Consider the following 288,358-nt stretch of genomic DNA (forward strand, 5'->3'; position numbering starts at 1 on the left):
CAACTTGTGCTCACCTGCCCGCTTCGTATTCCTATCCGATACACATTTAAGAGACTCACACTGACTTCGCTTGGCTTTGGTGTGGGCCCCTTAAATTCCAATTCAGCAAAGCATTTAAAAAGCATTCATCCCACCTTTAAGTACTTAAAACTACTCATTATGCTTCAAGTCATGAGCTTGTTCATGAGCCTCTCCGGACTCCTCGGGTCCAGTTGTCCAAGGCAAAGGCATCGCCAGTCCCTGCAGCGCTGCCCTGACTGCCTGGGCGGCACTGGGCTGCCAGGGCTCATCCCTGCTCTCGCGATTCTCTACGAGTGGAACTGGCCCCCAAAAGCTTCCTTTATAGCGATTTTAAAAATCCATATAGAATACTTTAAAATCTTTACTGAACAATACTCTCTTTTAAAACCACCATTAAACCCTACTCTTTGCAATAAATAAATTAAGATATTTTTTAGAAAATAAAACCCAACTTTGATTCATGTTACTAACCAGCTGCTACAAATGTGCAAAAGGTTGAAGAGATTTAGAGAACAACTGGAAGTTAGTCAAGGTAACTCAGCTGGGACGCAAACGCACAGATTTCGTACACTTAGGACTCGATTCAGCAAATGGCTCAGGAAATGAGCTGTGCAGTAAAAGCAAAAATCCTAAATATATAAAATCTGTGAGAGTGTGCAGTGGCTATTCTCTGAACTGTGCAAAAAACTGCTATTATAACTGATCTAAAATAACAACAGGTATCACCATGGTTAGTCAGTGGAAACAGTGCTAGTAAAACTAAAAAGAAAACAAAATCAGCACCATGAGTGAACATACAGGTTAACACCATGGTTAGGTCCCAATCCTGTGAACCTGTCCCAATCCCCCTTGCCGTGAGATGGTGTAGGTGAGCCATTGCAGCAGTCTTTCCATTTGCGCAACTTCAACGCCATCTACTTCAACTTTATCTAAAATGGTCAAACGGAGCAAGACTTTGATGTTGGTTATATCTGTGGATTTAACATTTTAAAACCTTTTGCACATTTTTTTTGTGTTTTTTTATGTTTTTTTTTACATAAAGGGAATTTATTGCATGTGTCTGACCATTTTACAAAACAAAATTACTGGAACATTGACTTCTGAAAAAAATAGAAGGCACATTAAAATGACAGCTTTTCAATGCAAGTTGAGCTTCTGTATGGAGAAATCAGTACAATTCTTGGCTTTATTTAAGCAGAGCTCGATAGAGCAGGAGAGAATGGCTCGTTTCTCTTTCCTGTTCCATGTAGAAGATGAAGTCCCTGAGGTTTACGCGAGTTATTTTCTGTCGTGCGTACTGCCTGGATGACGGAGTCCCCAAGCCAGCCTGACTTCCACCGGACATACCAAGGCCCTACAAAGAAAACACAGCAAAGTCAAAAGTCCTGCAACAGTGAAGAGTTTCCTCATACTCTCAGCTTTACAACTACTTACTGCTAGATTGTTTTAAACATCTTAAATGGATTATTATGAGCCTAATTCTGAAAGTATTAAGCGATTTTTTTTTCTTTTTTTTTTCTATTATTCTGAGTCTCGCCAAGTTACCCCAAGTAAAGAAACTCAAGTGAAAACATACGTGAGGCTAGACCCTGTTCATTTACAACTTGAGACAGATATGTCTGACTAATTCTGCTACAGTCATGTTAACCATAGACGTTTTTGACCAGTTGAATTTCAGGAGCCTTTTAAGGACAAAACTATTTGCAGCAGATAAAGCCATCTTTAGTATATCAAATGTGTGCACCATCCTGTTCCACATCCTGGGTCTAGGACTGGAAAAAGGTGAGTGGTGTATCAGCATGTTGCTACTGCAATAACCTCAGCAGCTGCAAATCCCACAGGGACCCCGATTCTCTCCTCTGGGTCTACTGAAGAGAAAGGCTCAGTGTGGGGAGGTACTGAACAGTCCTGCTCAAGTACATAACCAACACTCAGCTGAGAGATGGAAAAATTAAATAGAAAAATCACAAAGACTCAGACATTATGCCATGATTAAGACAATCATTAGTATATTATTTTCTAAAGCTATGTTAAATCTTTTTTTTTTTTTTAAATTGGTTCAAAACTACTGAATTACTGAATACTTCATCCTGGCTTTCTATGGAGAGAGAAAATTCACAAACTGGGCCTGAGAACACTGTGAAAATTGAAAGGACACAATTACAGACTCTCTACAGTCTTGTTGAGTTTAAAACTGAAACCTGATACACACACACACATTCAACCCTTTTTTCATCCTTAGGAGACCATTGTTTTTATTAATTCCAATTGACTTCTGACAAAATAAGCTGTTCAAACTCAGAAAAATAGGTTTTAATCTCTAAAACGATTTGAATTATTTTTCAAACCTCTAAGACATCTGGAAAGGTTTTCAGTACTTTTAAAATTCCAAATTTACTTACTGCTGCTCTTAACCTACCTTTCTTTCCCCAGGAAATACTTAATTCTAGCATCTTGTAGTGAAATGAATGTGGCTAAGCTTGCAGGCAAGAGAGGGAGAAGCCCACAACCTTCGAGCACCATGAGCATTTGATGTGAGGGATTCTGTTCTTCAGTATGGAGTAGTTTTTGTTAATAGATTAATCGATTTACCACCTAAACTCACTGCTCATAGGAAGAACATGTGCTGCAGCTGCAAGGGTTGCTCACCCATGCTGAAGCCAGACACATCCCCAGCACACAATCCATTTATTTAGTGGTGCTCTGAATTCAGCCTTTATGCCAAAACGCTTTGCATTTCTAAAAGAAATAGCATCATTTAAACTCTACTCTTTATCTCCCACAGGTCTGGAACGATACCCTACCTTAAGCTGCCTCTTGCCTGGACTCTGACCGTGCGTCCACTTTGCCAGGGCTGTTGCCAGTATTTCCAACTCTCCAAGGAACTACTGTGTATATTTTTATTCTAAATCAAGCTGACTCAAAAATATTTTTCTTTCTTCTCTGTTCCCCACATGGTGCATCTCTCCCCCCGCCGCAAGTAATACTTACTTCAGATTTGTTCTGACTACAGTTCCTGAACAGTGACAAACACACTTGTAAGAAATGTGGCTACCTTAAGCTCATTAAAAAATACTGTCCATAGCATACAGGACTAGAACCATCCCACATATGCTTACCAAATATATAGAAAAGCTGCTTAATTTTTTAAATTTTTCTTCATATAAAACCATTTCTTGAATCAGTTGAGGTACATTTACAGCAAATAAGTGCTTTCTATTTGGCTAGAGTAGCTGGAATTAAGATGTCTTAAGTCATATTCATTGCATGTATCACTTGAGATACCGAACTTTTACGTAGGAAGAGCAACATCATAACATGACATTAAGCTGTGTACATTCATAACCACACTTATGAGCCAATCAGTTACCTGACAATGTTCTGTAATTGTTTTACAAGGTGGAAAAAAATGGTAAGAATGATTTTAGGAAGTACAGAAGCCTATCTATAAACTAACATCTGTCAATATGATCTCTAATTTAAATTAAAGACCAATTTGTTTGGTACTGCATTGTACTCAAAATTATTCTGCCACAAATTTTTGATTATATACATGAATGCAAGCATAGTTAAAATTAATTGCCAAGAAAAGTGGAATTGAAGTAATGCAGATTTTTCTCAAGAAAAATCACAATTTTCATCAGCATGATAGACTTTTCATTAACCCAAACAAGCCCTGTGTTGTCTGTATCTATGGCAACTAAAAAGAGTTACAAAGATAAAAGCACTAATAAAAAATAAATGGTTGTAAATTGTTTACATCCTTTATTTCCTGGCCTGCCACACCCAAGCTATTACCAGATCACACCCACTCAAATACACATCAGTACTAGTTTTTGTATCAGTGAACTTCTATTTATAATTTAAGGGAAATTTAAGATGTTCCAGACCAGAAAAAAACCCATTTAATTTATATATGAACTCTTTCTGCCTCTTCATTTTGAGATTGCTTACATACATGAGTTATAGCAACTTTTTATCCCCTTCCATCTTGTCCTCTCCTTATCCCCACTGCCTCTTCTCCCTTGCTACTTCAATCCTACCTTCTTGTAACACACCAAGGTGACTGGTGACTGCCTTGAACTTGGCAGCTGCAAATCCCACAGGACAGCACGGAAGACAGCAGAGAGCAAACGAATTATTTTGTGCTCCACCGTTCCTCGTGGGGCTACAGAGAGGTGGGCTGCAACAGGGCTTTCCTGAGACCCCCATGCAACTCCCGCTCCCAGCTGGGACTGAAGAGAAAATCAATTCACAGAAAATCAAATGCAGGAATTTGCAAAAACGCCATGGTCCCGTGCTCTCTGTTAACCTGTAATCCAAGACGCAGTGAAACAGTCAGAGTCTGCTTACTTTAATGCACTTCAGATAGGCACAGCTGATGTATATATAGCTTACAGTATTTAAAATAACAGTATTGGACTGTCAAACTTAATTCAACTGTTGGAAGCTACCTAGCTTGAAATTAGGGCTTAAGAAGAATCAAAGTAATTACTGGTTCAGTATGCACATTTTGAAGCAATTCTGAATTTATGTCTGATGTGACACAAGATTTGGGCCACTCATCTCAGCCTGTTTGCTATTTTCATGATCGTCCTCTATGAGAAAACTCATGCTGTTGGAAAAGCAGAATAAAAATGGTTCAAAACAAAATACTGACCAAAGACTTGGTCAATCAGGAGGTAGATATACAACGATCTGCTAAAAAAACATACGCTCTCACAATGATAGGGTAGAAATTAAAACAAATAGTCCCGTGCACAGAGAATATTAAAGAATACTTACCACAATAAACCTGGCTTCTCTACAGAGTGTTCATCACCTCTTACCTCCTCCAGAAATATTCTCAGTCCGCTGTACTACCCTCCACCTATCAGAAACTTCCCCCCACCTCCCAAACCTTCACCTTTTCAAAACAGTCTCAGAACTGCTCCATAGTCGACTCTTCTCCCATCCTCGCTTACCAGCCAGGCAAGCATCATCCCATGGGGTGGCTGACCCACCAGGCTGCATGTGCTCATCAGCCACCCAGCAGACATGTGGCCCCCAAGCCAAACTTACCCCAAAGCTTGCTGAGCTCATACAGCAGCCTTTCCTCGCTGGTGAGACCAGCTCTTTCCTGTACCCAAGCCAACAGTTCACATGGAGGTTGCAGGGACTTAAAACGAGCTCCTTCCTGCCTCTGTCCCGCTTCTGCTGGCCCCCATGACCAGATTTGATCAGTATTTCCTGAAAGGTTTAAAGGCTACTGGGAAGGAGGACTGAGAGAGACAGACACCCCTCATCTGAAATGTTTATGGACTAACTCCCCTACTGCTCAGAAAGTAAAAATGTCTCTGTGCATTAAATTACAGTAATTACAGCAGCAGGTGTATGAAAATTAAACCGAGTAACACTCAGAAGTGTGCTGTTCCTTGCTCAAGACAGAACTGCTATCACTCAAGAAAGAACATGTAATATAAAATCTACACTGATTTTTATAACAGTGATTTCTACTGTTTAACAATTTTTTTTTCCCCCCACAATTCTGTATACCTTCAGCTTTGAATTATAGAACCATGGAAATACCGTACAATATTCTTGTCAGGAAACACAAAGATAAGGGCAAATAGAAGACTGCATTTAATATTTTATCCATCCTTCCTTTACCAGAAAACAATTCAGTCCTGACATCTCTCCTTTGAACACTGTCTTGAACTGCGGCTATTGCTTCTCTGTGACCCAGAGAGGCAAGGCAATAATGATAAAAGATCTGCTGGTTTTCTTCCCAGGCTACATGGCACATCCTTGTGGCAGACTTGCACTTCAAGCCAAAGTCTGAAAGTGGGAATCATACAGTAACAATTCAAAGCCAAGCTAGCTATGGAGTAAAAAAATACCAGGAATTTTGTCTCTCCAACCTCCATGCACTGAAGAGGAGTGGGAAGATAAGGTATATATTAGTCTGCTCTTACGAATAAGAGGTCTTGGATCCTAAGAAATATTCTGGAGATATTCTGCAGCAATGATGTTTACTTGCATAAAGTGCTATCAGACCTCTGGCTGAGAGGCACTTTGTACATGAAAAACAGGTATAATATTATGTATGATTAGCTGTCCCACGTAATTTAGGGTTTAATTCAGCACCTACTGAGGCTAATAGTAATGATTTCACTGATTTAAAGGAGAGCCGAAACATCCTTAAATCAGTGTTCCCTTGAAGTACAGAAAAGTAAGTAATAACTGTTTGTCAGCACCTCAAAGATTCACAATACTGTATGAAATGTATCTACAAAAAGGTTGTGCATCTTCATATGCACAATACGGTGGCTTTACAAGTGTCTTCAGAAAGATTCATCACTAAAAGCTATCATTTAGGCCTTCAGATCAGCAACATTTACAGGGAGGATTAGATACCATTATTTCTTCAGAAGCTAGTTATTTTCATTTGCAGACATTTTTATCCTGTACTATTTTAGTGCAACTGTTCCTACAGACTCCGTTTTGGCACGCGTTCGCTTGCTACACCCTCTTGGATGCAAATGCATCTCATTTCCCCTGGGCACATAAACACACACCTCGCCCTGCAGACAAACATCAGAAAAACTGATTTGCACAAGTATTTACAAGTACTTCAAATACCAACACAATTGCAACATTTCAAAGACAGCATGCAGTAATTTTTATATTAAGAAATAATAAGAGGAAGGTAAATCATACTAAGACATGGATACAGTGAGAATTTTTTCTTCAGATGTGATCACTTTAGTTTATAATTACATGATGTTATTTCATCCCAAAGAAATGGGCTGCCATTACAAGAAGAATGCTTTATACGTACCTGCTCTTTGCCTTTATTATGTTAAGCTAAGTCACATATGCAAGCACTATTATAATTGAAAACCTGCTTTGTAAAACAGCATCACACCAAAAACTTCCAGCTGACAGAACTCAGCATCTGCTACCAACCTGACCACCTCTTCCTTCCTCTAAGAGAGCATTCCCCCCACAAACTGAAGGAGAGCAGGGGCAAAAAGCAGACTACGCAGCATTTCAGCGAGAAACAACTTGGGAAGAAAAGCCTGCCCCAATGGAAACAAACAATGCAGATGAAGTATAAGGCAGCTATGGGCTATGACATATAACTGCTCAAGGGAGATGGGTGTTCCACTGCCCAGTCCTCAACAGGTCATTCTCAGGAAGAAAACAGACTGCAACTAATTTTAACTTCTCAATCAATTTATCCATGCAGATCTCTGAATAATCACGGCATTAATGTGAGAAAGAAAAACTCAAGTTTTTCCTGCACAGAGATACAGCTCCGCATTCTGCAGTCTTAACCTTTCAAAGACCTTTCTGTATCCCTTACTCCTCACTTGGTGTGTGATAAGAACGGATGCCTTGTATCCTCTGACTTCTTGCAACACACTCATGATTTGCTCAGTGGTGCAGGCTCCAGGTCTTTTCATTTACTTTCTTCATGGACCTGCTCTTCACTGCAGCTATAGATCTTGCCAACATCTTTATCCACAAACATCTCATACCTACCACAATTCACTGCCTTCCTTGGACTTAAAAGCAATGACAATTTTACTTGATTAAGAACTATAAGTTTGGGCTGCATTCTTGCAGTGGTAATTATAAGTGGAATATTCTATTTATCCTGTTTCCACCATACACATATATTTTCATTTTGTTTGGAATGTTTCTCCTCCCATGCTTTCCAAATGTTTAATCAAGTGCTGCTCCCTTTGAAATAATAATCCTGCCAAATTTTTTATTGTTATTTTTCAAGCATTGTGGTGCTTTTCCCTTCTCATCTTTCACTATTAGCATGGGGGGTTTTTTTTGTTCTTTTTTTTCTTTTAAAGGACTTGCCCATCTTACTCCAGCCCAGTCATGCTGAACGTCCCTGTATTCACTCTCAAGAGCCAAGAAACGTCAAACCAACTTCGGGAGAAGCCCTACAGCCCAACTTGCATGATTCACTTTTTCCTTGAATCATATTTGATTCCCATCTGAATTTTCTCTGTTGGTAATCCTTGAAATTAGTTCAAAACTATCTCAATTTTACATAGTGTCTGGCCCTTTCTTTTCTAACCTGTATGATTGTGACTCTCATTTAATCAGAAAATAATTAAAATATTTTTGACACATATAACTGTAAAATTTAATTGTTTAAATATCTAATTAAAATATAGATCAATGCTATCCAGTAAAGATTGCTTTTTTTGGTCTGTCTCTTACTGAAGACATGCTGGGCAGAACAACTGTAGGGGACAGTGTAACTGTGGGGGACCAGATTCATTCATAGCAGGTTTTGATGAAGAAAAAATCAGCACTAAGAAGTGCATTGTGATGCTTCATGTGTTAGCTATATCTCACCTATTTAAGGTGAGACACAGATATCATATAACTGTTTCATATATTGCCAATCCTCCCATGGGAAGAGTGGAAGCCAGAAAAGTATCTAAATCTTAACGCTTGTGGGAAAAAAAAAGAATAAAAAAATCTTACAAATGCAAAATCTAAATGCAAAATCACTTTCTCAACTCTTGACAGCATGAATTACCCTGATTCATCTCAACTGACTTTCAGTTCTTAAGCCTAATTATGATGTATAACACCCAGACTTTAAAATAATTATGTTTGCAACTGTGGGCCATCTTGTGCACTCCCAGCAATTGTGCAAGTGCCAATCAAGTGACTTTATGCACCACTTGCCAAACAAAGGGCAAAAATAGCCACAGATCTACCAGCTCTTGGAACATTTTATTCCCGCGTAAAATTTGCTTGTAGATTAGTTACAGTCTACGACCAGTGGTATAAACCTTTCCCTATAATTACCAGAGGCTCCTCTGTGTATTGAGGGTAGTATACGGCCCTAATTCGCGCACCCAGCCCATTAAATAAAACAAAACAAAGCAGGCAATGCGGTTATCTCAGAATTGAGTGGCAATAAAATTAAGCCCTAAATGCTGATACCTTCAGCTTGCAGGATAAACACGTTGTCAGAACACAGTCCAGTGTACAGGAAATAAGACGTTAACAGTTGTAAATAAAATGTGGAAGATGGCTAACACTCCGTCTATTACTGCAAATATCATGGAATATAATCAAGGCCTGGTGCATTTCAGACATTAGGGAGAGATGATAGAGTTCAGCAGGGAGAAGTTGCTGTATCGTTTAGCCACTCATTTCTTGATTTCTTAACATTTCTGTTTCTTACAGTTAAGTCTCACTTTTGACTCTTTTTAAGTTAGTGGTTTTGTTCATAAAATATTCAAAAACCTTGAATTAGATCGGCACAAATAACTCTTGGAAGAATGGCTCCAAAAAGGAAACAAGGTGGGTCTTCTTTCCTACAGACATCAGTAAGCTTATAGGAGCTCCCATTCAACATGTTCTTTTGTTTCCCCTTCTACATTATGAAGACAGTCCCTTGCACATCATGGTCACCATGTGCTGTTTATTATGCTAAGTCCCCTGCCTCTCTCTCTCTTCCAGGATCACTTCTCCAGGACTCAAAGCATATACGCTTCGTGACCTGCACATCTCCACCACTCTTCATTGCTCTCTGTCCTCCAGACGGCAATCTAATCTGCCGCCCAACTTCAAATTGCTTCAGCATACACACTTCTATCATCTTTTTTTTTTTTTAAACCTTTGCTTCATGCTGTCCTCTAACCTCTCAGTGTCAATACAGGTTTTTCCTTTCTCTCCATTATCAGACAAAAGTAAGACAGCCAAGCCTTGAGTAAAAAGCAGATCAGTTTAACTTATAAACGCTATACTGACAATTTAAACTTTGCTCTAGCATTTAAAAAAGCCTGTAATCCCCTTACTTCATGAATTCCCAAATCCTTATCTTCCTCCAACCCATTTCACCACAAAGAAAACAACCAACTTTTTAAAGACACTTATATTCAACACAGCCAACAACAGAGAATAAACCTTGCATTTCAAACTAAGCCATTTGGAAAAAAACAAACTTCATTGTTTTTGTAAAGTTAACCCTTTCACACTCTCGCAATGATCCCAGATACACTTCTTTTTATAAAGTGGGATTAAATGCATCACAAAAACTTTCAAGAAGATCCTTTAACCAACTGTATCTTGCTGTAAGAAAATGATCGAGCAATCCATATCAGTATCTAAAAAAAAAAATTCTTCTGTCTACAGATGATCATGGAGGAGACACGGTGATGTACAAAAATATTTTCAGATGTTAAAGCTCTACTCTTAGTTATCTCTAACTTCTCATCTTTACTATCCTCCTAAGTTTGGATACCAACTACCTCAAGAAAAGAAGAATTAACAAGTATCACAGCTATCATCACATTTCCTTTATTAGAAAACCACCCAATATATATAGTTATTAATTATTTAAAATAAATTAAAAACCAGATAGCCAAATCAAAGGCTCCATTATGAACAACTCTAATTAAAACATATTATAACACATAATAGGAAATAAGTCTAAGACAGACACAAAATCACCTAATACCATAAATCATCTGATACATACTGAATAGCTATTACTAACATGTCCCAAAAGTTGACAATGATCAATGTATAAACTGACAAGTCTCTCAGATCTAATTACTCCCAAAATAAAATAAACATGAATATTATATAAAAAAGAGGGTTGCCACTACTGAAGAAAAACCTTTCCCAAAGTACTAGTCAAAAATGGAGGCTCGTGATGGGATTTTTTTTGGCAAAGTTAAACAAAAGGCAGTGGAGTGTAATATATTCACTGTCGTTGGAAGGGGCTGGCACAACCAATCATCAGCAACGTGAGAACTTGAACAGATGACGGAAGAGGGCAACTGAGCAGACATACGCCAACATACACATGCACACACACTGAAGAGGATTACTAAATTAATTAGAGAGGCAAGTGAAAAAACAACGTGGAATTCAGAATGCGCTCAATAGTATGGAATGATGCTACTGGCCTATTTTTACCATTGGCAATAAGAGAGGAGAAACAGCTAGCTCTAGTAGGAGCAAGTGCATTATGATACAACACAACATGAGCATTATAAAATGCGAGATGAATCTCAAGCCCAGAGGCTCTTTAGCACCACTCCAAATCACAACTCTCTGCCTTCATTTTTCTTCTTTGCTACCATTCCACTTCTTCTCCCAGTACTTCTGACTTGATTAACCCTTTTTTCTCTTTCTTGTCTTCTACCTTCCTGTTTTCATGGTATCAATCACATTCTTTAAAAAGCATCTGAGTAATAACAGCAGAGATTATGGATCAGGAGTCAGATTTTCTGAAGTACTCTAACCCAGTGAAGCTCCAGTTGTTTCCAATGAGAAATTTATCACTTCATTGGCACCCTAATAAGATAGCATGCTCTTTTGAAAATCTGGCCCCTGATTAAAAGTTACAAAAATCATAAATCAAATCGTAACCTGTTTTTAATGGTCTGAATTCAAGTGCAGTGAACTTGATTTGCTTTAAATACTTTCCTCAGAAATTCAACTATAACAAGCCTGAGACAGATCTCCTCAAATACAAGCTTCATTTTAGCTTTTTGGGAATTAGAAAAGATACAGTTGCATGCTATGCCTAATTTTTTGTATCCCTTTCTGGAATACTGAGTTCTGTTGTGCAGTTTAACCAATTACGGCTTTCTCATTAACCTGGCCTGAAATTATGAAATCAATTTTTCAAGAGCTTTTTTGGTCTTTCTAAAAACCTGCATTAGGATCACTGATCATCCACACAGTACATATAATGTGCTACCTGAATGTGTGCGACACTAACATATGGTACAGTAGGTTGTAACTATTTTACCATCTGTTCTATCTGAACTCTAACCTTGATAATCCCGTATCAGCTTTTCCCGCTAACTGCCACAGTTCTTAGATCTTGGCTTCTACTTACGCTTTTAAAATTAAATTGCAGCAAAATGCACAGCCTTCACTGCTCCCGAGGTGACTTAATTTGGTCAGGGTCTTAAACAAATAATTCCTTCAAAACTACAGGCTTTTTTTTTTTTTTTCTTCCAGCTAATAAGACAAATCAGTAACCAGAATATCCTTTATTCTGAAAAATATTGCTCAAGATGCTGCCACATACTTTACATACTCTGTATTTATAAAGTACTTTGTTTCTTTTACACACTTACTTAGAAAAGTGCATCATCTTTAGTGGAACTACAGTGGACTTACTACATTGCAAGAGCAAACTTTAGCAACATTCCCTATAGTGCTTGACTCGGTCTCTGTCTAACCAACTCGCATTATGAAGCAGACCAGGTCTAATTTGGATTTTGCACAAACAGCAACGTTACTGTAACACCTTACCATCTTGCTACTCTGCGTACCCATAAAAAGTAAACAGTAGCATCGTATCGAAAAATAAAATGTTAATTTTATGGCAATAAACATAAATTCTCCCCAAAGTTTGGAAAACTGGACAGATTCTGTAAATTGAGAGAGGACATTTGAAACTTCTATTATTGGGGTTTTTTTTGGGTGGTGGTGTTTTGTTTTTTTAAGACTTGCATCCCATGTCATCAAGTTCTATTTTCATATAGATGTTGGAGTTTGAAAGTCTAGGGATTGCCAGAACAGCTCATCTGGTGGACTGCTTTCAAATTTTAAGTCTGCCTTGTTTACAAAAACTCAAAGAATAGCTACACAGTAATTAAAAATCCATGAAAGACCATGGCTTTGGTATAATTTATACATAACCATACAAAACTACTATATATACCGAGACATATAGAAAACATAAATATATATTTAATAAATACTAATGATAGCCACAAGAACATATGCACCTCTAGTTTTTATTATATGTAAATAAAGCATTAGCACTTGGCAGCACCATGTCTTATGGATGATGAAACTGAAGAATCAAATATGGTTATCACCACTTGCTATTTTACAATATCTAGATTCAACTCAAAATATTAAATCATAACAGCTCAGTAAACTTCTCTGACTCATTATCAACTGAACCAGACTGTAATGCCTACATAATGAAAACTACATTTATAAAAGAATACCTTTGTAAAATGATTCAACTTTTAAAGTGAGTATAATCCCTTCTCATTAAAAGTAGTCATATCTTCTCCATTTTGAAATACCGTATCGTTTCTACAAACATTGTTTCCCTTCCGATTTCTGTTTAGTATCTGAACAAAAGAGGATTTTGATGTTTTGAATGTGTGAAGAAATCAGTTCATGAGATATAATTTTGCTTTTTCACACATGAGTAGTTTAAATATGTTATTCAATGTTATCTTGAGGCACAAACATAAGGCATGTAGGTTAGAGTAGTCAAAACTACATACTAGTCTGCTACCTCAAATGTCTTTCAAAATATGCAACGGAAGGATATCATGGCAACTATGGTTTAATTAAAGAATATTGAATTTTAGTTGTAATCAGGGCCCTATTACACAAATAGCATACAGTGACTATAGAAATATACAGAGTCCCTGAATATACATATATAATTCCATACATGTTTTCCAACTACACAAAAGCATCTATATTTTATAGCTCTACTTGGGGGAAGAGAGAAGTACTTATTTTCTTTTGGAGTTTATGCTAAAACAGCCTCTTCCTTCCCTTCCCTATACAATGCAAGAGAAATAAAAGCTTTAAGGGGTAACAAACTAGAGTTCATACTTCACTTTTCCTCTCCAAATACAGGAGCACCTTAGCTTCCCCCCCCTTACAATTCTCTTTTGCATTCAAATATTTCCACCTCTGCATAAAAATGACTTTTATTATGCAGTTTTGCAGACTTTCCTAGGTTGGCACCCCAGGAGCATAATCCTGATTCACAAAACAAAAACATCTAATTACCCCAGCTGCATAATTCATTGGCCCATAAATAAAAGTTGGCCAACCCATGATCTTATCTGACAGACTCTAGGGAGCACGTGTGGGAATCTTGCTATGGGCTTTGCAACCGGAGGGTCAAGTGCTCCGTTTGGGCATCTTGGTCTCGCCAAGGAGAAGGAGGGCAAAGGAAAGGATTGCATCTTGCAACCTGGAACTTGTACCCTTGCAGGCAGTTAGTCCTGTATTTGGTCGCTCAGTCTGTTTGCAGGTGAATCATTTAATGAGAGGTTTCTATCCAAGCTGTGATCCTCCACAGCCTCACACACTGCAATGAGCCACACACCCTTTGTGATTAACTGAATTGCAGTAGTAATGAGCAAGAGAAAATACTTGAATTGGCAATACTGTAAGTATATACTACAGGTTTCCTTCAATCACACTGACAGGCAAGACCATAATTTGAAAATCAGACATTGCTCAGATGAAAAAACACACTTACCGAGTATTCCTTACTTTGCATCTATTTTTCCTACAACGCTGATGAAAAGCTACGTACATTCACACCATTCTGGCAAACTTTCCAACAGAAACACAAACCTTTCTGACACTGTCTATAGAGAATTTCTGCAGGTCCTTTTATTATTGCTTGTTTGTTTTAATTTACCAGAGTAACTTACTCTTAAGTTCCATCTAACCTTTGAAAACCAGCATCCTGTTTGTTTTCATGAGCGAGTATCTGCAATTCACTACATTACAAATAAAGATGAGACCTGGACCACTCTTGGTGCCAGCTAGCAAAACACCTTATGGTCTCACATGAATTTCAAATGGAAAGAAATTATTTTTAAAAGAACTATGAATTGGGTTCTAACATATAACATTTTACCACAAAATAAAGACTAAGCCGGAAAACATTTCAATTCTCAACAATGTTTTCATTCTGTGTTATAACAAACATGAGTGGCAGAGAGACTCGTCAACCCAGTGGCTGAGGCACTATTCATCTTTCATCTCCCAGATCTGGGCTGCAACCACTCGGCAATAGACTCACTTTCTCACTAGAAATGTCATCTTGGAGCTGAGAAACCTTCTTGACAAATATGTTTTTGAAACAGATGTATTTTTGCTAAACATTTTATCTTTGACAAAAATATATTTTGACAGAGAAAGTTTCACTGTAAATTTTTTTCACCAGCTCTAGTAACAAGAAGTCAGACTTTTAGGGCCTAAGTGGGGAAAGTTGCTCAGACTATGCCTTGCTGATTGAGATGAGGTCTCCCCGGCTAAAGCAACGCCTACTGCTGTAACTACAGCCATGGAACCACATGTCAGTTATCCATTGCTCTGTCCTGATTTACCTGTGTTTATCCTAAAACAACAAGCTACAGGTCCCGGGGCATCCAGAGCAAGGCTAAGAACGGGACCTAGACCTGTCTCATCCTCCTCAGCTGGTCTTCACAGCTACGTCTGAGTGACTACTTCATGTACTTAAGTAGTAATTAACAACATAAATGTTTAGAATAAACGAGTAAGGACAGGGCATTTGAAAAAGAGTTAACAGATGTCCTTAACATTGCTGTTGGCCTAATAACATTGCTGCAGTAATTTATTTGATGTGGAGTTTATTTAGCTGCTGCAAACATACAGGGATATAATAATCATAGGAAGGTTGCACGAAGCACAATACATCTTGGATGCGTAACACAGTGTTAAAAATAATCCAGAAACAGCATGCCTTAAAGATATTATACGTGCAATAGCTTCTACAGTCTGATTGTGAAAAGCTAGCCAGAAAGCATCTTTCAGACTTAGAAAATTATTTAAAAAAATATAAAACCCAAGACTTCTTTTAAAGATAATTTTGCCTGTGTTTTGGGATAGCAAGCATTCAATTCAAACATCAAATCCTGGCATACTTCAGTAAGCTATCAGCACAGCAGTGCTGCCTTTTTTCCTTTGAAAAATGAAAGAATTAAATTCAAAACAAACAACTTCAATTTAACACCAAACTACAGGATAACCAATCTTAAAAATGTCAAATTGTAATGGATCTTAATACCCATATAAAACACAAAAATAGTGGCATTGTTCCTTGGTAATGCATAGCAACCTTACAGAATTTCAGTGAAGGAGAAAGAAGGGAAAAACACCTTATTACTTCTAACTCCTGCGAGCCATTTTGGTCTCCAAAGGTTTTAGACTGCCTCAGGCCATGTGTCTGCAGTGTTTCGGGAAATGACTTGCCTTCGCACGAACACTGCTATGTTCTGCAGCACTGCTGCCCCCCAGCATCCCCGCTCAATTTCTGGTTAACTCTTCCTTACCTGTATCAGCCTTTCCCCCCTTTTTTGCAGCAAGATTTCAGAAAGGCTTTGCCGAAAAAAACCCCACAAAAACACAAACCAAAACCCCCTCTTCTTTTTCTGACAAGTTTTCTCGGAAACAAATAGGAGCAGAATTTATCTCTACAAATCTTCGAGAGAAAAAGGAAATAAATTTTAAACGAAACTATTTGGAAACAAAACTAGTAGAGCTAGCAATCGTCATGGAGCTTTGAAGTTTGATATTGCTCAAATGTTCGTCTGTTTTACCTCAGTTAACGAAGAATAGTCAGAAAACAAAAAGTCATCAACATCCCATAGAAAACAATGGCACTACTAAAATTCTTCACCTATCACTCTAGTTAGATTTTTAATTACACTCCCAACACCACATAAACAGGCTACTATTAAGTCCCTGGATAAGGCCTTATAACTGTTAACTAATTTGTCTTAGTAGCAGCGTATTAAAGGTAATAGGAAATAACCCATCTCCTATAGAGAGAGAAAAATTTAATCCTCCTCCTAATTTTTTAAACTCACTTAGCAGAGATGTTTTGTGTTTCCCTCTATTTTCTGTGAAGATTCAAGGCTATGCACTGCGAGCTATTTTGCTTAATAGCTTTTTAAAAAACCTCTAGAAAATTCTTAGCCAAGGTCACTGCTGATTGACTCAAAATATGACAGTGTATGAGGCTACTAAAATATTCTGTTCATCTCAGAGGTTGAGTAAGCAGCTCTAACTAAGAGGAAAATCAATATAATACTTCACAGTGAGGAAGAAAATGGAAAATAGTTTAGCAGTTAAGTGGTTAATGCAATTCCTAAGTGTTCAGCAATCATTGCAATTTAGTGCCATTTCGATTATTACACAATAAACAGACCATGTTGTCTGGAAGCAAATTTTTATGAGTATAGCTGAAGGGGTTGCAACTTATTTAGCTGCTGAAACTCTAAGGGAAAGAACATTTCTGAATGCTAACACTACAGATCAGAAATATACAGGTACACTAGAAAGGTTATTTTTAGGTCACTACTATGGTAACTAACCACACTGACCTTTAAAATTAGTATGCAGTTCAAGACAAATGAAGTTCAGTAAAATGTTCTTTAAACAGGATCATTTTAATAAAAAATATTGCACATCCTTACAGCAGAATATTGTCACTTTTTACAGCTATTAATTTTACTTTTGTATCATAGCATCATAATATAACATATAAGAATATCATGATGCAGAACTGACTAGGAAAAAACATGTAAACAGCCAGAAAACTGATTAAACTATCATTAATTTATGTTTAAAGAATTTTTTTTTTAATTAAGAATGGCTATATTTATTTTTGCAGCATAAAATAAAACTGCTAGCTGGAGGAGGACAGTTTTTCATATAATGTGAAGTAATGGAAACATTCAGAATAGGCATAGTTAAAACAATCTTATTTTGTCTCATTTTGTTGAAATACAGAATATTAAGTGGATTTCAAAGGCAAACCCAGTTCTGCAATTTATAAATTCAAAAGACAAACAGGCAAGAGTTATGTTCAGGGCAGATGAGATAAATAGCACAAGATTAAGAGTGTATGGTTGATGGCAGCAGGGACTCAATAAAGGAAACAGTATTTTGAACAAAAAAGTACCATTTGAATCCAATGTACTAATGTTTACTTAGACAAAACTTCCATTAGAATCATGGTTTTAATAAATAATATGTGTCAGTCCATTAGGTAAGAAATGGAAGTCAAATTTTGGTTGGTCATAAAGGTGTGCTGGCTGTTCAACAAAACCACCGTTAACAGAGAAAATAGTAACAAGTAGTATGCTGAAACTTGGAAAGGTCCAATTTACCCCATAAACTTATAATCATCGAACACAGAACACAACTGTTCTCGTTTCATTAAGATTAGTCTCAGCCATGTTTGAGACAGCTTACAATGCTATATCAAATGCCTGATAGTAAACCAGATACACAGAAAATATTTTACATATATATACACACATATATGTCTGTGTGTGTGTGTCCATAAGTCTATATGTGCGTCTCTCTCTCTCGCTTTACATATACATACATAGAGAGAGAGACACACACAAGCATTTTAACCTAGGTTATATTGTAGACCTTTTTCAAATTGTGGCTCTTCCAGAAGAATAAAAAATTAATTTTGAAAAGGGAAAATTATACCGGCATTTTTTCAAGACTCAATATACTTCTGAGTAACACTGCTCTTGAAGTGACTGGATCACTATTTCTATGAAAAAAAGTCTCTACAGCTGGTGGTATTCTGGGTCACCAGTACAGTTTTCTTGTGTTCCTTGAATACCACATTACACTCACACCTTTTTGTTAGTCACGGGCAGGATAGATGGATGCTCGTCAATTAGCAACTATATCCACTTTTAAGCCCCATCCGAAAACGAGCACCCTTAACATATACGCTGTACAAAGACGCAGCAAGGGACAGGCACAATTAGCAATCTAACAAACAAACAAAAAAAACCAACCAAAACCAAAGGATGGATGATAAGCTGTACTAATATCCTCATTTCACAACCAGGGATCTCAGTTCAGTCATCAGAGGGAGCTGGTCCACTTCCCAGGGCCACCCAGGAGCTGCAACTCAGGGCAAGTGGATCCAAACCTGTGCCGAGGACTATAAACACAGGAAAGCTAATCTTACACACATTGAATGTTAACATAAATGTTTTCCAGGTTAAAAATTCAATTGAGAAACCACAGAACTATACATCTAATCTGTTCATGTTTAAAACTGGGCACCCAGGGCAAGCTGATTTCTCTCCACTGGTGCTAATGGAGCTTCACTAGCAGCCATACTCCTTTTTTTTCTATCTAATTAATACTTACAATAGCTTTTCTTACTAAAAAAAAATTAAGCGGTTTGTAAACATGTAGTGACATGGCATCAGGGTTTTGTTTCCAAAATGTAAAGCAAAATCTTAAACTTCACTTTTCTGAAAATTTAAGACCTACGGGCCTCCCCCACCTTTCCATGGGGTAATTTTGCTGATAGTAAATAATCAAAATTGTCATTTTTTGAAAGCCAACCAAGACTCTAAGCATTCTTCTCGACATCTTTTCAGCCAAGATTGCTTATAGCTGTTGGCCACTGAATAAGCTTATTTAAGGAATGGGAGGTTGTGAGTGTGCCAGCCAGATGAGAATGCTAAGCAGGCAGGGAACAAGCTAACACAACAGGTAGACTGCCTGTATGGAGAAAAATTTCCCCAAAATTAGTCTCTCATCAGCAAAGACCACCAGCAAAGACATTAGTGCTGCTGTACTGTATGTTACAATCTCCAAATTTATGTTAAAATAGAGCCAGGTTCTGACAGGTTATTCTTCATTTTGCTACTTGACTGGTATTTACACAAACAAAACCAAATTTCAGTTAAAACAGAAAAAAAAAAGCGCTCATGCAAGTAGTAATTCGGAAGTAAGGTTCCACCAATATTACATTTTCCAGCCTGACATAGTAACAGAAACATGAAGCAGAAATAATTAGTGTCTAACACTAGGAAAAACGATGGTGATTAACTACACAGATTCAGCTTTAAAATACAGATTTCACTGCAATACCATGGCCACATACAAGTATCCAGCTTTAAAAAGAAACTGCTAATTCAAAGGAGACAGTGGAACGGGGTTTTGTGTCTATAAATATATATTCAACTATTTAGCGTGCAAATTTATTTAAAATACAATAAAATGACAGGCAGGTCTAAAGACTAAATACAAAAATATAAGAATGTCAAATGAACAAACTTTTTCACTCTGCAGTTTTTATTTTATTATTAGATGCTATTCCTAACTTGTTAAAATTGATCAAATAGAAAGCTGTGAATAGAGAAAAAATTAAGCCAACTAGAAAAGTGTGACTTGGATTTAATATTTTATAATTGCCAAGGGACATACTGAGATCAATGAATTTTTGCCCGAGATGAACGTCAGAAAGAGATGTACTTCAGTCTTTTAGGGAACATTGGTCTATTTAATTCTTGTGTCTGATGCATGTGAAATATGCCTGTCTTGGCCTTCTTTCTTGCCTTAAGGCCATGCTGGAGGCAGACATTACCACTTTTAATAGGCCGCCATCTGAGGAATGGCAAGGGATCCAATAACCCATCGACTCTAATGGATTTGCCTGTTTATTCACTTACACCTTTTTTGCAGCTAATTTTAGTTTTGCATGCTGAGTTGTTTCACTTTAAATTAAATGAATAGAAACAAAAGGGAAAAGACTGTGCAGCTAATAAACCATGATTATTTTCGAAGTTCTTCGCAACAGGATCCTCCATATACTAAGGTATATCACTTGAGAACAGATTCACTGCTGCGTTTTTCCACTTCTTGTCAAAATTAACAAAGCTTCTTTTAAATTTAGTGAGACAAAAAGTAGGTTATTATAAACTCTCGCTTATAATGTACTTATGATTTGCAGCAGTATAAAGCATCCAGCTTCAAATCATTATGAGGGTCGTGAGCATCTTCAAAGAATAATACAGGTAAAGTTAATGATTGTACAGTATTATCACCAACAAAAACAGTATACAGTTTAATCTAGCCCTTCATGTGTACTTTGAAGATCATATGTAATACTTAATGCGTTACTTATAAACCAAATGGAGCCCCTCTAGATACAGAGGAACTCTGAGTAATAACAATTTTCGCTACATTTGATCCTTAGGAAAAATATGCGTTACAGGCTAAAACTTCTTATAAAAACTCTGTATTTGGATTGCATTACTATTTTGTTCCTCTATAGAAAGTTCTTCCTCCCTTTCCCGGGGCGACGGCCTCTTGCATCTCCCCCTCCACAACTTGTGGGTCCTCTGCAAAAGCTACTGTTCATCAACCTCCTTCTCCAGAGCCATCAGTTCAGGTGCTTTGCCTTTCTCAGAAAGGCTGAAAGAAACTTACTCCGGGGCCATCACTGCAAGTCTCAGCTTCAAAACAAGCCTTCCCTTCGTTACAAAGAGGCCTTTTCTCCAAGTCTGTTGAATCTCCCCATTCTCGGTGCTGCCCAGTCTCCATCAGTTAAGAGAGCAGCAGACAAGGGCCAGGTGTCACCTGCTGATGACAGGTCATTCACTGAAGCTCTGCGGGAGCCTTTGTGTCCCACCCTGGGGGAATGCATCCCTCCTGGGTACACCAACCGCCTTCTGACAACTGCCTGCCCTGAGGAAATCACCATCAGCTTTTTGGCAGCAAGTAATCAAATCCAGTCAGGAGTCCATCTTTTTTTAAAGGCATAAAAATAATACGGCTTCTACTTCAGGAAAGAACAGGCCAGGCTCTGTCCCCGAGGTAACCAAAATACAGGACCCCCGGGGTCATCGCAGAAAAACAACTGCTGAACTGTGTCAATCCCCGGAGACTCCTACTTCACTGGTGTAAAAAACTTTTTCTTTCCTATAATAAAACTGCATAAAATACAGCAGCACTTGGTCATTTGTTCCCTCTTTGTGACAGAAATCTAAACGTGTGACGTCTACAAAAGACAGTAGTATGCAGTAAGGTTTGTTGACCCAATTGCAGGAATACGGCTACGGAAAACTAACATTAAGAGCCAAAAACTTGAGAGCCAAAACTCTGCGCCACTCCGTGCCACAGCTGCCAGGGAAAGAGGAGATGCATGCGAAGGTGCAGCAAGTCGCCTGCAGTTACAGGGGGGCTTGGGTACCCCTTCATTTAGAAGAACATATTTTGTTAGGAAGCTTCTGCCCCTGTAAAACAGTGTCTGTAGCACTGAATAGCCATAAAATAATGTAAAAACCCTCTTTGGAGGGAAACAGATCAGAACAAAAAAGGGCCTGTATCATTTAGAAGGGTCCATAGCAATATCGATTACTAATGCAGAAGGAAAGCGAAGCAGCTACAAGCAAGCTTTTTTTTTTCCCCTCTAGCTGGTTATGTTTTCTTTTAAGGAATCACATCAGGAATCCGGCATCTCCTTATTTTTGCCACAAAACTTCACTTCCTTTTATACCATTTGCTGATCTCTTACAGATTCTTTAATAACATGGTGTGACATGGAATCAACTGAGAGGCTTTACCAGGGCTTTTGGGATGGACTTGGGGCTGGGTTTTTTGTCACTCAGTGGCTTACAAGACACAGAAGCAAGTATTTCAAAGGATGATCCACCCATTATGAAAATTAGCATTTTAGCTTTGCATTCATTTTATTCCTAGCAAATCTGTTTTCTCTCAGAATTGAGATTGCAGTGGGAAACCTTTTTTCTGACACAAAACTATCATCAGTATCCCCTTAAATATATAGCAAGAATTAAAATAGGGCTCCTCAAATAATTTCACACAGATCTACATATCTAAAGTGTAAATCTGCTTATGAGACGAATATTTTGCGATAGTTACAAATCCAGCTTTCCGTTTAAAATGGTAACTCAGGCCTATTATTTAAATGTCTGTAAACCACCCAGACTAATAGGACATTCTACAAGCACACAGACAAGTTAAAATAATCTGTCTGCTTTAGATATGTTTAAGTGAATCTGCAAAACAGGAGAAGTTACATAGCAGCAGAATAATTTTTTTTCCCCAAATCGTATTTGTAGACCTGGATACTAACTCCCAGACACACTGTGCAAAGAAAAATGGGAACAACAGACTGAAGTTGGGATTGATTTACTTCATTAGCTGGGATTACAAGTTTAACTTACAAACCAGAGGTCAAAATTTCTCATTAACAAGGGGGCCATGAATCGCTGCAGGGCTTGGTTCAAGAGGAGACCACTCTTATTACTAACTACACATTTCAATCTGTCTTTGATGTTCTCCTTCTACCCTCCTCCCTTTTATTTTTTGGCAGAGGAGTTGATTTTAATTGTAGCTATACAACACAGCTCAGTTTGCCTGAGAGCCAGCCTCCACATCTGCAGTGAGTGCAGTTCTAGTGATATTGGGTGCAGTCCATAGCTTAGGGCTAATTTTAATGGCTCCCCTTTTCATACAAGGCTCAGATTGTTTTCCACGTGATTCCTGTTAATTTAGCTGCAGGAAAGGGCATCAGTTTTCCTTGTGAGTTTCTGATCCATACTTCTAAACTAGGTGAAATGTATTAAAGAAGAGAAATTACCACAAAATGAGAGATTCAATTTTCTACTACCTCCTTAAACTGATAAAGCAAGTAATCCTACTATTTTAATACCCAAAAGACAACGGTATTTTTCTTACGCCTGTATTTTGATAAGCTTTTAATTTGTGAACTGCTGTAAAGAAGCTCTTGAAATCTCTAACAATGCTAAGGGTTAAAAAAGGAATGCTTACATGTCTGTACATTCTGTTTTCAAAATCTACACATTCAAACTAAGATTTCACAGTACATTTCTCAAAACAAGTAAGAGTTGTGTGCATTATGGCAGCAGATGGTGTAGTACACCATCAAATAATAAAATGTTTAATGCATATTTTCTATTTTTGATGAATAGAACCAAAATAACTGTAAATAGTCAAAGGTAGAGTATTCAAACAGCTGAAAAGTGCTCATTCTACAGGACCTACTACAGTTTTTAAAGGAAAATATGCCACTGATGCTGGTTAAACAGCTGAAATTTTCATATATTACATATAGTTAAAATCATAATCAAATTTGGCTCAGCAATCAACGTTATACTCTATACAACTGTAACTGCCTTTAAGCACTGCAAAATTTAAAAACCCTGAAAAACTGAGCACAGTCCATTTTTACAAGTAAAAAATTACACATATAATTTTAACAGAAATACAATATGATGATAGTATTTTTTCATAATTTAAATGTGGAAAAACAATTGCTAAGAGTAATGGTTACCAAAATAATTTTTCATAGATCTACAGTGTCTCATCTTTGTTTACATACACCTATTTTGACTACAAAGAGATATCATCTCCAGCTTCATTCCTATTTATTACTAGTAATGAAAGACAATTTTGCACATGGTAAATTCATACAGGTTTATGATGCAAAACCCTAAGGTGAAAAGGCAGGAACAATTAGGTGAGCAATTTTAATTTAGGACCAATACAAATTTCCATTTATTCTGATAGACAAAAATCTCCTGTATATTACGCGGATCTGTTCCGTGTTTCCCATTTTCTATTGGGCCAGTTTTCACTTCAGATGTAACACTTGAGGGTAGCATATACTAAATAACTTTCTTCTACTAGTTTACATTAACAGTTGCTGTTAATACTCCATTTCCCAAGCTTTTCCAGTTGCCAGCCAGTGTCAAAGCATTAAAAGGTATGTTTTAATTCACACTCTAGGCCGAGTATTAAATTTTTCTGACGGCCACGTCAGTCCCCTTTTGTGCAAGTCTTCTATAACTAGTTTGTAACTAATCTGCCTGCTGGAACTTTGTAAAGACCCTTTGTTTGCTTCTGGAACCAAGATTTAGGGAGATAGCAGGCGAGGCGGGCTTGGACGGCTATCGGTTTCATTCCTGTTGGCAGCACAGGTCAAGTCCCTGGCCAGGACTTCAGTCACCTTTACAAAATCTGCTACAGCGTCAGTAACGTCTTATCAACACGGGGTGCAACGGCTACCTTCAAGTTGCAACAGGGGGTTATCTTAACAACTAGACATCTTTAAAAGGTCATTATTGCAGTCTAATTTCAAACTGGCACCAAAATGAAGGGTTGTCTTTGTGTGGGATTAATTTAAAAACCTCAGGATTTGATGTCAGTGGGAAATAACCAGCGTGGGACTCATAATGCTGCCTTCTCCTGCTTCTGGCCAGCACCTAGGGCTAATTTCTTAGGAGATGAAAACTATGACAAGCCCTTCAGTTAAGCTGAAAGCAGGCAGCAGTCCAGTAACACCCACAGGCCTCAGAGGCATCCTGTGACCCCCTTAGAAAAGTCACATTCACTTTGCTCTTGAGAAAGGAAAAATAATGCTGGAGGCATTTTGTTTTAAACCATGTGAAATAAGGAAATGTGAGGATGTGAAAATGAAGTGAAAAAAGTTAGAATTCATTTCCTCCCTTTGCAATGGCTTAGAAGCAAAACTGGTTCATTTTGAAAGTGTGTGTAAAAATCTGATACATTCACCAGTAGGCAATGACTACAAAATGCTTAAGGTAAAATATGTAAATATGTAAAATAATCTCTTGAAAACCATCTCCTTTTGTGCTTGAAAGCATTTTGTAACAGCATCTTTATTTCTCAGTAGCATTAATAGACAGTCAGAAAGAAAAGTTACTTCTTGTCAAAACAAAAAATAACAACAAAATTCAAGGTACTAGAAAAATATTTTGAAACAAATCTGCAGAGTGGTGAAAGGGAAGAAAATTAATGTGTAAGTTCCTTGGATGACTTCTGCCCTTTTAGTATTAATCTGAATAATAATAAAGGAACATGTAAATTAGAGTTTCAAAATTTTCAGCCGGGTTATTTTAACTATCATAGACTTAAGGCAAACCTCATCTGCCAAGCCTTCACTCTCATTTCATTCTAAAACTGTACCTTGCTTTTTTACTCCTATTATGCCTTTTAACTTAGATGGGCTTTTTATCTCCTAGCTAAGCAGATCCAACCTCATTTCCTCGTTCATATTAAAGAGGTCTACACAAATGTACATTCAGCCTGTTTATTACTTGCTACAGACTGCCAATCTTGTTACAAAATATTCTCATTAATAAAAGGTTACACTTTCAGGACCCATTAGAATGCTCAAATTAAGAGTACATGAATACTTAAAATTCTTATTCTTTGTCCTAAATTCTTGAGCTGTATTATCATATTATCAACTATATAATCAAAACCAAGTAACAGAGAATTCATTAACATTAATACAATTTTCAAAAAAATGTTTCACAAGTGAGGTCTCAATTCTGGGAAATGAAGTCCAGCATAAAAAAAAATTGCCTTGATGTAATTTTTTTTCCCTATTTGAAGAAAGAAGAGACTAGGTAAGGGAAGCTAAGGTAAGGAACATGTAAGGAAGAAGACAGGAAACAAAGGCAAAAGATGGGGATCTTGAGTTACTACAACACACAGGTACCGATTGATCTTTCTAGCATAAGACTACTGAGAGTTGGCTGGAAAAATTCACATGCCATCAGACTCCAACATGGTAATGTAACTACATAAATACCTATACTAAAAAGGAAGTAACAATAAATTGGAATTATTTTGAGACGTGGCAGAATTTATACAGCCCAGTTTCTTTAAAAAATCTCTTTCAAATTAAAAAATTGTTCAACATCAATAAGTAATAAATTATTTGCAGCATCACAGCTGAGTCCCACAACAAGGCTACCCCACTTATTCATTTATGGAGAGACAGCTATGTTTACTATGTTGTACAAAACGTCCTTCTACCACCCCAGAATCTTAACACAACACTATGAGAAGTTGAAAGGAAATTTGAGAAGTTGATAATGCCAAAGAATGACATATCCATTCTCTTTTCCGCAGTATTGCGGTTAAACGGATGAACAGTAGGAATGGCAAAGTGATGGTCTGTATCTGTATGAAAAGGAATCTAATAACTCAGCTTGATTTTCCTCCCCGTGTCATCCACTCAAAGCTGTAATTTTTCAGTAAACTGAGGATGGAATGATGCATCTTAACATGCTTTTAATATGCAGACAAGCTATTAATCTTAGAAGGTATGATTCTGCCAAATTTTTAAGTATGAAGTGTTTGCTTGAATTAAAGTATTTAGATAAATTGGCATTTTTTTTTCTACCTAAGACAGCTATAGTTAATGGGTCAAAACATAATTTGCCTGTCCTGTTTGAGCTTACAGACATTTGTACAAGTGTCATAGTCATTCATGTGACACTTGTCTGCTTTATTATTCCATGCCAAAAATATGCAAATGTTTACAAGATTTGTTTCTCTGAAGCATATAGAGAACATATAAGAAAAGGGAAAGACATGAATAAATGTATGCAGGGAAGCTGAACAGATACCAAGACTGCTACTTCACAACACTTCTTTTTTTAACATAGGCTTTTCTTCCCTGTGTTCTTTAAATTGTCACTAAATTATTATAAGGATGTTTATAATCAACTCAGTTATGGTCAAGCGTGCATTGGCCTGTAATTTCAAACATCCTGTCCTCCCATCAGCCATTCACTTCCACACAGGCACAGAGAAGCTTCATGACTGTAGGAACCTGAAATATCCTGAGTATATGGGCACATGAACTCCTCCTCATCAGTTCTGAGAGAGAGTACGTATACGTGCTCTTTGATGGCAATTGCAGCGCAACTGAACAGCTTCTTTCTATAATCCCTGTATTTTAATTTCACAGCTGCTCTTTACTGAGACTTACACATAAAACCATTGCTAGAAAAGTATAGGAAAGTTAATAATTTTTAAAGGGTTACACGAAGATAATTGTTCTATTTCTTCTGAATTGCCAATACTGATTTTGCTGTGAGGGGGGATTATGGAAAGAAATGGAACACTAGAGACACAAAGTACTGTTACCAAAATAATCTAACAAATGCAAATACAGCTCACAGTATTAACAAAAGTGTCGAGTCTAAGACTATAGACAGATGTTAGCTTTGGATCCAGCTGTGCTGATCAAAGGCTTTATGCCCCCCAGCTGCTCCTCACTGCCCCCTGCTGAAGTTATTATCCTGAAGATCTGCCAGCAGAGTAGCTCATATGAGTGCTCCCTAATTCACTCCAGGCAGTATCAGCCTGCCGAACCCATACCACCTATTTACATTATTTAGAATAATCCAGTTGATTTTGTCTAAAGTGACTGCACTTGCATGAACCATTCCACCATCAGAACTTCACGGTGGTGACCTCTGTAAGAAGTCATACGGATAGCAACTAGTGTAGTTGCTTGCACTGTGATTGTCTTTCTGAAGCTCTAGAAAACAGTGACTGCTAAAATACCATCTCCCCCAATAATATAAATAAAATGCATTTTAAAAATCACCTAAGCAGATAAAGCAATGCCTAAAACCTGATTTTTTTTTTTTTTTCCTGCAACAAGAACACCTATGGAATTTTCCTATTGAACTACAGATAGGACTTACAATAGCACTGACATTTGAAAACAGTACCAACAATAATGATAAAGATCCCCCATAACTTAAAATGTGCACAGCACCAAAACCATCAAATAACGCTTGTAAGAGATCACTAAGAGTAACAACTTAAGCCACAAGCCAAAATATTGTTTTGTTTGGTGATTCTTGATTTTGAGTGAATACATTATGCCTGACTCAACTTTCACACTGAAACAAGCTGAGATTTTTGTTAATAAAGACAAAATTAAATATACAAATCTGATAATATTTAGAGCTGCAGACTCCTTGTCTAGATATGATCTATTCCCTTTTCAATCTGTAAAATGCATTGTAAAATAGGTTTTAATTTTAAATTTACAGGAGAATTTTTGATCATCTTGCACTTATTTTTGGAGGTATATTTCAAGCCATACAACACACATTTCCCAACTTTATCAGAAGGTGTCTACTCTTACACTACACATGTTAAAACAGTTCTTTAAATACTAAATACTAATCGTGACCATATTTTCAATTGGATTTCAGCCTGCTCTGGGAACTTCTCTCTTGAGGTGACAAACTGGCAGTACCTGAATTCATTACAGCCTGATTAATTATGCTGCTTTCATACAAAGGGGAAGAGACTTCAATCAGAAATGGTAACCTTAAACAGTACCTGTGCAGCAGCGTATCAGAATATCAATCCCAGATCTATGCACCTTTCATTTGCTTTGAGAATTCTTAGTAATTACTTCTCCCTTACCTATCACATAGGTTAGCACAACTGCAACTGGTTGAATAACTAAAGGAAGAGGTTTGAAAAATTTTAGTTCTAGTCAATAGAATTTATACAAGTTAGCAGAAGATACTGAAAACTGTATCTTATGCTCTCCACTTGCTTACCACAACCTAACTCCACAATGAAATGAACCTTTTTCTCCCCCAACTAAACCCTAAACACAGCATGAATTTGGGGAATAAATGGGGAACAGTGGAGTCGAATGTCAGAGACCTCTTTTCTCATACAGCTGAGGACTTGCCAAATTTTCATCTTCTACATCTTTGGAGGTGATTTCCTTAAATTATCCAGAAACTGAGAACCACCTGGCTATTACCTTTTTCTAAAGCAGGCCTATCACCAGAACATACAGATGGCCTGAAACATCCCCGTACCTAGAAAGCAGTACTGTTTTTGCTTGCTTTCTTTTCATGCTTGTTAACATGTAAAGGCAAATTAATCCAAGACAAGAATCAGACATATGTGTCTAAAATACACGCTGCATAATTAAACTGAGAATGAAAACAAATCAAAGGTATATATGTTCAAATTTATTTATTGTTCCTTTACATAAAGGAACAAGGAACTTGGCAAATATTTCTTATGAATAAAGGCCCATCTTCACACAAGTATGGGTTATGAATAGCAATGAACAAGATAAGAGCACGTAAGATAAAGTCAACTACAGTAAGCCACAAACAGAAGCAGAGCCAGACTGACATGGAAGAATTCCCATCCTACTGGGCTACAGAGCGCTCTCTATACAGTCGTTTAATGCCAACGCACATGAGCGTTTATACTGAAAGAGACACTTCAGAGAAATATTTTTAAATGCAGTTTGGGATATCTCTTTTTTTATATGGATAATACTCAAAGCGTATTTCTCTCTACAGACTTAGGTCTCTCGTGCTTAGAGTCTGTAACATGCCTGTGTGCTCTGCTGCTAACGGCGATTTAAAGAATTTGCTGTACCTACAGAATTGTATTACGAAGATCCTAGAGGGTATGACTAAAACTTGTTGAAATTAAGTTCTAAGAAAATATATAAATGTAGGTGATTGGTTAGGGTTTGGTTAAAGTCAAGAACAGGAGGCACTCCCAGCTGTGTGTCTCATAGCCAATTGCCTCCAATAATAAATACACAGGGGTGACTGTGGAATCAGGTGCTTCAGAGAAAAATAATAACGCATTGAAAATACTGCCAGACCAACAGGCTTCCCTCTCTCATTCGAAGCCACCATTGTCCTGTATGAACAAAAACTGCAGGAAGATAGCCTAGACTGTCACATTTAGAGAAAAGGAGCTGGCTCTACCTGCAAACACAATGCAGTGACAAAATATCATCCCTCTTGTTCTTCACCTAGGGATGCCACTGCATTAGACTTACAGACACAGTTTGCCACGTCCCTCTTTTAACTAGGTAAAATAATGCTGCAGCTAATACACATCAAAAGAATTTACACTCTTAAAGTGTAAGTGGGAAAAGTATAATACCAGGTTGCAAAAGAAAAAATACACAGGAAATAAAATTTAAAAATAGATTCTTTAATAAATATTATTGTTTAAATACTTAAGGCAGCTCCTGTAAACTCTCATCTTTATCCAATTAATGTAGACAAAAATCTGATTTTTGTCATGGATAAGATTTAAAAACACAGAATAACAAGCAATCAGGAAACAATTTGTGAATTAATTAAAACAAGATGGAAAACTATATTATTAAGTTGCTAACACGTTCTTCTAAGGCGAATGAAATATAAATAAAAATTCAGTGAGTTTATTTTCAATTATATGGTTGCCTTCTTTTCAATATTTTTCCTCAAAATGTAACCATGAAAAGAATACCTTTATAAGTCTGAACAACAGAGATGAAAAGAGGTACTCAATATTTTATCAATTACTATTAACTTTGATATTAGTATATGTATTCAAAGATAGAAATATATGTATTCCAAAGATATATAAGCCAGCCACAAATTAATCTTAAATGTTGCCATAAAGAAGATATGTCCTTCAGAGTCTCTTTGATTTGGCTGGCTCAACCAATCTGCTATGGCCATTCAACCAGTTAAATAAATTTCTATAATGATTTCACCATTTTAGGCCGCCTATCTGCAAGTTCTTACTGTCAACATGAATTACTCTGTATGCTGCAATTCCCCCATCAATTGAGACAAAGTATGACTGTTGTAGTGTTCTGTTAACATGACATGCTTCTCATGTATCTGTATTCCAAATGTCAAGATGATACGGCACAGTCAGCCAGAAGTGTTCTATTATCAGATCTAGAAGAACAATTCACACTAAAGGCTAGACTTCAGAATAGGTAGGTAAAGCATTTTCTTTGATATGCAATCTCTAGTTTGGTGCCAATTCTGAACAACCTCTCCATAGTATGGTGTCTTTCTATGCAACTGGAGTGTAAGCCGCTTAAGGAGGATTAATCTGACACAGCTTGATTTGTCTGTTTTACGTGATGCTCATTTTAACCAGACATAAGTCAGGTAGCTTTGTCTTGAGAAGGAAAAAGCAGGGAGGGTAGAAAAAGCTATTAATGAGTTGCTTTTGGTTTTGTTTTGTTTTTCTGGAGGAAAACTGTATCAGCAATTCAGTACAAATCAGAATTCTTCAAAAAAGAGCTACCCAGATATAGCAGTTGAATGCTGGAGATAAAAATATACCTTCAAAAGCCTTAAAAAAGTATGTAATTTTTGTTAAGGTTCATATGATCACACATTTAATTTAAAAAGCAATGACCCTCAATATACAGTCTCATGAAGTAACTCAGAAGTAAGTTAGAGATGACACAGCCTTGTTAAAGAATTATTTTGAAATCAGAAGACTTACTTTAAATTCATCATTTAAATAAGAAAAGCAAAGATCTAATTTTGTAGAATTCGTAGTTGGAGAAACAGTTTCACAAGAAGAAACATTGCTTTGCTTTCTCCCACCCACTCACTTAGTACAATTTAATAAATTTACCACAGCAGTATGTAATACTTATATAATAAGGGCAGAAATACAGAAAACTATGTTAAAAAGTAATTGGTCTTGATCACCACCAGGATAAATGGCTTAAAAGGCAATATATAACCTTTTAAAAGTCGTCTGAAGCCCAGAAAACCTTGTGTCTCAATAGAGCTAGTGTAAAAAATGCATTTGACTTCAGACCAACCAGGACTTACTGCTCAACATGGGCTGAACAAGCTGGATTATGGATTACATTTTTTATATAAGGCACTGTAGAAAAGAAACCCTAGTAGGTAAAACTGATCTATTAATCACTGTAGCTAAAATAAATACTGTGAATAACATCAACTAATAGGCCACAAACTAGATCTAGGTAGACTTCTAAAGACACTTGGGACGTTGGAGTCTCCACTACATATCAAGAATGTCAACAAAAAAGCATTAAAATGTTCATTAAGCATTCTTAACTTTCATTAATTGCTGCAAACTGATCGGATGTCAAACTGAAATGCAGAACATACACAATCTATAGATTTAATTACGTAGAGGCATAAACAGAGTTGACTCTAGCCTATTACTTTAAGACTTTAGTCCGGATGCTTTAGTTAGATTTTCATTAAGAGTTTTCTAAAATAATGTATTATTGCTTAAGTGATTTGGACACTGACAAATGCTCAAAACTGAAAATTGTGATCTGGCACGGAATCAGATCGCCTGTTGTAATTCTTCTTGCCTTTAACCAAGAAAAGCCACAAAACATGTCGCATTACAGGTAAGCTCATCAAAGGAATGAGTATTTTGCTATACTAAGAAGTAACTAATTGAAGATTCCATACTTCTTGACGTACACAAAATAATAATTCTTCTGGATTCTCAATCAAGAAGTGAGACACTCTGATGTCAAATATTTCCAAAGACGCAATTTTTATTTACAATTTCTTCCAACAGAGAAAACCTACTTTCTATTTTCATTTTCTTCTTCTAGGAGCCCTTCCAAGTTATTTCTAAGTTATTTAAGGTATATTATGAAACGAAGACTTGAAATCTTGATTATTTTTTTTCCTAACATCACTGGCAATTATTATTACTTTGACTGTTTACATAGCTAACAACAATGCTAGGAACACTACCTGCAGTTCTTCAATAGAGATTTGTTCTGTTACTTAGTAAGATAAAAGCTAAGTCAACAGCAGCATAAAATTCATCCCGTCTCATTGTAGCTACAGATGAGGATGTCTTATGGCTGTCACTGTTGTCCAGAGGAAAAGAAAGAAGGTTGAGAAGACTGTAATTTGAAGCTCAGTTAAAGGAGGGAAGGGGAAACAATGTACTGAACTTGCATTTTATGTGATTCATAAAGAAATACTTATAGAGATGAGAAAATTAATTTTAGTTTTGGAGACAAGCACCAGGCATATTTTCTAGGTCCACCAGATTTAGCTCACCTTCTGCTTTGTAAAGATATGTCTTGATTTTTTTACAAAATTGTGATATCATAAAAATGAAAACAAATGAAAAGAAGAAAAAGAGGGATTAATGAAACCTTGCTAAAGAGGGAAATGTAGGTGACTTCTTTTATGGCTTGGGAAAACGTATCACAGGCCAGTGATACGGCCTGGGAAAAAAATGCCCTCTGCCAACACCTCCCCTATAGATAAAGCAGGCTGCAGTGCTGCTGTCTTTTTGATCAAGAGAAGAAATCCCACGCCAACGACTGTTTCCCCTGACAGACTGCTTGTCCTTTTTAATGTTACATGAGAGCACCAGCCTGAATTTCCCTCCCCTCAGAGCTAGTACCACTACCACTGATTAGAGATGCTGGTCTGCCTAGGGGTACTCACTTCTTTGGCCAAGGCTGTTTAACCTGTTGTGCTCCCTTTATTCCCTACCTTCTCCTTTGGAGAAAGAAACATTGCGTTTTTTATGGATCTTACAGTATGCTCATTCTCCTAACAGAGCTTCTTCTAAATTGGTCAGTAATTGGTCCGTCATACAGACGTTCAGGTCTTGTTATGCTCCTGGCTTTGCAAGAGACTGTCATACTCAAAGAGACTGGAGAAATATCTCTTTTATTGATAATTACAGCATGGGCCAACACTATTTCCATGCTGCTAAAGCATGGAAATCACTATTTATGATACCTTCTACTTTCTCAAACACAGTTGCAGAAAATCTCATCATTCTCGTCATTCGCCGCCCCATATAACACTACTGTTCTTTGTTTGCTGAGATTATTGTTACACCAAGATTACTACAAATAGAATAACAAAAGCAACAGCAAAACTATCAGTGGAAATACGACTACTGTACTACCTCCTTCAGATAGCTAATCCACGGGCCCTGCTCAAAGCTCATCGTAAAAATGAGAGGAGGATGAATTAGGGTAAGATTTCCCAACGTGGTTCAAAGGCCTGGGAGTCCAACTCTTAAGGAGTTCGACTCTTGAATGACCTAGGGTTTCTATACATAGTCTTTGTAATAGTTTAATTTAGTTATAGTTAACTGTAAAATATGTGTGTGTGGATTTACTCATGCTTGGAAAAGTACCAATATGAAACTAACTTACCAGTTAGTGAAAATGCCCCATGAAACTAACTCCAGATTCCTGCAAAGTGGTACCAGTTAAAAAAAAGTACAAAATTTGTAATTTTATTCAAATCAATGTAACTTCACATAGAGCAAAAACTGAGATTTTGCTCTGAAGACAAGAGGAAAAGGAGGGAAAAACCCCAGTTGGATTGAAAGTCATGGAGACACTCATTATAATTTTATCACCATAGTCACTCTAGACTGTAAAAAATTTCCTTAAGTTGTGCCCATTTTTTAACTTGTCTGCTTTTCTTTTTGACCTTCTCTCCCATTGTCTATATTAAAAAAAAAAAAGTTTGAAAAAATACGCCAAGCTCGGGAGCTGGGATCTGCAGTACTGCATGATGCCCTTCCCTTCCTATTGCACCTCCCCTGCAGCAACTGGCTGCAAGCCTGTAACTTGAAGGCAAGCAGTAACTAAGTAACTAATAAATAAGGAGTATACCACTAAAGTAAACAGTACCCTAGCTATAATTAGCTAGCACAGACAAGCTGCTGGTGGTAGATGTCTCTCCCAGTTCCCTCAGGCCCTCTCCAGCCCAACTCCCCCACAGAATCCCTTTAACCAGCATGCTCCTGTTTGACTCCAGGCAGAACAAAAACAAAAAAACCTTTTTTCCTCGTCACTCACTAGAACAGAGTATGTAACAAAAGGAACACCAAGACGAAGATCCCACTATCAGATATTTTTACTATATTATTTCTTTGAAAGAAAAATACAGCCTGTAATATTCAAGACACATTGGGAAACTTCATAAACCTGCATTTAACACACACTGATAGTCCCAAAGACTTTTGTGGTCAAATAATGTGAGACTTTTCAAAAGCATGCAATATGCCTATTTCCAGAAAGAAAACCCTGTTTTTAACCATTGAAAAAAATAAAGCATTTCCTACATCAGAATCAGTTACGGATTAGCAAACCTGAGTTCATGCAGTAGGAAACACAAGGAGATTGACAGGAACACTGACATACACAGCAATCCAACAAAAGCTTATTGCATGTAATTAATGTTCTACACGAGGCATGTTACTAACTTCAAACAAACTAACCACTGTGCTTAAAGTTAAGCATGTGCACATGTCCTTGCAGGTTCGGAGCTCAAACACTTAACTTCTTGTGAATGTGGCCAAACAGGACCCCTTTTACTATCTCTCTTACAAAGAAAGGATGTGTAATACACACTGCTCATGTAAACTTGTAAACAGTTTTTAACAAAGCTGAAAGACTACTTTCAGCTCAAAGTTTAAATATTTGAGCCACCCCTTTGAATTTTATCACTGGAAAATTTTAGCCAAATTCTGAAAGAGGAATGTGGACAGCAGGAGACTGGTCAACCTATGCGGAAGAAGTGTGAACATTCATTTCCAAATTAAACAAGTGTTTGCTCAAATTGCTCTTACAATACAGAATAGATCATAGGGACGAAAAATACATCATGTTTATTGAACAGCAAAGTTCATCACAATAAATTTGCCTGCATCACAAACTGCTGATATTGTGTCATTTCATAATGACATCACTTACGAAACCTGTAGTAGGGACCAGACTCTAAAATTTGTGCACAGGTACATATGAATACTATGCACACATGAAATACTCTCAAACTGATAAAGAAACCATTCAGACTTAACAGCACGAACTCGGAAGATTTGCATATGGTAAAAGGAAACCATGAAAGGCCTGTCTTCATTCCTCTTTCTTACACACTGAGCTTTTTTTCAGTTAGAACTACTTAAAGTGAAGGGATAATTTTTACTACACATAATAAGACAAAGTTCTGAACGGAATGTTTATCTGTCAGGCTTTTTTTAATTTTTTTTTTTTTTTTTAATTCAAGAACCTCTCCTTATCAACAGAATATTGTAAGGCAACGTTCAGCTGTAGCATAATGCATAGTGGTGGCAAGATCCATTCAAGGAGCATCAAATACAGAGCTGCTGCAAGACTTCAGAAAGCTTGTATGGATAACTTCATGTTTTCAAGAAAGAGAAGATTGTCTGATTATTCCAAACTGTTTTCTCTGTATCTTACGTTATGAAACGTAAAAGAGACTCCCAGATAGATTAGATTACCCCGTAAGAAGAGGTTCTCTGAAATATTCAAGATGTAACAGAAGCAGAGTTTAGATACTGTTATTTGGGAGGGGGACTTGGACAACGGTTTGGTTCTACAATTTACATCAGGTAAAGTAACAAGAAGTTCTGTTCAGTACTTCTAGGTAAGATATTTACATTAGAAGCTGGCAACAAGACTCCCTTGAAGTTCAAGCCTGTTTGCCTAAAGGCTCAGGGTAAACCAAGATGTTAAATTACTGTTACCTGAATTGTCACTCTTGGTATGACCAATGTATTACTTGACTTCCTGTAAAGAATCAGGCTGGAAAAACCCAAAAATGGGCATCCTAATAAATTTCAAGTTCTTCAGGCTTCTTCAAAACCTCAGCTTCAGTAAAGGATTTTTTAGCCAAAAAGAAAAAAAAAATATTCCACAAAATGTACCTGGCATTGAACAGGATGGAAGGGAGAAGGAAATTAATCTATCTGATGATTCATCTGACTCTTATAAAGGAGGATCAATTAAAAGAGAAACATTGCCACTTTAAGAAACAGGTCTAAATCTTTCCACATACATGTTGAAAACTTACACCTTGGAAATTTTCTGGTCAGGTTTTAAAAATTATTTTCACTGACATCTAAAAATGTCATAGCACCTTGGGCCTCACCTTCTGAAGTCAATGGAGAGACTCAAGTCAATTTTGACAAACCCTCAGCTAGACCCTTTCAGACTTTCTTTCTCTTAGTCTTATCAGTTTTATTTAGCCAGAAGAAAGAAAAATTCTGGAATTATAAGTGTCAGAAAAACAGAGGCTGCAAAATAAATTTTATCCTTCAGTGTCTGAAAATCAGGAAGACAAATGGAGCAGACAATTGAAAATACAGGAAAACCCAACCCAAAACCAACCTCCAAACAAAAACCAAGCTCACATACCCTCCGTCCCCACAAATCCTCAAAGTAGCTGCCTTTTGCAAGAAGAAAAACAATACTCTTTCACAGTAACAGCAGCAGACCTCTATAGGGATTGACAAATAATGGATGAACTATGAACTACTCAAAAGTAATTTTGCCAAGTTCTCATTTTCCATGCTAATAAGCTGCACACACTATATTTATAAAGTATCCATAAATAAAAAGATGGTATTTAATATTACCACATTGATAAAATTATTTTCTTTTTAAAAATGCAAACATTTTTTTCCTTTTTTAACCGAGGAGGATTTTAATTAAAAAAAACAACAAAACACTGATTAAGACTCCAGTAAGAAACCTTTGAAAAGCAGAGAAAGAAATGCTCTAATGGTTTCCTGTGTGCTAGATCAACATCATGCAGTCAGGTGGGATCAACTACCATTTCCATCCCCCAATGAAGTAAAAATCAAATTTGTCTTGGCCAATAAGGAAAAATGATTAATATCACTGAACCTCTGTCAGAGTATTTTGTGCTACATAGATCAAAGGAATACATACAGTATGCAAACCTGTTCTACTAGTAAAAAAGAATGTTTTTCCTGGCACAGAGCCACTTTCTATTTTCTTGCATTGCTGCCTGGCTTTTTCCTCCTGTCAACTGAGATCCATGCAAAATTGTTTTACTGCCTCCTGACTCACTGTCTGTATTCCCGCCTGTTTGCAACAGGCACAGAAATGTATTTCTATACACTCACTCCAAATTAGAATTATTAATCATCAATGTAAACATAGCATTATCCATCATCTTTAATGCCTTCCTGCTTTTTACTGCTAAGTCGGTAAAATGCATTAATGTTTACAAATCTTGTTTCACAAAATAAAACCAGAATTCTAAAAAAAAAAAGAACGTGTTCATCATGGCCTAAAACACAGTTTGAAATTAAATGTTTCAAAACAGAAAATCATCATTGGGGCAATTTGTTTTTAAATTGAAATTTATTTATTTAAGAATGAGAAAAATAGGTGCAATTATTTATTAGGAGAACATCCATATAGTCTTTCAAGAGACTGATTTTCAAATAGATATTAACACATTTCTTGTGAATTATTTTAACATTTATTTGACTTTTGAAAACAGGAAGTAAAGCAAGCCAGAGAAGCCGAAGCTAAACTTGAGATTTTCAAAGATTCATGAAGTAGTATGCATCTAATTCCATTAAAAAATTGTAAGGACAGACTCCTTAACTTTCTTCTGTCTCCTTGAAAATTCAAACCCATATATTTAACTGATAGATTTGGGATACCTCAAATGAAATCATAACTGTCAGCAGCAGTGACATCCTACGCCAAAACAGGTCTGAGATAACCACTGCATTCTATCATGTCAGTGATACATGGAGCAAAGAGTGCTTGAAAAGGCAATGGTACAATAAATCATAAAAATTCCTCCTGTTCTGCTGCTAGTCTGCAGGTTTAAAAGCACAAAAAGCAAGCTTTAACTTCTTGGACCATAAACACTTGCAAAAGGTGTTCTAGTCTACTGTATCTGTTTGCATATAACTCAAGCTTAACAAGTGTAAAGGATCTTTAGATTCCAGTGCTTTCTAAACATACCTTGACCACTTAAAACAAAAAGTAATTTATCAAAAGCCAACTATACAGTATGAAGACCAAGCTCAGACTTGAGTTGTGGAACAAGTCATTCCAAGGATCTTTCAAAGTGGATGCCATAAAATCACTTTAGTTCCAAAAAGGTGAGGGAATGGCCTAAAGATTTGCTTAGAGCACGGCAATCCTACTGACTGGTGTTTTTCCCCAAAATAAAAGACTATTCATTGGTTCTAATTCTTTCAGATCTGTCAGAAGCAGTTATGCCTCACAGTTATGTTGGCTGATTCATGAACTTCTAAATCTGCATGATATTCTTTGATTAGATGCTTTGGAGAGAACCCAATGCACAACCCTTCTGTAACAAAGACTTCTGCAACACACACTATACATCTCTCTTTGTTTAAAAGGGCAAGAAAGGAAGGAAACAAGTCCAGGTGTTCCAAGACACAGCGCTCTCATACTTTTTTATCACGTCTGACCCAATCCAAAGAGAAAATTACCTAGTATCCCGATTTATTCTTAATATTGTTAAAATATTAACAACGGATTTGAGGAATAATTGCAGGCGTTGTTGAAACGTCTAGGGATAACCCAAGCATGAAGTGAGAATGCCAGCTATAATGTGTGCGAACAAATCAATCACGTTCAGTCCTGGATAACTAAAAAGAGGCTGTAGACAAAAGTACTTTTTTCCAACTATGTCGTAGTACCCAAATGCCTCCCCAAATAATCATGAATTCATCCTTACATTTCCACTTAGAAATTAGGAATTACTAGTAGTATAAAGATCTGATAGAGAGGAATATTAAGTAACTTTTCTATGTCTGCATTTGGAAGTCTCTGGTATAACACAGATTTCCAGGTCTGAAACCAGAATCTTAATCATGTTTTATATAAAACCTTATACCATCTGAAAGATGAGTTAATTTAAAAAATGTGGTGCCTTGTACCTGAAATACATTTCACAGTCACTTTAGTAACCAGCTTGTCTCTACACAAAACATCACTGTTTTAACTGTAGTTGTTTTAGGACTTTCCAGGTCTGCAAGCACATTATCTTTCGTAACGAATATAATGGTTGGAATATACTGGATGAGAAAAGACAGAAAATACCAGATCTGCCTTGAGCGCTGGCCCAACATATGGTCCTACAAATTGTGGAAGATGGTGTTTGGGAGAGTTTGCTGAATATTCTTAAGATGACTGCTCTTCCACTATGTGAGAAAGAGGGTTTTTTCTTATCCCTAAAATGACTGTCTTCAATAAGCGGTGATTCACTGAACTAGCCCTGAGGCTTCCTTTGGAAGCTCAGTATTCAAAAACCATCTGTGCCAGCAAGTACCAGGAGAGGGCTTTCACTTGATATTTAAACAAATTATACCCTCAGATATTTCAAACATACACTCTATATTTATATATTTTGGGATACTAGCCATAGGTCTTGATGAAAAGCCAAATTATTTAATTATTATTATTATTAAATACAGAAAAATACTTGCATTTAACCTCTACACTTTAATTCCATAGTAAAAAAATGAGGGACTTTGAAATATGCAAATTGTGCATTGTTGCCACCTCAGCACTACTCAAATATTTAACTTGTAAAGTTACCTAACCTAGTCCTGTGATGGGTAATGCTTTTCTTAAAGCTTTAACTCTTACAATTACATGAAAATATCTATTTCATAAACAAAACCAATTTTTAATCCTAATTCTTAAAAGGCTTACAATTCAAGAAAAAACCTTGAAAATGTGAACTGAATAGATTCAAAGTCCATAAGGTAAACAAAAGCAACTCAAAATGTATTATTTTTAAGCTGACATTAGAGGTGCTTAAGGATACTAACTAAAGAGCTTAAGTGGTTCCCTTTCCTGCATATGTCATCCACTGCCCTACCTTCACCATCCACTGCTGTGTACCAACACAAGCATTAACAGGACCCACACAGCAAATAAGAATTAGGCAGTACTGCTGCTAAATGCATAACATGGTTCACGAGTTAGATACCTAACTTGATAACCATGCACTAAATTCCAAAAAGTAACATTTAAAAGATCTTTTCCAATAAATTCTTCTAGTATCATTAAAGAAATTAAAAAAACTATAAAATTCTGCAAATGCAGTATTTTCAACCCCGTAAGACAGAGAAGCTGAATTCTTGCAAAGGTATCTCATTTCTCTTTACCCCTTCTCTTTCACTCTTGATCTAAACTGCATTATAATAATAAGCAGGCTGAATTACTGATGAGCTGCTGGCTGCTACAGAGGAAGCTGTGTTTCTAGCAGATTATCTAAAATATGAGAAGACAAGAAAAGTACTAAAAAGAAAGCGAATGAAGAACAGGTGATCTCAAGTTTGCTGCCTCTGTCGTGTTCTAAGTTCCTTTTCCAGTGCTCACTGGGCTCCAGGCCAAACTATTTCAGCAAGCTAAGCAGAAACTATTCACTTTTTATTGTTGTTAGGTTAGTTTTCTGCCAGTTTATCAAATGGAAACGGGTTAGCACAGGGTACAACAAGAGCCAGAGCCAATGGAAGAGAAGGGGCAGGAATGCACTACTAGGGATTGGGATAGAGATCACAGTCAGATTAGCTCAGGCTACTGTGTAATCACAGTCTGAAACTGGTTACACATTTGGTGGCACTGTTAGTTGAAGACATCTCCCCCTGCTCATCCACTTCTCTATAAAATCTTTTTTCCCATGTTTTGGAAAGGAATTTTTTATATGGCTGCATGGAGAAGTGAATCAAAGAACACATATGATGGAAAAATAATCTCACCCCAAAACTGCTTATTTTCCATCTCCACAAGTAAAAGTAATCAAAAACCCCAGCCATACTAGTATAAAAGAGGCAAATGATGGGCCTGGCCTTGGTAACTTAAGCTAATCCTGCCATCCGAAAAAAAGTCTATTTAGCTATGGCTTGAAAAGAAGCAAAGAAGTCCATATGAGCCCTGGCAATGTCAGACAGACAAGTTTAAAAAAACCACTCTTGAACAAAGTGCTGGTGGAAAAATATTTGCAATTATGAGCACAAGCTTTTTCACATTTATAAAAGCTGTATAAGAGCTGCTTCTCTGTATACAACAAACAGTACTTGATCACAGAAACACTAAGCTTTTCCATTAACTTTTTCTCTTAAGCAAAATAACCATCACTACTCCCTAAATTGACCTCCTGCTCAGATCAAAAGGGTACTATTAAAAAGATCCAATTTCCAAAGAGAAATTGTGAGCTGGTATTTCTGTTGAACCAAGAAGCTGGACTGAAATCCAACATTTCTCATGAAAAAAACGGCCAATGCAACTAAGTAAAATATCAAACAAGAGTTAGTTCAGAAAGGGAAAAATGTAACATGCAGGGGTGGGATGATTTGTAAATGATATCTCTTTGGATCAGCAAATGTGCAGTAACCCAGCTGCAACAAAAGCAGACACAGACATCAAAAAAGACTAATGGGGAGACCAGCAACTTCAATGACAAAAACCTTGATGTTTTGACCAAAAAAAAGGGGAGGCAAAAAAAGTCAGACTCTGCAAACAGAGATTATCAAGGACTTAAGAAGCTTAGAAATTGCTTAGAGAAATCAGAAGGTCATAGACCATGGTGGAAGTCAGACATCTGAAGGTGGAATTGGGCTAAGGGGATGTCTGTAAGACAGGACATACTCTTATAATAGTTTTCTATGTTGTTTATATTCTCCAGAAATACAAAGAAGAGAAATCAGACAGTCTTAGACAAACAATGCAAGTTTCCAGTACCTTTTCAGAATGAAACATTTTTGAATTGAGTTTATTTCTGCATCACAGTCCTAATGAGTAGCTCAGAAGAATAACAGAGAGTTTCTAGCAGCCAACCTGCATGACACAGCTTCTACAATGCTTTAGATCCTATCCCCACAAAAGACATTGAATAATCCAAATACAGTATCCAAGTCCTTGAAATCAGCTTGCAGCCAGGCACCAGTGTGGGTTGGCCAGGATGGTTAGAAGCTAGGAGGACAAGGATGGGAGCAATTCAGTCTGAACTGGCAGAAGATCCACAAAATTCATGACTCCAGGAAATCCATGTATAGGCAAAAACTTCAAGAATAATTTGTCAGTTGAATAACACAGAAGTTCAGCAAAATTTGGGTAGGGGAGCAACAAAAGGAGGCAAAAATGTCCCGAAGCCTTTGGAATTCGCCACAGACCTTTATCTTTCCTTGACGCAGTGTACCAGGAGAGTAAGGAGCTTCTCTTCACCATAAATCCATTCAAGCATATAGTTCTGAATAAAACGTTTCACTGAAGATGACCACCATTTGGTTCATAAAACTATAAAAGCTTAAGAAAGGATCGTTTTTTAGAAGGGGCAACAAGACAGTAAAAATTAAATTCTGGTACTTAGGAGAAAATATTCCTTTGGTCGCGTAAACGTAAGCAAGGAATGTACATTTGTTAAAATCTGAAGTGATCCATGCATTATTAGAAGGTTCAAATTATTTTTAAATTAATCTTGTGTGAAAGCCAATGCTATCACTATCCAGTTGACCTTCTAATGAAAGCTTCTTTTGGCCTGTTGCTGCAGGATTTCTTACAGTGCATATGGAAAACAACAGAATGCTTCACTGAATGTAAGACAAGGAGGAAGACCGAAAGGAAGGGAATGTAACAGGACAACACAAAACTCAGGAAGCTCCCTCAGTCTGAAACTAATTTGACCAGAAAATGGGAGCACCTCCTACATATCTGAAGTCATAACTCAACTTTAGAATATAAACAAGATCCACTTCTATTCCTAGCTCAGCTCATCCCTTAGCACTAATCTTAGCACATGAAAAGAGAGAGAGAGGGACAGAGAAGTCAGATAAAAGCTATCCAAAATGGGAAACAAAAAGGCCTTTGGAAATGCCTGGCATTTAGACAGTCAAATGTCTGAGCCAAAACTGTTAGTCAGTTACTCAAAACAAAATGTTTGCATTTTCCTCAGAACAGACATACAATAGGGAGAATTACTTTGACTCCTATTGTGGAGGCATATTTAGCAGAAACAAAAGAAACCCAACTGTATCTGTACTATACAACATCGTACTCTCTAAGAGTTACCCAAGGTAATGCAGCTGTGTTACCCTAGTTCTCCACCTTGGTTAATATGTATCCCGCTTTTGAGGATTTTGCATTGCATTGTGTAGTATAGCTAATTCTCCCATTTAAGGTAACAGGAGAATCATACTAACAAATCTGATTCTATGTCTAGAGCACAGTATTCTTATTAAAGTTACATACAATTTAGAATGATTACAAACTCATCTTTGCACTTGTGGGGGGACAAACAGCCATTCTGTAAAAAGGTTTGATGCGTATTTGTCACAAAATCACACTTACTGGTATTACTACAAGCTCTTGGTTCAAACTAAGCACTGCTACAGTTACGTTTTTCCAGGTATTGCTTCATTCCCTATTCTTTTTTCTGTTTTCCTTTGGATTATGCAGAGGAGAAAAGCAGTATAAAGGCAGTGAGAATTTTTAGGGAGAGACCTATACTTCAGGTTTAACTTCTTTTAAAAATATTCTTTAAATATCTGTTTAAACTTAACACTTGAAAAATAAAACTAAGAGAAGATGTCATTTTAACTGTGGCAAAGTAAAATAAACTGGACTCACAGACCTTCTAATTTAGTAATTTGTATCACCTTTTCCAAGTTACACAATTCACTGACTATATTGTCATGTAGCACCTCTAGTTATTCCTACTAGGTTTTGAAATAATAAATTCTCTTATTCTGTGTATAGACATATACCTCTCCTCCTATGGTGAGCAGTCCAGGTGAATCAAGCTTCCGTTTCTTCCGAGGACCGATAGCTGCCAATGCAGTTAGATTGGCGTCCCTCTGCCTCATTTGTGCAAGTTCTTGTTGCTGCATCTATTAGAGAGAGAAAAAAACCTCTGTTTAGTTTTTATTCTGTTGTCATTTCAAAAGGTTATTCTCAAAGTTGCAAGCATTAGGTAAAAATCACACAAGAGCAATCCCTAACAGTACTTTGCTGTTCCTAGAAATATCATTTCAACAGCTCAAGCATGCAGCCTTGCAGTAAAGAAGATACCAAAGTTCTCTTGACTTTCCACAGGATTTCTGCTTCCAAATAACTCCATTCTTTTTGAAAACTCCATCCTTATCCTTGAAAACTGCCTTAGCCAGTAAGTACTATATACTAACTACACATACCCAGTTTAAGATTGCTATGAAGAGTGTAAATACCAATTCAAATCCTCAAAAAAACTCAAACATTTTCTTTCATCTTAGATTTACTTTGAATATGTCAAATATACTTGGTATTTGCTTCCAAAAAAATTCATATCTAAATGAACAAAACACCTCTATATAAACGTTAGCAGAAGGTAATGCTGACACAAACACCCTACAAACTGAATGGACAACTGCTTTCTGGGATTTGGATTTAGGTAACAACACATTTAACTAGTTTGAGGCTAAGAAAACAACCTGCCAGCTGCATTATGTAACAGTGTAGCATGCGACAGAAAACAAGAGACAATACTCTGGCCACCCACGATGAAGAGGTAAGATTGCATGTTCATTATAAACTGTATAATCCTTTTAGAGAGTTAATGGTAAGAAACATAGTCGCACGAACAATATTACTTTAATAAGTATTCTTTAGTAAGTATTCTGATCATCAATACTACACAAGAATAATTGATTAGGTAACGCAGCATATGATTTGGATTAGATAAAAGCATTCATAGCTCTTAGTAAACATTCTTATTAATTTCAAAACTTTGGGTTTGCAAAATCATTCAATAAATTCAGAGGAAATGTTTGTTTTCTAACCTCATTGATGTCATACTTGTTCCCACTTCAACAGAAATGCACAGAACACTACCTCAAGAAATTCAGTAGTGGTCATAAAACATTGTATGATACAGGCACAATTCTTCATTAAAATAAAACTGAACTGACAAGCATAGATAGAAGTGTCTCAGCCATTTCTTACATGGGAGCTGCATATACAAGCGGGGCCTGAACTATCTTTGTCTATGTTAAAAGGAAAGGAGGTTTAAACAAAAAAGTACCCACGTATGGTATCTTTTCTCCATTCACTTCTGCCTAAAAAAAGCAGGTCTGCTTCATGCATCCTATTTAGTGCATTTTTCAGGTTTATGCATTTAACAATGCAATGTGTTTTCATGTTCTTCAAAATAAGAAAATTCAGTACATTTAGAGTTTGAAAACCCATTTTTTCTCATTTTAATGCTATATATTTTGCAACTTCAGTTATTATCACAACTTCAATATAAAATTATCTACAAATACACATCCCATTTATCTACAGGATAAAAGAATTTCCCAAATACAAAAAAGAAATGTGGAAAAATATCTAAATAATAGTGCAAAGGTCTATACATACTTCTCTTTGCCAACACATATTAGGTTTTTAGCTCAAATATCTTTGGCTCTCTTCCAGATTAAATGCCAGTTAGACAGACCTGCCCGCTTACCCTTTCAAGGTAGATAGCAACAGTGGTGAGCTCTAATCATTTACAAAGGTCATGATCGGAAGCTAGCCCGTAAGCAGTCATTTAAAATTCGATTGATCCCTATTTGTAGTCAGGGAAAGAAAATGGACATTTCAGCTGTATTGTAATTATGAGGCTTCAAGGCAACTGTAAATAGATGTGCAAATCCAGATACTGGCAAATACCTTAGAGAAGAAATTATTACTATAGTATAACATATATCCAGGAAAGGTTGAAGATAAAACTGCATATAAAAAAAGATCAATCATCTTTTTGCTAATTTGCCATGCTTGCCAGCCTATAAGGGTTATCACAATTATCAGAACTCTGATGAATATTTAAGCGAGGGCCAACTGGCTTAGAGTGATCTCAGACGAAGTTGTAAAGTGGATGGCTTCACAGAATAAGAAATTCTGCACTGGAGTAAGTATTCATTTCCTGGGAGGTGCAGGTCAAAAATACAGTCTGATAGATAACTGGTATCATGCAAATGTTATTATACGAGTATCTTATCCAAAGTCACCATTTTCAAACCAACAGTAAGCTAATACTTACGTGGCTCTTTGTACTACCTGTACTGCAATATACAGTGATTGTTTCAACATGTAATATAAGCACACAGTGCCTCTGAAAAGTTGCTCTAAGAACTATAATTTAGCATTTTTTTATTTTTGCACATGCAAATTGTGAAGTGAAACATGCCATTTCTCTAAATTCCACATACTGGGACAAATCCTGCCCTCACTTCGAAACCTGCAAAGTGTCTGGTGCTGTTTTACCAAGCAAATGTGGAATAGATTGAAGAGGCTGCAGAAAGGTTTGTACTCGTTTATTCCTCAGGTTCTTTGCCCTTTCTTTTTTATTTAGTGAGAAGAGCTAAAGATAGTTCTTGATATCACATACCAATTTTTGACAAATGTGTTAGCCTAGCACTGATTGCCCAAACAACCGCACAAGATTTTCAACTACCTATAATTTAGCACATGACAGGAAACCTGGCTCAGCACACAGAGCCAACGGAGCTGGGCTCTGTTCTACTGACACTGGCTGAATACCGGCATGACCTTTCCCTTCACTTCCCTGTGCCTCTCACCCTGCTTCACCCAGCTTGTCTATCTGGGCTATAAGCTCTCCAGACATGGATCCTCCTGTACTACACGCCTTACTTTTCATCTAGCCCCAGTGGGACTAATAGACACTACTTTAATACAAATAAGGAATATGCTGCCAGGTACAAAAACTCCAGACAAAACACAATACAGTTTCTGATACTGGTTTTACAGTACACACCTTGTTATACTACAATAGAAAAGAACAACCTCCTTATGTGAACCTTAATGAATGTTGGTCAAAACATATCAAATACATCAAACACACATGCATCACCAGTAAGATCACAGTACCCTGACATTTTATAAAATAAGGGCTGAAGTGCTGAAAGACTTGATTGATACTATATTACACAAATTCTCATCACTCTTTTAAAAATCAGTTATCACTGATGATTCTTTTTTTAAAAGCTCATCTGAAGGCAGAGGATCATAAAATGACATTTAAAAATAATCAAAAGAATTATGATCCCGATACCAATTACCAACAGAGGCATTCATTTTGCAGTGGTCAGAGTACTCCAGTTGGCTTCAGGTAACATCCTTGCACACTCACTATTAACTGTCAATTTGCTTACAATAAAACATCTTTGCAGTTTATGGATACTTAGTAGCAAGACATTTGACAAGATTCCTGGATGTTATTTAACATCTCAGAGCAGACTTACTGCCATTGTTGGCTTCTTCATACACCCATTCCAACTTCCTCTTCTTTCCATCTCCAAGTCACATACTTCTGTTTTTTCATACCCTACATCAGATTATCTGTACCAAATGTCTTTCCTATGCATTATCTGACTCTTCATCAAAAATGTTATCCCCAGTTGTAATCTTTCCTTTTTTTTTTTTTTAAAGTAGTATCTTGGCTTTGGTTCAAAAGAAGGGGACACTATACCTTTCATAAAAACATTTATACATGCAATGTGGCTACTAACATCTGATTCAACAGGAGCTTTTCAAAATGAATGCCGTGGAGATATGAACTATTTTTAACAGTCATAAAACCTGATATGGTTATTGCAGGTATCTTGCAAGAAGTTTAGGAATAGCCGAACAATTTTGTGGGAGTTGTGTAATTAATGTAGATTTAATTACTCTGCTTTGGTGTCAACAGAGCTTACTTTCAAGATGTACCTCTTGTACCACCAGATGCCAAATGTATAACCCTGACCAGTGGAAGCTCTTATTCCCAGTATACTCTGGAACTGTATTCTCTACATCAAGTGGAAATTATTTTGCAACCAGTTTTGCATACACAGTTCCAAAGTCATCACCCTCTGAATTCTCAGTGCTATGAATAGCGTGAATTAAATGTAGCCATCTTCAGTATTCTGAAATTACTCTTAAAAGTACCTATGAAGCTAAAGCTACTTAGAATTGATCATGTAAAGTGAGAAGCCTATTTTAAAGTAAGAAAGCAGCCTGTTATTACAATATAGTGTCTCTTCTAACTAAGCCAGTTAATAATTTCTGGATATTTAAACAAATGAAGCACCTGTTAATATCTATACACCCTGATAAAATAAATAGATTTCCTGTTAATTAACATGATTTAGCAGAAATTAATCTAACTCACTACATCAACCAACAAGATGCAACCGTTTGATAGCTGCATTCATTCACACTCATTTTCATACTGGACTGCTGATGCAATATAATTCTTTAACTTGTCTTCATCACAATTAGTATGGATATATTTATCAATACCATATTAAAATTTCTGCCCTCTGGGAAGGAAGCAATGCTTCATTTGAAACCACACTAATCAACAACAATTAACTTTTTTGAAAGTCAAAATAGTTATCTAAAACACAGACAAATATTCCAATATATTATACAAGAAAAATGCTTACAAATGAGATGCTGTTCCTTGCTCCTTATCTGATCCCAACTTATTTTTAGCATGCCATTTACTTACTGAGAGGTATTTCATTCCTTAATGACAACTTTAACTTAAAGAGATTCCTTTCATGAAAAGTAACAGTATAAGAATTAAGCACCAATATTATTTCACACAATGAAATTTTCTTCTTTGTGACGGTGGCATAATATTAAAACCACAGAAAGAAAACTACTTCACTCCTTTAATAAAGTAAAGCTAACAACAGAGGTTCTAAAATTTCAGTTTGTTTTCTTTAGATCATTATTTGTTATGATACACTTAGGTATTTCAGAAAGAAGTGCCACAAGCCGTATGCCACAAGGAAGACAGCCCCATGTCTATCTGAAGTATCAACATTAGGTCTTAAAATCTAGATTTAATAATTTCCAAAAATCAATAACGCACTTATTCATGGCATGTTTTGTAAACAATTGTGCAACAGAAACCAACCATTTACTTTAACCCTTTTTCACTTTAAGCCTTTTCTGCACTACAAGCCATCATGACAACAGTCACTGAGATATTAATAAATAAATATATAGTGTAAATATATGCTCAGTGAATTTTTTTTCTTCTTCGATTTCTACTTGTACCAGCAGTTGTGGTAGTCCACACAACTGGAAGAAACCACCTGTTTCACAGACAAGCATGGATTCATTTTCAAGATTTAAGAACTAAATCCCCCATCCGTTACTAGTATTATAATAACCACAGAGAACAGTGACGAGTATTTTCCACTTTTCTACAAGATCAGCTAAACCAAGAGTAAATTCAAGGAAGTTATGGCTAGAGGAAAAAATTCTATGGATTTGTTCAAGGTATGAATTTGGTCGGGAAAGACGATTGTAAAACAAATGCTGGATACTTGGTATAAACACCCACAGATCTCAAGTCAAACACCTTCTCCAATTCAGAAAATTAAATGACCTAGCAGTGGCTGTAATCTGTACTGTCAACAGAGAATTCTTCCTCTCCAGTGAGCACAAAAGTGACCCTCCCACGAGAAATAAGTCTGTTAACGTCAGCTATGCAAACATCCCAGTGATCTCACTTGCTCACCTGAATCTACAGGAAAAAGGAATGTCAAACAGCAAATGAGGCACTGCACTACTCATCAGAAAGACAGGAGTTGTTCAAAACCATGAGCAAAAAGCATTTTGAAAGGAAGGTGAGATGTGGTCCAAATGGAGGGCAAAACCTAAGCAAACTGAAATTTATTATTTAGAGATGTAGATGGAAAAAGGGCCTGAGCTGTAGCTGCTAAGGACTGCACTAAGAGAAATTTCCCTCACTATGATCAGAAAGTAAGAGGATGACTGGAACTTTAAGAATTCAAGTCTACACTTAAATACCTTCAGAAATAAAAGGGAGAAGAGGGAGTGGCATTGCAAGAGACAGAAAGATCAAGGAGAAAATGAGGGATGTTTTTTAGCCTGGAAGGAAAACAAGCCGGTGACAGAGAGACAGATGATTGTGAAGATACAGAAGAAAGAAGAGCTTGAGGAAGCAGTCAAGTACATTTAAATACTGACAATATAGGATTTGATAAGGGAATAGAAGCTGAGTTGTAAAAGTAAGTTTCTGTAGTCACAGAGCCAACTCAACCCACAAGGAACTAGACTTTGGCTACTTACAATTCCCAAGATAGTTCAGAAATGCTGCCTAAGAAGAAGAAAAGAGGACAGAGAAGAGGCTAACAGCACAACAGAAGCTATAAATATCGACAGACTGTAAACTGCAATCAAGAATGAAGACAGCCAGGAATGAACATCAAACAGGAAATTGGCAACAGGGAACGCTAAATGGCAGAAATGCTTGATGAAAGCAAGATCATATAACCAATGATTTAAGCATTGATTTCTAGCCAATAGGCATCAATGGAGATCCCTCCTAATTCTGTTTACGATGGATGGTTTAATTCCTGATAACAGGGTCATATGCTGGGAAAAGCTTGTCTTAATTGATGGTTCTGCAACATATATCTATCAGTCTCAGACAGTGATTACACCCCCTGGAAAAACATCTTTTTTGCTGAGGAGAGCCTGAAATGTGGAACCATTACACATGTCCTAAGATGTCCACAACAGAAGGTGCAATTAAAAAATGAAACTCATTAAAAATGCTAGCAGTAACCTCAACAAGTCCAGGACAATGATCAAGAAGGATCAGTACATCATTGAACTTCATAGAGAGAGTCTTGAAAAACAGATAATGTCTGCAGAATGCCCAGGCTATGCTTCTGCCTCTCTTTTCCATTACTAAAGTCTCTAAAGTTCAGCAGAACTTCTATAGCAATAGCACGCTGACTGGTAAGAAACTGGCCCAAAGCAGATAAAGTTTAGAAGTGGCACTGCAATAATGCACTACCAGAGAAGTTTTACATGTGTAATAGCAAATCATACACCAAACACATTCTGTGAGACTTCTAAACATTCACAGCTCTGCCAAATTATATCTAATTTTCTTCAATACAAAGCTGGATGCTACTTCTCCACAAGCGTTCTCCCACAACTCAGTAAAAGCTCCAATCATCACTTGCAGTGGTTGTACATCTATTTGAAGTAGATCAAGGTTTTACTTCACTGAAAAAGGTGCGTGTGTGTGTGTGTTGGGTTTTTTTCTTTCCCACACACTTTTAACAACAGTTGAAAATTATTGCATAGTGTTTGAAAAAATCACCCTGGGCAGAGACTAAGCTGGGAACATTTTAGCCCCCAAGATGAATGTTTCTCAAAACAATGAGCATCTGAATACAGTTCTGGAACCTTAACTGGGGTACTTTTGACCAAGTGTCTTTCTTACAATAGACATTTATGTTTATTACATCTAATTTCATTATGTTTTAGAAGTTTACTCAAATCTTCATTAACGTTTGCCCTATTACTTTCAACCCAATATACGTCAAACTTCTGATATAGAAAATGCCAGGTGCATCCTGCCTTTCATTTTTATTTTTCCCTGAAGAACAGCCTTAATTGTAATTTTCCCAAGTCATGTACATTACCTAGTTAAATACAATTTTTTTAAATAATTATCAGTAAACTACAATTTTATCGCCTACTACTCAAGACCATGTCTTGACTGTCTGAACTGATTCATATATATATTCATACTCATAGGTTTAATTTTCTTGGAAGTCTCCTTAAAAGACTACTCATAGCTTACAAAAAAATCAAAAGAAGAATTTTGAGACTGATTTTAGAAAGTCTTATAATTTTTTAACATACTTTGTCTCTAGTACTATTTTATTCCCCAAATAGTTTAAAGCTCTCCTTGTTCCACTAGTCTCTCTAATCAACTAATGCTCTTTATGGGTATCTATGAATTTCTTTTTGTTAATTCTGTATATTCTTGGTTGGTTGCCTTTTTGATTTTCCAAATACAATGCACTATTTTAGTTTAACTTAAACCCATTCATTTCCGCAACTCTCTAACCACCTCTTAAGCTACATATTCCTATCTATAGTTTACAATGTATAACAATTACTTTTTTTCAGAAAGATATCCCTCACATTCCTCTGAAAGAGTTCTACAGCAATGGGTTTTTTTTGTCTTTCCAGTAACCTTAATCATTACACTTCTTCATTCCTCAACTGTTGTTCAAGCCCCAGCACATTTTGTCTGGTTTTGGTTATACTATTTCTCATACAACTTCTCTCCAGTAGCACCAGTTCTGGGCTCTTCTATAATAAGTTTGAGCCACACCTATTTTAAGCCTGATATTTGTTAGGTCCCATAATGGTGTTTGGTAGATTTGCTGATCCAAACACAGATCATCTGAGCAAAAGGTTTGTGAGGCACAGACAACTGGCAGGATCAGCATTACTAGAGCTGGCAACTTTCTGAGATGCTGGTAACTTACTTGTATTAAGATCAGACAAAGTTCTAAAAGAATTTCCCTAAGATCTGTTATTTTTTTTTGTTATCGCTCTTAATTTTATTTTGGAGCAACACAACACAGACAGTTACAAATCTTCTCAAACTGTTCTTCAACGGAAACGAGACATACTCATACAGCATAAATATGACTGGTAAGAATACCAGCCAAAAAGCCTGTTGGCTTACTCACAAGCTCCTGAATTCAGGTGCAAACAACAGAAGAATATCCTCATCACTCTTGGGGCATCGGTGAGAAAGACGCAAGATCTTTTCCCAGGCCCTGTGTTAATTTAAGTGGGGGTTTACTATCCTCCCAAGATTTTTAGGATGTTCTTCCTTCCCCCTGAAGCAAGACACTATGTGAGGGCTCTGAAATGGATGCTTTAACAAATATTAGGGAATGTGAAATACAGTGAAAACCTGTATGAACGACAGTCATGTCTAGAATGACAAACAAAGTTTGAGTTACGAAGAGCAGCAAACTTATTGAGCTGTGGCTTTAGTTAGGGAGGTCTAACAAACACGGGGATAACGGGGACGTGAGGAAGTAAGCTTTGCTTTTTTAAAATCATGCACTGGAAAATACAAGGCTCAGATGAACCTCACAACCAAGCTTTCTATCAGCTCCCCATGCTTGCAGCTGGAGTGCATGCATAACTCCCAGAGGCTATGCTGTCTACTGTAACACAGTGTTAAAGGTTGTACTGGAACATGAATCAACTGCTCTGTTTTTCAGACAGTGAAGTATCCCTGAAACAAACATTTTTTAAAATACCCTTTAAAGAATCTTTCATTGTATCTGAGTAATACAACAGTTACTTGGATAGTGAAAACTCTCCATGGCTGCTACAACTTTGTGTTAGCACTATGAGACTCCAATCAAGAATTTTATCTACATGATCTTCTCCGGGCATCATGACTTTCCATAGCATAGCATGACCTTTTGTTACTTTTATTTCTATTCCATCTCTGGCACACGCTTGAAATCTGAAATGATTAAGAACCAGTACACCAGAACTGTACCAAAAACATGAGGAAAGTATGTTCTTGCTTAGTATATCAATGGAGTCAACTGAAGACTGAGGTACATAGGAAGATCTCAGCTTCGTGGAAGTGAAAAGCGACAGTATGTCATATGTAAAATCTCACATCAGTCTGAAGCATTTTCCTCATTTTTCAAAAGAAACATTTCTATTTTTTGGTAAAATTTCTCTGCCTATACGCCATTCCCACGAAACTTCAGAAGAGCAGAAATTTTAAGTGCGTTTAAAATGCTAGTTAATCAGAAATTCTGGTAAGAGGCTTTATTAACTAGATTATTCCAAAAGAAAATGCACGGATTTTGATACCAGTCCTCTACCATTCTTATGGGAAATCTGCATCTTGAAACTGCCAGCCTCATTTGAGGAAATGAGGCGAATGTAGCAATCTACTAAAAATCATTTGGCTGTAATAAGTAATTTTAATCAGTTAGAGAGAATGGCATTGAAGTTAATTTCTGAAGTGTCATAAACAGATGGGAAATGTGTAGTGTAGAGACTTGTGCGCTTTCAACGCAATACCCTTTTTTGCAGTCTGGATTGTGGTTTGATCAAGTCCAAGTGACATGACAAAAACAATTTTAATTTATTCTGAAACTATATTCAACTAAAGAATACACAATATAGCGAGTATGCTACTCTTTTCGAAAGTGAGATTTGAGGCAGAGCAATATCAGGAACAAAAATAGCCAGACGCCCACCTTCTTCTCCCCCTTAAAAGTTGCGGGGGTAGTACTGAGGGTTCACTTGCAAAATGGAAGTTCCACTGGGGATGCAAAACAAGCTCGAAATTTAAATAATCTACATCTTTTCTATTTTAGATTTAACCATAGCAAAACCGCTACTGCTCATTTCTCCTGCAGATCAAGGGAACAACATACCACAGTGTGGGGACAAAATATTTCAAGCAATTTTTCATACACTGACAAGTAGTAAATTAGGGAATCTTGTAAGTACAATACAGTAGTCATCCCCTTCTATTGATCACATATAATTTACATCTTACAAAGATGTGAATTCTTGCATTCTCACTCCACAAGGAAAATCTCAATGATTTATTCATTTCAAATAAAAAATAGAAGGTAGATGAGAAGAATTACTTCACAGGCTGTAGCTTTCTCAGGGCACTAGTGCTAGGCTCTTCTTTCGCACTGCCCGAAGGGCCTTTGTGTGCAAGTCCCTCTAATTAACAAGGTGAATCATGCAGCAGTTCCCTAATTAGTGAACATGACAAACCAATGGAAACAAGCAGACAGACCTGGCGTACAGATATGGTCAACAAAAGGCACAGCAACTCACTGTTAAAAAAAAATGTGTATTTCATGTAAATAAAACACAAAAAGTAAGAGAACTAGCATAATACCTAATTTCCCTTTTCATGTTTTATGCTTATTCCTCATTTATTGCAGATATAAATAATGACACAATAAATCAAGGTTTCCAACTGCAAGTCGTACCACCTCTCCAAAATCAAAGAGTATCCTACATGAATAAGCATCTGCTTAAGGGTCATTATTTGTTTTCTCTCTTGTTTTTCTGCTTTAAAGAAATGCAGTTACATTAAGCTTAGCACTTTAAGAATCCCTTAATTAGTTCTATTAAAAATTATTTTTTCTTGAAATCCTTTTTCACCAGTAGACGAGTACAATAGTTGCACTACTATTATTGCGTTATAAAAATGCCTACAATCCCAATATATAATAATTTCTAACTTTTGTATAAGGATAAATAAATAATAAAAGTGAATAATCAAAGAATCAGATTTGCATTAAAAAGGAAATGAGATGATCTAAAATGTACCTCCTTACATTCATCTTTTCAAGTAAAATATTTTTAATCTCTCACTCTTCCTTCTGCTTTTCCCAAAAATTCTCTCCCCATCTCCAAAACAACACATGGGGGTTTAATTCATTTTCAATTTATTGCAAATTGAACCTTTGATTTAGATCTTAACGATCCTTCAACATATTAGAAGTCTAAAATGTGTGTCACCAACAGCAGTATCTAATCCTTCACAGAAAAATTCCACTATATTCTTTGCTCTCTATTTCTTGGCACATTATAATAAGTGAGGAAAGCTACAGATTATTCCCTCATTACAGGTGCCTTGTCCTCACAGTCTTGAAAACAAGTATTTCTGACTTCCCTCTTCTAATTGGGTAAAATTTCTTCACATTCTAAAATTGATGTTCAAAATACTGATGTCTAAAAACCCCTCACCTTTCTGACCAGTCCAGCTTTAAAAATATGGGATTAAAATACTGGCCCCTAAGTAATAATGGTTCTACACACCTTTAAAGGTTCTTTTTTGACTATAAATTTGAAGAAGAATTGATGATATTATATTATAGAACTGATTAACTGTTTTAAAGTAGTTTTAAATTTAGTGGAAAAATTCACAATAAATACTACCAGAGATCATGAGCAGAAAGCTAAAATCACTACAAGCTATTTGCTGTGTTCATTTTTTCCCTTCTAAGCATATGTAAACTTTCCCTAACTTCTCTTAGATACCACTCAACGTAACCATTCTTAGGACAGTGCAGAACAGCTTTAAACACAGCCTGAGAAGTATCCTTTTTAACATCAAGGCACAATGGATAATCTGCTAACAACTGAACTATGATCTGCCATATGCACAGAGGAAGTATTCAGCAAACAACCTGTCACAAACGCTTATTGTTTCAGTAACCAACTCACCAAAGGACTTCGCTTTATAAAATGTATTACAAACTCTGGCACACAATTTATTAACAAAGACAGCTGTAATTAAATGTGAAACAACTGCAAAAAGAAAACAGATTTGGTGCATTAAAAAGCTTTACATTCTTCTTTGCATCGTAAATAACAAAATCAAAGTGAGGAGATTGGAAATACATGCTAAATAGGCAAACCCAGAAATTAATGCAAAATCACAAAATTTTTACTTCATTTTCAAATAAACTGTATACATGAACACAGATTATTTTACGTATATATAATTACAAAAATATTTTCCATTTAGGTAAAAATGTTAAATGTAGCTGATAACAATAAATCATCACTGTCCACAGGAGATGTTTTGATATGAGAGTATATCCAATACCAGAGGGACAAATTCTGTCTGTTTTGAATACTGCTACTGATGTTGATAGAGTTACTCCAGAGTTACAACGGTGTGACAGAGAATTCGATTTCCAGTATTTTAAATATGAGGAACGCACATTGAAAAAAAGTGACAGGAGCAAAAATGCACTACGAGGCAAACAGGGCAAAAATAAAAATGCCTGAGACAAAACAGTCAGATCATTCTCGTATTTGCCATGTAGTCTACCACATGTTCTCAGCATTCCCAAATGTTGGTATGCCTGCTGAGGCAGACATTTCCTTCTCCGTCAGATTTAGGGGGTTTATTTTCCCAATTTCAGTACTAACCAGAAATAATCCCTCCACATAGATAGATGGACAGATGAGCATTTTTTTACTCAGGAATTATTTTGAATGCCTCATTTAAAATTACCTGAGGATATTTATGAAATATACATTTATGAATTTTTTTTTCTTTTGTACAGCTGAGCAGATCACAGGAATCATCATATATTGCAATGTTCACAGAATCATCAATTGACAAATTTAAGAAACATATACATTTTAGCTAACATAACAATGTAGAAGATAACTTAAATATGAATGATAATTGCTCTATATTCAAAACATCAAAAAATACAGAGCAGAATGCTATCACATATTACTGAAACCCCAGCATCTTCTACCGAGCACCATGACTGCACGCAACCCACACAAAAGTTTAGCTCAGTACTGAAGTATATTTTATCTCTACGTGAATTACTGAAGATTATACCTTGACAAAACTGGGATTAACAACTGGTCTCATAGAACTGTGCCAGAGAGCCTCTCACAACCTGAAGTTACCTTTCTCCTCTGAGAAGTAACATCTCTAGTATAATTCAGAGCACTGTTGGACTTCTGCATCCTAAAATAAGATACAAGCTTTCAACTTGAGACTAAATTAGAGAAGTGTATAGGATTAGCTAGTGTAGCTGCAAGTACTTTAGATGTTTTCTATGCAAGCTGGAGGTCTGTATCACTCTATCTTGTGGTCACCTAGATCATTAAAAAGGTAAAACAGCTAAAAGGTGCAAACAATTTGTATTCTTAGAGGGGAAAAAAAAATCATCTTGTACTTATGTTTTCTGACACACCCTAGTAAACAATGGATTCCCTGAACATGTTGCTTAAGAAGGAAAAACAGCAACTGCTAATGACAGGCCATTATAAAGAGAGAACAATTTTGTTGAATACTGAATTTTCTCTTCAAAACAGGAAGCTGAAAGTGTTTTACTTAATTAAACAGCAGCATATACAGTGAAGTAATAATGTATATTCAATAATGTTCTTAATTATTACCTGTCATAGTAAGACATAGCAAATATCACTATATATTCTACAGGTACCGTATATTGGGGACCCTATCTCACCTCTCCAGAGCTGGCAGATGTACATTAGAGCCACAAAGTGCTGGGCTGCCTTAGAACTAAGGGCTCCTTATGAAAACATATATCAAACTTTTCCAGAATTTAAATACAGATTTTGAAAATGCATAGATAATATTATCCTATTTCTCATAAAAATGTGCTCTGTTCTCACCAATCTCACTTCTGTTATGTTTCTTATGAAGTGAACATTCTGTCTCTCTCCTGTCTTCCTGTACACAACACCTGAGTTCAATTTTTAAGTTCAGCCTAATTTCCCATTTTGTATATTTGACACCTTCCTAAAGCTTACTTGACTTGTCTGACATGTTTGCCAGATATGAGCACTTCTTCCACGATAGTTGTTTTTTTTCTTAAATTATTCTTACTTTTTGGGAAATTAATAGATTTTCACACACCTTGACATGTGAATATGACTTTTGGCCATACAGGGTGAAAACCCCTTTAAAAACCTGATAGCATGTCAAAAAAGAAGATTAAGAGAAATCTTCAGAAATCTACACGGTGTTATTTCTGTTTCAAGAATATAAATGCCTGTTCTGAATATAAATAGATTTACTAGTGGCGGAGGGAAAGGACACAAGTGTAAGGAAGCCTACTCTGTACTTCAGATTGCTTATTTAGATTTTCGCATAGCTGTGCAGAGTCAATAAACCTATGAACTGTAATTGCATTATACTGTTCTTCAATTTGCTTTGCTTCAATTCTACAGATACTGAGATACCAGTTTTAAGGAAGCTCTAACACCTCAGTATACAGTCATCAGCACAAGTATCTAACATACTTCTCCATTCCAGAAAATCCCATTCACATTTTTCTGGCTATTTCCATGGAAAACTACAAGTTAACCACCAATTCAGCAACAATTTTCAACACTAAATGAAAACAAAAGTCTTACAAATCATTACTCAACTGCCTAATGACATTAAAAATACAGTAATACCTTTCAAATGTTTACATTTTAGAGATAATCATACCTACCTTTAGTAAACACATACTTGAGGGCAAAACGGCCATCCTATTTACGTTGTGAATGGCAATAACACATTTTATTTATTTAAAAAATTACTATTACTAAAGGGGAACAACTTTTCTGGGGTATGTTGAGCAGTATCTCATTATTCAACTAAGACGCTGTAACTGTTGGGAGACTCTTTCACAGGCTGACACAAAGGTATTTTTAATGGCAAGACTAAACTAAAAATAGGAAATAGATGCTAACACACCTTTCATGACCTCTACACGTCACTGACCAGCCACCTGGCTTGTAGTTTAGGAGAAGAGTATGCATATAACCTAGCTACAGACAGAAACGTTTAGTATCTACTAAGTCAAAACTGACACTTTTTACCCTACTGTTAACTGCATTAAATATTCCTTAAAGCTCTACCACAAAAACCTACCTGAAAATGACAACAAAGCTAAGGTTCACATTACTCCACAATAAATACATACGTATGTAAGTACATAAACATAAATTGTCACATCCCAGCACAGACAGACAGGAGGTGCTTATGGAACCTTGTAGGAAAATTATACCATATCTTTACAAAGCAGATTTGCAGAATCAGATTATTTCTTTCTATCTGATTTTACAATCAGCTAAACGAAATATTCTTCAAGAGAGCTGTGAAAATTAATGTCTTGTGTATCTTATAAATCACTTGGAGATACACAAAATATTACATGAACATATATCAACTCTCTCAAAAATGTGCAGGCAAGGAAGTTTTAAATTTCTCTTTTTAAAATTTTACTACTATGGTTCCAACTTTAGCTTTAACTCTGCTCCCATGAACTCTTTCATCTTCCACTAACAGGCTAGAAACAGATCACATTTTATGAAATGCAGTGTGTTCTACGAAATGTATGCATTTCAAATGAGGTCCTGCCATTGTAAGATGACAGAACATGCAAATACCCTTCCAGATTACAGCCGGAAAGTAGATGTGGGGACCAGGGGTAGATCTTTGTATGTGGGTCTTGCACAAAGAAGAGAGTGAAGATTTGTCAGCAGGAGGTATGCAGCTGATTGCTGATGGCCAGCTGCATGCTGCCGGTGCAATGTGCAGCACCCAGACTGAGTGGGCAGAGGAACAGAAGATTTAGTAGGTGCGTCTCAATCCCCTTAGGTCATATCATGTGATGCGGAGCGCCCGGAGGAACTGGGGGCAGATGAAAGCTGGCAGCTGTGTGCTGCCTCGGGCGCTCCGAGGCTGCCAAACAGGGCTTACAAACATGTTAGCTCAGCGGCAGAATTAAAGCCCTCATTCAGGTTTATTTTGGAGTAAGAAACCAATGTGCATACAGAAGATGGGGGAAAACTTGCCCTGCAGGCTGAAGCCTAAGTACACCTTGACCTCTCCTTGCAAGCTTCTATATTGTAGGGCAGGCTTGACTAAGGGACCAAAACATCTAAATAATAATTTAGATTGCTGTCCAAGCAACCTCCTCGGTTTCTGAGGAGCAGACACAGCTGACATTTGCTGCCCTCTACTTATTAAATAGGCAATCATATTCTAAAGTCTAAAGCACTATTATTTTGCCAGATCAGCAGGGAAGTAAATCTGTTGCAGTGTTCAGATAAAACAGTTAGGTGATTTTTCCGTGTTTGTGGCTTGCTCCAAATTAGTCTCTTTTTTTCTTTTTTTTTTTGGCTGTGCCAGAGTGACAAAGAAGGAGAACTGGAAATTCAGTCTTGATGCCTTCCTTGCAGAAACTGGTATGATATCTATACCTCTATATGTATATATTTAGATATATAAAAAGAATTTTTAAAATCTTTTGGAAAAGGAAGCACCATTGCATGCATTCCTCACTGCCTCTCATGGAACGTCTAGATGCAATTGTCAATACTCAGGAGAGGCAAAGCCAAACCATCCTTATCACAAATCTCACACTGCAAAGGTGGAAGAATCCCTTACCTCTTCACAAAGCTCTGTTGTCTGGGGACCCAGAAGTAATTAGAAAAAGGGAGCTGATACCTTCCACCTGTTTAGCAGTGACTCAAAATCCAAAAGCAGTAGCACTGGTTATTCCTACAGAATGGAGGGAAAACTACAAGGGATCTGAAGGGCTGAAAATTCTACTGTTACTTTCTTGCGGCGGAAAAGTCAGACACCACCTTCAGAGAATTCATTTTACAAGATAAAGTTCCTGCTGGAGTATTGTGGTGAGATTCAGAAAAGCAAAGTCACCTTCAGCCTCAAAAATTCTTTACAAAAAACTTGTATCATTCTAAACCCAAGTTCTGGAAATTCGTATTTAATGAATTATATGAATTAACATAATTCATATATGTTGCTTTATAATGATAGACTACTTGTTATAACAATCTTTTATTAGGCAGGACTCCATCAGTGTGTATGCAATCTGGAAGACAATGTAAACAACAGGGATGGATTTCTCCTCCCCTGCTTCCTTTTCAACTTTTTTAAAAAATGAAATCCATTAGGTAGAGAAGAATTTGTAACAGGTATTGCTCTTTTGGAAATATTCAAACACAAACCAAATATATTTCACAACAGAACTAAACTCTAGTTTGAAAATGAGTCTCGAGTCTTCCTCACTAGTTTTGTTTGAAAATTAGAGTACACACTTAAAATTTTATCAGGAAAGGTGAGAAAACAAGAAAGAATCCTGAAAAGAAAAGCCAACTTTTACAAATGTATACAACTCTTACTTATTTAATGTCCCCAAACTCTCAGAGAGCCACACAGGAACCTTTTGGTAGCAAGGTATTTCATAGCTGCTAATGTCTCAAACGGCAGATTGCATCAGTGTAAATACATTCGTCACACAAAATCTAAGGAAATTACACTGCTGCTGTGTTAATTTGAAGGCTGCTGTCTTTCAAATACCTCTTCTAGAGTCACTTCTACCCTGATGCGAGACATCAGCTAAACAACAAATAACGCTTGACTAGACAGCTTGCTTTCTTGTTCCCTTCTCTTGTCATACTCAGCTGTCCCATTTTGTTTTGCATTAAGCTCCTGTTCTCCAAGGTATGCAACCTCATTTATATGTGCTTATAAACACCCTACATACGAAGACTCACAAATCTGACACAGGTCTTCGCGAGGTAGCACAACACATCGATACAATACTAACAATCCTTCTCACACAATGCATTCAATTTATATGTAACTCTAGTGAGGAAGTAAACGAAGTTCTAAGAATTTGTTTTCTAGATAGCAAATATAAACAAACATACAAAGAGTGTTCTTACTTTGTATTATAAATATGTATCAAGTACAAAAATAGTTCGTTACTTAAGAAAGGCCATGTATTTAGCTCATATATCAGTAAAGCAGCATTTGCTTTTAGAATGCTAAAAACAACAAGTTATAATCAGTCACAAAAAAAAGCATTCTTGTTAACTAAACAAGAGCTAGGCAGTGTATGACACTAAAAATCATGAATCACTATGGAACTCCACCAATATGGTTTTGTAGAAGGAAGTTATTATGTTGGACAGGATTGGATTTAATTTAGATTTCTGCTAGACTAATGAGGTACTCTTGGGTCAAGCTTGGGTTAGAGAAAAGACCAAAAAAATCTAGCCCTTGACTCAACTTTAATGAATATACATTTTAACTAAGCAGGAATAAAACAATTTGACTCAGTTGCAAAATATTATGGCCATTCCTTTGGTCCCCTGGCATCTTTCCGTCAATTACCCAGTTTTCTGACTCTCTACACAGCAAGGGTAACACCACATTTCATCTTCAGCCAAACAACTGCCATCACTTCTGCTCTAAGCACAGGAAACCAGGTTGGAAGTGTCATGGTCTTCAATTTCACAGAGATATGCAAAAAGTTCTGCTGAATAGTAAGACTACTATTGTCCGAAGTTCTTCAGGACTTGCAGAATCCATGGCAGGGTAACACCTGATCCTTGGAAACACAGGAAATTTTTTGGCAAAACCCACTGTCTTTAAACTAATATGAAATTTTGAAGATCTACATACTGGGATTCATATGCAATAAATTTATTACTGGTTATAGATCTTCTTGTTTCTTCAGCTGTATTTGCATATGCAAATATAATACCATTCTTCTCCTGTCCTTACCAGAAGTTCATAATCAACTCCAGTTATCATAATTTGTGACTGCTATCATAACGTATCTGTACATCTAAAGTAGCGTCTACTCAAAATGAAAAAAATACACTGAACATAAAAGCAGTAAGCTTGATAATGCAGCAGGATTTTCATGAAAGTATTTTGACTGATAACAGAGAGGACCACTTCTCTCTGAGATGCAAGTTTAATAGTGACATTTGAAGTCACTGCAACAACTTTATAACTTCAGGAAAATCTTGTACTCTAAAGCCAAATCCATGGCAGTGTTGCATGGCCTTAGACAGTACCGGAATAATCTAAGCTTTTTTCTGAAGCATTTTTCTGGGTACAAACAATAGACCTGTGGTAAAGGGAAAGTGTAAGTTACCTAAACTTCTACATGTATTGACAAAAATGCTTGCATTCCTTCTGCATCACTGCTATAGTGTCGGTAACCTGATGCAGAAAACTACTTACGGAACAACTCAGTTCTGAGGAATCATTATTGCCTAAATGTTGCACTATCATTACTTCAGGTATCATATTCCTAGCTTTTCCTTCTTTCTACCTACTGACTGTCAGATGGGTTGGAGAGCTAAGTGGAAATTTAATTTAAACTTATTTCTGTCCAAGTGCTCCATTTCTCAGTGGAATGTTTTATAAGAAATCTTTTTAAGAGACGACTGTTGCTTTTGAATCAATATTTTTATGTCAGGCATGGTAAAATAGAAAACTTCTTTAGACTTCTCATCACGAGAGATACTGCATTACTAGTACAATCTTTAAGGACTTTAGTTTTGCTAAAAAGGTGAATAAATGAACTTACCAAACAAAACAAAATCCTTTGCATTTGCTTTTAATTTTCAGTAGCACCTTATGAAAACAGGAATAACTGCAGTAAACTATTATTTAAATATTTTAAAAGAAGCCACTCCTACTGAGTTGATAAATAAATATTAATGTGGTGACAAGAAATTATTTACAGTAAAATTGTTTTCATAATATAATTGTTAAATATATGATGCTGGAGTTTCAGTAATACTGCTAAGACAAGTTACCTTTTTATGTGGGATTTAAAATTTCTAAGGCAGTGTTAGAGCCTCGTAAGATATACATCATATGATGTACATATTTCATTATTATTTTTAAGAGAAGGATCCTACGGCTTCTTATAGAATCTGCTAACAGTCCAGATATTTTTGTGCATATAACTCCAAAGAGGATACAGTTCAAAATCTAAAACTTAGCCGAGTAAGACACTCTTTACAGAAGACACTGCAGATATGGTGGATGACATTAGCCAAGCAGAGTGGTAACCACGATGCTGCAGTGGATACAACTCCTTCTGGGAGCATGGAAAAAACCTGCTCCTGGTCTGCTTATGCAAGAACTGGCTACTCTCAAAGCTCCTAGACAGTGTGACAGTCACAACAGGAACCCAGTTAAATACGTATCACTGTTAAAGGACTTTATCCAATCCCAGAAAGATGGGCTATCTGTGCTGATCAAGGTATGTAAAGGGCTGTCTTCTGTCTTCCCTTGAAATCGATAAGGCTTCTATACTATGAATATCAACAGGTCTGGACTTCACCTGCATGGTTAATGAGTACATGTGAGAATAGATTCAACTGAATGTTATCTAAACTGATCTAGGTCCTCGATACATGCCCACACATTTATGGTGTCCAGTTTAAGTTTTGATTATAATGCAATATTCTTGGTTGGTGATGACACAAAGATTTTAACCAAGTTAATCTTTCACGACCAAACTCAGCTACTTGACTTTTAAATTAAAAGATTTTTAGCTATCAGACACTGCATATGTAGAAAAATATCTGTGACAGAAACAATGTTTAGGATCTTACCTTCCCTGTCTTTCTTTTAAATAATTTATATCATTAATTACTAGGTGTTGACTCAGTTATTCCTAACCTTGATCTATTCCTGCTATCAGTTTTATGGCCTGTTTTATGTCCTATTTAATGAACCCTTTTAATGGAAATTAGAGAACTCATAACTTTAACTTGTATTTGTGACTTTCCATGCTTCCAACAGACTACATAAATCACAACATATTTCTAAAACTTGATTTTAAAAGCTTTAATCATGCAGTATGAAGTAGATACTGCTCAAAAATGATGCTATTTCTTACATTAAGTTGTACTGAGAGTAAAACATTTCAAAATTTGTTACAAAACAATGTAACAAGTAAGAGCTGAAAAGCAGCATTTTTCCCTGAAATAGTCCCAATGGAAAATATTTTTCACTAGTTTATTAAATAGGTTTACCATTAAAACAATCATATAAGGTACACTGACAAAAAGCTGCACCAATTTAAAAGTGTGAAAGTAAACGGAGAGCATTAAGCAATATAAACCCCTGCAGGCACATTATCCCACTGCTTTCACTCAAGTCCATTTGAAACAGGTTAATGCTAAAGCAAAATAAGTCAATCAAACTGAAATAAGAGTGGGTTTGCACTGACTTAACTAAAACAGTGCTAGTCTGTGTGTGAATGAAACCTGACTGTTATGTCTAGTCTCTGCGATAAGACCATATGTAGATGGATGTTCTGTTTGTTTTGGTAAGTATTTAAACGCAACTTATGCCAGTTCGGTTTAAACAATATGCAGAGTGGTTTGAAGACTGGCTAATAAACGGAGTAAGACAGAATTACAGAGCAAACCATAAAATAATCTTCACCTTACCAAATTAATTTTTAAATGTGTTCAAAGGACACAGTGATCTCCCTGTACATTTTCTTGACGACACCAATAAACAAGGATAGAAGTTCTGTAAAAGAAATTGAACTGGGTTTTTTTTCTGTTTAAATTAGGAAGAAAACCAGAGCATTGTGGAATGAAAGACTCTAAAATATCCATAAAGGAGAATGTTTTGGAACAAACACCCTTTGCTAGTCTTCTTTCCTGCCCCTTCACCCTATTATCCTAGTGTTGGTACCTTTATTTTGCATTCCAAGACAATGTTTTCTAGAGTTCTTACAATGTTTTGAAAAGCTTTTTCTTAAAGATTTAAAAGACTTTCTTAAACACTTTAAATTACTTCCTTTGGCATTTTACTTTCTGCCTCTGACTTTTGTCTTCATTAAGTATTTTGGGCTATATTCTCTTTATCAGACTTCATATATTGGTTACCTTTGTTTTAGATATTCATCCATTTCTGTCTGGCAGGGAACCAGGGTATAGTATTGATCACACTCAGTTTTGAAGAGGACGGTTCAGTCTGCCTGGTTAGCAGAAGGAACGCAGTAGTATCACTGTTTAAATGCAGGCACACTGCGAAGTCTGAAACATTATCCATTTCCAGAACATAATGACATCATCAGCTGCTTTGCTGATATGAAAAAACAAACTATCTGACAATCATATCATTAAACAAGTAACACAAGCTAAAAATGCTGCAGGTTTCTTGAATGCCCTCTTTATGATTTTTAAAACACTTTACTACTGGCCAGAAGAGTATCTGAGCAACAAAGGTCTTCAGGCAATATTCAAGACACGGAAATCATGGAGACACAGCTTCAAAAACGAGCATATTATCAAAGCTGACAGTATTATATTAATCAGCTTATACAAAACCTGGAAGAAACCCTATTTCTGTCTCAGTTATGGGTCACATGCACATTTAAGAGTAGTCCAGCTGGCAGCGAAGTTTTGAAATTTTTACATTTTTGTAGGTGTGGATTCAAAACTTTTAATTTCAAATAACAACGCCATGCCAAAGACACTCTATCTAATCCACCTTTTATACTATAAAATCGGTTTGGTGTTTTTTTTTTTGGTAGTGCCAATACAATTTGAGAGATCAGCATAAATTCAGTATCCAATGCACAAAAAAAAAGAACAATATTAAACGAAAATCTTGCCAGTCCCACTTCCCTGCTCCCCTTTGCAAAAGTTAATGCAAAAAAAAAAGTTTTTATTAAATATATTTGAATATTTTAGTGAAAGTCTCTAAACTAGTTGAAGAAAGAGCTTTAGAACCCTAATTACTAAAAAGAGAGACATGCTTGTATTTCTTATGGTTTCAAATATGTAGAATGAAATTCAACTTCAGAGAGAGGCATGGTGCCAGCAAATTATACACTTTCATTAGAAGGGTGGGAAAAAAGGCAGGGCTAATATACAAAAGAACAGGGTGCAGCACTCAAACAGAAAACCTAGTATTCATTCTGCATTTACTCAAACATGTTATCATATCCAGGAACACCACTACTTTAAAATCACATACCAGTTTGATCTAGGCATTTTTAATTAGGTTACCACCAAAATATTTGCTACCTCTTTACTAGTACCACTGTTACCATTACTCAGAATACACCTCATACACTTTCTTTTATTCACATGTCAGCACAGCGTCACTCCCTCTAGTGGGTAAGAAACACAGCGTACACGGACAACCCGAATTTTCATACAAGAGAGAGAAGTACTCCTGCAGCTACACCAAAAGCAACAACACTGGCTAGAGTGCAAGTCTTCTACCACAGCTATAAAGAGAACCACTATTTCACTCCAACTACTAGAAAATGTGTTTTTACTGGCCTTGTTGTTTGCTTTTGCTTCCTCAAGTTTCCAATGGCCAAAAAAGAATTACAATGAACACAAATATTGTGGCAGCAAGAAATTAATTTATTTCTAGCTTGCTTTCACTTCCAGCAGCATGGTAGTTTCAGTTTTCAGGTCAACAGCAAGTTTTGCCCGCCATCAATTATTTTCACAAATCTGATTCTTCCTTTGCATATATTGGCTACATACTAAACTCAAGTAGTATTAAAATCCTGTGTCTTTTCCTGCCAAATAACTCGATTACTCTATTTCATTTGAATACTTGCTTGACAAACCCAATTCTGGAAACACTAAGTCATGGCCGATGTTTACAAGAACTCTTTTCAGCAAATCTTACTACATAATCACATAATGAAAAAAAAGACAAATAAAACTCAACCACGTACGTGGATTTTTTGACTGTTACATATATAAAATCTGTATAGCTAACGGAACTAACTGCCAACAGGGAAATTAAACAGGAAGAACGGGTCAATGCAAAGGAACTTGTTATATGCATTTTTCTGTATATATTACCTTCTAATGTATAATTATTATCTTCTAATACATATATCCAAAGAAGTTGGCTAAAAAAAACCCAGCATCAGTTTGCTGCAAGAGATGTTGCTAATTTTTTAAAACAGGAATGACTTTCAGCTGACAGATATTTTAGTCTTTCTAATTGATTTAAGTTACAACCCAGTCCTAAGCCATAAGATGCCTTAAGCAAAGGACAGCCACTCTCATTTACAGCAAACTAAGGTACTCAGTAGTTCACAAATTCTTACTCTTAGAATAACATATCAAAACTTCATTTGAAATTATTTGATAATTTTTAGATTATTATAATTTAGACTGAGTAAATAGTCCACTGAACCACACCGTAGAGAAAATGACTAGCAATTATATTACTTGAAAGACTGTTACCAGAACAAAATTGTTAAGTAACACATTTCTAAGAAAGTGACATTTTACAAAAAGACAAAGGCATATATTTTCCACCAAAATCTAATGCTGCTGTCACCAACAACCCAACAAAAGCTACAGCTACCTAAAATGGAAATGAAAATGTAATGTATGGAAATACTCTCTTATAAAATCTCCTTAGGCTTCACATGTATTAATGTATTAGTTTGCAAACATTAAGATCAAAGGCAAAGCAACAAATACATCCTAAAAAGTTTTTAGTCAGATTTTTATTAACGATATACAAGTAGCAAGGCATAAAAAATTAATATGTTCAAGCCTTGAAATGTCAAGTGTAATGATCTCTAGCTCTGCTTACCTCCTTTGCTTTTTGTTTCAGTCTGGCTTGCTCTGGGTCTTCTTGCCTTGAGCGACTCTACATGTTTAAAAAAAAATGGGGAAAAAAGGTTAACGGATGGTTTAAGAACCCCTCATCTGTTGCAGTAAGTTAAAAAATAGCAAAGAAAGGGGAACAGGATACAAGGTGTCAAAGATGGGATGCTTAAATTCATACAAGTACAGTTTCAAACCCACAGGCCTCACCCAAAAGACTGTTAAATATTAAGTTGTAAATAAGATCTACCCTAGATTTAAATTTTAAAAAAATACCATGTTTTTGTCAATGGTAAAGTTTCCATACAGGTTTAGATTTCAGTTATTTAATACAAACAAAATCAAGCATCCGAGAGCAGAAGTGACACCCTTTCCATTATCTAATCTTTTTAATTTGAACTCCTTACAGTCACTTCTTTTAAAATAATTTACTGTTTGCAACTAAGCTTTTATTCAGCTGTTGGTAGAGAATGTGGAGAAAACAGTTGTAAAGTCACCCTCCCAAACAGTAAAACTTCATAATAAAGGTGTTACTATTCTATGAGCTTACTTTGAGTACAGCATAGAAATACACGTAAGTTGAAGTCATTCATGCACTACTAATAATATTAATGTTTTAATTTTTAAAACTGAAGAAATATTGCCAAATGGCAACTTTCATATTTTCCTTCAAAACCAGGAACAATAACTCTAAAAACCCATTAAGAATAACTGTTGAATTGCAGTAACAACCCAAAATAGTACATTTCTTCAGATACAGATTGTTTTACAGCCATGTGTTAAAAGTATTAAATTCTTATTCATGCTCACTAAGCATGCTCAAATTGATGGTATTAAAAACTCGAGAGGTAGATAATATATGCATTATACTTTTTTAATTGCACAATTGGTCAGTATTCAGAAAAGATTGCATAAAAAGTTGTAAGATGCTGCAATAAAACTTGCGACATCCATGGGAAACTGTTGTTCCTGATACCTAAAAGACATAATTGTTTTATTTTGGTATTTCTTTGAGATTTTAAAGTGATTTCATTTACACAGCTCCTAAATGAATAAGATTATCTATGCCCTCTCCCATCTATCTTTCTCCACCTCTTTCTATGCTGAAGACAGACCTGAAACTTGAAAGAATATTAGCTTGCAAACTTACATATGCTCAGATTTTTTCCCGTTGTTTAAATTTTTCATAACATATTCTGCTCAGAAGTTAAAAATCCATGAAGAAAACGAAAGGGAGATAGGTTTTAAGGGTAAGGGGACATTTAATATTGTTGATATACCTGGAGAGAGCCTTGAGTATGATTTGGCAGACAGGGCACCAAAGACACTGAATTCTCTATCCTTTTTCCTGATTTTTTTTTTTTTAAACTGGGATTATTTTTTCAGCTAGTATAGCACACATATAAAACTCAGTGATGACAAAGCACGGCCAAATTAAACAATAACAAGATTTTTAGAAAATGTGCTTGACTCTTCCACTGTGCACATCAGCTTCATCTTCCAACACCACCTACTAGTGATTTTGTGCCTGTTAGCATAAAAGGCAGTTTGACAGGATAGTGTCTGGAGTGAAATAATGAGAAATTAAAATCTGTAGATAGCTAATGACCAGATTAGACTCCCATGCTGTAGTTGTGCCAACCAAGAAAGAAACTCCAACTTAATGTGGACTAAGGTTCCTTCTCACTGCTGTGGTCAGACAAAAAGAAAAATGTAGCTAATCTGATCTAGTTCATGTTTAAAGAACAAAAAGGCATTTCATTAAATATGTGGATCTGCCAGAAAGCTAGGAGTCTATTCAGTAGAGCAATTACTAAGAACTTGATTATATTTATACCTATTAGGTTAAAAGAAAACAAACAAAAACCCCATTCAATGAGTTGCTTCTCTAGGAGATGGACTTAGCTAAGTATGTATGAACTGAGATGAATTAAGTCCTTGCTCTGTCATTCTGTGATGACAGTTCAATCAATTGTGTGCCTCAGTTTCTCCAGTATGATGTATGAAAAATCTTATTTAGCCCTTTCATGGGTTTTGATGATAAATTTATAAATGTACAATGAACTTCTACTGCCTTCCGAGTCTTGCAATGAAAGCAGTACAGAAATACAAAGTGTTGTTATACTACTGTAGGAAGCTGAATCATTTGCCAAATGCAAAGTACAAGTTAAAAGCACTTCAGCTTAAGGAGAAAGCAGAGTGTCCTGGGAAAATCAAGCTGAGACTTCTAATATTGTCACCAAGTTTCTGTAAGAAAGTGATAGAATCCTGGAAAACATACCAGATCTATGTTGTGTTTGGGAACATTGTAAGAAAAATTAAAGCAATAGATGCAAAGTAACATTGCAGTTTTCTGGACTCCATAAATGAAGGAAAAACTCTGAAGTGCTACAGATTAAAAAAATAACATGTTTAAAAGTTGGGGCTGTTTTTTCAGAAACTGACCAAATAAAAGTAGACCTGGAGTTCAGGATAATCTGAAAAAGCAGACCCCAAGAGCAGGCAAAAAAAGCAGATCTACTCTGTGTAAACCTCCAGCTCATTCACAATAAATAAACAATAAAAATTATTGCAGAGGTGAAAAGAGGTACTCAGCTTCTGGCCGATATTAAATATAGCATTTTTTCAGTAATGAAGATTTAAAATACCAGGTGTTTTTAGATATATAAACTCAGATTAAAGGTGACGGTAGAACTACTTTTAGATTTAGAATAATGCAATGAGTTTCTGGTTATTCCTTGAACCCACACCAAATGGCTTTTTCAAAGAGCTCAGGCTAGCTCTTGTTTCAAACAAGTAGAATTCCAACTTTACACTGGATGTGTCATTACGAGTATAAATAACACAAATAAAGCTAAGGAAGTTAACTGTCATTTTCTATTTCTTTTTGTGTTCAGATAAATTTTAATAGATTATTATTTTTTTTTAAACAGATCGTTAAAACTAAAAATACCTTCATGCTGACTGCCATGTCAGTTTGCAAATCAGTAAGCTTCAGAAATAAAATCATCAGCATATGGAGGCTAACATGTGTTAAAAGAAAAGAAAAATTATAAACATTGACTATTTTATTAATTCTTCACTTTACGATCTAATGTAAATTATAAAAGGCTTCTTCAATGCCGATGCAACACAGATTAAAGTAAATACAAGCAAATGAAAATGTCAAGCTTAATAAAGGTACCTAGATAAGCTTTAAAAATGTCACTTCACTGGCTTCTCTTTACACTCCATTCCACATGTGAACATCTTTTCCTTCCTCTGAAGAGTTCGAACAATTTTGCTGCTGCTCAGCTCTTGTAGTGCTTGTCTGTATCTCACCATTTTTGCTCACCGATTATTTTAAAATTTTACACTTACTTTCGTCAAGCAGTAGCTTGACTAATCATTCCTAGTTTTTTTAATTCCAGTTTAAATTTTTTCTTGAACATCCAAATCTTAGTATACTGCATCTCACCTGTTTTGTGAAACATGTTTTTCCATAATCTTTTAATGCACCAATGCCTCCTTCCTCTAAAGCTTCGGAAACACTCACCAATCACAGAACCCCCCAAATCAAATACTTTCAAGGAGTTTATCACAACTCCTTTCCCTTCCCCTCTGTATTCTTCATGTCTAGATTTGTAAATATAAAATCTGGGTTTACGTAATATATTTTCATGTTGATGAATAAACACCTTTAGAAGCAAGCTAGCTTCCCATAGTAATTTTAGAGAAACCTCGGACTGATCCTAACCAGATAACATACTTTTAAATACATTAAACACTGTCTCCTACTGAGAACTTACTCACCAAACCAGGTTTGTTAACATTTCTCTCAAACGTAAACTACTTTTGTTAGACTAGACAGCCTGATATTTTAATTGTTAAGAATGAAAGTGCTTTGTGTTAGAGAACTTGCTATCTTATTTATCTGAAAACTGCATAGATCACATTAGGTCTATGGAAATATTAGTCTTTGAAAGTATGAAAAGCAGCATATGCTAAATGTGTATTCAAAACACATTAGAAATATGGGGTTTCATTTACATGTTACCAAACTCCCTAATGTTCCAAGCCTCAGCTTTTCCCCTTGCTTGTGTTAAGGAAGAATGCCACAAAAACAGACATCTAATTACACATGTAACAGCATAGTTTTAAGAAGGGGATTTTATATTTCATAGAATTGTCTTAAATTAGAAAGCAATAGTATTTTTAAAATAATAAGGATATCTATAACTCATGTCATACTTAAATATATGCAACAATTATTTTTAAAATTGGAGAACGCTCCGTGTCTATGCAGATGGGTAGACCAACAGTCCTCCTGATGTATTTAACTATCATCATTATTCAGTATTTTGTTGTAATTTGTAATGTCAAAGCTGCGCTGTTGTTACATTTTGTCCCACTAACAAAATAAGTTTTCTATTAGATTTATAATAATTTTGAAGTCTCAGCTTGTTAAACCTGTGTTAGAAAATGCCTCACAGGGTCTCTCCTCCTAAATACATGTCTCCTGCGTTTAGCAACATCTGATCCCAGTTAAGGCACTTACAGCTGTACTCCCCCTTCCCAATACATATACTGGGAGTCTTTAATGCTTCAAATTCATCTTTTTTCATTAAATAAAGTTAAGAGTCACAACTGCAGGTGTTGTACTATTGAGAGCCACTGCTGTGCCAACAGTTTCAATTTTAAACCTATTTTTCCCCATTGATGACATTAGAACTTCACCCACGGCTGTACCAGCTTATAACTTTCACTTTTAATTAAAGAAATTAAATTGGCAACATGAAACACTTTGCTTTCACATTAACTTTTACTTTTTATTAACAAAGCTAAAAGCAGCATAGCTGAGGGTAAAACCCTATTCAGAGCTGCGACCACAGTGAGGCGGAATGCAAGAGTACAGGTCTAAAAAAAGATATATTTTAAAATCATTAAAATCGAAGTAAGAAATTTCTAAAAATTTAGAAAATTATCTCAACACAGTAATTCCCTCTTTGCTCTCCTCTCATCAGAAGCAAGTTATAAGTTTCTATTCAGAGAGTACTTAATCTCACAGAAAGCTGCATGACATCCGCTGTACTCTGAGAAGAGAGGGAAAGGATTAAATTGGCATGACGACTGAACTCATCTCTGGCTCAAAGAGGTAGCCCCTTCGAGTAATGACAGGACATGTGTTTAAGGAAATCTGCATTGCCAAATTTCAACAATCTCTCTCCAATAAAAAAGCCCTTCAGCCTATAGCACTATAAAATCACTATCATCCATAAATACTGATCAACTTTGCAAACAATGCTAAACGTAATTTTCCATTTACTTATGTAATTATTCTTTTTACAGAATAGTTCTTACTTCTGTAATAGTCGTATTTAAGACCCCAAAACTTGACAGGCTTGTGCTACTAATATAGAACACTCAAACCAATAGACTAATAGAATGTATATATTGGAAATTAATTTTCAACATTAATTTGACAATAAAACAAACATGCATTTAGCCAGTTTGAGCAGATGAATTAACACAGTAATTTTAACATGATCCACTTTATTACAGATTATAGCACAGAAGTATTATTCATTGATTTTCTGAAAACAAGGACAACCCCAAGTTGTACCTTTACTGTAGAAAGCACCACTCTCTCCAAAAAACAATTCAGAAATCAAACAAAACAAAACAAAACAAATCAGCTACAAACTCCTATTCCTCCTGCTGCCAGAAATATTTCCATTATTAGTCCAGAACCAGAACCTCATTCAATTTGACACACACAACCTGCATTTTCCAGGTTTTGGAAATAGCTATGAAAGCAGCAGGGAACACATCTTTTATTATAGCAAGACCTGTGCTTTGTTTGGTTTGGGTGGTTTTTTGTTTGTTTGTTTGTTTGTTTGTGTGGTTGGTTTTTTTAGAAAGTCCACACAACACACACCATGTCAAATGTAAAGGTAAATTCCTCAAGTGATTTTAGTCTGGCTTTTGACCTTTCTGCGGTCTTAAGACTTTCCTTAGCTATTCTTGAGACTTCCCATACCAGCCACCAAAGACAGATTCAAAACATCTCTGCTTCTGCACACATGTGGAAGCAACAGCCAGTGGGCTCTTATTGGGAAAACAAACAGGGATGAAGAGTTGATTCTCCTAAATATTTCCTTTAAAGAGACTGCACTCTACATATGTATTTATATACAAGATGGCCCCTTGTTGTGCCATTATTATTTTACCTTATTATTCACGTATCAGGAAGATAACCTGAAAGTAATGACAATCAAGGCAGCTGCAGTCTCTCCCTGTACAGCTTCTATATTTGACACATCATATTATCTGGATCTGTGAAACAGTAGATGTTCCAGCAGTGGCAGGTGACTGGATCTCGCAGTTTTGGGGACCAATATGTCTTTAAACACTTCTATTATAAAAAGAATCGCTAGGAAGTAAATTAGAGAAATGCTTTGGGCCATACGTTCTAGGTTGGTATGCATACACCATGGAACCTGATGCAGAGGTCATGCGCTATAGCTCCTGAAATTGTATAGTCCTGTTTTCAATTTTTAGGTTTTTAATTAAAAAGAAATTGTATGTTGCATTGCTATTATAGCACAGCTTCTCATTTTTCCTTTCCCGTCAAGTTTGCCTTCCCCCAAAATATCTCACTGGAATACAAACATCAGTCATTATTCTTCTAAGCTGTGGTATGAAGTTTCTGTTTCTCAAGTATTTCCCAGGCATGGGACTTAAGATTTTGTAATACTCTCTCATTTAACAAGCCAAATAATACTGCTGTTTTGCTTTAAAGACACTCTTGTAGCTTCACAATTATTTTTAATCTTGGATAGTGACTTTTCTCAGAATGCAAAAAATCTAAAGTATTTTTTTAAATCTATCTTTTTTCCCCTTCTATCTCCCCATCTGATTTTATCTCTCATTCTCCCAAAAACATTTCATGAACCAAACCCAACCCCATCCGGGTGCTTACAAATTCTGCAATCACATCCTACTTTAACAACTGAAATTATCTCCTCCTAAAGAAACCAAACCACTACCCAAAACAACAAAAAGACCTGCAAACCCAACACTTTCTTTGACCATCATTTACATGTCTTTCTTACCCCTTACTGAATTCTAATGCAAAATTGCCAAATTGGTCATGCTGACTCCCCTTTCATGTCAATCTATTCCTTCATTTTTCGTGATCTTTTCAGGTGATTATTTTGTTGTTAAGTTGATTATTTAATAGAATGCACTCCAATGCCCCAAACATTTCCTTCATTATCTTATTCTTTGTCAAAAACTGGACTTTGGTTGTTAGCAAGGCTCCAAAGTGTAAATAATTAAAATAGAATTTTCACTGTGCAAGTTAAACCTGTTTACGCTCTTCCATACTACACAATAGATGAGGTGGTGCTAAGCAGGCAATTTTGAAACTTTTCCTAAAATTATTCTGCTGGGTAACTTTAAAAACACGTTGCAAAATAACATGACAAAACATGTACAAGATAAAAGATCACTCTGTTTGTCTAAATGGCACATTAAGAAGCTGCAGTTATAAATAAAAGAAAAAATTTTGATTTTTAGATTTAAGCATTTATAGGGAAAAAAGCAGAAACAGGAATTTCATTTTAAAATACCAAGTTTTCTAATCTTTACAGACACAACGCTGTCAAGGTGACAAAGATGCCATGATCAGGGAAACAACATGTTTGCATAGTGGGTATTTCAGTCTCCAGAGCCAATTTAATCATTATGCCCTTCGCAGACACAAATATCCACCAGCAAGCCACAAACAGACAGGAACTGGTTACTGATCTTTAACCCTAGTTATCAGGGCAGATGAGGCAGATTTTAACTGTGTCCATTTAATAAGTGTGTCGTTACAATTACTGCATCCTTTCCACAAAGTCTTAGATCTCCTTAGACAACTAGGCAAGTTCATAAAAGACCAGAAAAAACTAAATCCTGGGTAAGGAATTAGTACGTAGGAATTCAGAATAAAGACCTCAACAGTTATCGCTGTTAACATACAGGTGGTCTTGCATTTGAGCAGCCACCTAGAGTCTAAGGAAATCATGAACACTATCATTTAGAATAAAAAGTTGTAATCTGACCATATTTTGCTAAACTATGTCCTATGTAAGTCTTGCAATAGGTCATCAATCCATCGGAACGGAATGGTTGAGAGCCAGCTAAATGCTCCACAAAGTAAAGATGCTATCAATGTAAGTTCAGTTCCACATTGGCATTTACACTTAAGTCACAACATTGCATAAACATTTCCCAAAAGTTTTACAATATCTTCAACTTCCTTCTAAACATTAATACTGATAAGTCAGTGTTGCTCTTCCACGGCTACTTTGTGGTTTGGTTTCGGGTTTTTAATACCTTCATCTATTTTTCTAGTGTACCACATATGTATGTCAAGCTGTATATTATCACTTTCTGGTTATGAAGTTGATTTATGTATTCATTATTTTCATGAAGATAATTTATTCAAATCAAGTAGAGGACTCTCTTTTATATGTTTGTTGTAGAATTCTTTAATTTGCTCTTTCTGTAATCTACAGGAATCCAACTTGTCAATCATGTATTTATTTCCTAAATTTTGACTTCACAGGAGTTTATATTATTCAAGACAAACAAAAAACCCCAAACAAACCCAAACCAAAGAACATCAAATCATGAAGTAATTCAGGTTGGAAGGGATGACGGGAGGTCATCTAACCCAACCTCAGATAAGCTTGCTTAAGGCTTTGTGCAGTCAGGGAAATGTTTTTGAACTAAAGGCTACAAACTACTGTATTTTCCTCAATGTCCATTAAAAAAAACAACCAACATAACAAACAAGCAGCAGGTTACACAGAAAAGAAAACATGATTCATCAAGATGTATTCACTGAATGGAGAAAACAGGATAAAAAAAAAGCATTTCTTTATTTTTAAAAAATAAGCATTAAGAATGAAACCAGTAAATGTGTTTTCATCTAAAGAGTATATATGTTATGTGGAAATTTGTGGAATATTTAACAATGTGAACAATTATAAATTAAGAGTGAAAACGGGACAGATTAAAGTAGGCAAATTGAGAAACAAATTTCTGAGATAAGCAAGAGAAGGTTTTTTTAAAAAATCTCTCAATTTGTTAACATTAATGGCACAAAATCAGGTGGCTAAGTATTACAATTGAGTATTGAAATGTTCTGTATGGTCTCTTCAGAATATACAATAAAGAATTCAATGAAAACACAAATGCAATGAAAATGGAGATAACGAAGGAATAAACTTACTTGCAGTTTTATATGATATATATATATAAAATCTAATCAAATCTGCAGTTATAATCAGGAGATTTATCTATACCTGTATGCTCTTGAAACAAGTTTGTCTTAGTTTGTTATATTACAGGTAAGAAAATTCAGTCTTTGGAATGAAAGTTACAAAGGAAAAAGTTCAGAAGAAATGATAGTTAGCTGAAGACAGGCATGAATCAATTAAATAATGCAGTTATATAGAGGTGACCGGAACACCAACTGGGACACATAGTATTGAAGTTAGAATAAACAAATGAACAAACTGTTTTTAAAAAAACCCCAACAAGTCTAGAAACTCAAGAAGTAAAAAGCCTCAAAAAAACCCCCGTAACAATTTACTGAATTGTGTTTAAATACCAGAAGTGTAGGCTATGATTTTCAAATGGCACAGAAACCCTGGCATCTATTAAATTTCAAAGGCAATTGTGAAAATTATTTCACCAAGTTATTTTGAAAATGTTAGCCATTGTCTCCTATATTCCCAAGAACTCATCAAATTCAGAGCTGTATCTTGAAAATACAGGAGCATTTCAATGAAGTAGGTCTGGAGTCATCATAGATAAGATAGCATGACTTAATGAATTGAAGGTGTGATGTCACAACAACGGTACCTTTTTATTATAAGAAACAAAATGTGTTTATGAAACAGATTTCATGAAATTAAAGAATTGAAGACTATGAATTGTTCAGAAGTTTAAAAAAAAAATAGAATAAAACAGATACCTTGGCAGCCTTTAGCAAGATTTCCCTCTCTTGTTCATCCTTCCTTTGCTTTTCTAAACGCTCCAACTGTTCAAAAAACTTTAACTGTGATCGGACATCTGTGGCTTGTTCGTACCATTCATCATCCTGTAAAATAAGAACAATGTTTTTTTTTAAAAAAAAAAAAAAAGGCATTTTTTCAAGACTATGCATTCAAAGACAACTACAGGTGTTATGCATTAAAATCTTTCCATTGTACTAACAATAAAAAAAAAAAAATCTTGTTTTTTTTTAAGTTCAGGGGAATGAAGCCAGCCTATGGTAAATAATGCAGCTAGAATCTGATTATTTAATTAATATCTAAGCAAAATAAAAAACCAAGGATTTATCAGCACCAGAGACATCAAAGAGTTAAAAAAAAAACCAACAAACCACAGACTTACTCATTAAAAACCTCTAAGATGCTCAGCTTTATTACTGAACAATCCTAGATATAGGATATAAGCCCAGTTATAAACTGCAATTCCTGTATTTGTACTCATCTTGAACTAGTAACAGACATGATCAAGACACAGCATTATAAAGGCATTAAAGCTAAAAATTCAGTTGAAAATAAGTCTCTAATTACAATTAAAATAGAACTTTATGAGAACTAAGAACATGCAAGCTTTCCTACTACCCAACAAACAATAAGAATTTATGACACAAGCCGCACAGGGAACACTCAGAATGACAGTCAGAAAAATAAGTGATCCATATCACGTCCATCTCATTTATCTGCTTAATATTTTCCTTTTTGACTGCAATGCCATGAAATCAAAGAAAACCATTAACCAAGAAATATACAGAAGACAATTAAAATGCTACATTTCAACCATAGACAACACTATTTTTTTCTCTACGAATCTGTTAAGATATTATTTTAAATGCATCTTTGGCTTAACACTGACTAAGCGAAGTGTTTTCTTCTAAGACACCATCCAAGGGAGAGGGAAGGAGGGATTTAACACTACTGAAGCTGATAAAGAATACTGAAAAGAAACAAGGAGATTTTACTTTTAGTCCAATATAGTAGAATATATCCATCAATTGCAAGGAAAGATATAAGTGTAGGTAATACACAAGCATAGTGGCCTTTATTTTTTTTAAATCCATTTTTCTATCACAGAAATGTGATCACAGATGCCAAAGACAATTTTTTCTTGCAAATGCCACATATAATTAGTCTAACTGTGACTCAGGTTTGGGAAATAGCTGGGCAAAGATACAGTCCATAGCTGTTTGACCAGCTTTTTTTTTTTTCCCTTTCAACTCAAGGAAAACAAAAAAAAACCCCAAAACAAGCCAAAAAACCAAACCAGAGCTACTCAATTTATATATGAAGAAATCTAAACACAGCTCAGACACAACACACAATTACAGTTATTGCCATCTGGCTTTTACACCAGTTTAAGAACTATTAGCATCTTACTTCTATCACAAAAGATATTTCACATTTATCAATAAAGATACTTGATTTATTTCAATTTCAAACTGGTTTGCAGATTCTTATTTATATTTCCCCCCTGATTTAAGATATCTAAATTGTTTTCTTCAAGAATACAATCACTAACAATGGAATCAGAGTAGCATTTTATCCTGAAATTTTCTTTTTAAAGAGAACATCCCTGCCTAATTACAGTGAAGCATTTACAGCTAAATTCTTTAGTTGCTGGTTTAAGACAAAGTGGTAGCTTTTGTAAAACATCAGTATTTCTCACAGCCAAGCAAATATAAAGTTACTACAGATTCCTATATATAGAGGCAGTTTTGATCCAGTCAATGGATACCTTGGTCAAAAAAGGAGACATCAAGAATCAACAGTCTTAGTCGCAATCCACGAGCAGAAATAGCTTAACAGATGCTCCATGCTAGACACTTTAGCACAGAAGGATGAAAACATAATTCTACACACAAATTCTATCACAGAGGAGGAGGATAGATCTGGCAAGCAGTGCTATCATCCCACTGCTTTGTATTTGCTGAGGTAGACAAACCTGCAATTAAAACATGCTTTGCACACAGAATGAACACAAAATACCTACCCGTGTGCTAAGAAAAAACAGCATCACACTGCATTGTTCTGTAACATACAATACCTTTCTTTGCACACTCACTTTGTATGATTCCATTCGGTGCTGGGTTATCACTGTCACTTTTTCTATCACTGTTCTTAATCTGTTTTGGGTTGCATGGGAAATAAAAGTAACCACCTCAGCTGGCACATCAGTAATTCCTAGTTTTTTAGCTAAAGCAAAAAACAAAACAAAACAGAATTAGCTTGCCCCCCACAAAAAACCCCCAACCTCTAAAGAACATAAAGTCTTAACTTCATTTTCCTGAACAGAAAAAACTGTGACAGTGTATTTATGTAGCTTCAGTGATACATTCATGACCCTTGAAAAGAAGTGTGACTACACTTTGAAGTTTGAAAGAGAAATCAGAGGATTTTTTTTATCACTTAGCATTTAAGAACTTTACTGAAGTTTATCCTAGTGTATTAGAACAGAGCATAATAGAGTATGAGACAATCTGAGTTCTCAGTTGTTCTACACAAGAAAAAGCAATTCCTTTATCTTCAGAAACATTAGTGCAGGTTAATTTCAGTGTCAATGAGATGAGGCTGCAGCCCAAAGCATACTGTTGCATACTTTAGCCTACACTACTGGCATACTACTGATAATAAAAATTCTTTAGGGAAAAAACCCCATTAATTGAATATGAGGAAATAAAGTCATATTAATATGAGTTATTTAAAAACACCAGTTGTCCCCCAAACACTGCTAAAAGACATATTCGTAGTTATTTGGACATTTGATACTTTGTGCTGAGTTTATACAAAAAGCAAACACTATACAGTCTAATGTACTGATATATTAAAAACCACACCTATGCTACAGAAACAAGAATATGGGTAACACTTAAGAATTCCTAAATTTATCGGAATAATCACTAAGTGTTGGATATAGATTTGTAGATATACGAATATACATACTAATCTGAGCCATAGTCCTACAAAGACATAGACATGAGTAGTCCCGGTGGGACAATTTTCTGGATAGAAAACTCTGTGTGTGCGCACACACACACATATATATTTTATATATTAAAAAAATCAGCAGTTGCATTTGGTATGGATTATTGGATTAAACCCACCACAAAAGAGTAATACTGATTACACTGAACCGGTTTTCCACTGAATGAACACAAGTCTCTTAAAAACGTTTGTGAATACGTTTGTTTGTGATACGTTAGCGGGTATGCAAAAGACTACAGGAAATTTGTTTGAGAATATGTTGGAAGATGTTTCCTGAATGGCTAATGACAAAAGTAATCCTGGTTCGCGGGAGGGCTCCCCGAGCAAATACAAACCTGAGAGAGGCCTAAGAACGAGTATTTGTTTTGTGAGCATTCCTCTCTCTTCCTGGCCAAATTCAAGAGCAAGAAACCATCACACGTCGAAACAATGAAGACGAACAAGTGAGCAGTGGTCCTACATGGATGTATACTTCTGTTATTTTAATGATGTGATCTGAGACGAACTGGCAGCGTTCAGCATCACCCTGGGCTTCTGTCAGGGCCGGGCTGGGGCCGCTCAATCACGGCGCGGGCGGGCCGGCCGCCGCCGCCGGCAGGGGGCACTGCGGCGGCCCCGCGCGCCGCCCGCCGAGCCCGCGCTCCTCCCCGCGCGCCGCCGAGGCGAACCGCGCCGCGCCGCGCCGAGTCACTCGCGTGTCGGGAAGCGTCGAAGTAATACAGCCCAAAGTGAAAACGGCTCTGAATTCTGTTTGTAGATACGGCTATTATAGCTGGGTTTGCGCTAAGCCGTATGGAAAAGATTACGTTTCCTGCAGCTCTCCCTCGCCCGTCTCTTCCTCATTTTTTTTGATCTGCACTGTCTATTTAAATGTATATTTTATTACATCACTACAGTACATCATTCCCACACTTCCCAGAGCTGAATTCTCTATGTCATATATTTCTGATATTAATTTTTCTAATGATTCTTTGAAGTCGTTATCTCTTAAACTAACTTAAGCCATCACTGACTCCATATTGTACATGTTACCTTAAGGATTTTAGCAATATGTATATAAGCTTTTTAACTGATTTTTGCTTTATCGCTAAAAAAAAAAATTAAATCTTTCTCGGTGCCCAATTTGTCCTCTGTAATGGAGATGGAGCTCCGCTGAAGTTGCTGAAAGCTGAACATATAATGGAAAGCAGACATACGCATTAAGATCCCAATGCTGCAACTGTTACTCATGCAAATTAAGTCCTTGAAGTCAGTAGGACTATTCATATTGGTAGGAGCTATTTGTGCAAGTCAGACTTGCAATATCAAGACCTATTTGAGCATGCACCATTTTATTATGCAAACATGTGTAAGCAAAGCTATCAATCAAAAAACCCTACTCGGAAAGATAAAATGCAAGAAGGGAAATTTAATTAACTAGTATCCAGAAAAGAGGTTTGAGATGGAAAATTCTGCTGAGTATTCTAGGTAAGGGTATGAATGAATAATTGTTAAAATAACAATTCTTTGAATTTCAGCAGTGTAACTACACCTACCCAACGTCCCTGAAAACACACACACTCTCTCTCTCTTGCTTATAATAAAGAACTACCACCATCTTGGTGTTTTCACAATGAAGGTTTTCCTACTTTTAAAGACTTCTGTTGTAAGTAAATTCAACCATTATATGGCTTGTTCTGCCTATTCAACTCTTCAGAAACTCATCCATAATCAAAGGCCCATTCCCTGAGATGCCTGGTTCTTAAGATTCTTGTCTTACATCCTCTTCATCAGCCTCTGCAATATCCCAGTAACCTACTCCTGAAATCCCTCAACGCAAGTCCAGAAAACTACCCAGAGGCCAGTTATAAACAGACTCCCTCAGGAGTCTGTCCTGGGACTTCCCCTTTTTAATGTCTTTCTCAGTGACCTGGAGGGGGGGGCACACAAAGCACCCTCATCAAATTTGCAGATGGCACCACACTGAGCGGTGCAAAGGGCTTCCAGTCTGGAAGGACCTGATGAGCAGGCCAGCAGGAACTTAATGAATTCAAGAAGGACAAACACAAAGTACTGCACATGGGATGGACTAACTGTCTGCAACGACACAGGCTGGAGACTGCCCACCTACCAGGACAGCAGCACTGATGGAAAGCACATAAAAGTCTGGTGGCCAGCAGGCTAACCAGGATTCAGCAGTGCATCCTGAAAACAATGAAGACTAACAGCATACTGGGTCATATCAACAGCAAAATGGTAGATCAACAGTAACCAATACATCAAGGGAAGCAACTGTTCCTCTTCGCTCAGCACTCAGCCCACATCTAGAATGCTGCAGTCAGTTTTGGGTTGCCTGGTACAAGACAGACGTGGAAAAACTTGAATCCACGGCAAAGTCACCAAGATGGTTATGGGGTTGAAGCATATGACCTATATGAGGAGAAACTGGGGGTTCTTTATCCTGGAGAAGAGAAGGCTTAGGGGAGATGATATTGAGAAGATGGAGCCAGACTCTTTATTGAGGATGCCTGGAAGAAGAGGAGTGAGAAACAAATTCATAAACTGAAACAGCAGAGGTTCTGACTGGATATAGGGAAGAATTCTTCATTATGAAGATAATTAAGTACTGGAACACTTTGCACAAAAAGGTTATAGACTCTCCCACCCTCCCGGTTTTTAAGATTCAGCCAGACAATACTCCAAGTAACCTTGTCTGAATTTAATGTTGCTTTGAGTAACAGGTTGGACTAGATGACCACTCAAGTTCTCTTCCAACCTGAGCGATTCTATGATCCTTGTCCTCCTGCATAGCTCCAACTTCCTCCCATATTCCTTATTATCGCACAATACCCTCAGTTCCCTCATACAGCTAGATCACTCCCTGGCATGTGTCCCAGTCCATTATTTGTCCAGCTTGTGGCTGGGCACAGTCAGCTCACTCTGAGGATAGCCTGGCCAGTCTGTACAAGAGTGCTGACTGGCAGCCAACCAGACAGAAGATTAAAGAAAAGGAAAAAGTGGTTTATTTCCCCCTCAACTGGGACACACGGAGGGGCAATCTAGCTGCTGATTTATCAATGGATTCAAAAGTTACCTGAAGGGAGAGAGAAGGACAGCAAATAGACTGTTCAATCACTTAAGGTTAGCTTTGTTTGGAAAACAGGCTAAGGAAGAAAGAATACAAAACAAGTTTCCCCAAAAATGAATTAGAGTCAAGAAAGCAGACTATAAAAAGACAAAAAGATAATTTTTTAAAAAGTCAACTTGTCATGCACAACATTCATCATGTGTGGAAGCATCATCACGTCTTCCCTGCTCTAAATTACATTAGTCAAAATCCTGTTAGCATAGGATGTCAGATGTAGGGTGCATTCCAAAGCTGTATATTACATGAAGATTTGGCACACTACTGAAATACATGGATTGTACTTGGGGCAAGGATGGGAAAATGACCAACGTGCTCCTGAAACAACTATCTCAGCTAGACTTGGAAAAACTGGCTTAGTTACACTTTCATAGTCATGCATACCACTTTATTGATCCGCTGACCTAAGAGAAGTTTGATACCATTGTTTAGAGCTCATCTTTTTTCTGCTTTCTGCTACTCAGAGAAAATGCCAAGTAGAAACTGAATCTATGCAAAGGGCTGGAAACGGCTAATTTTCATAAGTTTCTACATTAAAATCTTCGTATTTTTTTCTTCAGTTCTACATCTCCTCCTGAGTTTCATCCACTCTCATTTATAAAAAGCACACTGGAATTCTGTCTGCCATCAAAGGAAAATAATGCTGATCTCTAAATAGGAAATTCCCGAGATATTCTTCTAGTCTGCATAATTATTTTTCCCAGTTTTAATACAGAAAGTCTTCTATTCCCTTTGCAAGATTCCCTAGACTGATGATGATGTGGGAAAAGAAATATAATTTATAGTTTTAAGCAATGTGTATACACACATATATATATTTTATAATACTACACGTACTTAATTGTATCACAAAACACAAATATCCTCAATTCATCTTTCTAACCAAGTCACTGGACAGTGGCCTCATCTACAGATATTTTTATTTAGGTCCCAGCATTCTGGATTCTGGTCTTAATTGCGTCATCTGATCATTGCAATAATAAGTCATAATATATACACTTACATACGTACAGAAATGCAAAACCCAAAGAGAAAATTAAGATTAAACAAAAAATTTAGCTTATTTCTATCAACAGACTGCTATCATCTGTCTTTTGTTAAAGAAAGTTGAACTTGTTTCTGACTTTTAGGTGATCTTCTTAATGTGCTTTAAGAAGATGGCCATCTTAACTTGTAGTTTTGTGACCAAAATTCTGCATTTAAAGCAGTAAGGAGCCACACACTTAAAAACAAAACATCAAGAAATGTGTAATTTGAAAAAAGCTGCTTGCGTTTAAATAATACATTTGTTAAATTTAGACATTTTTGATAACAAGTATATGCTTCAAGTCTAAAATTACTTTAGCAATGTAATTCTGAATGTTTCCTAGAGCTATGATAAAAACATCATCAAGGATAACAACAAAAATCGAGCTGGAGCAAAGCAATGCTCCAAGCTATAATTTTAACCAATCTCTCCAGGTGAATTTGAGTTTTTATACTTTTAAAGACATAACTAAGGTCATGTTCTTCATTCAAGTGTTCTTGCCAGATCTCTACTACACCAGAACTGTACAGACCATCAAGAATTGATGACTGATTGCATAAACACTTCAATTCTTTGTGGCAGGATGCAGTTTCAACACATCCTCAGAAGCATCAAATCGCTACTAAAGCAGTCAGCTGAGTTATACTATCCTATATGAAAAATATGAGGGATTACAAATCAACACCCCCAAAGTAAGCAAATTTCTAATCCGCCAAGCACTTACAGAACAACACAATAAAGCCTGCCTACATATTAATTCTTAATTACATGTTTGGAAGCTTTAATAGCAAACCATGGTTCAATCAGCATTTAATAAAGATCTACAGTATACAAGACAGCATGCAAAGGAAGCATAAGTGTTAGAATATTTTTGTTACAAATAAACTGTATTCTATTTAAAAGATGGAGATATTGCAATAGAGTTTCTATAAAGTTAGAACTTGTATACAAGTTCCAAAAACCTTGAGGGAAAAAACGTTCAGCAATATTATTCCGATATTGGCATATGTGTCACTAGCACAAGGTTGTTTTTTACAAACATAAAAGCACCTAAACCTTGTCATTGAAAACTTTCAGGTCCCAAGAAGTGAAAATTCTGAAGAGTGCTATCATCTGCTTAGCTATCTGAAAGGTACTGGCTTTGCTGCACTTTAAAAGTTTAATTATATTTTATTGATCAAACAAATTGAAATAAATCGTAAGAAGAGTACTGCCCTATTTGAGAAGCAGAAGAAAAATACTATCTTTGCAGATAGGCTTTCAAAGAATCAAAAAGTTACGTTAATAATTTATACTTTAAGAGGACTGACAGGATTGAGATCAAAGATAAAAAAAATTATTTGTAAAACATTAGGTCTGACTCTGATTATCGATGTGATAAATGATTGAGTGCCTGTATAAAATCTCTTTACGTTTACACTTAAAACAGAAAAACCTTGAAGAACTGGTTTTAAACAGTTAAACAGCATGTATTTAGGGCTTGAATTTACCTTGTCCTTCAACAGAAACATTGAGAGAGCGCATAATTAGTCTCTATTTGCCCTAATCACAGGTTAGCCAGAACTGCAGAAAGCACTCTCTGCTCTCATCTTAAAACCAGGAGCAACTTCTTAAACTTTAAATTCTGTGCATTAAATATTGGCTCAAGATGCAACTGGAACCAGACTTCTTAGGTCCAGGCCTCTTCTGCTGCTACAGCTGGCTTGCATACTACAGGATGAAAACAAATCACAGAAGTCCATCCCTCTTGAATCTGGGACATTATTTGTTTGAACTTTTATTTATCCTCCATTCAAGAGAATCAGACCTAGAATAATGCAACAAAGATGCATTTGATCGTATCTACCTACCTACCTCATCCTCACAGCACAGTAAGTACTAGGCTGTGCCTTGGATTCCATCTACAACTGTAGGCTCAAGCTCCCTTCCTCTTTTATCCCAACAGAACCACCACAGTTTTACATGCCTCAGTCCCTCTGCAAACTTTCCCATCAGGAAAAGCAAGTTACTGGAAAAACTACCACTTGAATTTCTGCAGCCTTCCAAACTATGCAGTTCTTTATTAAATTCCATTCCTCCATTTCAATAGCATAAGGGAAACTGATGATTTTATAGTTCTGCTGTAGGTGTCAGCAGTGAAACATTTAAAACACCTTAATATCTGTAAAATTACATGTAATTCAATATAACATAATCAGTTCAGTAGTCACTGTTCAAGACGTATGCTATACAGGAACTGCTGGAGACAGCTGAGAAAATGGGGGGGGAAAGGGAAGAGGAGTTCACCTTCTAGAACTAGACAGGCAGTATTTTTTATGTCCTAAGACACACCATGTATGCTCTCTACAGAAAGCGGGTCATGAAATCAACAGAAAGCAATAGGTCCTTTGTCTAATACTATTATATTAATAATTCTAAACTGAGCAACAGCATTTAACTATCAGGCAGACTAAACACAAAGGGGAAACAACTCTAATGCACTAAGGGCCCTTGATATCCTGAGGAGCCATAAATGGCGATTATTGAACTTACTTGTCCCAACCTAATCGGGCGGACTTAAGAACGGGGTACATCTCCATATAGCAGTGTCCTCAGACTACAAAATAACCCATCAATACTGCATTCATACTGCTATCAAAGGGAAAACCCAATCTTAAATATTAAGCTAGAGAATGGGGGATGGAACACAACAATGGAAAAAACTGAGGAGGTTGTTTGGGTACAAAATACCCTGGGGTTGTGTTGGGAGGGCTACCACAGCCCCAGACAGACTAAGTATTAAAAACTGAAGGAAAAACTTGTTAAACAGAGTGACAGTGCAAATAACAAATCACTAGCTCTGATGATTAGGATTAGAGATTCCTAGGGGTATAAGATAACCTAGTGAACCCAGGCAAAAGGAACAGTATGGTAATTTTAGCTGTAATTTTCTGTTTTCAGTCCTCTAAAAAAAAAGCTTCACTTTAAGTCTTACTAACTAAATGTATAAATAATTTAATAAATGTTGACTTGCTGTACTGTTAAGCCTGTCTGGTGCTGGAAGACAGGATGAAGAAAGGAGAAACCAAAAAACTTTAGTTGTTACATTCACAAAAACAGCCAATCCAAATGAAGTCATTTGAGCAGGCACCCTGCGGAACCTATAACCTGGAGTGTGTTTAGGGAAGCCACAAGCTAGGGACAGTTTCCTGCTGAACTAGACAGAATCAGTGCCAAGTGCTTTGAGATTTGGTAAACGATACCCTCTAGCAGGTACAAACCAGGACCCCTTTGTGAGGGGAGATGGCCAAGATATATTCCACAGCTCCAAACCAGCCCTGAACTGGAATGGGAGAGATTTTGTAAACCAGTATCAGATACTATTCAACACCATACTTCCAGTTCCCTTCATATGTAATAAACTGACTTCGTTAAAGACAATGACTTTTTATCACCATCTAATTGTTATTTAGAAAATAATGGAAGACTGTACATTAATTACTTCAGTAAGCTTGTTTGTAAAAGAACATTCCTCCTCTCACAGGATAAAAATTATCTCATGAGTCAGCTTCTGGATAAAAGTGGACAGTCTTCTTGAGAACTCAAGACTTGCTGGGTGTAATATTTGTTCTATACTTCTTCAGAATTACACGCCTTGAGATGATTCCCCAGGAAGCATTTTGTGAAATTGAGAAACTGGTGAAACATCAGTTACTTTTTAAAAATAAATTAACGAATCCCAAACTTACAGATTAAAATCCTCAAAATACATAGCCATTTTCAGTGCAAAACATAGCAGAAAAAAAGACAAGCAGCCATACAATTGTAATGTAACCTAAAGGAATAAAAATTCTGAATTAATATTACACAAATTTTAATATTCTCTTCTCCTTCTGCTCCCTCCAAAGTAAATGCCACCCAAATTATTTTAGCAAAATAAGATTTAACTAGGACTCATAAGCTCTGTAGTGTGAATGCACTGGTACAAAACCACTTATAAAGCTTGTTTCAGGTACTACAGTGGATTTAACTTATTCAGTACAAACTATACTATAATAAATAGTTATGTATTTATATAATTGTATAAAAAGTTAAGAAAAGCTATAGTGGGTAATATACTCCAGCATCCTTTCTCTAACAGCAGTAGTAGGAGATGCTGCCAAAAGACTATTAAAAAAAAAAAACCAAACTGCGCCGTGATAACCATGCAACAATATACAGCCTAGAACCATTCTAAGTTACAGGATCTTATCTTTCTATTAGGTCAGGATGGAATTTTTTTCCCATTAATTTTTCAAGTACTTTTTTGAACCTACAACATCCTAAAACAAAGAGTTCCACAACTTAACTACTCACCTGGCAAAAAAAAAAAAAATAGCCCTTTTTGCATGTTTTGAACTTTTACCTTCTAATTTCATTTGATATCCTTAATTCTTGTAAAGGGAAAAATCAGAAAAATAGCTCCATTCTAGGGGGTGATATTGGTGTAAGTCTTTTAACAGAGCCAGAGAAATAGCTGCATCCGTGCAAAAATCTATGTGTAACCAGGACCAAAATGTCTGATCCTATTTTCCGGGCTGATTCAAAGCTTTTATGCAAGTTGGTGGGATTTGGGGCAGGACAAAAAATTCATCAAGTAGAAGACTTTTCCAAGAATCCTACTTATACAGTTAGTGTTTTTTTGATGAAAGTCATGTAAGAAGGACAAAAAAGCGCCTTCACTTCTCAAAGAATTCTCAACCAGGAGGGTAAGTCTGGGAACCCACACATAATTCATACTTTTTGGCAAAAAGAAAGAACCAATTTGAGAAGAGGTCTGACCTAAAATATATGCAACCAGACAATCCAGTTTCCAAAATTTTGTCTCTAAGCTAGATAATTAAACAGCTGAAAGGTAGCTCTTAATCATCGCTCAAGAGTCTGTTTATTGTCCTTAGTGGTTTGCCTCTAACAGAACCAAGCTAGTCACCAAACAACATTATGCACAGGTATGTGGAGGCTTGGAAAATGGAAGGAGTTGCCACAAATCATGGAAGCATGAACACGTAAGCAGTGCATCTAGGAGAAGGGAATACTTGGTATTCAGATGGCAAGGAAGCCTTAGAGCTTGGTCAGAGAGGAGAGAAAGAATGTAAACTCTGAAGGAACAGAAGCTACTACTATTAATCTTTTCCCCATTTTTTTCTGTAACTAAACTGTATACTACCTAATTTCTTTTAGAAGAAATCAAAATCTCAAATGTGCTAAGGAAACATGTTAATGTATTTTTGATGTTTAATTCCTTCTCTTTTAATAATTCCTCTTTAAGATTACTTTTGTGCAATTTCATGTGTATATCCTAAAAGAAGGGAGGATGATGAAGTTATTAAAAGGGAGGCACTGAAGGTCAAAGAATTTTTGAGAACTACATGCCGATCCTACCCTCTAATCCCAGTAACCTGTGCTGCAGCGACTGAACAGTGTGAGGAAAATGTAGAAGACAGAGGAAGGGATGAGAACTGAAATAGATGCAGGTCTCAACAAGTAAAATGAGAATATACAGATTACAGTTATATGATTTTTTTTTTTCATCTTCGTTTTCTCAAAACAGAAATACAATACAACATAATAAGCATGTCCAAAGACATTCAGGAACATTCAAGAATAAACACAGAGTGACTGTAGAGAACTGGAAAATATGTTCACTATTTTTATGAATAATAGTACATGTCTCAATGCAATTTTGTGTTTGGTTACTCACTACAGAATCAAATCAAAAGAGATTGTTAGAGGGACCAGATGAGAAAGAACTAATATGGCAATGACACCAATAAGAGTCCTTAAGAAAACAGAGAAGTTATTTGGGGATTTATCCTCTACCTGTTTTCATGCAGGCTAGAAAAACATGCTTCTTGGGCTAAGCCCAAGATCGAAAGATACTAAACCATTACAGAACCTCAGGCTTAAATACAAGTATATGCTTATGACAGTATGTCAAGTGAGACAGAGATGGAGAAGAACTGTTCTAAGAATGTCAGAGATGACAAACACATGTGGAGGCACAGATGCCAGCATCCTGTAACATAGTCCTTGCAGTAACAGAACACACTCTCAATCACATCCACACAAGGATTAAAAGGCATACCAAGTGTAAGAATTTGCCTATATGCTTCTGCTCTTTGAAAGCAACTTCTGTAAACAATGTAGACATTTAGGCAATTTTTTTTTATGGAGAAACCATCTCTCTGACACTATAAAAGTCTTGTTGGTGACATGTCTGAACAGGTATCACAGTTGTCCACTACAAGCCTGATGCCAGCCAGACTAGCTCAACATGAGGCCTCATCTTAGGGAGGCGGGATGGGCATGTCAGCTGGAAAGGATATGCACAAAGAATACAGGAAATTATAAAGGATACCAGAAGGGTAGACCAAAGACCGTAACCTCAATTTCGAGGTTTCAACACCTTCATCTGTGTATGTCCAGGATCAGAGAAAAAGTTGTCAAGATCAGGACATTGTGCCACATTCATTAATGTCAAATCGGTGCATCACCAGATCATCCACCACTACAAAGTTCATCCAGATCAGACATGGTAATTTGATTTTGTCAAAATAGCTGTAGTTTATGACAGTCAATATTAAAGTTGCACTTCTACATTATTGTGCAAGAACAGATGATGGTACCTCATCTGGTACAACATCCAGTGTTGCAGCTACTTCCTTGAAAACAAATACCCTTTCATTACCAGTAGAATGTCTTTCTACCAGTTCAACACTTTGCAATATTTGGCTGTGACTTACTTTATTTAACACTAGACATGGCAAGACTGGTTAAACCACAGATTAACACTCTCCATATTATAAGCACTGAAAAAAAGTGTCAAATTGCCAATGAGTTATAGTAGAATCTGGACTTTGTATGCAGTAGACTCAGCAAAATGAAGGAGGATAACAAATGCAATTCAAACTCATGGGAGAAGGAAAGACTAAACTGAAGTTTATGAGGTTTTTCAATAATTTTAAGAAATGAAAACATTACAACCTTAGTATGAGCAGCAGGATTGCCAAATAAACATAATGAACAATCATTTAAACATATTTTAGAAAGTATTACCTTTTACTTTTTCCCCCTTAAACGATCCTTGAAGATGCTGCTCACTGATCAATGACTTCCTCCTCCACAAAGATGTTCCAACATGTGTTGAGAGTTGGGGACATGAGTACCACCTCTAGAGCATGGAGTTTGCCTACAGGGATAATGTAAGTCAGCTTTATTGCAATATTGAATGGTTCTCTAAGGTTTTCTTTTTATTGTTCTTATTTTATATCCAATATTTATTACACAAAATCTCTTTATGAGATGGACTTCATAAATGAATCTGGTAGAGAATGCATCTCCACAGAATGATGATCTTAATTTTACTCTCCTTTGCAGAGACCAAGAAATTTAAGCCATTCAATTCCCAGATACAAACTTACTCTGAGGCTGGACCACATATTTTGGTAGGCCCTGAAGGCCAGAACTGTCTTCCAGAAATAGCTAGACCTTTTAAAGAAGGCTTTTCCACTACATTCATAAAACAGAAGCAAGGTATTATGGTGAAAACAAAACTTGAATTCTCCAAGTATTTCTGGGAGCAAATATATGGTCATGCTCTCAGTTCAACTGGAGTAAAACCTTTGAAAATGATGCCTGAAGAAACAGTTCCATTTTCTTCACAAATAATCATAATTTGAACATATCTACATTTACTTTGAGAAATTACTGCTTGATGAAATAACATCAGTTCTGGCACTTAGAGGTGATACTGCTAAAAGCATAACTCAGATTCTGTAGTGTTGCAGAACCAATAAGATTAATAAAAAGAAAACCTTAGAAATACACAAAAAATATTGAACAGAAGCTGCCCTACCTTTCACAGAAAGGCAGACTCCAAGCTCTCAGGTGGTACTGAAGTTACCATTCCAACACATGTTGGGACATCTTGTAAAACAGGAAGTCTAATCATGGACCTATTAAAGAAAAAACAACAATACGGTTTAACATTCTGCTGAAATACCTACTGGTTATGTTTATTTGGCAACACTGCTGCTGATACTAAGATGGGAATGCATTCCCACCTTTTTTGAAAAGGAAATAATAAATGTAAATAACATAATTCTCTTATAATATTGTAACATTAGCAATCAATTAAGTTGGAATATAAAACCAGATTCTCTATTGAACATATACAAGGTAAGAAACTAAATTATCATAACTATGGACATCGGTAAGAATATCGGGAGCAGTGCACACCTTCTAATCTAAATAAAATTTCTAGCAAATTGCTAGGTTTATACTAATGAAAAAACCCCCTAGCTCTGCACTAAGTTACAAAACTATTCCAGATGTCAGAATGTAGATACATCTCTACACCTGCCACATCTCTGCAGATGACATACTGAACTTTGTAAGAACTAGAGAAAGTCAACATATGTGGCATGCACAGTAACTTGCAATTTGGACTATACAATACCTAACACGACTTTTTTTCCTGAGAAAAAGCAACTAGAATCACAGAAAACACCACTCTATGTACAGTTCAAGTGGACTAAGCATGTCATTAGGACAACGCATGACTTCAAAATGCTATGCTTAAGAACAAGTCCAGGTTAGACTGTCTCCAAACACAACCACGAGTTATGTCCACAGGGATTTAAGGAGGTCATCCAGACAGAAAGATGCTGGTGGAAAAACTGATATTAAAAGGAATATTTCAGTTTGGAGACAAATCAACTCGTGGATAAAAAATTAAAAGTCAACAATGAAAATTACTAAGTCACATCAACAAGAAGTGCAGTGAAAACAAAAAGTTATGTTCACAGGCAATCTGATAGCTCAGAATTTAAGAACCCACAACAACTGTAATCTAAGCAGCTATAAAAACCCTCTAAAGTAAACCAGCCAGAGAAATAAGTATACTTTTATGTTAGAACTGCTCTGTATATGAAAGAGCAATCATCAATAGTATAGTTTCATCTCATTGAAACATGAATACAAGTGTTGACAAACAAACAGATGAAATGGGGATGACAGAATGACTCTCTTATTAAACTAGTAACAAATGCTTTAAATAGAGGCTCTGAAATCTACTGGCCTGATTCTATGAAGGATATCCCAATCAGTTTTTAAATGGTTTAGCAATATAAAATGCCCTCTAGAGTATTCAAATTATTTATTTAAAATATATACACATGCATACAACTGGGCTGCTACTGTGATGCCACACAGTAGGTTCAGTACACTCCAGAATACAGAAAACACAGATAAACTATTTCCTTACGTTTTAACATGCATTTTTATAGCAGACATGCAATTCAAGTGTGACTGAACAACGAAAGAATCAAGTCAGAACAATAATCAATATTTCATCAGACAGAAGTAAAAAATATATTACATGTAAAATAAGATAAATCTATATATTATATTGAGCCTAACCCCACAACTGTTACACTGACAGAGACAGTGGCTTAATTCTATCAAGCCAAGCTTCTCTGAAGCTGTTTTAAGGAAGACTGTAGGCCTTTTAACTACTGGACTAGGAGAATTTGGATTCATCAGCACATTTTCAAACTTCATAACTGGCCTGCACTACTATGTGTGTTCTAGCCTAAAAATCTATTTGGATGAAGCAAGAGAATCCAGTACTAATTTTTTAATAGGAAATGTTGCAGGTGTATGCTATGTTGTCAATGTAATAGACTTTTTCCAAAGGAAATTTGTAACAACGCTAAAAACCAGACATAAATACAATATTTCATGAAATCATGCTATAGAAAAATTGATTTCCTACCGCAGATCTAAAAATAATTCTGAATGAATGTGAAATAAAAATATTATCGATGATTCACCAATACATTTTTATCATACAAATGTAACTAAAAATAATTTGAAAATACAAGATGGACAGTTAAAATGTATTCAATATGGCCAAACCAGTCCCACATTTCTTAGAATGTCACATTTGTAATTATTCTATTCAGCCAGTGCTCTGTAACAATAAAAACTGAAGTAGAAAAATTGGGTGAAGAACACTGAAAGCGAAGAGAAAGAGAGAAAGAAACAATCTAAGTCAAAGAATACAATATGCCAAACTTATGTTTCATTATTATTGCATTAATACAGTTTATTTATGGTTAATAGTCTTCAGAAGTTGTGACATTTTAGGGATAGCCAAGTAAAAGCAAAATGGCATCATCTGGTTGTAGAAGAAATCAGTTAGAATTAAAACAAAAGCTGTGGGAATTAATAAACTGCTGCAGATTCTAAGCTTGTGAGGATATCAGGCTCTGCTGACCACAAAATATAAAGCAAAGTTTTTTCGAACTGCTAGTGGAGGTTCTAGAGACCACCAACTCCCAGTCAAAAGACTTCTCAGGAAAGTATACAATATATCTGAGCCCTTTTTCCATGGGTTTAGCTATCAGGCAATATAAAAAGGGTCTCCTTTTATCCCATCCTTCACTATGTCCTGCTACCTTTCACTAATATAAAATATAAAATACAGTGCAGACTAATTCTTATCTGCTCTCGGAAACAATGCTGTAATAAAGTAATTCCTGAGTCAAGGAGTTTCTCTTTTCAAAAGATGGTTACAAACCAGAGAAAAATGTCACGCTTAAAACAACCTGCTAAGCCATACTGTTTTATTCATTAAAGCATTGCCCCTTTTGGGGCAGTGGAAACTCAGAATGTCAAAAAATAGCTTCTAAAACCTAACTAACACAGCATGCTTAACCACCAAGAAATAGCTTACAAATGAATAAAAGTGAAATAATTACAAATTATTAAGGTTATTTTTCTTGTTTCTTTCCCATAAAGCCACATGAAAAAGTTAGGATTTTCCAGCATTATTTATTTGTGAGGGTTTCATTGGCTTATCTTGCCCTTTAAAGAAATACTACCCATTTTACTAATAAAGTTAAAGACCTAGAAATTTTTAAATTTGTATGCACATCAGCATGCACATGCATGAAGAACATCAACCTCTGCCTCTCAACTTCCCAAAAAGAGAAACAAAAGCCTTACAACTCTTTGCATATGTTTCATTGTGCTGTGCTGTCACGTAGAAAGATCAGGGTTTAAAGTTTTATGATCCTGAATGGAAGAGCAAAAGAAATACATTATCTGCTAAGAAATACCCACTCTTGATTTTGCATCAAAGAAGAATTTGAAACAGTCACAGCCCTGTCTTCCTACACGAACAAATGGCAATGATTACCAGCCAAAGACGACTAGATACAAAATTGGATAAGGAAGCATGTGGGAAGTGGATGAATATCTTTGCATGAATTACCTTTCAGTTACTTCTTCCATTTAAAAGGATCAATAATAATATTAGTCATTTAGATTTAAAATAAACTTTGGATGATAACACTGCCAAGTTACAGTAGAGATAAGAATGTACAATATATTAAGAACCCTCTTTCACTATAACTTTGAGGCATTTGGCTGGTGGTTACTGCCAAAGACTGAATAGCATCTGCTCTCACTTTAGCAGTTTATATTCTGACTCTGGTGAATGGAAGCACAATCTCTGAAACAGCCTTTGGGGAACACTACTGAGTTGCTCGACAGAGCTCTTACTCAGAAAAGAGAGAAGGAGATTAATATTACAGAAAACTTGAAAAATCTAGCTTCTGAGAAAGGAGAGAAGAGCAGTTTCCTAATACTCTACGTACCACAAATCTTTCTTTTACTAAAAGATTAAAAACGTGCCCTAAAACTAAAGTGATCATTAAATATGAATAGATTTAAAGGTAGAAAATAAGGTCTGTTTAAGTCATATTCAGGTAAAAGTAAGACAAAACAATGTATTTTATCTCATTTGTCAACAGGCATAACGAAAACAGAAGAATGAGGACTCACATAACATACTTTCTTTTTCCTAATGTGCTTGAGAAGGTCACAGCCTCCTTTGCTTAGTCCTGGTGTGTCTAGGCACAGCAACATATGGTAAGACTGAGTTTTGCCGTGAACTTACAGTGTCGTTATTTTAAGTGCCCAGTAGCGCAAACTACTAAATTTGTGTGTGGTCCTATGCAAACAACAAATCTGGCCACACACAGTGAAAACCAAGCTTCTAAAACTTCAAAATCAGCTGAAGGAATTCTCTCCTCAAGAGCCATAGATCCCAGATAGTAGCCACTAGTGAACCCCACAGCCACTTTCAAAACTATGAAAGGCTTCATGTAAAGCCAAAATAAAGCTCTAAGAGTGGCTGCAGGAGATCACTAGGAGTGGCCGCTCTTCTGGATTCACTGCTTTTGAGAAGTAAATCCCTGCAGCTGCTTTTAAAAGCTTTGAAAGTTTCATTTCAATTATCAAAGCCAATAAAGCTTCAAAAACAGCCATAGGGATTTGTTCCTCAGAGGAGCAAACCCCAAAAGGCAGTGATGAATAGTGTGATGGGTTCTGTGGCTCCTAAAGTATGTACAGATTCCTGTAAGTCCTGCACTTGTAATTACAGCTTCATGTTGTGCAGCAATTGTTACACCCAGGCAGTTCATTAAGGCTTATATGGCAAATTCATTACTGATTTCCCATTCTTTTTAACAGTTTTATGTCCGTTTCCCTTTTGTTTTCTTACACCTGTATAAACTATTATGTGAGCATCCCCCACAACAGTTTCTGAAACAAATTTCATTAAAACCTTGCTGCCTTCCTATCTCAGGTGGTGGTAAGCCGTCTCACAAAATGTTGCACATATGCTTTCCCAGACTGCATCACATAATGCTATCATCACATCATCACAACATGATAACTCTAGCATGCAAAATAATTCATTTCCCTGAATGAGAACTTAAAAGGGCACTAATTAAAATACAAGAGTGAAGCTTGACAATAAGTGAATGAAGAACTTTGCCTACAACTGCAATATAAAAAGGCTTCCATTAATTCAATGAACATAATCACAAATAACATTTCTGAAGTAACTGCACGACTTAAAAACCTAACTATACTGATTTGTAACAAGAGTTTGGTCTTGTCTTTAAAATTATGAGAACTAGATCCCTAAAAATTTTACAAATTTAACTAGTGGCGTAAGCATAGTTCTAGAAGAAATATATGATTTACGCCCCTAAAAAATTTGAGCTTAGTATCTTAAGACACTGATGGCTCTGAAAACACCACCAAAATTATGTTGAAAAAGACACATTTAGGTACTAGAACATATATAGCATATTAATGAAGTATGTCATATAAAATACATTCTGACTCTACTTACTAAGCTTAAAACATCACTAGCTTTGAGTAGTTATTTTTTCTACTAAATTTTTTAACTTCCGTTTTCAAATGGTAGAATAAATAAATACACCTTTTTGCCAAGATAAATAAATACACCTTTTTGAAAAAACGCTGTAAGAAAATCATTATGAACTTAAATAGATGCAGGTGTTAAGAACTGAGTAATTGGTTTGTATAGGGAAAGAAAATCTTGACAGGTAACTTCAACATTCTGTTAAATGTTATTCACAGGTGTCCTCTGTGACCTGTACTACTTACTTTACCTCTCTGTTTCAATCTTCTCATGTGTAAAACATGAAGGAGGGTTGTGAGAAATAATTAATGTTTGCAAAGAGATTTGAGATCCTTGGCTATAAAAAACATGGGGAAAGCACGAAGTATAAAAGTACCAGTATACTACTTTTTTCCAACCTGAGATAACTAAATTAATTTTATCACAAAAACCTTGAAAGTTTAGTATTACAAGATTATGTAATAAAATGCTTAAAAAACAATCTGAAGGGGTAAGCGTATTCTGTTACTCAGAATCGTGTAACTCCAAAGGAAACACTGTCAAAAGGAAAGGACGTGTTTCTCACCCATTTCAAGTATGCGTTTATGTAGAGGTATAGCAGCAAGAAAGGGTTCATCTTTACAGGACTGTATCTGGGTTCCAACCAAGTCAGAGTTGGTAGCCATAATTCGGGCACTTTCTTCATTAAGATTAACACCAGCCATAGAGGCGACATCATTGATGTCATCATCATCTCTATAAAGAAAAAAAAGAAACAAAAATAATTCTGCATGTGATATATTCATTTTGTATATTATCTGCTTCTCCAAATGTAATCATCATGCTACATGCCCGGTGGCTGGGCCAACTTGAGGCACAACCACTGGGGTCTCCATTTTAATAGAATATATTCTAGCTTCAGAAATAACTAAGTATTTTTCTAATCACATTAGGAAAACTAGAAGCAGGACAATTTGCCTGTAACAGAATGTGTGACAGAGGTGTCTTCATCTGAGAGTCAGTGGTATCAATAAAACCAGGATGGTCAGAAAACTAAAGGTAATGATCACCACTAAAGACAGAGCATTTGGCTATTCTCTTTATGCTGAAAACTAGGAGTGAAATGATAAAATAAATAAAAACCCACCAGACATTAAAAGCAAAAACATGAATTTGGGATCCTGCACTGTTTCACAAGTTCCTCTCGAAAGGGGCACCAAAGCATTTTCAGGAACAGTCAGGAACATCTTTGACCATGATGAGTTCATAGTTTGGGTTCCAAGTGTGGTTGCAATACGTGCTGGTATTTTCTCCGGCAACATACAAAAATCAGTTGGATGTGTCAACTAGTTTTAGAAAAATGAGCTGCATTTGAGAAGATGATAGCAGCACTTCCCAGGCCACTGTTTACCCTGCAATACCCTTCCTAACAGCTCGAGGAAGTACTGACTAACAAATTGGAGCTTCCATACCTGTATCTCCCAAGCATCTTTTACCTCCTGCCTCTGTGAGGTATGACTCACAACTGTGGAAACAATCATCTGGTTTTAGCACATTCTGTTTGGGAGCTATCACTGACACGAACGCTGTATTTCAGAGTATTCTAGGAGCGATTACACAACCTTTGAGAATATATATATTGAAAAGATCCACATACAACCAAGTCCAGACTCCTACTACTACATAAAGCAAACAAATAAAAGCTTAAAAGACTTTAAAAAATTTTTACATAGATATCATTCTATGTATGAATAGAATACTTTCTGTTACTTGTAACAAGTTTAACACTTACAGTAAAACCCAAAAGCTACAAGTAAGGTCTGAGAACAAACAGAGAGAAATCTAGAAATTCATAATCTAGGTCGTCCTTGTCCTCCCATACTCTCCTTGATATCTGCACTAGAGCAACAAATTTTGGTGGAAGACTTCTATGGTTTGTTAGATGTTGGTTTTGTTTTCTTTTGCGGGAAGAAGTTAGGAGGGGATTTCTGTTTGTCTGAACCTGGAGAAACATGCTGAACACTTGAGGCAGAAAATGGAAAATTTTACAATGATTGTCAGAAAAATACTACACAAATGAGCTTTTTTTTTCCCATGAGTGCTAAGCATTTGATTTCTTCTCTTAGAATGAAATTCCTGAGGAATTACAGTTACAAAATTGATCTCCTGCCTTGATGGTTTTCATGCTGAGTCTAAAGGATTTTCATTTTTACATTTCACGTGGTATGTATGTGATACTCATAGGAGGGTCACAAGAGCCACCATGAAGAAACTGGGCTCCTATGCATTCAGTGCATAGTTGACTGAACTACTCTTCAGCCTTGTCCAACCAGTTGTAAAACTGCCCCCAAGTATCACAGCTGATAAATGTACTTGGCCATACAACATCTAACAGTGACTTAATATTCAGTGACAAGCTCAAAAGATTCTAACTACAAATGAAAAACAGCAATTAAAACTGAAAAAGGGGAAAACCTAAGATTTTGAGGGGTTAAAAACCTCAACACAAAGTAGAATGAGCATCACCCAAGCTAATCTACCCAGGACTCACAAGGCCCAAATCCAGCAGGCCTTTTAACCCATGGCAAAACCAAATTCATATAAAAGGTATTTACCATAACACAAATTCAAAATTATGTAAGATACTGGAAAACAGACTTGAGCCCAGAGTTTCAAAATAAATCCAAAACCGACCAAACTACAAAACATTAGCCAGCTTGTGCAGTTAAAAAAAAAAAAAAAAATCCAATAGTGATACCTGGTGGACCCACACATCTTTGTGGGTGCGAAAGCAGCACTGCTGCCCGGTGGGGTCCGACAGTGCCTGGGTACTGCTGCCTGCTGAGGGGACCAGAGCACAAGGACTCAAAGGATCTTGATAAAATTAACTGAGCAGGATACTCATATGCTTTCTCTATATACAGTCCCCATGACCTCAGTTGCTTTAGCAAGTGTTTATCACACAGTTACACACAAACTGGCTAGCATTGAGTAATACAGTCTCAATTCCTTATTTCCAGATCAGGTTGCCAGGACTGAGATACTTTCATCTCCTTCAAGCAATCATCCATACAAAAACCAAGAGAGCACTCTTGACTTCTAGAACACATTTTTTAAGAGAAGTTTATACTTATCTCTACTTTTACTTAATAGCTGAAGAAAGTACAATCCATCTTTCACCTTCCTTCTGCTTAGCATTTTAGCTATCCCAGTTTTTATTTAGAGTACAGATCTGTGACCACATTATAAATAAACAAATATTGCCTGAAATAAAAACAGACAATTAATTTGGGCACAAACCAGGATTCCAGTGAAATTATCAAAATCAATGCAATAGCACTTACAAAGACCATCACTGTAACTCCTGGACAGAATCATTTCCTTCCATCTTACATTGGCAATCTACTATCTGTGAGTACATCTATTTTTTTCTTAATGTTACATGGAAGATAGATATGAAATGTTTTAATCATATAGTTGGGACTACAATTTTTTTTCAGTCTAATGGGAAAATCTCTATCGATATATTCTTTTCGACTTTGAGGAACTGCATCACGAAAAAGAGCTTGGTTTTGGATACTGAAACACACACACATTTATATAGAAAGAGGGCTGGCATTCTTGCCAAACAATTTCCTATAAAAGTCAGCTTTTAAGTCCAGATGAGTGAGTTTTCAGAAGTCATTCCGCGGAACAAAGATGCCATCCAGTGGTCGTCTAGATTGATGATTACTGTCTATCCTTCCCTTTTCATCCCAGCATAGTATTTAACAATTTCATGTGTCTTGGCATACATTACTGTGCTCATACTAATTATACTGTTTAAGTATGTATCTCTGGTTTTTACTGAATTAAATTCTGAGTCTTGTGGGATAAATCTAACATTCCAACCTGCACGCTATTTTTAAGACGACAGCATGGGTTCTCAAACTCTTTCCAAACACAAGCTACACCTTAAAGTAGTCTAAGAGTTCAATTCTTCCTCTTGTAACACCTCTCCCTCTCCTCTTCATTAAAAACACTCATGCAATCACAAAAAACCCCCAAACTTATTTGAAAATAAGAAAGAAAAAGTATTAGCACAGTTGTCCATAACATGCTTCAAAGATTTTTGTTTAAACTAAGACAAGCCATTATAGAAGTCTGGTAGCATTTTCTTTATGGACAAATCTTAACTGCATGATTGCATAATGTTTTTCTTTCTTGTGCACTTTGTAAGATTTGAGCCAGTGATGTCCAAATCTGCAATACTGAAACACTCCCAAATAAGCTATAAGAATACATAAAGCAACTGAGACAACGTTATACTACTGATTGCCCTCTCTCTCAAAATTGGAATTTCATGTTGTTAGGGCAAAGTCCCTACACGTATGCAAAACACCGAGCAAATCTACAAATTCCATGGATCACAAGATCAGAGATCAACAACAATACATTGGATATAAACAGTGATCTGAAATTACAGTAACAGACACTACTACATTACATTTTATAATGGCATAAATTCCACTTATACAAATTTATTATAATGTTTATTCTGACTTTAAAGCTTTGATTTGAAATTTCTTCCCAATACAGCTTTGTCATACAATTCATTCATGGTCTGTGTTGGACCTTCTCACTGATAAGCAAAAAGAAATGACAGAACATACCACATTTGTGGTCACTATTTTTCTTTATTTTGAAAAATACGGAAAAAATACACCATCACCTTATAGCTTGAAATATTTATTTGGAAAAACAAAGAAACTTGAAGCTTAAGGTTTTACCTCATATACTATTTTGAGATGAAAACTCTGAAGTTAATCCACTTAACACCTACATTAGCTTTCTATCTCTCCTTAAAGGACAGGCTGCTTTGCACATTATTAGATGTAACGTCATGCATTTTGAGGCATTTTGCCAGAACTATGTTATTAAATGTCTGTTTTTAAAAATAAAAATAAAACAACAGGCAACAGATTCTTTTGGCTAGGCAAAAGAGGTCTGAAATCAAATTTTTTATTCCCAGGTGGTAGACTCTACTTTAAAATGTCGCCAGTCAGCAGAGTAAAATACAAATACTAAGATAAGCTTCAAATAATCTCAGTCACTTCATAGAACTGATTCTGATCCCATCACATTGGCTGTATAAAACCTGATACCACCAGGCTCCAAGATGTTATATATAACTTTGAAGTACTGTTTCAGAAAAGTAAGGTTGCTGTGAAAAGGAAGGTTGCTGTGAAAAGGAAGGAGTATCTGGCTAGCTGGTACACTATGGCAAACTTATCGTCACCACGCACATTAAGGATATGTCCACTTCTCGCCCCATTTTACATGCAATGCCGCTAAGCCTTACTCAATACAGTTAGGAAGTGATACGATAATAGGAAAGTACAAACATGTATCTCCATCTTTGGAGATATGTTGAACTGGGCAAGTCCCTGATCTAACCAAACTACTCTGAGCCAGAAGTTGGACTAGTTGACCTCCCAAGGTCCCTCCCAACTGAAAATATTCTGACTCAGTATCAGGGGGAACAAATGTTTCCACTCATTCTTTATATTGGCCACACTCTGAACTATGGGTAATAATTACTTTGAGAGTCTGGTACTTTCACTGTCATCAGTGGTAGATTATGTTAGTGGGAGCTCTGAAGTTACCAAACTAGATGATGATGTACACAGCAGTTGTAGACAAATACGTAGGCCCCTAGCAGACTTCAGTAGGTCGCCTGCTTCATCTCTCCCGACTACAGAAAACTCTAGCTGGACTATTATGGTACAAATGTAAGTCTGGATCTCTACTGTAAAACAAAGAAAGAAAAAATTACAAAAAATGGAATTTAAATTCCCATCCTTAGGTATTAACATTAGTCAACTAAATGGAGTTGTCTGTAGTTCTCTCTGAAAAATTTAGCAACAATAAATTCTAATACCAAAAAAGGTGACATAAGATTTCATGAATACAACAACTTTACATTGCAGACGTCTTGGGTTGAAAACTCTGCATCATAGAACAGCTACTATAATAACCAGTGAACTCATGTAAGCAGTCTTACAGTTACTTAATAAATGCTGAAATTAAAGGCTAAGCTGTAATTCGCAAAACTCCTAATTGCTACGTCTTTTATGTAATGCCTTCCTGTATTTCTCACAGTCCAGAATAGAAGAAACTGAAAATAACAAAGTTCACATTTCCATTTCTAGTGACCCACACTTTGCTCACAAGAGTGAAAAGCTCAAGTAAGTTATTTTAAAGAAAGTGGAATATAAAATAACGAAACAAATATGCAATAATAAAACACTAAGGGCAAAATAAATTTATACATAACACAACTATTTTTCAAAATTCTTGCTTTGCTTTAGATGCCAGTTTGCCTTCTGGCTAAAAACACATTCTTCACACATGCTGGGAATGTTGAGGAAAACTAGTCAGCATTCAGAGGATTAATACAGATTTCCAGCTCTGTGCCTTTAGGCTTAATAGTCAGACATCTATTTGTCCTCAGGAGAGGTTAGGGGTTGAAATGCAAATATGCAAACAACTGAATTCTTTGTTAAGATATGAAGAAAAAGCTTGATCTTTGCTGCTGTTTAATAAATCCTTGCAATTTTATAGACTTATTTAAATGCAGCTTTGTGTCTTACTATTTTGAAGGAGAAAACAATGCAAGGAAACAAACACATTCATTCTGACTAAAATTTGTTCTCTAGAGAAAAAATGACATACACCCTTGACAGCTTATTTACCAAACTCACTAAAGATTTATTGATTTATCAATCAGTGCCTTGAGCATTTGCTTCTCCCCAAGGGAAAATTAACAATTCCAGCTAACCTAATATATTCTATGTATAAACTAAGTGAATGCAAGAATCAATCCTGGCACAGTTTACAACATCCAGTTGAAAAAATGCTGTCCCTTTTGGTGTATGTAAAATTGAAAGCTATACTAACGAAGAATAAATGCTCATGTTGCTTACAAACATAAAAAATACTTATTAAGACAGTACAATTGAACCCAACAGACATTTTAAATCATTTAAATACTCAGTGGGAAGCAAAAGCGTTGGAAAATAAAAAATTGAATTATTTTGCTTCTAGATTAATACTAAGTACTACCACTATTAGTTGCAATACTGACATGCCTCAAAGCAGAGATATTTCAAAGAGCTACAAATTCTCTTTTACTTCACCTGCAAAAGCTTAAGCCTGAAAATTAATTACTGGTTTGATGATGTCAGAGCAACATAAGAATTCCAGAATACAAAAATGAAAATCTAGGAATATTTTGTCATTTAACAAAAGAAAGAAAATGTTTAAATACAAATAAAATGTACTTTCATCAGTGGAAAAAAATTAAAGTTATGGTAGCAAAAGCAAAATGCAGTAAATATAAGATTAGCTTTTCACTTCAAAAAGTAAAAACATCCAAATTATATATAAAATAAAAGTTTGAAGTACGAAAGAACTGGTATAGCAGCTCAATGCGTCAATGCTACTGTGTTAAACCTCTGCAGCACCTGATTACTACTACAGGGACCCACAGAATGCACCAAACTCTGCTACCTAAGTAAGCACGTGAAGAATAGATACAGCCTTCTATTTAAAACCAACAACAACAATCCTATACACACACAAAAAAACCCAAACCCAAACCCCCCTACCAAAACCATACAGTTATTTTCTCTATGCTGATGAGGGGATAGCTGCACCTTAGCTGCAGAAGCCTATCGACAGGATGCCTTGTCACAATTAATATCTTCTCAGCAAGATACATTCCATATGAACATTAGAATCCAAATACATAAACCCAACCATGTATTTCTTTAAAACTTCATGCACATAATTCCATTTACCAGAAGTTTTATCCACTTCAATCCACAGAATTGAAGGCTTTACTAAACATTAAAAAGTGCATTTAGAGAAAAATCCTCAAGACATGTCATGACCCCCTCCCTTTTTTTAAAATAGAACTAAGTAACAAAATTGTCATCCAATCACAGTAAGAAAAGGCAGGAATTATTGTAAAACACTGCCCTCTGGTGTTAAGCCAATTCTAAATTCTATTTTGTATTTAGGATCCCCCACCAACCACCCCCCTGCATTTTTTTTATTTTATTTTTTTATTTTTTTACCTGAAAGAACCACCTCCAGGGTCATTCAGCTTGTTTTTCTGATTTGCAGAGACCTGAACACCAAAGCCCCCAGGACTTTTGCTGGCTTGTATTGTTGGTGCCTTCCCTACTGTGCCTGAAAAACACCAAGCAATGTTATTATGAGCTGTCTTAGACAATTTACATCAAAGAACCTTCTGTCCAGGAATTAAATTTAACTGTCTGTAAATTGCAAACAAAGGAAGTTATTATTTTTAAAGATTACACTGCTGAAGAAGAACAACTTAAAAAATACAAAATTTATATTAACATTACAGTTTGTTCAATATTTACAGAATACTGAAGATTCCAGAACTGAAAACCATCGGCCATAACTGGTTATAATACACATAATGGCTGTAAGTGTGTTTGCAATTGCCAGTAAACCACTTTTCTAGATAATCTGCACAGAATGAAGAAGCAGAATTTGAAGTGTTCTTAATATAGATGCTTTAAGTCACAGTCACTCAGGTTATTAACTATGCCTTTTACATTTTTTATGCAGTCATTGTTCTTTGTTGCAGTGAAAATGTATTTTCAGAGTTGAAAACATTATTTTAAATAGGTTAAAATGTTTTATACTGTATGTAAAAGAGAAAACACTATTGTAAAATGTGACATAACCCCCTCATAAAGGTTGTCTTTTACTTCTTTATTTTGAAAACTATGAGTTAGAAGTTATTCAGATCTGTATCTAGACTTTACAAGTCTATATGTAATAGTAAAACTGGGCTTTCTAAATGAGCCGAATTGTGGTGGACATTCAGCTTCTTGTGACAGTAAATTAAAAAATGGGTATTAATTCCTGTCTGACTTTTGGAAAAATCTCATAAAAATAATTAGAAATTTATGTTACTAATTAGTAAATCAACAGACCTGTATTATTATTAAAAACACTGTATCAGTATGCAACTGAAAAAGCATTCACAAATGAAACTTTTGGAGTAAGTCCTCCTTTACTGCTTAAATACATATTTACCTGGGTTATATTTTCTGTTTCCATTAATCCCACCTGTGTTTTGGCATGTGAAAATAATTAATTCATGCCTACTTGACTTAAAAGATCTCACCTTTTTCTTGTATATCACTCAATTTTATTGAGCGTTACATACACATAGTGTTTGAGACTTTGAGAAGTACATGAAAGTTATTCCTGCACATCTATGACTCAATGGCATATAAATGGCATGGTATGAACTTTAGTGGAGTTACATTCTTTTTCCTTCATGCGTTATAAAAACCTGAAACACAACTAACCCAACAAATCCTTTTAAGAACACTTCTTTGCTAAACCAAAAGTGTTAGCTTTGAATGAGTCCAGCATTACTTTTTTTATTTTGAAGCCTTCATCAACTTCAACATACGATCTTAAAGTGAAACTAATTTGACAGTGTTCGTTCAGTTCTTCCATCTGTATAAATAAACCGTTGCGTGGACTCTCAACAGTAGCAAATACAAAACAAGATTTAGGACTTCAGGCTCCAAGCCTGAGGAACAAAAATATTTTGTCATCAGAATATTAAAGGTCCATGAGATGCCACAGATAGCATTAGTTCATGGATCAGACAATTCATTTATCTATTTCAGATGAACTAATTGAAAGGTTTTCTACTAAGTGAACAGGAAGGAAAGAAATAATACAATAATAAAAATTAGCAGATCTCTGCTTTCTACAGTTAATACCTAGAAGATTAAAAGTGTGTTAACCTTGAAAATTATTGCAATGGCAAAATTAAGTTAACAGTGGCACTCCTCCAGAATTAGTATTATATTCCTTTAGAACTAGTATCAATGGTTTGTCTTCTACAAATGGTAACTTTTGATTAAAAAAAAAAAACAAACCCAAGAAGGAACAGCAACAGAGTAGTTAACTTCTTGGTCTCAGGAAGAGTATGTCTACACTGGATATGGAAAAATTAAGTCTCACTTTCTTTCACCCCATGTATATGTAATTCTACTCAAATGGATCTGGCAAAGTAAATATAAGTTTTGGGATGACATACAAGTTTTCTGGTTTAAATCACAAATGTGCATGATTAAGCAGTTAGACACAAAATATGGCTAAACCAGCAATTTATATTATGAGGCAGGGCATATTTTGAAAATTAAAATCACCTGTGGGCCTAGATGGTATGGGATTGGTAATGACATACAGAGTCTTTCACCACTGGGTCCTCGTTTCAAATTTTAAGTAGCATGATCTAGAGAAATAAGCCCAAATTTAGGAGCTTATAAATTCCTAGTTGTATTTCTGCACAGCTTAAATAGCTGCAATGAATGATCTGGCTAATTATTTTATTCTTTGCCTCAATTCCCCAATCCATAAGATGCAATTCACCTAATTATTATACTGATAAGTGCTTTGATAAAGGAGTGTGAATTTTTCATGCAATAACTGTAGTGTTACTTCCCCTGGTGGAAGTAATTTTATTAATATAAAAGTCCTTAAAGCCTGCCAACTTTATCTATACTACTGTTTTAAAAAGCATTACAGTCTGTTCACATGGATGCATTAATATTAATGTGAAGATACATTACACTAGGAGATTCACTCCTATCTGAGAAGGAAAATGCACCACTCTGGAAGTCAGGTCAGTTTTGGTGTAACTATCCTTAAAAAGTCACACTCCACAAAATTATACTACTGTAATTTTCTGTATAGACCACATCCTACTCCAGTATCTTACCTCCTTCTACAGGAATACCTAAGCCAGTATAAAATATCATTATACTGGTGTTTACAGTTGAAAGTTTTAACAATATATCAAGATCAAAATAAACTGGTATCTGACAGTATGCCATAGCAGCACTTCTTAGAGCTGCAAGCACACAGACAGACTTTTCCCTAGATGTGGGCTGCAGGATGAACAGTTTTACAAGGAGACATTTTCTAAATTTCTATTCTGTTTGCTGTGTCTGTGCAATTAAAACAATACAGTGTTGGGCTTAAGCAAACTTGTAAATACGAATAAGCTCACCTGAAAGCAGGGCTTTACATGAACTGATTGACCTTTATGAACTGTTGTCTTCCTTAAGCCAAAGTGCCAGTTAAGTTGTATTTCATTGGCTGATCAATGGCTATCATGAATAAATTTGTATTCTGAATCCAATGGTTAAAAGACAGATGCCAGTATCATGCAAATTCTTGGCACACTGTTGGCATTCACAACTTAGAGACTGAACAAGTAAAGAAACGAAACCAGCCTTCACTCTTATACACGTTAGTCAGAAGTGAAAGTTCATGCTATAAGATGCCGAATACCTTCCCTGTTAATAAACTCAGGATATGAGTATCAGTGCTATCAAATATACCTTTTATGCCAAGTAAATGCATTTCTTCCTAACTTGGAAAAACAGCCTACAGGATTACAGTGGCAGCTTGGTCTCCATGTCCATTCAACCTTTGGATTCTCTGAAGAGAACAGAGCAAGTAGAACATCAACTGCTATTAACTGTGATTATTGGGGTTTTTGATGTTTTCTCTTCCCAAGGAGAACAGAAAAGACCAAGCAATAAAGTCAAATAGGCAGCAATAGCTTTTAGGTGCATTTAAACTAGTTTGATTTCTGATTCAATACCTAAAGATGACAAGCTCTGTATTCCATTACAAACCCTCAATCATCTCAATGCCCACATCCAAAAACATATTCTGACACGTAATCAGGAAAAATAAAAACCGAACCTAACAGGTCTAGTGGTGGAAAGAAACAAATGGATATTTATTAGAAAGTAAGAAGGCTTCAAGAATCCTCTTAAAAAGTGGGATGTATCAGCCAGACATTAATCCACTTGTGCACAGACAGATGAGGACGTTGTGTACAAACCACACCTCTTGCTCCCCTGGCTAATCATGGCATGTCAGGTTGCTGCAGTCAGTGTCTGACCTCACCAAAGAGTAAACATACTGGCAGGGAAAAAAACAAAAAAAATCATGTGGGTTGAGAAATTTCTCTAGGACTCCTACCTTGACCTCTGTAGCTGCAGAGACCGTGGCTATCATGTTCCGCTTCAGGAGTAAGAGTTAAAAATAGGATGATTAAATTGAGGCATCCTCTAGGCTTCAGGAAAAAATGAAGAATTTCTTTCTTGGCCCAGAGTTAGAGCTTAGGACAGTAAGAGTCAAGTTCCTGACTTCTTTCAGAACTTCCCATGAAAAACTGCTGAGTAAGGAGCTAATCATGTGAGAATTTAGTCCTAAGGTTGTTTCAAAACATTTGACTGTGTTGGTCTGAAATACCTTGAAACTGCATAGTGAAAACATGCATTCCTCAGCCAGTATGAAGTAAAAAATAAATGTCAAGCCTGCCAATGTTAGCACTGTAAGTTTTCCCATGCTACTAGTTTGTAATTACAATTAAATTCATACACAGGTAACAATCTCACTAAAACATTTAAACCCATACCTTGTGGTCTAATGGTCTGAGTTATTACCACTGGCATCCTAATCTGGGTAGTCTGGCAAGCAGGGTTTCGTTTCACAGTTTGAGCAGATGTTGTCTGGATAATCTGCTATTATTAAAAAAAAGTATACTTATATTATACTCTTTATACACAAACACACACAACGTAAATATATTAATACCTGTAATTACTAATATAAGCATGTGGATCTCCAAAAGCACAACCAGCTAGTGACAAAAGTCATATTCATGTAATGCATGTGGTTGTGTGTGTGTGTATATACCTATTTTGCCATTATGCTTTAAAAAAAAATCAAATAATATTCTATACAAATGTCATATGTCACAACCTTCATCAAAAATATATTTCAACGTAATAAGGTAAATATTTAAGTTTAGGCTTTTGTCTTCAGAAATTTTACTAGGAAGAAAAGCATTTTTGTAGAAGAAAATGCTGCAATAATTTCAGGTATCCACCTACAACCGTTAGGCCTTTCACTATATATCTACGCTTTTTAAAAGAAAATATATACTAAAAGTAAATCCTAAAATATTACGGGTTCCAAAGTCAGATATACACAAGAAAGAAAACAATGCTTTGTGGTGATGATACACTATTCATCTTTTAAATGTTAATTGGATATTCTCAAGGTTTCACTTCCTACTAAGCCAAGTTCTGAAGTCCTTACCCAAAACTGAAACTGGGTTAGAAACTTAGAATTGGACCCATAAACAAATCAAATCAAAAAGAAAAAACCTGCAAGGGTTATGTCTAAGCAACAGCAAAACGTATGTTCATGAAATCAGGAACAAGGTAGGCACAGATGTAATGAACAGAAGATTCAACAAGACATGTAGATGCTGCAGAGCTGGGAAAAAAAATCATCCATAAATGAAGTTTGAAAACAAAACACGGGCAAATAGCTGCGAGTAAGATTACAACCACAACTCAGGCATGACAACTTCAGAAATCATGTGCTCTTCACAGCCACAACTATGTTACTCCCATTGCATAATGTGTCTGCTGTTTCTGAATTACACATCTCAGTCTCACACCCACAGGATGCAGTATTCTCTCCTAAAAGACAATACGCCACGCCACACATCGCTCCATGAAGCAAACGGGAACCACTGCACCTTTATTCAGCACCAGCCAGCATTGTTCTTACAAAGTGTATCTAAACCCATATTATTTAGCTGAATAATGAATGGCCAAATCTCTGACTTCAAAGTATGCTATGGAGAAAAGGAAAGGAGAAACAGTATTTTCAAATGAGATGTAAAAGTAGAGAATGAAGAGGCTACGGAACAAATAGGAAATTGTTGCATCAGCAGGAAACCAGGGTTCCCAAATCGGAAGGAAGAGAGGTGAAAACTACAAACAAGAAAAAAGTAATGAGGAAACAAGACCTGTAACATAGTCTGGACAAAAAACAAATAGGGCCATTTTGAAGTTACGGAAGTGCATTCTGTATATCCTAAAATATTAAAAGTCGAAAAGTCATAATAAAACTGTGGATGTAGAAGTATTAGCAATAGCTACCTTGCAGAAAGAGAAAAGGGAAAAAAGATTAAGGATTCAGCTTCAACTATGGACACTGAAGGAAAAACAGAGCATTTGTAGTAAGCACAGAAATGGAGCAAATGGATGTAAATTTACTTGTCAAGACAGGCAGTGAGTAAACAGTGACAGTCGGAGGGGAAAGAATAAAGTAGCTACCATGCTTAAAAACAGGAAAGAAATAGAAGTGAAAATGAGGGAAAAAGTTGAATTTGACTGCATTTTGATGCACAGGAAACATGTACAAGTGTGTTTTTGTAAGTAAGGAGACAGAATAGCCCACAGAAAAAAAAAAAGACTGCATTGGTATGAAAAAAGGAGGAGAATGTTGCCACTTTTACAATAATTTATTGGATGACTTTTCAGAGAAGAGTGAAGAAAAGCAGCCGTACCTTAACTAGTCAGAAGCCAGGCCAAAAAGCAGATGTGTGTGACCTGTGGATAGAATCGCTATCTGGTATTACAGTAATCGTCTGCAATTATATGTTTTTCTCTGTGAAGCAAGCAACTTTTACAGTTCAGAATCAAGTTCTGTTTCACCTGATTAATATTTTCATGTGAATGCCCTAAAAAATGAGCCACTAACACGATTGAAGATAGGACAATATTTAACCATTTAAGATGACATAAATAATGGCAATATTTTCTTTACTATCAAATACATTAAAAAATGTACTTTAACAAGTACTGTACTAGGACGTATGTAAAAATGCTGGAAGTGTAGAAGATTATTGAGAAATAAACTTTTCCAAGGGGCACAGACCAAAGTCATCATCTTAAATTCCATACAGAAACCGATCAGCAAGAAACACGTACTCTCTAAAAGGAACAACTGCACCTGAACTCAGAGCAACATTTTACACTAACTTAAATTCCAGTTTCTATACAGTTTTAGGATACGTTTCAACACAGATGTAATCTTCAGATCTGGAAGTGATTAAGGAATGAACATTAGCAATTTGTTTCTGAAACAGAACATGTAACCTTCTTTGCAGGCAAACAAGGGACATAGTAAAAACTGATGAATCAGAGGTAATTGACCCTGCATTAAAATTTATAAACAATCTAAACCACCCTTCATCAATTAAAATAATTTAAACTGTTCAAATCCTCTTGCCTATTTTCCCAACAGCATAACCATTACTATTATGTCCTTAACTTAGCCTGAGAAGTGTAGACAATGAACAAGGTACTAGCAAGCTAGTCTGGGAGATGATTAACTTAACCAAATTATTTCATATTTCTCACAGTCTAAAAATACACACATTGAGTGTACCCCATCTAATGTTATCTATTCACATGCTTAATCGATGCCAAATCCCAAACTATCAGTTTATAACCACCTATTTACTAACCCAGACTGATACAGAAGTGGATGTCTTAGTATACTGAGGTTGTCAGAGATGTTACTTCAGCCTTCAGAAAAGGGGAGACCTTATTGCTACCTGCAACCACCTAATGGGAAGATGTAGAGAAGATAGAGCCAAACTCTCTCAGAGGTGCAGAGCAGAACGATGTGACACAATAGGCACAAGTTGGAATATGGGAAATTTCAATTTAATATAAGGAAAAAAAAAATCTACCATGAGGGTTGACAAACACTGGAACAGGTTGCCCAGAAAGGCTCTGTAATCTCATCTTGAAGATACTCAAAACATGACTGGTCAAGGCCCTGGACAACATGCTAACCTGTAAGCAGGAGGTTGGACTAGATACCCCCAGAAGTCCTTTCCAACCTTTTACCACTACACCCATAACCATAATATCAATGAACTTATAAAAGTGCTGAGTCAGAAAAGGTAACAAGACAGAATATAAAAGTCTTCAAAGTTTACAGAAACTGTTCATCATTCCATCTCCACTAAAAAGAAGGAAAGCCATTTAAATTATTTCCACCACTGAAGACAGCATGCACAACAGCAGAACAATAACAACAAAGGCACAGAAAATAGAAAAAATTTAATGCGATTTAGCCATGGCCTAGATTTCATAATGAGTTTGGAAAACAGCAAAATTACCAAACAAAATTACGATCAATACAGTGCCAAGACAGCAAGCACTGTCATATACCAGCTTATTCCTCTTCAATCTCTCAGTCAAAAGTTGAAGAATCATCTCCTAGGTTCCTGCACTTCGGAGCTCTTCGGGGAACACAATGAAGCAGGAAAGTCATGGCATTAAGAAGTTACCTAAATTTCTTTTCTATAAAATAACATTTTTCTGCAAAATAAGACACACATTTCTCACAACAGAAAGTATTCTCCTTCTTTTTTATTTCCTCTTCCCACTTCTTCGCTTAACTGTCATCTTTCCACTCCACTAGTCATGGTCACTTTGATTGACCATCTGTCTCCTCCTCTGACTTCACGAATGCTTCAGACTACTACTCTGTCCATTTCTAAAGTTCACTTTATTTTCACATCTGTAAAGAGATGTTTATACAAAGGTGCTTTCACAAAACAAGCACATTTATGAAGATGAAAAAAAGGATATTTAACAGTCACACTGCTGATAACCAGAATAACAAAGTGGTGATAGCTGAAATACTCATTTTTCTTAAGGCCCTTCTTCAAAAAGCTTAGCTTCAGTAACTGTATGAGAATGAAGTAATAGTGTTCTCTGGTCCTAACCTCAAGCCAAAAGGTGATGATCATTCCACGACAGGTGTGAATCTTCTACCATATATGTTATTGCTGGACAAAGATTACAGATGTGAACACAGACCAATAATTAGCAACACAAATGACCAACAACAGACTGAGAAAGAATTCAGCCAAGGCACAGAAAATGTTTAAAAGTAGAAGGACCGGTAACTTCTGTTCTCTTTCTTTTACCTAAACAGGAGATACGAAATAAAAATGAAAGCTACTACCTACAAACTATTGAAAGGAAAAGTCCTTTAGGACAATTAGATTAGAAGTCACTGCTGAAGTTTTTGAGGACAAGGATTTTGCAAGTCTCAACAATCTAGATGCTCCTTTACCAAAGCAGATGCATGGGGTCCCAATGATATGCTTCCCCTTACTTGACAAGGGCTGCAAAATCAGCCTGACTGAATTTACATAAATCACACTTGGCAGCAAAAGCATCTGATCCAAAATCTTAAGCATATTAAATACAGCAACAAAAACAAATGCATAGAAAATAGAAGCTTCTGCAAAGAATGGCAAATAAAAATAAATTTGGAAAATACATCCTTTACCAAGCATTTTTCTCTCAATTAAATTTTAAAAAGTATTGTGAAGGAAGAAACAAGCCACTTGTAAACGTACAAAATTCAGGATGGCTATGGTCTGATATGACATTTATCTTCACTCATGAGTAAACACTTGCTAACTCACTTGTGGCTATGCCACTTGTGATTTATCAGTCTACTCACTCCTGAAGATAAATGTCATATCAAACCTTAGCTATCATGTAATCTGGCAGCATTAACTTAAAACCTTCATGCTTTTATGGGCCTAGAATTCATATTTACTATTGTTTACCATGCTGTAATAGTAACAGTTACAATTTTTCACCAGTGCCTCAAAATTTGCATAAGCAATTATTTTTCCTCCCAAACAGAAAAACCCCAGACTTTTTAAAAACTCAGGACGTAATTTTTAATGTTAATATGACAACAATATTGTTCCATTGAGTATATGTTTTCAAAGAAGCAATGAAGAAAATAAAACCAAAAGCCACCGGATCACTTGTCCCATCTGCTCCCCAATTTATTACACAATTCTTCCTACAGTGTTCCACCTGGACTAATTTTGAATGTTTACAGTGATGGCTTTTTCATCACTGCCTTTGGAAGCCTGATCTACCATCTAATAATCTGTCTTACTGTAAGGATATTTTGCCTTATATCCTGCCTAAACCCTACTTTGCTTAATTATATCCTGTTAGTCATATTTATACTCTCTTAGACCACTCTAAATAATTCATCAATATACTTTGATGTTTAAATCCTTAAAATATTTGTAAATGCTCCCCTTTAGTCAGTGTTTGACCAAGTTACACGTGTTTAATTCTCTTATGCTTTTCTTTTAGTTTTTGCTTTCAAGTCTGTCCTTTAATTGCCATCTTTTGTTACTGGTTTCCAAACAGCATTCATTACCAATATCTTCCTTGTATTAAGGTACAGCCTACAAAATTCTGAAAGTAAAGTCCATTATAACAACTCAGAAAACTACTAGCCTGTATTTCAAATAGTCATACAATTTGTCAACTATAGGCTTCATTCCTGTTAATGGATCCCAGAAGTCTACTGCTCGACAGCCATTTTTATTTAAATTTTATTGTACACCAAAGTCCAAGTCAGCGACTAGATCTTTATTAGTTCATTAATAGAAACTACTCCTTTTACCCAAATAGCCGTCTTCTACTCTTTCTTTTCTAAGCTGCCTTGCATATAGAACAAAAAGAAAATTATTTCTTATGAGTGACTAAAATGTGTACAAATCGCGATCATTCAACAACAGAAAACTGATGCCAGAAGAAGCTTCAGTAGAGAATTAAAAAGCAAAGCAGAACATCCCCATATAACATAATGCTTATTCTGCTGTTGTATCTTGTTTCCAAATTCCATTACTCTATCTCACCTTTTGGGAGCTTCCAAACACTATGATAGTCCCTCGAAAAGTGTCAGTAGTTTTAGCAAATACTATTCTAACGTAACTTAGAAGATGGCGCAATCTCCCCTCTGGACACTATGCACAATTTACTGCAGCAACAACGGTCCAGATGTATTTCTATACATCTTTCCTAATCCTAGACCTGCACAAATCTTTGTATTGCTTTGCATATAATTAATTTTTTTTTAATTAAGATGGATCACTTTGAATTTCTTACTGTTTCTTTATCAAATTCAGTAATTGGCTTCAACCTCCAGGAGTACTTTCTCCTTACGATACAGCGTCAACACAATATATAAAGTGATAATCGATCTCCGTTACTCATCAATCTACTTGCAACTTCAACACATTTAATAAAGAACGTCTCTCTTATTCATAGAAATTTTATCTGCTGTAACACCCAGAACAAGACAGGTAACCTCTGCATATATGAGGCTATATAGAGCTCCTGCCCCCTAAAAATGACAATTTAGACAAACTTTGAACATTGCATTTAGAACAATTTAAAAAATTGATTGCTGGCTTATCTCATTAGTGTCTCATCAATAAAATACTAGCCTAAGATTATTCCCCTTTTCCCTAGCTAGAAGTAGTTACCAGTACTAACAGCACTATCTAGCTCTTTAGAGCATGGCTTTTTCATAGTTTTGGAACACGATTCCAATCCTTTACAAAACAGATAAATAAAATAGTCTCTTCTTTCATCTCCACTAACACCGTACATTTTAATACTGAAGTCTCCTTTACGCAATCTACATTGCATGCTAAACAGCATACACAGAATTCCCATGTTGCAAGATACCTCAATATAACTGGAAGAAGTATCACCACATCTGACCCCTTTGTAAAACAGAGAAGTCAAAAGAAAGGAACATCTAACAAATTCTCCACATTTTAAAAGAACCTAGACTACTGTAAACTGGCTGGTATGAAAGGATTTATATTCCACACAGGCTTGCCCTTCTGCAGCTGGACAGTTTGCAAAGCCAGCTGGAACTCTCTCCAGTGAGCTTCAGGCTTGGAAAATCTGGAGCTCAGCCAGCTTCCTCCATCAGTGCTGGCCACCCTTAGGCAAGCCAGCTGTAATCTGCCTCTTCCGGACAAGTCCCAGGCAAGATGGCCAGCAGCTCTTTGCTGTGCTCTGATTTCGGGGAGCACTAAGAAGTGTGAAGAGTGTGATCACTGTCACCACAAAAAAGCCAATACTTACAGACAACTACTAGCGTGATACAGAGATGCTACTGGGTTGTCGGCTTGGCGCCTGCGTTGATGGTTGTTGTAGTATATAAGATTTTTTAATGCAGTAACTCTTACTGTCTGATGCTACTTTTGTCTGAATAGAACTAATCTGAGGGCCATTAAGTAGTGCTTGGTTAATGTAATGCTTGGTTTTATTAACTAATTACTGATAAATTGAAAGCAAATACAGAAAGCCAGTTTTGCAATAAAGCAAATAAATTATAATTTTTGATGTATTCACTTCTTCCTAAATATTTTCTAGAAAAGGAAAAGTATTAAGCATAGTTTTGCTCTGCACAGTTTGCTACCTTTTGAAAATGTAGCAGTCATTTCATGTACCCGGTAAGATGAAAATTCAGTCCTAGACCTATGACCTCCTTACAGACAGAAAAACAACTTTTTGCTCATCAGATCAATCTCTACAATATATTACTTTAGCAGTTTTCAGCTCCCTCATGTTGCATAGGTATGTTGAATAAGGTAACAGAGCAACTCTTCACATTGTTAATCTCTACTCAGGTTAACATCACGATTGCTTGCTTTCAGTATGCACTGACATGTGAGAGAGAGACACAGAAGGTTCTCTCCCATAAATTTGGCTTTATCCCATTCAGAAAATATCCCACAAGAACTATAATCCTAAGAGTAAGAATTCCTGTAGACTTACTGACACATTTTTGTTCTACATCAGTGTTTCTCAAAAGGTGGCATGCAGCCTGCCTAGTAGGCACAGGAATGGTTAAAGTGGGTTATAAAACATTGGAAAAAGCCATGTTACCTGGCAGTAGGTTAGTCCTAAGACTGTGTCATGAGATAAGGCTACATTTACTGGCCATGAAGGTTTATACTTGTAAGGAACCTGTCAGCTGCTGTCAGAAATTTGCTTTCCCCAGGACACAGAGTAGTTTTTACACCTACTGCCTGTAATTACAACCAGTTCCCGCTCCCCTACCTCAAAGAACCAAAGCTATTGTCAATTCAGTCTTACGAAACATGGATGAATCAAAAAGAAGTCACAAAAAGTCTGACGAACACTTTTCTAATTAATACAACAGTCCAGAAGGGGTGGGGAGAACCCATGTTAGAAAAAGAAAGAATGCAAGCGGCTGAACAGAAAGCAGCCGAGTTAAGGTGCAAAATATCCAAATGTCTTGTGTGTATTACAAAAGCCAGAGTCAGAAGTCTTAGCATCTAAGATGGTCTCACACGTTAAAACTATGCTCACTAAAGGATGGTAAAATTATATTAATTTCATTTTAAAGTTAGTAATTTAACTGCTAGAAAGTATTTTTAAGGTTCCATAGACATGGCTTAGACGGCTCAGACATTTTCAGATTGTACGCTGCTACTTTTAAACTAAAGCAAAAGCAATATTCTCTCTCCACACACCCTACAAATTATTTATATCCTTTATAGAGCCTATAAACTCAAGGATAGATCACTGTAAGGTTTTACATTTCTGAATCTTGATAATATAAATTTTTACCAACTTGATACACCTTCTGGAACTTGTCAATTTGATTTTTGAAACCTAAGTCAAGTACTTTACTCCTACATACACAGAAACCACAGACAAAGAAACTCTTACATCTTTGTTTGAAGGATGATAACGCCTATATCAATTCAAGGCCTTGTAAAAATCCTAAACATATTTTAATTACAACTGTAAACATATCCGCAAGATCCTATGTAACAGCAGGGTAAATTCACCACATTCTCAGTGAGTAACGGGCTGTATAGTTGCCTTATTGATAGTGCCTTTGAACTTAGTGAGTCCAAGCACATAATACTCCAATATGCACAATGATATATCTCAGTAAATAACAAAGTATGGCACTATTTCTAAACAAAACATGCTGGTAGAGTACAGCTATTCTTCTACAAGATTTTATAACTATGTGTAGAAGAGTTTAAAATGCAGACTAATCTAAGCAAAGCAGCATACCTAATGACATACTAAAAATTATACTCCTGCCTGTAAGTCTTTAAAAGCTTTCTGTTCTACATTTGTAATTAATTCAGATTCCACTGTGCTCAGATAACAACTGTATTCCAGACAAGAAGGCCAAGAACATACTTTCTTAAATTTATGTTAATAATGTTATCTAAACTAATGGTTGAACATAGGTGTGAGCTGCCATAAAATGAGGTACTACTATATATCACAGAATATGATATAAACAAACAAAAAAGTATTTTCCCAAACAAGTTGCAATAAAAATAACATTGAAAACTGCTATTCCGTTTGTTAAATTCTCTTTTATACTACAGTACCTACCAGTTGAGAACTCTGATTTGACTGTACCACCTTAACCTGAGGAGGCTGAACTGTATTTGATACAGACACTGTGCAAATGTTGTTTGGTTGCCTTATTCCTATTGTCTGCGTTGTGACAACAGAGGAAATGCTTCCAGAGGCAGATTGAGGTATAACTTGTGATAGCTTGGTTTGCTGAAGTGACTGCTGAGACGGCTGTCCTTGCAAAACTGAATGTTGACTATTCAGTAAAGATTGTCTCAATGCAGGTAGACTTTTCTAAAAACAGAAAAAAAGTTTATGAAATAGCAAATTTAGCAGGCTGACGAAAAATTTTTTTAAATTTGCTGTAAACATAACTGAAAGAATGCAGCTTTCTTTCCAATTCTACTATCTGCCTATTCATCAAAAAGAAGTAAGATTGAACGTATTTTGTAAGAGGGAAAGTTCAGTTGACATTTTTAAGCTTTCAATTTGGATTTAGCAACCCTGTAGATTTTGATGTGCCCTAATTCCACCGTAGCATTCAAAATATAACACTCCTCAAGACTATCTAGAACGTGTAGTTTAGGTCTTTGGAAGGGCAAAAAAAATGGAAATAGAAAAGGCAGAACCGTAGGAACAACCCTATTCCCACTGCATACTAGAAGTAGTAAGCTGCGCCAATTTACTTCTCCTGACATGCCTCCAGCACCTAGAACAAGATGATTTAACTGTTGATGCCCTACAGCAATAGCTGTTTACTGTATTATTACTGATCTGGATTAGACTAGATTAGACTGGATTAGAAAAGTGTACTATTGTATGCTTCATGTTCAGACCAGTTCAACCAAAAAATATAGTTCTAAAAGGGTATACTGTACCTTCACGAATAAACTTTTTACTTTTTAAGTGGTAGTAGTGTTCTTTTGAAGTGCTCCCCTCAGGCAGCTGTAGAATGCAACAGTGTTTAGCCCAAGCTACAGTTCTTTCTAAACTTCTAATATTTATTTAAAAACTTAATGCCTGTTGCCAAGAAAGGACTTCAAAGAAAGGAAACAAGTTAAAACTTATCATGATGCTAGAAGTGACTGCAGTATAAGAGAAGGAAAAGGCACAAATAAGGGTTAATGATAACCTGACAAAACAGAAGCAGAGGGAAACAGTTCTGAAGAAAAGTTGAAGGGAGAGAAGAAAGAGAGGAAATCTGCCCTAAACTGAGAAGTTTTGGACTAGAAGAAAAATGGTTTTAAAATTATAGTTGTGGTTTTGTTGGGACATAATTAAACAGGCTTTGTATGTTTGTATAGAATCTTGCATGTGGAAGCTATTGTCGCTAATGTACAAGAAGCAATTAAAAGTTAAATTTACTCCCACGTACACTACCTTAGGACCCACCAATAAATCCATTTTGTATCACATTAGAACTTCTATTATAGATTAGTTCCAGATTAGAAGTAGGATCAGCTAATCAATTATTTCAACAGCATTATCCAGTTTAGGTTTTCATAACCGCTATTACATATGCATTGAAAGTTATCAATGACTCAAATGTAGATTACAAAAACAATATGGAAAAAGCTTTTTAAATTACTTGAAGCATTCTATAGAAATAACTTGCGACTATTCCAAATGCGAATGCTGCACTCCTTCACAAAAAATTACATACTACCACAGAAAAGTATACGCATTATAACAGTAAAGGATCACTACAGACTAGACAATGGATTTTTTCATATAAATCTAGGATTTTTTAGATTATAGAATTTTTCTATATAAACCTAATTTTTTAAATATAAATCTAATTACTACAATGTTCTAGATCAGGGCTACTCAAGCAGTAAACTCCAGATCATCTCTGGACAACAAATAAATTTTTCTTAAACCTAAACCAAGGTCCCAACCACATGAGGCCTTCCCCCTGTAAGAAATCCCTATTTTTTACCATTCTCTCAACCTGTCCGGGAGCAGTCAGCTGCAGCACACAGCCACAGCTCCCAGCCACGACGCCTGACAGGGGCGGAGCCTGAACGTGACTTCCAGCCAAGAAGATTTCAACAGAAATTGGTAGCACAAAGTAAAAATTGAGTAGTCCTGCTCTAGACAGGCAAAGTTAATTTCCTTTTAAAAGCATATTCTAAGACTTAATGTAGTGACATTAGCACTGAAATAAATTTATCTAAACAATATTCACATTACCTTAAGGAAAGGTACAAGATATGGCTGAGGAGATGATTTGAGTTCCGACTGAAGGCGGCCTGTAAATTCTTCTGGATCAATCTTTGCATCCTTCAGGGAGGAGATAAAAAAGCACCAACAACTCAGTTCAGTTGTTTGGTTGGGTTTTTTTCCAGATAATATATATGTATATATCTCCAGCTAAATAGGCTACCGTCTCAAGAAGAACTTTCAGAAGTCCCTCAACTCCTCTGTATCTGTAAATCCTTCAGTCAAGAGTGAATTTATATATGTAACATGTCACTCAAAATTCAGGGATTTCCCTTGTGGATGCACAATTTAAGACATGATGAGATCCCACAAACACTCAAGTCTTTTTTGGAATTCCATTCTCTTGCTAACATTTACATAGTGACTTCTTTTTAAAAATATTAGTGAAAGCGAGGTTGTTGAAGTAACCTTACAAACTATTACAGAATTTGTCAGCACTTATAATAAGAAAGTATCTTTACTTAATTCCAAAACCAATTTTGAAGGTTCAATTTAACTTAGTAGAATATGTGTATGCTTATATATAAAACTATATATGTAAAGCATATGCATATATAAAAAGTATACATATAAGTATATATATATGAAATTTTTACCTATATAAATGTGTGTGAGTATATATGTGTATATACTCACAAAATATACACTTACAAATCTATAAAATCTATGAAATATATATTCAATAGTTTATTTAGTAGTTAATACAGGAGAACTCTATAACCCAGGTATATTTCATCATACTGCTAAGTATCATTAGTTACAATCTCAGATAGTAATAAAAACATTCATTAGCTTTCCTGGACAGATACAGAACAAGAACAGAAACAAAGAAACCAAAAAACCTTCAATAAATATATTTATTATATATGTGCCTCATTACTTTGTTTAAAATAGTATAAGTAGTTGCCTTTACTTCGCTAATCTTTCTTAGTTTTCAAAAGTTAAAACGAGTTTTTTACCGGAACAACTTAGTATTATTGTTGAATGGCTCATACTTGAAAAAAGTCTTAAGCTTGTCTAAAATACACAGGTTTCTCTGTCAATGATTTCACAGAAATACATATATCAACTACTTCTAAATCCAAGTTCTTCATAGACTACATTTAATTTCTTTTAAGAAGCTTGACCATTTATCCAGCTCCACAGTAACATCTGTCCGCAACAGATTTATACAATTCACTGAAACATCTGTTGCCCTGGAGACTACAGTAAGTCAGACTTTTTCTGGGCCCAAGGACTCTGTCTAGCTGAAATATAACTTTTCCTCTTGAAATCCACTTGCAGTTAAGGCTCCATGCAGGGGCATCTGTCTGCAGAACTGCTTGGACTCAGCAGCTTAACAAAATACTTTTTCCTTCAGTCCTAGAAACTCTAAACCACGTTGTGGAGGCATATATCTACATTAATTCTGTGGTTAAAACATTTAATAGCTTCTTACTGTTTCAGAAAAGACCATGGTTTGGAGGAAAAGAAACTTAATGAATCGTCAAGGAAAAATACCGTATTTTACCCCATTTTTCTAAATAAACAACCAAAATAATATCCATCAAAACAAGTGTTTTTGACGAATGCATACTAAATACTTCATTGCATCTCCCCTTTCAGAAACTAAGAGAAAGCCTACCTTTAACAGATTTTTGAAGATACGTAACATACAGAATATTTGCATTTTGATGTAGCCCAACTCCTTTCACTTTCATTACAGCAAAAAAAAAATTAAGATCAAAGCAATAGTTTTCAGCATACGTAAATAACAAGCTTAATAGATAACTGACAAAATGAAAGTTAACTAAATATTTACCAACAAATCCTGAACCAGAGCTTTCACATTACGGGACGTTTCTGGAGATGGTGAATTATGAGAAGCAAGTTTTATAAGGGTAGCTAAAAAGTTTTTGCATTTTTTCACATTCTCTTGCATTTCCTGCAGAAGCCAAAGAAAACAAATATCAGATCCATGCTATTTTCCAATCAGGATCAATGAATGCTCTGATCACTATAAATAGGGAAAATTATTAAATTGTTCTAATTCAGGCAGGACACATTTGAAATACATCTGCAGCTATTTTACTATTGCTGCTAGTTACTCGACATTTTCTTCACTTATTTACGTAACTGAACATCATACCTCATGAATACTAACAAAAAAAAAATCAATGAAAGAAATATACTTAATATTTTACAGTCTGTTTTGATAAAGTAACCTTAAATATGAGAAGTAACATGATTTGTTGGAGATGCATTCTCCTTTGAGATGCCCAATACACAATGTACAATGTTCCCCAAGCTATCTTAATTTGTTAAATTATTGATTCAGTACGTTTTTGTACAAAGCAGCTATAGCAGTAAAATCAAATTAGAAATAGTCTTCAAACATCATCATATTTAGTCTTTTCTTCATCAGTAGGAGAACAGATGCTTTAATTTTTTCAAGCCATTATTTTTATATGGTGTAATTACTCAGAGAAACAGAAATGTTACATTTCAGTGTAAGCCACAGTTTTGAGGCCCAGCAACATGACAATAATGAAGTTCATAGGCTGAAGGCCTGAATGTTCTGTCTACAGAAACAGAATAGTTCTTTCACTACTGACACATACACGGCAGGATGGGGAAAGCTGACCACAAGTGTTCTTCCTCCCTCTCAGAATTTGTATCCTCATTTGTTGAAATGAGGGGTTTCTTGTTTGCAAAATATTTCTTCGATCACGCTTGCATGAAGAAAAAGTTCTTTCTGTTTCTCAATAGACCTTAGAAGTTCATAAAGTACTAAGAAAACCAAGTATCTAGTATTTTAAAACTTACCTGTGATACAACCGTAGTTCCAGGTACAGGAGAGCTTGGTATGACCTGGGGCTGTGCTGGTACTTGTGCTGTTGTATGAGGTGGAAGTGGCAGCCGAGGCTGACCCTGATTTTGTGCTGAAGCTTGAGTTTGTCCACCAGTAATTACTGCAGGTTGTTGAGAAGCTGATGTTCCAGTTGCTACTGTTGTCTTGAATAAGTTTTGAGCACTCGTTGTAGCTACTGATACCTATTTATATTTTATATTGAAAAAACAGGTAATTATCTTCTTTTAATTCTTTTACTCAACCATAAAGTTCTTGAAAGCCTGACAAGAAAAACTTGTTTCCTTTCAAATACACCCTTACTGACAAAATAAAACCATTGACTTTACTTACTTATTATAATGCTAATTTTGTCACCTTTTACTGAACAGTGGGAGTCCTCATTTAAAGTTCTTTTTATTACATAAATAAATGTACCACTAAAATATGAGTTGCTACTATCCAGCCCTTTAAGATCACCATGATGATGTGACTTCTGTAACTCAACTTTCTGTAAATTTGGCCCTCAAGACAAACAAGTCAATTCCCAATGATCTGTGGTCATGTCATTAGGTTTACAATTATCTATACCACAGTTACGGTGACAGCTCAGATCCAGATCACAGAATCACTAAGGTTGGAAAAGACCTGTAAGATCACCAAGTCTAACCACCAAATGATGTCATCAGATGACACAAATGCACTAGCACAGCTAGTGAACCCAGCAGCAGCATATATGCTTTTGCACCAGTGCAAAGCCCTAGCAAACAAAACTGTCCTGGACCTAGCTGGGCCACACACAAAGACTGTGCTGCACACTCCTCAACCTTAGAAGGCTGAAAAGCTTATCAGGCTGCACAGAGCACCACATACACACCCACCCACCATCCAGTTCAGCTCTCATACTTTATCTGACCTAATATGCCACCCTTCCAAGGGCCAAAAGTCTCAGACAGACACACCAAACAGGACTACAGAAGCTACAGAGCTCAGCCAAGCAACATAACACACTGAGCAGAAGCTACCAGGACCACCCAATCCAGCCTGACTGCAGAGCTTTGCTCTGTCTTGGGCACAGATGCAGAACAAGCTGAGCCAGGCACCTGCACTGAGATGCCACAGGTGATGCCGTGGATCTTGCAGCACTGGTGACCACACAGCAGACACCACAGCTCTCTACAGGGGACAAACATAGTGCAACATGTCCACCACTGACACAGTATTTATAAGTCCAGCTGATTTAAGTTTTTTCTTTAAAAAAAAGCTTAAAACTGAATCTATACTACCCTCAAATTTTTTATCATCTAGGAAATAGCAGAAAATAAGATCTAGGCTATCACTCAGCACCTGCATAACTCAGTCTGACTATACATTCATTATTAATTTCTGGGATTATGTTTGCAATAAAAGCAAACATATGAACATTAAAATTCACTTTCGAAAAAAGGTAATTACAAACATCCTTTTCTTCACCCATCTTTTGCTTTTTATATTCTTACTACTTACTGTGGTATGTGAAAGAATAGAGCCTCCTGGCAGAGTCGCAGCAGACGTAGCACTGACAGGTGTAGCAGTAGATTGAACAACTTTGGCTTGCACTGGAAGTCCTAGGCGGACAGTAGATGTGGCTACAGAAGTTGGTTGCTAATAAAGGAAAAATAAGCATTTTATTTTTTTTCCTCCTTAGTAACTTGATCTCTGAGACTTTTTAATAATAGTGATTACATGAATAATGATTATTAACGCTGCAAAAAACCCAAAACCAGTAATATGTTCTTAAATACGTATTCACAAATACTGCAAAAATGAGCTTTCTTATGTTCAACAATATGTTTGCAGCATTTCTCCTAAATGCTATTTCTCATACAGATATGTGGAAAAGATTAGAAAAAATAGGATGTGGCCTGCAAAAAATTGATGTTACATTGATGTATTAGTTCAGTTGTAATATTTCCATGTCAGTATTCATCAATATTTGAGTTTATAATTGCCAGTAACACATATTGGTCATTTTGTTATTTACTGGCCTTTTCTAGTGCTTTTTCTTGAAGAAAATTAAGATGGAGAGAAGATTCAGAGAGCAGAAAAATATTTTCAAAATAATTTCAGATTAAATTATATCGAAACTAACTTGCACAGAAACAAAGTCTAAGCATTTTGAGAATCTTTGTCATAGAATGCACACTCTGTAACCAGACAGCAACTGGAATGTTAAGTGTAGACAAAGGAAAATGACTGGCTTACAGCCTTTCACTCAGTAGCATACTCTACAGCTCAGTATATTTGCCTCATGCAGCAAACATATTAATTGTTTTTGTAGTTTACTTTAATTGGGAGAGAGAGTTTGAAATCTCTTACTATCATATAAAAGGACAAGATTTAGGAATAAAAAATGTCTCCAGGAAAGTTGTTATTTAATTCTACAGGAATGTAAATACCATTATGGAAGAAATACATCACACAATATGGCAATTATGACAAAAAGAAAACCACTCGTTACTAAAAACGGAGGCCCCACTAGTCTCTTATAACTTGCATTTATTAAGATTTGCATTCAAACACATACTTAGAAAAGACAAATTTTCTAAGTGGCTGGAGTAATAAATCAGGGACAATATTGTATCTCACAAGATAAAAATACGTTTTATCTTTGATTTACATTTTAAGTTATATGTCTCTATAATTAATATTTTTATAAAGAACTGCTTATTTTAGATTCTTACACTGTTTGTTAAACATAATACTTCTTCAAAGAACATCCAGTATACTTAAGAGATCTCCAAAAAGAACAGAGGCCGAGGCAGGCATTCAAAGCCCCAAGCATTCCTTACCAATCAGTCCAGCAACATCATCTACTGGATATCAATCTTCTGTACTTGGGGAAGAAAAGGAAAAAAGAAGAAAAAAAATCTACCTGACATCTGAACAAAACCTTTTTTTTGTTTGGATAGCTTTCAAGATTTTTAAAATTTTGACTAGGGATGTCTTCCATACTGAGAGAGCCTAGAGGCAATAAACAGCATCGCCATGAATAGGTAGAATTGTCTCTTTTTTTGGAAGAAGGATCATAGAAGCTTTTTCTGCTTTGAAATACCATACCTCTTTTCTCCATTGTAAAGAAGATCACTTGCTTCGATTTCCTTAAAATACTGGTTGAATTAAACTATATTTACTTGATGAATGTTTGCATTTGAAAACATAAATACTGCGTATCTTGTTCATTTGCTTATAATCAGTGTTTACAACCTAAGAATACAGCATGCCTGTGTTATCTGCCCCCTTCTTGTCAGTAAGTGCTTCCAGAGGTGAGGATTTACAAAGCAAGCAGATAACCAGGCAAACTTCTGGCAGCTACTCAGTTCCAAGAAAGATCTGCAGCCAGAAATCAGCTCAGACTGCTAGCTGATTTTTCTCAGCTAAGAAATGCCCGCAGTTCATCACAGGAACATACTTGGAAACAAAACTGCACAGAATTAAAATACAAAATTTCAGTATCATAACACCGTACCATTCAACCAAGTATTCAATATATTCCACACATAGTATTCCATCATGCCAAACAGCAGGACCAAATTGCGCAACATGAAGACTAAATTCAGTTTTAAAAATCTGTAATGACAAAAGCCTTTGATACGAAATGGCAGTAAAATCTATTAATGTGTCGGATATGAAGAAAAAGCCTTACTACCAAACAACTGCAAACAAAGTAATGCAACAGTTCACTAACATAGTTCCAAAACTCATAAATGTTAAAAAGGTAAGTATGAAATGAGTGGATGAGAAACATAACAAGGAACTAGCCTAGAGAAATTCTTAAGTATCATGGAAATGATCTTCAAATGACAGCTACAAGTTGCCAGAAGACACTACAAGGACTCCCAACACAAATACTTCAGAAGAACTGGTAAAAACTATTTAGAAACAAATAGCTGTGTTTTCTATGATAGGAAAGCTATAAACAGATCTCATGAGAAATCCATCAAAAAGAAAACAAAAATGATCAACATTCTACAAAAAAATCATAACCCATTGTGTCAAGCTCCTACTGGAACAATCTGAAAGAATTTATGATGTTCTTTAAAGAAAAACTGCTAAGGTTTGGTATGATGCTATTAAATTCCAAAACTACCAAGAGAGACTTAGAAAGGAATATATTTTAAAATGTAACTGTATCATTTTCGATTAGACACATCACATATTTTTATGTTTCCTAAATATATGAAAGTAATGTTTAAGAGGCTTTTTCCCTGTACTCAGACATTAACTGGCAGGAAACTAGAACATGAATGAATACAGTATATAATCCCCTACCAATCTCCATGGGGACACTTGAGAATGCTAAAAATAGCCTTTTGTATACGGACTTGAGCTGGCTCTGTCCACACAGAGAGGTTAGAAATTTCAAGTGGAGTGCAGCACAGAGCTACTGTGGAAATAGGGATTTCAAAACGGATCTGGCTCACGTCTGGCCAGCTTGGGGAGGGGATGTTCCAAGGTTCATTCTGCCTGCGCAAGTCACACAGATAATGCAAGTGACTTCCAGTTTCAGGGTGCACTACGTCACTTCCACAAAGGCAGCCAGTGCACGTTATAATTGTTCACGGAAGAAGTCAGTGTAGAATTACTCTGTGTCTCATAAATCCACTCCCGAAATAACTACATCTTAACTTTCCTATGTAGATCTTCTCCCCAGAGCTCTGGACACATGAACAGAGGCAAAGCTCGAGGCGTAAACAGGAGCGAATCGCATTGTACCTGCTGCGTGCAAGCAAGCTGCCTCTGTATTTGAAGGAATATACAAGGCTGTATTTGAAAAAGCAGGCCACTTGAACATGGAGAAAATATGCCAAAATATCCAGGGATTATTTGTCACTGCCAAGGCAGGACTACACCAATTTTAGGGATTGCATTATGTATTCACAGCTTTATAAAATCAAGGCAATTTAAACTGCCACAGGTTAGTACACTGATGTATGTGAATCTTTGGAAAGAGGTTTGTGGTATACTTGTGTTTTGCACTATAGTACCACCTACTGATGAACACTCAGGGTACCAGCAACATGGTCTCTGCACTACAGAGCAAGAGAGCTTACTTTTGACAAGTATGTTGCATATATCATTTCATGATCAGTCCTGTCAATAAACTTGGCCGCTATCAATCACAAAAGGAAGCCAGAAAATACGCCAACAGCATTTGAACATACATTAACACAAAAGCAGGGGCAAGTTTATCGTGCTACACATCATGACACCTCTTTCTGTGTCTTCCAGCACATGGCTTTGCTAGGTACTATGCAAAACTCAATTTTAGCAGAATGTGACTTTTAAGTTTAGATTCAAATTTACAAAATCTGAAATGAAACTCAATTTTATTTTTAATCATTAATCCAGAAGACTTCTTACAAACAAAATAGGCCATGCTAAGATTCCCTAATACCTCAAACAATAAAAGACAGTGTTTAACAAAGAGAAAACTAAGGTGGGATCACAGACACTGGGAGAAGCATAGGCTAAAGGTCAAATCTGGTAGCTCATTTTAGAGTAACTAATATATACAACCTTTCTTATAGGCATGGCTGGTAGCTCTACCTACTACTAAGATATGACAACACTCCTCACTACCAAACTCCATTTTCCGATACTTAAAATTCTGTCAGATTTCTGAAGAGTTCATGGAGAAATATCATATGCTTATTGACTGCCTCTCAATTATTTTGGTTATGGTTCATCTGGAACATGCACTTAAATGTCAGTTGCAGAGCAATTTGTGTGTCAGGGATTTGATTTTTTCACTCTGGTAAAAATATAGCCAAATTGAGCCAAAGTACTAACCCTTTAAAAACTTGACATTTGCACACAATTGCGGAAAATGACTGGAGGCAGAATCTCAAACAAGTCAGCCAAGAGAGGCAGGACCTTCATTGCCACCAGAGTTCTGGGACACCACAGCATTGCTGGAGTCAAGCATCAGAACCCAAAGCAGGGAGACACTGCTGTGTTCCTCACATTTGTGACGTCCCTTTTGGGTTCACGAACTGGAAGAACAACAGGGGAGGAAGACACAGGACTGGGAGCAGTTAGACAAGACAGGCAGAGGAGCTTGGGGCCACCAAAGAAACCTTCAGAAAGCGGGGTTTCTAAGTCCAAAACCCCTACCTCTGAAGTCTCAGCATCCTGTTGCTGTAAGCAAACACCTATATCATCCACTATCAAAGTACTTTCTCATTCTCTGGTGAGGTGGCTGGTCCATCTATAATCAGTAGGATTCATCTAAATCATCTGGTGGATAAAAAGCAGCTGAATTTTGGCCCTTCAGTTAGATTCTACCCCTGCCTCAATTGCGCAGTGCTTGTGCTGCATGCAAATATAGATAATCTATTGTAATCAATACTCTTATGCCATATATTTATGAGTGGACAACTTGAAATGTGGGGTTTGTGACTAGGAGTGGTCATGGCTGCAACTGAAGACAATGAAGTCAAACTCAACCCAAAAAATTAAACAGTATTTTTAATTTACTATTTAAAATAGAGACAATTAGGCTCTGTTTTCTACTTATAAAAAGAGGCTAATAATCCCCTTAACTGCATTTGTTGAGAAACTTGTTACAGGGATAAGCTTCACAAAAAAACTGCTTGGTTATTAATTCCTACTTCAGAGGGGAGCTTAGGTAATATGCAGCAAATAAGCCTGAAGCAACCCAGTGGAGAAAAAAATATTACATAATTCTTTATTAATTAAGACTGTCCAGCCTACACACTGTAGAAATTGAAAATAACAGTAGTATGTGGTCATGCAGCATAATGCATATGCACATGGGAGCCACTATTAGACTGCTGAGGAACGTTCTTTATAGCATTTCCAGATCTTTGCATGTTTAATTTTACAGCTTTACTAATGTTTGAGTGTTTTCTAAAAAGTTTTAACAGGTATGTTAATGCTATGAAAATGTAAGCAGCAGAACTTGTAAGTAGTAAGAACTTACACAGAAAAAATTCACTCACCATGAAGGAAGGAAGATGGTTTTGTGGTTAAAGCATAGCCGAGACCACACATTTTTTACTTTCTCTGGCCTTTCAACCTACCTGCCCTGCTAACACAAGCGTCTTCTCCAGACTATTGCACAAGAAACCCAAAAACTGTCTATACAAAAGAAATAGTACAGAATAACTTATTTGGTAGTAGTGGTAATGCACCTCAGACAATGGCAAAGATCTATCAATTTGCTTAAAATTTCTGCAAAAAGTAAAATAAGCGTTTGTCAGAAAAGCAGAAAGGGTGTGAAAAAACAGTAAAAAAAAAAGGAAAAAAGAGATCAATAAATACGAAAAAAATAACCAAAACTACCAAAGGAAAAAAATCACCAAAATATTGCATAAAAATACAAACACTGCTAAATGCACAGGCATAGTGTATTATCAGAACTATCTTAGATTTGAAAGGCTCCGCTTTAGCAAGAAGAACAGCTTGTGAAACTTCAGCCAAGTTTAGAACTGCTCTCAACATCGCATGTGATGGCAAAGACTACACTGCTGTTGTCTGCATCAAACATATTTCATAGCAAAAATATAGCCACTTCCAGAGCAGGTGATTCAGCACTTTTCACAAGTTCAAAAGACTTTTTTTTTCATTTTAAAAAAGGATGGTAAAGTGAAACTTAACAGAAAGTGAATGTCAAAACACAGAAAATAAATAAGTAAAGTTTATATCACAAACTTGAAATTCTGAAGAGTTAGAAAAATGCCTAAAGCAAGAAAAAACAAAGCTAGAAAAGAATTGTCATTTTCTTAAAAATACATCCATACAGAGAGAGAGATTGGACTATTTATGCAATGAAAAGAAAACTCAAGTGATTGGTAATCATATTTGTAGCAGAAGAATTGTTAAGTAGCCCACTTATGTGTCTAAATATTTGTACTAAACCATCAAACTTTACACTAACTTTTCTGATCCTTAAAAATATACAAAGCAATTTAATAATGGAAAACACATTTCGAATCAATCTTGAAACAAAAATATTAGTAAACTCTAAGACCAAATCCATTTTCAGTAGCAGTCTCATGAAAATTCCAACATACACTATTTCACCTGATTTGTAAGTTCCAATAACAGACTCTTCATAGTAAAATATTATGGGCCAGGCTAACATTGGTCTTTCCTGTATGATACTCACTTCAAATTCTTGGCGTGCAGCAGTACTTTAATTTTGTAACATAAAATAATTTTAATTAAAAATAATTTAAAATAAGTAACTTTTTTTTTGCTTTTTGGTTATGAATGTAAACCCAACTGGGTATTAAGATACTGAAACCAGCAAATAACATCTGCATCAAAAGCATGAAAAGCCATAAACTTTACAAATGAAAAAGGTAGATAAACAAAGGAAACTCATAAAAGAAAAACTAGATGGCAGCACCTACCTATTTTTCATCATTTCACAAGTACAAGCTTCAAAATAAGATATGGAGGCAAAAATTTAACGCAATCTAAATAATCAGTTTTAAAAGACTTCTGAGTTTACCTATTAACTCTGAAGAACATAGTAATGCAAGCAAACCCACACTTATTTGACCTGTTTGTGATACATGAATCCAGAAGAAAATTTTTCTAAGATCAAATGAAGTTGCATCAAATTATAGCTTGTTTCCTAAAAATCCTGTACCTTAACTAAGATCCTATAGCAGATAAAATTTTGGCAACACTAATCACTTTTTAATATTCAGCTAAAATTAATGTCAATCAAAAATTAAAAGGAAACTAAAAGCATGAAGGAAAATTGTTCAATTAAAATTAGGCACAGTTAATTCAAACCAATGTTTGCTTTAAACATCCAAATCTTTTTTTATTGCATTAAATGTTTTTTCAAACAAGCATGTTATCACTGGAAATGTACTCACAGTACCACAAAATTGCACTTCTTAACGTATCAAAAGATTATTATAATCTTCTGTGAAACTGAGTACTTCCATGTAAAACATAGGATACCAACTTAAAGAAGTCATGCCTCTGGTAGCTGCACCAAGAAGACGAATTTATATTCACAATCTGGGAAATATTTTGTTTTTATATACCTGAATATTTTGCAATATTTTTCCCTAAAAAAAAAAAAAAGTAGTTAGCTACAGTTAATATCCCCCCATTACAGTCCTCTACAATCTTATAATTGGACGTAAACTAAAACTATTTTATAGTACAATTGTACCTATTCATGCTTTTCTTGAATATTTTACTTAAAGAAACCAGAAAAACTGTAGATGTAAAAGATCATTACAATATCAAGTACATCTTCCTATTACAGGTACTTCTCTCAATTACTGCTTTCTCTGTACTATTCTGTTAATTTTCGTATTCTGATTGTTCTGACTGAATCCATTTCACTACTTCTGACTCCGTGCTTCAGACACTGTACATCCTTTTGGGACACATTCCCATGCTCCAGAGCCTTTGAGCTTGGCATTAAATTGATCAGAATTGAGACCCTTCCTACAAGGTACTTGCTTATCCTGATTAGCCAGTTTTCCAGAATTCCACTAGGAATTGAAAACAAGCAGATTTTATTCATAGTTTACACAGCAGCAGCTGAGAGGAGCACAAGTACGTGTCTAATCAAAGATTACCCCACCTAAGAGTCAAGAAAAGAACCCATCTTCCTTCTGAAATAGATTTGCCTATCTTCTTCCAAGAATCTAACGCAAAATTGTCCCTAAAGCTGTACATTTGCTTACATCCTCTACTCCCAAAAGCTGCAAAAAAGGAGACAAAGGTATTACAAACAATAGAAGTCAAACAATAACTTAAACAGCAAAGCCAAGCACTCAAAATGTAAGAAACATCAGATTTAAGTCTGCTGTGCAACATGAATTGCGTGCTTGGATTGCCTAGCAGCAGCTTTTATCTTTGTGCATTTATCGTGCAAAGACTGTAACACACTGCACGTGTACAGAAGAGATTAATGTAGGATGAACGGGAAGTTACGTATCTTAATCTTTCTGAACTTTTGCGTTTAGCACTGCAATCAAAAAGTTTTTTTTTTTAACTTGGGAAAAGAAGGGGGATGGCTATATAGGTTCCCCACAAAGGTAAATGGTGGGGCTTGATGGTCTTACGGGTCTTTTCCAACCTTAGTGATTCTGTGAAATACTACTGTATACAGGTATTTGACTTCGGAACCTTCTGCAATGCAACATATAAGGATAAAGCCACTGTCTTCAAGGAAAGCATTATCCTAAGCCCATATACTAAATCCTAAGGGAAAACAGACTATGCTTTCTCTATTTCAGCAGCTTCCATTGTTCCTAGAGAAAGGCGGGTCCTTCCTCACACACTGTCCTGGATATAAGCTCATCTACTGAAGCTAGAGGAATTTTCCTGGGAAACCTGATTCATTTTCCTCCCAAACAACTGGGAGAAGATGTATCACATGATGGCCCTGGGATATGGGAGGAAAATCTTGTCATACTACTGGGATGCAGAAGCAGCTTAGAATCTGGACAGCTCTGTATGTATCAGTCAAGTCAATCTCATTTAAGAACATTTAAAACATCTCCTTATTTTCCCCTCCTCCTTTTTTGAGAGTGAAGGAGAAGTTACTTAGTTGTTGAGGGGAGAGATTCAAAGAGCTTTCAAATTTAGATTAACATTTTGGTAATTTTTCAGACGATCTTTCTTATAATTTTTAAAAAGGTAATTCATAATTCATTTTATACTCTCCAGTTATCACTCTCAACACTTCTTAATGAGTTGCCAAAAGTAACTGCCAGCTATTGCAATTTCTTTGGCATGCCATTTAATAACCTGTGTTTTACATCTAGCTACATAGCTCATAACACACTTTCTTAACACAATAATTATTTAAAGTGTACATACAAATTAACTATAACACTGGAAATAATCACTTAGCTGAGTAACTTGTGACACTTGACACTGGCTAAAAATTAGGACAATCTGACGAAAAGCAACCATAATACTGACGAACCATGAAAGCTATGGCTTTTCTGAGACAGATCATACATTCTTCGTAGTAGGATACGACTTCCTAGAATGCTTATGGTAGACTGCAAATTCTCACCTGCATAGACTTTCTACACTGATAAAAGTAGAGTAAAACACAAACTCAGTGACTGAGGTACATCACTGAATTCTACATATTTAAAGCACCTTGCATTTCAATCCAAATAAAGCTATCTTAAAATAACCGAATAAAAAAATAATAGTAAATTTAATGAGCTCTGCACAGTAAAATAACAACCATTCCACTAACATATTGGAGACAGGTATTGGATGCTCTAGAAGTTAAAACCACGTAGCCTGCAACGTTCATCAATCTTGCAAAGTATTTCACAGGACTCAAGCAATTAATGTTTATATTCTGTCTGTCCTGAGCTAATGGCACACACAATTTTTCTGTGTTTCAGTCACAGTGGAGACTAGGATTCTTGCAATACTTTACAGACATAAAAAAACAAGACTATTTTCCATGCATTTTAAATTTCTATTGAAAATTTTAATTGCCATAATTTAGCTTTCTGTCACATCATAATTTGATTCTGAAAGAAAGTAGTTTAATTGTAAACTCACTGAAAAAACTATTTTTCAGAACACACAGTTTCCTGAATTTTAAACTTGATCTTTTTTTCTTGATTAATCATAATGACGACTCAAACAATTCTAAAACCTTAGCAGAATATTTGTCATTGGACATTTTCCCCAGAAAACCAATGAATAGTCTCTGGTTATAAACCATCTACCTAATGAAATAAAAGTCTAGTGTCTAGTTCTGATATGATAAACCTTTAGAATTTAAACCTTTACAATCTGGTTTTAAAAGGCTGTCAACCATCATTTTAAAAGAACACTCTAAGGTCTAACATATATAAAACATAAGCACTGTAAAAATGAAAGAAGAGTCTGCAGACCACATGCAGGGTCACAGAAGTTCAATGTACATTTCCCAAGAACAATATTAATTTTTTCTTATCCTTGTTAATTACAACAAATAAAGAAATGACGCAGTACAGTTTGGGTAGCTACCACAAAGATCTCTCAAAGGAGATGAATACTGACAAGCTACAATACCATGATTCTAATCCCGCCACACTAAAATAATCAAACTTTTGCATCCTGCAAGACATTTATCATTCATAAGGCCTTGCTGGTTTCCTCTATTCTCAACCAGCTTATTAGCACTAACAAGTATAAAGGACTATCTACAATGCAGTGGTGTATTCATCTGGGCAGAACTCTGCACAAAAACAATTACATCTTTCTAATACCTGAACTCCTTCAAATTTTAGGTATATCTACAATATCTACAAACACACGTACATGCAGTATCCTCACAGGTTTATTTTTATATAAATCCAGCAACATAGATTATACTCCTTCTACAACCTTAACTGTTTCATATAACTAGAGAACAGCTGCCTGAAGCCAACATGATCAACTCCCAACATTTGCCATGCACACATCTTAAAGCTGACTTTGAGATCCAAACTCCAGTCTTCTATTAAAGACTGCACACACACAGCCAACCAGTCAGTCTACATTTTTGTATGCTTCCTAAGATTCTACGTACAATAAAGGTGTTTTCCTCAAACATTTTCAAACTACAGACAATTTGTTAATATTTGCTATGAATGTTTCCAGTCTGAATTTTAATTCTGTATGCTGGCCGCAGCAGTTAAAGTTACATGAAAACTAACAATATGAAACAGAAACAGCTAAAATGAACTCATTCTACCAGGCTGCGATCATATTCTTGGTAAAGTCCCACCCCACAATGTCTGTTTTGCATTTATGCTATGCACTTGTCTCAGGACAAGTGTGCTAGAATGTGTGCTATACAGTCCCTTGTAGTCACTACTAAAGAACTGATTGTACCTATTTACAAAGAAAGCCCCAAACAACCAAAGACAGACATACAAACTGAAAAGAACTTGTCTGGACTTTTGTTGTCATCAAACTAGTCAAAAAACCTCAAAATTAACACAGGCTTATCTCTGTGGTTATTTTTCCTGGAATACATTTATCTTTGAAGGCTTCTACAAGTCTTCTTATCCTTCCAGATATCACAAATTTAAATATTTAACGGCTGCCTTTTCTGCGAAGAGTTCTTTTATGACTTTCATCTGCATTTATCTCTTTTCTGAAAGCATAAAGTTCTTCAAGTGTTTCCAGGCTTTTATTCATGTCTTTCCTGACATACATTCCATTGAGCTACAGTCTTCCTAGTGACACTCATTTCTAAAACTTACATTCTAGTTGGCTACTCTGTGTTTTAGATTGCCTCATGCTAGTAACTTATTTTCAAGTCTTAAATTTTGTTCTGGCTTCCTTATCTTCTGAAAAGTTTATCATTGCTTTCAGTTTTGCATTAAACTTAGTAATATTTTAGACTATAAATATGGTGTAATGCACAAAGTTTATAATGGGACAGTAATCAAATGTTAAACATCGGAAAATACATGTTTAAGTTATTTCAAGCAACCTCATTACCAATCAGTTAAAAAATCATAAAGACACCCTCTTCATCTCTTTCCACTCAGAATTACTTACCACTTCTGCAAACAAAGACTTTAGGCAAAACTACCTTCAACTCTGCCTATTATTATTACAGCACAGCTGCCCTGTACTAACATCCAAAGATGTTTGCCTCCACATTTTAGTAAGATAGTTCAGTTCTAGCCCCAAATGGCCCAAAGCTAAACAGCCTTCCTACAAAATTTTAAACCAATGCAGCCTATCAAGTAATTTAAAAAAACAATACACTTTCACCCTTGAAAATAAATCAGTTCTGAGTTGAAACAAACACATTCCACTGGGGCAAGAAAGCATGCTATCCTGTCAATCCATGTAAAAAAGGAAATGTAGTCATAACACAGACAAAACTTTAAGTGTAGGCAAATCACACCCAGAGGTGAATCAAAGGAATCAAACCTTTCTTTTGAATAAAGTTCATTAGAAAAGTTAATTATTGCAAATCCTTGTATTGAACGTGTTTGGCTTTTTCTTTTCTAATTTCTAGTGAAATCTAGCTATCCTGTGCATCCATTCAGCATGCTGGGATATCACAATGTTTCTGATTCAGAGGAACAAGGGGTGCTTACTGAACCAGTGGTATACAGTCCAAACTAAGTTCTGGCTAAGACTGAGCCTTCTAGCCTCCAATGATCTCACAGTTTGAACAAGGTCTTGAGAGAGACTCTATAAAACAGAGTTTTTCAGAAATACAAAAAAAAAATTCCTAGGCCTCAGAAAATAAACTGCATTTGAATAAGTATTTCCTGTTTTCACAACAAAAAAGGGGAGGAAAGCACATTTGCAAAAACATATGAGCTAATAATGTGTAAGACAGAGGAAAACATAATGCACAAAAGTAAAGTGAAATCAAGCTAGACATACCTGAGCTGTTGACAGGCGAAAAACAGGGCCAGTTGTGGGCACTGAAAGTCTAGGTGAAATGCTGGTAGGACCTTGTCCCTGCGTTTGTACTTGAGCCTGCATTTGAGCCTGTGCAAGAGCCTGCTGAGGCACCATTACAAGCTGTCCAGCATCCGTGCGCACCAAGACCATACCTAACGAGAACAAAGTAACAGTAACTATAGAATAAAGAATCGTACAAAGAATAATATATAAAGAACTAACTACAGAATACAAAATAAAATTAATGTATAGCGCTGTACATTTTTCTTTATACTGTATTTTTTTTTTATTCTGGTATAACATGAGATTTTATTTCAAAGAAAAGGAGCACCTACTAGCAGACAAAAACTAACACCCAATTCAGTTTTGAATTCAAATAACTGCAGTTTATGGATAACAGTGATGAAAAAACCAGTCACTTGGGTGTATAGGCGTACAGCGACTTTCAGCAGTCTAGCCAGGGTCAGCAGAATAAAATTAGAAAGAAATATTCATTAAAAGTAAACTGTAATGACAATCCAGTAGCTGAGAACAAAATTCAGTAGGAACATACCAGGGACAATGACACGAGAGCTTTACTAAAACAACAGCTTTAGGGGATATGTACATGCAAACATGAGGCCAGACACATTTCTGAGTATACAATATTTGAGATTTAGTTAATTGTTGAGCATTAACACATGGATTTCTTTGGCACCCACCATCACCGTATTGGGAGGCACTACCTGTGGTTTAGACATCAAGAAAAAATATCATCAAACCCAGAGAACCAGCACAACTACTCCTCAGCACAAAATGATACAAGCGCAGATATTTTAGGAAAACACCAAAGGAATTGTTTTCAAATTAACAGAGTACTTAGCAAGTGTTTTCTAATACTTTCAGATTATTTTCTAGTAAAACATTTCACAAACAGAGGCCTTCTACACAACACAGCCAGTGCCGTCAAGTTTTGCCTGAAGTGTAACTGGCCTAAGTTTTCCACAATCAGCAGGACAGAAAAGGGGAGACAATGGTTAAGTTGGTCCCTGGATCATCTGGAGCTTCCCACTTATTCAAGATCACTGCAAAGCATGTGATGTGCTTCCTCTAGTTCTCTCAGAATTAAGAAGCAGTTACCCAGCCAGATTATTTTACAAGAACTTCCAAGGTAGTTCCAGAATACATTTTAATAATTTAACCTAGAGAGGATACAATGTAGGATACAACGGGTCTATAAACAGGAAAACATCTTGCCTGTAGCTACTGGAGAACCAAAAAATAAGGAACTAGGAAGTCAACTTTTATTCTGTGGATAAAATCAGTAGTTGTTTCTGCAACTTATGTCTATGTGCAAATTGCTTCATATATATTTTTTAACTTTTCAAGGGAAAATAAGGAAGGTAGAAGCTTGCATCTACTTCTAATTATTAGCTTCCCAGAAAAAAAAAACACCTCAGTAAATGGACATGGTTTGCAACGTATCGTGAGGATAAAGGAATTTGAACAGTATTATATCAAGCAAGTAACAAATTTCAAAAGTACCTTATACCAAGAAAGTCTTTCTTTCAGTGTCTGACATAGAAATACAAATCCCAATCCTGGGATGAACACGTGAGTGAACTGCAGCACCAATAAAAGCCCTCACTCATGTAGTCTTAGGTGCTCCCAGCCAATCGTCACCGCTAAAAGCACAAAAAGAAGGTAAATTTCTGCCACTACAAACTAAAGACTTGTGGGAATCAAGCTTTAAGGTAAAAGGCATAGAGAGCTACAGCAAGGACCACATCTAAAAGACATGATCCTAACTCTCTTTCAAAGCCCAGAGAGTAATTTTAAATGAAGAGGGGTGGAAGAAACAAAAACTATTTTAAAAGATAAATTTTAAGGTCCATTAGCCACTCAAGCACCAAACTTCACGGTTTATATTTGTAGAAAATTCCGTAAGCAGATGATGTATTTGGTATATGCCATTCCTAAACCATCTGGACACACAAATATTAGTGCATTGCCAGCTGGCCAAACAGGTATCACTTCTCTGATTATGTTGTGGACCTTATATAAAAATCCTCAGAGGATAATGCCTACCAATACACATTCTATTTGCATTACACAGATTCACAGATAATTGTTAAATTATCTTCCAATTTTCTAAAACTAATTCTGAATTAAAAAAAATTGAATGGAAAGGACAAATCAATTGCAACACAGGCCACAGTTTCAATAAAAGTTGCAGACATAATTACTACTATAGATGCATAAATGTTCATGTATTAATGTTATGTTTTAATTCAGTTTGGAGCACTTCGAATTTCTTTTACTGAGCAATATGCACAAATTAGAATCTGGTTAAATTATGAGATTAATTTTTCCTTACTGTCAGCCACATAAAGATGAAATACACAATTTATGAGTATTATATGCTAAAATAACCTATTCTCAAAAACTGATTCTAAATTTCTGCTTTAGACAGAGGTTTACAATATGGGAGTTTCAAAATTAGTTATAAATGATCAACCAATTTAAAGAGTAAAAACTCAAAAATAACATTGTATTTTCTGAGTAACTTCATTTTAGAACACACTATCTTCATGTTTATGCAAATTTAATGGCTTTCAAACTAGCTTGTAATAAAATCCAATCCAAATTATAACTTGCCACAGTATTATTTCTGTAACATTTTATAAATCTTGGACCATATTGCTTTCAAGGGCTCTGTTTTCCCTCTTCTGTTTGAAAATTAAGTAGCAGAATAAATGCACAAGAAACTTCAGAAACTGTATGCAAAGTTATGATCCACATTATCATACGTGTATAGTAATTATCCAACAGATTAACAACTGGAAATCAAAGGTTAAAGGCACTAATATAGTCTGAACAGCAACCTCTTATCTGTTTCAAGTTAGTTAGGTCTTCATGAAACCACTGAGCTTTATCTGGTTGGAGCATTAGAATCTGGAGCAGGAGTTTCATAAACTATGGCCAAAGACACAACTACTAAAAGTCCCCTTAGAAGCAAACTTCTACACCACGACATTTTTGCTCCACGTAGCTAACAAATACGAAATATTTTAAGAAACACTGTGGAAGAAGAAGTTATTTCAGACTACATCAACAGCTCCACATACGGTGCTATTAACAGCAAAAAATAAAAAATTAGTTCAAATGTTAAATCATCTCCTAAATCAAGAAGGCACAAAGTTACCAACTTTTTGCAACATAAAAATCCATGTAGGGGACCACAGAACCCTTCAAAATTTCAGATGAAACAATATACAGTTAGAGTAGGAATCACTAGGATGAAGGGATGCTGTTTTGCATAGTTAGCAACCTTGCTGATCTTACATTTTGAGTAATGAAAGTTAAGAAACTGAAAGGAGAATAGACAGGACGCAACAGTTATTTCAGAGTTTGAAATAAAATCTGGTGATGTAAAGACTGCCCAGATGCAGCGGAGAATGACCCCATCACACTTACCGAAATGAAACGGTTTAGATTAAATTACACAAATTAGCCTGTATTTTGCCACCTGATTCACGGCAGAAGACACTCTTTGAAGAAGAAAAACTCTTCAAGACTATCAAGAGTAAAGCAGAAAACAGAGTCCTTCAAAACACATATAGAATTATTCTAACAGCCCAGCGTTTTATCTCGTGCACAACTGCTCACTACACCACGACAGCACCGTTTGCCGTGACTGCCGCTCTCTCCCTAAGACAAAACAAGTAACTCATCAACCAGCAGTCATAATTACTCTGCGTTAGCAACCGCCCGTCCCATACCAATTACATCCTCATTAACGGCAGCCTGTTCGTCAGACGTCGCCCTCAGACAGGTGGCTCTTCTTTTGTTTCCAGCACGTCGAGCAGCGGGAAGACGACAACTTTGGGGGAAAAAAAACCTCAGCCAAGAAAAGAGGGTTAGAAAGAGCGGCGGGCCCGCGACTGCTGCGTTTCCACTTACCGGGCGGGATAGTGAAGCCGGGGGGCAGCTGGATGGTGGTCTGCTGAGGCGGCCTCACGATCAGCTGGGGGGCCACGATCCTGGGGGCAGCGCCCAGCGCCGGCCGGGGCGACAGGGCCTGGGGGGCCGCGGGGGCGACGGGCAGGGCAGCGCCCGCCTTGGCGACGCCCGCGGCGCTGACCGCCGGCTTGGGCGCGGCGCCGGGGCCAGCGGCAGCCGGCGGGGCGCAGTTGGCGACCGAGCCCTGTCCCGGCGGGGCGGCCGCGCCGGCAGCGCCGGGCGCGGGGCTGGCGGAGTTACTGAGTGCGTTTACTGCGGGGAGCGGGCCGTGCGCGGGCTTGGTCTGTGCTGTGGCGGCGTCGGCTCTGCCGTGGCTGCTGACTGGTGGGACTGCCGCCGGCCGGCCCCCGGCGCCCTCCCCGTTGGGCGCCGCCTCGCCGGGGAGCGGCGCGGCCGCGGCGCCCTCCGCCGCTCCCGCCGGCCCGCCGCCCCCTGCCGGGGTCCCGCTCCCCCCCGCGGCCTCGGCGCGCTGCGGCGGCGCGCTGTCGGCGGCGGCCGGGCTGCCGCCGGGGCTGGGGCTCCCCGCGGCCCGGGCAGCGGCGCCGGCAGCCACATGGTTGTTGACAGGCTGGGCAGGGGCGCCGGCGGGCGGGGGGGCAGCGGGCTGCGGCGGGGCAGGGGCGGCGGGCGCGCTGGGGCTGCTGCCGCCGCTGCTGAGGAGAGCCGCTCCATGTGATTGCTGCACACTACTACTGTTTACACTCACTCCCCTCCCTGCCGCCGCCGCTGCCGCCGCCGCCGCTGCCGCCGCCGGGGGGGACGGGGACGGGAGCGGCCCCTGGGCAGGGGCTCGGCTCTCCGCGGCTCCGGGGCACCCCGCCGCCTCCTCTGCCCCGGGAGCGGGAGGAGGCGCGGGATGCCCTTGCTGCTGCCGGACGGGGCTGCTGCCCCCCGCTAGGCTCCCCTGGTGCTGCTGCTGCGGCTGCTGCTGCTGGGACGGGGCGGAGGTCCTGGGCTGGGGCGCCTCGGCGGAGCCCCGCCCGCCGGCCAGCTGCGATTCCAAGGAGCCCACCAGGTCGCTGACCGCCTTCTCGTCCACCTCCTCGGAGAAGAGCAGCATCTCTTCCAGGGGGTCGGAGGCACCCGCCGCCATCTTGCGCTGAGCTGGGAGCCGGCCGCGCAGCGCGCAGGCGCGCCGGCCTCTGCCGCGCGCGAGGCATTCTGGGAGGGGCCGGCTTCCTCCTCCCCCGCCGGGGGGGCGGGGGCAGAGCGCGCCGCTGGCGGGTGTCGCGGCGTCCCCGCGGGCGGCGGGGCCGCGGCCGTCTCTTCCACGTCCTTTGAGGCCCGGTGAGCTCTGCAGCGCTCCTGCGGACTCTGGGCGGCAGGGTCCGGGCACGGCCCGGCGGCCTGACCGGGCTGGGCGAGGGCCGGGGGCGTGAGGGAGAGGGCGGTAGGCTGCTTCCCGGCCGCCTCGGGAAGCCGAGCGGCGACAGTGTCCAGGCAGGTGCCTTAGCGGCGCAGGGGGGTGCGTAAGAGCCTGCCATTAGCTGTGTTTGTAGGGACTTCTGGCAGGGAGGTTTGAGGCTTGGAGAAGGCCTGCGGCCCTGGTACAGAGGGCGGTGAGCTGAGCGCATGTTGGGAATTGAAGCGTCACGCAGTCATGTTCCCTTTTGGTAGCGAAGCTGCCGTAATTGTGCCCTTCGCCTTCACTTCGTACCCTGTGAGGATGGTTGTAGCCAGCGCAATTTTCTTCACGCCTGAGGAGAACTGAAAGCGTGCCTGCAGCCGGCTGTAGTGGCTCGGCTGCCTTACACACAAACCCCTTCAAAGGAGGGAACTTCAAGTGCTGTTGAACGTGTTTGAAATCCTAAGATGCACGCGGGGTACCCGCACTCATGTTTGCGCTGCTGTGTCTGCTTTACAGTTTTAGATACGTATGTCCAAAGCTACTGCTTTACCTAGACAAGAGTGGTTGCAGTAATACAATTTCCTAATGTGGGCACTGTTAACAGAAGACTTGTAAACCAAAAATAAGATTCTTGGCATCATCACAGCAGCTGCTCTGGCATACCGTGTTCCCTCAGCATCCACACAAGAAATTTGAGGTAGTTTATTTTGTTACTAACACTTTCACTGTTGCACTCCTGTACACCCTTTTCCCATCAATGCTTGCCTCATGCATTCAGAAATACCATTTAAGAGAAAGACAGTGGTCCTAACCCATCATTTCTTTGACTAATGACAGGGGAGTTTCTTTGGTGGGACCTTCAAAATAAATAGTTTTTCCCGTGAATAACTATTGCTCACAGTTCATTCTCTGTGGCCTGAAATGGTGACTCAGTCTTCCTTTTGGGATTTTCAGGATTTTCTACAATATTGAAAATGGTGCATCAGTGAATACCCCACCTTCAATTGCCCAGTGCACTGATGGAAACAAGTGAAGGGCTCACAGTGCCCAAGTGCACACAACTCTTCTCCATTCCCAGACTCAATCTGTTAAGTCGTATGACTTGCTTGAGTCACAAGAGTAAACTGCTAATAACTGGTCTGTAAACATCCATTTCCTCTCAATGTAGGTTACATTTTTATTCAGGGTAGTTTTTCCTGATTGTTTATACCTTTAGGAGCAGGTTTATGATGAATCAAAATAAACCACTTTTAAAATGCATTAAAAATAGGTTGCACCAGTTTAATTAGGCCAAGTTTAAATGTCTCCTGAAATTAAACCAGGGCATATTTCTTAAATAAAGTGGCCAGTAAAAGTACTGAAGGCCCAAAGGTGCGGTCAGGATGTATAAACAGGAGACCACAGTAAGTGAGTGTGAAAGCACAGTAGTGCTTATGAAAAACAGTATTAAGTGTACACAGATCTATACATCAAAAATTTGCTTAGCAAATGAGTATTGCTTTTATGGAATACTACAGCTGAATTAAATTTGGACTTTTAACAAATGTTTCTACCTGGAAATTTAATTAAAACATGGTAGACTATTACTCAATTTGCTATTGCACAAAAATAAAAAATAATCATTTGGGTTGGAAAAATACCCGAATCTATCCAATATTACTATGTTAAGAGTTCCACATTTTATTAATTTTATTAGAGAAGCATCCATGCTTCCTTCACTTATTTGCCCTAATCCTGGACTTCATTTGCATACCACTATCTCCATAGTTTTTATGAAAGAATAGAAAGTTAGACATATGATTCTGCAACTAGTTCTGACTATGAGAAAAGTTTTAGTATACATTTTTCTAACACTACAGCATTAAACTGGGTGTCTCCATAAAAAACACGCCGGAGGAAAACTTTACTGCTTTGTAACTTTAGAAGGTAAAAAGTAATCTTCCCACCGGAAGGAGAAAATGGCAAGTCATGATTTATAAGACACATTTCAAAACTTTAAAAATTACCTACTTTTAATTACAGTTTTAAAGTACGCTTGTGGGTGGGTAATCTGTAAAACATGAATTCATATTTCTTCCCACTCACCTCTTCCTAATTGAGCCATTTATATATATAAACACACAGAATAAGTATAATAGAATATTTTATTTAATAAAACATGATGTATACTGATTCACATTGGACTCCTTTTAAGTCAAGAAGTAATGACATACATAGGAATGTATATAAACTTGTGGATGAAACTGGCTTTGGGCTTCCGCTTTCACATAGGGAATGCGACTTTTAGTAAAGTACAGAATCTCTGTGAACTTTTGTATTCATTCTTTTATTATAAAAATATTTTTCAAATATTGACATCATGGAAAACATATTTCTGAACATATTTGTTGCTCTTTCACTTTTAGGAGTTCAATATGTATAGAATTAAAAAAAAAAATCTAAGATACCACTGTGATCATCTCATCTGATCTCTTAAAATACAATCTTTCCTGAATTATTTTTTGTTTGAAACAGAGATTGTCTATTAGGAAAGTTAACTTCCAACCATGGTTTTAAAATTGCCTGTAGAAGAAAATCCACCACAAAACTTGTTAAGTTGCTGTTCAATTAAACCCTGTGCCCTGTTTCCAGCCTAAGTTTTTCATTAATAACTCACTACATATTAGAAGTATCACTGCCATTTTAAGCTGCAGGGACTAATAACAGTTCACATAGACGAGTAACTTTTTGTTGTCTGAAGAAATGAAAGCACTTGGAAAGGAGCACTATTTTTCTAGTACGTGACATGGGTTCCTTTCAAATACACACTTTCAGTGCATTCAAATAAACAATTTAACTATTGTAAGTTTAAAATTAACATTAAAATGGTACGTACCAGGTTTAGATAAGACTTTGACACAACTTCTTAAAATGATTTTACAGAACTCTTTACATACATAATTGAAATTCACTTTACACTATGAAAATACTCTTTCAACCGCTGATTTTAAGTATGAATTAGAAATTATAAATTCCACAAATTGGAGAGCACAAAGATGGCTAGAGTAACCAACAACTGTTTTAGAAATATGTCTAAATTTAGTTTCATGTATTTCAGTTGCAATGGAATGTCTTTTTTATATATGGCTTATAGAAATTTAGGAGCTTTTGTTTTGAAGTTAATTGTCATTGTAAATACTTGTCTGTGCTCCTCTAGACAGGCCTTGATGGAGAGGCTTGGGAAAATTTGACATCAAGAAGGTTCCACTTTAACTCATAAAAAGTTTTTCAAGGGGATACTTTTCTATACCTAGCTTTTTTTCTTTTATCCATTCTGGCCAACCTCTCTTTCAAAAATTTTGCAAGTGTTAACACCTAAAAGCAAACTCCGGCAGTTTTCTGCTTGAATTCTCCCCTGAAGTGCTCATCTACTTTCTCCCAAGCTCAAAGAAATGTCCATTTCTATTTCCTGTTCCACCACACAACCTTGAAACCCTAATTCTGTAAATGGGAGTCTTTGACTACAATTTTGAGAGAGGCAGATGAGGGAAAACTTAGGAAGAAGTTGGCCAGAAGCAAAGCCACATGGGTCTTTGGAGCAAGTGGTTGTATTTCAAGGCATTCCTCTTCCCATTCTCTGTCCTGTTACATCAGTATCAGAGGCCTCACTGATACACCCTTTCTTCCCCTCTCTCTTCATCAGCCAGGGGTCCCGGTCTTCCCTGCAACCTCCCCCCAATTTTTTTTTTCTCCTCCAAGCCCCACGCATATCTGAAGCTGATGCATATCCTTCTGTAAGGAGAGAGGAGCAGGAAAACCATGTAATACAGACTGTGGCTGATCCCCTAGATTGTTATTAGGCTTTCCACCTCCTCCAACAGATGTTGTTTTGCCACAGTTGAGAAGCAGCCGCAGACCAACCAACCTCTAGTGGTCAGGAAGACTCCCTCTCTCCTTCCTCGTAACAGAACATAAGCATCTTTTGTTATTTTTCTAAACACCAGCTTTACTTTGAGCTGAGTTACAAATGCTTATTTTCAACAGTTTCAATGCTTATTTTCCACGGACTTGATACGGCCGTGTATGTCCAGTCATTAACTGAAGAACTTTGTTCCAAATCTTTCAGGTAGTCCAGGACATGCTAGAAGGACGTCACAATAAAGCTCCCCGGGCCGTCAAGTCCTCCATGACTTTACAGTCAGTTGAGCTTGGGCATTAAGTTTCCAGAAGTCTAGTATGGCTCCTATTTAGAAACATGCAGGCCCTTCCAGAAAAGTCTGGCTTGCTATTGTGTTTCAAAGCCCTATTCTGAACAAAGTACTTTGCAACATATTAGTGTCCAGTTGCTGCAACAAAAGCTAATAAGTACCCTTTCCAGAAGTTATTGTTGCATCTAATTTTCTAGGCTGCAAATATAAAAAGGGGGGCCTGAGGCAGGATCGTATTTTAACAGGCAAAGCCTCCAACTAGGAAGCCTTATTTGTGATTTTTACAGAAGGTGCACGTGTTAAGTGCAATCTCAAAATGACAAATATTTTTTTGTGCTTACTTGTACTAAAAGGTATTTTTTTCAGGATTAATTCCATTTAGTCAAGATTTCATCAACAGTTGCATTGCTTAGTGTTGCTTGGTAAGATCCGACTATCTCAACACTCTGCCAACTGAGTAAAGGGGAATCCCCCTTGAAATACAAACTAAATAGTTATCATCATCTAGACTTCAGCTCTCCACGTGACTGGATTCTAAATTGCTTATTAAGGATCACAAAAATTTAGCATCCAATGATAGGTGGCTTAGGCCTCTCAAAAACCCCCCAAAACCCCAATCACCAAACCTACTTTCACATCCCCCGGTGTTCACAGGCTACGGCGGGGGGTGTCCCAAGCTGCGAGCTCCAACTCCCGGCGCGCTGGGCGGGAGCCGAGGGAACCGCACAGCCCCGACCCAGCACCCTGAGGCCAGGCAGGGAAAGCGCGACGAGGCCACAACCGAGCTCAACCTGTCGTGCGAGGCGGGAAGGCGCTGGAGCGCTCCGGCCATCAAGGCCGCTAAATTAGTTTCCCGAGCGGCCCAAATGGCCGCCCCCGCCCCTTCAGCGGTCCCCGCCCCCGGCCGCCAGTTCTCGCGAGATCACCTCCACTCCCGGCATCCATTTCGCGGCTGGTGCCAGGGGGGGCGGCTTTGAGGGAAGATGAAGGTGGCGGCCATGTTGGGAGCTTCAGGGCGCTTTTGGTGCGGGGTGTGCTGAGGGAGTCTGCGCAGGGACAGCCGTCGCTGGCGGCTCGGTGGAAGGTCGAGCTCGAAGCGGAAGGAGTAGAGCGCCTACTACGACTCTGAGCCGGGCCTGTTTAGTTGCTTGTGCCCGGCTTCAGGAGCGCTCGGCAGGGGAGGAGAGGGGGTGTCCCTGACCGAGGAGTCAGCACCATGAGCGGGGGGACGCCCTACATCGGGAGCAAGATCAGCCTTATCTCCAAGGCCGAGATCCGCTATGAAGGGATCTTGTACACCATCGACACCGAAAACTCCACTGTGGCCCTGGCCAAGGGTAAGGACCTGGCAGAGTAGAGGACTGGGCCCTGGAGGCCCAGCAACGCCTCGGGGAGGGGGCGGGAGGGAAGCGGGACCGCGGTGTATGCGGCGGCGTAGGGACCGTTGGGGGCCCGTCGGGGATCGAGCAAGAACCTGAAACCGCGGCGGAGTCGTCCGTACCGTTGTGGCGATGAGGAGGCCCGGGGTGCGAGGGGGAGGCCTAGAGCCTACGAGGGCCCAGCAGCAGCTGCGAGGGGGCTCGGCGCAGCTTCGGTAAGAGCCCGCGTAGTTTCGGCCGGAGGCGAGTTCCGCCGCCATCCTCCCCGACGGAGCGTCGGCGGCGGGGCTGTGGCGACCCGCGGCGCTTCACGGCGGAGGTGGAAGTGAGCAAGGGGTTGGGAGAGCGTCGGCGCGACAGAGCTGCGGAGGCCCCTGCTCCCGCCGCGCGGGCTGCTCCCCCGGCTGCGGGGAGGGGTGTGGAAAGCCCAGAGCGGCCGTGGCGGGACCGTCACAAAAAGCAGCTAGGAACGTTACCTAGTTAGGAGCTGCTAAAAGGAGTCCCGAATAGAGTAAAAGTATGAAGCCCGTAGCGCTGGAAGCGGTCCAGAGTTAGTGCGTAAAAGTGAGCAGGAGGAGGAGGCTGGAAAGAGGATTTCTTTGCATCGTAAGAATTCCAGATCTGCAGGGTACAGGGCCGCGTATGACTGACCTCTTCTGCATCGTGGGGTGGGAGACAACTCGGGTCTAAAGGGGATCCTGTGAGTGCTAGGTTATCAACAAAGAAGGCTGATCGTGAGCTCTTCGTTTCAGAGGTTGCTGTGTGGCCCTGTATAAACCGAAATTGAGCACAGACACTGGCATGAGAATGTATTGGCCAGAGAATATGTATGTGTGTGTATATACAAAAGTTAGGAAGGTATGTTTACTGACAAGAGAGTCAGACTGGGGAGTAAAAAGGAGGATCTTTGAAACTGGACATCCGAAGGACTTCGCTGTTTTCTTGTGCGTGATGATGCACTCTCAACACAAGTACATTAGCCGTGGCAGTGAATGTGTAATATTAAGGTAAAACATTAAGTTAGAATTTTTAATAATGTCTTTATAATAGATTCTGCAAAACTCCGTGGTATTTTACTTTACACTTCTTGACTCTGTGAAGTCTTGCTAAATAACCTAAATGCATATGTAGAAGCGAAGAGTTTATCCAGCCATTAGTTAAGGGGAAAAATTGCTCCTTGCGTAAGTTAAATATTTGGGACTGAGAGTATTCCGAACCTCAGTTCCTGTTTGATATTGTAGGCTTAGCATTCTAGCATAATAACAATCTGCTATGTTTTACATAGTTGGTGTGTATAATAGTTGGTCTGTGGAGTTGATACCATGTAGCAGTTTGTTTGCTTTCATCTCTAGTTGGCCTTTGTAGTAATTCTTGTTTGTGTGCCTTGTCACTTTAAGGGCCTCTTCTTCCTCACCTCCTCCCTGACAATTTTTATTTAAGAAATAGATTGCTTTGTTTTGTAAATTCTTATATGTATGCTTTGAAACACCTTATAGTTGGTTTGGTCCCAGGCTTGCATAGTTCATTTATGGGGCATTTAGCTTTCATGACGTGATTTTTACTTACTTGTAAAGTTGCCTTAAGGTTAAATTACCTTGCTAGAATTGCATTATCTGTTTAAAAAGGATAACTAGTATTTGTTCATATGAGAAAGGATGAGCACTGTGATTAATAATAAATGTTTAGAAATTCCAGTTGCATGCTGTGATTGTTAAGGTTTGTACAAAAGCACTGACAGGAATCCCATCCTTGAGGAACTTGTGATAGTCTTGCCCTAAATTAGACAGATTTGGTGCTGACCAAGCCAATTTTGCATAACTTCTCAAGAGTGGTTAAGGCATGTTATGGCATATCTGCCAAAGTGTACATATTTAAGATGGATCAAAATACAGTTACAAATCTAATCTACTCTTCTCATAGCTCTCATCAGAAATGTAAATCTAAACCATTAAATTTGCTTTAATAAAACTTGGCTGAGTTAACTGAAGAATGTGTGTTTTGTAATATAGTGTCATGATTCAGAAGACAGTAAACCAGTATTTCTAGACCACCTGGAACCAAAAATCCTGAGATTAATCTGGAAGCTGCTAACAACCATATTAGACTGTAAAACAGTTCACTGTGCTCGTGAACAAAATGCTCAACTCTAGAGTATTCAAGTTTTTGAATGAATGAAGGCTTAGGTCATGTGAATGTGGTGTGATAGCATATATGTAAGGTGACAAGTGTGGTTAATTATGGCCAGGTCTGCATGTGAAAGAAGATCGTCCTTTTGAACTGTCTGTAGCTGTAAATATGTTGATCGAGTAATAGTCCTCTCTTCTTCTGGTGGTGAGTCTAGAATTCAAACCAGAACTGTTTACCATGGATCTTTATGACAAATGTCAAACTTTCTGCCAGCAAGAGACACCAAAAAAACCCCCAAAAGATGACTCAATGCTCCGCTATGTAGCTGGCTTCATGTGACAGTTACCTGGGTTGAGTGCAGGTCAGCTTATCATTATTAATTCCCTAACTGAAATCACTGAAATTGTTTGTCATATGAAGTGCAAAAGCAGAGACAGAACCTGTTCTTGAATAACTACAGATTTGCCTAACAGTAGGACTTCAGTGGGCTAAACTGAAGTCTGAGATGAATCTCATGAAGTTGTACATGTGGAATGTCTTAATTTATCTTAAATCTTCTGGGGTTTTAGATAGAAATAAGATTTTGGGGTTGCTAACAGTGTACTGATCGCAGTCTTGAGTTACTGAGGGGTAATCCCCTATAGTTCTCTAATCAGCATTTTATTTACAAAATTTTGATCCTTTCACTAGAAAAAGTTGTTGTCTCTGTCTCATGAGTTAGGGGAAGCTAGCAACTGTTTAAATATTGAGCATAACATTTTTATCCTAAGCTGGTGTCCAATAAGGGAAAGCAATGTGTCCTCTCACAAAGTGTTGTGTATATTGTTATTTAAATAACAGTGAAAAACTTCAATCTATACCAGATTACAAATATTAAGCAAGTTATACAATTATTTGAGATTTTTATATATTATTGGTGCTTATGTTTTCTTTGAATTGCCAGCTTTTCAGAGCTAGTGTTTGGAACCAAAAAGCACCCACTCTTATTCTCAAGTTTCAAGTTAAATTAACTTGGAATGTCTTTCTAGTTCATATTTCTAATTCATACCTAATTTTTTAAACATCACTAAGTCCAAGCAATTTAAGAATAGAGTGTTTGTAAGCCACAGTTATAAGTAAAATTTTCTTGCTGTGAAGTGATTGCTGCCCTACCTGGCGGCAAGTGTAGAATAATCACAACTGATGGTGCTTGATCTTGCATATTGCAGCATTAAAAACTAGGTGTGATCTTTCATGCAAGTAATACATTATGCCTTTCTAGTTCACGGCACAGATTTAGAGACATGGATTTTTAACGTAGATGGACTGTGTAAGAACAACCATACTGGGTCAGAAAAGGCTTTGTTCCCTGCCAACAGTAGGGAATCCTTAGGCATGTGAGTATAAGAAACAGAAAATTATATACTGTCTTTCTGGTATAATGCATCAATTTTCACTTCTCAGCTGTTGGACCATTGAGAATTGCATTTGGAACCATTATAATTAATAAATATTAATGAAATAGCTTTCAGTAATTTAAGAAGTAGTTAAACTTCTGGCATTTTCAACCATCTGTGATAGTTTTCCATAGTCTAATGACACATAGAAGAGAAAACTTCCCTTTCTTTTAGACTTTTAAACAATATTAATTGGGTGAAAGACTCAGTCAGAAATGTAGACAGAAGAAAGTTAAGTTTCTTGTGAAGACTTGAGCATTTCCTGTAGTACAGGGGTGGGACCAGGAAAGGGAAGGGTTAAATTTTTATCAAGTTTTTACGAAGTTATTTTTTAGCCAGATAAGTGACATGCTCCCTCCATGTCTTGAGATTTAGGGCACATGTACCAAACCAGCCCTGTGCATAGTGTGTCACAGCAGAAAAATTCCTCTTGTTAAAGCCTTCCCTCAATATTTATCTCCCTGTTAACTCACCACCACTACAAGTAAGGGAATGCACACTGAATTAATTGTTCCGAAGGTATGAGCCTGCCACAAGCTGGCTCCTTCACATTAATACTTTTCCTGTACTGTGGTGTACAGGCATCTGAGCATGTTTACAGGGAAAGGGTTGTGGTGTTTTGAAGAGAGATGGCAATTGAAATGACTTGTTCTGGTGGTAGTGGTGGTCTCATTTTAATCATGCTTCTCATGGGTACCTTAAGAGTGGGGAAAGACTGATTTCTGTGTATGCGTGCTACATATGAAGTAAGACTGATGAGATTGTGTCAGTGCTGCGTACAGAGACTGAACTACATATTTGCAATAATTCACATTATACAGGAACAGTCCTCTTTTGCTAGTAGAATATATAGCTTAGCTTCTGATTAACACAGTATTTTTCTGTGTTAATCAACAGGTAATAATTTCTGTTAACTGATAGGGAAAGTTGCAATGTTTTCATTGGGTGCTATAGTAGTATAATACAGTAATATGCATTAAAATATAGTATAGTAGTATCATTGAAGTCAGTCAAAATCTGTACAAAAATTTGCTTGCAGCACTTTACACATGAAATTGGTGGAAGTACTTGGGCATAAAGTGGCATACGTTAATCCTGTTAGGCTCAACAGTGTTAGTTTCTTTCTAGCTGGCTACTTCAGTGTGTGTATTTATACTGACAAAAAAAAGTTTGCTTTTAACATGTGACGGTTGTGGTTTTGCTTGCAAGTCACAAAGCCAGTTTAGCTCATTTAAAAAACAAAAACCCAAAAAACATAAATTGACGAGGTAAGATTAAATGGATTTACCATAGTCTTGGTAAGTGTTACAAGGTTATGTTATCTTTCACGTGCTTATTTTCATTTCCTCTCACTCTTCAGTATTTTGCTATGTATGAATCACTGCACCTTGTTCTGGAGGAAGGATGTAGTCTGAGGAAATACCTCAAGAGACAGAGCTGGATAGAGCTCTAAGACTGCTGCTGCTCCAATACCTTGTCTTTTTGAGACTCTGGCAACTTAGTATTTCTGATTATGCAAAACTATGGTAAAAGGTATTTCTTTCTAAAATCCTATTGTACTAGCCACCTTTAATATTAGACTTCTTTCTTTAATGAGCTCAGATTATGTTAAATCCTAATCCAGGCTAGGAAAGAAAAAACTGTAAAGATAGCTATCCCTTTGCAAAATACTAGAAGTAATATTCAACTCTTAATGTTATACTACTCTCTGAAGGACCTAGTTGGGATAGACACTGCAAAAACATTGAGTAGCCTTTAATCTAAACTGCTTTCTTAGATTGTCGCGCATGCAGTTCTGGTTCTTTGCTTTGGAAGGAAATTAGACTTGAGGACAGTTATTTTTGTTGCTTTGGAGTGAAAGGGGAAGGTTGAACCCAAAGTCAGAGGAGTTTGCTTACCCCTCTTCAGCAGAGCTAATTTTCATTGGACAAAATTGTCTTTATGTTTTGCAGAAAGTTGCACTAAAACCAGTTTGGTTGGGGCAGGGGAGAGGTAGAGAAGAAAAACAAACTCTTAGTAGCAACTCTTGATGTGTTTTATTGCAAAACCATTGACGACCTTATCAGTGTCATGAACTAGTTGCGTAGACAGCTGAATCCTCTTAAAGATGAATTCTGATTTTTGGTATTGAAAATAATTCCTTTTGTTGTTTCCTTTATTTTATGATGGGGAGAAGGACAAGTTCTTTTTGACATACAGTAAAATCCCTTTACCTCTTATACAGTGTCATTAGATGGAAGTTAGGTGGCTAACTTTTTTTAATTGGTTTAGAATCGAGAAAGGTAATTGCTAGGTGTTAAAACTATTCCTATATGTGCCTTGTGCTGTTGGTATTAATAGTAAAATACTTATCCATGCAGCATAGCTCTGACTTAAGAGAAGTACTTTCAAAGCAGATTCCTTCCATAGTTCATCAGATTTTTATTTCTATGTAAAGGTGAGATGTGATCCTCTAGTTTACCACCTTTTTTGTGGGGTTGCTACTGCTTAGTTCCTTCACGTTAGCTAGAAAGTAAAATACTTCAGTAACTTACTGATCACACTCTGGCCATTTTTGTGCACCTTAGTAGACAAAATGGCTACTAGAGCAATCATTTCAGTGTGAGATAGAGAGAACCAATACAAAATAAATTTTGGTTGTACTTACCAAGACAGCAGGTCAAATGATGGAATGAAGGGCCAAGTTAATTTACTAGTTATCTGATAAATAGAGTCTAGGATGGCCAGAAAGTGAGGTTGGATCCTCAGTCAAGACAGTGAAATAAAGGCCTGATGAATAAAAATCAACAGAATGAACTACAATAATGCACATGACCAATTGATAATGTTAAGCTATTGTGTATTACTTTTAGTTAATTTCAGCAAATTCTTCAGCTTCAGATATCTTTTTCTGTAGAGGAAGAAAAGACAGATTTATAACAAACTCGCTTAACAGTATATGTCTTTTTACAGCACTTACATTTTATAGTACCATTCAGAGCAGACTTTCAGATACACAGAAATAGAAAAGTTGATTAAATTCAGCTCAGTAGATGATAGGAGTATGAACAAAATAATTGTAACCTCTTAATGTTATTTTTCATTGTAGTGTGGAGTTGATCTCTTTACCCCTGAATTGTGCTTCTCAAAAAGATTTGTAATACTTGACTGATAAGCTCTGTTTATGCAGTACTAGAAGAAGCAGCGATGGAAGATGGTTGGTGCAGCCTGAGAAATGACTCAGTATCACTTTATACAGCTCTACAGGAAGCTCTACTTTTCTTGACTAATGGTTTTATGGCTGCAAATAAGTGCCTAATGATGTCTCCAAATTGTTGATGCATCTGAAAATGGAGGCAAAACTAATTCTGGTAAATTAAAACAAAATACAGATGTTTTCTCAGCATAACCTGTAGCCTTACAAAGCACAAAAAAAAATCTTAAAAGGCTAGAGCAAAGATAGTCGTGAAGGATTGTTAAAGCTGCTGCAAGCTGATGTTCAATAGAATGTGACTCTCATGGGGTTTTTCTTGTTTGGTTGGTTTTTCCTTCTCTGGTTTCAATTCATTGTTTGGTTTTTGCTTACAGAATTCTAGCTCTTGGAGACATATCACTTTAGATTTTTTTTGTTTGTTTCATTTTATATTCACCTAGAGTTGGTAATCTTAAGGTGAGGAAGAGTCTTTGAGAGGGTAGTGAAAGTAAAGTGATTATATGTAGTGCAAAGGGAAAAGCATGATGAGCTTCATCACTATGCAATCCGAAAACTGTTGGAATTTGGCTAAGTACATACAAATAAATTTAATGTCTTGGCATGTTGCACGCTATTCAGGCCTACTTAGGAAGATAGTTGTGCCCCAGTGAGTTTACTTAATTTGACAGAGATCATATGAAACTTACACTAGCATGAAGAATGCATTTTGCTTAGTGAAAATTGTCTGTACATACCACAGAATTCCTAATTTTTATTTAAATCTTGATTCAGACCTTGAATCTATTGAGAAATACTTTGCTTTGGGTAATTTTTAATATTCTAGTTTCTAGTAGTATTAGCTTTTTTTTTTCCTGATTTGCAAGTGCAGAATATGAAGTTTGTAAACTCATGTAGTCCTTGATTCACAGGACTGATTTACCAGCCTTTGTTGGTGTTCCTGTTCCTATAATGTCCAGAAAGCAAAAAAAACTGCTTTGCTGCTTCCCTTTATCCTCACAAGAGAGTCAAAATACTCAACATTTGAGTGATAGTATAAGTGATGTCTCAGTAAGTCTTTCTGCTTGATTTTTAACTGAAATTTGTAAGATCTAATTACTTGTTTATGTCTGAACAGTTGATAAAGGCAAAGAAAATGCTGCCTATTTAATAAGCTTTTTTGCTCAACAGCATTTTATTTTTATTTAAAGCTGCTGGTGTCTGCAGTATATTTGAAACCTATTTGTTGTATTTGGGGTGTTTTTATTTTTTTTCTCCCTTCCCAATTTTGCAGTTCGCTCCTTTGGTACAGAAGATAGACCAACTGATAGACCTATACCACCTCGTGATGAAGTCTTTGAGTATATTATATTCCGTGGCAGTGACATTAAAGACCTAACTGTCTGTGAGCCACCAAAGCCTCAGTGTTCCTTGCCACAGGACCCTGCTATTGTTCAGGTAAGTCAAAACATTTTTAGATGTTTGTTGCTGAAGGCAGAACGTGGTAGCTTTAAGTGCTCTCTAACTGAGTGTTTAAAAATTAAAATGTTTGTTGCTGTAAAGTTCACAACCCAATGTAAAGAACTCTGGAAAGATTTTCCTCTTTTGAATCATGTGAAAATCAAGGTTGAAATCTATCTCTAGCACAATGCACTGGATACCAAAGCTGCCAGTTTTTAGAAAACAACTAATGACTTTTGGTAGACCTTGATGCCTTTTTTTGAAAGGTACTTGGCTTAAGAGGACACATATGCGAGACTTCTTGGAAAGGTGAGACTTGGTGTGCTGAAACCTCCCCAGATCATTAGTGATTTTCTTGTTTGTTTTGTTTTCTTTTGGATTTTAATGTTCAACTTCTTTTTGCTGACTATAACTTTAAAAGTGTTTCATCTAGCTATGTGTTTTTAAAAAGGCTTCATACTAAAGGGCAGTTATTTGAAAAGGGAATGCTTGGTTGCTGAAGAGAAAGCAACTTACAAATTGAAACCTTCAGGATTAATTAATCTTGTTATTTCATAGTAAATGGACTGACAGAGAGTTATTTTTATCTCTGAAATTTGTTGGCTTTTTGATTGTGCTTATGGGATGTCTTAAAATCATCCCTGAGGGCAAGATGGAACTTCTTGGTTCAAATGGAACTTGATAATTCCATGTAAGTGTTTGCATTTCTAATGTTTAATTATTCCATAAGATAAAATTCTTGATACTTCCATATGAAGTACCCTTGCAATCGTCTACGGTCTTTTGGTAAATTTGGTGCAACTCCTCCTGTCGGTAGTTGAGAGCTTTGAAATTGCATTACTGCTAAACCCAATAATAGTAATAACCCCACCCTCCTCCACTATGTTTGGGTCTTCCATTGTTCATGTGGTTTTTGAAACTTCAGGGAAAAAGATACGACATTTTCCAAGTTTGCCAACAAAAGCTTATACTTGTGTTTGCCAAAAGAATCCAGGATCTGTGGTTCTAGGGAAAAGATTGCCAAATTTTTATGGTACTGTCTTCACAAGTTTGTGATACTGGAAGGGTAAAAGTACTTTCTAAACCGCATACATACTTGTGAAAACGTTTTTTTGCTAACTGTTGTCTGTTTTGAGTTGTCATGCAGAGTAATGTGTGTAATTCATTATTTTTGTGCTGTCTTTGCTTCTGTGTTAAATTCCTGATGCTAAAAGAAACAACTTCATGAATGTTAAGGTCTTATATATGTATTAGCCACAGTGGTGGTGCTAGGGTGAACTTAACAAATAGTTTTAGAGTTCCTGCATTTCTTGCCTTGCAGAACAATTTGCTGCTTCTTGTGTAAACATTAATTTCTGAAAGTGTGTTTTGTCTTTAGTCTTCACTAGGATCCTCAACTACATCTTCATTCCAGTCTGTGGGGTCCTATGGTCCTTTTGGCAGAATGCCTGCATACAGTCAGTTTAGTCCAAGCCCGCTGGTGGGGCAGCAGTTCGGCGCTGTTGGAGTTGGTATGTTAATTTTTATTATCTGGTGTTTTCCTATAAGTGAAGTTGCACGTGTGTGCATAGACAGTAATTAATGCTTATAATTCCATCAGCATCTTATCCTAAGGGCAGATCCAAAGTCTTCAATCTGTATCAGTCCCACAGTTTAGCTCAAAAGTAGTGAGCTTTTTGTAGCCTTCACAGCTCAAATCAAAGCAATTACGATTGAGAACTAAACACCGTATCTCAGAGGGACAAGTGGGGAAAGGTTCCTGTATTCATGAATTCATTCTTTTTCATGTATATTCACTACATTTATCATGTATTCATTTTATTTCACAAGTGGTAGAGGCAGCTCCTCCACAAAAGCCCCATAGCTGTGCTGTGGACATCTGGTATCCCAAGTTGACCACGTGGTGTGTGCCTTAACCAAGGCTTTGGATTATTCAGCAATCCATGTGCCAGCATAGTCCTCCAGCTATTCATGAGATGTTAGCTTGGCATGAAGTACATGCTCGAAGTATTTGTGAGCTGCATGGGTTAGCTGCTCCTTTATACTGCAGACACTCTCCAAGACTCGCCAACCAACTTTCATTCCTCCCTTAAAGTTTTTTATTGCACCTTTTAGTTTTTCACAAAGGAACTTACGTTCTTATAACTGTTATGGCAACGGTGTTACTCCTGGTACTGAAAATGTTAGCCATGTGAAAGGAAGGCTGTAGAATTGGCCATAATTTGATACCAGTTAATAAGATGTGACAGTCATATTTTTGTTTAAAAGATGTTACGTGGAAATACATACCAATAACATTTGTTTATTACTCTGTAAGATGCTGTCATGACTATGCTATGTTAATACTTGTGATACTAAAGTTAGCAGTACCCTTTTATTTTTGGGGTTTTTTAGATATAAAGTCTCACCAACTTACTACGAATACATATATTACATTAAACTTACGTGTATGGGAAGGGCAGACTTACGTGTATTCTAGAATAACTGCCTAACATGGCTTCACTAATCACTTAGTGCTAATTTAAAAAAAAGAGTAGAAAAAAGTCTAAACCAGGTTTTACAACTGTATTATTTCTTTCAAAGCAGGAGGTTCTTTAACATCTTTTGGAACAGACTCTTCAGCCAGTGCTAGCATGTCCCAAAGCACTGCAGTTGGTTCTGCATTTACAACAGATGCAAGATCACTAAAAACACAAATGTCTCAAGGTAAATAATTTTGAATAACTCTGATCTTTTTTTTTGACCAGCCGTGCCCCTCTGATTTAGGCGATTGCTAGAAATGCTAACCAAACAGCTGAATTCTGTCATGAAAACACTTGGTATTAAAACCAGAAAACACTGAGAGGCTTTGTACTTGCTCTTTAAATGTGTTTTCCTACGTCTTGGCATGCTGCATAGGTAACTGTTAGCAACACATTTGTTGTTGCCCCTAAAGCATCTATATTGAAGAGTAGGACTTAATTTAGTTGAATAATGTTAGAAAATAGGTGCATATGGAAATTAAATATCTAGTTTTATTGGTAGTATGACAAAACTCAAAATACTTCACACTGCTTGAATTGTGAAGTCCTTCAGCCTACAATTTTTAAATCTTTATTCATAATGGTATTTTTTTGATAATGTATATTTACATAAATAATATTAACAGCAGACCTGATTGCATGTAGAGCTAGTGACACAACAGTTAAGTCAGCTTAATAGTAATAGAAACTGTATGAGTAGTTTGTGTAATATTGGAAAAAGAAGGTAGACGAAAAAGGAAATTCTTAATGCTTTGTGAGTGGCAAAGAAAAAAGAAAGTAAATGTTGAGCAACTTCACCCTCACTTTTCATGCAAATGCGTTAAGATTGTCCCTCAAAATCCAAAAGACATTATTTCCTGCTCTTCCACTCTTCATTGCTGTGAGTAAAAGTGTGTGCTAAGAAACATTCCTAATGCTATTTTTAAGTTTATGCAGTTGTGTTAAAAGGCAAAACACTTCACTTACAGCAAACAGTTTTTTTCCTAAATTCTAGTTGAGATTTGAGTACAAATTAGGACTGCTTTCTAGGATTAGTTGAGTGGATTACTAAAAATAGGTTCTACTTCATTGCATTAATTGAAGGGGGGACAAAAAGTATGCTGAGCATTTACTGTTTCTCTGTTGAAAGAGTAGCTTGGTTTTCCATAGGTGAAATTAAAACCTGTATGATTCTTGGACTTAAGGTGTGACATATGCTCCAGATGAACATACATTCTGCCACAAAACTTCCTGTGGGGCACCAACAAGATTTTTCTCTGTGTGTTTGCTCTTAAAAATATTTGTCATCTTTGTACATCATAAGTGTGGTGTGGTTGGTTTTGGCGGGTTTTTGTGTTTGGGGTTGTTTTTTTTCTGCTTTTGTTTAGCTTTTTTTTATGGGATACAACATTATTCTTTTCTTACTGGGACTTTAGTCTTAATCTAATTTCTTAGTAGATTTACCTATATGGTGTAATAAACTTGTCTGGCCAGATGAAATGTCTCCATTCTAAACATGATTCTGACTCTAGTCACTTGTGGTGCAAATTTAAATGTATGAACAGCACTTTGTGAGGAAGCTTTCATAGCTCCTTCATCTGCATTATGCCGGGCACTAGCCATCACTGTTCATTTATTTTGTGGTGATCATACAACAGAGTGCACTAGATGAAATGAAATTTCAGTATCATAACTGTATCTCTGCCTTTGGGAGCAGTTACTTTCCACTTGGCTTTCTAGGGAGGCAGAAAAAGTATTTTTACCTCCAATCAATCAAAAAATTTCATTCCACAGCTAAATGCACATCATGGATGGGTTGGTAGGGATTAATTGTCCTACCCATTTTTTTCTTTTAGACTGGGGGAAGGGGAATTGCTAAATATCCTTCATTCTGGATTAGTGGATCTGAGGGTGCAGAAATATTTATTTCTTCTTTGGACACAGCTGTCTTGACTGGTAAGGCAGATAAACCTGTCAGTCTAGATTGGTTGAGACCAGTAACTCAAATTTGTGGATGAGAAATAACTCTTTGGATTTTGGTTTTGTTCTGTTTTTTTCCAGGTCGTTCAAGCCCTCAGATAGATCATTTGAGAAGGAGCCCCACCATGGAACAAGCAGTACAAACAGCTTCAGCCCACTTGCCTACTCCAGCGCCTGTTGGGAGGAGGAGTCCTGTACCAGCCAGACCTTTGGTGTCTGCTAGCCAAAAAACATTAGAGAATCAAGAGCATAGACGAGGTAGCTTTGGATAATTCTCATACGGCTTATTTTCTTCCATACACATATGAAGTGCTCTTTTCAAGGGTAATGTGTAGGAATTTTCCTGCTGTCCATTGCTAGTTGACTGGTCAGCAGAGACCTGGATTATATATATTTCTTTTTAAAGTCAAGTGTATATTCTAATTATTTTTTTTTCTTTCATGACGTTAAACTTGTTTACTTCATAGGCTTGGATTTTTTGAAATCTGAACTATATAACTATATACAAAAGTATGATCAAAAATACCTAATTGGATAAACAAATAATTTTTTTATTTCCAACTTTAGCTGAAGCACACAAGGTTTCAAGATCAGAAAATGAGCTCAGAAATGAAAACAAACGACAAATTGGTAAATCTTGTTTTGAGAAAATAGCTGTCATTGTTTTCAGACTTCATTAAGTTTTCTAAAAGTCTGCTAAAATACAACATTGTGTATACATTTGCAAAGTGCTAGGACTTTGTTTCTAATGTCCAGAAAGCTTGCCATTCAGGTTATGGTAATAAAGAATGTATGTATTTAGAATGCTTTCACATAATTGTTTCTAGTGGGTAACAGTAACTTTGCATTGGGTCAGAATAATACAAGCACAAAAAGTCAACATTAAAGAGGAAATATCTCCTGGTGCTCTATATTAAGTGATTTGAATAAAAATGCAAAACCAAGCAGTATTCATGGATTTATAAACACAATAGCATAAAATAAAACCTGTTACCTTTCTATGAAAATACGTGACGGAAAAGCCGCTAACATTTTAACTCTTCTTCAGAAAGTTTTTTATGACTCTAGAAAGTCTTTCAGTACCCAAGTTTAGTACTGTTTGCTTTCTGTGTCACTGCTGTAATTGCTGTAAGTGAATTTACAAATTACAAGCTGCTCCAACAGGACTTTTAACAACAGAAGTGCAGGAAGAGGATGCATGAAGTCCCAACCTGTTACCCCAGGAATTTAAAAAAAAAAAAACAAACCACACAACCAAAAACAACCCACACACACAAAAAAAACCCCAAAAAACAAAACACACACACCCAAAAAAAAAAAGCCCCACCCAAAAAACCCAAACACCACCACCCTGAAAGAAAAAACAATCCACAAAACCAAACAGAATTTCCCTCTTTTCAGTTCCAGGTGGACCTTCAGCACGGAGAGGCCGTGGGGGTCACAGAGGGGGCCGAGGAAGATTTGGCATTAGGAGAGATGGTCCGATGAAGTTTGAGAAGGACTTTGACTTCGAAAGTGCAAATGCACAGTTCAACAAGGAGGAAATTGATAGAGAATTTCATAATAAACTTAAACTAAAAGGTAAACCCATTTTTGCTTTAGATTTGAGCATGGATAAGCACCGTCTTGCTGTTTTACTGCTATGTTGGAGAACAACTTTTAAAAGGCATATCCTACTAAGTCTTGTTTGTAGTCATTTAAAAAAAATAAAAAAATAAATCAATGAACAAGTAAACTGAGATCATCTATTGAATTAATACTTGGGTCAGTATTTGAGTTTTGAAAGAATTTTAACTAGCAAGTATCATACATCATGTTCTAACAAGTCTGTTGGTTAAAAATGCAGATTACTTGAGCAGAAGTCCCAATAGTATGACTTTACTTTTGAGTTCTGGAAAAGAGGCAATAAAAGAAAACCTGTATTTTATGTTTTCAATTATTAATAGATGAAAAGCAATCACAAAAACATGAGTTTGGGATCAGAACTTTGCTGGAGGACACACAAAAGTTTCAGTTTAAGAACATTTCTGGCATTTCTTTGCTTTTACCCTTTTCCAGAGAAATACAGGAGTAGTTCAGATCCATACTGCCAGCACTTTCGTTTTGTTTTCTAGCAGGCTTCTAATTACCTCATTCTCTTGTGACCAGCCACCTGTTCGTTACACTGCTGCTGCTATTTTTGGACAAAATCGTTACAGGTTAAAATAGGGAGTTCCCTATTTCAGTAAATGACCGGCTAGAAGCTGGGAAACAAAAAGCAAGAATAAATGGTCACATTTCAGTGTAGAGAAGAACCACCAGTAGAGTCCCATAAGGATTTGTTCTCTGGTGGTCTCAGTTTGCTGTTGATACTATTTTTTTCAGAATAATAAAGAGGAATGAGAAAGCTAGCCATGAAAAGCTATATAAATATTTTATGAGACAGAGTGGTAATTTTTGTGTGTGTGTTGTGGGAAGGTTGAGCTGGTTATCTAAAGTTTATGCACAGCATCATGAGATTTAAGCTGTAAGCATTTAGGAATGAGACTTTAAGATCATAATAGCTAGTTGCATTGAACCATCAGCTTCTTTTTCAGTACCAGTCAGAACAGTAAGTTGAACTTGAGGCATTATTAGGAAAAAAATATATCATAAAGTCAGTTCCCAGCATAGTATCTCAAATGCTCGCCCTGTGTCCCAAAGGAGATAACAGCAAAGTCAGAAGACAAAAGAGAAGTGTAACAGGGATGAGCAAAAACATAGAATGGCTTTTGTATGAAGAATGACTGAGTGAGGCTTTTAAGTCTGGAAAGGAGGTAGCTAGGAGGTTATAAAATAGATGGCTATTAAGTCCATTCTGCCACAGGTTTTTTTGTTAATTAAATCTACAGACATTATAGAGGATGTCAAACCTCCAGGCAGCAGCAGCAAAGCATCGTAATTTATGTGTCAAATTATTTGACTTCCACATTAACTTTTGGAGGGGTTTTGTATTTTTGAGCATTAAGTATAGTTTGTGTCTAGGAATAAGTTAACAGTGCTGTCTTGTTTAGTATGATGGTCTGGAAGGCTTCTGTTTACTTTTGTTTTCCAGAAGATAAACTTGAGAAACCAGAGAAGCCTGTAAATGGAGAAGACAAAGGTGACTCGGGTGTTGATACCCAAAATAGCGAAGGGAATGCGGATGAGGAAGATCCACTTGGACCCAACTGCTACTATGACAAAACCAAATCCTTCTTTGATAACATCTCCTGTGACGACAATAGGTATGGCCTGCAAGGGGAAGCTTGTTAGTCTAATTCATGCATGTTTATGTCATAAGGTAGTGTCAGCACTACTCATTACAATCAACTCTGAATCAAAAGTGAGTAGAGCTTGTTTCTACATGCAGTGGGCGAAAATAAAACAGGAATATGAAGCACAAAATTTCTTTGTGGGCAAGTGCAATACATTAATAGGAAGACATTTTTAAATGTTGTTTTAGAACCATGCTTCTAGAACTCAGTGTACATACTACAGCATCTCCTTTCCAGATTTACTACAGCAGGTTTTTTGTTTTGTTTTGCTACTAAATTACCACTTTAGTTAAATCAATTATGACTCTGCTTTGGCAATGGTTTCTAAGTAGATTACATAACTGTCTTGGCCAGTAGGTTTTTATGAATGGGAAGATAGCATTTCAGGAAAATTAAAGCTTATCTTTTGCTGTTGCCTTTTTATTAGACAAGATGATGTGGATTGCTGACCTATTTTGAATTACAGGGGGGAGGGCAGATTGTTTTGTTATGCTGACAGCTGGAACAAATAACATCTGTAACTGCAAAATCTTACTGTCTGTTTCTTCTTTTAAATTGCAGGCAGCTTTTATGTATTTTATTGTATGATGCTGTGTGCAGAGGGTACAGACTGTGTCTTTATATATGTGAAACTCCTAGAGTATTATTAATATATAATTAATGATACTGTAACACAGCCCTTTTCGCTGAGTTAAATGAATTGTGGCAGACATCTAGACTCTTGCAAAAGAGATAATTTGGAGATTTACAATGTGATTAATGTATCATTTTCCATTTTGTGGGCTTTCTGTTGATTCTAAGCCAGGCAGTCTTCCTTCTGAAGTGTGTTTTAAAATAATCCTTGTTCCTTTTGTGTCGCAGAGAACGGCGACCCACCTGGGCTGAGGAAAGAAGATTAAATGCCGAGACCTTCGGAATACCGCTGCGTCCCAATCGCGGCCGTGGAGGGTACAGAGGCAGAGGGGGGATAGGCTTCCGAGGTGGAAGAGGACGAGGAGGTGGAAGAGGTGGCTTCACTGCCCCCCGAGGATTTCGTGGTGGATTCAGAGGAGGTCGTGGAGGCAGGGAGTTTGCTGACTTTGAATATAGGGTAAAATATATTTAATCTTACTATGACCTGATCCACTGGTTTTGGAAACTAGTGGTAGAAATACTCCTACTTTTAGATTTGATGTTGAACTAGAATTTCTTGAATAGTATTTTGCAGGTACTCTGAGGTACTTAATTGAAAGTCCATTAATGCTGACATTTTAGTTACATAGCATCATTTTACTATCCACAGCAACCAAAAAGAAAAGCTACCTTTCTTCACATGCTGTAAATATTTGTTCTGTAGCTGGAATTGAGGAGAGAAAAAAAAAGTATAAGTTCTGCAGATTTAATACAAGTGTTAGAAATGTGAATTGCAAGGCATTTTTCTAAGCAACGTTGTAAAATGTAAAAATTGAGAGGGAGTAATTGAATTTGCTTCTAGTATACAACAAACTTTTTTAATTCTTTGTGAATAAGTTGGCATAAAGGCTATAGACTTCTAAGATCCTATATAACCCGTAAAATAAAGTAATTGAAGTTACTGAAGCATAGTGATGACCCTTTGCAAAAAGGAAGGTAAAAAAATATTTGAGTTCTGTAAGGTCATGAGATCCTGTGACACACACTTTTTTTTAACTATAACTTTACATAATTATATCTAATAGCTATTGGGAAAGCTAAGGCAGGATTGATTTCTTTCAGCCAGTCATTCACTAAAAAGGAACTGTGGGAGATAGGGCATAAAAGCTTCAAAAGAAAAGCCCCCTGTTCCATCCCATAGAGAAAGTGTTTTTAAAATATTAAAATAAGTACTACTGCTTTATTTTTAGTTAAATATGAATGAACCTTAAAGTTAGTTTAAGCATTATACACAAGCCACCATGTAAGTCTGCTAACTGAAGTAACTGGATGCACAAACATGGTTTCATAGTCATGTAAGCATAGAAATAGTAATTTGTTCTGCAAGAGCTGTGATGGCTAAAGAGCAGGCTCTTCCTTTACAGTAGAGTTATGCAATTTGTTGCTTTTGCAACACTATTAAGACATCCATTTCTCTGTTTCCTGTCGAAGATCTTAACTCTTCCTCAGCCATCTTAACTCAGCCATTCAGAGGAAGGACAAAGTTAGTTGTCAGCCTCAGCTAGTAAAGTGATGTGTTCTGTGCTAGTGGTATCTTAAGGGCACTTCCTAAATTCTCCTCTTCATGAAAGCTCATTGATCATACAGATTATGTAAATCAGCAGAGCTCAGTTGCTTGCAAAACCAAAATCTTTTAATAATTTCAGTGCAGGCCATTTTTCTTGGCGTTAAGCATGCATATTCAACTTGAACATTAAGGAGTAGAAATAGTATTGGCATACTGTTTAGAAACAGTAACAAGTAACGATTAGCCAGATTGGTGCAAGTCAATGTAGGCTTTTACAGTTCTGACTGGGACAGAAGAACTTTTTCTGGTAGCTTACTGCATGAGCAGTTAGAGTTTTGCAACACAAAATCTTTGTTTTCTGTTTGAAGACTTAAATATTTTTATTTAAAAAAAAAAAAGGGGGGGAGCCTTTTTTCATCACAGAAGATTTCTGACTGTCCCTCGGATGTCCCCTCATTAGTTTGCAATAATTTGTCCTGTGATTTAAAGAAATTCTTGGTAGCTGAGCAGGAATTGAAATGAGGGGTTGGAGATCAAAGATTTGAATTTCTGAATGTAAGAATTTCACAGCCTTCCAGAGAAGTAGGAGGTGGTGTAAAGACCGAGGATTTGTGCCACTCGTTGAGTCAAAGTGACGAGCTGCTTCAGCATGTGCCGGACTGAGGGTGTTCTGACCAGATGCTAACTTGATCACATAGGGAGGTCTCCTTTCTGATTGCAGAAGATGGGAGGTAGCCATTGCAGTGCATCTTCTCCCAGTGCTGTTCCCCAGATTAACTTCTGATTTTTGTTAATTAACTTGAACAAAATTAATTCTAACATTCTACTGTTGTTCCCTCTAGAAAGACAACAAAGTTGCTGCATAGTCTACAAGAAAGCTGAAACCGTGTGAACATCTAGATCTTCGTGATCCAGAGAATTAGTTTCAATCTCTGCAAAGAATGAAGTTAATTTGCTGTATACTTGTCACCAGCACTGGGATTTAACTATTTAATTTCAAAGGGGTGTAATGCAGTTACTTTTGAAAAATGGCCATCTTTGAAAACAGTGAGCATTAAATATATTTGAGACAGAAGGATAAGTAATTTCTTATGTATAGTTAATTATAAAGCAGTACTTCGATGGAGTTTAAGTATTTTTTCATCACTGAAAGGATTTTTCTTATTACTAAACTGTATTTGATAATTGCTTCAAGTTGTAAGGACAATTGTATGCAGAAGGCCGTCGATACTGTGAGCGTTTTGATCCACTGAAGGTTGTTTTTTGGAAATCCTGTAATATCCCTTTTGAGATAGTTGTACTTTTATCAACTAGGGTGCTGGACAGTAGAAAACTTGCTTTGTCAGTCAGATATGTACACACAGTAAATACTGTTTCTTAGGCAAAGGAAACTTTTTATATAGTTGTAAAATTCCATTATATCCCATTGCCAAAGAAACATTACAAACTTTGTATAGCTGTATAAAAAGCAACTAATTTTTTAAAGAATAAACATTTTTAAGTCGGCAAACATACTGTGTTATTGCAAAAGTTGATATGCTGAAGAACACTGAAGTAGTTGGGTTTTTTCTTTAGCAGCTTTTCAGGCTTGAATGTTTGATTTTATATTTGGACTATAATGAAGATTTGAAAATGTTCTTCCATTACACGAAACTGGATACACTCTACACTTCTCTTGCAAGAATTTGATTTTGTAGCTTCTGGCATATCACAGGATTTGACCAAATTAAGGAGGTATTTTCAAATAAGGAGCAAAGAAATTTTCAAATAAGGAGAAAAGAAATTTTCGTATGTCAAAATTTGCAATTAATTTTACTTAGTGATTAAATATTAACTTTTTTTAATAATGGACCAGGCACACAAGTTTGTGATTCTCCTGGAATGCCTGGGACAGAGATATGTCTCCATTTGTCAATTCTTGAGATGTTAACTTTGTTGTAATACCTGTAGGCATAAGCAATTTAAAGAATTCTTAGTGTTTGAAGGTGTTTGCATTTTGATAGACCATAGCTTGGAGACATTGAGACTCTGGTTCTAAGACCATGAATTCACAAATGACATAGTATGGACTTCTTGCCAATTCTGAATGACTAGTTACAGCTTTTTGATATGCTGAAATAGAAACCTGGTCATTTGTGTCTGTATCTGTATATGAAGGCCACAGGAATAAAGGGATCCAAAGATTAAAACGTTTTGCTCTAATTTGCTGATTTTTTTTGTTTGTTTGTTTTTTGTTTTTTACTTTATCTTCAAAATGTTCAGTGGTGATAAAGATGTGGAAAACTGCACTGTTGGAAAATTGGAATATTTAAAAGTGGTTGATAGAATCTTAATTTTATAACTTTTGTATAGCACTACAAGGAAGTATTTTGTAATTGGTTTCCTTATTAAGGTCAAGTATTTGGCAACCGTAGAAGTTAGGTAATACTGTTTAGTAATGTTTTTTGCATGTTAACAACAATGCCTTTTGGGATCCACAAATCATGACTGAACAACTGTCGAGGTTTTTGACCGTGGAGGCAAGTGCTGTACTGTTGCAATAACTATGTATACTGTATGAGGTGTCCCAGGCGTATTTAATCACGATGAATTGTAAATACCGGTGGTAGGTGCTGTGCGGGTGTGAACGTGGCAGCCTTTCCCCCGGCGCGGTGCGTGGCGGCGGGGCGCTCGGTGCCCAGCAGGCAGCAGCGCGGCAGACCTTCAGCCTACCGTGCTCCACGAAAGTGAGGGTTTCTCTTTTTTTTTTTTTTTTTTTTTTTTTATTTTAAACCAGAATAAACTGTTCAATAAAACCAGTCTTGTGGAGGTTATTGCTGGTGACTGACAGTGCTGTTCCGGCAGGAGGGTCAGTGGGCTGTTCTTTGCTGGAGCTGGACAGAAGGAGGCTGACCCCCGGGACAGAGGCGGGAGGAGGGGGTATTTCACAGGATCGTTTGGGTTGGAATGGATCTTTAAGAATCATCTAGTCCAACCCTCTGCGACGGGCAGGGACATCTTGCACTAGGTCAGGGCCACCAAAGCCCCATCCCACACGGCCTTGGATGCTGCAGGGCCGGGGCACCCACAGCTTCTCCGGGCAACCAGTGCCAGGGTCTCACCGCCCTCATTCGATTGTAAAAAAAAATTCTAACTTAGGTCCAAACTACTCTCTTTCAGTTTACAACTGTTGCCCCTTGTCCTGTCACTACACGCCCTGGTAAAAAAGCCTGTCCCCATCTTTCTTACAAGCCCCCTTTGAGTACCGGAAGGCCTCAATAAGGTCTCCTCGGAGCCGCCTCTTCTCCAGGCTGAACACCCCCACCTCTCTCAGAGCGAATAACTGCAGCCGCCAAACGCGTGGTAGCTGGGAGGGAGGGAGGGCTGGGGGCCGACACCCCCTTCCAGGCGGCGGGGGCGCCGGTGGCTGCCCGGGGCCCCCGTTTGGGCGGGCGCCTTCAGCCGCGCCCTGGCACGGGCGGGGCCCCGCCTCCCCTCACCGCCCGCCTCCGCGGCGCAGGGGCCGAGGCGTGCGCGAGCGGCCCCTGGCAGCCAGTCGGAGCCTGCGGAGGGCGGGGCGCCAGTTCCCGTCGGCCCTCGCGCGGAGCGGCGGCGGTGGCGGCGGCATGTCGGTGGCGTTCGTGCCGGAGCGGCTGCGCGGGAAGGCGGAGGTGAACCAGGAGACGCTGCAGCGGGTGAGCGCGGGCGTGAGGGGTCGCGGCGGTGGCACGGGCCCTCCCGGCTCGGCTGAGGTGGAGCCGGCCCTGCCCGGCGCGGCCGCGGCCTCGGCCTCCGCGGTGGCGGTTCGCGGCGGGCACGAGGCGGGCGGTGACGGCGCGCTCCTGTGCCCTAGTTGCTGGAGGAGAACGACCAGCTGATCCGGTGCATCGTGGAGTACCAGAGCAAGGGCCGGGCCACCGACTGCGTGCAGTAAGTGAGCCCCCGCGGGCGCCGGGGCCTCGCGCTGCCGCCTCCGGCGCAACCCGGAAGCCCGAGAGCTTCGAAGTCGCCATGTTCCTCACGAGAGCGAGACGCGGTTCCCGCTCTCCAGAGCTGTCCTGCCCTTACGAAGAAGATGCGGTTGCACTGCTTAAGAGGCTTCCCAGAAATTATTTTCGCAGAGCTGTAAGGCGAAAATGCCACTGCGCAGAGTACACCTGATGCCTCCTCCTTTTCGTCGAAGTTTTTGTTCTCTTTCTTTTAAGATGACAACCAGCTCTTGGGCAGGCTTTTCTCCCCCCCCCCCGCCCCCCGCCCCGCGTGTGTAAAACACGGAGTGGTGTTTACAGAAGGGTGAGGGTAGTCAGCTCGTGGCTCTGCAGCAGTTCGGCTCCTGAACCTGGGGAGGAGCTGAACGGCACAGGCCGGCCGCGGCTGCCGAGCCTGGGCGCCTGCCGCCTGTCTTCAGCCCAGCCCAACAGTGGAGCTTTGTCATCTCCTGCCCCGGGCTGCTCTTGCAGTTCTGCATCTTTTTCAGTACCGATCGTACAAAAAATCTTAATGTGCACGTTTACTATCATCACGGTTGGTTAGGAGCACATACTTGGTTACAGAGTGCAGTTCTGTGGAGCATACAGCACTTTAGAACAAGAACAGGATATGGAAGTGTTTCTCTCATTTATTATTCTTATAGTTTGCTGTTATTTCTTTCCCCAACAGCAAATACTGAGCAGATTATAAAAGCAGCTGTTAAGGTGTGGGCAGTTTGCTAGAAAAGAACGCATTTCCCAGGTGTTGTGTTTCTTCCTCTCATAGGTACCAGCACATCCTGCATAGAAACCTCATTTATTTAGCTACAATTGCTGATGCGACGCCACCCAGCACGCAGAAGACCGTAGACTGACTGCACATGCCTGGACACGAGCAGTGATGCTTTAAGAATTTGTAGAAATATGTAGTTTAGAGTCCCACTGTGAGAGCTGAGAAGTTGTGGTCTCGAAAGGCAGGTAAAAAGTCATCCATACTTCTATGTTAAAAATGTGAATGTAGTTTGTCATGTAATACTAGGCTAGCTTTTTTCCCCATTACTGTCAGCAGAACTTAAGCGTGATAGTTACCACACTCCCTTTTTCCCTCTGAAAACCTCCATGTAGGATACTCTTGAAAATAGCCTGGTTGTCAGGACCGCACTACCAGAGATGCTTTTGGAGAACTCTTGCAGTCTCATTGAAGCAGAGACTGTTTCACGACTAAGGCTGTGTAACAACAGGGTCAGCATTTAGCTAGGTAACTTCTACCTCCAGCATGACAAAGTCAGTCATACATTGCCATATATATATAAGCAGTACACTTTTGTATCTTGTATCATAGGAATTGTGCTTAATAAACTAAAGAAAGATATTCTTTGTAAATTATAGTATATTCTGGATTAATGTAACATGTTAATGAAGGAGTGGCTCAGTAATTTAGTGAAACAGAAATGTTAACTTTTATAGGAAAGATGGAACTGTCGCGTACATTAGAGCAATTAAGTGCAGGGGAGAAATCCAGCCTCTACTTCAGTGAGAAGGCTGTGCGTTTGCCCCAGTTGTGTCAAGACTTTTCCTTTTTTGCTTGCAATGCTCTGTACTGTAGATTCTGTAAACAAGTAAAGTCTTGCATCATCAAAATGGATTCATACGCTTCCTGGGTATTTGTCAGCATTTATGGTCAGCTGTATGCTTGTGTACTCCTGCTCAGAAAGAGCACAGCTTGCACACTTCAGATATGTTAATCAGGCCACTGAAGTGCACTAACTTAGCCTTGATAATAGTTCTGTTGGGGGGAGGAGAGTTTACTTTTTGCTCACTACCATCAAAATTATTTACTCTACGATTGCTAAAAATTCAAGTAACTTGGTTTTGGCAATGTTTATCTGCACTACTAGTTCAAAAGACAGTGATAAGGTATTTTCCAGATCATGTTCTTCAGTGCAATCTACTTGAAAAGGTAGCCTTAAATTGTACAGTGCATAAGGTTCATTTTCTTTATGAGTCAGTAAGTAGGCAGTTGACAATTTTCAAACTGTTAAATAATCCCATGTTAATGAAATAAGATCCTTGTTTACAAACCAAAGTTACAGTTTAAGGTGCTGCTCATTTTCAGCAAGGTGCATATTTTAAACAGGTATGACCTATTAAATGTATATCTTTAATAAAGCAAATAGTTTACTTTTACAGAAGCTTTAAAATACAAAATGTACAGTTCCAGTTCAGAAGCATTAGCTATTCACAAGAAGCACTGCAATAAGGGTAAGTTAACCAAGCACCAAACCCTTGCACTTGGCAGTGTAAGTGAAGTTTAATGGCAAGACTCATTTGCCAAGTGCAACAACTCTTAAAATTACCAGTGTTCAGAACAATCGGAAGCAAAGGACAGAGTAGCACCTACGTGGTCAAAATGCAGACAAACTTTGTTTTTGCAATTCACTTATGTAGGTCCAGAAACTTGCCAGCATTTGTAATTATGAATAAACTGCAAAAACTATAGCAATAATTTTGGCACTTGTTAGAAAAAGTTCAAAACTAAGTGTTTTCATTAACTTCCATTTTGGTCTTAGTATGAATAACCAGTAAGTACAACCAAATTTAGGATTTAGTATTAGATCTAAATGACAAGATTTAGGAAACTCAAACCCATTCATCGAGTTAAATAACCACTAACAGTTTCAGCAGAGGGTTTTCAAAATTATAGTAGTACAGACCATTAACAATTTACAGACAGAAGCCACATTGATTGTGCAAAGCACATTACTGTAAAAAGTCTATGTACAGCAAACAAATCTTTGTAAACATGGTAAGTATGAAGTTTCAGAAAACATGGTGACAATATCATAAATACAGGCAACATTGGCATCCTCAAACAGCACAAAAGGTAACAATCTGGGCCTGCAAATACAGCCCGTCACCATACAAACAAAAAAGGTGGATGGGTTTTAAGTACCCAAATGTTTAATAGTTTTAGTGTTGTGTATACTTTTTATTTATATATATATATAATGTATTTATTTTTTGGTATCTTTAGATATAGATGTACTTAGTTTGTAAAAACAAAAACAAATGTGCTTTATCTTCATTGAAAAATTATGTAGTTAGAACTAATAACCCATTTTACTAGTAGTTAACATATTAGAATGATATGACTTAAGAAAAATACAAAAATAAGATTAATACTGTCAAAACTCTTATACCAGAAAATATTGTGGTTTTTAGACTCTTTCAAAGATGAAATATGAAAATTTAAATAAGCTTTAACTATATAAAGAATCTTCTGTAATCTCAATTAATATACAGTGGGATAGCTATACATATATTTACCATTGTTCTTCGATTTTTTAAGCACCAGTCACTCTCCCGCATCCACTTTGGTTGGAAGATTATTCCTAATTCCACAGGTTCACTTAATGGCACATATTGACTGCAAATAATTACTTTATCCTTTTAAAAAAAATAATGTTTTTTTAACTAACTGCTACCCCACATTTCAGTTTAGTATCTTCTGAGCCAGCTCACAATTTTTAATCAACTGTAGCATCTGAAATAAGACTTTAAATATATGCAAGTAGTCTCTTAGGCTATACTTTCACACACTTAAGGAACACTGTGTGGATAATGCCTTTGGCCAAACGAAGCGGTAAGAAATGGTGTATTTATTTGAAAACCAGTGTCATATTATCCACATGGATGCCATCTACTGTAAGCAGCTCAGGTAACATTTGTGACGCAAGGTTGAGTGGTTCTGCTGATCTTTAGAGTAAGGAAAATACCACAAAACTCAATTTCGCAACTCTTTCTCCAACAGTTTCATAATGAACTCACTTCTGTGGCACACAAAAAGCTGCTGTTGCCCTTCACTTAAAAAAAAAAAGCTGCCCACAGGCCATTTATGGAGAATACAAAGGCTTTACAGCTTGTCCATTATAAATTTAAACACAGTGTTGAGCAAAGTGACCACTATGCATTTGCTTCAGCATATTCAATGTGTTTCAGTAAGATGTTAACTATAAATCTATATGAAAAATAGCTATAAAATACAGTGTTTCTTGTATGGTAATCCTTCAGCAGTTCTTTTAAAAAAAAGGTTTTGAAAGTAAAGGCAATATACACATTTTTAACAGCATTTCTACATCACAGTTTTGGGCTGTTTCATGTACAAACATACATACATACTGGCCATATTTGCTCAGCACTGTAAATCAGAATTCAAGAGTTTATGTATCTCACCCAAACCCCCTCAAATCCATATTTAATGAGATAAACAGGATATAGCCAATACAGAATTGTGAAACAAAGTATATGTAATTTATGTTTGGCCCTGTGCTGCATTTTCCAATATGAAAAGCAATTAGTACTGATGCAGGTAAGATGGTCTGCGTTCGTGCTTTACTGGAAAAGATTTAAAGCCCTTATTCATCTGTTTGTGCTGGGAAGCCTGTTGTTGTGATTGCTGCTGCTGCGCATAGGCAAAGTTAGGGGAAATTCCTGCTGCTGGAGCACAGTCGTTGGCTGCTGCCCACATGGGTGACTGGAGGATCTGCATCGTGTCGCTCCACTGGCTGACAGGGCTGCTCATAGGGTACAAAGACGTACTCTGACTGGGTAGCGTGTTCGTGACAGAGGATGTATGCTGCCAGGGTGCCTTTGGAGGCCAGGTTTTGGTTTTATTATCCTGAGAAAACAAAGTTAGTTGGGTTTGGGGTTTTTTTGTTTGTTTGAATACCAAAACACTTCTTTTTTGAGACAATACTTAACACATCACCTTACCCCTGCCTTAAGACATTTTTAGAAGCTTAATTTACATTTGAAAGCAAATTGATGCATATATATAGCACTCTCAATTCTTAAAATATGTGCCTGCCTATTAAAAAACCTTTTTATTTACTTCAGCACATTTGCTTGACACATAGTAGCCCCACTCTAAGTCAAAATTTCTAGCAAGACAAGTAATAAATCTGATGATACTTTAGTTTCCTCTGCACAGACAAAATTGACTGTGTTGCCTCTTAGCTTAACTTGAAATATTTGGTTTTGTGATAATTTCTGCTACAAGGGAGAAAGGTAAGTCATTTCCAATTTTAATGTTTAAACTTGGTAACTTTGATAAAAGCATCTGGTACTACTTGAGTGCAAATTGTTTGGGTTTTAGCTGAGGTAAGCAATTTGGAGATACAGCTGCTATTCTCGTCGTTTTCCTAGTGTAAACCCAAAATGCAAACAGGAAAAATGACTAAGCAAAGCCATTTTCAGCTTACCTGATTACGGTCATCTGCTGCAGAAAGAAGAGGTGGTGATGGTAGCGTACTAGGTTCCTGTTCGCCACTACTGTGTTTTCTGCCCAAAAAGAGGGTGACATTTACATTTAAAAAAAAAAGTGTCATGCACATTAATCTGCCACTGGCATATACCATTCTGTAGTTTCAGTCTGTCATATTTGACAATCTAGAACGTGTACTGATGTTTCATCTTGTTTCATGTATTTTTGCTCAGTACAGGTAGAAGCAGCAATGCAGAAAGAAATTCATTACTGAATACTGTCAGAGGCTTGACAGTGCAGTAGTTCTTTGAGCTACAGCTTCAGCAACAGGCACACATTTTTATAGAGGTGAAAGGAAGATGGGCTAGTCTTTTGCCCACTTTGAAAAAATCTGCCAGAAATTACCTTTCTTCTGCTGTTATCTGCTCTTGTTTGGTTTTGTTCTTTTTTTTTTTTTTTTAAGTATTTTTTCCTGAAGTAACTTTACAGACAAGACAAAAGAAACAGCTGAGCAAGTGAAACATCTGCTGAAGCACAGTGACTTTACTGAGAAAAATGTTATACCTTTGGTTTAAATTTGTGACCTAATACCCAATATCTGAAAGTCCTTTGCCACATGTGCATTCTGGAAGGTTTTTCTTCTTGGTTTTGGGCTTTTTTTGGGTGGGGTGGGGTGAGTTGGGTGGGTTTAGATTAAAGCAGAATCTTTTATCCTTACATCCTTCATTTTAAAAAAATAAAATCACCATGCTGCAATCATCAGGCCTCCATAGGTAAGCAGTCCTTTGCAGGTCAGCTTTAGAACGCTCAACCCTTTTGCCTTCTCCTACTGTATAGTTTTAGCTATGGTATATTGTCAGGCCCTCACTTGTAGAATGTTTTTCTTCCTAAAAGCAGCATAATACAGTAGTACTGTTACTTCAGCTTAAGTTTTTATTTAATGAAGTACACTCTTTGGAAACTTCCTTCTGCTCTTCTCTTCAGAGCACTACATAAAGCACAGGCTTTTGTTCTTGCTCCATGAATCACTCCATGATCGATCTCGAGATACCTGATGGCTTGGCAGATCAATTCACCCATTATATGCTTACTGTGTTTTCCTTCCCTGCTTTTTTTAAAAACAAATAATTACTACTTTTTCTGTGGCTGCTTATTAGATAGCTCTCGTCCATTAATTTCAATTTAGCACTTACTGAAGCTCAATTCCTGTCCCATTTATATAAAGTCTTGATAAGTGTAAAGATTCAGAAAACAGCTCCTCTTTTGCTTTATTCCTTTCAGCCTGCTTGCCTTAGTCTCATTATTTTCAACTCCAGTATACTTCCTTTCTGGCACTGCATACAGAAATAGCTATCCAGGTGTAATCTGCAGGAAACTGGCAATACATCCACTGACTTTTTCCTGTCACCAAAAAGCAGACCGACAATCTTATATCTAAATGTATTGAATCTGAATTATTCTGGGATCTAAACAAAACCAGAATACTTGGCCACAGAACTAGCTTATTTTATTTTTAGAAAAGGCTCTGGAAAATAGTTTGAGAGAATGATCCCAGATTGGAATTGGGTTGGTTTTTATGCTTCATCTTGTGCCTTTTATTATGGTCTTAACTACCCTCTACTATGGAATCACTGAGGTTCTAAAGATACCCAGCTTTTCCAGCCCTTTAGAAAAGCAGAAAGTAATGGTTGTAATTCATACTACTACTTCTAAGTGGATTGTTCATAGTTGTTCTGGCTTACCTGAAGTTACTAAGCTTATTTATGAACGCAATTAAGCCTCCTTCTCATATTGTCAGAAATAGAGAACTAAATAGGCATGTATTTACGACTACTAAAACGGCGGTGGTAGGCAAGGTGAGACAAAGTCTACACAACATTATCAGCAGTATTTCTTTAGTGCCACAAAGTTGCAGTAGAAGCCAGGAAATGGGAACTTGCTGGCATCAAAATGCAAAACGTTAGGGGCATGACAAAGCTGCAGTGAAGTACACAGTTTAGAAAACCAATTTAAAGATGATCTCTAACGCCTCAGTAGTTTAGAAAGAAGTGGCAAAATAGATTATTGTGAAAGAGGGAAAGTGTCGGATCTTTTCAAGACACTGAATTTCAGCTAACAACTGGCTATTTGCACAGATGCTAGTTTGTATAAGGAGACAGCTACTAATAAAACTCAGTTTGGGAATCCCTAGCATTAAAGTCAGATATATTATACACTGAGCCGTATCATCAGTGAAGCACGTAGACTGATGTTTGTGTAACTTAATCCAATTAGCAGGAATTTCCTTTCTGTGGCTACTCAAATTATCAAAAAAAGAAGAATCTTATGAAGCGGTATGTATTTCCTGTTCATTTTGCTCACCTCCTTTGCTTTACAGCAGCAACAAGGTCTGGCCCTGAGAACATGGAGAACAAACTGTCTCCATTAGCTGAGGAGGTCTCATCACTTGAGCTGGCAGAGTCTCCTTGAGTACCAGACCAGCTATTTGTCACATCACTGTAAGACAAAAAGTTGTATTAGTCCTTGTATTTATAGTGCCTGGTCCAGACTGTATGCCCTAGTTAGTTATGCTGAATCTTTGTCACAGGTGATACTTCAGAGCACAAAGAAATTTCAATACTTTGTAAAATGTACCAGTAATACAAATACCATCACTTATTTACTTCTGAGTGATCACATCAACTGCTTTGTCTGTTACAGTCACTTTATGTGTATTTTACTAAAATAATTCTGTAAATTGAAAGTGCCTCTCTTGATCTGCAAGGAGAAACAAGTGATGCTTGGTTTTGGAATCACTAACCACTTTACTTTCTCATTGCAAAACTGAGCTACAACACATATTTGTCCTACTGGTTTTAAGCTAGCTTGAGGGTCACAGCTATTACATTATGGAAAAATGGACAAAGGATCTTGAAACACTTCTGTTGTAATAAATAGTTATGATTTAGACTCTTCCAAATCCGTAAGAACTACTAATGTACTTGCTGTAAGGTACCTGCCTTATAGTAAGAAGATTAAGTGGCTAAAATCTGGAAAGCTGAATTCAGTCAGGCACTGCAACTTTGATAGCAACACTTTTCATCAAAACTAGGTCTTAAAGGTTTTCAAAATACTGAAAGAAGACCATTCTGAATGAATCTGCTAGAAATTCCTTATCTCCTCTGTTTGAGTCAAAGTTGGTATACATTCCACTCTAAAGAAGACATCAAACAAATGTCAGTGCTTCGGTATCAGCAAAGCAGGAAGGGCTCAAATTTCTCACTCTTGACATAATGAACTGCAGCTCTCACAGATGCAGCAGCAATTAGAAAAAACACCCACTACTCCCACATTCTGCCAAGTTTGAGTGTAAAATGGATTAATATACAATAAAAATACGTAGCCTGTCCAATCTCTTACCCTTCTGTGAAATACTCGGGAAAGGGCCAGGTTTTATGAGGATCATCAGGAAGAGGCCAGTTGCTACGCGTGTTGCTTGGACGACGGACATGCTGTGCTTGCCTTTTTTGTTGCATAGCCTGGTTGACCCCAGCAACATAGCGGGCGAATTCTGGATCGGAGCCAACTGAATGAAAGAAACCAAGAAGTCAGTTGCTGACATTCAGCTATTTCTACTGCAATTACCCCCTCAGTTAATCCTTTAGGCTTGACCGTACCCCGCAACAGAAAATAATTCCCTCACTAATAATAAATGCCAGACAACAGCTGGTACCTCTTCATGGAGCAGTGAAGAATGCTGAATGGGAAATGTTTTTAAAAAGTAGATATGCAGCATCCATACATGGTGGATAATAATTCTCACATGGAAGTACACCTGCCCCTTGCATTCCATCTGGGAAATAGTATTTGTCACTATGATCATGTTTATACACTGAAAGGTCCAACATCCCATCACCAGACACTGACAGAATTAAAGCCTGTACACTTATCCAAGCTCAGAGAAGAACATGCCAATTATTATAGTTGATTCCAGATTGCAACACGATTTCCAGCTATGTTGTGATCCTGCTTATTTTGAGAAATCAGTCTTGATACTAAAACATGCAGCCCAGAAATTGCCTACTTCCTACAAAGACTAGACAATTTTGAAAACAGTCTGATCCTGACCTGCAAAATATTTCAGAATAAGATCGATGTTCACAGAAAAAAAAAAATCAGTAATTCTTAAAAATAAAAATTCTTCCATTCTTAGTGCTGTACGTGTCCCAAGCATCTGATAAGCAATCTGATAAGCACGATCTTGAGCAGACACAGCAAAAGCCTTTTAAATGCTCAATTGATCAGAGCAAGTAATTCATGTATTAGAAAGAATGCTGTTATGAGTCAGTGGAATTCAGTTTCCAGAGCTTCTGTTTGCCCCCCCTTTTTTTCTTCCCTAAGGGAAAACTTTGCAATCTGACTGGATTTATGGAAAATGTCTAGATCACATGCATAGTAATTGCAGCAGGAAGTACAGAGCTGCTGGCTGGCTGGCCTCAGTTTTAAATTAAGAGTGAAGACTGAAGACCATCCAACAGGCATGCACAGCTCGGAAAGCAAAAATCAGTCTTTCATGTGATGGCTTCCCTACATTCAATTCAGCATTTACAAGAAAAGTTCCCTTGTTTTCATTTGGCATATCCAGAAAAGAGCTCCACAATGTTTTGTTGGATGCAAATTAAAATTACAATGAAGAAAGTAACTTTGTTTCTATAGATTCTTTATTATAAAAGCAAGGGACAGAGCTATCTGACAGCTCTACAGAAATTAAATATTCCCCCTAATACTTGTTCTCTTTGAGAAATACTTCTATGTCAATTTAAGATGAGGCTGGAAGCTAGACAGATCATCAGATCTAAGGATAGATTCTAGATAGATTCTGAAGGGCGTCCAGGTTTTTTTCCTCTGGATAGCATTAAGTGTTAAATTACTATTATATGCAAAACCGCAACTTGTGTTAACTTTTACCTCAATAAAAACATACCAGGTAAACCGCTTTTTATCACATATGTTTTTGACTTCATTCTTTCACATCTGTGAAAGTAATTCAAAAGACCTGGGGATATCCACATTCCCTCTACTAGTTCTTACTGCAAAATTCCTTCATCAAGCTCTCATAGATGACAAAAGTACTGCAAAATACATCTTTGGTAGCTAGTTGAGCCTTTGACATGAAAAGCCATCAGTTTAATAAATTCTTAATTAGCAGATTTGCATCTGAAAAGAGACATAATTTTCAGGCTCTAAAAATATTTACCAAAAAAGTAATGCCATTTGTTTCCTATGACAAATGTACAAAGTCCTAAGGAAGTCTGGAAATGCAGATGTGTTTCGTGTTTTAAAGCTTTCTGTACTACACTATCTAGAGCTTAAATTGCAAATCATACATCACAGGTCAACCTGGCAAGTTATAAGAAAATTTAATCTTTCCAGTGGAAAAATCTATTTGATTGGACGGGGGTTTTTTTTGTTTGGTTTTGTTTTTTAAACCCCAGATCTGTGGAAAGTACTGTTTACTTACCACTTCAACTGTAGAAACATGTATCTTAATCCACAGAGCACCATTTAGCAACTTGAATAAGTCACCTTTTCAGAGTATCGCTTTCAAAATCCTTGATATTCATCACATCAAATGGAACAAAAGTAGCAGCTTTATGTAGATCGAAAGGAAAATACTACAGAAATCTAATGGATTCAAAATGCTAAAAATGCCAGTCCTTTGTATAGGTGCATTTTCTTCCCTACACTTACATATATTTGGTGCTTGGTGAAAATCATTTTAGCCTTCCTTAAAGGTTGTGGCAATCCTTAAGTATATACCATAAGTATGTTTAAATAAGATGATGATGCTAGTTTAGACTTAAAATTTTAAGAAGCTTTTGATAACATAAATATGATGCCTATTTTTGCCTTATAAACTCCACTAATTTATCAACTAAGTTGACAAAATAACTATCAAAATTATGGGTCAAATGAGCTGGTTTCTGAGACGCCTACACAGTCCTAACACACACACGCGTGCAAACAAGCATGGGAAATGGATTAATGGTTTGATAAAATGTTTTCCTGTTAGGTCTAGTGCTGCCTCCCTCCAGGCAGTTTTCATAAATGCATACTACAAAAGTTTCTGTAGCTATGTTCCAGGCCAACAGAAGTTATATTTACGAGATAATACATTTGTAAGTTGTTCTTAGTACTATCAGAAGAATTCATTAATCTCCTCTTAGACTCCACAGTTAATTTCATAGTCTCTAGCTATTTGCTTATGGCTATAAAATTTTATCTCACTTCATCTTTTGACAATAATCCCTCTACATTTACAACTTATTGGTGGTTGAAACAGATCTGGCAAACCACATGGTACTTGCTCTTTAGTCTCTAATCCTTCAATATCCAAGCTTTTCACTGCAGTAACAGCTGTAGAACAGGAACCAGTATGACTCCCATGGAATTGCACAGTAAAGGAGAGGAAATGCAGGGATATGGGAAAGATGCAATCCGGCTGTATCTCCAGACTGCAAGACTGGTAAAAAGCAGGAAGGATCATTTTGGGGAGAGGTAAAATACGTAAGTTCACAAGTTAACAATGGTTTTAAACAATTTTACAAATTAACAATAGGAGGAACGTCATCTCTAAGTATGTTTCCACACTTTGATGTGGTCCATATAGGAAAGGTCAGAACCACTACAACTGGGACAAGAAACAAGGAATTTGTTCCTATTCTTATTTATTAATGAAAGTTGCTTGTACTTTAGTTTACCTTCTGTTAAAAAAGAAAAAAGGCATACATATAAATACCTGCTTGCCTATGTAAGCACCCTGGCATCTGGTGAATAGCAGTGGGAAATTACAGTTATTGCTAGCAATATTTAACTGTATTCTTTGTAAAAGGACCCTTATAAATAACATAATAAAGGAAAAGACACACACCTGCAGGGTCAAAAGGCAGGATTTCTCCCAACATCCCAAACACTCCATCAGTTTGGTCACGATTTGGCCATGTGTTGTTTCTAGGTCCTTGTGGTTTCTGTCCTAACATCTCTGACATCATATTGTCCATATAGCTGCTCACAAGACCCAAGCTGTACAAATCAGAGCTTAAATCTGAAAAACCAGGATTGTTCCACTGGTTTATATGAGACAATCCAGCTCCAACAGCTTGGGCTGGCTGCTGTGAAGAATTAGTCAGCCATTTGGCAGGTACACGTTGCTGTGGTCCAATAGGTTGAAGCAAGTGTTGGTAATACTGCATTTGCTGCTGCTTTTGCGACTGTTGTTGCTGTGACAAGCCTTGCTGAGAAGGATGCAGTGGTGTGTGAGACACAGATTGGGGCTGCTGTTGTACTGTTCCTGATTTTTGTTCTGTTGCTGTAGAGGATGCAACAGAGTTCCTTCTTTTCACCATTGGAGAAGTCTGCTGGGATTTGCCCATGTTAAAACCAGACAAGAAATCTATAACATCCTGCATTTCTTGGTCAGTTGGCAAATTCATACCTTTGTCATCCTTGCTGTCCTCTGGTTTGAAGAAGTTGTCCCGTCTTTCAACTAGAAACCCATTCACTAGCTGATTATTTGTGCTCTGAATTGACTGCAGTGGATCTGCAGTCCTAGGAAAATTACCAATGTTCAAAATGCTTTGTAACCGTGCGTCTATGTTAGTGGGCATTTTAACTTTCTCCTCTGAGTTGGAACTTATGAAGACATTTTTCGAAGGTGTATTGGGGATTGAATAACTTCCAGTATTACTTGTACTGGTGCAGGAAGTTTTTTTTGTAAACCGTGAAGTCAGTTTTGAGAACGTCTTTTGTAGACCACCTGAAGATTTGCTTCCATTTCCGGATGGCATGTCAACTTGATTCCCAAAGTCTGAGATATCACGCTGTAACTGGATCTGAATACAAGGCAAAGCTTGCTCCCTGCATCAGCAAAAACAGGTATATCAAACCACCTAATACATAATTGAGCTTATACTTTGGAGGAAAACGTGTATTTGGGTAATAGCTAGTGGAAGAAACAAAACCGAAGATTGCCAAGTTCATCAGCTACTTCTTGCGCTAACAATGCAAACTATTACTAGCATTTGCAATAGCATTAACTACTTTCCATTCCTTAAGAAACTTTAACTGTGCTTCAAGACGTAAATGGAGACTAATTTAATATAAATCAAGTATTTTTGTATGAGAAAAACAAATACTTTTGTACACCTGGATAAGCTGCTGGTTTGGTTTTAAAAAGACTGCTGTAGCTCTGTATGTACGCACAGAGTACCTATGTAGATTACCAATTTCTTGGTCTCAGTTTGACTACTGCTTCCCCCTTCTGATGAACTGGTACTATCAAATTCCTCAGTACAGATCTTTCAACAGTGATAGCTTTGTTTAAACTAGGGAAGTAGAGCATGAGGCTCAAGAGGAGATGTACCTTCCTTCCTTCCACCTGTGTATGTCAAACACAGCAGTATAGAGCACATCTACTAGTCCCAAAGTCTTCTCTGGATCCAGACTCCTCTGTAGCAAAGACATTGTTGCTGGATCTTCTTTCAGACACCTGTAATCATTAGGTTTAAAATGAAATTTTTTATTGTTTACAATGAAGAATTTTACCATACTAGTCAGATAATAAAAGGCCACTTGATGCACTACTTCTACTCCTATAGAGGTGCAACTAGTGAAGGCAGCATAATAGATGAATGCTTGAGGGTTCCTAAAGACTATGCCTGCAGCCCCAGTTTCTTTCTACTGTTGACTATACAACTAATCTAACTGAAAAATTAAAGAGTTATGTAATTTATTTTGAAATCATGATTGATGATTAGCTCTTTAGCTGAGCAGGCACAATTCAGGCACAGCGGTAAGAAATAAAAAATACACAAAGCCCATTTCTGGCAAATGGCAAGAGCACTCAACAAACCTGACAGAAAACAGTAGCACCTGGGTGCACTCTGGAGTCCAACTCCAAGAACCCCCAGCCTGACAGACTCCATGTGGAAAATGATTCAGCATATCCAACAGTCTGGGGAAGATTTTACTGAGCTGTGAAGATGCAGGATTAGTGAATTTTCCTCATTAATAGCACAGAATTAGGACTGAATTTGAGGTGAAATCAGAGTAACTTAAATCTAAATATTAGCCCATTTGTCAAGTACTTAATGAGCCCCTCCAGCAGACGGGTAAAGAGGCAGTCTCACTGTGTGTCAGCAGGCGGAGCTCTTCCAGAGCACACAAAGCCTGTCTCAAAGCACTCTGCATTATTTTAGTTCTTTCGTAATACAGCAATTTACATAAAGAGAACAGAGAAGTGCCAGTTTATAGAGGAATGAAAGATGTATTTGGGTAAACAGACTTCTGGACATACCATTGGTACCATTAGTAACAGGCTATCTCACTAAGGATTCACATGAATGAACTGTGTTGTATGAAATTCGTAACACTGAATATTCCAAAGTGAGAGAGAAAGGAACGGTTCTAATTCCAAATCATTGTTTCAAAAGGGAAGAAATCCTCACCTAAAACTGCAGATTAAGGCTAACATTCTTTCCTAGGCAGTCAACTAAATTGGTAGGAATAGCATCTTGTGGACCACAGAGTTCTGCAATTCATGACAGCGCTTAAAGAACAGCTCAATGAAGAAACAGCTAAAGCTCTATTATTAATCTCATCTAATTCCTGGCCTTCCTGAGGTAACAGCTGTGAGGACCTGCCAGGGAGGAGCATAACAGGAACACTATTGGATTATTTTTTTTTAAACCTTCTCTTTCATCATCAAGCTTTTACTTTTTCTTCAAAAGTGTGTCTCAGTGCACCAGCACTGCCTCTCTTCTATTGCCTCCAACAGAGGCAACACTAGTACAAAGACAGCTAAAGTAAAACTGTCAGTCTGTCAGGAATGGTGGTATTCAAAACAGTTCCAGATAAAGGAACTTAAGGAAGATATGCCATAATTGCGTAGTATTCTCTCTTCCGTTTGTACTGCAACATTTTTCCCTATACATTTCAGTGATAGGTATTAGTATAATGTGCAATACAGTATTTTTCTTTACCAAGTTGATGGAACTTGCACCACAATTCTGGATCCTTCTAGACTTATCTGAGGAGCATAGGCTTCTTTATTTTCAATCTGTGCTGTGTCCACAACCACCTAGCAAATGAAATGAAAAAAAGGGGAATTATTTTAAGAATTAGCTTTAGTTATTTTATCACCCTTGTAGTTAAGATGCAATAGTCTCACCTCCCTGTCACGCTACAGTTGCAAAAAATAACCAGATAAAATAAATCAACTCAAAGTGATTTTAAGTTGATTTCTATTTTAATATCTAAAAAAAGAAATAATATAGAATTATTAGTTTGATACAGTAACCTATATTGCAAGGACCTAATTCTTCTCAATTTACATACCGTAGTTATGCATCACTACATAGTTACTAACTGCTTTACCTACCAGCTGGTAATTATCAATGGCTTTGTGTAACAGTCCTTATATTTGAGAGGTTTGACACTATTAGTACTTTAATAGCTCCCAAACACCTATTTATTAAAATACTTTAAATAGTTTAACTGCAGTGCATGGTATGATATAGACAAGTAGTATTTAGTCTGAAACTCTTCATATAGCTCACAATTCTTACCACACACCCCCTCCTTTTAAGGTTATAAAATCCCACACCAACATTTCTCTATTCTACCTAATGGAACTGTACTATTATTAATTCCCTATTATATAATAAGAGAAGAAAAGTGACTGTTCAAATTGTTGAATGCTGAGCCTTCTCTACGACATCATGAAGATATATGTAAGATCAAAGTCTTGAAAATTAACCTTCCCTCATGAACCTTTCTTTTTATGGAATTGAGAAGGAATGGATTCACTTCAGCTTCATTTAAAGTTTAATACCAGTGATAGTAAGTTCCATATTTGGTTCGTGCTTTCTGTTGTTGTCCAGTCTGCATGGGTTGGCCTTTTTGATCATTTCCATAATTTCCTATTTTGGTCATGCTGAACCAGCAGCTTTTTGGCAGCAGTCAGCAGTTCTTGCTTCAGTGACTAGCAGATTAGCTGTACCATTTATCCTTGAAATGGCAAAAGTCCTCCAGTATAAATAATCCTCAAGGGATATTACTGGCTTTTCTGCAATCATCCTATACTGATTCTCATTCTACCCAGTTGTCTCCTACTGGTTATGGAGAAACGTGAAATATGAATAATGCTGAGAGTCTTTTCTCTCTCACTTTAACAAAACCATCCAATGACACTTCAACACAACTATTTCCCACCTTTTCGATATTTTAGCATAAGGCCTTAGTTTTCCTCCAGTTAACTCTAAGCATTTGCCAGAGTTTATTCAAACTTGTAAAACATGTCTAAGCAGAGGGACCATGTGGATAATAGCACCATGCTATTATCCACTCATCAAAATACCTCTCATTTAATAACAGGGCAACTCCATTACTTTTTTCCCTTGTACTTGTACCATTTTAATTTTATGTAATTTGGTAATCTGCGATTCAGCTATATTGCTATTACAATTGAGAGAAGGAGAGATGAACTTAGGAGTGATTTTTCTCAACTCAAGAAAAATACTGTCTGCATCTCAGACCTGCAAGTCGGAACTAAAATGCCAATTTGTGCAGCCCTACATCAACTTCTGGTAGTGGCGCATGGTAGTGCTCATGGTTTGGGCATTGTTGGGTCTGTGCCCCCCCATATCTTCCTTTCTTCCCTTTAAAAAAAGTTTCACATTTCTCAACATTTGGTCAGAGTTACAACATCTGGGATTTAAACATCACTAGGAGATGTAGTGCTTCTGCTATGCGTGTTTTTTGCTACAGAAATCTCTACTAGCACAAAAAAGGATGGCTAGAGACTCAGTTAAACCTTCTCTTCATGACTTTGCATGAGGCCCATTCGAAGTTTTATTTCCACTCATCCTCTGAATTCAACTATTTTAATACACATTACTTTTATTCAAACATGGGTATTTCTTCAGCTGACCCAAATCTGAAAATACAATTAATGTATGTGCTAAGGTAAAAACTGAAAAACTGCACTTCTAAAAAATATTTATGTTAAAAAACTGAAGCCTAAAATAACAAAGCAAACTAAGTCACATCTAATTGTGCTTTCCACTTTTAATGAGTTTCTTCTTAAAAGGCACATGGCAAAACAGGCTAAAGAAAGTGAGACTGTCAAGTAGTGTTCTTTTTTAAATTTGGCATTTAAATTACTGATTTACACACAGTTCTGAACTAATGCAGACAGCTTAGTTTCTAAAAGCAGTAAACCAATGACTATGTAGTACTGTCCCATGATTCATTTATCCAAGTTCTACACAAAATAAATTTAAAATAAACACATTCTCCCTCCCCGCCTGGTGGGTGCTTAGAGGATAGCTTCCTGTGCATCAGACATCTATTGTTCTTGTTTTACAGGTGTTTCCTCTCTCATCTCCACCCAAAGTATGCTTTAAAGAAGCAAATTTCTCATCATTGCATGAGGCTACATTCAAGCCTAATTGAATCTTGTAAAAAATTATGGCACATAGTTTATAAAGAAAAACCTCAACCCTCACACCCTTCCAAATCGTAAGAAATCAAAGTGAGAATGAACGAAGGAGAGAAGGCTCAAGTATTTTGTCATGTGTATAGCTCATTACTGTGTCTTTGAAGACAGAAACCTGCTACTTTCAGAACCTGAGATTCATGCAAAAATCTTTGCAGACATTCATGATTCAACACAAATTCCTTATATCAGCACTGTCATTTGGGAGAATATATTAGTAAGTTTTATGCTGACAACTCTCCAAATATTATGATAAGCCTGAAGAATATCCGCACTTTAATTACCAGCAGGTCTAACTAGTTATGTCTAGACTGGGGGACACCAGGAGATTTCCAGACTCTTGAGTCCAAACGTGCCTTGGGCCACTCCCCAGATCTCATCAGGGCAGGATTTGGGTGTGCACAATCCTGAAACCCCCTGGAAAGGAAATGGTGGGAGGTGCAGCATCCTCCAAGGCATTCCTCATCTAGACACTCAGGAGCCAAGAACTCCTGAGTTACGCACACTCCCATAGGGCTGCTGAGAAACAGTTTCTTTCTTGGCCTCATTTCCTGTACCTTGCTGCTAACTCCCAGCATCCTACCACAAACTATGGCAGGTGAAGACAACCCCACTTAACCATATCCTTTTTTCTAGTTCTTCTTATATTTATTAATATTTAATACATATTTTCCTTGGAAACACTTAAGTAGAAATTTGATCAATCCTACTATTCCACGGTTGCTTTCTCTCCCTGCAAAGATACCACCTTCTTATGCTTCCCTGTAAAACTTCCTTATACAAACTGGTTCATGCAGTACCATCTCCTATCCTTAAATCCCTGTATCACAGTGAAGTAAGGATTGATAGCAGGTGCACTGCTGTTATGATACTGATGGTCTGTCCCTTTGATTTGAGGCCTTCTTTACATAAAAAGTCAGTTGAATTCCAGTATGATTTGAATTTACTTCTCTAACAGATATTTAAGGGAATGTCTAATATCTGATATCTAGTATCAAAGGAATGCTAAAGTAGAAATATCTGACAAATTTATCATTTACAATTTATAATTCACCATTATTGGAGAACCTATTAACAGTACCATAAAAACCTATGGTTCAATCAACTAGGACAGAAGGTCAAAGTCACTTAATCAGCTGTGTGATTTGTTTGAAAAATATAGTATTTACAAAGTATGTATCCATATGGATCCTTTCATCAGAAATTACAATTAGTTACAAAGCTCTGATGGCCTACCATCACCTTGAACAAAGAATCAGTATGTGAATCAACAAGAAGCATTTAGCTCATTGCAGGTTAAAGATGATTCAAAGAATACTTGTCAGAAACTATCATAGGCTACGGTGTACATTTATGCTTGCATTTCCCTTCCTGTCCTATTGCATTCTTGCCCCCATTTTATTTGTCCAGTCAAATGAAAACTCACAGTAGTCCAAAAAACTTGTGTCATGAATCAACACTTTATTAATTGAGGAGATTGCAGTAATTAGTTATGGGAGCACAAATGCATTTTCTTATCAGAGTATGTTCCAAGCATCTATTTTTAGCAGCTGTCTAGATACTGTAAAATCCATGGGGTTTGTTTCTAAAGAATACGTATGTCTACAGCAAGATACTTAATTGCTCTGTCCTGTGTTGAAGATGTCAGGTAGCATTACTTGGTGCAGAGGACTTCCTGGTTTATGCTGGGCAGGAAACCCAGCTTCCATTCAAAGAGAGGAAATGAAAAAATGGCAGTTTTTAAAGCTAATCTGAGAGAAGGGGGGGAAGGGTGTTTCTTTTTAGCATGGTCATCTATAGATTTGAAAATCTTTCTATTTCACTATGAATTAGAAGTTTCATGTTTGTGTTCTCTCTAGTAATGGAGACTACAAAGTACACAGTGCATTCTCCTGCTCCTATCAACTACGCATATGATCTATGAACTTGCATTCCACGAGGGTACATTTTGCTCATAAATCAAGGTAGCTGCAGCATTAAAAAATGGAGAAGCACAAAGTAAGACACTGGAAATTAATTTCCAAACTCTTTAAAATATCTAGTTTCTCTTCAGGATGTTTAAGTAGCCTTTTTTTTTTTTCTAAGCCTATTCACAGTCACTTACCAGGCCAGCTTGGCCAAATAACAATTGTACAGCAGTTTTGCAGGCTCCTCGCCAAGTGGAAGGGCAAACCTGATTTAGTACTTCAGTAACAGGAGAGTCATCCCGTGGTGTAAGTCCATTATGGCATCCAGCTTCCTTAATCAACTGCAGCATTGTGTGCTGAAAAAAATAATTAAAACTTTGTCATACTAAACACGTAATTCAGAAATGTTAACACCAATGCTTCCATATGTATTTATCATTGTTCTACAGATTTTTTCAAACAACTGTAATGTCTGTTACCTCTGAACAGTCTTGTGTAACTAGAAGAGCTCAACTGCAGAACAGAAATACGGAAGATCGTCTCTGCTATTTGGAATACAATGCTCCTCCAAAATCATAAACAGTATTTTTGCATATATTCTTGCAAAATGGTTTAATCAAAACTACAAAAAGCACTGCAAAGACAACAGAAAAGCAGCATTTTGAGCTGTGGATTATGTTTCAAGTCTTTCAGGAGCAAGGAACTGGGCTTATCTAAAAAAAAGTGAAAATTCTGATTAAAATTGCCCAAATTACTTCTGAACGGACATCTTTTCCATTCCTTTATACTGACAATATAATTAACTTCTCCACAATTTTTTTTCAATTGATTAAGGTTTGTAAGACGACATCAAAAAATATTTTCTAACAAAGCTTTTAAAGTACTTTCCTTAGCACTAGGCTGGGCCAGACTTACTTTGGCACCTAAGAAGATAAAAGGTCTGAAGTGCATCACCTGGTTGGAGCATGTGTAAGGACTCACTTTCCTCTTATCACTTCTTGATACCTAACCCATCTATTTTCAAAAAGTTCATAGAAGCTTCATTACCTCCTAGATTTCTACGATTCTCTCAGATTGGACTGAATTTGCCCAGGTGGTTAAAATGTTATCAGAAGCAGGCGTGGCCCTACAATGTTATCAACATCTTGTTCCGCAGGAAGCCAGGCTAAAAATACACTCTTTTAAATACAAGTTTGGCACTGAACTTCTACTGCAGTTGTTCTCTGGGTTTTAAGGAGTTCTACTCTTTTTTTCTTTTTTTTTTTTTTCCTCCTTCACTCCTGTGGTTAGATTCAGGGTTATTACCGTTTTCAGCTTCAGGTTTTCTGCTGCAGACTCATTAAAGGATATTCCTTTCAGAAAGTGTGATCCTATCTGAACAGGTACAGTAGGCAGTTCACACTGAATTGGCTGAGTTGGAGTCTGTCTCCTTCCTGTTTGCTGGGCTTCAGCTTCACTGCAACAGCCCTGAAATACAAAATAACAGATCAATTAGAAGAAATGAAGACATTAGAAAATCCTAATATGAGTCCAATTTTTTTTTTTTAAATAGTTGTTTTCAAGGTGAGCAGGGATGAAAGAGCAGGTTTAGCAGATCCTACCTGAAGACTTGCTTCAATAGCTTTTGGGTTCAAGTGGAAGCCAGCCTTCATTGCATATTCACAATGGCCTAAACTCTCCAAAGCCACTTTGTAAGCCTAATGTTAAACAAAAAGTTGAGATAGCACAGGCATATCAGCAAGTAAGCAAGCATGCAGTCATTGTGTCTGGATACACATATAAGAATTGTTACATGGATTTACCCTACTCAGTTCTACGGCATACACACTTATCATACAAGATTCCAATACTGTAATTCTCAAATACCTCATGGCTGCTGTGGTACATATTTCTGCAGTAATATACTCCTTCCTTCCTTGGCCCACTGACTGTACTACATGAGCATGAAAGCAGCAGACTTTGAAAACTCACCTGCAAAGCACTGTCAATTTTCATGTTTAGCTCTTTGAGCTGATGTTCAGGGATTGCCACACTCTGTGAGCAGAAAAGTTGCTGAACTTCAATTCCCGCCAAACATCCATCACAGCCTCTTTCTCGCAGTCGAGATGTGGCCTGTAATATAAAATAAAAATCCAGGGTAAAGAGGTTCAACATTAAACCAGGTCAAGCTTAATTAAATTTAAAAAAGAACAAAAACCCCACAGAGTTTAAAACGCTATAAAAGGAAATCAGAAGCAGCACCTGGTGGAAAGGTTCTGTAAGAGATTATTTATTATAACTCATTAAACCTTTACTGCTACTTTGAAAGTACAAATCTCACGTAATTTGTATGGTATATAGATGTTGGCTAGCAACTTAATTCAACATTGTTTGCTGTTACTATTTCAGCTCCCTCTCAGGACTAAGGATCCTGTTACACAGGCCACATGATGACTGTGGTTACCAGAGGAGGGACTTACAACTTCAACATAAAGGGTATTACTTGCCACAGAGATAGAAGATACATTTAATCATGTGTATAAACACTCCTGTGTGCATAAGAAGATATATTTTTTAAAATTAAGGCTGATAAGTGCACTTTGAGAAGAGCCCCACAAAACTAAGATCAACTTAGCACAGCAAGAGAATAGCTTTATGTAATAAGATTTTGAAAAAGAAATATGAAAAGCCAAATATCTAGTTTTAACTGTAAAATATCACACTACCGAGCAGGGTAAAACAAATAGAAACCTACTCTCAACTGCATTTAAGGCCTCAGATACGGCTTATTTTTCAGTCTAGAAAGGAGTCTTGGTCTAAAGCAGGATGTCCAAATTGGGGATTTTTTGGGTACTTTTTGTAGTACCCAAATTGGGTACTACAGCCAAGGGACAGACACATTGCTCACCTCATCGACACATACAGAATTATAACACTTTCCAGATGAAAATCTTAAAAAGGAAAAGAAGTTTTGAGCTACTGACAAAGTATCATCTTAAACTTTATTCTGAAACAGCAGTGTATTCTCCTGCCAAAGAGGCTGATTTTATATGGAAATAATGGATTGCCTTCCACTCCACAAAGTAAAAAACTGGAAAGATTTCAGTATTTCAAATCTCCCTTCTATCAAAATTACTTGTCTGTTAGTCTATCGACAATTATAAGAGAGAGAGATATTTTATTTACAGAGCACAGATTTTTCTTATGCTATCCTAAAACCCCACACAAATACTTCAGATTAGTTATTTTAGTCAATCATAAAAATTGATAAGTTTCTTCTGTTGTTATTCTGGAACTAGGGAGGATCTGTATTTTTCTTTTCTCCTCCCCATGTATGTTTCATAAAGGATTTGATTAGTGTAATACTTGTACTAAACTCTATTTTGAAATACAGGTTTTATTAACAGAAATAGCTGAAGTGGGCTATTAAGGAGGTAAAAAAGAAAGTTAAGGTCCCAGATTCTGCAAACCCAACTTTAATTTTAACCACATTTTAAACAAACTTGGTAGGAATTGCAGGGCATTTCTAGGAACTGTAACACATTTTTAAGGAACTAAGTATATTAAACATAAAATTAACTATTTTTATGCAAAAGGAGTAAAGCTATACCAGGATTAGACCTGTTACAATTATCTGTAATACACCTAAAGCACTCCCAAATCCTTATTTTATCCAGTGAAATAAACTTATGCTGGAGTAAAAATTACAAACAATTCTTCTGCATTCATAGTTCGAAAGGAAACTTGTTTGCTTTCATATACCTGGCAGATGTTAGCTGACAAATGGAAACCTTGACAAGATTTCCAGTCAAGATGATTAACAAGCCTGTGTGGGCTGCCAAATTAGACTTCAAAAGCACATACTCCAAGTTACTTGAATTTAAGGAAACCATGCACTCAGTGTCTGAATCCATTTTGATCTATCAGCCTGCAGACTTCAACAGTGCGAGGGAAAGCAAAAAAGCTCCTAAAACTAATTTTCTTTGTAAAGTATGTTTTTTCAGCAGGAAAACTAAGGATTCCACAGATGGCAAGTGTTTGTGAAAATACAAGTCCAGAGAGCAGTACATTTAAGTAATACGATTAACATTCCAACAATTGATGGACCAAGCAACATCAAACTTAACAGCATGAAGACAAAAGTATTAAAAGTTACCATAAAGATTTTTAAGTATAAAATAGAATCCATGCTCAAAATTTAACAGAAATATCTAAACTGTATTCTGTTTTTGCAAAGACTTGTTGTATGGGGTTTTTTTTTTTAATTCCCTCTCATCTGCCAAACCACATTTGAACATTGTTAATTCATTACTAATAACAAAAAGCTGTTTCCACTGTTTGTGCACCCCTTATGTACAATCATATCACAAAGAAAACTTTACACAGGGCAAAGGTAATATAATCGCCATATAAGTAAAACATGTTTTAGCATCTGAAACTAACTGCACCATGTTCCCCCCTTCAAATGTAGCATGTCTTTGAAATCAGAGATTTCCTTCCTTTATTAGGGCATCCAGGCTGAATTTAGGTTTCACTAAATATAACTGCCATTTTACTAAATATGTCACTACAGCAAGACCTCCGTACCTCTGCTGCTCCTCTCCATGATCTTATTGCATCTTCTAGCTCATTTGTGGGGCTTAAGTTTGAGGCTCCAGCCCCACTAATGTTCTTTCTCTCCTGAGCTACAGCTTCAGCAAAGCAAGAGTGTGCTACTGGCTGGACCTTCTGCAAAGCTTGTGACAGGAACTGAAAGTGGACCTGCATCACCGTCAAGAAACATCGCCCAAGTACCTGCGGGAGAAGAAACAAACCAGTTTCAAGCAAATAGAAGATTTCACGGAAGTTGCCTTCTTCCTTTTGGTTCGGTGTTTGGGGTAAGGAACTAAGTTAAACTCAGATCTTTTTTTATTAAAATAACACTTCACAGCATAAGTAACACATGATATCGAACCATTTACTTAAAATAAGGTATACAGTGAGTGAGCATTGGTTTCTATGAATTAAGGGGAGATCAGACTGACCCCATGTCCTTTTTACTTCTGCACTGAAGTTATGGTTATCTGAAGAATCAAAACCTTGTTAAGTTACTTCGCAATATTGAGCACATGAAACAATACAAAAAAGGGAGTAGCATATTATCACAAGGACAAAGTCAACAGGAAAACCCACTTACACACAGACCTAGCTGAATTTATGCTAAAAACAAAAAAAAATTGAATAATTTTAAAACATAACAAAAATCAGAAAAGTTTAATCCAGCAGTTTATCTTCCAAGCAGAGCAATAACCAGTATTAAACATGAAAACCATTTTACCACATAATACAGTGGCAACACAGTGCCATTTTCAGAGTATAATAGCGACTGCAGAATGCATGCAGAAAGTTGCAACCCTGTCACTTGCATTGTCTGACAGGAACTGCCTACGCTGGCACAAATCTTCTCTTCAGAATATTTCACTGAAATGGGTCATGTAATACTCACTCAGAAAGCCCGAGGAAAGGCGAGGAAGCGAAGGGCTGCCAGTCCCTCCTCATACTTGCTGAGCTGAGGGCAGCACCAGCATCGTGCGAGGGAAGGGGTGCCCACCTTGGCCAGCTGGAGCTGGGCTCTGCCTCCTGCACCTGTCCCCTGCACATTTCCATACCCCATTTATCTCCCCCTCTCATACCAATGCTAACGAGAATTATGACCAAAGACAGACATATGCCTCAGTTACTACAAGGAAAACAAAACAGGTCACACAAACTGAGTATGTAGGTGCAGCCACCACATGTGGAAGAACAGACAGGAGTGTAACTATCCAGAAGGACAACCTGGAGAGCAAAGCAGCACAACAGGAGTGCTCCGTCCACCTTCAGGGCCACGCTCTCCTACGACGACGAAAGCTCACAACAAAGCATAATTAGAACGCAGCAGAGAAGCAAGTATTTTCCAAATTACTGTAGCGAGTATTTAACAGCTATTCAAAGTCTTTTGTTTCTTTTATGGAGTTTGTCACACAAAGTGGTTTAAAACGTATATTTGACTTGGATTTATTTAAAAAGACTCAAATTCCATTTTAGGAATAATTCATAAAATATACAGATAATGTACAAAGCCATCATGCCTTGGAGCAAACAAATCATCTGGCTTATTTTCAGCTACATTCTTCTGGAATAAAAATATTCAGACACAATGATCTTACTGGCAAGACTCTAGTCACACAAACAGTTATATGCATTAACTATCTACTTCAGAAGAACCAGTGGTGGCAATGCTTTTTTCCATTGCATCCGGACTCCTTTTGACATTCCATTCTGGTTCAATCACTTCCCTTCTTTGTACAAGGCATAAAATTAAACATTTTTGGTACTTTGACTGACCTCTGGAAGTGGAGTTTGCCTTATTAAAAATGCAGTCAGCAAATGATAAAATGAATAGAACTCCAACTTTCCTGGCTACAAGATTAGAAAGATTTATAAGAAAACTGCGGGAAAAGACAACTGGCGGTCTGAGTATTGCTATGTACGAAGAATGCAGTTCTCAGGGGAAGAAGAAACTAGAACTCATTAGGAATTTCAAGCTGATTAAGTTTCAAAGAATATTTAAGGTACAGAGGTTGAAGTTTCCCCTGCCTGGGAATAATGCTCAAAATAAACAAATGATTTAGTTTTTAAGTGGCAGCACACAACATTCCTAGTATAATTTACAGTGTTAAACAGTAATGATAAATAGTAACATCTGCTTTACTGAATTTCTGTTTTGTTTGAAAAATAATCTACTTCAGTCTTCCTCAGAAATGGGTAAGGATGGTTTTAACTACTTAAATAAAATCCAAGTGGTGGAGGATTTTCGCACTGTTAAACACTCACTGCAGATGCCAAACTCACTTTGCTTTAAAGTTTACTTCTTGAGGATTTTCTTCCAAAGAGCTGGACCTGTCTTAACTGTGGAAAAAAAAAGTATGACCACCACCAGTTTAACAAATACAGCCAAGGTTGGCCAGCAGTTACCGAAGTGTGTAAAGCAATATACTAAATCTCTGTTGCAAAATCTGCAGGACAATATTAGCATATGGATGTGGTTTTTTTCACAGTCAGGGACACCACCATCTCTTTCTCGAGTTCAGTTTTCCCTACTTTCCCATGCAGAATTGTTTGGCTCTCCTGCTTTAGACCATAATAAGAACAAACTAAAACCTATAGACTATGTAGTAATCAAAGATGAAATGGAATGATCACAGGTGTCAACTAGTAGGTTTTTCTTAGTAAAGGTGTTTTCTTAAAGCATTTTTTTAGAATCATTTATATTGCATATATGATGAGGTCTTCAGCTTGCAGACATTTTGTCCCAAGAAATACAGCTTTAGCACCTTGACTTTCCTAACCCATTACCAGGTAGAACAGCTATCTAATCTCAGCAGCTGAATAACCTTGCCTAAAGCAATCTATCTCCCTGTTTAGGCAGTTGGAAGCAATAGGACTTTTTGGGGAGGTCTCACTTCAGACTTCCTTGTCTCTGAAACAGGTGATGAGTTCAATCAAACTGGTTACATACAAACAGGAGCATCAGGTGGAGATGCAGTGTTAGGTTACTCTGTCCCCTATTATCCTCCTAATGGGGGCAAAAAATCAACTTTGGAATATTTTGCTGGACAAAGTGCAAATGTAAAATTACTAGATTTCATTGCTAAACAGTGATGCCATGCAAATTCCCTGGCAAGCAAATATTATACAACGGATTCTTTAAAACAGAACACTACCACTAATGAAGTTAGCAAATAACCAGTGTCAGTATTCCAAACTTGATACAGACACTGACCTGCAGTTCCAAGTACCATTTTATGTAGTGGAATAATTCTCCCCACCCCCACCCCCCCCCCTTTTTTTTTTTTGGCTATTTCCCTCAACAAACAAAACCCTCCAAAAAACCAAAACACCACAACACACTCAGTGGTTTCCTACTACCCTCATTTCCCTTAGAGTTCTTGATGGCTTTGGTAACGATAAGCCCTGTGCACAACCTGTCTACCCACCGAAGAGACCAGATTAAAATAGCAAGATAATGAAGTTAACAATGAGGTATGACTCAAACTGGTGTACCAGGTTATGAGATAACCCCCTTTCCCACATATTACTGAAAGTGGGCAGAATGTTATTCATTTTTACTATGTAGCAATGCCCTGCAGTTCAGAAGAGTGATCTCATGACCAAAACACCTCCAAGGGAAGACATGATCCTGCTCATTGAAAAAGAGCTACCCACAAGATAAACTAGATTCCAGCAGAAGTTGCACCTTTACATCTACAGTATTAGGAAACACAGACAACTTAACAGGCTCATTTCTGCTAACAGCCAACCTAAAAGCCCAGTAGTGATAATCTGATATTGACAGCTACTAAAACGTTAAATGCTTTTTTGCTGAATTATCGTTAAGTGTTAATAAGCATTTTAGAAATAAAAAGCAGCAATTAAAGTGTAATACAAAATACTTGTTGAGACAATGCTAGCAGATCTGAGAGCAGACCATGATATTACAGACCAAGACAAGAGTACAATGTCATTCCAGCAAGCCGTAGCATTTTCTACTGATTTGAAGCAGCTTTTTGCTACTAACAGTTCCTCAACTCAGAAAAGTCTGAAGCCAATCCCTACAAATCACAGGAAATATAATAATTTTTAAAAGTATTTAAATTGGGCTTTACAATGTTTGCTAAGGAAAGCCTACATTTTAGATTTACTCAGACATTTTTGTCCTACAAGCTTCTTGTTCAAAAATCTTATTTTATACATATAAAAGCCAAAAATTATCTCCATTTAATACAAAACAGAGCAACCAATTAAATATCCTGTGCCCACACATGCTTCCCTTTTGTTTAGGAAGGCAACATGTACATCTCTGTCATTACTACCACTTTTAAGACAATTCACAAGCTCCATTTAACTAAAACAAGATTCATTCTTTGTATTTTGCAGTACTGAGGCTGCTGCAAAGCGTCACAAAAGATGAGGAAGTATACAAACTTTTTTCCAGGTTTTTTTTTTTCACCCCACAGGATTTCCTTTAACACTTTTATTAACAGAAGTACAGTTTTACTGCATTCTTCCAGCTTACAAAACTTTAAAAAACAGATCTGGAAAACTTAACATAAACCACACTCTCGTTTCCCTGATTTCCAAGCTGTTCCTCACCCTTACAGGCACAAAACACCTGAGAATTCAAAGTTTTTTGAAAGAGGAAAAGGAAAGGCAGAAAATAAAAATCAGCATTTGCATTTCTGAAATTAAGAAACCCTGGGAAACTCCATCTGTCACCAACACTTTCATCAAGAGAAGTAACCTTCTTACACATCTTGACCGACAGCTCTCAACTAGCAAGCTCTGTTCTGCTAAAAAACAATAAATAAATTAAAAACCTCAGCCACTGCTGCAACAGTCCAGGTCGCACAACCTTTTTTAGTCCAAATCCAAGTCAATGTATGTTTATTGGAACTTGAAGTTTTCTTGATATTGCCTTCCCTGGGGCTAGAGCCCACTACACTAGATAAAAATGTGTGGCATCTTGGAAAAGCCATAGCACTCTCCTAAATTTCTAAAGCCAAACCTGCTCTGCTTATATTTCTCATTCTTCCTCAAAACACACAGCCTTTGTTGAGCAAGGCTTAGGAAAAGTATGTTTTCCTTAGCTGGGCTCATGCATAGAAAAAGCCTCATTGTCATGTCCTTCTCATGCATTTGGGGTTCATGAATTCACCATGAATTACAACTCACCTCCTGCTGCTTCCATAATACCAGACTCCATCCCTCAAATAAGAGGCTCTGGAGTACCTCTTCACAGAATATTGCTGAGCTGCCACTCAGACATATGACCACCTCTCAATTCTTTCTCAGATGGACTTGTAAGTTCTTTCAGTCGTGTACTAGAGAAGCTGCAAAAGCAACTTCAGATATTACTGTATTTTCCCCCTTGTATTTTCCAATTTAAAAATTACACTGCCTCTCACACTCTTTTCCCCTCATTTTCCCTGGTCGGTGAACTCTGATGAAGTCAGGCAAGCCCTTTATATTTTTCTGCTTCCACTGCGAGTTTTTTAATCCTGCTGGTAGTTTTATGAAATGTTAACTTTTCTATAGATCAGGGAAAAAACAAACCACACTTTTTTTTTTATATTAGAATTTCAGCATAAATAGCTTAGTCTTCAAATCACAGAAAAGCAGAGAAGGATAGGCTCTCAAAAGGGCTGTCCCAAGCTGTCCCAAGCAAGGAGCAATTTCACCTGGGTCAGTTTTGCTAGATGCAGGTTTAACCTGTTCTGTAAGTTCTTCGTGATGGAGACTCCCTACCCTTTGTAGCAATCCACGTCAGTGCTTCGCTAACATTACAAAGTATTTCCACAACATCTAATATTAATCTTCTCTTCTGAAATTCAAGTTCGTTACTTCTTGCTCCACCTTACGTGGCCATGAAGAACAGAACACTGCCACGTCTTCTGGCACCTTCTTACGTACCTGAAAAATTCTGATTTTCCTTTTTAGTCTTCTCTTGAGTCAGTCTTCTCACTTTGTCCTCTGAAGTCCTATTTCCTGGATGTCCGATTACTCTTGCTACTCTCCTCTGGTGTCTCTCCAGTTGCTCACTATTTCTCTAAGTGCAACAGCAGTGGTGCTTGGGTGCACTGTTATGTTTAAGGCCATAATAACCAAAGCAAAGAGAGCTGAATGCTTATTTCATGGTTCTTGCAGGTTATAGTTGTCTTAAATACGTGACAACTGCCTCTTTGCACAATAGCAACAACATTGATTCATTATTTCCAACCACACAACACTGACTCCTACTCAACATACAACTACCAGGAGCCCTAGAACTGTTCTTCAGAACTGCTGCCCAGTGGGCTCCACTTGTGAGGCTGAAAATTTCTATTTAAATATTGTAACATTCAGTTTTCCACTCTGAATTCCATCCCAGCTGGAAAACTTACTTGTTCACTTCAGGATTATTTTTAATTCAGCAGGTCTTCCAGCATACTTAGATCACGTACTTTCAAGTCACCTACAAACTTAAAATATATTCTCTATACTGACCTCTGTCAAGGTCCGTTTTGACAGTGAGCAACTGGTAACTGTTTCCTGGGCACAATCATCCAACTAGCTTGCCCATATACTTAAGTAATCTAAACCATGCTCCCTAGCTGACTTACAAAACCACCATGTGAGTCAGTGTCAAATCCTTAAATTTTGCTGGTTCTTAAGCAAAAGACTTGTGTCTCATTACACAAAAGTTCCCATAAATCTTGCATATTGACTTTTTTTTTAAAGAGATGTGCAAGATGCCATTCTAATTAAGAAAAGGTATAAGAAAAGTACAATGACAAGTGGTCAGTTTCCACAAGACATGCCTAAAAGGAAAACCAAGCAATCCAGCTGTTTTGCCTGCATTCTCTTCACATTTGTTCCTGCCTAGCAAAAAGAGCACTACAGGTGCACATGGAGCTCAGGAACAAGGGTTAGGTCTATACAAGTAAAACAAGGGCCAAAGCAAGTTTCTCTACCTTTGCTTTAAGCTGGCAGGACATGTAGCAAACTTATTGAAAAAATGCTTTGTTTTTGCTTGTGAGCCCCACTCACTGCTGAAGAAGCACTCTCCCCACACAGTGTGTAGGGCAGGGTAAGAATTGGCACCTAGAATTGCTTGACTAGGTTATAAAAGCAGTATACAGATAGTTGCCAACACTTTGCAAGACAATTTCGAAGTCCACAAAAAAAACCCTAGAAGACAGGTAGTGCTTCATATGTTTCTGGCTTTTTTAAGTAAAAAAAGGCTTTCAGCACAGGTATTATCAAGGTCTTTAATTACATAAACTCACACTATTTTTAAATTTAAAAAAAATATTTTTCCTACAGCCTTAGCTAAACATAGTGATGTTATTAAATTGTTTTTAAAAATACCAGACTACAGAAGACATTTATAACAAATATATAGTATAGAATGAAGGAAGATTGTCTAAGTATACAACACTGAAAACTGTTAGTCATATTTCCCACTACAATTATGTACTACAAATAGCATTCTACTTAGCTACTTCATCCACAAGTTGTGCAGTTATAGAAAGCAGATAATGCTTGATAAGCATGTGTGTGTAACATTCACCGTTACAAAGTTACCTGAAATCTAAATCAAAAATAAGAGAACTCAAAAGTAAGTTTTCTACTCAGGATGGAATTCTGTAGGAATAACTTTGCAAAGACTGCTGTAAAGTAAAGGAATATGTCAAAACATGAGAAACTACCTGTAACACCAGGGATTCATATATGACTATCACTTAACACTGCCTGTTACATAATTAAGACATTTACTACAGGAGAAATACCCACAAATACCCAGCCAGGCATGATGAGAGTTGGGGATTCTCTCTTAACTTCAGAACCTCTGAATTCTGACTGTTGGGCACTCACTGCCAGCATATGGAAATTACAGCAAAGTCCTAACAAATGTTTACAGCACAAATCTCTCATGCTAGCATGATATTTTCCTTTTAAGCACAACAGCTCAAAAAGACAAAAATGTTTTGAAGAGTGGCAAAACATTATTTTACACAAATTCCGATCATTAGTCAACTAACAGGCAGTTTTACACAAACACTGATGACAATACGCCACTCCCAAGTGTTCAGGTTTCCCCTCAGAATAGCTGATACTAAGGAAAGTATAGGTTAATTTAGAGTACGATGGCTTAATATTGTTAGAAATATTAGCTAACATAAACCAGAAAATTGTTTAATATTTTTATTTAGTTGGTTTACAGGGTCAAGGTGTTGGGGTTTTTGTTTTGCATTATTTTTAAACTAAGCATGGTTTCCCCAAAGAAAGAGGTTGTTGGATTGCTGGTTATAAGTTTAAATCATATAGAAGATCACCATATAGAATTCTATAGGTAGTACAATTTAATCATAACTCATCTTTCTTATTTCATGACATCTTTAAATAGAGTACAAGTTCTTATACAGAAATATCTACTAAATACCTAATTCAACATAGTTGGAAGTCAGGCACTGCAAATGACTCAATGCTTTCAAGAAGAAAACATAAGAACAGAAGAGTTTCTCTTTTTACCAGTATTGCCCACAAGTACAAAGCAAAGCAGAGAGAACTTTTGGTGTAGAAGTGATGTGGAAGAGAAGCCCAATTAAGAAGGAATGATACAAATTCACATGCAAAACAGTATCCCCCAAGGTAACTCACCTCAATGTCTTGTAGGCTGAACTCTTTTTGATCTTTAAAGTTTGCAGCTCCTGCACTCAGTTCCATCAGCATTTTTGCTATTTCTGGTTTTATTGCTGCTGTGAGTCGACTTGCCGCTTCCATGACATGTTCCTGCACGTCTTTCAGTTGCATAGCTGCCTTAGAATAGTGCGAGTTCCTAAATACACTGCTGAAAAGGTCTGTAAGGAAAGTGCTTGTACGGCAAAACACGTTGAGTGCATCCAGATATTTGGAGATTCCCTGCTGGATGTCTGCGATCGGAGTAGTGTGGGACACAGGGTGGTTGCAGCTGCCCGCAGCAGCTGAGGAGACCAAAGGGGATGCTGGGGTTGTAGATGCCAGCGGTGCGCTCAGGGTCCTGCCTAGCTCAGGCATTTGATACTGCTGGTGTTGCTGCACTTTTTGCTTGGACCCGCCAAGCAAAAAGCGCCGCTTATAGTCCATTTTGCTTTCTTGTGCACTACAGCAATACATAAGTGAGTGCTTGTCCAAAGATTTCTTGAATTAACAATCACTTGTCAAATTCCTTCTTCAAATATATAATTATGTACAGTAACAGTGGAGGACTGTGTACATAGGTTTCACAAAAGGCATTTCAAAAAGGCAAGCGTCTGTATAATCTGTATCAGCAGTGAGAAAGGCAGCAGATTCGCTGACTTCGTATTTTCAGTGTTCAGTGCAGCCCTGCTGCAGTTATAAACTGTACTCAAAAAGCAAGCTGAAGTATCTTAATAGCGTTCTGTCTCCAGTTTGGCTATTCCACTCTGCACGAAGAAAAGCAACGCTAGAGCAGAGAAGTTATCGCCTACGATTTCTTCATGAGCATATTATTGTCACTTGCTGTTAAGTCTACCGAAGTTATTTTTGTCAATGCAAATAATAGTTTTAGAAGCAATACCTTAATACAATTTTCCCATTACTAATATCAGGAAAAGTGGAGCAAACCACCGATCAACAGCGATTATAAAAGCAGTGCAGAGGCTCCTTCCTTGAAAAAGCAAAACCTTACGTCAGCAGATCAAAAGTCTTGACAGATCCAGTCTGCCAAATTAGTTTACTTGTAGTGTCTCTTCTTAATACTGGAGGGAAAAAAAAAATCTGGACTATGTTTACAGAAGACTTTGCAAATATAAGCTATTAAAAATTAGAGTGTTTGTTATTGCAAGCCTTCTTCCCCTTTCCTTGTTTGTTGAGGTAGTTGTTTCCGTTGTAACATTAAGAAGTGGTGCTTCCAGACTGCATTTGCCCTCAATTGTAGACTCAGAACAAAAATGCACAAATGTATTTGTAAGGCCTCTAGGTCATTTCCTGTGAAGGGAAAAAAAGAGTTTAAAATGTTATAGAACAATGAGGAGGTTTAAGATTTTAACTCCTGCAGTGTCCTGGTATACTTCTCTAGGCATACTTTGTCAACAATACGCAAGACCAAAAGGAAGGGAGAGTTGCACTGACAGTTTAAAAGGCAGTTACAAGTTGGTGTCATGCTGTTATCAAACTCAACACTGCTGAACATTTTCTTATTAATTCTCCCAACCTAGACTGTCAAACTTAAGACTATAGTTAATCCCCAGCGCAACCCTTATATAGCGAAGAACAGTGGAAGGCTATTAATGCAGAGCTCAGGGGGAGTTGATCACATTTTCTAACATCATCCTTTTTAAATAATTTAAGAATTAAGTCAATGAAACCTTTTTTCATGCACCATAATTTATTGCAGAAATCCGAGACCTCCGTTCATTTTAATAATTTACTAAATCAACAGATACAGGTCCTTAATTTTTTTTTCAGCACAACAGCAGACAAATCTGTCTATATCCTAACTGAGATTAGCTTAAAAATACAACATACACATCCCATTTCAGATGATGAACAGCATCTATCATATGCAAGGTATTATATGAGGCAGAATTGCCTAACAGATTGGCCTAAATAACATTCTCACCAGACATGAAAGTAGGGAAGAAATACAGCTTCTAATACTGCCCTGCTCCTACTACCAAACTCTGGTGCAGCTGGAGAGCCAAGAGTACTTTCTTGAAGGCATTTGTAGGATGGTGAACAGAGCCTGAGCAGTGATAAAGGGTCAGTTTGCAGCAGGAGACGTTCAAGGCCAGGCTGGAGGAACTGGAGCTTCTGGAAAAGGGCATGAAGATTTTTAAGCCCTTACCCTTAGCCAAACACAGCTCTTAACTGGACAGGGCTTGGCATCTCATGATCATGTTTACAGGTTGGAGTCATATATCCATACAATGGTCACAGTTATCCTAGAAGCTCATTTACATACCTTTAGATACATTTTATATAAACACATACATATATTTATACACACGTGTGTGTGACAAGAGATTTTTTTTATGCACTATGAATTTATAGCTTGTTAATTAATCTCACCTCAATCATCTTCCTTTCTTCTGTGCCCGAGTCAGAACTGCATTGACCTAATTACCTCTTGTCCCACTGGCTAGGTTAGGATGGGAAACCCCATACTAGTGTCCTGAACAAGTAACTTTCTGCAGTGTTCCTTGCTTTGACAGAAACATTCTGTTTCTTGAGACCACAAAAGACACTGATTAACAACTTCAGGACATTGTCAGAAGGAAAGTATAATGTAGAGAAATACAATTTGTTCAATCAGTTCATCTAGTCCTAGCTATTAGTCACCCTTTAGGCCACACTCTCTCCATCTCCTACACATACATAACTTGATTTAATCAAATAAGGACATTCTTGTCCTTACTGCAGCAATTGCAACCTACAAGGCTAATACCAAACAGTAATTCATAATAGGGTTTTTCCCCTGAGCACTTAAAAGGATAATCCACATATAATAGAAAGGAGCCCTTTAATTCAACAGAATGTTCCTTTAGCTATTATATTTGAGATATGAAGCCTGTATTAATATTGTCAAAATGGTTGGGGAATAATAATTTTATCTTCAGTCAAAATTTCTTATTTCCACCTGTCTGAAGAAACAAGATATCAATTAATTCACATAATGTGTTTTGACACATATGTGTGATACAAGAATCCCACAGATAAAGAAGCAGGCAAGACACTGCAAGAAAAACACAACATGTAGAGCCGGATAGTCTCACACCCACTAAAACAACAGATGCACAAGTTTTTCAGGAAGTCGTTGCTGCAGATGGTTCTGCTTCCGAGATCTAGAGCAAATATTCTTTTGTATTCCCACTTTTAAAAATATGATAAACAGATAAAACACAGCAGAAATTCCCATATGAATTTCAGCATCCCTTATTAAAGTAGTTCAAGCTCATTACTTTCTTTTCTAACTACTTTATACTTCTCTCAATATTCACATTAAATGTGTCAAAATGCAACAAATCCATTAAAAACAGAATTTTCTAGGAGGTCTTGACATATGCATAGCTGAAAATATTTTTCTCCTTGAATTACAAGCTATGGTGCCTTACAGTGGAAAGCATGATTAAATTGATTTTCTTGATTGCATATAAATGTAGACAGAACAAAAGAGTTGGTTAATTTATATGCATTGTATAGGGAAAATAATCACCAATTTACTTAAGTAGACATGAATTTCACATTGCAGAGTAACTTAAGAAATGATCATGAGACATCTAAATGTTAATTAGCACCTAAAGTAGAAAAAGCTAAGAAGAAGGGGTTTTCAAGCTACAGAGCACTGAATTAGACAAGCATATTAGAGATGTACTACAATTCAGTGGTTCTGATTACACACTGAGCCTTTCAGGATCAAGCTAAGACACTGAACTGATCATTTGAAATGGACTGGTATTTAACCAATACATAAAACTGCTCCATCCTAAAAGAAAATAAATGCAATTAATAGAAAAAATGGTGTTTCCATATTTTCTACAGCTATAAACAAACATGATAAATCATCGTGCTTTACTTCTAGACAATTTCATAGTCAAACCTGCAGGTACTTACTCAATTCTTCAATTTCAATATTCCCTTGTAATAACATCAACACAAAAGCTTAAAGAGGACAGCTTATATAAGCTTATGTAAGAAGAACATGGACCTGTTGGAGCAAGTCCAGAGGAGGGCCATGAAGATGATCGGAGGGCTGGAGCACCTCTCCTATGAAGACAGGCTGAGATAGTTGGGGTCGTTCAGCCTGGAGAACAGAAGGCTCCGGGGAGACGTTATAGCAGCCTTCCAGTACCTGAAGGGGGGGCCTACAAGAAAGCTGGAGAGGGACATTCTACAGGGGCATGTAGTGATAGCACAAGGGGTAATGGCTTTAAGCTGAAAGAGGGTAGGTTTAGATTAGATATTAGGAAGAAATTCTTCACTATGAGGGTGGTGAGGTACTGGAACAGATTGCCCGGAGAAGCTGTGGATGCCCCAACCCTGGAAGTGTTTAAGGACAGGTTGGATGGGGCTTTGAGCAACCTGGTGTAATAGAAGGTGTCCCTGCCCATGGCAGGGGGGTTGGAACTAGATGATCATCAAGGTCCCTTCCAACCCAAACCATTCTATGATACGATTTTATGATAACTTCAGCGTCTAGAGATATTTAGAGAGGAAAGCTACAGTTCTCAACGCTTCTCAACACTAGGCATGTGGGTAATGCTACATGTCTTACACTTTCTATAATGAGTTCTCCAACATGCTATGTACAAAATAAACATTCTTTCTTTTGCATCTTTTCCTGAAAAAGTGAAGCTGATAACGCTCTCCCCTCCCTTCCCCAATGCCACGGTTCCCCCGCTGCTCTTGATGCATGTACTAAAAGTGGGGGCTCCATATTGTAACTATATGAACTTTATGCCAACCTAACTCTTGCCATATTAGAAAAAAAATCAGTGTTCCATTCTAGTGATATAAGAACAGCATGTTATCAGTCCAAAATATAAACCTTAAGCTTGTACTTCATTTTGCAGAAAATATTCACAGAAATCAAATGTAAAAAGTAACAAACAAGTTAGCATGCCACAAAAAGAAATTTTATTCCTTCCTTTATGTAATCAAGACCAAAACAATGTTGTTCATATACTATTAAACACTATAAATAGAACTAATAAATAGTATAAAAACCAGCTCCACACTGAACACCATCCTGTTGAAAGCTGTAAAACGCTACTGAAAAAGCTCACCACATTGTGTATGTTCTCGCTTTTTAAGGAGTTAATGCTATAGTTAAGGAACTGCTATTAGTTTGAACTATTTGAACTTCCACAGAGAATCAAGCAGACACCTCCATGAGTTGCTCTAAAAATGGCCACATTTACATAGAGGAAACAGAAATTACATGAAAATGAGTGCATATGCAAATCAAGTTCACTATTCTTTTTTTAAATGTAACATCCAAAATTTTTTGCTTAGATACTTCCCAGAAAATCAGAAGTATTTTCTCCAACTTCATTGACTGCAAGAGACACAAATTAGCAGGGAAGACACTCAGACAAATGGAATTCCCTATCTCCCAGTTTCTGTTCTAGACCAGCAACAAGGGGTCTAATCCCCCATCCATCCTATTTGGGATTACCCTGCTAGAAAAGGAGGCAACTTTTTCCCCTGAATCAACACAGGAAATTGAGCAGAGGAAGTAGTAAAATGTACAAGTCTACCACTAGTTCATTTAGTTACACAATTACCCATACTGTCAACTTCCTTTCATCCAACTTCATTTACCATCTTCATGAATGCTTTGCAGGCCACACTGTTTAAAAAAATTTTGATCAAAAAATTTTTAATTTTTCATGCTTTAAAAAGGGTTCTGATATCAATTTTAAAAACTGCTTGCAAAGGTGTTCTTTATGAATTCTGCTGTCCTGTCAGTGAATGTGCAATATAACATATGAATAAGATGATCCAAAATACTTCCAAAAAATTTAGCTTACGTAACACTTCCATTTTAATTTTGAGATACAGGTTCCAAATCTCAGGATGAACTTAACATCGCAAGCACCATTCATGTAAAACAATCAAACATAAAAGCAACTAAAATTCTATTAATGTCCCCAAAAAAAAAAGTAACTCCAAAAGAAACAACCCAGAACAGTCAGATTGCTTACTAGGGAAAAGCCTGAACAAACAAAGCCTACTGCAAGGCCAAAAGGTCAGCAAGCTGCTAGAGCCAAGGGCCTCCTGTCGAGAACACACCAACTCCCTCTCACATTTAGTTAAACAAATCTTGTGGAAATCCAAAAGTTACTCCAGTGTCATTCCACCTTCAAGTTCTGCTGTCACTAATGTGTATATCAGATCCATCACCTGGCCAGGCCACCCAAAGTCTAAATGTGGGTACCTTAAAAAAAAAAATATCCCAAATGGTCTTCGACATCTGAATAGGAAACCGGGAGCAGAACAGCAGGGTAAGGCCATACACTATTTCTTGAAGACCAGTCTTCCACTGGCCCCACCACTAGCTAGCTCAAAACTAAAAAAGTTACTAGCCAAGGCCCAAGCAACATCAATTTGTGTATCAGCAGCTGGCAACACAACTACAAACATTCTGGCCAAGGAAACCCAGCGGCCTAAAGCAGGGAACCCCGGCTGGGAACGATAGCCAGCTCAGACCCAAAGCTGAGTGTGTAGTGTATCACAAGACAGGCTCCGCCGCTTTGCTCACCTTAAGTGCCACACTGGCAAGGGCGAAGACAAGGAACAGGCAATAGGAAGGACGGAAGAAACAACAGCAAGGGATCCTGGAGACTGAAGAAGGCAGCACTGAGAGGCCCAACTATGAAAAGGTTTCAAACCAGTAGCCTACACGAAAGCACAGATAGTACTTAAGCAGGAGAAATGGAAAGTTAGTCCCAGATAAGAGCTTTGTAAAGCGGACTGCACCAGTGTGCTCAAGGCACAAATGAGCCACACCAAATCTTCATCCAAATGGAAGAGCCACAGGCCCTATGCAGCGTAATAGGTTATTTCTTGCTTCTCCTTTTAGAGAGGCTACTAATTGTAGGTAAGAATACAAGTGAACTAAGACAGATGGTGGAAACTCTTTCCTCCAATAAACTTTTCAGGATCCTCGTAAATAAACTGGTTAAGAAAAACAGTGAAGTTGTCCCAACTGCTTTTGGAGGGGGACTTCAATGTAGTATTCTACAGATTTTTAACTGGGAGTTGATTCATTTTATACTGTCCCAAATGAAAGAAGGATTACATCTACAGCTATAGAGTGTGTTTAGCATTTAGAAAACATATCCATTCAAAAATACTAGAAATTGGAATCCACATACCAGAGATTCAACATAAATATTAGAATTTCAGTAACAAATCTCAGAGAAGTTAAATTCTGACTTCCAACTATATCTCCACCACTCTCAATTAATACACCACATCTATTATTATTAAAATTACCGTAAGAATGACAACTGTATAATATATTCAATCCACCCATAAAAAGAAAATATATAGAATTAAGTGTGGGGGCTTTTAAACTTTGTTTTCATTTTTAAGCACTGTCTTGGACATAAAACTTTTCAGAATAATACAACAGCTGAAACTGTTTTGAAAATTAAACTTACAAGTTGACAAGAACAGCCATCTCCAAGTAATGCTGACTGGCAGAAAATATGCATTAATCTCTGACATCAACTAATTTATTTTGCACCTGTAAATTCATACCAACACATCATAAATACTTAAAGCATGCAAATGCTTTTATAGGGGTTGACAAGTATCATTATCTTCACCATCAGGGCAAATGAGGCTTACAGTTTCTCAGAACTCGCTCCACACAGCTGTCAGGATGCAGGCACACGACAAAAACTCCAGCAGCGAGAGGACACACGTCCTGGTAGCTCAGCCTATTGGCAGGCAACACACATCACCAAATCCTGATTGCTTTTGGTCGGGTGCCCATACTTAGGCTACAAAACCAGCAAGGAAAACCAACCTCACTTTTCAAGGCTGATAGCCTTTCTAACAGGGTAGGCTGCAGCCATTAAAAGACTCAGGTACCTCTTGTACAGCTTTTTTGGGTGGTTTTTTTTTTTTTGTCATCCAAGTTGTAAAATCTCCTATTAGAGGAGGAGAGGGGAGAAAGGGGAAGAGAGACAGAAATAGCCCATTATACCAATATCATTTCAGTTCTTGTTAGCTCATGAATTGCTTATTGGGATTCCTTTTTGGCTGCTTGCCCAGAACAGTTGGAGGAAAAAAACAAAACAAAAAGTAGGCAAGCCAACCCTCAGTGGACCCATGAAGCGCCTGTTGGAAACATCCTCCTTCCAGGGTCTCCCCTTCCTAATACCGGCTCACCAGACACTCTGGCCCACCCTCCTGCCTACTCCAGGTTCAAATGGGTGTCAACAGCCACAATGTTAAAACCGATTCAGTGTCTTCCCTCTCACCAGTTGGGGACCATAGCTCACAGGACATACTCCACAGGGACAATGTAGTTAGTGCAGTTTAACTAGAATCATTAACTTGAGCATCCTGTTTAAATGCATACAAATCTAAACAGACCAACTTATTAATACAGAAACTTATCTTCTTTACTAATGAAGCAATTACAAACAGAAGCATAAGATTTGTTGAACCTAAGTGGAAGGCTCCAGCATCTTGGTTTTATTAACTCAAAGACCAATTTAACTGATGAAATATTTACCGAACATTTATAGACAGACTCTGAAATAACTTATTATGTCTTTGTCTAGATCTTTTTTCCCTTCAAAATTACTCTCCTTGGAAGAAAGGTAGTAAGTTATTTGTGCCAATTTGTGTCTTTTGCATTTATACTGAAAAATCCTCTAAAGGCGTATCTATGCTAGATGCCCTAAATGACAAGCAAAGACAAAAATACCTCCAATCCCCTGCCCAAAAAAAACAAATCAAAGACTCTGTCATGAAAACCACTTGGAAACAGAGAACTGGAAAAGGCTGAAGAACACCAAATTTTTGGAGCTAGGTGAAGACTAAGGTTCTTGGCTGCTTGGCACTACACCACCTCACTTCCAACCCTTAACCCTCCAGAAAAGAATCCATAGCCCTGAACTGTGTTAACTACACTCCCTATAAAATGCACATGGAAGGTAAGGTATCTCTGAATCAGATTCAGAGTTGTCAGTGTACTGAACTGGACTGTTCCAGGGCAGAGCCTACAGTGTGTCAGGAGGCTTCTTACATTTTGTTTGAAGTAAAACATGTAACACACCAAATAGCACTAACTCAAGTCTCAGCAATAAGATACGACAGCAAAAGGAAAAGCTGGTGAAAGGAATGTGTTAAACCAAACCTTCTTTCAGACTTGGGTGCCTCCCTGAATGTCAAAAATAGATGCCTGTGTCAGATCAGGATCACTGTTTCAATCCTCCCTTGGCAATAGGTACTTATGTTATCTATTTTGAAAGCAGGACTAGTTCCCTTTTGAAAGGGAACTGTGTGTGCAAGAGAAGGAAAAGAAAATAATGCCCATTCTTTTGATACAGAAGCCTAAGAAAGCATTTGCACACAGCATGAGAAATTCCCATGGCAATGTGACTGTCAGCCAGAGGAGACTCAAGACTCCATCTCTCATCTCCCAAAAGGGTGCACTCAACGTCAGCCACAAGCACACTCTCTCTTGCTCTCTTAGAGCTGTATAACATGCTAAGATGAAGAAAAGGCTCATGGGACCACAGCAAGAGCGAGCATGAATAGCACAAACTTTCTGCAGAAAAGGCATAGCTCTGCCTCCCAGAACAGATCACCTACAGAATTCTTTGATTCTGGCCCCTACCTGCAGGACTGCTTGGGAAGAGACACCTGCTGACACTGGAAGTCAGCTGCTTGCAGCCAGCCATTGGAAAAAATACACTTTTCTTCAAAAAGGAGCGAAGAACTGAAGGCCATGGTTTCAAGGAAGAGACGGAGAGCTGACAATTTCTAGAAGAGTCCTGAGAATAAGTTAACATCTATTCCTATATATGGCCTTTTTCAGCTACAGATTTCACTTCCTGCTGAAGGGAAGGCAGGAAGGAAAGGCTGAACCAGAGAAATATTCAATTAAAGCATATGTGGAACAGGAATATCACTTGGTCAGGCTTGTGCATCATGGTCCAGTTATGGCCATTTGAGATAATTCCCCCTGTCCTCCCCCTCCCATGTCTTTTCTTGCAAACCCACCCAGCACATCATATATGCGCTTGAAGTCTTTCTAAGCTACAGCAGAAGCCACCTTAGACTATTCCTCTTCACCCTGTCACTCCTGATTACAGTTTCACTTCTAAATACAGTAAGCACAATGAGTGTAGGATGGTATTTCCTTGTTAAAACCTAACAGAGAAAACAAGCATTAAGAAAACAAAATAATTGTTTCTCAGTTCTGTAATGACAACTACAAAAAAATCACGATTTCCCATGTTTCTGAATCTTTCACATGGGGAGTGAAAAGGATACGACAAAGCACAACAAAAAAAACACCAAAAAACCCCCTACAATCTTATAATCTCATAGTAGACATCTTAAACCTGGAAGCAGTTGAATCTTTGGGCTCACTTCAGCAATGGACTTAAGCATATGATTAGTTCCAGTAAAGTTAGTGGTTATCTCTCACATACTCAAGTATCTTATTAAATCATGAATTGCAGCTTTCCAACATAAGCAAATGCCATATTTTTTTTAAGTATCATTCACTGGAGAGAGGTTTTAATACACATTGTAAGAAGTGCGCTAAAAGTTTCTACTAAAATTTGTTAAAGAGGTTTAGGACATCGCCTCAAAGAGCTTAGTTACTGCTGAGTCAGCGTAGATCAAGAAATCAAGCAGATAGCTCTATGTAGAGCTTCATTCCCACTGGCTTAAAATGATTTGTCCATGGACCCAAATTCTGCATAAAAAGCTTCTGCACCTAGAAAAATGGGAATAATTCGCACCCTTTGGCAAACTACTCAAGAGAAATAATCAAAAGACATTCTATAAATGCTACCTTCAATATATCTTCTTTCAGAAGTCAGGTTCTTTCTCAGAAGTTTTCATTGTCCCAAACAAATCATACCTTAAACAAGACTTGGAAAGATAAGTGGTAGTTAAGAGCCCAAGTCAAACACTACAGCGTTTAGGCATGACATACTACGTGCACTGCTATATATATAGAGAGAGAGAGATAAACACACATACACACACAAAGAATGGCATAACTTTACAGGACTGAGAGACCAAAATAAGAGACTAGATTCATTATGAATAAATGTATCAATTCATACACCGGAAAAACAATCCTAGCCTCACATACAAAATGATGGGCTTTGGCCTGATCATTACCACTTAGGAAGATGATTTTGGTGTTACAACCGGCTGTTTTTGCTAAAATGTCAGCCTGATGCTGAATGGTAAAGTCAGAAGAGTACATCTTAAGTTACAAATTATTAGCAAAGGAATTTGGAAGGGAGCAGCAGCATTGGGAAAGCCAGAAACATAACTATGCCACTGCATAAATCCATGGTTTACCCACACTTCAAATTTAGCGTGCAGTTCTGGTCTCCTTATCGCTCTTTCTTCCAGGGGGGCTCATTTGGCTTACTAAATAGACTAACCACAAGCTCAGGAAATCCTATATGCAGCAAATCGTTGAAGTCAGTTTTAAATGACTGTAGCCCACAAATTCACCCTGTTCTTGCCTTTCCCTAGGTATCCGTTTATAACCTCCATGGGATAAAGAAGATTGAGTTGGATCAATTTTGAAGTTTGAATCGGTATGGCCACTTTTACCTTCTTACTGACTCCAACTTTGTGATATACTGCTTCTGATGATCACTATGACATACTGTTTACAACTGCTCTGGAAACAGAAGCATTTCCTCATTGATAAATCAGCTGTTAACTTTTAGACAAGGCTTCCAGCCATTTTGCTGCTCTTGCAAACATAGATACTACATTTCATAAATGCCACAGTACTCACACTAGCATATACACATTTGAATTCTTCCACTGAAATAAATATCCCTAAACCAAATTTCTAGACTATTTTATCTGAGTTTGTGATGCTATGCAACTTTAAAAAGAAAACTGAAACTCAGAGTAGCTTCAGTACACACTTTAATTGTTTTAGTAGTGTTAGACAATAGTATTTCAATTATTTTAGTAGTGTTAGACAATAGTATTTCAAGGCAGTGAAAATTACAGATCATCTACACATTTAAAGCTCTTCTTGAAGAAGGAAGTTTTGAGTACTAGAAACATAAGACAGATTATGTACTGAAAATCCTGTAAAGTCTTTATGAGATTTTACTTCTTTTTTTGCCTGTTTGCAGTAAGGATGATGAAAGCTTTCAAAACATTTAGAGTAACTCAACACCAACAATCTTTCCTTTCCCAAATTACTATGCTTCTTCTGAATTCTCAACATGTGCCACAGAATACATCTACAACATTCTCTTGATACTAGACTACATCAAAAAAGAGAAAGAAAAAGCCCTGCAAATGTGTTTTCTTAGTTGCATTAAATACAGTAATCCTAACCCGGTCTTTTAAATGAAGTGGCTACTATTAGCATGTTATTTCCACATGTAAACTAGTCACTTTTTCATATTTAGTAAGTATATTACCATACTATTTCTTTGTGATCAAAATTAAAACCTGATCCAATATTTACTAATATTTATTCTCTTCAGCACATGGTACAAGCTTTATCTATCTTAATGTTTGCCTTCTCCCCTAACTCATGCACTGAAAGTCTCCTACTCGAAAAGTATTAAGTATTCTGAAATGATACAGATTTCATTTCCAAAAATAGGAAACAGGAGTACATATCAGAAAAACTGACATCAGCACATACACTTACTGTCTCATGACAGTTGCAGCCACGAGCTTTTTTGTCATCTAGCTAATACAGATTCATGTCTCCGTACCACAACTCCTGCGTTCTGAAAACAGACCTTCCAAACGGTTTATGGGCTTACTGTATTTGAGTAGCAGTAGACTCATCACTGAACAGCTGGAGTTTTGCCCAGGAAAACAAACTATATTCTATACTGAAGAGAGGGACATGATGATTAGGCCTTTCATATCCCTCTCATGTTGAAAATTATGGAATTATCAGAAAACTGTAATCATGAAAATGTTAAAGTAAGGAGAATGTATTTTTACAGCAAATGAACCTAATTATGTTTACCATATTTGGGCCCAAAGTTGGCTGGCAATTCAGTCTGTATATAGACAGCAATATCTGATTCACTGTCACAGGATATGAATAAACCAGAGCAATCCAGTGTGAATAACAGTCTCCCTCCTAAAACAAAACCAAATATTAGCGTGTACATAATACTCCAAAAGCATAGTACTACTGTAAATAGCTACTTCATAAATAGTAGTAGTTGAATAGTTTTAATCTAAAAATCATTCTTGAACTAGATCTTTGTAACAGGAGACTTTTGGAACTGTCAAAATGCTTAATTTCTAACAAACCTATGGTTTTTAATAGATTATGTAGAACTAATTTCTGTAGCCGATGACAGTAATTTGAGATCATAAAGATTAAAGAAGTAGAAACAGTAGCATGCATACTTCATAACCTTTCCTCATTTTTTCTAATCAAAAAAGCTGCTTGTGTGTCTTGGGCACAGCGTTCCCCTCATCATTAAGACCAGAATTTATAAGTCTTAATTAAATATAGATGAGATTTTTAAAATAGCACTAACTCATCCTGCATAGTTGGGGTGAAAATATGATTCGTTATAAGATCAAATGTAGCACCCTTCCAGTTTATAAATCTCTAATACAAATCAAAAGGGAAAAATATAGCCAAATCTTGCCAACTATAACCTTTCCCCCTTCAAGAACACCCAAAAGTTTAGCGCTTATCTAGTTGTTCTGCCTGCTTTACACAGCAGACAACTAAAAAAGCCTTCCCTGAGTTGCTCTATCTTCTACAAATGCCATTAACAACTGTTTCAAACACAAGTTAAGCACCGGAGACAAAAGGATTCTCCTCTTGCCCTTCTTCAGCAAGCCCCTGTGTTCCAGCAAGTATCACCCCACTTTCAACACAATGGCAACAGCTTACATCTTTGAGACTCCAGTATCTAGTGCCTTCTATTAGCTGCTTCGGTAATCCTGCTTTCTATTTCAGTCCACAGAATAATTCGTTGCCTTTTATCCACACTATGTAAATGCCAAAATAGGCCACAGGTCAAATGAAAATGAAAAAGTTACAGACTGAAGGCTGAGGAATGCTAGAGCAATCCTAGGTCTTCTCCATCCACTCCTTACACTGACACACCTGTACGAAATTTCTGGTTTTAAAAGCAATTAGTTACTTAGGTTTTGCATTTTATATGTTCTTCCTAGGAAAACTGGCTTGATTAAAGTTATTTTCCTTTTATTAAGAAAAGCAAAAGATTAATATTTTAACAAACTACTGTTTTCCCGCTTTTTTAAAGACAGAGTTAACACTCTTAATAATGAAGTTTAATTTCTTTTAATACAAATAAATTTACACGTTTGGAAAACAAATCTCATTTTTTATATCTAGTGTAGATGCTACCAAGGAATATAAATAACTTCACACAAGAGCTACTTGCTAACAAATGCATACATGGAATTCTGCCGGCACGTCTCAGCAGCATGCATAGCTTTTCTAGCTTCCGGCTTTAAGCTGCTACATTAAGTATATGGCATAGAAAGGCATACAACAGTCAAACTGATGTTCAGATAAATACTGATGTGATTTGACTGATGTAGTGTGATTTTCCCTTTAAAAAATGTATTGTTCTTAGGTTAAAAATTATTCTCTAAAGAACTCTCCAAGTATTTACCAATAAAATTATCAATTGTTAAATAACTATCAATCCTAATTTACAACATATAAAGCACAGTCAGACCACCTTACCATGTCCTGAAAGCAGAAGTACTGATAGTTTTATATAAACAACTAAGCCCTCAATCATGGGCATGATTTGTCACCAGGTTATATGCCAAAATTTCTGCACTGAGTTGTGCAAGAAATTTTTTGCCCAGCAGAAGATACAATGGGATATTTATGCTGGTATAATACATCTTGAAAGAGAAACAGATGTAATGTTTTAATCCATGAAACAAATTAACATGATGTGATTGATCTATTCCATAGCAATCAAACATCCATAAGCAAACCTGAAGACTTAAGCTTAAACTTTTATTATTTGTTAGATCTTTCTGAAAACTCAACATGTGTTTTACCCCTTGAAGCACCTAGTACCAACAGTCCAAGATACCACACACATGCATCAGTGGAAGATCCTAACTTCATAGCTAATTAAGTACATTCAATGGTATCTCTCAATATTCATTAGCAGAGCTGAATTTTGTTCACAGATGAAGACTGGAAAAGAAACATTTAAAATTTTAAGTGGTATCTTCCCACGTGTCAATTATACTTAAAAATTAGTATCAACGTGAAAGACTAGGCTTACGTTAAATGATGTTTAGGTGATTTAAGCCATGCTGACATTCCTTCCCAGTAACTTGTGTTGACAAAGGGCTTTCTGCTGTAGAAATTGCAACACAGTAAAGTTCTGCCAGCCATAAGACACTGCAAAGATGCCAAATATATTTAAGCAATGTTTCGATACCAGCTGATGCATCTATTACAGATCTGGCCAGACCCCTTTGAAATATATTTCTTAAGTATTTGATTTAGAAAAAGTGACCTTTGCACCACCAGGACCGTTTGTGCAGAGGGCGTGCTGACGACCAGGACCACCCCACTGGTACCAAGCACTGCCCATGACTGATCTGGCACCAGCAAGAGATGGTAAGGAGAAGGCTACAATACACAACAGTAAGCATCAAGGCGATGCCTGGCAATTTCTACTTTATATATTACTACAACACACCCCCGGCACCATTTTTAGCCACTGTTGGATTTCCACCCTTCTCCCCATCCCCCAACCAGGCTCCAAACCTTGAAGTAACCTTGTTCTGTTCACCCCCCCGAGACAGCTCCATGCCTGAAACATAACCTCTAATCTTATTTTCTATTTCTAGCATACAATTCACGACCCTTATCCCAATTTTTTTCAATTAAATATCCTCCATGTTGCAGACTTTGCTTCCTATAGTCAGGATAGCGCAGAGAGTATGTCAGAGTTTATAACCAGATGTTTCTTATTGAGGACAATTTTACATTACTTTTAAGAGCTTTAGAAACACATAGTATTTACTCAATATAAGTTTAAAAGGCTTCTCTGAAAAAGAGGTTTTCAATACTACTATCACAACTCTACTGCTATAAAACAGCTTTATTTGTTAGAAAGTTTAGATAAAGACCTTAAAATACAACAGATCTGCACTTCAGGGCAGTTTGCAAAGCAAAGCATTACTTTCCAGCAATTATAGATATTTGGAGAGTATCTGTGGACATTAAGCTCAAGTCTTACAAATTACAGGGGTGTATTACAAAGCAAGTCTTCTCATCTGACACCATCTATTTATGATAAGGACTTCCCTTAAACCTGTTTGTTTTTTTAAAACTAAGTATGTCATTTGTTTGCCATCAATTCTGTAACAATTCCTACACAAAACAAATTAAAATAAAAATGGCCTACTGGATCAGATGTCCCATTCTAGGCCACAATGGCAATGGTCAGATGTTATACTTTTAATTAATTAGCACTATCCATAACCCTTTTTCATATTTTTATCAATTATAACCAATTTGTGCAGTCGCCAGGGCAGAATGTTCCTCCATGCACAAATTTGCCCACAAAAGCACTTTGATACAGAACAGCTCCCTGAAGAATGAAAAAATATTTTTCTGTCTCCAAAGTGCTGAAAAACAAGAAGTTTCCAGGATGTGTCCCAAGCCTGGAGGCTGCAGTCTGACTCAGCCATGCCCTCTCAGAGCTGCACAGAGTGACAAGTACACATCTGCGTTTTCATCAGACACATGCTAACACTCTTCTACCTACCCCGAAATACGCTATTTCACTCCCAGAAAACACATCCCCACAGAGCGTGGAGGGAACATCTGTCACTGTTCAGCTGCCTGTGTCCTTACCCTGCAGAGAGGAACTGATTTGGTCACCGTGCATTAATGAATACCTTCACTTACACACACTGAAAGTAAAAATGAATTCCAAATGTACCCACATATCAAAATATTTATAATGCTTATAGCAAGCTAGTAGCTAGCCTTTCAAAACAAGGCCAACTATATTGATATGACTTTCTGTTGATTAGTTAGAAAATCAGTGAGCCTAGGATGCTAATAGCAACAAAATTGCCCCTAGTACTTCACAAAATTACTTTCTGCATTATATTTTACACATAATCAGTTATAGGACAACTTGACCACACAAGCAAAATTAGGAAAGAAGGAGTAATCCTTGAACTGAGACATGAAGTGTTACAACATGTTTTGTTAAATATATATAATCTTATCAACATGTTTTACAATAAATACCATTTGTTTTGCGTTGGTCTGCACAAGCAGTTCTAATGAATACCATTAGTTTGTTCTACTTTCTCTCTCCCTCTCCTTCAACTTCCATCCTATTCTCAGCAGGGCATCATGTGGATTTATTGGTAGTTCCACAGAAATTGAACAGTGCAAGTGGGAGGACAGCCTCTAGCAATTAAGAATAAAAGCAGATAAGTAAACATAAATCAGACTAGAGAAAAACAAGTGTGAGAACTTTTTAAGGTAGCAGAGCTGGATTTTGAAATGGACTGGAAAACAACATAGAAATCAGGAAGTCAAGAGTCATCTCATCAACATACTTATTACATCAATTTATACTATGAAGCAAAAGTTAGCATGTTAACAGAAGCAGTGTAATCAAAAGTTGCTTGACATGGGATTCACTCCTAGGTGGCTACTGGGAGAGTAACAATGCTTTCTTTCCTTACTTAAAAAACTAATAAAAATACATTGTCAACATATATTGTAACTGCAAGTCAGGACTGCCTTTCCCTCAGCACAAAAAGGATGTTGTAAAAACATATTTTGAATGGTAACTTCATTGAGTCTTAAGGGTCAGTGTATGAAAGCTTCTCCACCCCACCCCAAAATGAGGACAGAAACATCTCAAAAAACCTCACTGAGATTCTCATGTCAATGAATGACAGCCACAAAAATTTATCACAGCACTAGGAAAATATTTGCAAGTATGTTTTCAAAAGGATACTGTTATTCCAATGGAAAAAAAGTATCACACCACCACTGTCCAACAACCCAACTATTTAAAAATATGAAATTCATTAAGCATTTTATTACTGTGGTCTCCATAAAATACATAATTAAAGAACTAATATAATATTGCTTGTTGATATAAATATATAAATATAATTTTAAAAATGTTTTCCCACAGTCTCTGGCTTTAGTATGAAAGTTACAGAAGCAATTCTAAAGTCATCACTGAGAACAGTATTAAGAAGGTCTTCACTTTTTCAAAAACCGTTTCCACTCCTATCTTTAATAAACTTGTGGGAACATAGTATAGGTGGTTTTAGTCATGTAAGAATATTCTTCATTAGTCATAAAGCATGAAAATCAAGTATGTACCAAAGTAAATCCATACTTGACACCATTGTAAAATCCTTATTTCATAGGGAAAGGGGTCCTGGAGTACAATCACTGATGCAGGCTGGAAATGCATGATAATTCATGCCTAAATTTTGGATAAAGCATGCAATAGACATTCTACCAAGTCAAAGTAACTCTTTTAACACACAATAGTTTATATGAAACATTCAAATTACTCAGTAAGCATCCAAAAAAAGTTTAAGCTCACTGAAAATGTAGCTATTTTTAAAAGATTTCTGAAAGGAAATCTGAAAAGGATTTCTGAAAAATAATGCCTTCCACTTACAGCCCACCAGCATCATCAGAAGTCATCATAGTGCTAACAGCAATACTGTTACTACTGCTGTCAGTACTGGAGCATAAAGCAACGAACACCGATCATAATGGCTGATTAATTATTTTGTTTGGTATTTAACAATAGTGTTATTAAATTATTTTTTAAAAATTAATTTAACAATTCCATTTTACATATTAAGTATATTAACACAATCGACAAGAATATTAACGTGATCTAGTAAACTTTATATTTCAGATAAAATTAGTGGCCAAAATAGACAACGTGTGCCTTCTGACTCTCTGCTACCTGTCACAAACTTCCACAACACATCTGATTCAGCCCACATCCAGCTTCCCTGTCAAGGGAGCCTGTAGCCTGCTATGAAAACCACCTTCCCACCAGAAGCCAGACAGTGCTGTAACCCACATCTCTCAAGAACCACAGCCAGAGATCTTCCATTTGAACACAGAATTTGTCTAAGACATTCCCACGTATTCACTACTTTCGAATTCTTTCAACCCCAGTGAAACCGTCACACAGCACCTACACCTCAGCCAGACTGATTTTAGACAAAACTCAATGCCCACTACTAACTCCTTCCACACATGCCTCAGGAGAAGGCAAGCAAAATTATTACTTAGGCAAAAAGTTCACCTTACATCTGCTTTAAGATAAACAACTCAGTAATAGACCCTCACAGAACAATTAACTGTTTGGAAAGAACCTAAGATCTAACATGCTTTTGCAGCAAGGATTTCCATCCATTCCTGTTCTCCAAAGCATTGTATGGAAAAAAACCCTAGAAAACTGTGTTCCTGCTGCTACTAATACTCCTTCCTTCCAAGGCTCTGTAAGGATCTTGCTCTAATTCTAGAGTTACTGTGTGAGGCAATTACAACTTCTATATTCTGCATAAGCCTACAACAGAAATCTGTAGAAATCTCTCAGGGAACACTACAAAGAACAAACACAGACATGCTACATTTATTTCCCGCATTTTCTTTTCAAAAAAACTATTATAATATCAAGTCTGTAGTTACCTGCAATTTTTGAATGCTAAAAATACATCTTACTTTCTTGCTTTCAATTCAGCAACATTGGTCCTATTTTCAATTTCTTTTTCCTACTTCTAGATTCATTCCAGCAAGCTTAAAAAACACAGTATTAGAGATGCATCCTCACTACACACTATGGTATGTATATTTGTTTTAATCCACAATACAAAATACATATTTCCTGCATACACCTAACAATACCTGTTATGTGCATATTACATGAGGTATGTTCTCCTTTATTACGGGATTTGAATTTCAGTGAGTCATTTTCTCCAAGGTTCCATTCTAGAAATACATAATTACCTTCCTTCAAAGTGTCCAGTAACACTGTGCAGCTGCAACAGACCATACCACTTTTTGCATTTATTACTTTATTCGGAACAATGTGCACTACAGTCAGAACTGGGACTAACCACAATCAGAGTATTATTTGATACATCAAGGGATTTTTATTCCCAGCTACCACTCATGCATTGGTGTGCAGCAGGAGAGTGTAAGCAGTGATTCAGCTGCACGGACACTAACACTCGTACCAAACTGAGTTTAGAACAACAAATCTTTGCACTTTCAGCACGGCAGATTCCTCTCCCCATCTTTCAGCTAACATTCCAGTCCTCACTGTGTAATACAGACAAAAAGGAGAGTTTTAAATGTGAATTAAAGCGTAAAGCAGGAAAAAAAGCAGTAAAAGTAGGAAAAAAATAATCATAGGGAGACAAAAAAAGGAGCGCGACTGGATTCAGCAGCATAAGAAAATTAGGTGATTGTAGGCTCGGCAATGAAACTGATGGTTTTCTTTACAGTGTATCAATATGATGATATTCAAAATTGAGATTAAACTATATTTTAGGTGTCTCAAATGCTATCAGTAATGCATTCTGCTGCTTTTTGAGTTGCTGTATGCATATCAGCAAATAATTTTAAACAGTATAGCCACTTGTAAAATGGAGTCTTATCTCCTCTTACAGCTAACATACTATTCTCTGTCTGAAATAGAAAATTCTTCCACTGACTGCTTTTCCTATCTTTCAGGTGATTATGCTGGCATTTCTTTGCCTCTGAAGTTGAAACACATAGACTTCATTTACTTAGACATTTCTTTGTCCATATTTTGGACAAGACAGTGGATTTTTATTGGTCAGAAGTGGTATTTATTCACTACTAATAAAAACAATTTCAATGTTATATTAAGCAATCTATACTAGTAAGTTCCTAGAAGATAACTACTCAAGAAAACAAGTAAATTAAAAAAAAAAAATCTTGTGGCATCTAGGTTTTTACCACAAGCCAATGCTGTAAAAATCTGAGTATCTTATCATTTGTGTCAGATTTAAGCTTGTTATTCATAAGTGAATGGAAAGTTTTTTACCTTTATTTGTTAATTCTAAAGGATTACATTGAATAATCTCAATGATTACTCATTGAGTTTTTGACTATGAGTAGTTGCTTTGCTATGTTTCTTACCATAGTCTTCAATATGAAGGTATTTAATAAGAAACCAAAACCTTTAAACAGAGAAAAGAAAACAAACAAGAAAAGAAGAAAGCAGAAGGAGAGGCATTCTGGTGTAAGTATGAGTAAGCCACAAGTACCTGCCACGCAACCTACAGCTTACCACCAGCCCAAGCTGAGGCAATACCTTCCATATGGAAGAACGTAAGTAGCAGTTTTAGGAAAAAAAAAATTTCACCAGTGAAAACAAAAAACAATTCTTCCCTTCACATCAACTACAAAGCATCAATTTCAAAGTATTACTTCCTAAAATGCTGGTTCTTACCTAAAAGTCAGAGAAGGTCTTAGCAGTGCTGGAATACACAACAGTTCTAAGACAAGGGTATCTGGCATTTGAGGACACATGTTGGTATATAAGTCAACTTGTCAATCCCTCTCTGAGGGATATTCTACAGTTGCAATTACTATTCCCCACTTTTTTCAGAATATATTAAGTGGGTCTTCTGAGATCACCAGGTTTGGACTATTTCAGATGGAGTACTGTCCCTCACAATACTGTCTTTTGGCCTAAATACTATCTGCCTGTGACAGTGTAAGGTAAGTGAAAGCCAATGAACTATAGGTCTTAAGTCAATGGTGTGATGTAAAAGAAGAAAAAAAAAAACACACAACACAAACCTTTAGAGACAGCTAAATAAGGGATAAGAAGTCCGTTAAGTCAACAATGCCTTGAGGCACAATCAGGTTTTTCACATGCTACCAAGCACTATAATCAATATTCACACATATCTAGTTGCATAATATTTGCTCCAAGTCTACTGTTCCAAATTACACAAGTTTAGCTTTGCTCACATTAGGATTCATTTTAGAGAAAATATTTAGCAGAGACATAGCACGCAAGATGTCCTGCATTCATATTATAATTTATTCCTCAACACACTGAACAACTGGATCAAAATACAGCATACCTTCCTATCTACGCTTGTAATTATGAGGACTGTATCACTTACAAAACCTTAGGTTAAAAGGAGCATAATTATGTAGTACAGAAAATTTCATAAACTATACTTACCCTTGTTTTTCTTGATATATGATCTAATGTGCAGAGAAAAACAACCAACACAGCAGAGATGAGCAACTCACGCTCCAGAACAGAATATATCAAATAGCATATGCAAGGAAGACACAATATATTATTTCCCTGAAACCACAAGAATTTTTGAAAAGAAACTGCCTCATCTGTGCTAAAACAATTTCAGAACACAAGAGATACAACTTTTCAGCAGAAAGTCACTGACTGAAATACATAATTTTATCCTGTTGCAGGATGCAATTTAAAATATCACAACAATATACTATATCAGATGGAGAAAAGCATCTACTGGCTGCACTGTGAAGCTGAAAAAAGCTCATAAAAATGTGAATGTCTCAGGAAAAAGAACAATCAAACCACAACTTAACATCAAGTCAAATTTTATCAGTCATATTAGCAGTAGTATTCTCCATCTATCACAATGCACAAAGTTGAGGGCCACAAAAGCCTTTTAAGTGGAACAAACACATAGCAAAAGGTATTGAAGATCAAGAGAAGGCAGAGTCTAGACAGACATTTTCCATCAAAATCCCCCAAAGGGCAAGGGATGTAGAAGCACACATTAAAAACATAAAAGAATGAATAAGAGGGTAAGGACAGGCGATTCTGAAGAGACCAACAGCAACATGCTAATCTGTAGTGTTACAGTTACATCACATCACATATTTCCTCAGAACCTGACTTGAGAAGTTTTGTTTAAAACCACACTGAATCGTCAAAAACCCCCACATGTCAATGTACTGCACAAGCAACAAACTCTGTGCAGCTGTTTAAGAACAAAATAAACTTAATATATTGTACCTTTAAAACCAGAGGAGCTATTCAACCATGAACTCTGGTATCTGTAAGCCACAGCAACTCACACACCCAGTATTCAGTCCATCAACATGTCTGATTAAAGCATACTCTTCAGAAAAGCATCCAGAATAAAAGACGCCATGAAAAGTTTTGGAGTAGTAACACTCTGACATCTGACCAGCAACAAGTTAAATAGCATGAGAGATTCGATAATAAAAACACCTCCTGATGCTTGAAAGACAGCATCTATGATCTGAAAGGGACCTCTGCAGCCCTTATGGTCACTGTGATAGGGAAAGAGAAAGCAGAGTAAGAAAAGAGCTAGAATCTTTCAGCGTATGTTCAGGGGAAACATAATTAAGAGGCAAATCATGGTCTGTTATTCATTTGTCTGACTGTATCAGACAATCCTAATCAAACCTCGTAAAACCCTACCATTCCAGAAACTAAAAAAGAAAAAAAACTCTTTTCCTGCTGTGTCTTCAAAGGAAGAAAACGCACTTTTCCCAAAAAAACATTTCCCTAAATCTTGTGTGTCAACTACAGATTTACTCTATCATACCAATCCATCACCACAAAAATGTAACATTCCTATATAAAAACAAAAAATGTATCATTAGTGGTTTTCAACAGATTTCATGTCCAGCAACATCTGCAGAGCAATAGATTTCACTTAACCAGACCACGATCTTTTCTAACCACAAAACCAAGCAACAGATTCATTTCAAAATAGCACAGGTAAGATGTACCACTTTTCTACATGGATAAAGCAGTAAGTGCACTTGGCCAAAGACTGCCAAACTAGAACATATGCTGTCCCATGAGCCAAATTACTATTTCAGCTTTAAGACCAGGTATTATATGAAAGATAACATTTAAATTAGGATTGATAATTTGGATCTGTAGAACAACTTTGCTAAGAAGAACTTGTGAACAAACACATGTTAAATTCATAACCAAGTTTTATATAAAAGTTATTTTGTAGTAACTTGTCTAAAACTTTACAATACTCGCTCCTCTTTGGACCTGCAATGAGGTCAAAGTGCTAAATTCGACATTTCAATCAGTTACCCTGGAAATTACTGCAATGTTTAGACAAAGAATTTTATTATGAGATCTAATAGGATTGCTTGAGAGAAAATGTTTTCATTCTTTTCCTGAAAGCAACACAAGACAGACAGAAAGACTGAAAGCTCTTTGAGTAAGGACTCTTCCAACATTTTAACACAGATCCAAGCATATTCCCAATAACAGTATACAGGCTCTTTTTTTCAGAGTTTTGTTCTAAGAATTGGCATTTCCCTCCAGCACTCCATACAGTTTTCATCAGCATGGAAGCCTCTTAAGAAAAATAGACTACAGAATTAAAAGTCCATTTACACTTGCATTAATTTAGGAAATTAAACTTTTAGTTAACCTACCCTGCTCTTCTATGCATAAACTTCAGCAACTTCTCTTCAAAAAAAGCTAAAAAAAGTACAAGTTATAATGCTACCAAAACCTTAACCTTGCTTGCATCGTAACTTGTGTATCTACACTGGTAGAAAGACAGTTTATTTCTAGTCCCCTATGAGTTAGTAAAGTACGCCCAGTTTGCTCTCTGTCGGTGAAGAATGTACGAGTATCCACTCAAACCTCTGCCTTCCTGCCGACAACAGCGGCAACCTAGCAGTCTTGATGATTTCATTTGCACTACTCAGAACTGAACTCAGTAAAACAAAATTCTGATCACTACCAAATCTTACACTTTTTCATTCTCTTCTGCTTTTTAATTAATAAATGAAAGGTTTTAGCTTTTTTAAATGATACATGCATATTTAGCAGCAGACCTATTTTTCAGCACGATATTACAGTTCTTGATTACATTATCTGCTGTAAATGTTCATTTCATGTAGGAAAAAGGGTATATCTTATTACCTTATTATTTAAATATTTGCAAACTGTGTTGCTCAGCCAAAAACCCACAAATATCTAACTATGTCTTTGGTAAGAGGCTAAATAAAGTTTATTCTGGAGCTATGAAACATGCAGTGATGAAGTTGGATTCTGCAACAACATTATTTGCACAGTTTTAGTTAACACTATTCTAAACAACCTGGCCTTCAATTCCTGCCTGGACAAAGAATTCCTTACAACTGAACAGCAGGCAATATTACTGTTCTTCCCTCCCACCAAAAAAATCTCCTATCTGCAGGATCTTTCCATCTTTTAGTAAACACAGGTGCCTTTAACAAATGATGAAAACCTGCATTCATTTTTACTTTCATTTGACAAACGTGGTTTCTTCTGAGCATTTGGAGATGATGAACTCATTCTACATTGAAGTTACCCTGCAAGATGCATGCAGAAGAACATATAGATCTGGAAGAATGCAATTTTTAGGTAGCTTCTTTCTCCCTGTATTCTTCCTCCTTCTACATAATACCATCTGGTGCAAGACTTGCTAATAGCATTCTGAGAAAAATTTTGAAATACTCAACAGAAAGAGATTATGTTCCTCAAATCTTCTGGCGTCTGGCATAGAATTACATTTACCCAAAGTGATCTTTCCCCTGTGATACTCAGTCTTTTACTCAAGCTGTGAGGATGCAGATACAAGAAAAGTCTTTCAACAACAAGAAGAGTGTTTCTGTGTCTGTCCTCTCTAGTCACTACAGCTTTCACTGGTTTTCATCATTTCTGTCATATGCTGGGCCACATAAAAAGAATATCTAGCTTCTTCAGGATGAGATTGCCAGCTTCAAGTATTTAAGGAACTTTTAAAAATATTACCTTGTATTTAGACTCCCAAGAAGCAACACTTAAAAGATCGCCAGATTTTTCTGGAATGTGAGCTGTAGACGTTCAGGTACTTTATCTTTCTCCAGGGAAGCTCTTGTGCTTGGACTCAAACTGTTCTAAGGCACAATCAGCCAAGTTCTGTAATCCATGCAGAAGAGCAGGAAGTTCAACTTCCATAAACAAACAAAAAAATACCTAGGAACATTGCTCTGAATATCCTGGTATCAGACAGACCACGTGGACATGCTTCAAAGGATCTAATTTTACCCTAGTAAATCCAGAGGAATTCCCAATACCATCCAGAAACTCATAAACATACCAAGTTATGACAGTGAGGTAATCTACTTGGGAAACTAAAAACACCCAGTTACTGACAGGATTAAAGATATATTTCATTGCTAGATAACTCTCACACAAATGAATCACACTAGGGATGCCCGTGGAGAAAAGGTCCATCACAGTCCTTTCTTCCTACTGTTCTCCTACCGTCTCCTCCACAACACATTCCATACACTGCTTTAAAGTTCCCAAAACACAGCATGTTAGAATAAAGCATTAAAGAAACAAAATTAAGTATTATTATTTCTGCCAAGGGAAACAAACTTTGCCTTACATTCAGAAACTGTTTAAGTTGAGGAGTTCTGTTCCATTCCCAGATTGCAGAGTACACTGTACAGAGCCTGTGAGGAATTTTCTGTAATTGGACAGTACCACTTAAATGTCAACTTTGAGTGCACAACTAAACAAGAATCACACCTGAAATACTGTTATTAAACAACCAGTTGACATATTCCCTTATCACTTTCTAACCAACACACATGTAGTGTCAGGAAGGAACAAAAATAGACTATCTAAACCTGAGAAGGGGTGGCTGAAAATGTGGTGGAGACATCTTCCTGTTGAAATTTTCCAAATAATCTGTCTTTTGCAATGCTATTGTACAGAAATGCTTACCAGAAAACATTAGCATCTGACAAGTACCCCACTGAAACATGACTAGATACAAGAGTCACATTGACCAAAAAACCCTAACCACTTAAAAAAGCAGAAAACTGTTAGAAAAATCAAGAAACAAAAGACCACAAAGAAGGAATACAGCTATGTTGCAAGACAATGAAAATCTAGTTAGCCTAAAACAGAAAATACGCAGTCATTTCAAGGAGAAAATTTTACTAACAACATAAGCAGGTATTGGTCAAAATTTAGGGAGGTATTGTAAAGATGTTTCCTAAGGAATTATTTTTTCTGATGTGACCCTAACAGTAAAAACACACAAGGTAAAAATTAAGAAACACAGACAGCTACTTTACAACAAAAAAAGTTTTTGTTTTGGTTTTTAGCTAATACAGCAAAAATTCTATCTACTAGTGCTATGATGTTCTCCTATGAGGGCTTTCCTTAGAAGGGAGAATATTTATTTCCTTCATGAAAATAGTTCTTCAAAGCAAAGCCCTAGAATATTTCACTTCAAACTTGAGTTGTTTTAATACAAAGTTGTAATAGGTGCTTGCCCTGATAAGCTGCCGTATGTTATCATTAGACTGAAGCCAATGTACCACCAACGGTATGCAATACCACAGCTGGAAAAACATCTGACCTGGGCTCTTGAACATGCCTGAAAGCCTCACAGAGCCTCAGTTACTTCCACCTCAGATACACCCATACTGATCTTCACTCACAGACATCTCAGGATTCCACCAGCCACACCTGGAGTACTTTGCATTCCCCTTTTCAGCCCTTCCCTTTCATTCTTCAAAGCTTAACCAGCATTTCTATACCCTCTATTCTACTGTTTCCCACCCCACCACCACCCCCTTTCTCTTGTACACCAAGGCTGCTCCAACCCCGGTCCCTGGAAGTCCGTTTGCCTCATGCAAAGTTTGTGACCTTAATAGAACCGCACAGATCAATCCTCCCAAATTTATCTTAAGTAATCAACACACTAATCTTCATTAATTACAGCAGACTAAGACAAGATTGATATTTCAAGACCACAGTTCTCAAAATAATTTGTCTTGTCACATTAGAGCACGTCAAAGTGAAACACACCTCATTAACCATCTTTTTGAAGTTTCGTAGCAAAAAAAATATTTTTTCTTTTTTTAATTACTGTTTTGGCAAAATTCAAGGACTGGACCAAAACGGTTTATTCACGGAACACTAGAAGACTGGGATCATATCAGACCAAACCAGCAATTAACCTGCAAAGCAGTATTCGTGAAACAAATGCCTCCTACTCCCCACATACACGCACCTTAATAGTTTCTTTGGGGGCAGAACGGATGAACATCTAAACTCCTCCTGACATAAAATTATCTTGAAGTATACAAACAGCAGAAGAGAAGAAACCCACGCAAAGTGAGAGGCAACAACAAAACACAACTACTACTAGCTTCTTCTCAGCAAATTTGGAATCCATCTTTAACAAATTCTACTTAACTTCAGATTTTACAGATAGCAAGACACAGCACCTCCTATGGTTTAGATCTGCAGTCCCCATTATATGCTTCCAGCATTGCGCTTTCAGCCACAATGCATGCAAAATCTAAACACAACCTGGAATATGATATTGCCTGGAGAGCAGAAGATTGCCTGCAGCATGTTACTAATAAATTGTTGTTACCCAAAGGCCAATGAAGGTTAAGAAACACTAATCCAGACATATCACCAAGCTCCAGGAGGACGGGTGTGATTATAATGTAGATTTTGTCAAGCCTAGGAGACCCACTTGCCCTCTGAGCCAGCCCCAGCACAATGTGTTGTGATGAGGTTACTCATGCTACTGGAAATGTCATCTTTCATGTATGATATAAAACCCCTTCTATAGCTACTAACAATACCCTGGCATTGTTTGCAACATGTAGGGTGTTGCTCTGGCTGACATCCAATTCCAGTAATAATATTCTATCTACCTACAGTAACCACAAGAAGATATTCTTCATTTTCAGCCCCAAGTGGTTTTGCAGCACAGCAGCAAGCTCTTAAAGGACTGCCATACTTCACTGCAAGTTCCGCGTTTCAGTGTGCATTTATCTGTCTGCACAGATCAGGCATTTCTCTAAAACTGTAGAAACACCTTGAGATTACTGGAAATAAAAGAGCTCTTTTCATATGGCACAATTAGTCATATCAGCAGTGATAGCTATTTTGAGCAGCACCCATTAATCACTATCATTAGCAGGATTTCTGGTATACCAGCATTCATTGTACCAAGAACAAGTCTTTTCCTATTACAGTACTACTATATAAACAAAAGCAGCAGCACAATTTCTCTTGACACAATCCTGTTTTGAGTAACGAGAGGCAAGTGGCAGCACTTAAAACTACAGTCAATTCAGGGTATAAAGGGAAGCTTACTTACACCTTATAGGACAGCAAAAATACAGTTGTTTTGCTGCAAAGAAAAACTGGCCGTCATTGGTACGCTGAGGAAGAATAGGTGTTGAAAAGTAATAAACAGTGGGAAGAAGTGGGGAAAAAAGCTCTCAGGTTGGAGACAGCAGAAAAAACACACACATAAAAACAAGATTCAAGTAGAAAAAGATTCAAGTGATCAATATAAGTTGATGCCTAGGAAGTGGAAGAAACCTAGACTTCTCTATTAAACATCTGTAGCAGACATTTTCATATTACTTTGTGTGAAGGATTATTTACATGTTAATCAAATTCCAGAGTTTCGGAAGAGACTTTCGACTAGAAAAATATTCCCTGTATGCATGATTTCTAGTTTCCTAACACCCCTGATTCAGAATGAGAAACGCCAACAGAAGGATTTATGCCTTACACTGACCTAGGAAGCAGTAGCACAAGACGCAGGGGAAGCAGTGGCTCCGTGCTGCTTCCAGCCTGGTTCCTCACGCCCCAAAGGTTCCACGAAGCACCAGAAACATGCATGTTGACCTGAAACACGCCTTCTACACAACCATAGATTAAATACTTAAAAGGTCCTTCCTTCTAGGAGGAAAAGTACAGAACAGAAAATAAAGGAAGCAAATAAAACCTTGTGCAAGTCTTGAACTTGGAAAAATAGCGATTCTTTATAGAAGAAGAGTCCAGCTTATCTTCTGTAGAAATGCTGCCTGCTAGAAGACTCCAGCCAAGTGCAAAATCACATTGATACCCATGATACACAGGTAGCACCTGTGCACATACCAAGATCAGCCAACACTCCTGATCCCACGAGCTGCATACCAAAACCTTCATATGGCTGGGAGCTACACGACAAACATACCTCATACCACGTACCTCAGAGAGGTGAGGGAAGGGGAGCGTACCAAGGGCACTTCAGCCGCACATCACCCACAGAAAACAACAACGGTTCCTCAAGAGCACTGCTGCCCCTTTACAAGACAGCACCGGGCTGAGAAAACAGAAACATCACGCAACAGCAGCCTTGAAATCCACAGCAACCTTTTCCCCAACCTCTAGATCTGAGATTATCCAACAGCCACACCGGCAGTTACAAGACGCAGTGCCATTTTGGGAGCCAAGCCTCAACCTTTTCCCAGCTGAGCGTGCCTCCGGAGACCCAGGCTGACGGACTCTGAAAAGCCAAGCAGTTTATTACAGCTACACATGACTGATGTATGCCACTCTTCTTCAAGACACCCAGATATCTGTTCCTCTATAAAACCAATAATGATGATAACAACGGCTGATTTATAGCTGTAGCAAGGTTTATAATCTCACGCAAAACAAACAAACGAGATCCTTCTACTTGTTTCAAATTTCTAAGCCAACGTTTACCTGACACATATATACCTGCACCATTTCTTGTCCATTCAAATGATAAAACCCCTCAAGCAGGCAGAAGCAAAGGTATATTAGTAAAGTTTTAAGCCACAACCCAAAATGAGTTATCCTCTTCTGCCTGCAGTTATCATATGCACACAACGTACCAGACATAAGGCTAGATAACAATAAACAGCACTCTCGGCTAGCATCAGGTGAGAAAATCTGTACGAGCACAGCCCACTGCAGTGGCCGCCAAGACGGAGACACACCTCCCCGCAGGCCTTCGGGCCGGGGGGGCGCGAAGAAGACCCCCCGCGGGGGCCGTGACGAGGGGCTCTTTCCGGAGGCCGACGTTACAACCCTCCCGAGGGGCAGGTCCCACCGGCACCGCCCGGGAGGCCCGCACGGCCAGCGGGGCCGCCGGGAGCTGGCGGCGCCCGGCCGGGCCAGGGCAGCGCCGCGCTGAGGCGAGGCCCCCGCGGCGGGGTCTCGCTGCCGGGCCAGGGCAGGCTGGCGCCCCGGGCGGCCGCGGGTCACTATTTAGCAGGAAGGTGCGCAGGAATTCCCGCAGGCGCAGTCCCAGCCCCCGCCGCGCTCCCCAGGCTGCCCGCACACGGGTCGCGGCGGCGGGAAAGCGGGGGGGGGGGGGGGGTCGGCCGCAGCCCCGCCACCGCCCCGGGCTGCGCGCCCGCGCCGCACCGAGGCTGCCCCCGCCGCCACAGGGCCGGCCCGGCCCGGCCCCGCCGAGGGAGCGCGGCGACAGCCCCCGGGCCGCGCCCCGGGGTATCGCCGCCGCCCTCCCCCCGGCCGGGGCTCCTCGCAGGCGCCGCCGGCGGCTCCTCCCAGCCCCTGCCGGCGCCCCCCGCCGCGGCCCAGGGGGCTCCCCCGAGCGGCCGCAGGACGCTGGCTGCCCTCCTCCGCGCCCCGTCCCCCTCGGCGCCCGGGAAGGAGGGAGGGAGGAGCGGCGGTAACGCCGTCCATGCCAGCCCGGTGCCTCGCACCGCCAGGGCCGCGCCGGCTGGGCTGCGGGGCTGCTGCCGGCCCCCCGGCGCCCCTGGGCAGCGGCCGGGGACGGCCCTCACCGCGGGGCCGGGGGAAGGCCGGTCGGCGGGAGCAGGGGCTCGGCGGCGGCGCTCACTCACCTGCCCGCGACAGCCCCCGCCGCGCAGCCAGCCCCGCTCTGTGTACTCCGGAAACGGCGGCTCCTCCGCCGGGCGCCGGGGAGGGGCCGGGCGAGGGGGCGGGCGGAGCCGCGAGTGACAGCGGGAAGGGGAAGGCGGGAGAGGGCGGGCGGCCGCCGGCCGAGGGGTGAGGGAAGGGCAGGGGGCGGCGGGTAGGAGCCGATGGGGAGGGGGAGGAGGGCGAGGGCTTGGCAGCGGGCGGCGGCGGCACCGGGGGTCCCCTGGGGCGGGGGTGTCGCCGGGGGCACGGGGGGTGAGGTGAGGTGAGGCGAGGTGAGGCGGGGAGGGGGCGGCGGGGACGGCCCGGGACGGGTCCCGCTTGCGAGGGGCGCAGGGGGCGGCCAGGCAGAAGAAAAGGGGAGAAGGGGAAAAAATGATGAGTGAACATTTTATATGTGCTTAACATAACGAGGTTTCTCATTCTGTTGTTTTGTGGTCAGGGGCAGTGTCCTTCCTCAGGAGAGCAATTCGTGATGGAGATCGCCAGTGGCACCTGCAAAGTACCGATTCCCTTTCCGTTCAAAATCTCTGGCTGGAGAAACGGCAGAATTCAACACTGCTGTTAAATGGATTTATTTGGGTATTAGGTAAAATGCACAAAAATTATCTCAAATTGATCCCTGGGACATAATTGGCATGGTGCTACCAGCTTTAGGAATTGTTCAGGAACAGGCCTGGTCTATGATGGCTTTGTTGTGTGAGTTTAAACTGGTTTGTTACTATTTCTCAGGCTTAATGCAGATTTTATGCAGAAAAGTTTGCTGTGCAATACAATGTATTTTCAAATCCTATTTCCATAGAAATAGTGTTCTCTTAATCCTGTCTTTCTTATTAGAAAGCGATTATTTTTTATTTCCAAGGCTTTTTTAGAATCTTACATTTGAAATGGAACAAGCATTTAATAACACACAGAAATGTCTGGTAGAAGTTAGAAAATAAGGTAATGTGTAATAGTAGCAGAGTAGTTAAAAATTGTTGGGATTATGTAAGCAAAAATTTTGTCTACAGGGCTAAGCATCTGATCATCTGGCTCTAATTCCCCCCCAAAAAAAACCCCAAACCCACACACTTGGATATGATACTAATAAAGTGAAAATAACAGTGATTTCCACCAGTTGCAGTGCTGCTAATCAGAAAACTCTGTGGGAAGAAGTGAAATTGTCAATTTATTGGATACCTTCTAGCCACAAGCTAGAAATAGTCCTCAAGTAGTGTCTGTGGGGAGCTGCCTAGCAGCAATCTGTGGCTTTGTTTCCTTCTCCGTAACAGATGGTTGCTGGCAGACTGGGCTTCTCATCAGCACGTTCCCTCCGAACTTTTCCGATTCTTGCATGTCTTACTAAGCATGTCTCTTCCTAGTAAATTTAGTCCTCAAATTAAGAGATACCTGGGAAATACTTGGAAAGCATGCAAGGGAACAGAAGGCTGTCATATTGTTGGCTCCTTCAAGAGAGAGGGGTGTTGGAGTATTCTTTGTACTGGAATAGTGCAATAAAGGGCTGGAGAAGATGCCTTTTTTTTTTTTTTTTCCTGCTTTTAACTAAACGGTAGATGGAACATTGATTTTTAAAAAGATAAAAAAGATGCTGATGAGGTTTCAAGAAGTTTTTGATTGGAAGGAAGTATAGGCCTGAAGTGGAAAAACTGAGTGTAAAGGAAGTCAGAAGGAGCTGAAGAGGAAGAAAAAGAGAAAAGAAAATACTTGGATGGGTTTTCCTTCCTTCCAGGCCAGACACTGAGGCTACAGCTTAAAATTAATCAAAAAAACCTCAAAAAATACCTCCTGTTTTTTGTTTTTGTGTTGTTTGGAGGTTTTTTTAAGAATTAAGAGAGCGAGATTAACACACACAAACACACATGTATTGTTAGGGATACTTATATTTCCTATCCTCGGGAAGCAGGATGGCCAGTCTGGAGCTTTTTAGCTGCAAGCAGCTCTCCAGGAGCTCAAGAGTTACTCTTGTGCTGAGGTTGTAGCCAGCACAGAGCAGTGCCGAGGACTGTTGTAGGAAGAAGCAAACCATCAGGAGTTATTAAGGCAAACATTACCACTCACACTTGAGTCTTGTTGCATGTCCAGTTCAGGCCTGTCCAAAACGAAATCTAGAATCCCTGATGAGCTATTGACATTTCCTACCTGCAAACTGTTCTGCTCTCCAGAAACCCTTGTGCTCTCCAAGCCACATACCTTGCAGTTCTTGGTCATATGAAGAGCGTGATACGGTGCTTACGGGATTACAACAATCTCCTGCCCTGATGAATAGCTGGCAAATTATATTGCACTAGCTGATGGCCATCCACCAGAACTTTTTCTAATAGTGCTGTGTTTTACCAACATGCAGTTTTACCAATGGATCCCAGAACTACCTAAGCCACACTGATTAAAGCATACTGTATTCACAGGCAGAAATTTGTTCTATAGACTTAGTCTTACAATTCAATACAATGCAGGAACATGTTCTTTCACACTATCAGGAGGTGTCCAAAGCTGCTCCTTATTTTGTTATCCTAGTGATTTAATTGTGTTCAGTGGATCTGTGCAGAATTTGGTTCTGTCAACACTAACAGTGGAGTTACACACAATAATAATATTTTTTATTTTGGCTTGCTGGATTTATTTGCATATCATTATCTTCTTTTTTTCACAGTGCTGTATAACAACTTTTAAGACATAACTGTCTCTAAAGATCAGACATTTAGTTTGAAAATTATTACAGATGAAGTTTAAGAGCATACAGGCACAGAAGACTGGTAAGAATCCTAGCCTTAAAGCTAATATGTCTTAACCAGATGGTAGGAATTTAAGACAGACTGAGAAATAAATAGGAAGTTCACACTTCTTAATATGAACAGAGTACGAAAACATTCAATTCAGCAGAAGTGCATAATAACCAATGCAGAATAAAGAGGAAACTCTTAAGGACTAGAAAATACATAGTGTAGATATCTACTGTGACACTGTACATTAAAATTATTTTCCTGAATGCTTACAATGCTATATTTGTACTGAATATTCTATTATTTTGTGAATTCTAAATATTTTGGAAGATGGTAGTATGATTAACTATTTAGTAAAGTCATATGTAAATCAGCATAGAATAGATGTATTCAGTTACATTTATGATTTTTCTATCAATGTTACGTATATGTGAAAAGTGCTTTCCAAAACCTCCATTGAATAGCAAGGGAAGGAAACTGGTGCACTGTTTAAACAAAAAATGTAACAATGTTGTTTAGAGAGAGAGGAAACCAGCTTTGAAATGTATTATGAGTGAACTTGATGTCATGGGCTGTAGGAGGAAGAAAACATTAACTCGGAAAAAAAGCAGCACTGGCACGTTAATAAGGATATGTGTATCAGCAAGGTGTGGGATAAGATTAGGAGGATGAACGTTAGTAATAAAATCCCTCAAGAGTGGGTTGTCTTGTTAAAGGAAAAAGCTAATTTACAAGAGATTCTTGTTCCTGTTAATCAGATAGAGATATGTTTAGGAAAAGGAAATGTGGGGAAAAACAGGGTGATTTTGGCAAACAGACTTGATCACTAATGTCCTGTTGTATCAGCAGTGATTTTCCCTTTGTGGTTACTAATTACTGTGAATGCTGTAGTCATAGTATGTTGAAGTACAGGAAGAACAGCAGTAGTTTGCATTAATATTTGGACTGTATATTTGCAGTTGGAGGGTAAGAAGTAACGAAAATCCAGGTTTAGATCTAGGTACGTTATACAGTTTGTACAGTATGTCACAGTCCTCGTGGCTCGTAGCCTAACTTGTTCTTGCTGTCTGAATGTTTGACAATGCAGGCATACACGTAGGCAAATAAGACTTCTAAAAATACATTTCACAAATCATCCATTCCAGCTGTCAGGGTGAGAACAGTCCTTTTGTCCTGCAGCCCTGGACAACTAAAATCCTATTTCAGACAAGTGAAATTTAGTTATTTGCTGTCTGACAGGAAAGCTGCTGACCTATGTTTTACACCCCTCAGTACATTGACCAACCATTGTGTCTAACCTGAGGCTTAAAATGAGAATTGGCCTCTTGCCCAGCTTCTTTGTAAACACTACCAAATGGCAAAAGAAATGCGTGGTTAGAGCCCCCAGCCTGCTGTTTGGAAAAATTCTTGCCTGTTACTTCCGCAGGACAAGTCCCACTTTGGAAAGAGTGAACATGACTGACTATATATGGCCACATAAAAATAAAAATAGGGACAATCACCTTTTCTTGTCAGACAAATCGAAGATCCAGGTCACCTTAAAAAATCCTAGGCTGCACGCCAATGATACTGGCTATAGGGAAAATAAATACATATATATATAAAAATCTCTCAATCCTACATGGATCAGTCCAGTTTTGATCAAAGTGAATGGAGGCCACTGACTTCAATTGACATTGAATGTGTCCCATGACCTTCTAGTTTATATATTTAGAGTCCCCATACTAATCTTCTCTTCTACAGGTCTGATGTCATCACCATTATTATAAGCAGAACTTTTCACTTGATTGACAGCAAATAACCTTTCCAAAAAGTAGCCAACGAGTAAGAATGTTTTGTAAGAGTGACATATGATCATGACTGCCTGCAGTCCATTTTTGTTTACAGGCAGTGGAAGAATTTCAGATATTTTTAAGGTCAGTGTCCCTAGTCCAGAGATGAAGGAGAAGATGTGTTTGTTTATAAATTGCTGTTCTGCTTAAAAAACTGTCTTCCAGTTGTGCTGAAATGGAGGACTAGACTCTGAAATAAATTCTTTGCCTGTTGCGACCAGCTAGATGGGCACAGGAATGGAGTACTCCCAACTACGTGCACAAAATGGTCATTGGCATTTCATATTTTTGCTTCAGGAAGTCAGCTACTTAAACATATGTATAATTTTTTTTTTAATGTCTGGTGATTCAGATGTCTGGGATCTCATTTTGCTTGTTTTCTTGAAAACCTTCACAAAAAGGAATCAGTTTGCAAAACCACAAAAATGTACTTCTCAGCCAGCTGTGGTAAAAGTTTGCATGGCCATCTAAATACTGGAGAAGTTTTTATATTGAAAAAAATTATTCTGATGAGTAGTAAATGACTATGCATTCATTATTAGTTAGCCATTAGCAGTTGGCTTAGAACTGTTCAAAGGATGCAGGTGTTGAGAGAATATTTGTGAGACACAAAGAACTGTTGTTGACGTTTTGTAATACTAGATCTTAGAAGATTGTTATAAAACAGATATGCTGTAAATGTGTGAATAAGAACTAGACCGATTTTTTTTTTACTTAGAAATGAATATGGCATTTAAGTACATTCCATTGTAAGGTTGCGACTAAAAGTAAAATGTAATTCTATGTAATAGACCCAACTTATTAACAGGGTATTTACAGCTTCTAATATAATAGAGTCTAAACACTATTTAAGAAGTGAAACAAAATTTATAATTAATTCTAGAACATTTATAAACAGGTATAGAGAAATAGTATCCCTTCTACTGAATTTTTGAAATTAGAGGCTACCTGCCAAATTATGTTTTGTTTGTTTGACCTTGTAGGACTGATTGCAGTAAGGTGTTATGTCTGTTTCAGATAACAGAATTTGACTTTTTTAATAAGTGTCTTTTATTGGACATATAGTTCTTACTTTAATAGTCTATACTGAACATGTTACCGTATGAATGGTGAATGTCAGACTATTTAACTTACGTTTATATAAATACACAAAATATTATATATGTTTATAAGTATATATAAATATTTAAAGTGGTCTAGAAATAAGCCTAAATGGTAGTTTTAAAGAATTTCCATGTGGTAGTTCCTGCAACACAGGATTGTTGCAGGAGGACTGAACAGGGGACCAGATGCTATTGCATTGCCTTAGTTTCTGTTAGGGCACTGTAAGAAAGGCAACTTAATTTCAACTGCCTGAGTGGTACTGTTGTTACCTTTTGCCTGTACAGATTATTTTGTATTGTGGAAAACTGCCAAATAAAGAGTAATTTTGTAATGGAGAACATGGAATTATGAAAGTAGGTTGAACAGAAGCATTACAGAGAAACATGTAAACCAATATCTCATGGTTGAAACTTTGCTAAATCACTTGATAACACACAGAAAAGTGTAGTTTCTTCATTAATTACAGGAATAATAAAAGGCCTCAACTGAGACTGGGGTTTAAGTAATCCACTTATAGGAAGGCGTTTCTCAGGAACAACAAAATATGAGACTGACAAAGCTTCCTTCATTACTCTTGCTAAACCCGCCAATACAGGGCCTCTTCTGGGTGTGCTATCCAAACCAGTGCAGGTCTCCTGGTGACATCATGAAATGTGAGATGCCTATGAGCTAGTCTTTGGCCACGATGGAGCTTTGGCCACCTGTCTGTCCTATGCTTGAGAAGATATTCAGGATGTTGACAGAGAAGAGTGGGACTTATCTACTAAAACTTGGCAACCCAGTCTCATTTGCTTTCCAAGGGACCAGTGCAGCTAGCAATGCTTGATTGGCTGAGTACCATTTTCCTCTGGCTCCAACAGTGAAGCCAGCGTAGCTGACCTCAGTGGTTGGTTTCAGGTTCTTGATTTGTTTAGTCAGCTTCTAGTGCTTTCATACTTCCTCTGTAACTGCAGCCGAGAGTGTATTTGGTTTGCTTGCTTGTGGTCCACCACCTGGGCCTGGTTCTCCTTGATAAACCTGACATCAGGTTTGAGCAGCTCACTCTGCTCATCACTAAGCTAAAGCTGATGATACAGTGCCCAGTGATTTTTTGTTTGCTTGCTTGTTTTTTAAACTTCCTCAGCCAAATGGTACACAACTGGCTGTGTTATTAGATGCAAGTATCCTGCACTGCTGGACACATGCCAAGGATGCAGGAGCAGGTTTCACAGTGTTTATGGTTCACTCTGTTGTCTTTTTCACAGCCCAGAAATTCCTCGGTTGGGTATTCATTTGCTTGAAGCGTAAGGGCTACCAGAAGTTATTTCTCTGGCATGCCACAATGATTTTAGATCCTTCACCATCTTCCAAGTGTGCCAAGGCAGATAGATGCCCTTTATATCTAAGTAGGCTAGTTAAAGGTGCTCTCTGCATCCCCTGTCTCAATTTCTACATCCTCCTTGTTTCAGGAGGCACATGCAAACCTCTCTACTGTGGTTTGGCTCCAAAGGTCCTGATTCATCTGTCATTAATGTAAATTGTGTTTAGCTTTGTTGAAATTGATAGTTGTGGTTCCCAGCTCTTCTGCATGACATCTAATCCATTGCAGTATGGTAAAAGGAGGTATAAAAAGCTACCAAGTCTGTATCAGACTATCAGATCACAGTTCTCGTTGGTGTGAGAGGCAGGAAACAAAACATCAGTCCCCCAAGAACTGCACATGTGCAGTATAGAACTCTTGTGTAAGTTGTATCTGTCAGCACAAGGGGCCATGAGACAACAGCCCTGTGGAGGCAACTGACAGCTGAGGTTTGAGGGGAAGAAAGATTTTCAGCTTTGTGTGTGCTAAATAATTCAAAGCAGCAGATAAACAGTACCTACAGGTGCATTTTTTTTTAATTTCACACTGATGAATCAAGATACTATAACCCAAATATATATACTTCAGATCCTTTTAGCCACACAACATCAAGGCAACAGTTACTAAAAGATAAGGGACTAGTAAAACAATCTGTAGGCCATACAAATTCTATACATTGGTTGTTTTCTGTTGTTGGATTTTGCATATGTTAGTTTTCTTTTGGAATTCCAAGGGTTAGAATGGGGAAATGATGTGATACAGATCTTTCAAAGTTAAGCTTTGATAGTGGTATTGAGTGACAACACACTGTATATACATCTCAAGGATCTTTATAATTCCAAGAGTTGGAAGATGAGAAGGCAATAAATAATAGGATACAGCGTATACTCTTTTTCCTTTTTAATGGGAGAATATTTCAGACATGGTGATGTAGTTGACAGATGTTCAGTTTAGCATAAAAGAAAAAGGAGAAGAAAAGAGACTGAAATGCATAGTCATACAGGAAATAAAAAAAACTAATTAGTAAGGGAACCTATTGTGAATTTATCACAATAAATTAACTTATGCTTAGCTTCCTCTAAGTAAGCTAAATACCTGCTGCCTCAATATGAAATAAAGGTAATATAGAATGATAAGCCCATCATTTTTGATATTTCACTAATGCTAGCTGTAATCAGTTTTTATCCAGCTCAAAGACAACCTTAAAACATGCCAAGAAACGCATATGTACATGCACAGGTACACACACGTATTTGTCTTAATTGTTACCACAGATATTGTGAGAAATAAGTGAATTTCCTGTTTTTACAAAGATTGAGATGATAAAAATATACTGAGTTGATTTTTCATATTTATCTTTGCTTTTCACCATACCAAAGGCTACAAATAGAAGAAGATGGTAAATAAAATGCAGTAGCATCAGGGCTTATAAATAGCATTCTAGTTGGGGACACAATGCAGATCTAAATATTTTCTCTTCTGTACAACTTTGGACACAATTCTGTCCTGTCATAGAGACTGTATCAGATAATAATCATAAAAGAGGTGAGAAACTTCTATTATTGTGCTCTGAAATTAAGAAGTACAACATGCACATCTATCCCCCAATCTACTCAATATTGTTTCTCGAGAACAAATAATCTGTAGAGTTGTTGAGGTAACATGATTTGCTATTGACTGGAATAATTGCCCACAAACATGTGAGCTTTACCTCTGTGCCAACTAACAAACTCTTGACTATGTATGCAGGGTGACCCCAATAATGGTTTCAGAAAAGTAGGATTTGGGGATTAGACACATTTGTCCCTGACAGGAGTTGTTTTTTTCTCCTCATGTGGATTAAATAACGTACTGACAGTTTTCAGAGTTGCTAATTTTGGCCTTCTGATTGCAAGTTCCATACAACTTCATGTTTTGCTTTGTCTCACAATTCTAGGAATGGTGGTTTTCTGAGAAAATCAAGCTCATAATACATTGGGACACTCTCTCTCATGTTTTTTGTGCATGTAGAATTGGCAAACCAGCACAGTACATAGTAAGAATGAAGTTCAATCTGTAGTGGTTTTATACCATATGTTTTCAAGAGTGTGTAATCATTTTTCTGAAAATACATAAACAGAAATCTTTGTGAAGCTCATTTCTCCAGCTGTACAATGGTATACATGTAATTTGGGGATTTCCAGCCATAACTATAGTAGCAGTAACAAAAGATATTTAAAGCCTGTTAGCTTCGGTCATGTTTTTACTTAAGGATTTTAAAAAATCACAGTGCTGATCTTGCAGTGAGGTCCATTTACACATAGATCCTATTGAAGGCCCAGAACCTGCAGTTAATTCCATTCTGTGTCCAATTGCACTCCCATTTTACATAAAATAGATGTGGACATTTGTTTCAAGGTCAGCAATTTATGAATTAAGAGTAATTATTTGTAAATATCCTCAAAATCCAATTCAGTAGGAATTTGAGAACATCAAAAATACAAAGATCTGGAGAGTTTTCCCCCTGCATGTATGGTAACATGAAGGATGAAGTACGAACTTGTACCTGTAATTTAAGAGCCTGCAATTATTTGCATTGTAGTAATTTGTGCCCTCTGTATGACCGTACCCTTTTAAATTCAAGGAGTCTGATAATACACATAAGCAAAAAAATAGAGGCAGGTATTTCAAACTGAAGCTGTAGAAAGAACAACATTAATATGTAGATCTTTTCAAAAAGATTCAGTCTACAAAACAAGGGTTTTAAATAGAGATAACTGGCAAAAGAATTGGGCTCATCTGATATACACAGGAAAAAAAGTCAACTTGAAGGGCAGACATCTTCTAAAACAGAATCTACATTACCAGAGAACTTCTTTGAACTGAAACAAGCTGCAAGATGGGCTGATTTCTTAAAATATTAATAGTAAATTTTGATGAGACACTCTCATGATGCTTCCACTGATGCAAATTCATTAAATGGCAATGATAATAAATCTTGAGAGATTAAGTTTATAAATGAATATCAAAGGATTGTTTCTGGGTTTTTTTAAGACCCCGAGATTTGTTTGGCATGTAGCTGAACAATCATTTATCTTTGCTGACAGCCTGGTTTACGTTACTAGACTATGTGCTGCTGTACACCAAATGGCATTGTCCAATTGGTTTTATTTTTAGGCTGCTTTGTAGCAGATGCAGACTGGCACATCACTGCTTACTCCAGTGATGTGTGTTACATTCCCAGCAGGAGCCCCACTGAGAGGGGAGGAAGGAAACTAGTCGCAGAAATGATAGCGGTGCAAAGCGCAAGTCTCAAAACTCTGCTTTAGTGGGTCAGCTGCCAAGAATTACTACATGTGAATGGTACTTTAAAGCTGTCTTTGCTTCCCATTAGGGACTGACTTACAATCGAAAAATCATACATAGGGAATTTGCTAGAACTTTGAATTAATATGCACATTACCAAAACAGCGTTAAAGTTAAAGTCACGTCCTATTTGATACTGCAAATTCCTAATCCTCAGATGTGTACGCTATTCACTGCAGCAATGATGATCATTTAAAGTAGTAAGCATATTTTAAAGAATGTATTCCGAGAGCTTGGTTCTGCTGCTTTTCAGATGAGCAGCAATCTTTGTGTTAAACTTAATGGGAGTAGACCAGACCCTATGACTGTAAAAAATGTATTTTTCTAGAAACCAAAGTAACTTAAATGTCTGTATTAAACCATTTCCATTGTGAAAAGTACTTTTAACCTGGAAATATGTAGCATTTTCTCTAAATAGTATGTTTCAAGACCTTTACTCTCTATTGTATAGTATATTTGCAAAATAATTACAATATGTAATATTTATATAATTATAATTACACATATTTTTAGTAACTAATATTTAATTAATGCTAATATAATGTATAATAAATATTAAAAATACTTGAAAAAGTAATAGTTATGGGAACTGACATAATTCCACTAACATAAAAATTAATTTCCCATTGTTTTCAGTGGAACCACCTAACTGATTGGCTCACCTTATAAAAACAAGAGACACCTATGGCTCGATCACAGACCTGCAAACCGGGCTTGCGCAATGATTTCCTCTGTGAACTTGGCTACACGGAAAAAAAATCTGCTTGTTTCCTTTTTTAGATTAGTATTTTTCCTGCCAGTTTGTCTTATTAGTGTGACACCACTAATGCAGTTACGAAAGAGTAAGCTTCCTGGCCATTGCATCATTAGCAGAATTATTAATTGGTGCTTCCTGAACTTCTGTTCATTTTCGTATTGAAGTCAGCAATAGTAACTTTTAATATTAAATGGGCAAGGCTGACAACTAGTAACTAAATAGATCTTTGTTGAAATTGTAAACCGAATGTAATACAAAAACCAGAGGAGGCACCATTGCTTTTCTTCCAGTCACCTTTCAGAGTAAAAACCTTATTTCAGCTTCTCTGCTTGTAAAGGGAAAGAAACACTAAATTGCAAAAGACTGGGTGAAGTTTATATGTAATGTCCAAAAATCCTTCAGAAGGAATTTACCTGTCAGTACTGATTACACAAAAAAGGCAGAAAAAGCTTTCTGCATACAGTTGGCTTCCTAGAATACATGAAAAGAATACGTGTGCTTAGAGCTGCTTTTGTGTAGCTACTGGAACCTGGATGATTGCAGTTTTTCTGATGGAGCAGAATCTCGTCTGCTTTTGAAAGGGGCAGTCCCACCATGCCCTGAGCCTCGGACTTCACTGCTGCTTGCGCTGTACATGCAGTAACGTTCTGGATGCTATGTGCTAAGCCAGATGATGAGGCCTGAATAACAATCTTCTACTGTGTATTATCTTTTTTGCCAGAGGTCTTTTGGAAAAGAGAGAGATTTTTGTATGGACACTAGACTGGAATCCAAGTAAGCAGTCTGATGCTCCATAGTGTCATCTGCAGCTTGAAAACAACTATTGCATGGGGCTGATTTTATTGCCATTGAAGTCATTGGTGTCTCAACATTTTCAGTTGTGTTCCTGCATTAATGTTTATGGCACAGTTGGCAACGGACCATGAAATTTTAGCCTCAAGTCACACATACATATCTGAAGGGGTTCTGTGCTATTCAAGTAAGTGTTCTTGACCACCATTAAAAGCTCTGATTTCTGCAGCAGTGGACATTACTGAAAATTCATAATTCTTTGCTCATTATTCAAAAGAATACCCTTGCTTTCTATAGTATTTGATATAACGGTAAATTATAAATTAATTTCCTGACTTGTTAAAATCCATTGTGTATAGAGGAATTGTACCCAAGATGAATATATTCCTATGCTATCAAAACAGATTTTTATCTGGTAGCCAGTAATTGTTTCATATAACAAAAAATAGGGGTCCTTGTTAGAACCAAGACATTTTAGAGACATTGTGACTTGGCAGCTTTAGCAAAACAACAGTTAACTGAAGAGGAGATTTTTTCCTGTGCTAATAGAAGCGATATAGTGTCACAAATTGTAAATTCAGGAAACATCTCTTCTAAAAATTACTCCTAAAACAACTATACACCTCTCTCAAGTGTAGGATTCTACTGCTGCGTTTGACTTCCATGATCATATAAACAGTAGTACCTGTGCTCCTCTCAAAAGAAATACATAGTTTAACTACACATGCACCTTAGCAGAGACAAGAGACCCAAATGTGACAAAAAGGAAATTGCTCTCATCTTACAGAGTTTGATTAAAGCTTTAGGCATAGAGCTTTTTAAATGACAAATGCTCAATGAAATAATATTATGTCTTTATACTCCAGAGCACTATTAATCTGAGGTTTCAGGACTTTAAGAAATGTTAATTAACTAGTTACCATTCATGTAAAGTGTTAGCATTACAGTCATTTTGTGGGCTGGTAGCTGAAGCATGGAAATACGACGTTCTTCAGAAAGGATGAGATTGGGGTTCTCTTGCATGTGTATTCCCTATCACGTATTTACAGAGATGTTAACTGCTTATGCAGTAGTGATCTCCATGGATCTTCCATCAAGTTAGCCCAAAAGGAGAAGGAACAATTTTGGGAGAGACTGTGAACAACTGCAGTCGTACCCAAAGCAGGATGTTAAATGCAGCCTGAAGCTTTGTGTTGGGCACTTGGGAGCCCAAATATGATGGCTAAGAAGCCAGACAGTGTTCTTAAGGATTTGAAGCAGTTGCATATTCAAGGAAAGAACAGAGACACTGTTGGCTGTTCTGCAGGAAGGTAAAGGTTTCCATCACTTAAATATATTTTTTTTCAGAAAGTTGCCTTCTATAACTACAGTAAATAATATGCAAACTAGGAAGCCACTGTTAGATCTATTGAAATGCATCTCTGCACAGGCTTGCTGAAATATATTTGTGATTTCAGTATAATTAAAGAGTATGATCACTGCAGAATATGACTCACAATAGAAATTCCATGCAGTGTGGGTATAGTAATTGTTCAGCTAATATACATTTAAACGAATGTCTTGTCTCCAACAGAAGCCATCAGCAGATGACTTGGAGGAAGGTGTAGAAGACCCATAGGTAATAAATAATCTGCTGTACATACTAGATCTCAACCTGATCTTAAATCTGTTTTGAATGTTAAAAACCTGAAGCATGGCATTTTCATATACTTCCCACAATTTTTTATTCAAAGAAATCACTACTTTTGAGTATTATTGGTAACAATTTAACCACTGAATCTCTTTTTGAATCTTGTGAAATGGTTGGTCTGAATTATTTCCCTTAAGTTTTGTAATATAGTTACATGCTTATTTTATTATTGTTATTATTGTATTTCACAACAAATTTCTTCTTGTTTTCCTGTTAGAGGACAGCTAGAACTGAAGCTCAAAATCTACCTTTTTTGGAATGCTACTATTTTTATGTTCTTTTTATCACAGGCCTTTTAGGCCTGCTTCATCTTAAGGGTGAAAACCAAACATCTTTCAGTTTGCCTTTTCCCTGGCCGAGGTCATTCTTCTCATCCTTTTAATTTCATCTAGCTCTGCAGTATCCTTTATTGAGATCTTTGCAGCCTGTATCATTACACTTTCTTCCAGATGAAGATATCAATATTGATTTCTCAAACAGTCTCCAACTTATTATTGCTTTTCTTATGCATCCCAACATTTTGTTTACTTGTTTTGACCACAGCTAAACATGACCTCCGTCTGTTTTCTGGGCTGATTCATTTTTTTAGAATGCTGTGAATCACATAAATAACTTCTCTTCTTTCCTTCAATAGCACAATACTTAGCAAAATTCAGTTTTGTTTGCATCAGTCTGCCCATGTGATATTGTCTAATTAGGTCTTTTGAAGTTCTTTGTAGTCCTCTCTAACTGCAGTATAAATAACCTGTCATCTACAGATTTTGCTGCTCCTTTTTCAGATCTTTGCTTTCTTTCCAGATCAGTACTAAATACATTAATTCACAGAGAACTAATATTTTACTTAGTAAAATTGCTAATAGAAAAAGCTCCAATTTTAACAATTTTTGTGTCTCTGAGAAAGTTAGTGCATTTCCCACTTCTGTTTTAAACTTCATTGCCATCACCTAATTTAGAATGACAAGTAATTAAAATATAGTGGCTTAATGCTCATTTACACTCTGGCTCCCTTTTTCATAGCAGAAAAGTTATTTGTAACAATAAGACACTTACAGAAAATACCTGTACTGTGGACCATGCCTCTGACGTAATTGGAAATTATTTCCCACCATAGTACAATGTATATTGTTAGGCTGCCTGTGTTATGGGGGTTTTGGCCCACATAATTACTCCTTAAAAGGAAAAAGATGCCTTATTAAAAAAAATATAATTTCAGACTTTTGATACTTGAGTTTTACATGTATAAAAAAATGAATTTGGTGCTTTGGACAAACCTCTAGTATATTGAGGGTGACATCTTTCAAAAATGTTGATTATTAACAGAACCCCCAGTGAAACTACTGATTTTCCCATTACCTTCAATGGGTAAAGAGATGGGCCACCACTGATGGCATTCAAAAGCACTGCCCCTGTGTATAATCACCAAAACAAGTGATGTTCATAATTTTTTTTTTCTGAACGATTATGTTTGTGTGACATCATTATGAGAGGAGTTTAAAACAAGGTAGTAACCATTTTGCAATTCCCTGGTAAGGACAGGGGGAAGTCCATGGGGCTGCATACAGATACCGAATACTCAGTGCAGTATTGCCATCTGTTGGTAACTGCTTAGCAAAGCTGCAGAAGAACTGCTACAAAGCCTTGGACGATGAACTGCCACACTGACTTGCTGTAGATTATTACTCTTTTCTGCTTCCGAGCGGCTGCGTTTCCTTGGCAGGGGATTTGCCCTGTACTGCTGCATCGCTGGGGAACTGGCTGGACGGGGCAGGGGAATCTGGCTCCCAGCTCTGGCCCAGATTGTTCAGACCCTCTTCCACATCTGAAGCTACCACCCAAGGCAAAGTCTGTGAAGACCAGGCAGGTCTGTAGCGGGAATATTTAAGAATCCCCTGCACCCCTCCGAGGTGGAAAGAGAAGGGAGTGGAATCTGCAAAATTTCTCTGCATGAGTTTTAAAACCTGTAAAACCTGCAACAGATAAAAAGCATATTAAAAACACAGATCTACTTTCTAGCTAAGAAGTGTTTGCATATCATGAATCTAATCAACAGCAATACTTTTTAGTACAAAAAATATAGCTCAAGACCTGGAATCAGGAGTGTGAAGTTCCAGTTCCAGCGACTCCTTAGGAAACCCTCAGAGAACCATGAAGGGGTTCACTTTTTGAGCACTGCCAAGCCGAGATGCTCTGCAGCAAGTTTCAGGAGTGCCAAGCATCTGTACAGTGGATTCAAGATCTGATACCTCTGCACAAGATCCATCAATATCCATGTTTCCTAAACATGCACATTCCAAAATTTTGTTATATCTAATGAACCAAATGTCCTTATGATGACTATATGAACCATACAATTACTACAACCAACCAATTACTACATACAGAAATTAATTCCAATAGACAAGCGATAAAGCATAGAAAGAATTAGCAGTGGGAGCCTTAAACAAACTAATCACCACCTGTGATTGCTGTCCTGACCATCAAGAAAGACTTAAAAAGTATTCTGAAAAGACAAGCCCAGGAACAAAAATGACAGGGCAGAAAAAACGTGGATATAATGGAGACATTGATTTTACTATACATTGATATCTTCCACACACATACTACTTCATGGCCCGAAGGAAATGGGTAACTGCTCTTCTCTGTTCTGTGTAAGACCTGTATTACTTCTTCCCTTTCAAGTTTCCTCCAGTATGCAGATGCCAGGTACCCTTTTTTTCCCTCAAATTGTGTAACTGATCTACCTAGCAAAGTTCAGAGCCATTTCTTCCTGTCTACCCTTAGCATAAAGTTTGCTCTCTCTGTGCTAGAGCTGAAGAAGAGTCTGTATCTGACTATCACAGTCTGAGTAAAAAGATTACCTCTCCTTGCAAGCTATCCCTTTCTTAAAAATTTACGGCACTTAAATTTATTAGAAATATTTAAAAATTTAGGTGTAGACAATCAGCTCAAATATTTCCGAATTAGTACATTGACATAATCAGTCCTGACCTCAGATTGCTATCTGCTTTGTTCCTGAAGCCTGCTTCCGTCTCATAAAACCTATGAGTTTCTTTGCTGATCTGAGTAAGCCCTATACTACCCAGTTCACTGTAATGAGTGTGTGATCGGGTTTCTCCCACCGCTAAAACCAAAAGGTGATGGCTGTGACACACTCTGCAAATCTGTCTCCTTTTTTGTATTTGAAACCTGGGACTGGATTTGAAAATCTGGTTCCATTTCTTATTATCAGTCCTCAGAATAATTCATTATACTACTTTCTCTGCGGCCACTCAAGTATTTTGTTTCATTAGTGGAAAATGAAAGCGGGATTCAAGACTGTAGTTTTGTTTGCTTTCATATAATAAAATAAGTTAGTTCAATGGATTTAAATGGAAGTGGAATTATATATGGAAATTTTTTATCATGCCAGAAAATTTCAATTAGGGGAAATTAGCCACTTGGTTCTTTCTGATAAATTAATCATAGAGATTATCTATTAAACGTGCCACTTAACCTTTCTGGCATAAGTGCCTGAGGCAGTAGTATTTAGGCTCTACACATTCATTTGGAAATATTAATTTCTATGCAGCTGTCTTCCAAAATGGAATTTTCACTTGTCTTTTTTATAAATAGGTCATTGTGCAGCTGTTGTTAATAGAGGCTGGCATTTGTAAAATGGTAAATCCGCCGTTGTACCCTAGAGGTCACAAAATTGATCTCCATCAATTACAGAACATCCTTTACTAAAATGCCCTTTCTCAGCCCCAAAGGGTGTCATCCCTCGCTATGATAGCCTTTGGCCTTTGGAATGGGCATGTGTTTCAGCTGGTTATTTTGCAAGAGCTGAAGCACCACTATGTTCACACTATCGGTCTTCCATTAGTTTAAGGTTTTGCCTTGACTCTACATTATCGCTTCCATCTACATTAGAGCTGCCTTAAAATTAATCTTGAGGGAAATTGGTATGACAGCTATCAGCTGTCAAAGAAACAGCTGTCTCAACTGCTGAACCTCCCAAGTCCAAATCCTCCTTCTACCCACTGCAGTGAAATCAATTGGTCTTTTCAATGTAGACAAGGCCTTACTGTCCCTGTCGTGGTCAGCTGTTGCACAGCCTATGGAGAGACAAGCAAGTTCTGGAACAGCTACAAACCTTATTCTGTGGTCTTTAAAGATTAGAATTAGGACTTTGGCCTGGATATCTTCCTCATACGTCATAAAATTTGCATAGTCTGCTGCAGAAATTATCTGAACTCTAGAACTCTGAGGTGTGTGTGTATACCCAATATCCTAGGGAAAGAAGAGAGGAAGTAAGAAAGGAGAAGGTCTAAGAAAATAAAATATGAATGGCAGATAATTTATAAACTTTAGGGTTAATGAAATGAGAGATAACATTAGCGTTTTAGAAAGCAGAATTGGTAGCAAGACAGTGATGTTACAGTCACCGTTTGTCCGTACTGTGAACTAGAAATAATACATTATTGATCACATTATTGATTACCTGAGCACAGATACAATTAAGTATGAGAAGAATGCTTGTAGATTTGGGATGTGAAGCCAACAAAATCCTGCTGACTTTGGCTTTGGGTCAGATAAACTTGACAATCTTCAAGGTTTAAGATCTTGAGGATTTGGAGACAATTCAAAGTGCAAGGACCATGATAAAAAAAGACAGCGAAGGGGAAGCAAAATTGAAGAGAGCTGTGTTGAAACTTGGACTGAGGTACAGTTGGGCAGTTGTGCTACATAAGGACATGGCATTCAAATTTTGTATAGAAAGGAAAAGAATAATCACAAGATTCACGATTGCTACATGATCAGAGCAGTAAGAAGCTACAGAGCTATACTGTGGTCAGGTAGTTTGGAAAGGAAGTGGAGAAGTGAGGTGGCCAGAAAAGAGAACTATGGTAATGAACGAGGATTTAAGAAAGGAATCGTTGAAAGACATTTTAGCAGGTAAATAACAAGAGGCAGTGAAATTCTGAATGTGAAGAGACTAACACCTTAGATACCGCCCAAGTTTTACAGTGAAAGGCAGGACAGGGGAATTGTCAATTTTGAAATAATAAAAGCGGAAAAGTAGAAGCAAAATTGAGACATCATCACCATTTAAGAAAACAACAGGATAGCTGAGAGGACCTGCAAGAGAAGTCAATGTGAATTTGTACACATGGCAGACCTTCAGCTTTAGGCTAATCAGTAGAAAGGTGAAGGTGCTCTGAGAACAATGATTACTGCTGACAGCAGGAGAGAAACTCAGGAGAAATGGATGTAAGGGATCCCTGGATTTGGTAGAGATGTGATGAGACCACTTTAATGAAATCCCATTTGCCCTGATTTGAGAAAAATCAGACAGGTGAGTCAGGAGCATTTCATGGCTGACTATCAAATGCTATCAGCAAGGCTAACATTTTAAAAAGGATATTTGTTCTCTCCCTGTGACTAATAGGAGATATTTATTAGGCCAGATAGCTTCACATCCTGCGTTACAGAATGACTATGAACAGGAGTCTAGGATTATTAAGGGTTTTATCCTAAAGGCCTGGAAAAGGAAGGAAAATGTGTAAAGTTTACATGGCAGCATGCATGATGACCTAAGTGGCTTCTTAAAGACTTACTGGGCACTTCCGTGCTTCTTTGTGGAATCAACTCCATAGTCCAATTGTTAGCTTGTCATTTCATTTTCCTTCCTTACATGAAGATATGCAGAGAACCACACGCACTGATGAATGGTCAGTGGATGGTCAGGTAGAGTCACGCAGTATGAGAGAAGCAGCTTTGCCTTGGAGAAATTGCCCAAACCTATGATTGGCAGGGATGAGAGTGGCCTCCAAAAATGTAAAAAAAATGAAAATGTGTAAGGTGATTAAGATTTATTTTGCTGAAATAAAAGGCTTTGGCCTATTAAACAGTTACTTTAAGTCTGAAAAAGCAACCTTAGAAACATGCAAGTGTGAGATAAGGAAGGACCTTTTTTAGACAGTCTGTTATCACTATACCAGAAGTACACGTTAATGTAATTAAGGATCGTTTTTTGTTTTGCAGCAAGGAAAAAATGCTGACTCTGCTGCTTAAGACTTGGGCTGTGATTTTAGTGAACTGAGTCAAGTTCATGCTCTGTGACTCTGATTTAGGCCCAGATCCATGAAGGGGCTTAGGTGCTTAAAATATGACTTCACTGGGATTTATTCACCTAAGCCGCAGAGTGCAGCCTCTGGAATTTGACACACTCCTTTACACGCCCAGGTTTAAACAACGTTCTGCTTTATGCCCAGAACAGCCTTTCCTTCCCGTGAAGAACGGCGCAGCTGCTCACCGGCCTGCCCTGGCCTGCCCTCGGAGCGAGCCTGCCACCGCCCGGGAGCGGGCCCGGCAGCGCCGGCGTCCAGCCCCCGCCACCCCACTCAGCCGCGTAAGCGCCTTATGTAACGGCGGGGCGCAAAGCAGAGCAGCCGACGTGTCGCGCAGGGGCCATCTGAAGTAGCGGGTAGATGATGTGGCACAAAGGGTGGGCACCCTTTTGGGGGGGTTAGGAGTCTAGCGCAGGCTTCGGGGCGGCCTTGATGCCAGGCTGCGACTCGGAGCCGCACCCCTGCCCTGAGGCCCGGTGCTGGGACCGCAGAGCTAGCGGCGCTTCCCGCACCAGCTCCCCCAGCCCTTCGTCCCCCTCAGCTGGGCTATGCCACGCAGGACCAGGCCGTGGGGCCGACCCAGGATAAAAATAACCCTGAGAAGAGCCATTATTTTTAACCTGGCCAACTCCCTATGCACCTATACGAGCAGCGGCCCTGACACAACTGCGGCAGCTGCCCGCGGGCGGGTAGGCAGGCAGGGCGGCCGGCGAGGCACGGTCCGCCACACCAGCCCCGACAGCTCCCCTGCGCCCGCCGCCTCGCGCAGGTGCCCCGTGACGGGGAAACCGCTCCTCCCTCACTATGCGGCTTACTACCGGGGCGCACTGCACAGCCCTGAGGGCCGGCGACCCCTTCGCAGAGGCCGCTAGCGTTTCCCGCCCCGCGCGGCGCCCAGCCGTTGCGAACGCTGCGGACCCCAACGCGGGCGGGCGGCCCCCGCCACCTCCCCCTGACCAGTGCCCCGCAGGCGGGCTGACGGCTCACCCCTCCCCGCTAGCACGGCAGCGAGGGAATCCCAGCGCCCGGCGAGGCGGCCCGCAAAGGGGAGGGGGGCCGGGGCCGGGGCCGGGGCGGGGCCGGCGGCAGGAGGCCGCGTCGCCGCTATAAAAGCGGAGGCGGCGGCAGCAGCTCTGCTCGCGGTGCTCGCTTCTGCTTGGCAGCTGTGTCCGCCTCTGCCCTGCGTAGCCCCTAACATGGCGCTCTCCGGCGACCCCCATTTCAAGAAGCTGGTGGAGTGGCATAAGGCGAACTCCTCCAAGCTCGTCCTGCGGCAGCTCTTCGAGGCCGACAAGGATCGCTTCCAGAAGTTCAGGTGAAGCTGGGCAGCCCCCGCCCGCCATCCCCCGCGCCTGAGCGGGGTAGCAGCCGCCCCTGCCCTCCGCGGCGACCGCCGTGGCCCGCCGGGCCCTCAGGCTGCCGGCACGCCGGGCACTTCCGCGTGCGAGGCCCGGGGCGGCGTGCGGCTGGCTCCCTCCTTCCCTCCCTTCCTCAGGTGGGCGCTGCCGGAGAGCCGGGGCCTCGCCGCGGGCGGGAGGGGTGCGCCCTCCTGGCGGGGGCCGCGTCTTCTGCGGGCGTGGGCAGCGCCCCGCGCCGTCCCCCTCCGCTCCCTCCTGCCCGTGCGGCCCCCGGGCGGGAGCGGGGCCCGGTGGAGAGGGGGGCACCGCGCACACACACGGCTGCTCTGCTGGCCGCAGCTCCCGCCGGCGTGCGGGGGGGCTGGGGGAGGGCGGCTGCCGCTGGCTGGAGCCGTGCCGGCCGGTCGGAGGCCGATCGCAGGCCGGGCACATGCGCCCGGGGCCTGCAGCGCCCTGCCGGGAGCGCGGCGTGGGCGGGCGGGCGGGCGGGAGCCCCGCCGCGCCGCGGGGGGCAGGTGCCGGGCGGGGGGGCCTTGGCAGCCCCCGAGCAGGGCGGCCGGGCGCGCTTGTCCTTGACTCATCCTTGCAGCAGGGTACGTGCCGCGAAGCACAGCGCCGGGCTGCGGCTCGCACAGCGGCATTGTGGGTCCTTCGTTTCTCAGCCTCTCGCACCCGTGTGCTTAGTCATGATAAGCTCCGCGATAAGATCGCGAGGAGCCGTCCATCCATGTGCCTCTACCTGTCAGTAGTACGGCGGTGCCTACCCCTGCCCTGCGGTGGGGAACGGAGGGATATTTAGCAGGTTTAGCCCTCCCTTGCCTCATGCTATCCGCGTTACAGAAAATGCATTGCAACATGGTTTTGCTAGAGGAGGAAGTAAGATGTGGAAGCACTATGATAACGTTCAGCGGTTTCACCTTGTAAAGTGGGACTGCTGTTTTGTATATACTGGAGACTGTGCTGAGAAGTCGTGTGTGGTTAGTTGTTGGAATATACCACCAATCTGTAAAGTCCAATACTATGTAGAAGTATGCCTGCCTTGAGTTTTAAAGTGAGCCTGGGTAATATAGATATAGTGAGCTTCTGTTCGAGTGCTGAGATAAGACTTGTTGCCTGTATCAAGCTTTTCATTTAGTGTCCTAGGTAAAGTGGCTTTATTTCCTTTTGAGCTCATCAGATAGTTCTTAAATTGTAATTAAACATTGCATATGAAGTCCTGCATCCAATATACAAGAGTTGAAATGTCATCTGCATTGATGGAAAAGATATGCTAAATTTCTGGAGTATTTACTTAATCTGGCTCTTTTAACAGGACTTCTTATACTGTTAAAAAACTTCATTAATATTATCTTACACAAATCTACTAGCTCTTCTCTAATAGAGCTAGTTCTGCTTGCAAGTTTTCCTTACCTCCAGTATATCCCAAGAGACTGAATTTGGTAACATCTTTGGAACAAAGGGAAACTGAAGCAAACTAGCTAAATAAATCAAAAGGTATAATCAAGACGTTTCTTATAAGGTTCCTTCCTGTGGCTTAAGCAAGTACTCTTCTTGGGGATAGCACTGCATCTTAATTTCATTTGATGTTGCTTTGATATTATCCAAGCCAGTTTGACTATAAAATGTAGTCTCTTGGTCTCAAATAGTTGGTATTTAATTGCTCTTGTGAATGTGTAATAGACTTTTCTGAGTGTTACACTATCACTGTGTACAGTTAACCAAGAAGATATTTGACAATTGTTGTTTCAGGCACGCATACTCACCTCTAACATAACTTCTCCATGCTGAAAGTAGTCAGTGTATCTCCTAGAATGTGTTTATCAGACTTTTTTGTGAAATGTTCTTGACCAAGATTATTGTTTTAAATATCTGCCCAACTTAATGTCCTTTTGTGCTGCTCATAAGGATAGGAAACAGTTGAAGTGTTTTAAGTTTATTAATCTATCTTAATACTTTCTTTTCATGATTTCAGTCCTGTTTCCTGATAAACCAACACATTCTAGACTATCAGGAGAACTTTCTCATAGCAAAATACAGTTGCAGAATGGACAGCCTGGGGTAGTTTGACATATCTGCTTGTATACTTCCCACTGATTGCCACTTCATGAGCCAGATCAGCAGAATGATGGTAGTTAACATCTGTTGAAAGCCTAAGCAGTCTGAAGGTTTGGCCACAAGGTCCTCTCTGTAGTTTGTACCTCTCTCATCATGTGAAAATAATCTTTATGAATACATTTCAATTAGTTCTGCTAAGTATTATCATAAAATCATTGACTATATCTCTTCCTTTAGAAGGAAAAGAGAAACTTAGACCTATGTAAAAGTGCTTCCTGATACTGGTTCTGGAGAAGTTTGACAGGTGTGAATAATTTTTAATCTGAATATTTTATCTCTGAGAACAAGTATCTATTTAATCTTATTTAAGAACCTTAGATTCACCAGTTGTCCTACAGAATATTATAAGGAGAGCCTTTCTTCCTTTTGTACTTTTTTCTTTCTCAGAATTTGTATATCCTGTTTCCCTAATAGGGAGTGTAGTCAAACCTGTAGGTACACCTTTGGCTTGCTTTGCTCCCTAAATGTAAGGTCTGGAAGGAACAGTGGGTCTTAACAACATGGGTTGTTCACTAGGTAATAGTTTTGGAGGGGTTAGAACTGATATAATGCAGCCATCGTAAAACTCAGCAGATAATAGATACCTGAATGCTGATTAAGGTACTCTTGATGCAAATAGCTAGTGCAAGATAGAAAGCACTAGTATTACACTCCTGATGGTTGGCTTGTCCATTACGAAGGACCAGAAAGAGCCTCCAATCTAAATGGAAACCATACCACCAGGGAATCCATGTGTAATAATACCTTTAGGGGTTGCATACAGCTTCTTTAGTGTGTGTTTAGATGGGAGATAAAATCATTCTGAGATGCTGCAGGTGATCTGATTAAGGGCTGCATCACTTAAATGTGGATGTGGCTTATGTTACAAGGCTCTTGTTCCACCTGGGTAGTGCTAGCATTAGCTGCTGCATTGCAGAATGGGTAGTGTAGCAGAATGCAGCTGAGCTGCAGGGTTTTGGGCTTCTGTTGAAATAAGGGGTGGATCTCTTGGTGTAAGGGTTTAAGAGGAGATTACATTGCATGCTGTGTGTTCCACTTTGTGTGGGGGAAGTTAGATCTGGTAGCCATTGCTTGTGGTTTTTTGCATGAAATGTCTTGGGATGCCATCTTTTCTGCAGTTTCTTCGAATGACTAGTGATTTTAATCCAGCAAGAATCTCATGCATACTTTGTTTTCTAGGCCTAGTGAGATTGATTTTTATTCATATAAGTAAAATAACAATGAATTGTAGAAGTAAGGCATATGTCAGGTAAAAATAAAGAAAAGATTGTAAGGAGTTCATGTTCATGGAGTAGAACTGGGAAAGACTATATTAAAGTGTAGATAAGAAATTAAAGAGTTCTACTTCTCTAAACTGAAGGAGTGGTAGTATACTAATGGCCTTATATCATTAGTAAAATGTGTTCAAATCTGAGACATGTCTGTGAATAAATTGCATTGAATCTCAAATAGAAAGACTTGCAGGATTTGTTCTTATTTTTCTTCTGTGGTGTATTGATAAGTAGCAAATTTGGCAGGTGAGTGGTAACAGTCCTTCCCTTAGCTAGACATATTCCAGGTATCCTTGCATGGTATGGTCAGGGTTTTGGGATTACTGTTTGCAGCCCATGAAGAGAAGGGTGATTAACAGTATTGATACTGTTTTTCCTTACTTGCCTTGTGTTCTTGCCTGTAAAAAACACTCTTCTAAGATTGTGCTTGAAGACACCTTCCTTTCCCTATTTTGTCTCTTGTATTTTAAGACCAGAAAAAGAACATGTCACTGTGGTTTTTCTCAAGTTAATGAAACCACTCCAATGTCTAGGCCTTGCTGATTATTACTGTTATTGCAAGTTCAGCTCCATTCTTCCTTTGCAGGATATTGCCTGCTCTGTCATATCTGTTTAGAATAGCAATTATACTGTGGTTTGTCCCTGAAGTCTCTGGCATATGTGGCCGCTAAAATAACAGTGTATATTTCTGTGCTCAAGTATTGGGAAGGAAAAAGCAGGGGAGATAATGAACAGCACAGAAACATTGAGAATATAGATGCATGCAATTTCCTGTGGCTTGCGCATGCGGAGCAAAAGTGAGAGTAAGACATAAGGCTTTCCGTACTTTTATAGAAGGCCTACTGAATTACCTACAGAACTTTGATTCTTCAGTTTAGAGTAAATGTGTATATTTGGCTGTAAATCAGTGCAAAGAAGAAATGGGTAGACAACTGTGCTGTAAAGGACTAGAGGGACTATAGAACTTATCATGTAGATACAAGGCTAGTAAATACAAACAGGCTCACTTGACTTCTATTGGACTACCATTTCTGTGTTTCAGATGTAAACCTAAAAGTGCTTGTATTTTGAAGTGTTAGGCTACAGCTTTCAGATGAGGATTAATTAAATAATTTGGAGACTTCCACTGAGTTAGTGAGGACAGTGAGACTACACCATACACAAATGGGGTTTAATTCTGCATCGTAGTTGACAGAATGTTTCTGTACATGAAGTTGTATAGATTTTTAAATCAGGCTTGTTCAAGTCTCCATATAAAAGAATGACTGTATTTGTTGAAAGGACCTGTAGGAAGACAGTTAAATTTTTTTAGTAGTAGAAGAATGTGGTAAGCTTTTTACCTATGATATATTAGGAAAAAGCTAATTATTGTTAGAGAATGCTAGTGGCTCAGTGGAGACAGAATGTGATTGTCCAACTGTGCATTAAATATACTTCATTGTATTTGGACTTTCACAACCAGAAAGTGGACACTCTAATTTAGCTTGTTGAAAACCATGATCTTCAGTTAAAACAACACACTAAGTCATTTTATGAAACACGTGGGGCAAATAGGTCCCTCAGGTGATCTTTAACAGTATAATTAGGATTCCAATTATTTCATAATCTGTAGAGGAGTTATCATTGTCTTGCTTAAAACGGTCACTCTTCAGGAATGTGCAATTGAACAACCTGTTTGTTTTGACAGCTTGACTCTGAATACTGATCATGGGGATATCTTACTGGATTATTCGAAGAACCTTGTTACAGAAGAAGTGATGAAAATGCTGATGGAACTGGTAATTCTTTAAAATGTTGAATTAATAAACCAAGTAGGTTTTTTTAAGTTAACTTTTACCTGCAACTGATTATTCTAGCATTGCTTATATACATTTAGCTCTGAATTTGAGAGACCATCAAAGTTAAAAGGCATCTGTTTACAAAACTTGGCGCTGTTCTAAGTCTTGCATTGTCCTTTAGCCCCAAGGTACAAGGCCTTTTTTCAATGAGCAGATTTGTTTCTTGTGCTCACTGGAAAGATTTTTGTCAGTGTAACAGACCAGCTGGCATATGGCACTGTTATTGAGTTCTGCAGTAAAATAAGAGAGGCATATAAAATTGTAAGATAAAGTGATGTCTTCTATACCTGCAATTGAAACAATACTTCATATGTCATGCAGTCTTAGTTTTGAGATTTGTTTACAGTTGGATGTGTTTTAAGAAAGAAGTTTGCATCATTAACTTCAATTTAGCATGTTGTCCATCTTTACAATCCTTCCTTAACTATTGGTTCAGCCAAAAGCTTGACCAGATAGGACACAGAATTCTTTAAAAGGGAAGAACTAGCAAAACAAGCCATAGCAAAATTACTTTTGCTGCTATTCAGTTTAAAAAAAAAATCTAAGCTGGTACAGAGAATCATTAATGAATCCTGTAGCAGTATGACAAGATGAAACTGAGTAATAAAGATGGATTCATTGCATCTTGGTCATTCAGCACATGTTACTGTGTAACCCCCTAAGGAAATAAACAGCCTGCATAAGAACGATTGCTTTAAAATAAGAGAAGAATTTTTTAAGCTAGAATCTAGTGGGTCTCATAATCTAATATAATAATTTTTGTTTCACTGTCTTATGTGCTAAATGTGCACACTCTTTAACGTAGCTGGACCTTTGTATTGCATGTTGACTTCCTGGTGTTTTTAAGAGGAATCTATTTTTACATTTCTCAGGCAAAGTCAAGGGGTGTGGAAAGTGCCAGGGAGCGCATGTTCGGTGGAGAGAAGATCAACTTCACTGAGGTAAGGCTATTTCTGTCCATGGTTTTTTCCCCTCAGTTATGCCTATATATTATTGATGTTCATGCATCTGTGTAAGAAGTCTTGAACAAACTTACTCTTAATTGGTACTCTGACATGCTGACTGGTTGTAATGTTTGCTGCGCTACTTACACGAGAAATTTTTACAGCTCTGGCAAAAAGACTGAGGAAAATATGTGTGAATAAAGCTATTCAATCCTTCCTTCAACACAGATCTTAATTTTTTTAGATATTTTGGTGGTATATTTTTTCTTGTCTTCCCTCTTTTGTAGAGAGGAAGATGAGTTAGATCTTGCAAAGGGCATGGAGCAGAGTATTGCATTCCAGGTATCCCTTACATGCTTTTGCCTGATGTCAGTGTTCATAAAGCTTAATAAACTGCCTACAAAGTTTTAGTGAGGATTGTGAAGACTTTCTGCTTTGGGTTGTTGATGCCACTTATTTTTGGATATGTTTAACAGTAGAGACTATAAACAATCTTGGGAAATTAGCCACCTATTTCAGTAAGAGGATGAGTATGTTCCTCTATTTGTAGATCTGAAGGTTGTAATGATGGTTAAATCTTCACTAAAACATACAGAAAAAAAACTGTACTTTTTTCTGAAATTAAAAATAGGATGAAAACTGGAAACTCAACAGTATAGTGTGATCTATTAGTCTGCCTGAAATATTAAAGGCTGTTTAGTATGTTTGAGGTAAATTCACAGAAATCAGTTTTTCCTTTGACTTGGTTATTGACTGATTTAGCTGTTGCACAAGCTGTTTGCTTAAAATAACTCAGCAGTTGGACATTGTATTGTTTGTGAATGCTGCATGTTTGTAAAGTGCACAGACAGAAACAGATAAAGCTTCGCTGGAGAAATGGTTCCTCTTCCTTCTGTATTAATGCCTTCAATTCACAGATGTAATTCTAGCTAGTGAAAAAAGGAAGCAGGAAAAGAGGGTGATAAGTCTTAAATCTACCTGGAGGATTTTCTCAGATACTGTCTTTCACTAGCCTCATGTAACACAAATTATTACAGGGTTAGCCCATTTCTGACCATATATTATGGAGTTACTCTTCATTGTCTACATGAGAGCAAACATAGCAGCTGAAGTCTTATCAGAAGGATGCAATTTTCACAGAAAGCACTTAAAATATTGAACTGATGTGTTTGGCTTCTGCTTCTAGCTCCCTATTTTGCTACTGTCTTGATATGGCAACTTTATGTAGCGATTACCTGCATGATGAGTCTAGAAACATATTTTTCATTATCAGGCTGTTTCTCATTTACAGTCAGAAGTTGACTTGGAAGTAGATTTGCTTTTAGTTTTTTCTGTTTTTATAGCATATCAAATCAAGTTGGTTTGGCTCTGGAATATGAGCATGTGGATAATGCGAAATTGTCATGGGACCTTAAAAACAGAATGCTGTCAAACAGCATGACTGAATAAACTTAAAGCAGTAAGACAGAATGGAACTGCTTAATGGCAAGAACTGACTTGTCCACCATTCGTGTTCTGATTTAAACAAATAGGTAAAAAATGTTTTAAGTTTTGAAGAGTCATCTGTATTTGGTGCTGCGGGCATTTGCTGCATGGTGTGTGCTTATGTGGAAGTTTTTTATAGTGCACCCAAGCATGTCATTGCCAGGTGTTTGTCCAAGACGAGTTAAAACTTGCAGCTTGATATGGCACAAAGGCAGTGCATTACAAGGTAGCACATATCTGACCACTCATTATGGGCACAGTCTTTGTAACCCACCCCATACTTAGAAAATACTTCTGTTTAACAGTAAGCATCAGGTCAAATATGATTGCTTCTCCTGATCAAGACAAAGCTTCCTTCAAGCCTGATAGTGAGCAGTATTTACCAAATAATACCATTCCATAGCTGAGTGTTGCAAAAAAACTGCCTCTGTTCACCCCAAATTGAAGTGGGTACACTTTGATTATTAGCAACTGAAAGAGCTTTTTCATATTCCAAGTCAGTAGCCACAAACTCAATGATTTCTTTAAATTATCATTTGGTATTTAAATCATAGCTTGGCAGTTCGTATTGTCTGTGTTGTCTTTGTCTCATGATGCCTCTCACTGTAGCAAGGAACAATGAGGTAGAGCAGACTAATTTTTTAATTTGTTAATTAGTATTGACTAACTCCTTCATTATAGATTAAAGCTGTTAAGCTCCTGAACAGGCGAATCACAGGGCAGATTTCAATGCTTTGACTTCTGTATAACTGGAGAATTAATATAAGGTGCATGGTAACAGATTTTTCTCTAACACTACTACCACCTACATATCTGGTGTGCAAGTATTCAGGGAACGTTTAATTGTGGGCAGTGGATAGAATAATATGGCTATTGTATTCATTTTTTGTCAAATGTTTAAATACATATTTGTCTCTTCCCATATGAAATGGACTACTCAGGATAATTGATAAAATGCCTGACAAAATAACTTTGCTTGTTATAATTGGTCTACAGTATCGTCATTAATAGGACAGAACTTCATCCTTGTGTACCTGAAGCATGCCAAAATAATTAAGATCACTGAGTACTGAATATTGCTTAATTCTGAACCTCAATCATTAAATGCTTTTCAAGGGATTTTTAAGCTTTCTTTTCAAAGTAAACAAATAAGCTGTTTGTTTACTTTGCATATTATATGCTTTTGTAAGCCCTCTGCACTGATTCTGTGAAGTGAGAGGGTGATTTAGATTGCTGGTGGATGAGTGTGTGTATATATGCACACACACAAACAAACTACTGCTCTACTAATTCCAGTTAATCTAAAGGATTTTTAAGTCTTGGAAGATTGTACTACCTTCTGGATGAGGCACCTGAGGCCCCTGGGTATAATTTGGAAATAGCTTCATCATTTTTTTCCCTTCTTGTTTCAGAACCGAGCTGTGCTTCATATTGCTCTGAGAAATCGTTCCAATGTGCCAATACTTGTAGATGGGAAGGATGTTGTTCCAGAAGTAAACAAAGTGTTGGACAAAATGAAACACTTCTGCCAGGTATAAAGTACAACCATAGCTTATTTTTCCATATATTCTATACACAGCCAGGTTCTTATAAGGGTATTGTGAAGCATTGATGGTAGGCTGGTTCACATGAATTATTGTGCCCTTGTTTGAGGTTTATAATAATTCTGACTCAAGCATGGAGTTGAGCTGGTTTTAGTACAATTCATTTTTCTCTCTGTTCCCAGTTAGGTTTTTTAACGGGCTCTCTGGATCTTGCTCTTTTAACAATAATCTTGCATTTATTTCAGAAGTCTTGTAAAGCATTAAGTACCATTCAAATATTGCCTTATTTCTTGCTAATTTTTCAACTGCTTGACTCTGTCAAGTAGAAACTGCCACTTAAAATTTGTGTAAAATCAGGAGAGAGGTAGAAGCTCCCAGCTCACTTGCTGTTTGATTATGCTCTACTTAAATAGTTTCTTAAAGATGTTCTGGCTTTAGGTCAGATTCCTTTATGTTTCTATTCTCTTTACAACTTTAGCAGTATGAAAGCTTTTTGTTTCCTAGTTAAATATAGCAGTTAACAGTTATCTTCAAATATCATTAATTGTTCTTTGATTCTGTACAGATTTAAAATGTAGGCATCTGTCAGATCAGTTGAGGAAATGCTCTGAAGAACTTCAGAGTACTGTAACAAGTCAAATTTATGTGTGATAAAACTAATCAGTAAAAATGTTGCCTTTGCCAACGCTGTTGTAAATGCTATAGCAGTCCATACAGAAAGAGTTTGATCTTGCAGTTTGTTCTTAAATATGTGTGTTAGACTTCTAACACTTAATGAAGTGTCATCTTAAGACATAACCAAATGTGTAGCTAAGAAGGTAGCTTTGAGCGTAGGCTTTAAAGTCTAGAAGATCGAAAGTTGTCTTCGGAGACTTTCTACTACAATGCCTGAAACCAGCTTATTTCCAGTGTTAGAATCACTAACTTTAGTGTAAGTATAAAATAGTCATTGCAATAATTTTTTTGCCACAGAGAGTCCGTAGTGGTGAATGGAAAGGCTACACTGGAAAGACAATCACTGATGTGGTCAATATTGGGATTGGTGGCTCTGACTTGGTAAGCTCCTGACTTCTCTACATCTCCAGTATCCTTGTGTGTACATGCTTGCAAGGAAGATAAAATCTAACTGTTGCTTCTATCCAGGGTCCTCTGATGGTAACTGAAGCCCTGAAACCGTATTCCAAGGGAGGCCCTCGTGTTTGGTTTGTATCCAACATTGACGGTACTCATATAGCCAAAACCCTGGCTGAGCTTAAACCAGACACTACGCTCTTCATCATTGCATCAAAGGTATGTCTAATACAGGCACTGGGGTGTGACTTTCTCTTAACCAGTAAAGGATTCTGTCAGAATAGAGATCTGTCTGCAGGAAGATCTAGATCAGGGACTCCAGTGTGGACTATTTCTGAATAGGCCTGTTGTGATTCATCCTAAACTTGCAGTACAAGCTTGTGTTGCTACTGAAATACTTAGGTATCCAAAAGTCAAGTGCTGAAAATTACTTAACCTAAACAAGGCACATGAGCAGTTTCATGTTGTCTAGGGTGTATTTCTCAGTCAACACTAGTTGAACTTTATTCACAAAAGCTTATTTTACTGTACTTCTCTGTTGGTGGAATGTAGGATCCTATGTAGCTATTCCTTTGAAATTCAAGATTTTGTTTTCTCATTCCTTATTTAAGGTTATTTTTGGTCCTTTGTCTTAAGTATGGTGTCACTTGTTAAGTGTTCTGGTTTTTTGCATTAATGAATTGCGTGTAGTTTGGGAATCTTCATTCTGTTTTTAGGGCAGTAACAAAATATCTTCACCTAAATAACTTAGTGCTCAAGGAACTCAGCACTTATAAATACTAAACTTCTTTACTTACAAAGAGTTAAAGATAGTGTGCTGGTAGTTTATAAGATGACATTTATTTCTGAATACAGACTTAATAGCTGCCTTTAAGTCTTGCTTTGCTATTAGCTTATTCTGCAAACATAATAGCTAGCTGCCATCTTCCTCTGAGGAATGCTTCTGTTTTAGCAGAGGAAACTGATGAAGACAAACTTTGTAGTTATGCAACTTGGGTTGCCTTCATTTGTAAAGCACAGTAGAAACTTTTTGTTGTTGAAGACAGAATCTGCAACAAATGAACATGTGTGTAATGCTAGCCATGCTCTGTGGTGGTGCTCATTATCTTATCTTGGCAATACTGTAGCTGAAAATGGTCACTTGGAATAATTGAGTTCAAGGATCACGGTTCAAGGGCTTAGAAGACTGCCAGATTGAAAGAGTAACACTTCAATTTTGGTTTGCCAGACTGTAGTTAGATAATTGGATATGTTTGGAAGAGGATGAATGACATTTTTTGTTTTCCGTAACAGGCTTGTGTTTCATAATAAAATATTTCTGAAGATGGACGAGAGTAGGCTGAAGCTAGTGCTCACCCTTAAAGCTAAATTTTGATGGTTGAGTAAATCAGAATGGTTGTAGATACTTGCAAAACTGCGTGACTGAACTTCTATGCACACTTCATGAAGCAGGAAAATGTTTTCCTCTAATCAGCAAAACAAAATTATTGCAAGAGTCTTAGCAGAAATGAGTGTTTCTATATGAAAAAGTAGGAATTGAAGAACAGGAGGACAGTCCAGCTAGGTTATCCTGTTTTGAGACTCTGTTTCCTTTTTAGTTGAATGGTAAAACTTCATACTTAGTGAAAGACTAAAATAGAAAATTTTAGTCTCAAGGTTTTGCATAGCAGTTTGGGGGAAGGGAGGGTAGGAAATGGGGAATAATTATTCTAGTTCCAGATATATGCTGGTTTAAAACTAGATAGGTAAATCTAGCAACACTAATCTTTACTGGATTGATAAGCTTGCTATTTTGCTGAAATCTGGCAGTAGCTGTCTATTATGAACATCTAAAATCACTTTGCTCCGATTATCTGGAACAGACGATGTTTTAGCAGCCTGAACTTGATTCAGTTTTAAGTGCAGTGTTTTATGTACACCCTTGTTTTCTGATGTGCAGACTTTCACTACCCAAGAAACTATCACCAATGCAGAAACGGCTAAAGAGTGGTTCTTACATGCTGCTAATGATGTAAGTCTAATATGTTTAGGTTATGTAATGGAATGCAACACTTTTTGTTGTGCAGTTTTTCCCTGGTCATTCTGTGTGCATTGGAGCAGAGCCAATAGCTGCCCAAACATAAGCTGTATAGCTCAGCAAATGCTATACATAGAACATTTCAGTGCTTCATTGTTAGTGACAGGCTGTTATGTCTGATCAATGTGATAAAACCACCAGTTTTTCATTAAAAATAGTTGTCATGTAAGTCTTTAAAAACTAGAAATGAAGCTATGTTTGGAGTGATTATACTGACATTTCTATGGCAGATGGCTGTGGTATGAATAGAAACCTTGTATTTGGCTCATTCTCTCCTATTTCTAACCTTTAAAAGAAAAAAGCAGATAACTGCCTGCTCAGGTAATTTAGATGGTCCTTAACCTTTTCCAGTCAGGGTAGCTGTACTTAGTTTGAAAGCAGGGCTTTGAAATTCCTCATTACACTACTGTTGTAGACAACTCATCTTTTTCTCCAGAACACTTACTGACAGACCAAAGTCTAAATCTGGAGCTTGAGATTTATCAGTAATTCCAGTTGTCTTGATCTTTTGACCCTAGCTGGAAGGGTAATGCGTGTACAACAAATTCCATCTGCTCCAAAGTGGTGTTAGTGATGTTCCAAACTGATAACATACTCAAGTAAATAGCATGCTCCTCTAAGTAGTGACTGCTTCCAGGGGGCTTCATGAGAATATTATCAGAATATTATCTTCAAACAGGCATGCTGACAAATCCCACACTGAATGTGAATAAGGTGATTTCAAGTTGATAAACAAAATACCATTGACTATCATTGCTTATTTTTGTGTTAAATGTAGATGGTAGCAGATCAGTTTTATGATCAGAAATCAAAATAATTAGCATTCTAGATCTAACAATCTGTTTATTTTTAAGCCTTCAGCTGTGGCCAAGCATTTTGTTGCCTTGTCTACCAATGCTGTAAGTATAACAAATGTATTTTTTTCTATGTACCTTTAAGATAGACTTCCTTACTGGATTTCAAAATGAAACTATCTTTTAAGACACTGTTACCTGAATACCAATAGTTAGCCTTCCTCTTGAAAGGAAGCGTATTTTTTCTACTGAAAATAACTGAAGCACTTCCAGAGTAATGAACTGCAGTAAGATTGGACCTTAATTATACATTTGTGCTTTTTCTGCTAGATCTTTAAATCTGAAATCAAGATCTCTTATATTTGAAATCACTGTCCTGATATTAATGAGTGTTACCTGTAATTGCTGAAGTGTGTGTGAATGCAGTTATGTGAACAAATACTACCCTCCTAGACTCAAGTAAATGCTGAAGTGATGCAGGTAGTTTGTGTGGATAATTTGTAGCATATGATGAGCATAGTGTACCCTGATGTAGTGTTTCATGCAAAAGTATGAAGTAGAAAGACCAATAGCAATGAGAAGACTCTGCAATAATTGAGAGGCTGTCAGGTACTGTAGTGTGAAATTCCTTTCCATTCTGGTTCTGTTAAATGTAAACTGAATGTCGGTCCTGCTCCTAACTTTATTGCCACTTAGATTGATCAGAAAATGAGTATGCCATTGATTTTATTTGAGACTACTGAATAGTGATAGTGATCTCTGGAAATTAAGGTATACTTTTTTGATGGATGCTATGTATTTTTAAAATAGAGGATGTAGTTGAGGAACTGTGTATTTAGCAGGTACCCAAGTTGTGATTTTTATTTGTTAGACATAAAGCTTTTTAAGAATGTTGGGTTTACTTACTGTGTTCTTCCATGTTTTTTTATTCTAGCCTAAAGTTAAAGACTTTGGAATTGACCCAGAGAACATGTTTGAGTTTTGGGATGTAAGTAAATGTCTGATGTTGTGTGGTAGATATTAACTGTTAGAATAACGTAACTTGCTTCAAAAAGTATTAACTAGATGTCAGGAAACTGCCAAAACCCCTGAATTACAGTGGTTGTATTCTCTGTACTGAAACATCTGAAAACTCATAACTAATGGTAAATCGAGAACATGTCAAGCAAGCAAAACAGTCTTGTCTCTTGGCCATTCCATTAAAGGCCTGCAGTCAAAGGTCTGAAGAGGAGCCTTCTGTATTCTTGGCTGTCTAATCAGCTGTTGGGTAACAGGAGCTACAAGTCTTAGCTTATTCCTCTGTGTAAGTAGTTATTATAAGCTGTGACATTTGACTGCTGGGGTCTACTGTATATAATCTAGGCCTGTAAAGGTCAAACATCAGAAGTGGGAGCCTAATTTGGTATTTTATAGCAGATGCATGTTTTAAGTATACTGCCCTTAGTCTTGGCCCTTATATTTAATCAGAAACAGGTTGGTTTATGTCTCGTGATGACTATGTGCCTGACAAACTAGATTTTAAAGCTACTGTTTGGAAACTATCTAGAGCATTATCTTTCCCTAGATAGTGTCATAATCTTGCTGAAACAGGCTTTACCTATAGAGGGGTGATACTAGGAAAGCAGTTAATACAAGCTGAAAATTTATATTTGGAAGTGAACTGGAATCATCAAGGGATCTGCTTTGACAGATGTTACATAAATTGGACAAGTGGGATAACTTTAAAGTCTCAAAAAATGCATACTTAAGGATTCATTAGGGGGCTACTGTAAGGTGCAGGTTCCCTTGACCAGGTCATATAATGTGTAGCGAATGATCACCAGAAAGAATATTGATTTTGCTGAAAATAGTCTAAACACATGCGGCTTCTTCCTACTAGTTTGAATAAGTTTGAATTTAAAAGCCTTGCATGTTTCCTGCCTAAACCAATCTCTTGTTTTCAGTGGGTTGGTGGCCGCTACTCTCTGTGGTCTGCCATTGGTCTCTCCATTGCCCTGCATATTGGTAGGTACTCCTATGATGTAACAGTGCCAAGGATTAATCTGTTTGCTTCAGGAATGTAACTATGGAATGCATTAACAATAGTGGATTGTGGATTGAATTTGGGGCAAATTTTATTTTACCCAACCTACTCTGAGTAGTTGGATGTTTGTGCTAAAAAACAATGTCATGCAATGGAAATACTGAGTTTTTTAGTACTGTAAATGCAGTTTTGGAAATTAACCGTACTTAGGTATGAATAGTCAAATTGTATCTCTTCAGTCACTTGCGTAGCCAGAAGTGCCTGATACATGTAAAGCCGTATCAGTGTTGAAAATTAGACCTTGCAACTGACATTCCTAAACTATTTAAGAGTAGCATATTTAGTTTCTATTAGTAGATACACACTAAACACCAAAATGCTATGTCTCCAGTTGTGTGTATGAGCTGTGTTTAGCATTGTTAACTATTCCATCTCCCATTACTTCCTTTTGTCCCCAGTACGCGTTCTTCTAGGCTGTAGGGCCTGATGATACAGGAATGCTGTTTCTATCTGCAGTTGATTGTGGAGCAAACGTAGACCCTCTAAACTGATCCCCACCTACTTGTTGTATTGTTATGGGTTAGCATGACATTTCTGATGCAGATCTCAATGCAGGGGGAGAGTACACAGTGAATGTCAAAGAGCTCTAAGAACTGTTGCTTCTTGGTGAGCAGGCTGTTCAGCAGCCTTACAATTGTTCACTTGCCACCTGTTTCAGATACTTAAAGTCTGAAAGCATAATGTCATTTATTTTTCTAAATAAAAGCTGGAATTCCCTTAGACTGAGGTTAGAAAAACACTGGTTTTGGCTTTTTTTGGAATGATACGAACAGGAGTTTTCATGTGTAGAAAAACCTATGTGATCAGCAAAATAAACTTCAGGCCGGCACTTACTGTTTTGTCTGCAATAAACTGTTCATCTCTGCTGTCAGACAGACTTGGTGCTGACTGCTGACATGCCAGTCTATCTGCACGTCTTGCTCTTACAACCTTCATCTCCCAAAACTGGCTTCTGAGTATAGGTAGAGCTGTTGCTTTGATTAGCAAACACTTTGCCACCATCTCTGTTTTTTCATATAAGAATCAGGATTTCTGGCTTTGCAGGAAAGGATGGTATTAGTTAAACTATTCATTAGTGAAAATGAATGGTAATTTGAATACCCTAATTATAGAGCAAAGAAAAATCAGGTGAATTGTTAAGAGAAATGGGGAAGTGGGGGAACCTTTTTTGAGAAGACCTTACTACAGCTGTTTCTCTTCAGACCAACACAGAAATTCCTGCTGTACCAGCCTTGCTCTCTTTTTTGGGAATATCTCTGCCACTGTGGCTAAGTGACTAAGTGTTCAAACTTGCTGAAAACTATGTAGCCTTTAATACAGAGCCTGGTTTTAATGCCTCTGTTTTCCTTCCAGTTTCTCATTCTGCCTGAATAGGGATTTTGGGTGAAGGTTTTTGAAGTATGTTTCATGAAGTTGGACTTGCTCTGAAGTCCAGGCTTTAATCATAACTAAATATATCTGGCTTATGGGATGCAAATTTCAGAGACGTCAAATTACAACTTTAAAATCAATTAGTAGTTGGGAGCCTTGCTGCATACAAGGAATCTCAACTGTTTTACAGTTGTCTCTGCAAGAAAAATAAAGTTTGAGTTATAAATAGTAAATACAAACTGACTTTTTCTCTTGTTAGGTTTTGACAACTTTGAGAGCCTGCTTGCAGGAGCCCACTGGATGGTGAGTGTGGGGTGCCTATTTCAGATTTGCTCTTCTTAACAGAGTTGTTAGTAAGATAAATGAAGGCAGGTTGGTTTCTAAAGTTCAGCTCCTCATGTCCTCTCAATGCTTCTAAAACAACTTTGCTTGGGAAGCTCTCCCTGGATCAAAACAACGGTAAAAAGAAATGAGTTGTGAAGGTTGACAATTGCTTTATCAAAAGTTTAATTCTTTTCCTTTGTCACATAGGATAAACACTTCCACACTGCCCCACTGGAGAAGAACATGCCTGTTCTGTTGGCCATGCTAGGTGTCTGGTACATAAACTGCTACGGATGTGAAACCCATGCCCTTCTGCCCTATGACCAATACATGCACCGCTTTGCTGCCTACTTCCAGCAGGTGAAACCTTTACTCTGTCTGAGCCTCAAGAGGCAAATATGTAGATATGCTTCTGTCCTTGTTCTAGAACCTGAATGCATGTTTCTAGGTTAAAATTGCAATCACTTAAATTCATGTAATCAAGGGCCTAAAGAGACTGGTGCCAAGATTGGTATCAGCTTATTTGCTCAGTTATTTTGGAGATCTTTGTCTTCAGACCTCCATTATCTTGGTGTCCATAAATTGAGCAGCTATATCCCTAATAATTACGAAATTTTCATAAATGAGCAGCACACATTATAGTTGAAGTATGTATGGAAACTTGCACTGATACTGTGTGGTCCTGCAAGAAAGGTGATACTACCCTTCCCTTCTTTTAGGGTGATATGGAATCTAATGGCAAATACATTACCAAGAAAGGATCTCGTGTGGACTACAGTACTGGCCCTATTGTGTGGGGAGAGCCTGGCACCAACGGGCAGCATGCTTTCTACCAGCTCATTCATCAAGGTAAACTGAAACTATTCAATACCTTGTTCTGGAATTAAATTCTGAACAGCTACAAAGCTGGAAGTAGCTGCAGAATTGACACGAGTTTATAGGTTGGGCTTTTACCTAACCTAGCATCCCACTGCTGTGGTGCTCTTAATTAGTGGCTTTAGAAGGCTACAAGATGCAGGTTTTAACTCTACTATAAGGAGTGTCAACTAAAGCTGAAACTACTGAGTGGTATTGTCACTTTCCACTGCTGTTATTTTTAAAAAGCTTTTTAAAGTGGTTGAGTCTTCAGTAACTCTGAAAATGGGGTGAGAATTGAAGATTTTTCTAAGACTTTCCTGTTGCAGGCTTATTAACATGCCTTTTCTTACAGGAACTCGCATGATTCCCTGTGACTTTCTGATCCCAGTCCAGACCCAGCATCCAGTCAGAAATGGCTTGCATCACAAGGTAAGTTAGTTCTTTGTCAGGGCACCCATATTTTCTTGTGACGGAAGGCATTGAAGCTTATTCAGTATTCCAGTGTGTGAAATTTCTGAATGTCCCTTTGAAACTATACGCATAGGCTCTGTGAACATTCACAACAGGTTTGAAAATATCTAAATTTATAATTACATGTTACATGTAATATATGTAGCACAGTGGTACTTCTGTTCTTGAAATTGTAGTCACAGTTCTTGAGGCAGATCAATGGTGTAGCCTGTTGGCCTGCTGAGGCTGGAAAGAGTTGAGTAATTTATTTATGTGGAGAGAAAATTCCTTGTAGGAATTTTAAGGAGTATAATTCTTGCAGAGTGGGAAGAAGCAAATTCTCAGAGCTGATGAAAACTTCCTCAGAGATGCTCTTGTGAGTCTTAAACTCTAGGACAAAATTTAGTGAGTATACTAGCATGGCTAGGGTGATAGCCTTCTACACAGATATTTTTAACCAGTCTGATTTTTTTTTAGTTAATTTATCATCCAACTAAGCATTTTTAGTGAACCATGTCTAACATTAAGTTCCATAGGTAGAAGCATGTCCAGGTCTACTATTTACTGCATACTTAAGAAAAAAGCCTGTTTCCTCACTAAATCTCAATCTTGTCAGATTACAAGTGCTATTTAAATTGTGTAATAGTAATTTTTTGTTGAGTAACACCAAGTACAGGTGAAAGTTTTAGATGATTTTGCAAAAGAAGGGGAGAAAAGATTTCATTTGTCTGTAGATATAGGAAGAGTTGATCTTCAGTGTAATGGGTAGGACAAAACCACACATGAATTTGGAAGCTAACATTAGGCAGGGAAGAGAAACTAAAAACTTCCGCTGTATTGGTAGGGATACGTGGTATGCTGTGAGGATTTTCCTTCATATAGAGTAAATACATCTTAGTTGGTTACCTTTGACCAATCTTTGCACCTGGCTTTCCGTGCATATGGTGTAGCATGGGATAAAAGTATAGACTATACTGGGTGAAAGGGGTGTGTGAAATCCTGGCTCCTTTGTTCTCACTGGGAGGCTTGCTGTCAGTTTGAGCAGGGGCAGGATTCTGCAAAACAGTTCTGGTTGGCTTTGGATATATGCACTATTAAAATAGTAATCAAGTCTCCTGGCACTCTGAGGTAAAAAGCAGTAGCGGGCATTACACAGTTTAAAACTACTGCACATTTTACTGCCATAGTGTTAAAAACAAGAGTTGTAACTCTAGACTAGGTCTTGGTTTAGATTCAAGCACTAGGTATCACTTTTCCAGCTAAGGAAACATGGCTTGAGTTGCTGTTTTTTTTCTACCTGCTAGATCCTTTTGGCCAACTTCCTTGCTCAGACTGAGGCCTTGATGAAAGGGAAGACTGCTGATGAAGCTCGTAAGGAACTTCAAGCGGCAGGACTGAGTGGAGATGCTCTGGAGAAGCTCCTTCCCCATAAGGTAACCAAACCAGGCTTTGGCACTTCACAGCTTTCCTCTAGTTAACGCTGTGGTGGTGAAGGTGTCTGTGTTGGTCTGCTTGGTGGAGTTTGCTAATGGGGCAGTGCCCTCCGGTGGCTGTCAAGTGCTACTGTCTTGACAGCCGTGAAGGTTGTGTTGCAGGTTCTACCTTGTCAGGTCCAGTGGAGCAGTCCGTGAATGGCACTCCTGCTAAAGTATGCTGATCTGGAAGCCTTTTGAGGCATTTCAGAAAAGATGAGCATCTCATCACTGCCCCTGGGGTATTGACTTGTATTTTACTACTTCCTGTAGCCCATAGTAGCCAGTAATGGTACTTGGAGATAACATTTTGCCCTTGTGTTTATAATAAAACATGAAAATGATACAATTTTGTGGTTGAAGTTGTTAGCCTTTAAAGCTTTCAAGATTTTGTATTTACTGCTAATACAAATAATTCCATGTGGGCTGTAAGGAAAATACATAGACTGAAAGTTTCTGATGTGAGTTTTACAACATACTAGATAACTGTACCTCTTGTTTTGAAAGGTCTTTGAGGGAAATCGACCAACCAATTCCATCATGTTTACAAAACTCAACCCATTCACTCTGGGAGCCATCATTGGTAAGTAAATAGATCTCTCATCTGTGAATACTTAAGACTTTCTGATAGTTTATTAATATAAATCTGTCTTCTTACAGCCATGTATGAGCACAAGATATTTGTTCAAGGAATTGTCTGGGATATTAACAGTTATGATCAGTGGGGGTAAGTCTCCTTGATCTCTTTCTTGTATACTTACTGACTATGGTATTCCTTAATCTGTCATGACTTACTTTTTTCATTGTCTTTAGGTGTTACACTTAGAGCAAATGATTATAGGATAGGTTTAAATGAAAACAGATTTTTCTGGGGATAATTCACCATGTATCCTTGTTCAGCCATGTATAATGACTTTGTAGGTACAATTTTAGCTAAGGACTTTTGTTTAGTTTGATTTTAAAAATACTATGAATGCAGAAAAGAAACAGTAATAAGTAAAATAGTCAAGCAGGCTGAACACATGCTCTGAGAATTAAAAGGGAAATTATTTTCCCTTACAGAAGGGGGAAAAAGAATTATTTTACCTCTAGAAATGTCTAGTAGGTAGTTCGAATGGCATTTGCTAATGAGAAGACTGACCACCTCTTAATTTTCCTATACTGGAGATACAAGAACATTCTTGGCAGATGCCTTCATATATAGGAGCCCTTTGTCTAGTGCAGGCTGCACCTGTGACCAAGGTTAATGGTAGAGCTCCATGTGGAGAACAGCAGCTTCACAAGGAGCTTGTCACTTTTAAAAAAGGAAGACTTAATCAGGAGTTTATCAGATTATTTTAATCTGTAGTAATATTAACTGTCTAACACACTGTATGAAGACTTATGCAGGAGAAAGATGAATTGGTCAATGAGTAAGTTTTTTTGGGGGGGTCAAACCTGCCTATGCTGTGAGGGGTTATTTGGAAGAGGAAGTTTGCTCTACAGGCCTAGAATAGCAGTTTACACTAAGCTCTCTTCTTAAAGGCTGAAGGATAGGACGGTCTTTGTATATGTTTTGTTAGAGCTATGCTACCACAGCAGGTTCTTTAACTAAAATATTGTAGTAGAAACTGAAGACTGTCTAAAAAGCTGATGTCTGCTATAAACTCTAAAATCAGGAGTGGGATAAGAATAAGTACAGTTCTTACTGCAGCACATCAAAACCAGAATGGCATCCAAAACTAACTATGGAATGTGGGGATGCTGTAAAACCAGCCTAGTTTCTTGCAGCTGTTGAATGTCCTAGATTCTTACCCTGTCTGTGGCTGTAACTCCTGGATAGCTTACTGCAGTGTTGGGAAAGGCTTCCAGGCCTGCAACTCAGCTGTTGTTGTTTATTGTCTTGGTGCTACAAATCAGTGTTCTGGGTGATGTCATGTTCAACAGTGAACAGTAGCAAGCTGAATACATTCTGCATTGGAGCAGGCTGCATAACACAAACAAGTACTAAAGGAGAAAAGACTCTGCTTAACTTTTAAAACAAAACTTTCTCTTTTTAGACATCCTGTAATTTGAGAGCTGTCTGTTCAGCTAAGCAGCTGTGAGAACTCCAGTTCATGAATGGCACTGAGTTGAATAATACTTTGTCAGTAATTTGTGAAGGGAAAAAACATTCATAGTGTTCACTGTCAAGTTACTTTTTACTGGCACCTAATTTTAACCTTAATGGCTTATAGTAAATACTGTAAGTTGTTAGCACTAATGTTTTTTTTTCTTTCTTCTCCTGCTTTTATGAATGAAGAGTTGAGCTTGGAAAACAACTTGCCAAGAAAATTGAGCCTGAACTGGAGTCAGATGCTCCAGTGACATCTCATGATAGCTCAACAAATGGGCTCATCAATTTCATCAAAAAACACAGAGCCTGAAATGAGATATTTGGAGGACATCGACAATCTAACCACCGAATACCCAAATCTGTTGTAGTTGTGCTTTTTTAGCCACTTCTAACAAAAATAGCACTTTACAGATGTAGCTTCTTCACTTGTTGCAGGTAATCTTGTTGCGTCAAGTGTTACAAATGAAAACTAGTTTTGTGAAACCCAGAGATTGTATAGTTGCTTTCTATTTTTGTGGCTGTTAATCTGTAAAGTGCAGCTGGTATGTTCCTTGGTTCTTATCCCTCAACTTCAGTAAAGGTGACCACATACTGATATAGAAAATAAAAGGTATGATGGATGAGTAAAACTTCTTCACTCTGTATCTTTGATGTGCAGACTTAGTAACATTTGCTTCACTGACTGTGTAAGGTCCTTTGAAGCCAAGTAAACTAACTTCTGTCTTTTTGGACTCGTTCTGCTGTAAGCTGGAAACTAGAATGTGTTTAAAGAATCAAATCTACAGCTGTAGATTGTTCATATTGCATGATCTGATGCATTTGAGCAAGAGAGATTTTTTCAACGCTACTGTAAAAAGGAAAGTTTTACTGGTTTTTTGTAGAAGGTATCTTGATTTATCCATAAGCAATGGAAGCCCTATGTGGACAGGTATCCAAAAAGGAAGAAAGGTCCTGCATTGACAATGATATCTTAATTTTCCAAACAGTTTTCAAGAGTTTGAAGCATAAGCTTGGATCACTTGAAGAAATGTGTCTTTGGTATCTTCCAGAGGAAGTTTCTCTTATTCATAAATCAGCATCACTGTTCCAACCAAAAAAAAAAGAGAACAACTTAACTATTTGTTTACAAGTTGCTTCTATCCTCTTTCATCTTCTATCACTGTTAACCCCTCTCTGCTAGCAGACTGGCATGCTGTGGCTATTGTTCTGTAACACCTTTAATAAAGGTTAAGACACAAGCATTGAAAGGAAGAACAGATGTTAACTGTGGTTTTCATACCCCCAAACTCTTCATGACAAATGCTACTGTGGCTTCAAAATCTGAGCTTGTAACTCTTACTGTACGTTTGCTGCACAGATTCATGGGCAGGAGCAAAAGCTTGATCTCACTGATGTGGCACACTAACAACTCCATAGTGCTTGACAATCTGGCTGCTTGGATTTGAGTTGTTAAACTCGGCCTGAGTGTTTGTATATGTAGTGCTTAGTCCCTTTGCTTTTGATCAGGTTTGTAAAGGATTTTCTCCACATAAAACATGGTCACAAAAAGAACCCACTAGAGGGAGGCATCATATTTTCACATGAGTTTTTCAACCTTTCATCTGGCTCTATAAAAGCATGTGCTAAAGCACAACTTCCTCCTTTCTATGGAGGTGGGTGTGAAGTGAGATATTTCTGTGCAGATGCCTGTCGCCATTTGAATGGCGAAGGCTGCTGTTCTATCTCAGTACTATTGTTTCACCTTTTGTCTGTTCTTCTCTTGCAAATTAGACCCCAGCAACTTTTCTTGGAGAAGAAAGGAAGCAATATGTGTTCTCCAACTCTTTGGTTATTCTCTAACCCTTGTATGTTGCAGAGGCTTTACTGATGTGAAATTATGACACATCACCTGTTTTTGCTACCCCCCTTAACTCAAAACACAAAGCAGGAGAGCAGCACAGAAAGACCTAGATCTTCTTTCTGTGTAATGGAACAGTACTCCTCCAGTGGGATTTTTAGACCCAGTCCTTAAGACTCTTAGAAAAAAACCTTACAAAAATGTTCCTTTTGGAAGCGTTTCACCCTTTCCCCCCGGAGAAGAGCAAAGCCGGCTCTGGAGGGCCGTGCTAGTGAGAACCGTTCCCCGCGGAGAAGGCTGCTTGGCGGGGAGGGGCGTTCCAGGGAGCCGCCCCGCACGCGCCGAGAGCCGGCCGCTGAGCAGCACGTGCAGGGCGGGCGCCGAGCCAGGGGCGGGCAGGGGTGCCCCCTGGCGGCGCGAGGGTGCGGGGTCTGCCCGCCTGCCTGTATCGGGGCTAGGGCCCCTGTCAGGGAGCGGCCTGCGCCAGGCGCGGGGGGGAGGCCTCGGCCTCGGCCTCGTCTGGGGTGCTCTCTGGGCTCGGTCCTACAGGTCCTCCCTCACTCCAGCCAGTCTTTGCATGTGTACGAGCTCTCAGGATTGCCCCTTAGGTGTGGAAGATATTTGCTAATTGATGGTGAAATTACCCGGACGAGTGAAGCACCAATTACCAGCAACTTGCCGGTTCATCAACCTGGATGCCAAAATTACTGCCTTGGCGTTTACAGAGTGTGAAAATGACTGCTCTGTGGCATAATGGCTTATGGCTGTAGTCAAACACAGGATAAAAATAGTAAAGAAGCTTTAAAGGGAGATTTTTTTACTTTCCCTGCAGCAGTTGAAGAGGGCATGATCGCAGCGGTCACAAATAATGCGCAAGGGAACGGACTGCGGCTACGTTTTGAAGATGAGATGGCATAAAAAACACATATGGTTCAGGAAGTCACTTTCAGTGACAAGAGCTGGAGGCTAAGAGTCAAGAAAATAATCACATGAGTGCCCAGGTCTCACTCTTCCCTGGGTCTGTCCTTACAGCCGTGTTGGAGGCAGATAGTGACCTGGCTATGTCCTTGGGCTGACCTGGTACTGCTCCTCTTGCTTTCAGCTCTGACATGTGTCCTGTTGAACAAAAAAAACAAGAAGTTTTTGACTTGGCTTCTGGTGCTTGAGCGCTAGTGAATCAGTTTAAGTCCTTCTGAATAATACCAAGTCAGCCAATTCCTGCAACGTCGAAACATTTCTTCATAAATAGTGCTCTAGTAATGAGAAGGTCCAACCTAGTCAATGCGAGCTGGGGAAGTGTAATGGGCATGGCTGAGCTCCCTGATGAAACTGTATTGTCATACTGCAAGAGAAAATGAAATGTAGTAATGTGCCTAAAGAAAGCAGAAACTTGTCAGACCCGTGAGCTGGGACAAGACCTCTGATCCTCAGCCCAGTGTGTTACCCACAAGACATATGTTCCTCTTGAAGGCCTCTGAGGAAATACAGCGTGGGGATGCTTCAGTCAGTGTAAGTAGTTAAGTTGATGAGACGTGTATATAAAATACCATCTTTACACTTGCAGTGCTAGTTTGACTATATAATCATAATCTTTCAAAATCAAAATTCATCTATGAATATATTTTAAGAGTTCTTGAGAAGATAATTACTGTATTGAAGGAAAAATTCTAATATTTTTAAAGAAAATTATGTGAAATTCATACTGTTTTCCCACTGGACATGTACTTAATATAGACTGTGTGGGTATGAGATTAAAAGAGGAATATGTTTGCATTGTAGTTGATCTAAAAAGACTGTCTCTGAGAGCTACGATTGCAGTGAAGGTGTCTTCTGGTTCTTTTGTTTAAAGAGAATTTGGCGGTAATAATAAGTGATCCCCTTTGGCCCACTTCACAGTGATCTGATCTGCTGGGGTTGTTCTAATTTCCAAACTATCCAGCACTACATGCAGAGTTCCTGCAGACTCACTCAGTTATGGTAATGGGTTGAGCTTAGGCTGCTTGAAGGGAGGATAAGATGAGTAAAATTTCCCAAGCCTCACCAAGAGCTTCAGTTGAACCTGTTGCTGTTCTGGAGGAGCAAAAAGTCAGGCCGTGAGTTTGTGTAGATCAGTCAAGTAAAAAGAAGATAGTTTTACCTCATCCATTCATTTTTATCTTTACATTCTTCCAGGTAGAGTGGTTATATTTAGATGTCCGTAAAAATATTCTGCTTTGGCAAATCCTGCTGTTATTTTTTTGTTAAAAGGAAATGGATTTTGGAGAATTAGGTAGGTAAGTACACTGTACAATAGCATAGTGAAGTCTAGAGCATTATTTTGCATAAATCTGGTTTTGAGAAGTTTCAGTAGGATGGTGACAGGGTGTACATCTTGTCAACTCTTAGGTAGATAAAAGTAAACTAGCTTGTAAGTTATGTTAATAACAGTATTTTAGGGACTACAGAGTGTGACAAATAGAAAGCAGTTTGGCTTCCAGAATTAAGTGTTAAGCAACTTGGATTATTAATGACAATTCAGCAGAGAAGAGCATGCTTTTTAGCTGCTGTCTCAGTCAAACTGGAGTGCTAGTAACCATATTGCTCTACCCTCTTTGAGAGAGGCTTTTCAAGTTTTTGTTAGTTTTGTGGCACGTGGGGATTGTCAAAATAGACCAGATAAAAAATACTCCTAGAGCTAAACATCTCTAGAGGGCTGGTAATGTCCAGATAACTATATTGTGCCCTTAATTTTTCCTTTCTGTGTTCTTTCTCATTTTGGGTTTTCTGACAGAAGAAAAATAGAAAATTTTGAGGTTGTCATAAAACAAAACAGTTCCCAAACCTGCTGAGTGTACTTGGAATTTCAAAAAGCATACTCTCAAAGTATTTGTAGTCAGACTGTCAGAGTCACAGTATCTGGATTTTACCTGATGGTTTCACAAGTAGACACATTTCTCAGTATTTCTCTAAACTGTATTTTTTGAGATTTATGTAATGTTTCCTCTAAGGAAATATTTTGAGCCCAGACTTGTGGACCAATGAGTCCCATATGGAGAAGACACCCACTGTGGTTGTCCATTCAGTCCCTGCTGAATGGGGCCGTCCCAGGCTGTGAGAAATGAAAGGAGCTGGGGAAAGGATAATCCTTGCAGAATCTGGAAGCAGGCTGCATGGTGGATTCAGTTGATGTAAGAGCTAGATGTCAAGAAGCCTACTAAGAAGTTGGCCTGGGACCATGCATCTGGAGCACTCTCAAGTATGCAGCAATTCCTAGAAAGGCTGAGCTCTGCCTTTCATCATTAACAACAGCCAGAAGGGACAATATCTGGTAGAGAGATCCCTCTCACACAGGATAAAAGCACAGCATATCATTTATCGTTGGATAGATTTTGAGTGCTAGTGAACTGTAAAAAAAGAAAAAAAAAAAATCTTGAGTAACAATTCCAATAGTTTTTTGTTGAATATTCCTGTGTGGTTTTGGATTAATTAAAACCAGCACTTTTGTCTTTCTAAGTCAGTAAAGTGAGTAACCGATGTCTAAGCAGTTAATGAGTTTGACAAGTTCAAACCTTGAATGTGACTTTTCATAAAGATTTCAATTTACAGTTGGTCTAATTTATTCTTAAATTTTATGCAGGGACTCCTAGATTAGCTAAAGTGCTTTGCTGTGCCAGCAGAGCTGTTCCTTTTAGGACTGTCTCTCCAGGCTTTTTGAGAAACGTGTTTATAGCCATATCATTTTTTATCTCTACCGACAAATTGCTGTGCAGGTTTGCTTTTTTGCTCTTGATATGTTATCTAATATTTAATGTTTGCTTTATTCTCCTAAATCCATTATAGACATTAACACAGAAAACAAAAGGGCTGTTGGCATAGCTTCATGGCTGGACAGTCTGTCTTCTAGCAGCAGTGTTTCCTGAACCACCTAAGAAAACCAGTA

General features: G+C 37.7%; 5 protein-coding genes across 17 annotated transcripts; 3 read left to right on the top strand and 2 right to left on the bottom strand.

Moving 5' to 3' along the window:
* Positions 1-1,193: 1,193 nt before the first annotated feature.
* Positions 1,194-147,127, bottom strand: LOC132318239 (transcription initiation factor TFIID subunit 4-like). Its single transcript, XM_059824933.1, has 15 exons — positions 145,975-147,127; positions 142,012-142,184; positions 129,118-129,255; positions 127,590-127,817; positions 126,586-126,708; positions 124,755-124,844; positions 122,598-122,855; positions 112,901-113,006; positions 108,480-108,594; positions 100,946-101,115; positions 82,049-82,179; positions 79,914-80,039; positions 69,888-69,944; positions 44,836-44,958; positions 1,194-1,375 (listed from the first exon to the last, which is right to left on the bottom strand). Exons 1-15 carry the CDS (start codon positions 147,125-147,127, stop codon positions 1,208-1,210), a joined length of 3,159 nt encoding a protein of 1,052 aa, XP_059680916.1. The 3' UTR covers positions 1,194-1,207.
* Positions 147,128-152,546: 5,419 nt separating this feature from the next.
* On the top strand, positions 152,547-173,763 carry LSM14A (LSM14A mRNA processing body assembly factor). Of its 11 annotated transcripts, none has more exons than XM_059825123.1 (10): positions 152,547-152,906; positions 160,975-161,138; positions 162,520-162,652; positions 163,725-163,847; positions 165,704-165,880; positions 166,190-166,252; positions 167,024-167,203; positions 168,696-168,867; positions 169,759-169,987; positions 171,919-173,763. In XM_059825123.1, the coding sequence occupies exons 1-10, from the start codon at positions 152,786-152,788 to the stop codon at positions 171,940-171,942; spliced, it is 1,386 nt and encodes a 461-aa protein (XP_059681106.1). In that variant the 5' UTR covers positions 152,547-152,785; the 3' UTR covers positions 171,943-173,763. The 11 variants fall into 11 exon arrangements, with proteins under 11 accessions (XP_059681106.1, XP_059681108.1, XP_059681109.1 ...); XM_059825125.1 differs by having other exon boundaries at positions 171,923-173,763; XM_059825126.1 differs by having other exon boundaries at positions 167,030-167,203.
* A 917-nt stretch (positions 173,764-174,680) lies between these two features.
* Positions 174,681-176,668, top strand: SS18L2 (SS18 like 2). The gene is made up of 3 exons (XM_059824989.1): positions 174,681-174,750; positions 174,909-174,985; positions 175,811-176,668. Exons 1-3 carry the CDS (start codon positions 174,682-174,684, stop codon positions 175,896-175,898), a joined length of 234 nt encoding a protein of 77 aa, XP_059680972.1. The 5' UTR covers position 174,681; the 3' UTR covers positions 175,899-176,668.
* A 1,518-nt stretch (positions 176,669-178,186) lies between these two features.
* GARRE1 (granule associated Rac and RHOG effector 1) lies at positions 178,187-208,551 on the bottom strand. Its single transcript, XM_009810474.2, has 13 exons — positions 207,929-208,551; positions 199,295-199,501; positions 196,700-196,840; positions 196,330-196,425; positions 196,034-196,195; positions 194,926-195,084; positions 190,306-190,403; positions 188,688-188,813; positions 187,197-188,182; positions 183,686-183,851; positions 182,648-182,782; positions 180,285-180,363; positions 178,187-179,701 (listed from the first exon to the last, which is right to left on the bottom strand). The coding sequence occupies exons 1-13, from the start codon at positions 208,421-208,423 to the stop codon at positions 179,378-179,380; spliced, it is 3,174 nt and encodes a 1,057-aa protein (XP_009808776.2). The 5' UTR covers positions 208,424-208,551; the 3' UTR covers positions 178,187-179,377.
* Positions 208,552-260,594: 52,043 nt separating this feature from the next.
* On the top strand, positions 260,595-282,977 carry GPI (glucose-6-phosphate isomerase). 3 transcript variants are annotated; one of them, XM_059824740.1, is made up of 18 exons: positions 260,595-260,767; positions 265,884-265,974; positions 266,907-266,975; positions 269,876-269,995; positions 270,980-271,063; positions 271,151-271,297; positions 273,018-273,089; positions 274,010-274,054; positions 274,884-274,937; positions 275,893-275,953; positions 277,663-277,706; positions 277,935-278,087; positions 278,447-278,576; positions 278,938-279,014; positions 280,340-280,468; positions 281,015-281,090; positions 281,168-281,234; positions 282,789-282,977. In XM_059824740.1, the coding sequence occupies exons 1-18, from the start codon at positions 260,649-260,651 to the stop codon at positions 282,910-282,912; spliced, it is 1,662 nt and encodes a 553-aa protein (XP_059680723.1). In that variant the 5' UTR covers positions 260,595-260,648; the 3' UTR covers positions 282,913-282,977. The 3 variants fall into 3 exon arrangements, with proteins under 3 accessions (XP_059680723.1, XP_059680724.1, XP_059680725.1); XM_059824741.1 differs by having other exon boundaries at positions 280,367-280,468; XM_059824742.1 differs by lacking the exon at positions 270,980-271,063.
* Positions 282,978-288,358: the final 5,381 nt, after the last annotated feature.

The sequence above is a fragment of the Gavia stellata genome, chromosome 15, assembly GCF_030936135.1.
Source record: "Gavia stellata isolate bGavSte3 chromosome 15, bGavSte3.hap2, whole genome shotgun sequence".
Taxonomy (NCBI): Eukaryota; Metazoa; Chordata; class Aves; order Gaviiformes; family Gaviidae; genus Gavia; species Gavia stellata.

Bases quoted from the DNA above. Each gene is read 5' to 3' on its own strand.
- LOC132318239 (XM_059824933.1), bottom strand. From the start codon at position 147,127: ATGGCGGCGGGTGCCTCCGACCCCCTGGAAGAGATGCTGCTCTTCTCC. The intron at 126,709-127,589 runs GTAAGTTTTAAA...TGGCTTCTGCAG, and splicing joins GAACTACGGTTGTATCACAG to GAAATGCAAGAGAATGTGAA. The intron at 113,007-122,597 runs GTAGGTACTGTA...TTTTAATAATAG, and splicing joins CAAATCAGAGTTCTCAACTG to CAGATTATCCAGACAACATC.
- LSM14A (XM_059825125.1), top strand. From the start codon at position 152,786: ATGAGCGGGGGGACGCCCTACATCGGGAGCAAGATCAGCCTTATCTCC. The intron at 162,653-163,724 runs GTATGTTAATTT...TTTCTTTCAAAG, and splicing joins GTTCGGCGCTGTTGGAGTTG to CAGGAGGTTCTTTAACATCT. The intron at 163,848-165,703 runs GTAAATAATTTT...GTTTTTTTCCAG, and splicing joins AAAAACACAAATGTCTCAAG to GTCGTTCAAGCCCTCAGATA.
- SS18L2 (XM_059824989.1), top strand. From the start codon at position 174,682: ATGTCGGTGGCGTTCGTGCCGGAGCGGCTGCGCGGGAAGGCGGAGGTG. The intron at 174,751-174,908 runs GTGAGCGCGGGC...CCTGTGCCCTAG, and splicing joins ACCAGGAGACGCTGCAGCGG to TTGCTGGAGGAGAACGACCA. The intron at 174,986-175,810 runs GTAAGTGAGCCC...TTCCTCTCATAG, and splicing joins CGGGCCACCGACTGCGTGCA to GTACCAGCACATCCTGCATA.
- GARRE1 (XM_009810474.2), bottom strand. From the start codon at position 208,423: ATGTATTGCTGTAGTGCACAAGAAAGCAAAATGGACTATAAGCGGCGC. The intron at 183,852-187,196 runs GTGTGTGTCTTT...TCTTTCATTCAG, and splicing joins CCTGCCTTTTGACCCTGCAG to TTGGCTCCGATCCAGAATTC. The intron at 179,702-180,284 runs GTAAGCTGAAAA...TTGTTTTCTCAG, and splicing joins CAGCAGATGACCGTAATCAG to GATAATAAAACCAAAACCTG.
- GPI (XM_059824740.1), top strand. From the start codon at position 260,649: ATGGCGCTCTCCGGCGACCCCCATTTCAAGAAGCTGGTGGAGTGGCAT. The intron at 269,996-270,979 runs GTATAAAGTACA...TTTTTGCCACAG, and splicing joins AAATGAAACACTTCTGCCAG to AGAGTCCGTAGTGGTGAATG. The intron at 281,235-282,788 runs GTAAGTCTCCTT...TTATGAATGAAG, and splicing joins AACAGTTATGATCAGTGGGG to AGTTGAGCTTGGAAAACAAC.